Raw genomic sequence first — 288,358 nt, 5'->3', positions numbered from 1 at the left:
GTGTTTTCTTCAGTTGAGGAACATCAGCAACATCCGGAAATATTTGACAAAAGAATCAACCATCATTCTCATACTGTCCCTAGTCATGACAAGGGTCGACTACTGTATCAGTGTCCTTGTTGGAGCCTCTGCTGTGCAGATAAATCGTCTCCAGCGTGTACAGAATTCGGCCGCCAGGATTGTGTCACTCGCCCGTAAACAAGATCATATCACTCCAATCCTGAAGGATCTACACTGGCTTCCAGTGCAGCAGAGGATTACTTTCAAGATCCTCTGCTTAGCCCACCGGTGTCTATCCGGTGACGCTCCAGGCTACCTACAGGACCTGCCTATCTACTCTCCTCCTCGATCCCTACGCTCTGAGTCCAAGCTTCTGTGTCGCATTCCCAACATCAAGACTGTGAGATATGGCCAGCGTTCCTTCTCATATGCAGCGACATCCGCATGGAACAGCCTCCCAGAATCAATCAGAAGATGTCCAAATCTAATGTCTTTCAGACGTCAACTCAAGACCTATCTCTTTCAACAGCTCTGAACTCTTTTTATTTGACTGTGCGCTTCGAGCATGCATCAAGCATGGAGTAATGCGCAATACAAGTGGCCTATTATTATTATTATTATTATTATTATTATTGTACCCATGTGGAAAATAAAATATGTTTAGCAATATTTCAGCAATATCACGGCGGGGGACAATGGAAATTGGCTTCACGCATTGTACCCATGTGGAAAATCGAACCTGGGTGTTCGGCGTGATGAACGAACACTTTAACCTCTAGGCTACCTCACCGCTACTACTGCACAACAAATTTCAGCACCTTCGGCCACTATACCACCCATTTCCCGCAATCAAGTAATGGCACGGCTATTGTAGAAATCATATAGTTAACATGAAAAACATGGACTGCTTCTCGTTTCAAAAGGCAGCACATGTCCCCGTATTGTAAACAGGCCATTGTCGTATTTGTAGTTTCAAAGTAAAGGCATCAATATTTAGTACGACCCAACCCAAGGGATAAAGCACACGTGCCGTTAATGAATGGTTGCCAGAAAACAGAAACCTTTGTCAACAGTGGGACACAGCAAGGCGGCTGTCTAAGACCTTGCATATTTTAAGATCAAAGCCAAAATGTCACAGTATAATCCTATTTAAACACGTATCGGATAATATTTTTTACAACTTAGCAAATTGTTATGTCAACATAATCTTTCTTAATGTTACAAAAGTTGTATAAAAAAGCAAATTGTTTTATCAAAATGTATCGAAACGGTGAAACTGTTTTTCTCTTGAGACGTCTGTGATATCAATGACTAGACCTAGCCCTGTAATGTCTATATTGGATGTAGGTCTAGACGGTGTGTTCCTGTACGCTGAAAAGGATCTTGATAATTGAGCCGCTGAGTAGTTACTCACATGTTCCGTTGAACGTTGGCATTGATAGTATTTTTAGTATATTTATAACGTACGAATATTCTGTATATTTGTACTCTCTTGTGTCCTTGCAATAAGGTTGTGTGAACTGATGAGTAGTCTTTTCTGAAAATAGTTAAGCAATGCATCCATGTTCAGGTGACATGTGACCCGTGAAGGTCCGGGTTAGAATATTGATCTTCAGTAACCCATGCTTGTCCTAAGAGGCGACTAACGGGATCGGGTGGTCAGGCTCGCTGACTTGGTTGACACATGTCATCGGTTCCCAACTGCGCTGATATCGATGCTCATGCTGTCGATCACTGGATTGTCTGGCCCAGACTCGGTTATTTACAGACCGCCGCCATATAGCTGGAATATTGCTGAGGGCGGCGTAAAACTAAACTCACTCACTCACTCAAGTGACATGTGCTGCCCTTGGTGAATGACAACTGAGATAACAATGTTTAAGTTGTAATGAGCGAGATTCTGCAGACTCAGTTTCCACCAGAAGCCAAGCAATTTACCAAATCTTAATGAGATACATACACACACTGACACAGCAAACGCTCGCACACACACACACACACACAATATTTATAAATCCACACAGGCACAAGAAAAGATCAATCTATCTGTCTATCCTTCCATCCATACATGCATTCGTCCATCCATCCATCCATCCACCCCCACACCCCACTCCACCTCAACCCCACCCCCCACATATATATACATACGCGCACATGCATACACTCAGAGACAAGTAAAAAAAAAGCAAGACAACTCAAAACAATTACATAAATACAATGGTGTAACTGACAACATTTATTTAATGATCAGAAGTATATCAATTAGCTGCCTCAGTGACGGTGCACGTAGAGACTGCACTTAAATGTTATGTTAATTACGAGTTACCTCTGAAATGCGTGACAAGTCACTGAAACCTTGACGCTACTTCCGTATCAAAGCCAGCAAAATGAGAGGCTTCGCTCTGTTACCCATGCAACAATTTTGTTGTTTTTAGCCGAGCATTTACCACCCGGAGAACAGACAGCCGTTATCGACTTCTAGGTGCTGACAATCATTGTCCGTCAACCTACGAACTCCGGTAGTGGATACAACCATTGTCTGTCGACCTACGAACTCCGGTAGTGGATACAACCATTGTCTGTCGACCTACGAACTCCGGTAGTGGATACAACCATTGTCCGTCAACCTACGAACTCCGGTAGTGGATGCAACCATTGTCTGTCGACCTACGAACTCCGGTAGTGGATACAACCATTGTCTGTCGACCTACGAACTCCGGTAGTGGATACAACCATTGTCTATCGACGTCTGGAAGGTAGACACGCATAGTCTGGCAACTGATGAAATCTGGAAGGTCAACATACGAACGAACTTGAAGGTTAGACACATGATTAAATGTAAAATAATGCACATAAACACAGCAAGCGAGAGATACATTCCATATGTACCTATGTATACTAAGGGAAAAAAGTAACTGTGCATTACATAAAATTGGATAAAATAAAAGTTCTTTGAAAAGTTATAAATATAACGCAAAATAAACATGTAGCAAAGCACTTTGCATGAAATTTGATGTCACATATCGCGCGTTGCACGTGTATTTTGTGCACAATGAACTTACTTTTTGCATGCTTTTTGACATCTGAAGTTCACACACCTGATATTAAAAATTGAAGAAAGCTTGGTTATTCTTTAGCCTGTGAATGTTGCGAAAACACGTCAATTTCAACCTAAACTATGCGTACGTCATGCCACGGCTTACAGAAAATCACCGTCTTCGCGCCATGGGTATGCTGGAAACTGGAATGGCCCAAAATAAAGTGGCCACACGTTTTGGTGTCGATCGAAACTCGATGGAGAAGTTTTCAACATAATGGGAACTCTATAGCTTTGCTCCGGACCGGCCGTCCACGCGTGACGTCACGTCAGCAAGACAACCACTTTCGGCTGATCCATCTAAGGAATCGATTCCAGACTGCCAGTTTCACTGCTCGGACCATTCCTGGCTATCGTCCAATCAGTTGCAGGACTGTACGGAGCCGACTGAGTTACATAGCACAACAGCCTGCCCGACGGCCTGCAATACTTCCAGTTTTGTTCCAATGTCTCAGACAGGCACGTCTTGCCTGGTGCAGACAAGCTACGGTACAGGAGACAAGATTGGGATGGTGTTTGGTGTTTTGTTCACTGACGAGTAGAGATTTCATCTGGACAGTTCAGATGGCAGGGCAAGGTTGTATAGACGGCGAGGTGAACGGTATGCTGACGCGTGCGTTGTTCAATGCCTACAGTTTGGTGGCCCCTGGTATGGGGAAACATCACATCTGGACGGACACAACTTATCTTTGGCAATGGCAATCTGGCAGGTCTTCCGATACAGGGATGGCATCTTTGGGCCATATGTGCAGCCGTTCATTCAAGGACGGAGATGCAGCTTTACGCTTCAGCAAGATAATGTCCGTCGACATGTCGCTCGTTTTATGACATATTTCCTGAGACAGCAGAACATTCCGGTACTCCCCTAACCAGCTGTTTCTCAGGACCTGTCCCATATCGGGCTCGCTTGGGATGAAATGGAGCGACGTTTGCGCCAAGCCCAGAATCAGACAATGACCGTAGCTGAGTTACGACAAGCTTTGGTTCAGACATGCAAAACATTCCCCAAGCTTTCTTCAATCGCGCAGTGTCGTCTATGCGGCGTCGTTGTCTGCATCAACGACAATGGTAGATACACACGACACTGAATTTGTGAACTGACTTTTGACTCCACATCTCTTCAAGGGCGTGTCACGATGCCCAGTGTCAATCATACAGATTTCGATATTATCCTGTCAACGGTTAAACAGTGATTAAGGAAAACACCACAAATCATGTTATTATCTGTTTCCATAAAAATGGCATTACATCAAATAATGCACTGTTACTTTGTTCCAGTAGTATATAAGCGAACATGATATACCATTGCATTTAAATATGTAAACATGCAGGATAAAACCATTTGGGATCAGGAATATTTTGGAGATTCAATTTCGCATTGAAGATTGGCACTCAGTTTCATAAAAACGTTAAGCAATATATATTCATGGTGCTTGACGTTATTGTTTAAGACACGCATATAATGTCCTAATGTCCATATCTATATCGTGTACATAAACTGCTGACGTGTCCTTTTACACAGTGCACATGAAATTGAAATGGGTAATAAAACAGCAGAAACAGTGGTGGTAGCACGTGGAATAAACCATGCGGGGCAAGGGTAGAAGACTGGCAGAATGCTGCTTGCTATATATTTGAACTTGACATTAATCATGACTGCGATCGATGGATATTCTTTTGTAACAGGTTGGTTCTCGGTTGGCACATACGGAGGATTGGAATTACACACCCTCCCCCAAACCACGTCAGCTGTGAAATGTGATACGGGTTTAATCAGTCTAGTACTATTTCCTTTTAATTTCTTTCTTAATTTTGCAGATCTAATGGAGATGACGACACTATGGTTAGGATGACATCGGTATGCAATAGATGCCAATACTGGTACATAGATGATAACACAATGATATAGATAAGACTGTTATGATGAATATTGCACCACTATCGCGGAAGTAACGCCATTTTGAAGATGACAGCACTAAGATGATGACAACATTGAGATGAAGATAGCAATGTGATGAAAATGACAACACTGTAAAATATGATAACGATATGATGACGATGATGACAACACAAAGATGATGATGACAATGTGATGGAAATGACAACACTGTAATATATGATAACGATATGATGACGATGATGATAACACAAAGATGATGATGACAACAACACTGTAAATATGATGATGATGACGATGATGATGACAATGTGATGAAATGACAACACTGTAATATATGATAACGATATGATGACGATGATGATAACACAAAGATGATGATGACAATGTGATGAAAATGACAACACTGTAATATGTGACAGCGACATGATGACGATGATGACAACACAAAGATCATGATGATGATGACAACAATGTGATGAAGATGAAGCAGATGACCACACAGTGATATAGGTGACACCGATATGATGAAGAATACAACAATATGATACAGATGAAAGCACCATGTAGTAGACAAAGAAGGCGGATGATGCTTCTGGCAACCGGGCTTCTCACTTGCTTCTATGTCTGTCTGCGATGGGTCGCACGGGACAACCACCAAACCAGTTACAATAGTAGTCTTGGCACAATAAACGAAAACGGTAAAAACAAATTCATGGGTCTGTACTTCAAGAAACTGCTGAATCTGATCATGGCTTGGTTCCTTATCAAGGACGAGAACCAAAAGGACGAACTGTTGAACAAACATCGCTTCGTGTTTGGCTTGAATTCCAGGCAGTGTCTCAATGTTACTATCAATGTTTTGATTGTTGTACATTCTGATCCAAGAAATGTTGAGAAACGAGCCGTGATACGTAACACATGGGGATCAGTGAGCAAGTTTAGAAATACGTCAGTTGCGTGTGTGTTCATGATGGGACAACGAAATGCCATTCAACCAGAGATTGTCCAAGAATCCCGATTGTTTGGGGACATTGTTCAAGGAAACTTTGAAGACAGCTACGATAACTTGACGTATAAACATGTAATGGCGCTTCATTGGGTGATTACTCAATGTCATGACGTGAGAACGATTGTCAAACTTGACGATGATGTGTTTGTCAATATTTTCAAAGTAGTAGACTTTTCGCTAACTACTGGACACTACCACAACAGTTTGTACTGCAACATCTTACAGAATGGTAGGCCATATCGAAGGGAAGGAAAATGGATCACTAGTAGGGAAGACTATCCTTTCGAGTTTTACCCCAATTACTGTGAAGGTATGGCCTATATTTTATCAGTGGATGAGGCTAGAAGATTGATAAAAGCCTCAGAAAACACGCGATTCTATTGGATAGATGATGTTTACGTCACAGGTATTCTTGCATACAAGGTTGGAATTGGCCGTACACAGTTGGCTGAAACTCACAGATCTCTCAGAGAATATGAGACTAGATTTTTTTTCCATGACAATGAATATGAGACTACAGTCAACCTAGATGTTCTCTGCTTTTCCATGATTTCAAAAGCTTCAGCGATCTTTATGATGAATAAGGTCAGGTCTCACCCGATCCTTAGTCGCCTCAACCTAAGATGTTTGCTGTAGCATCACCAAGTTAATGTGGTTTAGCAGCAAGAAACAGACATTGACTTTAGGATTCATTATAATGTTTAGTCAATACAAAAACAAAATATGTGAATAATTACCAGAAGACCTGTTGGGAACGCAACATGTCTACATAGGCATAACATATTCATTTGGCAATTTCTTGGTTATACATGTATCCGGATATCCGGGGTCTCACTGTACTTATCGATTTCCTTAACCGTTGTTTTCTCATCAATCGCCTACGACTCATAAGACTGGATATAAATAACTTTTTTCCCCCACTTAAATATAACATAAGTTATGTTTAGGAGAGGCAAAGTTATGTTTAGAATGTAATAGGCGCCCTCTAGTAGGCAACCCAGTGACAGGAGTTCAATGTAGAATGTACCTCGGTGTTTCCCTGTTCATAGTTTTATTATAGACTTTGCGTTGTGTACTTTTATTAAATGATGGAAAGCTTTAAAACCAGCGGAACAGTGTACAGTCTTCTTCGGTTCAGTGGCAGTAGTCACCTCTTGCAGCAAAATATGACACAAGGCAGAAATGCAAATAATACTAATTTATTCTGTTAAATAAAAATAAGGAAAACAAGCAAAACAAATGATAACAAAAACTGAACAAAATATCTCTCTTTCACTCGCTTAAAGAAACCTATCCCCTACACTAATCCCTAAGTTCTACATGACCTACTTAATTCCTAACACTAGTTTCTCCCCCAACCCACACTACCTACATGTTAAACCCGAGAAAATAAACTATGTCATAATCTATGTTCTTACCTCTCCCGACTACAGTATGAAACTACTTCTCCAATAAGAGTCTAAAAAACCTAACCCAAACCTAACGAGCCGTAGGGAATATCCCCCGTATAGGCAGTGGACTTACTTGCTCGGAACACCGATACGCAAGACAACGATATCGGTCGCATCAGGCTCTTATATACCCCGTGAGCTAACCTCCGAAAGGTCACGACGAAGTGTTACGATTGGCTACGCAACAGTAAACAACTTCACCGCGGCACTGCGCACCTTCCGCTTCCGCTCCCAACATGGCGGACAGCGAAGGGATACGACAGATACCCAGCTACCTTACATGACCGACGAAGGAAATTCCAACCGAATTTTACTGCCAAACGTGAGTAATAAGTAGAATAAATGACTACAAGATAACGACGTCAATACAGTACTTGCAAAATAGGCAGTAACGTAATTATAAGCCACCCAACCTATTTGTTTACATTAGCAAACCAAGTATATAAAAACCACCCAATCTGCCGATAAATAAATATAAACAACTCATAACACTATAACACTATTCTATTCCACCCAACATCCCATTTCTAAAGTATAAATTATCCGAACTCCTACAAGAAGATGCAAAGTATATTCCACATATTGTAAATTGGTTATCGTAGATTAATACAAATTTCAAGATAAGAAAATAGTCTTAACAATTTCAAACTTTTCCATTACATTCGTTGTCCTTTAATTCCCCTCCTCTCTGATAAAGACTATATTGTTCCTGATCGAATGGCACAGTAAATTATTTCCTCAACCTGCGACTTTCATTGTTTTACCAACAAATATTTTTTAAGACAGAATGAATCCTTTAGACGTGTGTAATGACGCCAACACTCCCAGCTCGTTATTTTTGGTTGTAATTCGTATGTTCTTATGTTGTAGTTTATTGTATTTATTATGTTCATTGTTGTTCAATAAAAGTTGTGTGGTTGTATCAAATGAAGTAACCTGGGGATAGTCCTTCGACATTTCTGTTTAATTCGTTTTAACAAAACATGAACCACATCAAACCAAACATTCATAGCACAGATGACCAGCGTAAATAATCTTATTTCTAAAAAATACAAAATTTTCTAAGTTGTGTACAAATCATAAAAGGCTATTAATTTTGGCCAAAGATTTTACCAGATACCTTTAAACGTTACTTCATCCACACATCAAAGTAGGACATTTGAAATGTCTCAAAATTATATGGCTTCTTGATATCAGTGTATTACCTACGTACAACAAGGGGTGTCGTTATTGGGGAAAATAAGGTAAGGAACTCCGTAAGTAGAGAGACGATTCTAATACTGTATCGGGACATGATATAACATGAATTGAATAAAAACGGGTTCATGTGCACTCAACATATGTTATATCGTTGTGTAATTCAAGCTTAACAATTGGATGTTTTAGACAATCGATCACCTAATTGTATGGTTTGTTTGCAGGCTGCATGGCTGGAGTACTGCTGTGTCGCGTCAAGCTGTAAACACTTTCTTTTTAGTAACACATGTTATATTTGGGAATACACTTTCTCAGTAAAGTACAGATTCTTGTCCTTTTGTTGGGTTCCGGAACCAACACTCTCAGAGTCAGACTATGAAGGCCAGCACACAAAGTCAGCCGTCCAACCCACTCAGCCATCAAGGCTTAAGTTTTCAGGTAAAGTGTGTGACTAGCTGGAGCTAACGGTAGGGCAGGACATGCTTGCCCTTTAATTTTGATAACACGTGGTCTTTTTGATAACGCCATACTTGTCGCAAAAGGCAAATAACGGGACCGGGTAGTCAGGCTTGGTTGACGCCTGTCATCGTATCCCAATTGCGGAAATCAATGCTGTTGATCACTGGATTACCTGGTAAATAATCGATGATTTACAAACCGCCATACAGCAGCAGAATTACTGGGTACAGTCTGAAATAACAAACAAACACAAATAATTACAAGACGGCGAACAATGATGAAGTGGAAAATATGCATCCTTCATCTTTATCCGCCCTGAAACGTGAAAACCGTGTCCCAGAGGTAATGCGAAACGACGAGAAGCAGTAGCATTTTGGTGGAAATTTTGTGAAAATCTACACCATTCCAAAACAGTGGTAATTGTCCCAGGCGATGGTCAAACCTTGCTTGACTCTTTGGTAAACACAAACAAATCATTAATAATGGAGATATGCGTAAATGAGGACCATTCACCCGAGCCTACACCTGTCACATAATCCTCTTCGTCCGACATCTGGAGTCAATGGTCACTGAAATATTTAGGTTCAGGTCTTTCAGTGAAGCGAAGGAATGGTAAGCTTGAGCGGTCACTTGAAAACAGTGTGGCGGCGCCTGCTGGACTGGATGGGGAAAGAGAACAACAGAAAGGTATCTCCAAATAAAATGTTGAAGGATTGAATTAAATTGTACACTGCTTTTACAGATACTGCATGGATATCACAGCATATTACGACATGGAGGACATGTTTTTGTATTTGGACTACACCAACAAGGCAAGGTAGAATTGCGAGACAAGTTCGGTATATCGACCGGCTGCCATGTCATATATACACGTGACGCTTCAATGAAATTAGTCAGGGTGTATAAGGAGAAGAAGAAACGTAATTATCAACACTTCAAGCTGCCATAGCGCATGGAGTACCCAAACAATCGATGCAGTAACCACGCGTATGTGGTGTGTGGTCTGTGCACATAATTCCTTCCTGGTATGTCGGACAATTCCTTAGATCCGGGAGACAGGTGGAGAACTGCATGTTTATGTAAGTACCACAACCTGAATGTTCCAGAATGGTTCATTTACAAACAGTTTAGTCCTCTAAATTATGTATTTGGTATAAGAACGGAAAACAGTACGTGTTACTACTACCCCCATGTATACAACTCTTATGTAATGGTGGTAAAAGTGTTTGTTACTTTTCCTACTACACAATGTATTGTATTTTATATATACCCCATTATGGTCTTGTGGCAGAACCCCATTGCCCCTGATATCCTTAACTCAGACTGCCTGCTTGTTATGTGTCTTAACCTGTTGCTGTTGCTTGAATGTGCAGAGTTTGTACAACATGGTCCCACTCAAGAATGGGCTTCATTCGTATTGTACTCATTTCCCCGTCAAATCTAAGGGACTGCCGTGGCACGTAGCAAAGAAAAGAGCATCGCATCGCCATTGTTTGAGCTGTGTTATTAGGGCTGCGCAATATAACCGGTATACCGGTATTTACCGGTTCAGACATGAAAACGATACGTATTGCGATACGCTGATCGAAAACTTTTGACTTGCATTCGGAAAACTTCGTAACACTCGGAAATCTTCGGATATTTCCTTGTTTCATTTGTGCCAAATAGTATTCACATTTTTATTTTATCATGATTAAAAGTTGTTATTAAAGCTTAATCAAGCAGAGTGATTTTGCTGTGTTTTTGCTCTATAAATCAAGCGTTAACTCGATTATAAATATTTTTTTGTTTAAAAATACTTCATGCAATATATTGCAATACACATGGCAATATATGCTTTTGCATCGCAATATATCGCAGTATGAAAATTCTCTGCAATACCCACCCCTATGTGTTATGATGGGTTGTAATGTAGCTTTGTGTTGTACGATATTGCATTGTGTTGTGTTTTATAATGGTGTCTTGCATTACGTTGTGCTGTGCCCATTATGTTTTATTGTGTTATATTGCTTTATGATTGGATATCCTTTATCTTTTTGTATCGTTTGACGTTGTGTTGTATCATGTTGCATTTCGTTATGGTAGGCGTAACGGTTCAGTTTTATTCTACTATGGTGAATTTTGTTGGGTTTGTAATGTATTGTGTTATGTTATTGGTTTGTATTCAATTCTTTTGCATTTTGTTCTGTTCATCGTCTAATTTTATTTTTAGTGTTTAAAAGGAACATAGGTTTGATGAGGCCCTAAATGTCATCAGAAGACTTTAATATAGTCAAAATATGTTCTGCCCAAATTAAAATTTCTGAATTCTGTCGTAATGATTTCAAAATGTTACTTCATTTATCTAAGGATGAACATTATCACACTTACGTTTTCCATTTTGTATGTATATATATATATATTAATACCGAATGTATATCCATAATCAAACTGCCTACTGACAGTGACTGAGAATAACGGTGATGTGGTCGTCAAACGAGCTGTTTCTTCAGAAGTTAATATTGGGATTTGAAACCTCAAATTGATCAATCAAGATTGAGCATTTTCCAAATTTGTGAACATTCATTCTTTGTATTTCTAGTTTACAGGCACATATAAGTTATAGATCAAGCCAGTATCATCGAACATGTGCCGATGGACCTCATCCGGACGAAAAGAAGATGTAAAATGGCCACTGCCTTCAAGAACTGGAAATTCAAGGAAAGGGTTTCTTGTCTTGGCATGCTAATAGTGGTGTGTGTCTGTTACAGGACATTAGAGTTTCGTCATTTGCAATACTCTACCCAGAAGAGCTATCTTTCAGGCAGACATAATTTGAGAGTGCAGCCAGACAAGGAAAGATTCGTAGACCTGTACTTCAAGAAACTGCTAAATCTGATCATGGCTTGGTTCCTTATCAAGGACGAGAACCAAAAGGACGAACTGTTGAACAAACATCGCTTCGTGTTTGGCTTGAATTCGAGACAGTGTTACAATGTTACTATCAATGTTTTGATTGTTGTACATTCTGATCCAAGAAATGTTGAGAAACGAGCCGTGATACGTAACACATGGGGATCAGTGAGCAAGTTTAGAAATACGTCAGTTGCGTGTGTGTGTTCATGATGGGACAACGAAATACCATTCAACCAGAGATTGTCCAAGAATCCCGATTGTTTGGGGACATTGTTGGGAAGGAAAATGGCGCTCACTGGGTGATTACTCAATGTCATGACGAGAACGATTATCCTTGACGATGATGTGTTTGTCAATATTTTCAAAGTAGTAGACTTTTCGCTAACTACTGGACACTACCACAACCGTTTGTACTGCAACATCTTACAGAATGGTAGGCCATATCGAAGGGAAGGAAAATGGATCACTAGTAGGGAAGACTATCCTTTCGAGTTTTACCCCAATTACTGTGAAGGTATGGCCTATATTTTATCAGTGGATGAGGCTAGAAGATTGATAAAAGCCTCAGAAAACACGCGATTCTATTGGATAGATGATGTTTACGTCACAGGTATTCTTGCATACAAGGTTGGAATTGGCCGTACACAGTTGGCTGAAACTCACAGATCTCTCAGAGCAGATTTTTTAGACAATGAATATGAGACTACAGTCAAGGATGTTCTCTTTTTCCATGATTTCAAAACTTCAGCATCTTTATGGAATAAGGTCAGGTCTCAGTGCTGTTCAACCTAGATGTTTGCTGTAGATCACCTTGTTCAAATCTGTTTAAGCGTATCGCGTCATCGATATATTGGAAAGAAATCGCCAATCGTGGTTTTCTCGAAATCTCGCAAAATACCTTATGATATTCAATATAACACAAAACCAGTCATCAGTTTTATTACTTTTTATCCCCCCGTATCGATAGTTGTTGCTTCATGTATATTGTTTCGCGTAATTAAAACGTATCAATGACAAAAATTAAATTCGAATGTAGTGAATCTTTTCCTGTGACTTTGCTACATGTAATCATTTCCAAAACAAATCACTAAAAGACGCACCAGTATTTACCAAGTGTATGCATGCTGGGAACTGAACGTGTCATTGTGGGCCAATACCATCATGATCAACGTGAGAAATGTAAGCATAATTTGGCCGCCAAAGTGGCACGAGTGTCCTTCGCCTTGACATTGCTGAAATATTGCTAAATGTGGCATTAAATCATACAACTCTACTATGTGGTGTGCTTAGAGAACACTTTATCTAAACAGCAATGGTTTCAGTATCAAATTATTTTACCAACATTTTACCAACAAATTCTTTACTCTTTAAAATGGGATACGTATACAGCAATGTATTTGGTTATTGCAATAATTTATATCCAAGGCGGAACAGTTGAACATCTGTTTTAGTATTGCATCCACGTGAGTTCCATCTGTACGCAACTTGAAAAATGGGTCAACCAGAAAGCGGATTTATCCATTAACCTTAATAAGAAAGAGATACTTCTTGGCTCTATGCTACCCAATTTTGGACCAATAAATCTTTTAATAATTGTATGCAAACAATTTATTTTAAAAAATAAATCATATATAAAACCAATAAACTTTGAAATGATTCATTACTTTACGAAATACACAACAAAAATGTACGGACATCTTAACCAATTTACTAAATTCTGGTCATCTTGTCGCCTTTTGTTAATATAGACAATATATACATGTGCAAGTTTGTATAAATTCAACAAAAATAAAGAAATTATAGAAAACAAAACAATTTTACAGCAAGGCCATCCTTGACCCCCGGATCCCCCCCTGGAAAGTAACGCCATCGATTCCATTGTGATCTCTGATGTTAAGCTGTCTCAAACTACTTGAGACAGGGGGCGGTTGGGTAGCCTAGTGGTTAAAGCGTCAGCTCGTCACGCCGAAGACCCGGGTTCGATTCCCCACATGGGTACAATGTGTGAAGCCCATTTCAGGTGTCCCCCGCCGTGATATTGCTGAAATATTGCTAAAAGCGGTGTAAAACTAAACTCACTCACTCACTTGAGACAGCCTAACATCAGAGATCACATCAGAAATAACCACTAGAACATGTTTTATGATCACATGAGTTATTTAGTGACATGTATCCAGTAAAATGTACTGAAGTGTAAAATAATAATTCAGATAACAATTCTCGAGGACAATGCGCCTCTGTAGTGTCTTTACGAATAGATCAATAGCGTCAGCTTGAATTGCATTTGCAGTGGGTAAGCAATAAAATTGGAGCCATTTGCTGTAAAAGAAATGGCTTGTTGTGACAACGTTAGCCTCAAGGTTCTTTGGAGTCTGTTACAACGTTTCAATTGTATGCAAATGTCATAATATTGATTAGGAAGTGCGTATGACATATTTACTACTCGAGAAAATATCGTGCAATAACAATTGCACAATACCGTTCAGGTGTTCTGTACAGATCATATTCCTCTGAAGCATGAATTAATAACATCAATCAAATAATGACACTTCATACAAAGGATTGATCGTTAAGCTTTGCCATATTTCTTACTCTGAATATTGATTGAAAGTTGATTCCTCCCACGTGACGACGCTGTGGCCACAGACAACGAGGGAGAGCTGCCGCATCGAATACTATGTTGAATATTTTGGTCTCAAATGACAAGACAGATTGAATGTAACTTGTCAATGGGTTAACATATAAAACACATAAAAACATAAAAAAAATTTTGACAAGTTTAGTTTCCAAATGCTTTGGCTTCTTGCCATTTCGCCCAAAAGTTCTATTTGTCATAATGTGTTGGTGAGCATCACGAGTGAGTGAGTGGGTGAGTTTAGTTTTAGTTCCGCACTCAGCAATATTAAAGCTATACTGTGATGATCTGTAAACAATAGTGTCTGGACCAGACAATCCAGTGATCAACAGCATGAAATCATTAGATAAACAAATGCTTAGGCGGAGGAATTAGGACTGGATCATCTTTTTTGCTACCCTCATAGACATACCTATGTCTCGAATACATCGATAAGTCGAATTTATTACTTGGTCCCCAGCGATTCGACTCATCGGGATTTGACTGTATGTGAATAATTACCGGAAGACCTGTTGGGAACGCAACATGTCTACATAGGCATAACATATTCATTTGGCAATTTCTTGGTTATACATGTATCCGGATATCCGGGGTCTCACTGTACTTATCAATTTCCTTAACCGTTGTTTTCTCATCAATCGCCTACTGTCTAACTTCGCGTATGTGCCAATTGTTTTCACGAATTCACAATTAGTCTTCACAGTATACTATATACTGTTTCATGAATACTGACTCATAAAACTGGATATAAATAACTTTTTTTCCCCCACTTAAATATAACATAAGTTATGTTTAGGAGAGGCAAAGTTATGTTTAGAAGATGCAAAGTATATTCCACATATTGTAAATTGGTTATTGTAGATTAATATAAATTTCAAGATAAGAAAATAGTATTAACAATTTCAAACTTACCCATTACATGACTCGTTGTCGTTTACCTTACCAGCACTTCCAAACACCATACTTTTTGAGACATTATTTTTCTTATCCCCATTTGTTTGAATAATCTGACAGGGTATAGAGCCAAAACTATCAGATTCAGAGCATAAAAACTTGATCCACTGCATGATCAGAAATAGACACAGGATGGACAATTACTTGGTAAAAATGATATTTCAAAATCATTATTCTACAATGAAAACACATTGGCGACAATACCTCACCTTGCATGAGACCTTTTTTAGACTATAGGATATTTTTAAACATAGGTATCTACACAGACGTATACATTCATGCATCACTTTTCCTGTTATTCCAACCTTTAACAAGGAAACAAACATAAAACACATCCTTAGTGACATTGGGAGAGTTCCTTCCAAGTCTGAAAAGATTTTCATAAGATTAATTTGGATTTACAATTTTTGATAGTGACAACATACATTTTGATATTTTTAGTAATGAAACATTCAATACAGAAAAAAATTGCTAGTGAAAGCCCTTAACCACACGTTCGTAAAGTGCTCTAGTGCACAAGTGCAACCATTTTTGTGGCTTTATACAGCAGTTTTAGAGCCTGCATGAATGCCATAAAATGTGCAGTGACAATGTAAACGAGAGCTGGGAATTAGAATAAAAAGACCTGTTTTTTATTCCAGGCATTTGAACGTTTTGTCCTTTAATTCCCTCCTCTCTGATAAAGACTATATTGTTCCTGATCGAATGGCACAGTAAATTATTTCCTCAACCTGCGACTTTCATTGTTTTACCAACAAGTATTTTTAAGACAGAATGAATCCTTTAGACGTGTGTAATGACGCCAACACTCCCAGCTCGTTATTTTTGGTTGTAATCCGTATGTTCTTATGTTGTAGTTTATTGTATTTATTGTGTTCATTGTTGTTCAATAAAAGTTGTGTGGTTGTATCAAATGAAGTAACCTGGGGATAGTCCTTCGACATTTCTGTTTAATTCGTTTTAACAAAACATGAACCACATCAAACCAAACATTCATAGCACAGATGACCAGCGTAAATAATCTTATTTCTAAAAAATACAAAATTTTCTAAGTTGTGTACAAATCATAAAAGGCTATCAATTTTGGCCAAAGATTTTACCAGATACCTTTAAACGTTACTTCATCCACACATCAAAGTAGGACATTTGAAATGTCTCAAAATTATATGGCTTCTTGATATCAGTGTATTACCTACCTACAACAAGGGGAGTCGTTATTGGGGAAAATAAGGTAAGGAACTCCGTAAGTAGAGAGACGATTCTAATACTGTATCGGGACATGATATAACATGAATTGAATAAAAACGGGTTCATGTGCACTCAACATATGTTATATCGTTGTGTAATTCAAGCTTAACAATTGGATGTTTTAGACAATCGATCACCTAATTGTATGGTTTGTTTGCAGGCTGCATGGCTGGAGTACTGCTGTGTCGCGTCAAGCTGTAAACACTTTCTTTTTAGTAACAAATGTTATATTTGGGAATACACTTTCTCAGTAAAGTACACATTCTTGTCCTTTTGTTGGGTTCCGGAACCAACACTCTCGGAGTCAGACTATGAAGGCCAGCACACAAAGTCAGCCGTCCAACCCACTCAGACATAGCGGCTTAATGTTTCAGGTAACGTGTGTGACTGACGGGAGCTAACGGTAGGGCAGGACATGCTTGCCCTTTAATTTTGATAACACGTGGTCTTTTTTATAACACCATGCTTGTCGCAAAAGGCAAATAACGGGACCGGGTAGTCAGGCGCGCTGACTTGACGCCTGTCATCGTATCCCAATTGCGGAGATCAATGCTGTTGATCACTGGATTACCTGGTAAATAATCGATGATTTACAAACCGCCATACAGCAGCAGAATTACTGGGTACAGTCTGAAACAACAAACAAACACAAATAATTACAAGACGGCGAACAATGATGAAGTGGAAAATATGCATCCTTCATCTTTATCCGCCCTGAAACGTGAAAACCGTGTCCCAGAGGTAATGCGAAACGACGAGAAGCAGCAGCATTTTGGTGGAAATTTTGTTAAAATCTACACCATTCCAGAACAGTGGTAATTGTCCCAGGCGATGGTCAAACCTTGCTTGACACTTCGGTAAACACAAACAAAACATTAATAATGGAGAAATGCGTAAATGAGGACCATTCACCCGAGCCTACACCTGTCACATAATCCTCTTCGTCCGACATCTGGAGTCAATGGTCACTGAAATATTTAGGTTCAGGTCTTTCAGTGAAGCGAAGGAATGGTAAGCTTGAACGGTCACTTGAAAACAGTGTGGCGGCGCCTGCTCATGGACTGCTGGACTGGATGGGGAAAGAGAACAACAGAAAGGTATCTCCAAATAAAATGTTGAAGGATTGAATTAAATTGTACACTGCTTTTACAGATACTGCATGGATATCACAGCATATTACGACATGGAGGACATGTTTTTGTATTTGGACTACACCAACAAGGCAAGGTAGAATTGCGAGACAAGTTCGGTATATCGACCGGCTGCCATGTCATATATACACGTGACGCTTCAATGAAATTAGTCAGGGTGTGTAAGGAGAAGAAGAAACGTAATTATCAACACTTCAAGCTGCCATAGAGCATGGAGTACCCAAACAATCGATGCAGTAACCACGCTTATGTGGTGTGTGTGGTCTGTGCACATAATTCCTTCCTGGTATGTCGGACAATTCCTTAGATCCGGGAGACAGGTGGAGAACTGCATGTTTATGTAAGTACCACAACCTGAATGTTCCTGAATGGTTCATTTACAAACAGTTTAGTCCTCTAAATTATGTATTTGGTATAAGAACGGAAAACAGTACGTGTTACTACTACCCCCATGTATACTACTCTTATGTAATGGTGGTAAAAGTTTTTGTTACTTTTCCTACTATACAATGTATTGTATTTTATATATACCCCATTATGGTCTTGTGGCAGAACTGAAACCCATTGCCCCTGATGTCCTCAGACTGCCTGACCCTGCTTGTTATGTGTCCTAACCTGTTGCTGTCGCTTGAATGTGCAGAGTTTGTACAACATGGTCCCACTCAAGAATGGGCTTCATTCGTATTGTACTCATTTCCCCGTCAAATCTAAGGGACTGCCGTGGCACGTAGCAAAGAAAAGAGCATCGCATCGCCATTGTTTGAGCTGTGTTATTAGGTCTGCGCAATATAACCGGTATACCGGTATTTACCGGTTCAGACATGAAAACGATACGTATTGCGATACGCTGATCGACTTGCATTTGGAACTTTTGACTTGCATTCGGAAAACTTCGTAACGCTCGGAAATCTTCGGATATTTCCTTGTTTCATTTGTGCCAAATAGTCTTTACATTTTTATTTAATCATGATTAAAAGTTGTTATTAAAGCTTAATGAAGCATAGTGATTTTGCTGTGTTTTATCTCTATAAATCAAGCGTTAACTCGATTATAAATATTTTTTTTTTGTTTAAAAATTCTTCATGCAATATATTGCAATACACATGGCAATACATCCTTTCGCATCGCAATATATCGCAATATGAATATTCTCTGCAATACCCACCCCTATGTGTTATGATGGGTTGTAATGTAGCTTTGTGTTGTACGATACTGCATTGTGTTGTGTTGTATAATGGTGTCTTGCATTACGTTGTGCTGTGCTCATTATGTTTTACTGTGTTATATTGCGTTATGATTGGTAATCCTTTATCTTTTTGTGTCGTTTGACGTTGTGTTGTATCATGTTGCATTTCGTTATGGTAGGAGTAGCGGTTCAGTTTTATTCTACTATGGTGAATTTTGTTGGGTTTGTAATGTATTGTTTTATGTTATTGGTTTGTATTCAGTTCTTTTGCGTTTTGTTCTGTTCATCGTCTAATTTTATTTTTAGTGTTTAAAAGGGACATAGGTTTGATGAGGCCCTAAATGTTATCAGAAGACTATAATATAGTCAAAATATGATCTGCCCAAATTAAAAATTTCGAATTCTGTCGTACGATTTAAAAATGTTACTTTATTTATCTAAGGATGAACATGATCACACTTACTTTTTCCATTTTGTATATACATATATATATATTAATACCGAATGTATATCCATAATCAAACTGCCTACTGACAGTGACTGAGAATAACGGTGATGTGGTCGTCAAATGAGCTGTTTCTTTAGAGTTAATATTGGGATTTGAAACCTCTAATTGATCAATCAAGATTGAGCATTTTCCAAATTTGTGAACATTCATTCTTTGTATTTCTAGTTTACAGTCACATATAAGTTATAGATCAAGCCAGTATCATCGAACATGTGCCGATGGACCTCATCCGGACGAAAAGAAGATGTAAAATGGCCACTGCCTTCAAGAACTGGAAATTCAAGAAAAGGGTTTCTTGTCTTGGCATGCTAATAGTGGTGTGTGTCTGTTATAGGACGTTAGAGTTTCGTCATTTGCAATACCCTACCCAGGAGAGCTATCTTTCAGGCAGACATAATTTGAGAGTGCAGCCAGACAAGGAAAGATTCGTAGACCTGTACTTCAAGAAACTGATAAATCTGATCATGGCTTGGTTCCTTATCAAGGACGAGAACCAAAAGGACGAACTGTTGAACAAACATCGCTTCGTGTTTGGCTTGAATTCGAGACAGTGTTACAATGTTACTATCAATGTTTTGATTGTTGTACATTCTGATCCAAGAAATGTTGAGAAACGAGCCGTGATACGTAACACATGGGGATCAGTGAGCAAGTTTAGAAATACGTCAGTTGCGTGTGTGTTCATGATGGGACAACGAAATGCCATTCAACCAGAGATTGTCCAAGAATCCCGATTGTTTGGGGACATTGTTCAAGGAAACTTTGAAGACAGCTACGATAACTTGACGTATAAACATGTAATGGCGCTTCATTGGGTGATTACTCAATGTCATGACGTGAGAACGATTGTCAAACTTGACGATGATGTGTTTGTCAATATTTTCAAAGTGGTAGACTTTTCGCTAACTACTGGACACTACCACAACAGTTTGTACTGCAACATCTTACAGAATGGTAGGCCATATCGAAGGGAAGGAAAATGGATCACTAGTAGGGAAGACTATCCTTTCGAGTTTTACCCCAATTACTGTGAAGGTATGGCCTATATTTTATCAGTGGATGAAGCTAGAAGATTGATAAAAGCCTCAGAAAACACGCGATTCTATTGGATAGATGATGTTTACGTCACAGGTATTCTTGCACACAAGGCAGGAATTGGTTATACACAATTCAAAGAGTTTCATGCATCCGTTCGGTCTTCATTAGTGAAAAGTTCAAGTGAAGGATTGAAAATTAACGCAATGTTCTATCATGATTTACAGAAGTGGACGTTGTTGTGGCAGATGTGTTTGACAGAAACGTTGACGTTCATGAGATAAGTGTGTGGAGTTTATCTCTAACTTTTTCCCCAGGTGACCAACACAGTTTTTTCTAATTACGTCAAAGGGGATCATTAAGATATACGTTGATGGCATGTGGTTAGTTGGTGCTATTTGGAAGATATTTCACAATAGGGGTGTCCCAAAAGTTGGGTTCACAGACTATACAAGCAATCGGTTATGGTATTTTACGGGCACTTCACTACTGTTACTACACTGCTCTATTGATTGCAGGTGTAATGGTGCGTTCTCGACGTTTGAACTGAGACATCGCTGTAAGTGGGTTAAGTCATTATTAAATCAGTGCTCTGGACTAAATGAACCTTTTTTCGATCCGTTAAGTCGAGTGATTTTCTAAGTGGGCGAGTGAGTGAGTGCAATGATATTGGGTTGACGGGTGTTTTGCCTTTACGCCCAATGGAATCCATTTTTCCCTGGCATTCATTTTTCATATTTTAAATAAACTCTACTCACGCTCTTGTTCACTCTCATTCAATCTATTGGTCACTGGGGGTTGTGGCCTGGGATTTTAACTGATTCATATTAAAATTTAAATGGGGCACTGTAAAAGTTGCATACGAAACGTAATTCCATACGTCTTCAGATCGAAGTAATTTAGATAATTTTTCCTAACAACGGGGGACGGTGGGGTAGTTTAATGGTTAAAGCGTCCGCTCGTCACGCTGAAGACTCGGGTTCGATTCCCCACATGGGTACAATGTGTGAAGTCCATTTCTGGTGTCCTCCGCCGTGATATTGCTGGAATATTGCTAAAAGCGGCGTAAAACCATACTCACCAAACCGAAACATGAGTCTCATTAACCTATTCAGACAATGACCTACTTTTCAGCCGATCCGAATTTTCTCGTGTGAAAGTGAAAAGAGACGCCACAAACAACTATTGTTACATTGAATTCCAATTTCTTGTTTCATCAGAAATGATATTTACAAGTTAATTTTAATTTTAAACTTTAATAACATCGTATTTCTATATTTTATGGCGAGGTGTAGGCAGTATGACCTTAACTAAGACTGCCCCTGTTTGATGAGGTCGTAAAAATGATTCACAATTCATCTGGCTCACTGGTTACACCTGTTATGTGTTCTTCGCGCTTATTCAGTGTACGTTTGTAAGGCACAATGTGATTGATGTATTATCAGTGCCATTATTGAAGGGTCATGTAGCTATAAGGTAATATAATGCAAAATAAAGTATGCTGTGACAAGATTATAGAAAGAAGAGATAGTTTATTAACTGAAGGCAGTGTTCAGTACTATGCTGTGAGAAAAGGATCAGGACTGTATCTACACGGACATCAAACAAAGGGATACCCCCAAAACGGAAAGTCACAACAATGGAGTCCATGACCAATCAGTACTTTGTGTAGCCACTTCTCTGGTCCTGGTCAGAGTTACACCGAAACTTCATGCTTCTGATCAAGTTCATGAAGAATGCCCGTGGAATAGCCCCCCTGTTCTTGCACAAGAGCTCTCCGAAGACCCTGTAGATCTTGTGGAGCAGGGTGACGTCTGTAAACACGTCTGCCAAGTTCATCCAATGCATGCTCGATTGGATTGAGGTCTGATGAACATGCCGGCCAGTCCACCCGTTCCACACCCTGTTGCTGAAGATAATCAGTGACTATCCTGGCTCTGTGAGGTCTGGCATTATCGTCCTGTAGAAGAGTATCACGACCATAAAATCCATGCAAAGCTTGCAAAAAAGGGAATAGCAACGGGGGTCAAGATTTCATCTCGATACCGCTGACCAGTCAAATTTCCATCAATAACGTGAAGCTGGGTTCTTCCTGTAGCCATGATACCGGCCCAAACCATGACTGACCCGCCACCAAACCTGTTGTGTGTGACAACTGTAGCATCAGTGAACCGTTCACCTATTCTGCGGAATATTCTCCGAAGACCATCATTAAAAGACAAATTAAACCGGCTTTCATCTGTAAAGAGCACGGTCGACCATTGACGTTGATTCCAACGACCGTGACGTCTGCTCCAGGTTAAACGTGCATGTCTGTGACGTTGCACAAGTGGTGGACGGACTGGCACTTAATCGGCGTCGAATAGTGTTCCTACTTATCCATACACCATGAACATACTAATGTTCAGTCTGAAGGTCACCGGCGGTCACGAAACGGTTGCGTAAAGCGACGTTAACCAAGTGCCTGTTTTGCCTTGCAATGGTAACTCTAGGTCGACCTGCTTTTCTCGCATATTCCATCGATCCCGTGGTTTGAAACCTTTGCCACAGTCTCCAAAAGACACTTTGACTCACATTGAAGTGATTTGCAGCTTGTCGTTGACTGTGACCAGCTTGTATGAGATCAATTGCTTGACCCCTCTCCGCTGCCGTCAGGAAACGTCTCATTTCGTATCAGAAACCATGATGTCAGGGTGAGACTACAGATGACATTTATAGCCTAAATCTGTGCATGGGAAGTCGCACTTTCTCGTACAATGCAAGAGACAATGCTGCGTTTCCACGATACATCATTTATCAAAATGATCATGTTTTTGAAACACTGTATATCTTTAACTTCTCAATCATTGAGACATATGCGTAGCCTAATGTGTTCCATGGTGCCTTATGTCAACAGGGTTTTAACAGTATTGACTTCTCATTACTGATATATTCATAATATGGAATTGATTCCTATCAATGCAAAAGACACATGACCCTTCAATAATGGCACTGAGTATAATATCAAGTCCGTACCAGACCGCCAAACCTTTCTAGCGGCAGAGCCTCGTTTTGAGATTACCACGATTTCCAGATTTCCGTTTGTCAGAGCACGCTGTTCGACAGAGCACGCTGCGCGACGTGTTTGCAAAGATTAGAAAGAGCCTAGTGTTGCAATGTACAAGTGGTTAGATGTATCGAATGATACTGATTAATATTTATGCATCCAGTTGAATGAATTAGTCACAAAATTCTGGACTGGTTATTGTACTAAGATGCGCAATAGGACGCAACCCAGTCAGCAGGAAACGAGACTGTTGTGTAATCAATGTTTTGCATGTCACTCCTAACAACGGACCCATCTGACACGAGAGGGCACCTCAGACTTCCACTGTTCTCCGTCTCGAATGTTTCGAACTGAGTTCTCTTCGCTTTCCACACGCATACGCAAAAAACTGTTTAATAAAGTGGGAGATTTTGAAATAAAGTGGATGTAAATCCAAGGAAATACCCATTTATAATGAGGCAAGAAAAGTGTATTTATGCACAAAAGTAACGGTGCATAACATAAAATTGCATAAAATAAAAGTTATTTGAAAAGTTATAAAAATAACACTAAATAAACATGTAGCAAAGCACTTGTGATGTGAAATTACACAAAGAACGTTCTCAGTTGTTGCCTGCCTTTTGACATCTGAAGTTCACACACCTGATATTCAAAATTGAGGAACGGTTGATTATTCTCTAGCCTCTGAATGTTGTGGAAAACATGTTAGCTTCAACCTAAACTGTGTGTTCGCCATGCCACGGCTTACAGAAAATCAGCGTCTCCGCGCCGTGGGTATGCTGGAGACTGGAATGGTCCAAAATGAAGTGGCCAGACATTTTGGTTTCCATCGAAACACGATCTCATCTCTATGGAGATGTTTTCAACATAATGGGAACACGAGAGATTTGCCTCGGACCGGCCGTCCACGTTATGCCGTTAACGTGTGTCGTCACGTCAGCAAGACAACCATATTCGGCTGACCCATCTAAGGAATCGAGTGTGACTGCTCGAACCATTTCTGGCTTACGTCCAATCTGTTCCAGGACTGTACGGAACCGACTGAGGGAGCACAACATCCGGCGTGCAATACGTCCAATGTTGCTCCAACGTCACCGACAGGCACGTCTTGCCTGGTGCAGATAGCATACACGGTACACGAGACAAGATTGGGATGTTGTATTGTTCACTGAGGAGTCGAGATTTCATCTGGATAGCTCAGATGGCAGGACAAGGGTTAGTCTGTCTCACAGTCCCTGAACCACATTAATTTCCCTACTGCCAAGCCCTCTCTGCAGTGCTAAAGCCCTAAATAAAGCAAGTCTAGATTTCCTTAGGTTCTGAATCTCTGGTCTCCCTAGGGCTCCTTTTCAATATAAATGGGCTTGTTTGTTACTATCAAAATTATAAATATTCAGAGACTAAGCCTTAGTCTAGACAAGGGTGTACAGGCGGTCTGGTGAACGGTATGCTGACGCGTGCGTTGCTAAACGTCGAAAGTTTGGTGGCGAAAGCGTAATGGTATGGGGGTTAAAATCACATCTCATGATCAAACACTACTTTATTGTCAAGGGCAGTCCGACAGGTCTTCCACACACATACACACGCATGCACGCACGCACGCACTCACACACACACGCACGACACACAAAAGTGATATTTTTCAGTCTTCAGCGCAGGAATGCAACAATTCTGCTTCTGCTAGTGGGCGTGGTTTATTTAAGGTTATATATGTTAAAGGGAATGTGTGAAACCAGGGATTTCACGTAATCCCTAAAAGATTATGTGATTTCGTGAAATCGTGTTTCTACGTGTTATGAGACTGGTCATGTACCCTCCAAATGGGCCCAGGGGATCAGTACAACACGACTCTGGAGCTGACAACCAGAGAGACCCAAAATGTCTTATCGCGGCATCACACTTGCTAGTGCATCTTATTGTTATGATTAATAATGTGTCGTTGGGTGTTGATATAAGGATATCAACGATGTGTATCAATGTTCCTTTTGTAGTTTCAAAAGTTACAGAGGCTCTTTTTAGCGATTTCGCTTAGAATCGAAACTGAAAGAATTCCTGTTACTGTAAAGATTTTATTGAAGACGAGTGTCATGTTTTATTGCATTGTCCTTTATATGCTGATGAGAAATTGCAACTTTTATCTAAATGTACGAGTCTTTTAGATGTTTTTTTTAAATCTGGGTATGTTGAAAACTATATTTTAATTTCTACTTGTCCAGGTGTATCGTATTTTAACCGCCAAAACCTGCCTCAATATTCTTCAAATTCGTACTGCAAATATGTATATATCTCCTTAATGTAACTTGTACTCTTTTTATTGCATTTTTATTATTCATGTAACCTACTCTGTATATTGTGGCACAAGTGTCTCTCATAATTCTGTACGGAATTGCTCGACATTTTACTGTGAAATACTAGTAGCATTTAAAAAATTAGCGAGGTTTTAAAAAAAATAATTTTTCTTTATTGAAAATAGACGTTTAAGTATAAACAGATTAGGCCATTGGGAAGGAAAAGGTATTTTTCAAAGCACATATTTCATGTTTGTCCTCATCGTCTTCTCTCTACGAATGATGTGACAATGGACAAAGAACTGTTTCTCCACACAGCTGTGATTTTCGAGTCGAATTGTGGTGGTCAAGGTTTTCAGAAATGTAACTGTGGTCCTAACCAGTGTAAATCAATACGTTGTAAATGTTTTAAAGTGCTACTGAAGTGTAATAGCTTGTATCATAACATTCTATCTTGTCCAAACAAATGAATTTTATCAGCATATACTCTGTACTCGCATTATATATTTGGTGTTTTAATCAAGGCTGCCAAGGCTAATATTTCAGTAATTTCATGAAATCCCTGGACATTTTAGGGATTACATGAAATCCCTGGACATTTTAGGGATTACATGAAATCCCTGGGGGTAACTTTTTTCACTGACTCTTTTAGGGATTACGTGAAATCCCTGGTTTCACACATTCCGTGTAACATATACGCCAAATAACATTGCCTGCACAATCAAATACCAAAGCATCACTTGCAAATTATTTATATGTTTATTCGTGCAAGCTGGCAAGTCGTGACACCATTCAAACGGCGTTAACCCCCTCGCCCTCCCTCATCTGACTGTCGTACTGACGTCTCATCGTATAAACACGTTTGTTTGTTGGTTTGAGTGATTGTTTTGGCCACATTGAACGCTATCCCAACTGTATCACAGAGGACAGCCAATAGCCGGGTCCATTGATTGATTAGAGCATCGATCATCTCCGTCGGGTTACAACGTCAACCAAAACACGGAGCTAGCCAACCCTTAAATCCCATTGCCTGACAAACACATGGGAAGTGCTGGGTACACTAATCACATGAATCACCAGATGATAATGTGAACCCGTTATTTTAAAATCATAGCGTCAGTTATAAAAAGACACACCCAAGTCTAATGACACACCAAGATCTTATGTTTAAACAAGAGATGAAATAGGTGAGTCAGTCAGTGTGGTAAGATTTACACCGCTTTTCCAGCAATATCACGGCGGGGGACACCAGAAATGGGCTTTACACATTGTACCCATGTGGGGAATCAAACTCGGGTCTTCAGCGTGACGAGCGAACGCTTTAACCACTTGGCTACCTCACAACCCCAGATGAAATATGTGCTACAAAAGGCAAATTAATTCGGAACACCATTTACATAAATCAGTTTGACATGTTACATTGTAACATTTCTTCAACTCAAACTTTGCAGAATGGAAATTTGACGGCTATGCATATTCTATTGCAACGCGGACTTTAAATTCCACAAACGCCGCCACTGCAGTCGCTCGTTTAAAAGAAGTATTGTCAATCGAAAAGCTGATTGAAAAGCCATATGTAGGTCGGCGATAACGCCTTTCAAGCCCTACATGAATGGGGCAACTGAATTATACAGTTAATGAAAACACCTGCCTCGGTACACATTGAGAAACATTATTCTTGATAGGCGAAAGGTTCTTTAGACTGACTTGTGATCCACTTCTGAGACAGTGAAGAGCGACAACCATCTGACATGTTTCTTTATGTGATTGTGGATTAATGCCACGGTCAGCAATACTCCAGCTATATCCTGGCGATATCTGTTCTGTACCAGACAATCCAATGATTGGCATATTGAAAATCGATATCGATCTACGCAGGCACGATATGATCAAACCATGCCAGCGAGCCTGACCAGTGATCCCGTCTAGTCGCCTTACGACAAGCACGGGTCGCCGAAGATGAATTCAAACCCGGTCTATCACTGTGTACTATGTGTAGACTACTACTACTCTCAACCCCACCCCCTCAACCCCCCAACTCGCCCTCTTTCTCTCTCTCTCTCTCTCTCTCTCTTCGCTCTCTTGCTTTCCCTATCTCTCTTTCTCTCCCTCTCTCTCTCTCGGCGGGGGACACCAGAAATGGGCTCCACACACTGTACCCGTGTGGGGAATCAAACTCGGGTCTTGGGAGAGACGAGCGAAGGCTTTAACCACTAGGCTACCTGACCGCCCCAGAGGAAATATGTGCTTCAATAGGCAAATTAATTCGGAACACCATTTGCATAAATCATTTTGTCTATCGGACTATCACTGTGTACCATGTGTAGACTACCCCCCCCCCTCTCTCTCCCTCTTTCTCTCTCTCTTTCCCTCTCTCTCTCCCCTCTCTCTCTCTCTCTCTCTCTCTCTCTCTGAGTGCTATGTGTGTGGCAATTTCAATTGATAATGCATGTGATCTGCTTTAATCTACATTCAAAACACTTAACCCCACCTTCAACGCGATTGTATAGGAGTCCGCCCTAATCGGGTTTTATGGCACTGAACAGCGAGTTTTACAAGCCGCTAACATTTGCACGATCGCCTTCATACAAATGTAGCACAAAATCTCAGTGACACGAAATATGTATTGCCCATCGAGAATGATGTCCCTTAACATCCGGCACCCCCTTTTGTATTTATAGGTCTTCGTCAATGAAAGATAATGAAGCTAAATTTAGGATTAGAACATTTACGCGTTCACGCGATACATGTATCCACCGAGAGCCAACCACTAATACGCTAAACGAAGTTTTCACACGACCTCGTGTGTCTGTTAAGCCTGTATATCCGATTTCAATATGTCATCCTATTCAAAAAAAAATTATCAAAGAAAACCTTGAAAGAGATATTGTTAGTTAAGACGTCTGTCACGTGGTAGTATTGTGGTAGATCTGTAGACTAGATCAGGCGTTGGCTAAACTGGACAGGTAGTGATTGTGGTCAACGGTATTGGTCAGCTTAGTATCACACTCCAGATAATGTGTGGGAAGACTGTTCTTTACGACGCAGGCTATGTTTACCACGGGGGACACGCGTCAGCAATGGCTGTCAGATCAATTCTTCTAATCTTGGCAAATCGCGGATTAGAACCGTGATACCCGGATCCTGGTCACTCATGGATAACAACGCGGAACAAATCACCGAAGGACATAAACGATGCTAATTTCGCAAACGGTCATCTGTGAGTAATGATAACATCCAATGAAACAATAGCCTGAGACAATATCGACATGCCGTGTGCTTTGACTCGCAATACTTGAGCTCAGTGTTCATCTTACATAGATACATATATTAAACATGGGCGTTCCAGGAAGTGTATTACAACCAGTCACGACGGTGTGGGAAAGCCGTGAGCTTTTTGTGTGTAGGTAAACTTTGCGTCATTCAATCAAATGTGGGCCAGGTCGTCAGTAAGACGTGCGATACTACAAGTAAGGTATGATTGTGTCAATAGGAGCCTGACCCGGATGGATAGGTAGCTAACCTATCGGATAATGTCTAACCGTGTTCAAACAGTGGTGGGTCAGCACACACACCTGTCCCTTTGAGGGACATGTATTTACAACGTGTACTGAATAAACCCTGTTGAATAAAACCACATCTTGAGTGTAAGTAGGTGAATTGTAACAAATTGTGAGTAAACAAAATGGGTTTATCTGGGAAACTGTAAGAATATTGTGGTGTTTGTCTCGTCAGACACTTTACGCTGAACGTGGCGTCTGTAACTGACTTGATTGACGTCTGTTATATCTACACCTATCGATTGCTTGTACATTGCACGCGGCACCTGTGGCAGGATCGTTAGAAATAACTGTTATGTTAGGGCAGGTTGGCTCCTCGAAGGCAGGTTTGGGTCCACGCAGGCAGGTTGAACCACGAAGGCAGGTTGGCTCCAAGAGGACAGGTTGACTCCAAGAGGACAGGTTGGCTCCAAGAGGACAGGTTGGGTCCACGCAGGCAGGTTGAACCACGAAGGCAGGTCGGCTCCAAGAGGACAGGCTGGCTCCACGAAGCTCCATTCAGTCACAGGTAAGTGTTTTACTACTCACACATAACAAACGTTCAGATCTCTTTGTACATATTAGCGTGATCATGTTTAGACTGATTTGAAGTGAAGATGAGTATATTGTTTTGATTTGAAGTAATAAGTTACCTACCTGGAATCACAGACCGTAGTGTCTAGATTCTGACACCATAGTGATTGAGACATATTATGCAAAAACAATATTAATAACAAAGAGAAAAAAAATACACAATAATTTCAGTTTTAAGTAACCTAAACAAAATGTGTAAACACTTCGATTTTTAATAATGTATGTGCTCCCTTCAACCTCTTAGGAGTATGCTTGGATTACTGTCGGAAATAGAAAAAAACCTGTTTTTAGGCTCTTACTCTGTGTCCCTAAAATTTACACAATTGCAAATAGCATATGTCGAAATAACCCACTTCGGCCTAACTGGGCGTTCAGTGGGATGCGTAATACGATATCCAGAAAAGCATGTTTACTCGTAAAATCGGGCAAAACTTAGAAAAAATACGAATAGCTGCTGAAAACAATAGATCAGACTATAGATGGCAATTAGGTCGCTCAGCCAGGTATGACGACGGACCGTCGACTCACCTGGCATGACATGCATGTGCTGCCGACAGGCACAAGGGGTCATCTCAAAGATATTTTGTGCTTTTTCATGTGTGTTGACTATACCTCATCTATTGATTAACATCTTACGTGTCTTTCTTTCCTAAAGTTTATGTTGAGATATGTAAAAGAGTATGATACCTGATAACCATAGAAACGCATCGTATCAAATGTCTCAAAATATATAGGTGGCATGACCACCCGATCGCGAAGATCGACAGGACTGGATATTATTTGTAAATTGTTATGATATACCGTGTACTTCCCCAGTATAATTGCCCTAAAGGATTACTAGTATCTTATCTTAGCTGATATCTCTGTCCACTAGCCTGATCCCAACGATCGTCTGCGACACCCGTTCAGGTTTTGTTTTTGAGACGAACCCTCCTATCTGTTTCTTTTTATAGTGACAGTGAGACTCCATGGTAGCTACATCCTTAATAGTTTCAGCATGAAAGTTATTATTTTTTACGCCAGCTATCGTTTATAATGAAGCTACGTCTAATGTCAAATTGGGCATTTAAAAAGTGTCCTTTGGAAGACAATATCGTCGCACACTAATTTGCATAAAACCACGGTCTGTTCCAAATAAATCGTTTTGGACTTGGAACAAACCGCATTGCTCATTTCTGCACTAATCTCTCCTCAGTAAAGCCCTTTTTCTACGTTTCCTATGTCCCTACCACTGAGACTGTAGTTAGGCTGAACTTAGTTTAACAGATATTTCACACTTGCAGATATCAACTACATAAATTGTAGAGATAAATGAGAAAATACAGTTTTTTCTATTTCCGACAGTACTATAGTACCGGGCTTCTATTTATTGCTTACAATCATCGCAATTAACTACTGACGTTCCTTGTTAAGTGCCTACCTTTGTTATCTTATCACTGTTGGGGCGATGGGGTAGCCCAGTGGTCAATGCGTTCGCTCGTCACGCCGAAGATCCAAGTTCGATTCCCCGCATGGGTAAAATAGGTGAAGCCTATTTCTGGGGTCCCCTGCCGTGATATTGCTGGAATTTTGCTAAAAGCGGCGTAAAACCCAACTCACTCAGTCACTCACTCACTTATCACTGTGGTTGTACTTATATAGATATCTGCTTCCTAGTTTTCATTCACCTGAAGGAGTAAGAATACACTCCGAAACACAATACAGAAGTTGACATCCATAAACGTTCACCTTAATGTGTATGACTTTTAAACGCAGTACAAAGACTCTCAGTAGGCAGTCTGCCTAAAATGGTTAACACGAAAGACGGTTAAGCAGGATGTGAAATGTTGTCATGAGGAAACTAACAGCCACATGTACAGGGCATACCGATAAATGAGTGAGTGAGTTTAGTTTTACGCCACTTTTAGCATTATTCCAGCAATATCACGGAGGGGAACACCAAAAAGGCCTTCACACATTGTACCCATATGGGGAATCGAACCCGGATCTTCGGCTTGACGAGCGAACGCTATTACCACTACCCTACCCCCGGACCCACAGGACATACCAAGCCCATGAGGTAGACATACAGAGTATCAAACTACCTATGTGACCTGTAAAAAGATTACAAATATCCCCCAAATCTCCTGATATTGAAGTCGATGTTTATGATCCTCTATTGCGTGTGCTCCAAGCTTTACATGACAGCAAAACTATTCCCAGTGATTCAGTAAGTTAGATACCGCAAACAGCTGTCTTAAATCATTGGGTGGGGCCACAAACCATTCATTGAATGAACATCAAGTCTCTACATTGTGTTGATCCTTTCATAATTTGCACCTTCGCTAGACTCTCTTGAAACTTGACCTTACAATATGTCGTCGGTGTGATTAACTGTTTACTGAAATATATGTAAATCTCCATGACAACCGGACCAGCTAAGCTGTTGATACTATCGATGTACTGCTGAGAAAAACATACAGAGACAGCCGTGACGGATATGGAAAATCATTGATATTTTGTTGTCCGAGTGTACCGTTAGGCGGGTCAGGGTAATCGACAGCTTCAATAAATATTCCATGTGCAGGTCGTGCGTTGTTGAAATATTTGCCGACGGTCTGGCTCGGGATGCAGCAATCACACACAATATATCTCCAAACACTGACTCTAGTGAATTAATAATGTCATTAGAACACGAGCAGCAGTCTTTCCACCCCACATCCCAGAGTGTCGGCACTGCACAGAGACGATGCGGTGAGGGAACTATTAATGATGTTGTTGTTGTTGTTGTTGTCACAACAGCTGATGTATGTAAGTGTCATTTCCTTTGTGATAGGTACAACGTATGTCACCAGAACTGAACTGGTGTTGTATGTGGGTAGTGTAGTGGTGTATGTGGGTAGTGTAGTGTTGTATGTGGGTAGTGTAGTGGTGTATGTGGGTAGTGTAGTGTTGTATGTGGGTAGTGTAGTGGTGTATGTGGGTAGTGTAGTGTTGTATGTGGGTAGTGTAGTGGTGTATGTGGGTAGTGTAGTGGTGTATGTGGGTAGTGTAGTGTTGTATGTGGGTAGTGTAGTGGTGTATGTGGGTAGTGTAGTGTTGTATGTGTAGTGGTGTAGTGGTTGTAGTGGGTAGTGTGTATGTGGTAGTGTAGTGTTGTATGTGGGTAGTGTAGTGTTGTATGTGGGTAGTGTAATGTTGTATGTTGGTAGTGTTGTATGTGGGTAGTGTAGTGTTGTATGTGGGTAGTGTAGTGTTGTATGTGGGTAGTGTAGTGTTGTATGGGGATAGTGTAGTGGTGTATGTGGGTAGTGTAGTGGTGTATCTGGGTAGTCTAGAGGTGTATGTGGGTAGTGTAGTGTTGTATGTGGGTAGTGTAGTGTTGTATGTGGGTAGTGTAGTGTTGTATGTGGGTAGTGTAGTGTTGTATGTGGGTAGTGCAGTGTTGTATGTTGGTAGTGTTGTATGTGGGTAGTGTAGTGTTGTATGTGGGTAGTGTAGTGTTGTATGTGGGTAGTGTAGTGTTGTATGTGGGTAGTGTAGTGTTGTATGTTGGTAGCGTAGTGGTGTATGTGGGTAGTGTAGTGTTGTGTGTTGGTAGTGTTGTATGTGGGTAGTGTTGTGTTGTATGTGGGTAGTGTAGTGTTGTATGTTGGTAGCGTAGTGTTGTATGTGGGTAGTGGTGTATGTGGGTAGTGTTGTATGTGGGTAGTGTAGTGTTGTATGTTGATAGTGTAGTGTTGTATGTTGGTAGTGGTGTATGTGGGTAGTGTTGTATGTTGGTAGTGTAGTGTTGTATGTGGGTAGTGTAGTGTTGTATGTTGGTAGTGGTGTATGTTGGTAGTGGTGTATGTGTGTAGTGTAGTGGTGTATGTGGGTAGTGTAGTGGTGTATGTGGGTAGTGTAGTTATGTATGTGGGTAGTGTAGTGGTGTATGTGTGTAGTGCAGTGGTGTATGTTGGTAGTGTAGTGTTGTATGTGGGTAGTGTAGTGGTGTATGTGGGTAGTGTAGTGTTGTATCTGTAGTGGTTAATGTGGGTCGTGTAGTGTTGTATACTGGCGGTGTAATGTTGTATCTGTAGTGTTTCATCCTGGTTTGTAGTGTTGTATGTAGATAGTTTTATGGTGTAGATTGGTAGTACTGTTGTATATATTTAGTGTTGCGTTGTATCGGGTAGTGTGGTGTTGAATGTGGGCGGTGAAGCATTGTGTCTGTATATTGGTGGCGGTGTAATTAGGCTGTGTAGTGTTGTACCTTGGTTGAGTGGCGGTGTAATTAGGCTGTGTAGTGTTGTACCTTGGTTGAGTGGCGGTGTAATTAGGCTGTGTAGTGTGGTATCTAGGTTGAATGGCGGTGTAATTAGGCTGTTTAGTGTTGTATCTAGGTTGAGTGGCGGTGTAACTAGTTCATGTTGTATTTGGTTTGAGTTGCCGTGTAACTAGGTTGTATAGTGTTGTACCATGGTTGAGTGGCGGTGTAATTAGGTTGTGTTGTATTTGGGTTGAGTGGCGGTGTAACTAGTTTGTGCAGTCGGACGAATTTGCGTCAACCACAGCCTATAGCCCTCGGTCTTTATGAATGAATATTAATATACATTATATACTAGGTAGATACACACATGGCGGCACGGTAATGTATTCTTTTTGCAGGACGACACAGTTTAAATATTCATTTCATTTAACCTGTTTTTCCATCTTTGTGCAGTTTATTATGTGTACATATTCACATACGTAGATACAGACAGACAAAGGCACAACCACCTGTGTCTATACTATCTGTCTGTAAAAAGATTCATAGATAGTTCTCAGTGTAATTCCATTATATTAATATGTTTTACAGAAATGTCATTTTATCGCCATTATATATATGTAATCCTCAGTGCATGTAACCAGTATCAACAATACATACATAGACGCAGTCAGGTCGTTGCTGTACTAGTTGTTGGTCTTTGTGCAGAATGGCTCGTATGTGGTGGATACAGGGAAGACCCATGCATCGGGAAATGAAGACTTGAGGACCTGAACAGCTGAAGACGTACTGAACTTTTCCTTCTTAACATGTCCAGAAACTGAACAATGCCTTATTTCAGAATTCGAATCTTGAAGCATTGTGCATTAATAGTGATTCTGGGGCTATTCGTCGTGTATATTTGGAACCAAGGGCAGACAAACTGGATGTACATGTTGGGGAGGGATATCCCTCCCAAGGATCCAATGAGCAAATTAGAAATCGGGGAACATAATATGTTCCTTGTTGATAATACGTCCAAAACAGCAAAGATTATACCGCACCGAACGGGACCAAGAGGTCATAAACAATATATGACAGAACCCAAGTCCAATGAACGTCATCACAGGTTTCAATTAGAAAAACCTCACGTGATGAAAGTGATCGATGGACGAAATGAAAGACAGAGGGACATAGGCAAACAATATATTGAAACAGAGAAAACTATTGCCAAGAAATCCATAAACGATGTTTCCAAAGACATCCATTCGGTGAAAAATAAAATATTAAATCCCGAAGAGGTTAAACAGATTCTCGCAAATGTTCAAGACTGGTTTCATGTAAAGGATGTTTCCCAAAAGGATGCGTTACTAAACAGACATGAATTTGTATATCATCTGAATTCAAAGCTGTGCTATGATGATATTGACCTTTTGATATTCGTCCATTCAGCTCCTCAAAATAGTGATAAAAGGGCTGATATCCGCAACACCTGGGGGTCTGTACGAAGATACCGAAAATTATCCATCGCCACCGTGTTTATGTGTGGAGAGACAACAAACCCTATCCTTCAGGAACAATTAAGGACAGAATCTAATACATTTGGAGACATTGTTCAAGGTAACTTTCTTGACTCGTACAGGAATCTGACTTACAAACACGTCATGGCCCTTTGCTGGATTACGTCACAATGCCATGGCGTCAGAACTGTTGTCAAGGTCGATGACGATGTTTTAATCAATATTTACAAGCTGGTCAATTACTCCGTCCAGACTGGTCACTATCATGGTAGCCTCTACTGCTCATACTTCTTTGGGGGAAAACCGATCAGAAGTACTTTCGACAAATGGTACACACCGGAAGAACAGTATCCATTTGAGATATACCCTCCATATTGCGAGGGTATGGCCTATATCACGTCCGCGGATGAAATTAAAGCTCTGTGGAAAGCGTCTGAAGATATGAAATTCTATTGGGTCGACGATACATTCGTCACTGGTATTCTTGCGCGAAAAGCAGGTCTTTCACATCGTCACTTAATGGAGCATCACAGCTATGTGAAAGCTGGGAGGGTTCACGAAACTCCCTTTCTGTCTGTGCTCTTTTTCCTAGAATATAAGGACTGGCCTTCTTTATGGCAAAAGGTGGTGAAAATGAAGAACAGTTTTAATGACATGTTGAATAGTAATGAAAGGGGACGCTCTTAATGAGAAATTTTAATGATTCGTCATCGAGCACAAGCAAAAGGGAAGTTCAAATCTTTGAAGGGCATTTAGAAGTGGAATGCTTAAGAAAGGCAAGATTTATGGGTGTCAAATTCTTTATTGTGAATACCACGACGTTTCGGAGTGTATGACATGAATGTATGTTTGCTCCCTCATCACCTGATGGCGTCGTGTTATTCACAATAAAGAAGTTGATTTCCATACGTCTTGCTTTTCTTAAACATTAAGTTTAGAATTATTGGAGAGTATTCTTGAAATAGAACAGATCCCGTTAATGAATCCGAACGAGCAACTGTTAATGCATCCTAATGCTCTACAGTGAATGTATACTATCCTAAAAAAACCCGGATAGACCAGAAATATGTTGCGAAAATGTTTTATTTTCAAACTTGTATAACTCGTCCACACTTAGACTTTAAGAAATGAATTTTTACATCAGTTTAGAAGAAGGTAATGTCTATACAACCAAGTGGATACTTTAAGATAACGGAGACGTTGAGCGCGATGATGACGACGTAGCACGGTCCCGACGTCGGGTCTCCTGGCTCTCAGACCAATCTCTTTCAACCTGCTCCGTACAGTTTGACCGGATATCCTCCTAAGTCCAGGCACCCTGGCTGCTGCGCTCTCACCCGTGGCAGTATGATCACGCAAATGTAGTACCCGGATGTACGGATCTTGGGCTGCAGTAGTGACTCGAGGTCTTTCTGTACGGGACAGTCATTTGTTATACCTGTTTGGTTGTAACTAGCTGCAAGCCGTGATATCGTGCTCAGACTAACATTTAGACGCCTAGCAATAGAAGATTGGTAATCTCCAGCGTGAATTCTTTCAATGGCGATGTTCCTAACCTTGTCGCAGCGTCAAGACGTGGCGTAGTGATTTGACCTTGAAACTCCTTGAAAACGAATGCCAAGTTCCGAAAGTAGTCTGGATTTTTATAGCCAGACAGTGCATGCTCTGTGCTGCACAGTTTCAACTGGAAGACGATTTCTGTTCCATTGTGGCGATGCCTTTTTAATCCCCGTAAGAAATCTCATCAAAATCAACATTTTCAGGTAAAGTCGATTTTTCCCTTGTGCAATTGTGTAAAATCATGTCATCAACACTTTTGTAACATATTTTGACGATTGTTTGAACACAATAGGTAATTAATAGATATTTTAAAAATACAAATCGCCTAGGCGTTTCTTTTTTGGGATAATATATTTTAATGTTACAATCTGTCAGATCATTTCTTGAGAATAACACATGTACCCCACCCTGTGTTCTGTGATAATACATAGATGTACTATTATCATATGGTAGTATATCGAAACTCTTGTCCTGTGTTCAATATTCAAATATGGGCAGGTTGCCTTTTCTGGTATGCTGCATATTTATACGTGGTGTGCTATGTCATATACATTTGACACATCGACAAGACACCTCTTGTGCTATGTCATGTATTGACATACTGACAGGGATGCTCGTGTCCTAATATATGTTTTGACATATCGACAAGATACCTGGTGTGCTATGTCATATACTGACATATTGACAGGATACATCGCACCTTTCGACATATACACGAGACAAATTGTCAAGATACCTGGTGTGCTTATGTCATATACTGACATATTGACAGGATACATCGCGCCTTTCGACATATACACGAGACAAATTGTCAAGATACCTGGTGTGCTTTTGTCATATACTGACATATTGACAGGATACATCGCGACTTTCGACATATACACGAGACAAATTGTCAAGATACCTGGTGTGCTTATGTCATATACTGACATATTGACAGGATACATCGCGCCTTTCGACATATACACGAGACAAATTGTCGAGATACCTGGTGCGCTATGTCATATACTGACATATTGACAGGATACATCGCGCCTTTCGACATATACACGAGACAAATTGTCGAGATACCTGGTGTGCTATGTCATATACTGACATATTGACAGGATACATCGCGCCTTTCGACATATACACGAGACAAATTGTCGAGATACCTGGTGTGCTATGTCATATACTGACATATTGACAGGATACATCGCGCCTTTCGACATATACACGAGACAAATTGTCGAGATACCTGGTGTGCTATGTCATATACTGACATATTGACAGGATACATCGCGCCTTTCGACATATACACGTGACAAATTGTCAAGATACCTGATGTGCTATGTCATATACTGACATATTGACAGGATACATCGCGCCTTTCGACATATACACGAGACAAATTGTCAAGATACCTGGTGTGCTTATGTCATATACTGACATATTGACAGGATACTTGTGCTTTACGACATGTACATTTGAGACCTTGTTAAGATACCTGGTATGTCATATATTGACATATTGACAAAGATACGCGTGTCCTAAGGGATGTTTTGACATATCGACAATATACCTGCTATAATATGCCATATATTAACACATTGACAGGTTACCTCGTTTTTATATGACACATCTTGTCACATCGTCAGGAGGACTCGTGTTGCATGTCATATAATGAGACATCGCCCAGATACCTGGTGTGTTATGTCATATACTTTCATTTTGTTCTTTATCATTTTGCTTTTGTACTAACGTACCCCTTGTACTTACATACCCATTTAGCCAATGCTGGACAAGTAACATTATTGACCATCTATATATAGGGTATATATTAAGGAATGAGTGAGTGAGTGTTTGGCGCCGTGTGAGTTGGATGTGAGAGGAAAGCCCAGAGTGATGCTGGCCTAGGCACAAACAACATAGCTGAGTGAGTGTGTGGTGATCAGTAGCTGAGGGACGTAAATACAATAACAGGACTCTATTTAAGAGAATAAAAGTGAGTGAGTGAGTATTGCTTTACGCCACTTTTAGCAATATTCCAGCAATATCACGGCGGGGGACACCAGAAATGGGCATCACACATTGCACCCATGTGGGGAATCGAACCCGGGTCCTCGGCGTGACAAGCGAGCGCTTTAACCACTAGGCTTCACAACCGCCCCTAGCAAACCTTTAGGTTAAAACAGTCGTCGGAACACAACCACTTTTGCCAGACAGTATATGCATTGAGTGAACATTCTATTATGTTGATCTATCAATTATGATTCCAATTCATCAGACCCTTGAAGATCTCAGGTTTTCAACAACCAATGCTTGTCGTAAGACTAACGGGACCGGGTTGGCAGACTCGCTGACTTGGTTGACACATGTCATCGTACCCCAATTGCGTAGATTGATGTTCATGATGTTGATCACTACATTGTCTGGTCCAGACTGGATGATTTACAGACCGCCCCCACATAGCTGAGTGGGGCGTTAAACTACAACCAACCAACCAACAACAAATCCAAATCATCCGTTACGTTACGGGGCAACTTGCGTTGTGAGGTCAAATGCAACACATGTTTCGTTTATCATCGTGTCGAAGTCCTCGGGCAAGTGTGTGGCTCTGACAAACTAAGAATGTGGGATTGGAATCCTGGGGAACAAGGAAGAAGAGCGCTGGACGACAAAGGCACTCACACAGATAAAGATAGTGACGGGGGTCTGGCTGTGTATTATTGTATACTCTTCAAACAAGTAGGGGAACTTTCAATTTGGATAGGAAGTATAAGCGTTAACAAACATGCAAATTTCACGTCATACACTAATCACGTTTCAAGAGCGATTATTGTACAAAACTATGGTCATAAGGAAGTGCAAGTGGTGATGCTCTCTCTAAACATTCATTATTATCATATCAAAAGTGACTGAAACCGATATATCTCCCAATTTTCTCAATCATAAATTAAAATTGAAGTGCCCCTACTTTTTGGGAAGAGTATATATACTTTTAGGATGGATTGGTGGGGTATAAAAAAGACACAAGACCTGAAGACGATAATAGTACAGTGTTGTTCATCCACATATCCAGATATCACAAAAGTATAAAAACGTCTATGTTTAACGAGACAACACAAATATAAAATTGAAAATGATAAAAATACAGTCCAAATATGTGAAAGATTCTGTAGATATACATAGTTACAAAGTGTTACACGTTACAACATTTTCCTTGAACAAGAAGGTGTTACAGCATGTCTTAAAACGAGGCGGCGTTACATCACTTCCTTGAACAAACAGGCGCTGCAGCATGTCTTAAAACGAGGCGGCGTTACATCACTTCCTTGAACAAACAGGCGTTACATCACTTCATTGAACAAACAGGCGTTACATCACTTCCTTGAACAAACAGGCGCTGCAGCATGTCTGTTAACAAACAGGTGCTAGCAACATGCCCTGTAACAACAAGTCATAACATCAAGCCCTTGAACACACATGCGGTACAGCATGTATGTGAAACATCAGGTGTTACAGAATTCCTTGTACAAACAATTGTTAAAGCATGTGTCTGAAATGTCAGGTGTTACAGAATTCCTTGAACAAACAATTGTTAAAGCATGTGTCTGAAATGTCAGGTGTTACAAACAATTGAATTCCTTGTACAAACAATTGTTAAAGCATGTGTCTGAAATGTCAGGTGTTACAGAATTCCTTGAACAAACAATTGTTAAAGCATGTGTCTGAAATGTCAGGTGTTACAGAATTCCTTGTACAAACAATTGTTAAAGCATGTGTCTGAAATGTCAGGTGTTACAGAATCCCTTGAACAAACATTTGTCACAGTATCCCGTGAACAAGCATTATGTACCACTTAACAAACACATAGTTTAGAGATGCAAAGCACATCTTGTGTAGGATTTGGTCGTTACCTTCGTTATGTTAAGGATTATACTTTGACTTACAATCATGTAACCATGTTTAGCATTATAACATAGAATTAAAATAAAATAGGCGACAACAACTGCAGGAACCTTGAACCTAACACAGAGGTAGAGGTAAGAACGTCAGCTTAACACGGCTGCATACAATACAGAATGATGACGTACATACATATATTCATAACTGCCGTCACAAGCATATAAAACTCGTTACCAAAGGTATCAGGGCACACCATCGAAAACAATATCTGTTTCCCGGTTTCAATCCTTCACCAATGCAGTTTTCCGATTTTTTAGTATATTGGTGAAGTGATTCTCTCACAAGCTCTGAGTTACCGCATAGGGTGTGTGAAACGTTTGGTGCGAATGATGAAGCTTGGATTACCAGTATTTCAGTGATATCACTGCATGCCAGCGAGGGATGAAAGCCGAAGACATGTACTACCAGCTTGGATTACCAATATTTCAGTGATATCACTGCATGCCAGCGAGGGATGAAGCCGAAGACATGTTATTATTACCAGTATTTCAGTGATATCACTGCATGCCAGCGAGGGATGAAAGCCGAAGACTGTACTGTTAACAGCTTATTACCAGTATTTCAGTGATATCACTGCATGCCAGCGAGGGATGAAAGCCGAAGACATGTACTGTTAACAGCTTGATTACCAGTATTTCAGTGATATCACTGCATGCCAGCGAGGGATGAAAGCCGAAGACATGTACTGATTATTACCAATATTTCAGTGATATCACTGCATGCCAGCGAGGGATGAAAGCCGAAGACATGTACTGTTAACAGCTTGGATTACCAGTATTTCAGTGATATCACTGCATGCCAGCGAGGGATGAAAGCCGAAGACATGTACTGTTAACAAACGGAGCTCGGATTTGAACTCCGTGCACTGGATCCTGGTACGATAAAGGGCCGCAACTCCTCTTAGACAATTTGTCACCCCATCACCCCGTCTTTACTGGAAAGTATACAAAAATACATCCACCCAAGGGGAAAGTTATTTTTTATGAAAATGTGGGTGCGAGATTATGGTATACCACGAACTGAATAAAACGTTGTGAACATTCAGTAACTACGATTCCATTTGTAATAAACATACATATGTGACGATTACATGTTACATGGCGTCGTGTAACGTGCTCAGCACATAGTGACAACATATCATTATTAAGACTGCTCCTCTAAAGTAAACAAGCAAACATTGTGAATACGGCGGCAAGAATATGTACAGTACGTGCACATTAAGTTAATTGTTACCATTAAAGTACCAAATTTGATAAATATATCATTCCGAACAAACTACAAGTTTTGTTACATTAAATTATCAATTTACGACAAGTGCATCGTTTCCAACAGGTAAGATGAAAGATGGAGACAGTTCTTTACCGATTTTAAAACACGTAAACAAGAATGGGACACGAGGTTCAGTCAGCACTAAACCACTCGCTAACACAAAAAATACACGATGAAGTTCATTTCGAGATATGATTACAATATTGTACATTGTATGAAAACACTGCACCATGTAGACCCGCAATCTTCCATATCATGAAATCTTCAGTCACGTGGTACCTTTCCTGTCATAACGCAGAAAGCACGATAAACACGTGGTGAATTCAGTCCCAGTTTATGTACCCTTTTTGATGATTTGAACTCATGGATTTTATGGTCCCAGAATATTGATCTGTTTTCAAAGAATATCAAGCTCCGTATATCCATGGTCACGCAAGGTTAAGGCCATTTCAGACGCTATGAAATCCGTCAGTGTTTGACCAATTTGTAATTTGAAATATTACGCATTGAACAACCATTGTACTTACGAAGAAATACGTGTAAACTTAAATAAAACACGGGGCTGTGAAAAAGGACACAGCGTGTAGTAATATTTTCATACGATGTTAAGATTACAGTCCCTAATCATATGACTGAACTACAGTTGATCTGACGAAACCCGTTCAACATGTACAATTTAAACATTTTCTTAGTTTCCGGTCAAGATCATCGGTCAAGGTCACGGGACAAAGGTCATGGTCATACACCTCGCGTAAACCAACAGCCATATCTACCCAGGGATACTGAGCTAGTTCTGCTTGATCAGTGTTCCAGTTGTATGACGGCGGGTCTGCTTAGTGTGGGGGGAAAACCCGAAATGATAAATACCTTAGACGTTTATCACGTTGGTAAAACCCACGCGTATGGTGCTGACAGAAGATCCGGGATAGAAGTGATCTTCAGAAACCCATGCTTGTCGTAAGAGGTGACTAACGGGATCGGGTGGTCAGGCTCGCTGACTTGGTTGACACATGTCATCGGTTCCCAATTGCGCAGATCGATGCTCATGCTGTTGATCACTGGATTGTGTGGTCCAGACTCAATTATTTACAGACCGCCGCCATATAGCTGGAATATTGCTGAGTGCGGCGTAAAACTAAACTCAGTCAATGCTGACAGACTTGGAGCTGTAATCCCGGCAACTCTGGCAATCGAACCAGGATGTCAGTGATACATACTACGCTTGATTATATATAATTTGTGGTGATATAATTCAAAGTTATCCAGGAAAAGGTACAACGTCTTAGTTGGTAAAAATACTCCTGAGACAATTGTCTCACGTTGTGTCATTGCCATGGTTACTGGAGACAACGGTAGTGCCGAGTACAGCGTCAGTGACGAAGAGTATGACGTCACAGAAAAATGTTGCGGAAGTTCCATTATTTTACGGGTATTTTTTTGTCAGCATTTGATAATGCTGTCATTTCATTCCCGATGACTGAAATCACGACAACTAGGGCTTTCTCCCAAGACGTTTTGGTCAGTTCTGTGCACTTGTCTCCCAAAGCTTCTTGCAGGTACCGGACAAAGGTCTCGAACAGATCCTGGAACAAAACCATACCCTGTCAGGCCTAACGAGGAGTGAGTGAGTGAGTTGGGTTTAACGGCGTACGTGAACAGTATATCAGCTTGACATAGGAGTAAGGCCCGACGTGATGCAAGGCTTACATGTTTACCACTTTTGTGTGCGTGTGCGTATGCGTGTGCGTCTATGTATGTATGTGTAAAAGAGTGAATGGGTGTGAAGGGGTGTGTAAGAGAATGAATGAATGAGTGTGTAAGAGAGAGTGAATAGGTGTGTAAGAGAGCAAATGGGAGTGAAGGGGTGGGTAAGAGAATGAATGAATGGGTGTGTAAGAGAGAGTGAATGGGTATGTAAGAGAGCAAATGGGTGTGAAGGGGTGTGTAAGAGAATGAATGAATGGGTGTGTAAGAGAGAGTGAATGGGTATGTAAGAGAGCAAATGGGAGTGAAGGGGTGTGTAAGAGAATGAATGAATGAATGAATGAATGAGAATGTGGTAAGTAAGAGAGTGAATGGGTATGTAAGAGAGCAAATGGGAGTGTGAGAGAGTGTGTGTAAGAGAAATGAATGAATGAGTGTGTAAGAGAGAGTGAATGGGTATGTAAGAGAGCAAATGGGAGTGAAGGGGTGTGTAAGAGAATGAATGAATGAGTGTGTAAGAGAGAGTGAATGGGTATGTAAGAGAGCAAATGGGTGTGAAGGGAGTGTGGGGGTGTGTAAGAGAATGAATGAATGAGTGTGTAAGAGAGAGAGTGAATGGGTATATAAGAGAAAAAATGGGAGTGAAGGGGTGGGTAAGAGAATGAATGAATGGGTGGGAAAATGAATGAGTGAATGAGAGTGAATGAGAGGAATCGGTATGTAAGAGACAGAGAGAGAGAGTGAATGGGTGTGTAAAAGAGTGGATGGGTGTGTAAGAGAGTGAATGAGAATGAATGGGTGTGTAAGAAAGTGAATGGGTGTGTAAGAAAGTGAATGGGTGTGTAAGAGAGTGAATGGTTGTTTATGGGAGTGAATGGGTGTGTAAGAAAGTGAATGAGAATGAATGGGTGTGTAAGAAAGTGATTGGGTGTGTAAGAGAGTGAATGAGAATGAATGGGTGTGTAAGAAAGTGAATGGGTGTGTAAGAGAGTGAATGGTTGTTTATGGGAGTGAATGGGTGTGTAAGAGAGTGAGTGAATGAATGGGTGTGTAAAAGAGTGAAGGGGTGTGTAAGAGAATGAGTGAATGGGTTTGTAAAAAGAGTGAACGAGAGGGATCGGTGTGTAGGAGAATGAATGAGAGTGAAGGGGTGTGTAAGAGAGAGAGAGAGTGAATGGGTATGTAAGAGAGTGAGCGAGTGAATGGGTGTGTAAAATAGTGAATGGGTGTGTAAAAGAGTGAATGAGAGTGAATGGTTCAATAAGAGGGGGAATAAGGAGTGAGTGAGATAGTAAGTGAATGAGTGAGATAGTGAGTCAATGAGTGAGACAATGAGTGAACAAGAGAGTGAGGAGAGAGTAAGTGACCAAGAGAGTGAGTGAGTGAGACAACCCGTGACGTCACAATTCCGGCCCACCTTGTACTGCTTGATCCTGATGTTTCGTCCGAAATGGCTCTGGGCGTTTCTCTGGAGGATGTCAATGAGACATTCGGGATCATCCAAATTGTCCACAACTGAAGTCAGTGCGTGCATCACTATCGAAGCGTGCGCGCGCATTTTGGGGTTATCTCGGAGCTCTTCCGGTTTTTTGTCCTTGAATGCTTCAAAGAAGGTTTTGTCTTCGGGATAGTCCTTGAAAAACCTGAAAAAAGGATAACAATAATTATATATGTGTAATGCATGTCATACACAGTACTCGAAAGATTAACTGAACTTTTGTTGCACTCTGTGGTGTGTTTTGTCGCCCACAGCAGCGATTACCTAAGTGTTGTTTATGTGTGACCATTTACAGTCGCATGGGCAGTTTCGGTATTCGTTGTAACATCCCCCACCCCACACACACACACACATCCCCCGATATATTCTTTATAAGATAGACAGGATAAATGTATCGTATCGTGATACCTTTCTGCTATGAAAACATGTATATGAAAGAATATTTGTTATCATTTACACCAATGCAAATATTCTTATTTGCACCAACTGTGCACTCAAAGGATTCAGAATAACATCAGCCTTTAATGTGCCGGAAAGCTTAAATAAGCAGAACAGTGACCCAAATCCAGAACAGATCCAGGTTGGAATCTTCAGTTACCCATGCTTGTTGTGAGAGGCGACTAACGGGATCGGGTGGTCAGACTTGCTGGCTTGGTTGACACATGTCATCTCGTATTCTAATTGCGTAGAACGATGCTGTTGATCACTGGAGTTTCTGGTCCAGACTAGATTATTTACCGACTGGCGTCATATATTGGCGAGTGTGGCGTTAAACAATAAACCAAATATTTTAGAAAATATGCGTCCCTCAGAGATTCAAAGATGTAAAGTATTTTATGAGCGCTTCAGTGCCCCACCTGCCTGGGACGTGATCTGCGGATATCATATTTGTCAGATAACTGTCAATGAACAACATTAACAGGTATACTTTCTGCCTGCTGAACCCGTAGTCTCGGTCTGTTGGACACTAAACCTGCAAACCCCAAACAGATATCCTTCGCCGAGGGCGAATCTTCTCTCCACGTCAGACGTGGAACCCGTGTAACTGTATATTAACACTGGTGACAAGTGGTCTTATTGGGCATGCAGTGTTAAGTAGTGTATATATTTACACAGAATGCATATGCGCATGTACATTTATCTTTGAGCAACAGTATATGCAGGTGTTTCTGGTGTCCCAGGTATTGACATATAAAGCATACTAGCTTACTCACTCACTCAACGTCGAAATCTGAGAATCTCTGCCAATGTACCGAATATGAACCCGGTTTCTATAGCGTGTCTGTCGAACATTACCACTGGACTACCCTACACTCTGTATCTCAGTGAGTGAGTGAGTGAGTGAGTGAGTGAGTGAGTTTAATTTTATGCCGCTTTTAGAAGTATTCCAGCAATATCATGGCGGGGGACACCAGAAATGGGTTTCACACATTGAGTGAGTTATAGTTGTACGCCGCTTTTAGCACTATTCCAGCACTATCATGGCGGGAACACCAGCACTGAGCACCACACACTGTGCCCATGTGGGGAATCGAACCCGGCTCTTCGAGGTGACGATCGCGAGCGAATGCTTTAACCACTAGGCTAAACACACACACACACACACACACACACACACACACACACACACACACACACACACACACACACACACACACACACACACACACACACACCATTTCTTGCCTCTTCCCCCACCCACCCACCCACCCACCCACCACACACACACACACACGCACACTCTGAAACCTCACATTGTTGAACCTTTGTTAAAATAAGAGACACTGAAACAATGTACTTGAATGGAAATTGATATTTAATATGTTATGATATTATGAATGAAGTTAGTTAAACCTCAACTTCAATGTTATTGACCTTTTGTTCAAATATTTTTGTTATCATCCATTAAAACCATTTTCTCTAACTCTCAGTTTTGTTATTGCTCATTAAAATAATTTTCCTAAGTTCTAAGTGTTTGGGCTGGTTCATTGTATGAAATAGGTAACAGGCAGGAGATTAGCAGTGCACTGGACCATGAACTTTGTTGTTTTGAGCTGTAGAGGTTATGGGCTGTAGGGGTTATGGGCTGTAGGGGTTTTGGGAGGTTACCTGAAGATTCAGATCCTGAAGAAATCTAGACTTGCTTCATTTAGCATTGCAGAATGGACTTGGCGGAAGGGAGAATGATGTAGTTGAGGGACTGTGAGACAGACTAAAATATTGTACCCGAGCATATATACCCCAAACACTTAACATACAATACCTAAACACACAGCTGTTTTTATGCACCCACCTAAGCCTAATACGCTTGCATTCTTCAAATTGAAGTTTGAACAAGCGGTATTCGGTTACTGTTTAAAACACACAATAACAATTGTCAAAGTGAGTTATCAATGGAATACCTGTTAAAGTGGGCCGGGGTCGGCCACAAGGAGGGCCCGAGTCTACCTCTGGCAGGCAGAGTTGATGTAAACACACAGACACGTTTAATGGCGGACACATTCATTCAGACTGCCTGCTTGCAGCAGGCCAGAGTAAACACTTCACCAAACAAAACACACGCTCTTCTAGGTGTATAGACCTGTCATAGAATTCAAGATGGTCATTTTCTCAAGGTGATGTTTTCCTTCTGTCGTATACGTGCTAGTTCGTTACGCTGGGCAAACACAGCACAGAGGCGTGACTTGTTCATTGAGCACACACCCGGGTTTCATGTCAGATCTTTAAGGTGGTAACAAGATGGGCGTGTGCGACAATGTTGTTTTGCGCCGCACTCAGTTAGTGGGTGAGTGAGTTTAGTTTTACGCTGCTTTTAGCAATATTCCAGCAATAGGTGAGGTGAGGTGAAATAGGGGTTAACGTCGCACTTAAGAATATTTCGCTCATAATTTATGACGACGTGCATGCGTGTGTATGTGCGGCTGCCTGTACTAGCCCAGACTTAAGCTGGTTTTATAGTGCTAGCCCACTGAGATACCATGCCGCAGTGAAGCATGAATACCCCACTCAGACAGGCATGTTCTCATTTCGCCTACATCCCAATTCGCCTACAGTCTTAAAACAACATTTTATGGTCTGTTGACTGTTGATTACGCAATGGTAAACTAGTGGCACCCCTATGATCTAAAAGTGGACTCTTCTAGTTGAAGTAGTTGAACCGTCAGACACATTATACTGACTCCGAGCCGACCAGTCCTTGTTGTACGCATTAATGCCAAGCGCCAGACAGGGACCAACAAGTACCATATAACCACTACACCACGGAGGCGGCTATTTCAGCAATATCACGGCTGGGCACACCAGAAATGGGCTTCACACATTGTACCAATGTGGGGAATTGAACCCGGGTCCTCCGTGTGACGAGCGAACGCTTTAACCACTAGGTTACCCCACCGCCATTCCGCACTCTGCGTCTAATTGCCATCTCACGACTGCCTTTTAACCGATAACATTCTCGCCTGACAAAACAGTGTAAACTGTGTCGATGGAATACATGGCCAATCTACCAGTCAGTTATGAGACAAAAACTGGTTCCGGATGAGATCTGCGACCCAGCAATATTCGCTTGATGACTAAATTCACCCGACGGACAGGTTGATTGGGTGTCATCGTACGGCGAGGATCAATGCTCACGATATCAATCACTGGATTGTCTTCTCCAAATCCAGAATAAATCCTACCCAGAATGTTATATAGTTAGAAATATTGCTGAGTACGGCGACTAGTCAGGTTAGAGATTAGTTCTGTAATATCTCAATACTGAACAGTCGGTGAGCCCCGCTAATCATTTGTTTTGTCGAGTCAGATGGACAGATGGAAAGTGTAATGCGTGAAACTGAACACAATACACCATGTTAGTTAGTGAGTGAGTGTGTTGGGTTTAACGCCGCGTTTAATAATGTCCAAGTTGCATCACGACATGTCAGCTTATTGTGGGAAAAGGGAAGCAACTCTGTACAGCGAACAGCGTCTCACAGACCATTGCGCTACCTGTGCCCCCACATGATGCTACTGGATATTGACACCACTACATCAACATTATCAAGATTACCAAGACGCACATCATGTTGATGACTATGTTTATCCAATAAACATGTCCCAATTACAGGAATCTTGTTTTCTAAGTCTCTCACACAGATCCTGAAACTGACTGACGGACTGACTGTGTTTGGTTTTACGCCGCTCATAGCAATATTCCAGCAACATCACGGCGGGGGACACCAGAAATGGGCTTCACACATTGTACCCATGTGGGGATTCGAACCCGGGTCTTCGGCGTGACGAGCCAACGCTTTAACCACTAGGCTACTCCACCGCCCCAGATCCTGAAACAACATATCCTAAGCATGTCTATAATAGACTAGGTGTCGTTAGTTCCAGGAGATTCTAAGGGTTCTCTATCCTTATACGTCAAAAGCCATATTTACCAAAACAAACCCTAAATGTCTACCGAGTGCATCAAGGGTCTAAATAAAGCCACGATCCCACTTGCATAAAACAACCAAACACGGTCCTTACACACTTGAAAGCCGCCTGGTCGAACTCAACGGAATCTGACAAATTGTAGGACTTAACCGAGCGTCCGAATCATCCGAAAACCAATTCTCCAAGGTAGAGTAGCTGTCAGTACAGAGATGTTTATGTTACACAGGCAGTAACCTAGTTAGTAAAAACTAAATTCAAAGCATATTTTCGTTGCGGACGTATATCGGCACAACTTAGCCCATGCATGTTTCATTTCGAACAAATTAGTTCGAGTCAACCAAACATTTGATATATCAGAATAAAGAAATTAGTATTGTAACATCCATTTCGACACAACAGAAAATTGGATACATCAGATTTCAACGGTATCCATCAGTGCTACTCAAGATCTAAACGAAAGATCCTAGACTAGCAGACCTAGCAGTATGGACACAGGGGGTAATGGTCGAGACGGGGCAGTACATCTGTAGCAACATGTAAACAGCGTTTGGGAGAGTTGGCGTGTGTTTACGTGATAAGCATTGAATTCAGAGACAGATCGGGAACCTTCATTCAATACCGTTAGGTTTCTTCTTCTTTTTCTGTGGGACAGGCAAATTGGAATAAAACCCAGAAATTGTAGGTCAGATGTTGGCTTTGAAGCAATCTGATACCAGCTTCACAAAATAATGGTCAAGGGAGTTGAGAGCCGCTTCAACATCTAACACCAGCTTGTTGTTATTCACGTATGTGCAAACAGAATTTTGTTTCTTAAAAACGATAAACTTTAAACAAAAGGCACTGCGCAGATGAAATAGAAAATTTAAGTTTATATTTATGGGAGAAGTGGTAAGAAGTTGTAAATAAATTGCCGAGAGTCATAAACGTTTCTTAATCAAAAGCGGTGTTACACGTGTGTTACGTGTTTACTAATATGCATTATGGGTAATAAACAAACCTCGGTTTAATGTGTGGACCATTGATACCGTTATACGTCAAGTACAGCTTGAACGTAATGTTCTTTGATTAGATCCTCAACTCAAGATGGCGGCGTCTGGTCGAAGTTTATTGATGTTTACTAAAGACAATGTAGGCCAACGCCTTGCACATATACTGGATGCTCAGACTGAACATTAAGTGATCCATTATGTTGTTGACACTGAAAACATGTGACTAAATGCACTTTTCTGTATACAATTCTCTCCTATGAATTATCAGAACTATCCATTTAATGTTCTTCTTGTATATATACATAAAAAAAAGGCTTGTCTTAATCAGTGTTCGCGGTAGGAAAAATATCCCTTGGCATCTTCCGTGTGCATGCCCTTGGGGCATAGTCCTCCGTAGCATTTCAGAGCATTTTGTCGTCATTCGCAAGTCAGAATAGCTGAGAGAAACTTTGTTTAAGTTTGTTGTTTCCTTGGGGGAAAATGTGTTTTTCGGTTACCTGATGTCCTCAAGTCATCGTCATTATTTTGAAGAAAGATCAACTTAACTTTCACGCATTCAACTAGTTTACAGTTTCTTAAAGAATTTTGGGAGGTGTGGCACACGACACGTGACTCGAAGATCTGCGAAACGTGACTAACTATACAAAATTCCAAGTTTCGGTAACATCACCATGTCAAAACATTTCAGTATCTTGAGAGTTAACGGAAGTAATTTAGAAATGTAACTACCCAGAACACAAAATGCTTTGCGTGCAGAACACGCAGGTAGAAAATATTGTGCGTGAAATGTAGATGTAATGCGTAAAACACGCAGGTTTGTGCGTTAACGCGAACACTGTTAATATATGTTAACCATTAAAAACTGTAGCTTTAAACGCAATAAGTTCACCCGACTGAACCTTCACTGTCATTTACTACTACTGCTGCTACTACTGCTACTACTACTACTACTACTAACTACTACAGCCACCAGCATTACTACTGCTGCCGCTGCTGCTACTGCTACTATAACTACTGCTGCTGCTGCTGCTACCGCTACTACTACTACTACTACTACTACTACTACTACTGCTGCTGCTACTGCTACCGCTACTACTACTACTACTACTATAACTACTACTGCTACCACTACTACTACTGCTGCCACTGCTACTACTACTGCTACTACTACTACTACTACACTACTACTACTACTACTTGCTACTGCTACTGCTACTACTACTACTACTACTACTACTACTACTGCTTACTACTACTACTACTACTGCTACTACTACTCACCGCTACTGCTGCCACTACTGCTACCGCTGCCGACTGCTGCCACTGCTGCTACCACTGCTGCTGCTACTGCTTGCTACTATCACTACTACTACTACCGCTGCTGCCGCTACTACTACTGCTGCTGCTGCTGCTACTCACTACTATTGCCACTACTATCTACCGCTGCTACTAACTACTACCGCTACTCGCTACTACTACTGCCACTGCTGCTGCCGCTGCTACCGGTTAACTGCTACTACTTCACTACTACTGCTACTACAGCTGCTGCTACTACTGCCAATACCACTACTACTGCTACTACTACTGCTACTACTACTGCTGCTACCGCTACTACTACTACTACTACTACTACCACTACTAATAACTCAATACTGTTACTGCTACTGCTACTGCTGCTACTACTAACTACTACTACTACTACTGCTAACTGGAATAGATTACCGTTGCTGCTGCTACATTAGCCATTACTGATCCCCGACCGCTGCTGCAGCTACTACTAAAGACGTTGCTGTTGCTGTAATATGTTGCTGCTACTGCTACTACTACTCAGCGGCTGGCTCCATTGCCGCTGCTGCTGCTACTACTACTGGCATTACTGGTTACTACTACTACTGCTTGCTTTACTGCTACTACTACTGCTGCTAGCAGCAGCCACATACTGCTACTGGCTACGGCTCGCTGCTACTACAGTACTACTGCTGTCTGCTGCCAGCCGGCTGCTGCTACTATTACTATACTACTCTACTACTAGCGGCATGGTGAAGTCTGATCCCCCGATCGCGTCAGTGGGACTTCAACAACGTACTTGTTAAACCTGGCGCCTCTGGCACAATGCTTGGTCGGCTCGGATACTTATGTGTCTGAGTTGGATTGGGTATTCATGCTCAACTGCGGCATGGCATCTCAGTGGGCTAGCACTATTACCATACTGGCTACACAGCAAGTGCAGCCACATACATGCATGCACGTCATATGAGCGAAATATTTCTCATGCAGCTGTAAACCTACTTCACATCATCTGCTAACTGACGTACTACCCAATACTACAACTACTACTACTACTACTACTCACTACTGCTACCACTACTACTACTACTACTGCAACTACTACTACTATAATAACTACTACAACTACTACTACTAACACTACCTGCTGCGCTACTACTAATAACTACTACATTACAACTACTACTACTATAACTACTACTACTACTACTACTACTCGCTGCCACTACTACTTACTACTAACTACATTAAGCAACTACTACTACTACTACTACTGCTACTTACTACTACTACTACTTTTCATAATACTACAACCACTACTCACTACTCACAACTATAACTACTACTAACCACGACTACTACTAACACTACTACTACTACTACCATAACTATAACAACCACTACTACCACTACCACTACTACTACTACTGCTACTACTACTACTACTACTATAACTACTACTACTACTACTACTACTACTACTACTACTAACTATAACTACTACAACTACTACTACTAACAACTACTACTACTTCTACTACCTATAACTACTACTACTCTTGAATACGGATAATTATCCTAATTGTTCGCTGACTTTTGACTACTAATCAATCAGCAATGAGTGGGTGTCAATTTTGGTGACAAAATATCGAAATAAATATACGCCGCTTTGTTACAGTAATATTCCATAGTACTACATTTGTGGTCGACGGGGTGGTGGGGTGGCACAGAAAGCTTTTACTCGTCACTTCAATCCCTGATATGGGAAGCTTCACATTTGCTAAGAGCAGGGTAAAACCATATTCAATCTTTCACTCACTAATTTGTACCATCCAGCCTATCAAAAGGGATGTGGGGAATCGAACCCGGGTGTAATATTCAGCAATATCACGCGGGCACACTAGATATGGGCTTCACACATTGTACCCATGTGGGGAATCGAACCCGGGCAATCAGCGTGACGAGCGGACGCTTTAACCACTAGGCTACCCCACGGCCCCACCAAATATACAAACTTTAAACATTGAGCAATGTTACCGAAGGTAAACAAGAGATCAGTATATGTGTGTACACCTCATCATTCTGCGTTTAAAACATGAAAAGGGTGGTCTAGACGCAGATAACGACCTCACGACAACATGCTGATCGTGTCTCACACAGGCGTCGTTTCGAACAAAGCTCTTTTCTTACTGCTTGAAGCATGACGCCAAACTGTAGTCACGTTTCGGATGATATCTTGTGAGGACTTTCTAAGCCGTCCTCAGGCGTGGATCAACGAAATTAAGTACAGCTATTTCAGTGAACCTTTGAACTTATCAGCGATACAACATCAGAAAGTGTCTCTTTAAAACTGGTCATCATTTTTGTATTCGAAACCCAACACCCGTGAAGGACGAGCGCTTTTACATGTCGCCTTCAGTATGCCCTCCCCGTGTCGCCAGAAAGATGTTGATGTTGACGTAAATACTTTTTTTTCGGGAAACTGATATTCCGTGATGCGAATATTGTAAAGAGACCCTTCAGACTAGCAAATCGTAATGCTTAAACTTCACAAGACAAAACATCGTAAATACTGATAAACTAATTACAACCTAATTATTCCGTAGTTGATTGTTATATGGATAACATTGGTGCATAGGGTATTGATTAAAATACATCATATGGAATAGATCATAATGAAATAAAAGCATTTTGAGAGTCGATTGACGTCATTAATGTAGTTAGATAGCGCGCTATCTATCAACTTAGCGTTATTAAATTTACCGTCTATTTTGAATTGAAGTAGGTCGCTTGAAACGAAATATACCATGGCTTTGAGAAATATATAACATCTGTTATAACATGTTATAAATTTTGGTAGTCTTCGTTACCCGAAGAGATTTCTCGTGGCTAGGTGGAATGGGTTTCCTTGCTTGTATGTGAGCCTCTTTAACACGTACATTACACACAGGTTAACAGTAGGAAACAAAGTGACAGGCAGTACAATAGATGTAACCAGGTGCAACCATGTACAACTTGTATAAACTATGCACTGTACAATCACACGAACACAATTCTGTGAATGCAAGACTCAGTAATATGCCAGCTTCGAAGCGGCGGCCTGCAAAGAATTCAATTTGGGCGAAACAATTCAGTGATAGATATTATGAGCAAAGATCCACAACGTCGGGTAAGATGGCACACAATCAGCAAGTCACGGAACCATATGTATAGAAGGCGTTGGGATAGCCTCGCTCGTCACGCCGAATTCCCCCACATGGGTACAATGTGTGAAGCCCATTTATGTGTCCCCTGCCGTGATATTGCTGGTATATTGCTAAAACCGGCATAAAAATACCCTCACTTACTATCTGTAGAATTACTCCACATAACCAGTATGTATAAGGCAGTCACGCGTCAAGTGTTCTGATCGCGGTTACACAATATTCAAGGCCTTGACAAAGCTTCCAGATATATTTCTAATATTGACACATCGCTGACAAAATGTCAGTGATCCTTTCTAATCTTATATCGTATCTTCTCGTGTGTTTTCCTCACATGGTCAGTTGACTTTCCCCTGCATGTGTTTGTGTTACCCCTGCAGGATACGGTCATCTTTTCGCAAACAATTGTCTTCACTACGTCATAGTGATTCATACACGTGTGATATAGTTGGAATCGTAACTTGATCCTGTTTCAGTAGAGATTTCTTGAGATTGTAAAAATGTTTTGTGAGTTTAATGGATATTCATACCATATAGTTACCTATTCATGAGATAGTATCACAGGTATGACCTACAACCACCAACACGAACTTATAATGATAGCACACCAAACAAATCCCAAACGGAATGGTGTTGTTAACGGTTTTCCATTACCTGGTCAAATCAGCTTAGCTCAGCAAAACTAAATGTGAACATCGTGACAGAGGCTATCAATTGTTTGTCTTGGACAAATTGATGACATGAAATTGATACTAGAATATTTAAGAAGAAAAAGCTGCCTAACATTACATCTTTACGATACACAATAAAAATAAATTGTCCAGTGTGGTATAAACAGCATCCATAATGTCCCATGACACCAATGTTGGATAAGTCGCGTGTTCTATACTGGTTTATGTTTCACTATGTGTCGGTGTGGTAGCTTAGTGGTTAAAGCGTTCGCTCGTCACGCCGAAGACCCGGGTTCGATGCTCCACATGGGCAAAATGTGTGAAGCCCATTTCTGGTGTCCCTCGCTGTCATATTGCTGGAATATTACTAAAAGCGGCGTAAGACTAAACTCACTCACATGGTGTATACCTTTATGCATTTAAAGCTCTTAGTGTTTCCATGTTTGCTCGAAATATTTAAATGAACTACTGTGGCCTCGAGCATAGGCAAAACTGACAAAGGTTAAGTGAGGGAGCTAAGGTTTACGTCGCCTTATGAATATCGCGGTCAAATAAATGTGTATCATTCAATGTAGTCATACTTGGAATGGAACCCGGGGCTTCAGTGTAACGAGCGAGCGCGATATCCACTCCGCTACCCGTCCTAACGTACTGGGGTGAACATAATGAGAAGTACAACAGTGGAATTTCGATTCCATGTCAAAAGCGAAGGATGTATAAAGAATTCACTGATTTAAATATATATTTATGACGTCATACCTATACAGTGAATCCCCGGTACTCCAACAACATTCTCAATAAAAACGTCATGACTAACATCCGTAATATGTAATGTCCCTTTAACAATTAACGTCCCAAATCTCGGAAGTCCAGAATGACTTAATTCGGACAAACGAGGTCACATTGAATTAGGAAATTGTTTTTGCTTTACATCTTCCATCTGATGTCCTTGGATTTGCTTTCCAGCTACACACATTTTTTCAGAGGACAGATGCTATGAGACAAATTGTTTCGTCAGCAAAAACTTATTTAACATTTAACATTTAAATGGCAGTGGCCTTCAGGCATATGCCGTAGATGATTAGTTTTATATAACCAGGTATTTTTTGGTGAGTGCAAATAGTTTTAAGACGAGTATTCCTGTAACGCATCTCATCAGATGCTGATATTGATAGATTCATTTACATCTCATACATCGACCGTAGTATATCCATCGTCATGGATAGTACAACTACCCACTATCATCACAGTACATGGAATCAGTGAGGGCATGCGGTTCGACGCCGCTTTGGGTTACATTGCAGTCGAAAGTTAACACAAGAAATGGGCATCACACATGCGGGAGTCGAACCCAGAATCGGGTGAACTAGCAAACACTTTGACCCCTGAGCTAACTAACGACGTCCATATCATATCGCTAAGATTTGCACAATGGAACAAAGGAACCTCTCATGTCAGGACGACTTGGTTATCCAGCAAATCAGATTACAGGTATGTTGTTTATTTGTTGTTTTGCGCCGCACTCAGCAATATTCCAGCTATATGACGGCTGTCTGTAGATATTCGAGTCTGGACCAGACAATCCAATGATCAATAGCATGAGGATCGATCTACGCAATTGGGATACGATGACATGTGTCAACTAGCTAGGTCAGCGAGCTTGACCACCCGATCTCGTTAGTCGCCTCTTACAAGCATGAGTTACTGAAGATCAATTGTAACCCGGATCTTTACGGGTTTAGAGGTATGTTGATCAATGTGAAAATATTGGATTACTCCCAGTTACAGATAATCAAGGATCAGTTTCAGACACCGGCTTGTATTTTACACGAATATCACATCAGCTAAACAACATCTCTGATATACTCTTCATAAGCTGATAAAATATAAAGCTTTCGCACATATGTTGTAAACAACTATGCGATAAAATCAGAGGCAAGATATATTCCACGGGACTCTCTTGTCGAATTTAAAAAATGGAAAAATACATACTTTCCTGTATGATATGAATTCATTACTGATTGGCACCATTAAACAGAAATGTGAAATGTGAAAGAGATAATTTTGCATGGCTCGCAGCAAGGTAACAATAACAGCTAGTTATTTCTCAAAATGTCTATAAAAGATGTGCGCCAGTTTTATAAAGACACCTCGAGCAGCTGGGGTGAAGAAGGCGCACGGGGGTGTGGTATTGTAAACTCGGCTGATATGCAAGATGTGCTCGGTGGGAGAATGTCAAGTGTGTGCCGCTGGGCACAGGTGCCCGTCGGGCACACTAGGTCTAAATCTAGCTCTTTTCGTCTATAACGAAAGCATCTGCCCACGTTTCCCCCTATTCATAGTCATATGAAAGGAACAAACCTCATACTTTTGGAAAAAAAGAACCAGTAAACATAATGTAAAAGTCGAATGTGCAAAACAAGTCGCCAAACAGACGTGTCTGGCAAATCGAGTTCGTGTAATAGATCTTAAAACGAACCGGGAATCCCAAGCTGGGAATCTCAAACGTCATGTCATAATTATTTTTTTCCTTTGAGTTATAAAAGACAATACTTTCCTGGATGCTATTGTGGATTTGTAGATGTGGCCCTTACGGCTACCGTAAGTGTATGTTAGAAGTACCACAGCTACGATCACCTTAGCAATAAGAACACCGCCTCCGTGGTGTAGTAGTAAGAGCGTCCGCCCGGAGAGCGGAAGGTCGCGGGTTCGATCCCCGTCCGCGTCATGCCTGGCGCTCTTCATTAATGGGTACAACACAGACTGGTCGGCTCGGAGTTAGTATAATGTGTCTGAGTGGGATATTCATGCTTAACTGCGGCATGGTATCTCAGTAAGCTAGCACTATAAAACCGGTTTATGTCTGGGCTAGTACAATCAATCATCCTTTTTTATTACCATAAGTTTACAAATACATGCAAAGCATCATGGGGGGTATTTTTCAAAAAATATATCACTTTTAGGCTATGGCCTGAAACAAATCCAGCAATTATGTACAGGTAAACTAATCATGTCATGTTGACAGACATTACAATGGAAATAAATTTACATAGATTTCTTAATTGCTTCATAATATGAGTTTCAAATAGGGCTGACATTTTATAATAGTTAGGGTTGTTTACATGATAATTCTAAATACATATTTCTGGAAGCAGTAAATTTATTACATTGAAATAAATAATGAAACTCATCTCCGAGTTGGGAGGGACATGACGGAAAGAATTGTTTATTTAAGGGAATATTTTCCCAGCGACCTGTTTCAATAGGTAATTTATGGTTGGCGGTTTTAAATTTGATTAAAATATTACAGTGCTTTGTTCCTAATTTACGTTCCAGTAAAGAGATATCATAATGAGATTTCATACATTCGTAGATAACAGCTTTAGAGGAAGATGTTATGGGGTTGTTAAGCAATTGAAGCGATTGATCTGAGATTCTAAGTTGGGCAGCATTTTTGAACCAAGAAAAGGAAACTGTACAAGCAGCCACACATACACACGCATGCACGTCGTCATATGAGCGAAATATTCTTAGGTACGACGTTAAACCCCATTTCGCCTCACCTCACCTCACCTCCATAATGTGATCTTAGCGATGCGACAATCCTATATGCTGGAGGTATGGGAGTTACGATCCTGGGCCCCGTTCCTCAAAGCGATCGTAGCGCTACGACAGTCGTAAGCCTATGCTAAAGTATGGGAGTTACAATCATCTTAGCGCTACGATTGCTTTGAGGAACGAGGCCCAGGATCCCATTTCACAAAGCTGTCGTAGCGCTACGACCAAGTTTCACTTTTTGATTCAATGTACTTTTTATAACGACATTAGATTTAACCTTTTTAAGGCAGCTGCAGAAAGCAACGGTAACTTTAATCACCTTTGTGATGAGGATAAATTCTTTTATATAATGAATTCCGATGTTTTACAAAATGAATTAGCGAATGTACTTTATAAAATGTTTAAGAGACGGCAAATGGCGGAATAATGTTAATCTTATATATACAATGTATATCCAATTTACGCATTTTCATTTTTGGACATATTTTATCATGATTATTTTAAGAATACCCTGTTATTCTTTTTCTGTCTCTTTTGTTGTTTCATCCAGGAGTCTGTTGTTGTTATCAGTGTGTCTTATCTACAATCTGCCTGCATTTCTATCTCCCATATTATATTCTATCATGTGTGTACCATTAATGTACTTATAATGTATTTATAGTGTCTCGTAAGCCCATGTATGGCTGGACGCACTTCTTTTAAACTGTTTTATGTGATTCTGTATTTTACTGTAAATGTTGTGCGTGTGACACTTTGATAAACATTTTACTACTACTACTACTACTAATAATAATAATACTACTACTACTACTAATAATAATAATACACAATAATAATAATACTATCGTAAGTCTATAGTATGTTCAAGTACTAGCTTAACGCTACGATCTCTTCGAGGAACAGAACCCTGGGTAATTTGATTATCTTCATCCGCCTTAAACCCGCATCATTTAGAGATAATGTTCGAACCTTATTTATTCAAGGCTAAAATATTTATCGAGAGTAATCTACTTTATTCTCATGTGTATATATGCGTGTATAACTTACTATTTACCAAGGGACCTGTGTAGAGGGAGGCAGTCGTCACGCGCGGGAATGGAACACGAGCGACGATGTACATTTTTATACCCTTTGTACACATTCTAAACAGTGGGGTACTATATTAATTCAGCGTAGCAAAAAAAAAAAAAAAAAAAAATAATAATCAAGAATTGTTTTGCACCAAGCCCCTTAACAAGAGAACAAAAGACTAGGTATACAGGTTGAAATGCGTAACAAAGTCGACGCCAGTTAAACCTGGGGGCACGCGTTGTTCGTTATCGTCATCTATCGGTTTGCACCAGTGAGCTCAAGACTCGCAACAGTCCCTTCTTTCACGACAGCTTGACATGGTGTGCACTTCACTGACTCTCAAAGTTATCTCGCCATCAGTTAGGACGACGGCGATACTCAAGGGGAGCTGTAAGTTGTCGAGGAATGCGAGAGAAATTTAGTATTTTTGTACAGGATTCAAAATTGTATGACGTAAATATTTGTCAAAATGAAGTAAGTGAGTGAGTTGGGCTTTATCAGAACTCCATTTGAGGGTTTGTTGATTGAGTGAGTATGGTTTTAAGCCGCTTTTAGCAATATTCAAGCAATATCAGAGCTGAGGACACCAGAAATGGGCTTGACACATTGTACCCATGTGGGGAATCGAACCCGGGCCTTCGGTATGACGAGCGAACATTTAACCACTCGGCTACCCACCGCCCCAAGCCTTTCAGAAACTGATCTCTAAAGTTTATTGATGAGACAATGACAACCCACTCATCACAACCTGAATGTACAATGTACAATGTACTACCTACAGTGACGTGAGTTGAACATTTCTTCACCAGGAAAGAAAAATAATACCCAAATATTATTTAACACAGAAACAACAACCTCCACCAGGAATGCCAACAGCTCATGGAAACTCCAAATATTGTCTATGTTTAGGCTAGAGTGATTGTTTTAGATCGGATAGCATCAGTATTTGTTTGGAGTTGGAGAATGGCGTAACTAGTTAGTTCTGTGTGATGTAAGATATAGTGCTAGATAATGTGTCCAACGTGATTTTTGTTTCAGCAGAAAAAATGTAAGTTTTCCTTTAAAGGGGGACGTTGCTTCCTTGTCTGATACCTAAACCGACACGTTGTACATGTAGTTAGAGCTTACGTGTTTAACGTCGGGTACCAGTTTACGGCAGTTATATAGCGACATTCATTCACGCGTGTGTGCCTGCTTGCATCAGCCCAGAGTTTTGTCGGTTTTATAGCACTATTCTACTGAGATATCATGTCACAGTTCAACAATGATACCGCAATCAGACATAACATTTGTTCCAAGCGAATCAGTCCTTGTTTCAACTCCACAGTGCCAAGCGCCAGGGTAACAACAAGTACCATGTTTCTACGATTGTTGGTACGACGTAGCACCTGTGGAACAGACATTGTGTAATTAGGATAATCCTTGGAAGGAATCTTTCTGTTTAGATATCGAACAAACGAAATTGGTCATAATTCGAACTTACTGTGATTACAAAACGGTCTATGCCTATCCCCCTTTAAGTCAGGGAATTCTAAATTCTATTTTGTTTTTAAATTATGTGATAACATGCTAAATGTAACATTAACCTCAGCTATGAGGCGATTCTTAACACAAACAAGCGCAATGCAATTTTGGTTATTAATTAGAATAATCCTTAACTTCAAGATTGATCCTTCTGGATGCTTGAAGGAATCCTTCTGTTTAGTTACCGGGCAGACGAAGCAGTTTTTATCAGCTATCATTTCCCTTAAATATCAAACGGACAAAGCGTATCCCCCTTTAAGCCAGGACATACTACTTTGTTTTTTAAAGCATGTGTTAACATGCTAATTAAAGCAGTAACGTAAGTTATGAGACCGTGAATCTTAACACAAATAAACCAGACTTGTACACGGCATTAAAATAAAACTCAAATATACAGACGGGGAGTGTTTAAAGTTAAACCGCCTGCAATATATTTAGAATTTAACTTTTTATGGAATGTTTATAGCTTGACTTCGAATTTGGAATGTTACAATCTGTACGCGGAAGAACAGCTTTCATCAATGGAATGCTTTTCAACAATATTCAGGCTCTGTGAATCAGATGTTTTTCTTACGGAGAATGCGTTGTGTTGTTTCTTGACGTAAATACATTTTGCGCAATAAACTAATCGCTTGGTCTGGCCTGGTGTTGTATTACAATCTCTGGCTAACATTCGGTAACCTTTGAACCCACAGTATCTACAAGTCGATAACTTTATATGAATGCATGAATTACGATGTGGTGATGTCTGATAAACAGATTCACGGATAATTTCACACTGCTTATTGTACAGTAAAAATGTTTTCCAAAACATTCGTTGCGTATTTTAATACTCAGAAAGACATAGAATACATATTAATGTTCGTTAGATGAAATAAATGTTGCGTCACAAGTCCTCGAACGAATAAATCCGAACTAATTGACAGAGAAAGGCAACATGAAAGAAATTCTTCGCATTCAGTGGTGAAATCATGAAAAGTAATTTGACATTCCTTTGAAATAAAAACATTTTGCGAAGAAATGTGGTTTTGAAATTATGCACTAATTCAAACTGGAATTTCAAAAGTGCCATTCATTGAGAACGGGAAATGCCAACTGTATATAAAAGAATCATTTACACTTTCTTTTATTTCATTATCAGCATTGTATATACATCAGTAGATGGTGACGTGCTTCTCTATAAATATTTATGTGTTGTTTATAAATAAGAAAGCAGAGATATTTCTTAAATTCGACTTCCCACGAAAAACTGGGTCAGGTGACGTAGTAAAGTATAGTTTGTGTATTCTTCATGGGTAGGGATTACAGTAATAAAAAGAACCTCGGAGAAAAGATAACATAGCTTCTTTTCAAAGGGTAAATTGTATAGTATTGGTGTTTGTGTGGATATAGGTTGGACTAACAGTCGCCTGGGGCGTTCGCTGAGGTGGACGTTCACATCGGGGTGGAGACAGCATGCTTCCGGAAACCTCATGTTATACTGAAACCTTGTGAATCCGGATGGTATGATTCCAAATACATTCGTCCGTATTAACAAAGCCGCGGGTTAACGAGATTGCGAGAAAAATGTGTCTGTCTGTCGGATGTGCATTGTATGGGGAGTGTGTGCCATGCATGTGGTGTGTGTGTCGTGTGGGTAGTGCATGGTGAAGATGCGTGATGTGTCTGTTCGTGGTCGTATGTGTAGTTGCATGTGTCGTGCATGTGGTGTTGTATCGTATGTGTACTGCATGTGTCGTGTGTGGATTATTGACGTGCATGTGTGACGTGTGCATGTGATGTGTGTCGTATGTGTGCATGTGCATGTGTCGTATGTTATTGTAATGTGTCGGTGCATGTGCATACGTCGTATGTGTGTTGCATGTGTCGTATGTGGTGGTGATGTGACGTGCATGTGGTTGTGTCGCATGTGTATTATGTGTCGTATGTGAATTGATGTGTCGTGTGATGTGTCGTATGTGTAACGCGTGTCGTATGTATGTGTATTGTGTGACGTGCATGTGGTGTAGTGTCGTATGTGTATTGCATGTGTCGTCGTATGTCATTATTGTGACGTGCATGTGGTGTGTCGAATGTGTATTGCATATGTCGTATGTGATACATATGGTGTGTCGACGTGCATGTGTGTGTCGTAATGACGTGCATGTGTATCTCGTATGTGTATTGTCGTAATGTGTTATTGATGTGACGTGCATGTGATGTGTATTGATCGTATATGGTTGTACGTGGTGTGATCAGATATCTCTGGCTATTGAATGATGGCTGTGACGATGCATGTGTGGTGTGTCGTATGTGTACTGCATGTGGCGGCGTATGTTGATGATGAGTCTGGACAGACATGTGACGTACATGTGCGTTAGTGTCGTGTATATGTTATTACTGCATTAACGAGTCGAGAAAATGTGTCTGTGGTGTGATGATGTGCATTGTGGTAGTGTGTATTGCATGTGTCGTGTGTGTTGTGTAATGATGTGGCCGTGCATGATGGTCTCGCGTGTATTGTGTCTGTGTCGTATGTGTAGTCGATGTGACGTGCGTATTGATGTGTCGAATGTGTATTGTATATGTCGTGTGTTGTGATGTGATTACGTGCCGCATTGTAATGATTGTCATGTCAGGATGACAATGTGATCGTGTGATGCATCGTGGTGTGTCGTATTATGTATTGCATGTGTCAGATATGTGTTGATGTGACGTGCATGTGGTGTGTCGAATGTGTTATTGTGTGTCGATGTGTGTGGTGGTGTGACGTGCATTAATGGTGTATTGTGTACTACATGTGTCGTATGTGTGTGACGATGCATGTGGTGTGTCGAATATGTGTACTGCATGTGTCGTATGTTGTTGTGTGTGACGTGCATGTGGTGTGTCGTATGTGTAATGTGTGTCGAATGTGTCGTGTGACGTGCATGTGGTGTGTGTCGTATGTGTATTGCATGTGTCGTATGTGTATTGTATTATTGTGACGTGCATGTGGTGTCTCGTATGTGTATTGCATGTGTCGTATGTGTTGTGTATCTGACGTGCATGTGGTGTGTCGAATGTGTATTGCATGTGTCGTATGTGTTTATTGTGACGTGTGTGGTGTGTCGTGGTTGTTAATATGTGTGACGTGCGTAATGGTGTGTCGTGCATGTGTATTGCATGTGTCGAATGTGTGATTGGTATGTGACGTGCATGTGTGTGTCAGGACGTATGTGTATTGCATGTGTCCGTTTTATGTGTTACTACGTGTGTGACGTGCATGTGGTGTGTCTCGTGTATTGCATGTGTCGAATGTGTCGTGTGTGACGTGCATGTGATCAATTAAGCATCGTATGTGTATTGCATGTGTCAGATGTGTGTATGCCGTGACGTGCATGTGGTGTGTCGTAATATGTATTGCTGCATGTGTCGTATGTGTTTGTTGATGTGACGTGCATGTGATTGCGTGTTGTGTCGTATGTGTGTATTGCATGTGTCGTGCATGTGTGTCGTGTGTGACGTGCATGTGGTGTGTCGTATGTGTATGTGTTGCATGTGTCAGTATGTGTGGTGTGTAATGACGTGCATGTGGTGTAATCGTATATTGTGTATTGCATGTGTGTGTGAATGTGTCGTGTGTGACGTGCATGTGGTGTCATTATTGTCGTATATGTGTACTGCATGCATGTGTGTGTGACGTCAGATGTTATCGGTAATGTTGTGTGACGATGCATGTGGTGTGTCGTATGTATATTGCATGTGTCGAATGTGTCGTGTGTGACGTGCATGTGGGGTGTGTCGTATGTGTATTGCATGTGTCGAATGTGTGTCGTGTGTGACGTGCATGTGGTGTGTCGTATGTGTACTGCATGTGTCGTATGTGTTGGCGTGTGTTATGTGACGTGCATGTGGTGTGTCGTATGTGTATTGCATGTGTCGAATGTGTTGTTGTGTGACGTGCATGTGGTGTGTCGTATGTATTAATATGCATGTGTCGTATGTGTCGTATGTTATTGTGTGACGTGCATGTGGTGTGTCGTATGTGTATTGCATGTGTCGAATGTGTCGTGTGTGACGTGCATGTGGTGTGTCGTATGTGTATTGCATGTGTCGTATGTGTTGTGTGTGACGTGCATGTGGTGTGTCTCTTATATGTAGTTCATATGGTGTGTGTGTGTGTGTGTGTGACGTGTGTATATCTCTGTGTGCAATGTGTGGCTGTACACCCCTTGATTCCTTGCCACAGCACCGTTACTTCGACACATATATGTGAGTGAGTGAGTGGGTTTAGTTTTAGGCCGCACTCAGCAATATACCAGCTATATGGCGGCGGTCTGTAAATGATCAAGTCTGGACCAGACAATCCAGTGATCAACAGCATAAGCATCGATATGCGCAATTGGCGGCACATATGTATATATATACTTGTATAGCCGCGGGTTAACGAGATTGCGAGAAAAATGTGTCTGTCTGTCGGATGTGCATTGTATGGGGGTGTGTTGTGTGCCATGCATGTGGTGTGTGTGTGGTGTAGTGCATGCATGAGTGCGTGTGATGTGTCTGTGTCGTCATGTGTGTGTGGTGTGTGACGTGCATGTGGTGTGTCGTATGTGTACTGCATGTGTCGTATGTGTGGTGTGTGACGTGCATGTGGTGTGTCGTATGTGTATTGCATGTGTCGAATGTGTGGTGTGTGACGTGCATGTGGTGTGTCGTATGTTGTATTAATGTATAGTCGAATGTGTGGTGTGTAACGTTAATGTGGTGTGTCATATGTGTGTTGCATGTGTCAGTATTGTGTTGTGGTAACGACGTTATGTGGTTGTGTCGTATGTGATGCATGTGTCCGAGTGTCATTGTTGATTGTGCGTAGTGGTTATCGTGTCATTATAGTATTGCGGACGCATTGTGGTGCATTGATTGTGACATTATGTAGTGGGTGTGTCGTGATTATTGCGTAATGATGTGTCGTATTGACGTTAAGTACGTGTGTGGTGTTGATGTGATCGGTGCATGTCGTTATGATGTCGTGATGAATCGTGCATGTGATTAGTGTCGTATGTGTGATGTACTGCGTTAATGGAGTGATGTGACGTGCGTAATGTCGTATGTGTTTATGTCAGATGTGACGTGCATGGTGGTGTGTCGTAATGTGTGCATGTGTCGTTGTGACGTGCGTGGAATGTGTCGTATGTGTCGTGTGTGACGTGCATGTGGTGTCCTCGTAATGTGTATTGCATGTGTCATGTGTTGATGTGACGTGCATGTGGTGTCCTCGTATTGTTATTATTGCGTATGTGTCGTGTGATGTGTGTGATTGTGTGACGTGCGTAATGGTGTCTCGTATGTGTATTGCATGTGTCGTATGTGTTATTCAGATGTGACGTGCATGTGGTGTCTCGTATATTATATTGCATGTGTCGAATGTGTTGTGATGTGACGTGCATGTGGTGTGTCTCTTATATGTAGTTCATATGGTTGGTATGATGATGTTTGTGTGTTGTGACGTGTGTATATCTCTGTGTTACAATGTGTGTAATACGCCCTTGATTCCTTGCCACAGCACCGTTACTTCGACACATATAATGTGGAGTGAGTGAGTGGGTTTAGTTTTAGGTCGCACTCAGCAATATACCAATATATGGCGGCGGTCTGTAAATGATCAAGTCTGGACCAGACAATCCAGTGATCAACAGCATAAGCATCGATATAAGCAATTGGCGGCACATATGTATATATATTGTATAGCCGCGGGTTAACGAGATTGCGAGAAAAATGTGTCTGTCTGTCGGATGTGCATTAATATGGGGAGTGTGTGCCATGCATGTGGTCGTGTGGGTGTGCATGTGGTGTGATGCATGATGATGTGCGTGTTGATGTGTCGTGTGGTGTGTCGTATGTGTGTGTCGTAGTGTGACGTGCATGTGGTTGTGTCGTATTATTGATTGCATGTGTCGTAATGTGTGGTGTTGTGTGACGTGCATGTGGTGTCATGTATGTGTTATTGCATGTGATTGTATGTGGTGTGCATGATGTGTGTGGTGGTGTGACGTGCATGTGGTGTGTCGTGTGTGTGTACTGCATGTGTCGTATGTGTTGTGTGTGACGATGCATGTGGTGTGTCGTAATGTGTATTGCATGTGTCGAATGTGTCGTGTGTGACGTGCATGTGGTGTGTCGTATGTGTATATGTGTCGTATGTGTGTGTCGTGTGACGTGCATGTGGTGTGTCGTATGTGTATTGCATGTGTCGATGTGTGGTGATGACGTGCATGTGGTGTGTCGTATATGTATTGCATGTGTCGAAATGTGTCGTGTGTGACGTGCATGTGGTGTGTCGTATGTGTATTGCATGTGTCGAATGTGTGGTGTGTGACGTGCATGTGGTGTGTCGTATGTGTATTGCATGTGTCGAATGTGTCGTGTGTGATTAATGACGTGCATGTGGTGTGTCGTATGTGTATTGCATGTGTCGAATGTGTCGTGTGTGTGCATGTGAATGTGTCGTATGTGTATTGCATGTGTCGTATGTGTTGTGTGTGACGTGCATGTGGTGTGTCGTATGTGTATTGCATGTGTCGAATGTGTCGTGTGTGACGTGCATGTGGTGTGTCGTATGTGTATTGCATGTGTCGTATGTGTGGTGTGTGACGTGCATGTGGTGTGTCGTATGTGTATTGCATGTGTCGAATGTGTCGTGTGTGACGTGCATGTGGTGTGTCGTATGTGTATTGCATGTGTCGTATGTGTTGTGTGTGACGTGCATGTGGTGTGTCTCTTATATGTAGTTCATATGGTGTGTGTGTTTTTGTTGTGACGTGTGTATATCTCTGTGTGCAATGTGTGGCTGTACACCCCTTGATTCCTTGCCACAGCACCGTTACTTCGACACATATATGTGAGTGAGTGAGTGGGTTTAGTTTTAGGCCGCACTCAGCAATATACCAGCTATATGGCGGCGGTCTGTAAATGATCAAGTCTGGACCAGACAATCCAGTGATCAACAGCATAAGCATCGATATGCGCAATTGGCGGCACATATGTATATATATACTTGTATAGCCGCGGGTTAACGAGATTGCGAGAAAAATGTGTCTGTCTGTCAGATGTGCATTGTATGGGGAGTGTGTGCCATGCATGTGGTGTGTGTGTCGTGTGGGTAGTGCATGATGAGTGCGTGTGATGTGTCTGTGTCGTATGTGTAGTGTCGCGGTGGTGACGTGCATGTGGTGTGTCGTATGTGTACTGCATGTGTCGTATGTGTGGTGTGTGACGTGCATGTGGTGTGTCGTATGTGTATTGCATGTGTCGAATGTGTCGTGTGTGACGTGCATGTGGTGTGTCGTATGTGTACTGCATGTGTCGTATGTGTGGTGTGTGACGTGCATGTGGTGTGTCGTATGTGTATTGCATGTGTCGAATGTGTGGTGTGTGACGTGCATGTGGTGTGTCGTATGTGTATTGCATGTGTCGTATGTGTTGTGTGTGACGTGCATGTGGTGTGTCGTATGTGTATTGCATGTGTCGAATGTGTCGTGTGTGACGTGCATGTGGTGTGTCGTATGTGTATTGCATGTGTCGAATGTGTCGTGTGTGACGTGCATGTGGTGTGTCGTATGTGTATTGCATGTGTCGTATGTGTTGTGTGTGACGTGCATGTGGTGTGTCTCTTATATGTAGTTCATATGGTGTGTGTGTGTGTGTGACGTGTGTATATCTCTGTGTGCAATGTGTGGCTGTACACCCCTTGATTCCTTGCCACAGCACCGTTACTTCGACACATATATGTGAGTGAGTGAGTGGGTTTAGTTTTAGGCCGCACTCAGCAATATACCAGCTATATGGCGGCGGTCTGTAAATGATCAAGTCTGGACCAGACAATCCAGTGATCAACAGCATAAGCATCGATATGCGCAATTGGCGGCACATATGTATATATATACTTGTATAGACGTATTCTGGCCGAGCTACATACATGTATATGTTAGTGACATTTTGTGTGAGATTCATGTAGTAGCGGTATCGCCTAGCCAGTACTGCAAGCAGTGACCAGGGCTGGTATCTAGAATAGTGGGCCTCATCAGCCCGGAGATCCCAGGACTAAAATCTTCTGAGACAGTCACCTCTCGGCACCAGGCAGCGAATGGTAATGATCAGGTTGTTTTAACCCGATGGTTTGGATGTCAGTACTTAATGAATCGCAGTACATAAGAACACATTGAAGGCATGTAGTTTCCGGGTGACCCATTAAAGGCGTGTGTACATACATAGATGCCATTGTGTCCATCTGATCAACATATACACACAGACGTAACTGGCATCATGTTCTTCTGACGTATCTTAGTTTTCTTTGAAGATATACAGTGTCCCAGTATATAACTGGACTGAATTTGCACTTTTGTAAAACAATTCGTTAATTCAAATCCGATTTAAGTTAACATATAAATGTACAAACGGTTATATTGATTCCCATGATGTTAATGACAGTTTGAAGTGGACGGACAATGTGCTCTGTTCCTGTCCCTTTGACCCCAGTACACATTAAAGGGACCCGTGAAGATCCGGGTTAGACTTGGTGTTCAGTAACCCATGCTTGTCGCAAGAGGCGACTAACGGTATCGGGTGGTCGGGCTCGCTGACTTGGTTGACACATGTCATCGTATCCCAATTGCGTAGGTAGATACTCATGCTGTTGATCTGGATTGTCCGGTCAAGACTCGATTATTTACAGACCGCCGCCATATAGCTGGAATATTGCTGAGTGCGGCGCTCAACAACAAACCAACCGACGCATTAAAGGGGTCCATATCTATTTACATCCTTCACGTTACAATGGGAACAGTTTCCTCATACAGGTAATTTTCCACTCCAATTCGTCCATTCTTTTGCACGTTAACCAGCCTCGCAAAATTGTAAGGAAATACAAGGCACCCGGTTCTCTTAAATGTTGAAATATAATATTTTATAGAAACACATGTATATCTACAACTGTCTATATATCGCGGCCTCGACACTAAACGTAACTGTTTTGTAGGCATCATGTTTGATCTTTTGTCGTCAACAACATCTGCCATAATTCGTCCTTGGTTTTACGGACTTAATATGGCTGTAATACAATAACTCTGCCCCACATTGAACTACACTGAAGCAGAAATACAGAAATTGTACAGACTAAGTGAGCCGACTGTAAACCAGCTCCAGGGCGAAAAACGCTACATTAACATTAACCTTACGTTATTTCATCCCTGAGAGAAGCCCTTTGTGGGGGTACTACATATAGGTAAGCATCCTCCCGAAAATACCTTCGGGTTTTGTTATAGAGAATGGCATGTTGACAATGTTCAATTTCACCGCGGTTGGTCTGAAGTTAGCCTTGCACCAAGGCTGCACTGAATGCTGAGCCCATGGATGTATAGTAATTCTTTCCTTCGAAGAGGCAAGTCTAGATAAGCGGACAGTACATCTAACGACCCCAGTCGGTTAATTATTGTTTTGTAGAAATTATCATTTAAGCTATTAACTTTTACCTCAGAGACTTGTGCAAGTCCAGTCTGAAGGGACATGTGGCAACCTAGGACGGCATACTGTCAGATTCATAAAGGACATCACACGAAGAATTTGAGAACTGTAAGACATAAACTACCTGTATGTCGTTATCAGACCGTTCGAGGTATGAAGCTAATGTGGTTGTTTCATACCTGTTGACAGACGCAAGGCAGCTTCACCTCTGTATACCTGTGTTACGCTGGTGTGCATGGGCACGTGGAGCTGATTGAGTGAGATGAACTTTACGGCGCTCTGACCTCTATGACATTTATAGCATGATAGGAGGATACAGAATCTGCAGAAGGTCGGTGCTCAGTGACCGGCGGGGGAAAGGTCGGTGTTCGATCCCCGCCATACAAAAACACCCGTTAAAATCATAGTGTGTTAAAGTGGGGTATCCTAAGTGTGGTATCCAAGTCATAGTGTGTTTAAGTGGGGTATCCAAGTCATAGTGTGTCTAAGTGTGGTATCCAAGTCATAGTGTGTCTAAGTGTGGTATCCAAGTCATAGTGTGTCTAAGTGTGGTATCCAAGTCATAGTGTGTCTAAGTGTGGTATCCAAGTCATAGTGTGTCTAAGTGTGGTATCCAAGTCATAGTGTCCAAGTCATAGTGTGTCTAAGTGTGGTATCCAAGTCATAGTGTGTCTAGGTAGGGTATCCAAGTCATATTGTATCTAAGGAGGGTATCTAGCCACCTTGTGTCTAAAAGGGATATCCAAGTCATAGTGCATCTAAGTGTGGTTCCAAGTCATAGTGTGTCTAGGTAGGGTATCCAAGTCATATTGTGTCTAAGTGTGGTTTCCAAGTCATATTGTGTCTAAGTGTAGTATCCAAGTCATAGTGTGTCTAAGTGTGGTATCCAAGTCATAGTGTGTCTAAGTGTCTATAGGTGTAGTGTATCCAAGTCATAGTGTGTCTAAGTGTGGTATCCAAGTCATAGTGTGTCTAAGTGTGGTATCCAAGTCATAGTGTGTCTAAGTGTGGTATCCAAGTCATAGTGTGTCTAAGTGTGGTATCCAAGTCATAGTGTGTCTAAGTGTGGTATCCAAGTCATAGTGTGTCTAGGTAGGGTATCCAAGTCATATTGTGTCTAAGGAGGGTATCTAGCCACCTTGTGTCTAAAAGGGATATCCAAGTCATAGTGCATCTAAGTGTGGTTCCAAGTCATAGTGTGTCTAAGTGGGGTATCCAAGTCATAGTGTGTCTAAGTGTGGTATCCAAGTCATAGTGTGTCTAAGTGTGGTATCAAAGTCATAGTGTGTCTAGGTAAGGTATCAAAGTTATATTGTGTCTAATTATATAAGTAGGGTATCTAGCCACCTTGTGTCGAAGAGGGGTATCCAAGTCATAGTGTGTCTAAGTGTGGTATCCAAGTCATAGTGCGTCTAAGTGTGGTATCCAAGTCATAGTGTGTCTAGGTAGGGTATCCAAGTCATATTGTGTCTAATTATATAAGTAGGGTATCTAGCCACCTTGTGTCGAAGAGGGGTATCCAAGTCATAGTGTGTCTAAGTGTTGTTCCAAGTCATAGTGTGTCTTAGTGTGGTATCTAAGTCATAGTGTGTCTAAGTGTGGTATCCAAGTCATAGTGTGTCTAGGTTGGGTATCCAAGTCATTGTGTCTAATTATATAAGTAGGGTATCTAGCCACCTTGTGTAGAAGAGGGGTATCCAAGTCATAGTGCGTCTCAGTGTGGTATCCAAGTCATAGTGCGTCTAAGTGTGGTATCCAAGTCATAGTGTGTCTAAGTGTGGTATCCAAGTCATAGTGTGTCTAGGTAGGGTATCCAAGTCATATGTGTCTATTATATAAGTGTGTATCTAGGTGTAGAAGAGGGGTATCCAAGTCATAGTGTGTCTAATTATATCCAAGTCATAGTGTATCTAGGTAGGGTATCCAAGTCATATTGTGTCTAATTATATAAGGAGGGTATCTAGCCAACTTGTGTCTAAAAGGGGTATCCAAGTCATAGTGCGTCTAAGTGTGGTATCCAAGTCATAGTGTGTCTAGGTAGGGTATCCAAGTCATATTGTGTCTAAGGAGGGTATCTAGCCACCTTGTGTCTAAAAGGGATATCCAAGTCATAGTGCATCTAAGTGTGGTTCCAAGTCATAGTGTGTCTAGGTAGGGTATCCAAGTCATATTGTGTCTAAGTGTGGTTTCCAAGTCATAGTGTGTCTAGGTAGGGTATCCAAGTCATAGTGCGTCTAAGTGTGGTTCCAAGTCATAGTGTGTCTAGGTAGGGTATCCAAGTCATAGTGCGTCTAAGTGTGGTTCCAAGTATTAGTGTGTCTAGGTAGGGTATCCAAGTCATATTGTGTCTAACTAGGGTATCTAACCACCTTGTGTCGAAGAGGGGTATCCAAGTCATAGTGCGTCTAAGTGTGGTTCCAAGTCATAGTGTGATTAGGTAGGGTATCCAAGTCATATTGTGTCTAAGGAGGGTATCTAGCCACCTTGTGTCTAAGAGGGATATCCAAGTCATAGTGCGTCTAATTGGGGTTTCCAAATGATATTTTGCCTGCTGGGTATCACAATTATAGTGTGTCTAAGTGGGCTATCCTAGCTAATGTGCAGCATTGAATATCGCAACAAAACACCGGACCAGTGTAGGCTTCCCCACACACTTACACACTTCTCCACGCTCACACCTGGCTATACAAGTACACCAAACTTGTCGCAGTGTTTGACGCATGTCACCTCAACTCATACAACAATGTGTCATCTATATTTAAACTCCCATCAATCATGACGTTTAGCAAACGTTATAACGTCACGGTCATACAGACTGTACACAACTGCACTATACTGAAGTTATACCTAGAAAGACAGCCTGTACACAACTGCACTATACTGAAGTTATACCTAGAAAGACACTTACTTGATAAGGAAGTTGACTCCATTGCCCTTCAGGTCAAGACTGACCAGAGCCCAGCTGGTTCTAATGGCGTCTTTCTGACGTTCTGTCAGCCCAGTGGCTTTATCCGGCGTGTCCATGTCTCGACCTCCACCGAAGATGTACTGCACAGTGGACACGACTAGACCCATACTGAAACCCAAACAATCCATGCCGTGATTGCTGATCATTGGTCTCCAGGAACAGTGTCTGTAAACCCGTTACTCTCTCAATATTTAATCCCGGTGCTGGTGTGGTTAGGAGATGGAGCGGCATTGGTGGAGATGCTGGCAGTCTGGCATCTCGTGGAAGGCATGGATGGTACCAGCTGCTGATCTGTACTTACACGATGTTCAGTGTGTGTGTGCGTGTGTGTAATGTATGTTCCAGGTACGTTCACTGTGTGTTCAATGCGTAATCAGTGTACGTTTAATGTCTGTTCAACGATTGTTTTGGGAATGTTAAAGGAATGTCCAACGTATTTCCATTGTATGTTCAGCTATGTTCAATGTTTGTACGATGTGTAATCAGTGTATGTTTAATGTCTGTTAAACGATTGTTTTAGGAATGTTCAGCGTACTTTCAATATATTTTAGGTATGCTAAATGCATGTTTCAGTGTATGCTAAATGCATGTTTCAGTGTATGCTCAATGTATATTTCAGTGTATGTTCAATGTATGTTCAATGCATGTTTCAGTGTATTTTCAATGCATGTTCAATGTATGTTCCGCGTACGTTCTATGTGTGTCCAATATATGGTCAATGTATGTTCAGGGTTTGTTCTACGTACGTTCGCAGAATATTCGATGTGTGCTCCAGTTATCTTAAAGGAATGTTCATGTTGCACGTGTTCAGTGTACGCTAAGATATATCCATGATATATACAAGGTACGTACAGATATATCCATGATATATACAAGGTACGTACAGATATATCCATGATATATACAAGGTACGTACAGATATATCCATGATATATACAAGGTACGTACAGATATATCCATGATATATACAAGGTACGTACAGATATATCCATGATATATACAAGGTACGTACAGATATGCACATGATATATACAAGGTACGTACAGATATGCACATGATATATACAAGGTACGTACAGATATGCACATGATATATACAAGGTACGTACAGATATGCACATGATATATACAAGGTACGTACATATATGCACATGATATATACAAGGTACGTACAGATATGCACATGATATATACAAGGTACGTACAGATATGCGTATGATATATACAAGGTACGTACAGATATACAGGTATATATGCACATGATATATACATGCACATGTACGTACAGATATGCACATGATATATACAAGGTACGTACAGATATGCACATGATATATACAAGGTATACAAGGTACGTACAGATATGCACATGATATATACAAGGTGATATATACAAGGTACGTACATGATATGGTATACATGATATATACAAGGTACGTACAGATATGCATGCAAGGTACGTAATGATATGCATGATATATAAAGGTACGTACAGATATGCACATGATATATACAAAGTATCCACATGATATATACAAGGTATGTACATGGTATGACGATATTCGATACGAACGTACTAAATTGTTTTTGAGACTTGCCATCTAAATACATTATGTAAAGACATCACTATGAAAGTCGCGATGGACACGGGAATTGTATAAACAAAATGAGAGTGACAGCAATCAGCTCTACCTCACCCGTCACTGGTAACACTGGGAATTTTGTATACGAAAGTTGTATCAAAATGTCACTGGCAGGTCAATGACAATGCACGATACTGTCAAAATGTCGCTTATTTATATCCCAGAACAACAGGTTAAACCTTTGACACGACCCCCGAACAAAATGAGCCAGCGAATTACTTTTGACACCTCTAATACATCATTCAGCCGACTTCAGTGGCAACGATCATTAACAAATATCACGTTATCCCTTGATGTGTTTTCCGTCGACGGACATCAGCTGGACATGGAATTCCAGACGGGACAGCGATTGAAAAATGTAGAGGAGGAAACACTGACATACCGTCAGATATACTGACGCACAAAAGAAAGTACACACCTGCTGTTTTGACATTGTTTTACAAAAGAAAATACAACACACAACATCAACGTAAATACCAAATTGACATCATTCGTAGTGTTGTGAGTGGAATGTCATGGAATTCATGACTTTGTTGAATGACACGCACAAATAGTATAAAATATAGTCGATTGTTTGCTCGTTCTGCTGGGTTATGGGTTTGATTTCCGGAATGGTTAAATTGTGAGAAGCAAGTTGTGCTGTCGCCAGTTGGTTAGCCTGGCTCCAAGGCTGTACTGAATGCTGAGCCCATGGATGTATAGTAATTCTATCCCTGGAAGAGGCAAGTCTAGATAAGCGGACAGTACATCTAAGGACCCCGGTCTGTTGTTTATTATTTAAACTATTAAGTTTTACCGCAGATACTTGTACAAGTCTACCAGTTGGTGTATGGCTGGAGTAATGGGAAACGATGCAAACTCCACTCATTGGGTTATCCACTCATATAATTTCCACTTCTATTTTGCCTTTGTCGCTGTACGAAATATGTTTGAGCTGTTAAATGAGACCTGTTCTTCTCTGGCATTGACATTGTGTATAGCAGCATAGCAATGAAAGGGTGGTCAGTTGGGCCTTGACATATTCAGTATTAAGGTATATTCACCAACTGAAATGCCGCTTTATGCGTTATGGATGCCATGGTGATATGGTGATTGTGTTCACAATATCGACCACTAGTGTGGCTGCCCAGAACTCAAGGACAATCCTGCAGATCCACGGGCGGGATAAGGATCTAAACCAGGTTATCTTTTGATTGATCCGTGTGTTTGTCACGGGATTCATCAATGCTGGACAGCCAAGGTATTTTGTATTTGTGTTGTTCCCCTGGGGCATTACGGGGTACACGACCCCGTGACTGAGTGCGGGGAACCTTTGGGCAGCCCACGGTCCACAGTAGTCCAGAAGATACTCACCCACTGAAGCAGTGTAACCCTTGTCACCTACCACCGGTATAGGTTATATTCGACTCGCTTAGAATGCGAAACTGATTTTTGGTGCCGGGTGTAACAGTAACTGCAGCAGCAGCAGCAGCAGCAGCAGTAGCAGTAGATGTAGTGGTGGTGGTAGTAGTAGTGATGGTAGTGGTAGTGGTAGTGATGGTAGTAGTAGTGGTGGTAGTAGTAGTGATGGTAGTAGTAGTAGTAGTAGTAGTAGTAGTGATAGTGGTAGTGGTAGTGTGTAGTGGTAGTGGTAGCGGTAGTTGTAGTGGTGGTGGTAGTAGCAGTAGTGATGGTAGTAGTAGTAGTAGTAGTAGTAGTAGTAGTAGTAGTAGTAGTTTGGTTTGGTTTGGTGACCACCCATCCCGTTATTCGCCTCTTACAAGCATGCGTTACTGAAAAACAATTCTATCCCGGATCTTTACGGGTAGTAGTGGTAGTAGTAGTATAGTAGCCGCAGCAGCAGCAGCAGCAGTAGTAGTAGTAGTAGTGGTAGTAGTAGTATAGTAGCCGCAGCAGTAGTAGTATGTCATTCAGGAAGAACAAACCATGACCGAGGCACAGTTAACGTGTCTTGGTAACCAGACGCGATGGGTCGATGCTCAGAATATTGACCTATGGTTCTCTGCTCAGGGCAGCCTTTTAATTACATGAGGCGCGGATACAGCCGGGATATGAATGACTGTGATATATACCCGAATCAGGCAGTGCTTCTACTTTTAGTGTGGTGTGGTGGTTCTTCACAACACTAGCTCCGTATATACATGTATATATACGACGCTTTGACAACATTAATCTCCCTGAATTAGCTTAACAATCAACTGTCAAGGACATTCCAAAGGCCTCGTGGCCAAGCTAGAAAACCAAGAGGGAAGGAAACTAAAAATCATTAACCCCATGACGGTGTCATTTTTCTCCTCCGTTCTTATCGCAAAGTTTTCTGAACCTGATAGCACGGTAGTACGGCTGGAATGTTAAGGAATGCACCACCGCTCGAATTTAATGTTTATCCGTCGAAATGTCGACATTAGAACGCTGATATACCGCGCATTTGGGCGTGTTTAAATGGAAAACACCATGCTATAGCTTTAACATATATTTCACCCAGTCACCCATGGGGTTATATCGGGTACGTGTTTTGACAGATGGTCCATTTGTCCAAATTACCCTCCAAGTATTAAAGGCAGATTTGAGTTTGTTTAAACAAGTAAGTGTATCTGGTTTAAATGACGGGGAAAGATATGACATTATGTAATAATACGCGTGATATCTAAAACAGACGCTACATTGAATGGATCGCACAAAGGTGACGTCTAGTTCTGTCACAAGCCGTTACCCAGTCATCGTGAAGAACCATTATATCAGGGCTCAGTTGCGATGCGTGACATAATCATTAAGCCTTTTACAGGGAATTATCGCTGTGCAGAGCTAAGGCACAAAAACCTCAGACTCATGACTGTTTAGTCTGTCTCACAGTCCCTGAACGACATTATTTTCCCTACAGCCTCGCCCTCCCTGCAATGCTAAAGCCCTAAAAGAAGCAAGTCTAGATTTCCCCAGGTCTGAATCTCTAGTCTCCCTGAGTGTTTTTTTTCAATATAAATTGGTGTATTAATTACAATCAAATTTATATATATTCAGAGACTAAGCGTTAGTCTGTCCTATAATCAGTGAATACGTGTAATGCTTTCAGGCGCATAAACAGGTCCAATCAGAGTATGCAAAAACATAGCCCGTAGACAAAACCCTTCCCATGTTGAATGCAATTGAGGATGAAACATCTATGTTGATCACCAATATGGCCTTGAGTCGGGTTCCACTCACAAGTGTGAGGGCCTGTAGCAGATGGCCGATCTTCTATGGGACGGCTACATTCACTGTTGGTTGACGAACATCAGCATTCGATACGTTGCACGCCATTACACAAAGACCTACTCAGGAAGGACGGGTAACAACGATTGCCAAAGAACACCAGATAGATCTTTTTAAAGATTGATAGAGTGTTTTATTACCCATATGGTGAAACATAACCAGTGTCATATATATCAAATGTGCACATGTGCACATATCACTCTTACCTAGCAACCATTGTTTCTGTATTTCTGTGACGTTATTAAACAATTGAACGTGACGTCATTGAAGAGGGCCGTCACACTTGCTTACCGTGTTAACTGCACAAACGTACATAAATAAAATGGATGATAAAGAAAATATTACAGTCGAGCAAGTGTGCCATATGACTTATATGAAACTCGTGCAAAATTACGCTCGCACGGGCAATACAAAATTTCACACTCGTTTCGTATAAGTCGTATAACACACTTTCTCGTGTAATAATCTCTATGTATAAATTTAGTATTTAGGTAATTTTGCCAATAAATGAGAAGGACTGCATATTTAAAAATGGGAATCGTCCATGTCGGACAAGGTTAAACACTGGAGGAGAGTGATTTGATTACAGTCACATTGGAACGGCGATGAAGAACTATTTCAAGAATGACGGTAGTTAAATAGGTTGTTTCCTGCACAGCAGGGGTGAACATTTCTTCTAGGGGTGAAAGCAACAGAGGTAAGGTGAGGACAATAAAGTTCAAAATCAGTGCGAATCTGGGAATCGAATCTACGATTTGCAGATACTTGAACTCATAAGGGTCACAACTCTGCATATCATTAGGGGGCGTGGTGGGCGAGCTGGCTAAGGCGCCAGGCTAATGATCCAGCGGTGGTGCCGGGATCGAGCCCACCTGTGACCGGGTGTAAAACCCTTGGAGTCAACTTGGAGTGTGCAGACTCTTTCAGTGTTGTCACAACCCCTAGTGTACAGTACACAACCCTGTGCACTTAACAGAACCCACGAATCCGTTGGTATATGGCCAGATAGTGGCCATATGAATACGTGCAAACACCTAGTTGCGGGTACAGCAACGTGCAGTAAACTTAGACAAAGTACTGTGACTATGTGTCCCAGTCCACCCAGCTGTGAATGGGTACCTTGTAAGGATGGGAAAGCCGCAATAACTCGGTGTGCCTTGTGGCAGCAAGAGTTGTATGATCCCCAGGCAGTTGAGATTGATGCTCCGTTGAGATTGACATCCAATGATCGATGGAGAAAATACCAGCACCTTGAGCATGCACTAGTGCATTGATATGTGCGTTATATAAATATCGAATAATAATAATAATAATATCAAACAGCTGGGCCTTCTATGAGAGACGCACACAGAAACATGAAAACTATAAGAGAGATACGTCCAGATATGCGTGAGAGAGGGTAGGACAGAGAGAAAGAGCAGCTTGACAAAGACGTTTTAGGACAGAAGGGAGGGAGGTAAATAGAGAAGAGACCCCCTTTACTCCAGCCCCACCCCAACACACCCAAGTCGAAGACTTTCGTTTGACATGCATTACCAGTTGTCTGCCCAATTACCAATATGTTTGCTGTTACAATATGAGTTAAAAACTATTGATTAAACTATCTTATTCATTATGTCTACCTACCACAACAAACAAACAAATGCAAGGTGCAAAACAAAACGATATATCGTGGTAATCATAGTGATTATATATGTATACAATAACTGTAATATATATTTTATGGACACGAAAGCTGCCCACTTTTTCATTTTAAACAATCACATGACACTAATCTAATACTACAAGACAGTACTGTAATACACATAGTCTTGTAACAAACATGTTAAGCGTAGAGTTCCATAGAAATGTTATTGTTAGCACCTTTCACTGATTTATATTAACGACAGCAATAATAGACATGGTCCACATCCTACCTGACGGTTGAGTGTAATCCGGGTTTATCCAGGGAAAGAGTTCAACACAACGCTCCTACACGCGATGCACGGCCCAAATGAACCTCCTCCACAGTTTCAACAGGTAGGGTACACGATCTAGGAGATAACCCGCTCTGAAGTAACATTTGAAGAATTCAGCGGCAGTCCTCGCTTCAGTGAGGTAGCCAGGTGACCCTTCGCTACTGGTTGACAGCTCTGTCGGCGCGGGAGCCTGTAGGGGGAGCTTATACGTTCATGGTGGATGATCTGACGTGGATACACAAAAGGAGAGCTGCTCGTTCAGACGATAGACTCCGTGAACAAAGTTTCTAATTGTCGTTGACAAAGCCTCTATTGACATTCGCGGTAACTGCCCAGCGTTGCGTCAGGTGCACTGGGATTATACTTCAGTTTAAGTGTAACTGCTGCTGAATAGGCGACATTGAGCAACTGATAACCATGTGTAGCGCGTGTCAGTTGCAGTGACTGGTCGCATGTGTAATGATGAAATGATGATGCTGAATGTAGAGTGTATCTCTAACTTGGGCTGTGTTGGTATGAACAGTGTTGTATGGGATAGAGGACACACTGCTCTCTCTCTCTCTCTCTCTCTCTCTCTCTCTTTCTAGAGTGGGGGTTTGGGGTAGGTTATCGGGGTGAACGGGAATGGGTAATTATGTATAATGTATGGAGGTTTCAGCTGGGATACACTTTAAATGTAAACTAAGGTTGCTATGAGGTTATTTAAGAAACAGGATATCACGTTTCTGACATTAGAAATAAAGTATGATGACACAAGAACGGTGTGTAGCGTAACGCTTATAGTCTCTGAGTACATATTATTTTGATAGAAAAAAGCTCCAGTGAGAAGGGAAACCGAGGAATTCTAGTCTTGCTGCATTTATGGATAGTAGTTGTGTTACGCCGCACTCAGCAATATTCCAGCTATATGGCGATGGTCTGTCAAATCGAGTCTGGACCAGTGATCCAGTGATCAACAGCATGAGCATCGATCTACACGACTGGGATACGATGACATGTGTCAACCAAGTCAGCGAGCCTGACCACCCGATCCCGTTAGTCGCCTCTTACGACAAGCAAGGGTTACTGAAGATCAATATTCTAACCCGCATCTTCACGGGTTCATTTATGGCCTAATCATTGCAGAAAGGGCAGTGGGGAAGGGGAAATAATGCGGGCCAGGGACTGTAAGACTCTAAAAGGTGTGTTACCATCTCTAGCTTATTACCTTCAGCAAAAGGTATGCCGCTTTTCATACGACATATGTTATTTTTAGGTAATGTACACCGCCTTCCGCGTAGCGTATATTATTATTTCTAACGTAAAGTGTAACGTTTGCACCCAAGTTGTGCTATGTCAACATAAACTATAATATTTAAGCGTACAATATTGAAAATGAGGTACAATGTTTACCATTGAGAATGTTCTGTCTCAAACGTCAAGTCTTTAAGTTAAGGTGTGTAGTTTTTCAGGTGAGACATATTTAACGTTATGTAAAGTATGCTGTTGTTACCTGGTGACTTTACCGACAAGATAACATATAATACTTCGAACAAGTACAGCGTCTACCAGATACTATAAGCAGCTTGAGGTGCTGTGTTTAAATTTATGGCCGGCTTTAGGAATTGACGTCTACGGCAAGGAATGAAAGGATTTAGTCTAACTGTGCCTATCACAGTACAGTTGTGGCATATTGACATTTGGTGCCTGGGGCTTGACAGCTATACCTCAATCTGGCCATCGACCATTTTACTGTGTTGTAGGGGCGGTGAGGTAGCCCGGGGGATAAAGCGTTCGCTCGTCACGCCGAAGGCCCGGGTTCGATTCCCCACATGGGTACAATGTGTGAAGCCCATTTCTGGTGTCCCCTGCCCTGTCATTGCTGGAATATTGCTACAGGCGGCGTAATCCCGACTGACTGACTCACTCACTCGCTCACTCACTCACTCACTCACTCACTCACTCACTCACTCACTCACTCACTCACTATTGGGTTGTACGAATTAAAGTGGAAGAACAGAACTTCACGGGGTAACAAGGTACTTATCCTTGGTCAATGTGGAATATATAAACTAGACTTGTTGACACAGTCATGTGGAACGACCACACTGTGATAAGAATGTTTGGTAGTTAGGCATATTCTAATAGAAACTTATACGTGTGTAGGAAATAGATAAATGACTTGCTTAAGCTTAGTTGATACTAATGACATTTACCTCAGATAACGTTCTGTTCTGGAAAGATCTTCACGTGTATGTAGGGCGCCTATCAGTCTCTTGTACACACAATGTATGAAGCCCATTTCTGGAGTCCCGCGCCCTGCTATTGCCGGAATATCGCTACAAGCGGCGTAATCCCAGCTCAGTCACTCACTATTGGGTTGTACGAATCAAAGTGGAAGAACAGAACTTCCACGTCTATGACACATAATGTTCGCAGACCATTCCATAAAGGGGCGGTGGGGTAGCCTAGTGGTTAAGCATTGGCTCGTCACGCCGAAGACCCAGGTTCGAATCCCTACATGGGTACAATGTGTGAAGCCCATTTCTGATGTCCCCCGCCGTGATGTTGCTGGAATATTGCTAAAAGCGGCGTACAACCATACTCAGTCAGTCAGTCAGTCAGCCATTCCATAAAACAATAAACGTCCAACCGTCACCAGCCTCTTGTTATCTGTCTCAGTATGGTATTGAGCCTAGCAATAACCTTGAAACTCTGAGTTCACATTTTGTTATCGTAAGGGATATTGTTGATCACGTTAGGTATGTCATCTTAATAAAGGGTATGCTGTTTTTTATAACGAAGGGTATTCTGTAGTCAATAACAGGTTGTGATAAGTCGGATATGACACTCGACAACTGTCCCGATGGGAGATATTCCTTTGGTCGGTACGGTACTGCAAGGAGCGATTCAATGCCTGTGGGTATTCCAACAATGTCAATGGTGTCAAAACCGGTGGTGGTGTCTCAAATGCTTGGCATCACATGAGAAAGGTATCAAATGGCTGACATAACCCAGGATGCTGCACCAGTGCATCTCAGAGAGCGAACGAGTCGTAAACAAGTCCCTTGTCGCATCACAGAATAGAAGAGTCATGAACATGATACGCCTTTGTTGGGCTACTAAAACGCTTTCCTTAATTGAAAAACATACGACTTATGTGGGCCAGCCTTATTGATATTCTACGGGTGTCTTAGAAGTTTACGCAAATAGATACAGGTTTTGTTAAAATCTGATGACTACTACCCATCACAAATCCATCTGCACCCCCATCCAAATATTAATTCGTCGGTCTTATTCGCGTCATTCATATTCACTTGCACTGAATATAACGGACAGAAACGATGTTCAGCATGGCTTGACGTGAATAGAAATACCCCATGGCAGACAGAGCCTTCTCATGTGTCATCTGGATTGAAACGCTGTTGTCGATTCTTGTACAACCTAGTGGGGTAACAAGGTACTTATCCTTGGTCAATGTGGAATATATAAACTAGACTTGTTGACACAGTCATGTGGAACGACTACACTGTGATAAGAATGTTTGGTAGTTAGGCATATTCTAATAGAAACTTATACGTGTGTAGGAAATAGATAAATGACTTGCTTAAGCTTAGTTGATACTAAAGACATTTACCTCAGATAACGTTCTGTTCTGGACAGGACTTCAAGGGACGAGTCACCACCAAACAACTTAAGCCATGATACAAAGTTAGATTTCTTTAGTTCGATCTCTAAATGAAGAACAAAGGCAAAACTACTGTTTCTTTAACTCAAGGAAGGTTATATCCAGACATTGTTAAAAATGAAACACAGAAACACCCTATCGGTTCCTCTGAACTCCGTGGAGATTGAAACATGTCTGGATTCGTATTTATAGATCCCAATGCTGGGTAATACAGAGTTGTAATGACGAGGTTTCGTTGAAATCAAAAGCAAATCAGGGCATCGAACTCGAACCCACGAGCTGACACATTATCCACTCGCCTATTGGCTAATGGAGATGCACTGAATTAAGTTTACACTAGGGTATGTCATTTTGATACGATCGGGATACTCTTGATACTATGGTGACACGTGGGCACATGGTCAATGTATGTAGTGGTCAAACAGCAACATGTCCATATAATGACATTCCTGTCTAAAATATATCATTTATAAACGTATGGACAATGTGATCAAAGGAAATGGGTGACAAATTTTAAAGGAAAGCTGAGAAACGATCTTCTAAACGTCTTTCACTTCTGAGGGGCAGTGGGGTAGTGGTTAAAGCGTTCGCTCTTCACGCCGAAGACCCGGGTTTGATTCCCCACATGGGTAGAATGTGTGAAACCCATTTCTGGTGTCCTCCGCCGTGATATTGCTGGAATATTGCTAAAAGCGGCGTAAAACCTAACTCACTCACTCACTGGACACGGTATCGTCCGGATTTCACTGTATACATAAGGAAACGAGAGAGAGCGAGCATAAACCTACATATAACATTATCACAACACATTCGGGTGGGTGGGTGTTTTACAGGTCTGTCCATATTGCTGCAATATCACATCCTGGGACATGGGAGTCGAACTAGAGACGTGAGCCTTCGAGCGAACACACTAGCCACTGGTCGCCTGTACATTATGACAGACCATAAACACCATCCAACCGGTTTCTATATCTGCGGAATGTTTTGCAGGCACAGTGGGAGTTATGGCATTGCAACAATGTTATGGAAATTCAGGGTATCGATCCATAGAATCAATTGTTTCCTTGCCAATATGGACACTGATAGAGAAACAATGAAAGCGAAAAATATGAAAGGGCTTTTTCGGCCTTAAGCCTCTTTAAAACAAGCAGTAGTGCCCTCTACCCGCAGGGCGAGTTATGGCGATAGAGCTTTCGCCAAAGCAGGTCCTCTGTTATGGAACCAACTACCTGAAAACTTGAAAAACTTGTCAGACATCATTCCATTCAAAAAAGAACTAAAACAGTTCTTTTCCACAGAGCATTCGACCAAGCGCCTTAGAGCAAATCTTGGATTCAGGCGCTATACAAAATTTAACATTATCATTATTATTATTAACTTCTCATTTTAGTACTTTTCACGAAAATACAATCACTAATTAAGTGACTGAAACATTTGTATTACTGTGCCACGACCCTGCGATATCTTATATCTGTCTTGTTAGCTGATGAAGGCAGTGCAAAGGTCAGTAGGTCAAGCCAAAATACCCTGCCAACGGTTAGAGTTGACCTCTGGAGATAATGGGCCTTTAATAATCTGTGATGTTCATTACGAAGGGTCTAAATACATGGAGTAAATCCCCCGTCAAGCTAGTCCGTTCATCATAAATGTCGGATATAGGGTCATACGATTTTACAGTAGTCTGTGAAACCGTTGACCTGTGCCCATTCTCAGAAGCAGTATCTAGTCGTAAATAGTTTTATTGTCCTTGCGAACATTGTTGGAAAGATATATAGCAAGGTTCTCTTCACTTGTCCTTTTTTCTCATCCTAATATCCTAATTACAGTTTTATCACAACCCTTCTCTCGAAGTGCTCGATGTTTCTTGTTCTGACAAGTTACAGATGTCTAAAGTGTACGGTTTTCGTCTTTGATGTATAAGAGAAAATGGATATATTTAAACATAACAAGCTTAATTGCAGTTTACAACCACCCGTTTTTAATATCTAGAATCAAATGTGAATGCCACTTTGGTTCATGTTTCGCTACAAACAAAACCTTCCTCAAAAGTCATGTTTACACGCAAGACTAAGACTGACCAGTCTTTCATGGACACAGCCTACCAAAAGGGACCCTGTTGTAACTTTCATTATAGATATAGTGCATCGTGTTTAGTCTTCAGCCTGAGGGATTAAATCAAGATAGAATTTAGTTTCAATAGCACATTGTCTGAGAGAAAGACAAACAAAATGAATTGTATTCGAAGAGAAACACAAAACACAGCGTCATACTCACGGACCAAGAGCCTCGGGTAATATTTTTGGATACGCCCAATTACAACAACAGGTGATAGACGCATCTGTTGATTTATGTACATTTTAAAACAGACACTGGACGCAAACACTGGCCCTAGGACAGTTTGATTGGGTCCAGCAGACCACCAGACCAGCAGACCACCAGACCCAGTCCGCCGGCAGCTATTTGTAACGAATTGGACCCAAGGGACCACGACGTTTTTCTCAGGTTGACATAAGACATATACTGGATACCAGCAATATTTGCGATATATACTATACAGTCGTGAGTTACATTAATGTTGGTTGGTTGGCTTGATGTTTAACGCCCCAATATCCCAGCCATATGGAGGCGGTCTGTAAATAATCGAATCTTGATCAGACAATCCAGTGATTAACTTCATAAGTATCCATCTACGCAATTGGGATACAATGGCAAGTGTCAACCAAGTGAGCAAGCCTGATTATCTGATCCCGTTAGTCGCCTCTTATGATGAGCAATGGTTGCTGGAGACCAATTCTAACCCTGTTCTTCACGGGTAGTTAAATTTAAAGAATATGATATGCTGATATCTGTGTACCCAGTCGGTCAAAGCTTTGATAATCATGCCGGTTTATCGGTTTGTTTGTTGTTTAACGCCACACTCAGCAATATTCCAGGTATATTCCGGCGGGCTGAAAATAATCGAGTCTGGACCAGACAATTTAGTGATCAACATCATAAGCATCGATCAACGCAATTGGGATACGATGGCATGTGTTAACTAAGTCAACGAGCCTCACCACCCGATCCCGTTAGTCGCCTCTTACGACAAACATTGGCTGATGAAGACCAATTCTAACCCGGATCTTCACTTGTAGTTACATTTAATGACTATGATATACTGATATTTGTGAGTACCCAAAGCTTTGATGCGTCATGTCGGTTTACGTGTTTATTGTTTAACGCCGCGCTCAGCCACATTCCAGCTGTATGGTGGCAGTCTGTAAATAATCACGCCTGGTGTGATCAGTCTGTAACGATAATATGCGCCTGCCGGACCAGTCAATCCAAACGTGATCAATCTACGCAGTTGGGATACGATGACATATCTTCCTACGAACCTGCCTAAAATCCCCTAGCGGCATCCGATCCCGCGCCATGCAAATGGACACCCTGAGTTCGAATCCCAAACGTCCAAATCATCATTCTGTCTAGAAGAAACGTTTGCGCATCGCGCAGGGGAAGAGGTTTAGTTTTCAAATCATGAATCGCTGATTGCACAACTAAATCTGATTGCCTCCAATCACGAGTCTTGAACGCTTGTAGGAAGATATGATATGAATCTGTATATATGGAATATATGGAAATCTATTTAGAAGAAGGTTTTTTTTGTCTCTTCAAATAAAGGCGCTACGGAAATGTAACTATTGTCAGACACAAACGGAAATACAATTTTTGTTTGAAAACATAACTCCTCGACCGCCAAAGTCACCGTTTTGTGACTGAAACAACTCCAAAGACACATGCAGGTATTCAAGGTTATTGCTGTGAATTGTGTTTGAGACAAATAATGTTCCTGAATGTCCCTGAGATAACATGTGTGTCTTCATACAACCTACGGACGGACAACCATTGTAAACATATGAGTACTTGTCCCTGTGTTAAAGTCGGGACACGAGAGACCACGTGTTGAGCACAGTCCCAGAGATCACTGAGTTGTTTCCTTATGTATATAGTGAAATCCGGACGATACCGTGTCCAGTGAGAGAGTGAGTTAAGTTTTACGCCGCTTTTATTAATAGTCCAGCAATATCACGGCGGGGGACACCAGAAATGAGCTTCACACATTCTACCCATGTGGGGAATCGAACCCGGGTCATCAACGTGACGAGCGAACGCTTTAACCACTAGGCTACCCCACCGCCCCGTGTCGAGTAACACATATCCATATTAACAAGTCAAAGATGCATATCATTGCCCCGTTTATTATTATCAACGGTTATCATCAAGATAGACAAATCTAACGTACAGATCATTTTCGTTCCAAACTGTATTTGTACGGAGAGCAGGGTTTTACTCCAATCTAGGTTTAACCGTACGCGTTCTGGTATATCTATTTCAGTAAATAAACTGGAGCGGTGATATTTTCTTTTTCGGTTCATCAATGAACTGTAATAATTGTGTTATTAGTAGGTGTACATTTAAAAGTGGCATACGTAAAATACCTTGGTGTAATAAATGAGGATGGCATAGAAGAGAACATAGGTTACTTAGGCCTCTCACATCAAACTAAGTCTGCTTGAACGCAACCAGTCCCTGAACGTGCAATACATGACAAACAGCAGTCGATATAGTCAACTGAACTGCACTCTTAGGGGATGAGAACGCAAGGATTTCATTATTATACGTATATTCTTTCTCTTAATAATGAAGCAGAGGTTTTTCTCAGGTGACATTTGTCGACTTCAGATGTCTGCCGGTATCTGCCGAGACTTAAACGGAACACTGTATTTTACTCACAGCTGCGAGTACGCGAGTACCGAGTCTCGTCTTATATCGCAAACAATGCGGTTTTTAGATACCAAAACCTATCACTAAAAGCTGAATTCTGGTTCAGTGTTGTAATGTGAGTATAACAGTAAACAATTAACTTCTGTCATACAATTAATTAAGAAGGGTGTAATAAATTAAATACAAATTATGGGGAAATGCAATAACATTATGAACTTTATCGTTTATTGAAAAGTACTGGCTTTTACTAGCGACATGATGAAACTCGCCTCTCCTAAACGTCACGATTCGAGTTTTTGTATTGTTCGTCTTAAATGAAGCCCGGACCACGCAGATGCATAACAGAATAAAGACGTGACAACGCACGAAGCTAAGGTCTGTTGGGTGAGAAACATGAGAGCAGTTGAAACCAAGAGAAACTAAACCAGGAGGGTGTCGCCTTTCAACTTGACGGATCTTGCTTTTGTTGAAAATGAAAAAAGGAGTTTATTTAGACATTAAGACGAACTCATTCTTTTTCGTTTGTTCGTGATATATTTCATCTCGACACGGATACAATGGAAGAAAATGAAAAAGTGCGGCAAAGTATAATATATTGAGCTACAGTAAACATTCTGCTAAAATTGTGACGGCTCGGCAGAGTATGACACATGTTGGCGTACTTATATTTAAACATTCAATAAATAGTTTGTAAGATCTCTTGTCATTAAAACTAAAACTTGCATTATAACCAATTATACCTTTAACGAGAGATATGTATTGCCGAAATTAAGAAAGTGACACGGACAGAGATGACATCCTTGCTCTATCCCCATACTGGTACAGTAGGTTTTCAATGGACTGATGCGCATAAATCTATTATTTATACATTTTGTTCACTGTATATAATTTCATATATACATCCCGGCTGATACGCTATCATTTATGTGTTGTCGCATCTCAAGTCAAAAGTATTTCAAATGTTAAATGCCTAAAACTGCTTTCACCAACCCGGTGTTCCGAAACGCCCATATAGCGGTACCTGTGAGGTGAGGGATATGGGTACACACATCTAAATGACATTGCGCTATGTACTTACCAACGTGTCCGAAGACTGTAAGTGAACACAGAATGCTGCTACCCATTCTTATACGTTATGCCGGTGACGATTGTAAGTGGGCGTGGTTATTCGCCAAAATCGATGGGTTGTCTTTTTCGCTAATTGTATATGTTATAGTTATGTGGGTTTGACTGACAGCTGTCAGATATCATTAACGTACGTGACACTTGTAACAATGTAACAATTAGTATACGTATCTGCATGTTGGAGTGTCAGTACTACCTCATGTGTATGCAGTACGTATTCTGTTGACACGGCTGTGCAGACTTGCTTTTCCTAGAAACCTGTGACCAGCAGTTCGAATTTCAGATTGTCAGCAACGTCGGTCTCACTAGCGCTGCAACGTGGGGTTTTCCAGTGCTGTAACGTTGGTTTCTCCAGTGCTGTAACGTGGGTTTCTCCAGTGCTGTAACGTGGATTTCTTCAGTACTGTAACGAGAATTCTCCAGTGCTGTAACGTGGGTTTCTCCAGTGCTGTAACGTTGGTTCTCCAGTGCTGTAACGAGGGTTCTCCAGTGCTGTAACGTGGGTTTCTCCAGTGCTGTAACGTTGGTTTCTCCAGTGCTGTAACGTGGGTTTCTCCAGTGTAACGTGTAACTCCAGGCTGTTTGGTCTCCAGTGCTGTAACGTGGGTTTCTCCAGTTCCGTAACGAGGGTTTCTCCAGTGCTGTAACGAGGGTTTCTCCAGTGCTGTGCTGTAACGTGGGTTTCTCCAGTGCTGTAACGAACGTTTCTCCAGTGCTGTAACGAGGGTTTCTCCAATGCGCCAGTGTTACGTGGGTTCTCCAGTGCTGTAACGTGGGTTTCTCCAGTGCTGTAACGTTGGTTTCTCAAGTGCTGTAACGTTGGTTTATCCAGTGCTGTAACGTGGGTTCTCCAGTGCTGTAACGAGGGTTTCTTCAGTGCTGTAGCGTGGGTTTCTCCAGTGCTGTAACGTGGGTTTCTCCATCCAGTGATGTAACGTTGGTTTCTCCAGTGCTGTAACGTGGGTTTCTCCAGTGCTGTAACGTTGGTTCTCCAGTGCTGTAACGTGGGTTTCTCCAGTGCTGCAACGAGTGCTGTAACGTGGGTTTCTCCAGTGCTGTAACGAGGGTTCTCCAGTACCAGTGGTGTTCTTCGAGGGTTTCTCCAGTGCTGTAACGAGGGTTTCTCCAGTGCTGTAACGTGGGTTTCATGCTGTAACGTGATTTCTCCAGTGCTGTACGTGGGTTTCTCCAGTGATGTAACGTTGGTTTCTCCAGTGCTGTAACGTTACGTGGGGTTATCTCCAGTGCTGTAACGTTGGTTCTCCTGTGCTGTAACGTGGGTTTCTCCAGTGCTGCAACGAGGGTTTTACCAGTGCTGTAACGAGGGTTTCTCCAGTGCTGTAACGAGGGTTTCTCCAGTGCTGTAACGTGGGTTTCTTCAGTGCTGAAACGTGGGTTTCTCCAGTGATGTAACGTTGGTTATCCAGTGATGTAACGTTGGTTTCTCCAGTGCTGTAACGTGGGTTTCTCCAGTGCTGTAACGTTGGTTTCTCCAGTGCTGTAACGTTGGTTTCTCCAGTGCTGTAACGTGGGTTTCTCCAGTGCTGTAACGAGGGTTTCTCCAGTGCTGTAACGTGGGTTTCTTAAGTGCTGTAACGTGGGTTCTCCATCAGTGCTTTAACGTGGGTTTCTTCAGTGCTGTAACGTGGGTTTCAGTGCTGTAACGTGGGTTTCTCCAGTGCTGTAACGTTGGTTTCTTCAGTGCTGAAACGAGGGTTTCTCCAGTGCTGTGACGTGGGTTTCTCCAGTGCTGTAACGTGGGTTTCTTCAGTGCTGTAACGTTGGTTCTCCAGTGCTGTAACGTGGGCTTCTTTAGTGCTGTAACGTGGGTTTTTTCAGTGCTGTAACGTTGGTTTCTCCAGTGCTGTAACGTGACCTTTTTATGACATTTAAAGTGCTGTAAGGAGGGTTTATCCAGTGCTGTAAGGAGGTTTATCCAGTGCTGTAAGGAGGGTTTCACCAGTGCTGTAACGTGGTTTCTCCAGTGCTGTAACGTGTGTTTCTTTCCATCAGTGGGTTGTAACGTGGGTTTCTCCAATGCTGTAACGTTGGTTTCTAGTGCTTGTGCTGGGTTTCTACGAGCTGTTGCGTTGGTTTCTCCAGTGCTTTAACGTGGGTTTCTCCAGTGGGTTTCTGTAACGTTGGTTCTCCAGTGCTGTAACGTTGGTTTCTCAGTGCTGTAACGTGGATTTAACCAGTGCTGTAACGTTAGTTCTCCAGTGCTTTCTTCCTGTAACGGTGCTGTAACGTGACCTTTTTATGACATTTAAAGTGCTGTAAGGAGGGTTTATCCAGTGCTGTAAGGAGGTTTATCCAGTGCTGTAAGGAGGGTTTCACCAGTGCTGTAACGTGGGTTTCTCCAGTGCTGTAACGTGTGTTTCATCAGTGTTGTAACGTGGGTTTCCCAAATGCTGTAACGTTGGTTTAACCAGTGCTTTCACGTGGGTTTTCCCTGTGCTTTAACGTGGGTTTCTCTAGTGCTTTAACGTGGGTTTCTCCAGTGTTGTAACGTTGGTTTCACCAGTGCTCTAACGTGGATTTAACCAGTGCTGTAACTTGGGTTTTCACGGTGCTGTAACGTGGGTTTTAACCAGTTCTGTAACGTGGTTTTCTCCAGTGATGTAACGTAAGTTTAACCAGTTCAGTTCCCCTCCGTGATATTGCTGGAATAATGCTAAACGCGTCGTAAAACTAAACTCACTCACTCATAAATTCTAACCCATTATCAATCCGCGAAGATCTGGGTTAGAACTAGTCATCAGCAACCCATGCTTGATTGTCGAAAGAGACGAGTAAAGGGACATGGTTGAGGCATATACCAACTGCCTAGATCGATGCTCATGATGTCAATCACTGGATAGTCGGATTATACATAGTTGAAATACTGCTGAGCAGGAAACAACAAACATGTGTGGCGCATAAAAAAGCGCACTAAAAACTCACACGTTAACATTGTTCACAACTCAATAAGCTAATGCATGCGGAACAGTTTGTTTTTTTGTACATCTGTAACAGATGGAATTACAAATTTACGTGGACAGCAAACTAAAGTCTCGTTAGACATGCAGGGTTCAATATACCGTATGTGTATACGCTGACTATATTATGTACTGAAATGAATTTGAATTGAATTAATGTGCACAGGTGTTGATTCAAGCACCGTTTTTTATTGTTCGGGGGTTTATCTCATAATGATTAAATGCAATGCACTGGTCATTAATAAACAACAACCCAAACATTTAACACTAAAACACATATCATTGGAGATATGAGTGGTGAAGAAGAACTTATTTCCCAGATATGTCTGTTACAGTGCAGTATAGCGGTGGGTAAAGCGTTCGGTCGTCACGCCGAAGGCCCGGATTCGATTCTCCACATGGCTACAATGTGTCAAGGTCTTTTCTGGTATCAACCGGCTTTAAATATTGCTAAAAGTGGCGTAAAATTATGCTCACTCAAGAAAATATTTCCTCAATGCATCACATCGGTAATACGATATTACCACCTGACGTGATTAATGCTGTAGCTTACCCACTAATAGCGGCCGGATTAACAAGGTTCCCAATTACGGAATGGTCGTCACATGAGGTGTTACCAACATCCGGTAGCTAGGTGTCCCTGTATACTTATACTTATATGTGACTTGTACTACATGACGGTATTTTCCTAATGTGAGGGATTTCAGTCCCCTCGCGTCAATACATGAAATATACTACGCTGAAATATTGCCGATGTGACGTTAACTTTTAGCTCACTCACTAATGTTCCCGTGATATATAATACTGTGACAATGAAATGTTCTCTGAATTACGGAAAATAACCTTATGGATCTTATAATCACGGCTATCGCAAAACTATATTAAGACAGTTACAATCATTCCAATCGCTTTGATCGCCTTGTGGGGCCCGGGTAACAAAACCTTAATGTATATAATTTGCCAAAGTTATGTCCGTCACATTTCGGATGTCAAACGCACAGCCAGACTAGAAAATTTGTTATTTAGCCAAAGTCATGTGAATCATATATTCGAGTTCGAAAACGTACAACCTGACCACAAATTGTTATTTAGCTAAAGTTATGTGAATCATAATCGAGCTCAAAAACGTACATCTAGACTACAAATTCCCGAGTTTGCCATAGTTATGAACACCACGAGCTGACTAAGACACAATTTGCCAACAAATGTCCTACTTGGCTGTTATCCATCTCTCTGTCATTTGCCGTAGTGATGTCCATCATGTTACAGATGGCGAACGAACAAATGTTGATTACAAATTGTTTCCTGCGCCTCTAGGTGGGAGATAATTTATGTGGTGAGGGTTTCAAGTACAAGAACGCTAAGAGAAAGGCTGAATATTGTAAAAAATGACTGACGCAAGAAGGATCCCCATACAAACCCAATTGTGCATGCAAAATAAACATAATGTCAAGTACAAATAAATAGCAAGGCTGGTATAGGTGAAATGTTGTGTTACCTACTACATTACGGAAACCTTGTTTAAACTAAATAAACATATTGTTACAGCTGTATAACTAGTTATCACCAACGGAAAGGCTACTACATCCTCGGCATCCACGTCACCCTGTACGATGAAGAAGTGGCATCTATCAGTGACGGGACCGGTTAGCCTTGTGGTTAAAGCGTTCGCTCGTCACGCCGAGGACCCAGGTTCGATTCCCTACTTGGGTACAATGTGTGAAGCCTATTTCTGGTGTCCCCCGCCGTGATGTTGCTGGAATATTGCTTAAAGCGGCGTAAACGCAAACTCACTCACGTGACCTGACAGCAGCCATGCCCACATTCCAAAGCAATAAAAGCATCACATGCAGGCCCAGATTAACCCATCGACTTTGTGATCCCTGGCTTTTTCCCATACAACAAACACCGCAGAGACGTTCTCTATAACGTAAGACCCATGGAGGTCCGGGTTAAAATATTGATCTTCAGTAACCCATGCTTGTCGTAAGAGGCGACTAACAGGATCGGGTGGTCAGGCTCGCTGACTTGGTTGACACATGTCATCGTATCCCGATTGCGCAGATCGATGCTCATGCGGTTGATCACTGGATTGTCTGGTCTAGACTCGATTATTTACAGACCGTCGCCATATAGCTGGAATATTGCTGAGTGTGGCGTAAAACTAAACTCACTCACTAACCTACAACGTTGACAGCGTCATGATTCTACGCGTCACCACTAGATCCAAACTGCTGCACCTCTGCGTGGTGTATATTCACAGAAACACCTCATCTGCCCTTCTACTTAGCAGGTAACCACCAACACACACATATCTGCCACTTAGGGACATGGTAAGAATTTTCTAATTTCATGCGCATGCCTTGTGCAACACTAGCTATATGGCTATCTACAGGTATTCATGATTCAGGTGTTGGAAGGTTAAGGTGATGGAGTTTACTATTCATGTCAATAGAGCACAGGGAAGGTTTTCACAGCGCATCTAAATCATAAACCCTTAATTAAGTTAAACAAGTCACTTAGAAGTACACTGCGATTGGCCCTCCCGTGAATACCTGAAAATAAAAAAGTCTCCTCCGTGTGAAGACACCCAGATACCCACAAGAGGTTTATACCCCAGTTAACGATTGTGTCGGCAACTGTAAATGTGGTAGTATTGAAAGCTCGGCAGGGCGCAGTATTGCACCCTAGCTATTTCACGGTTGTGCCTTATATCTAACGGTGTATTGTGAGTAGACATTAAACATACATAAATGGAAGTGTTTTACTCAAAACAACATTTTGTGGGAAAGATGTAATTTTGTAATAAATTTTACGACGATTAAATCGTTTTGAGAGTATTTTCTTTTTTAAACTTGGGCTTATGCTATATCTCTGCCTAACCCCTACAACGAGTTATATTTGACTGGAGATAAGCTATAAGTCTCCTTCTACATCTGTCATGAGACCTTATTGCTGATGCAGGTTTGGCCAACAAGTCGTGGGAATCACGTTCAGACACAGAAATGATAACGGACGGCAAAGCAACGTGATACCAGGAATCTCGAATATTCCGAATGGCTTTCCAATTGCGATTGAAATCGCTTTAAAACTGCACAAAATGCGTCCAAGGAATCTGACAAAGTAGAGGCATGTTTTGACATATGTAGAGAAAACGCAACTATTCTAAAGCCTTATTTCTGTGCACTAATCCGTAAGTTGAAAATAACATTTTTGAATACCATTGCGTTCAGATGTGTCAGATGTTTCCTAGTAGAGTTGAACATGTTGGATCGTTACCATAGTGTTCTGTGTACTGATTGCATTGATTGCTATTTAAATAACTGGGCCACCATCGCAATGGTGTCAGTTAAAAATCATACACAATTCTTTATCTATTGTTTTCATTAGATATTTCATTAATTAATTTCCCACAATTTGAAAAAGGAAGTTTTTTTACTAGATTTAATGTTTGTTTTGAAAAAGTTATAAGATCCCTATAAACTGATCATAAAAGTTAGGTGATGTACAACATCAACAGTGTGGGCCACCAAGTTGTAAACGTAAACGTCTCATCAATTAAGGTCTGACAAGTGTGTGGTTATGTAAAGGCTATCTAGTTAACAGACAAGGGTCTGCACATGACACGTAGTTGCTATCATGACAAGTGTGTGGTTATGTAAAGGCTATCTAGTTAACAGACAAGGGTCTGCACATGACATGTAGTCGCTATCATGACAAGTGTGTGGTTATGTAAAGGCTATCTAGTTAACAGACAAGGGTCTGCACATGACATGTAGTCGCTATCATGACAAGTGTGTGGTTATGTAAAGGCTATCTAGTTAACAGACAAGGGTCTGCACATGACATGTAGTCGCTATCATGACAAGTGTGTGGTTATGTAAAGGCTATCTAGTTAACAGACAAGGGTCTGCACATGACATGTAGTTGGTAGATATCATGAGGTGTCTGAGTGTACAGCTACACCTATGTCATCAGGGGTGAGTGAGTGAGTGAGTGAGTGAGTGAGTGAGTGAGTGAGTGAGTGAGTGCGTGAGAGTGAGAGTGAGTGAGTGAGTGACTATTCAAGGGGTGAGTGAGTGAGTGAGTGAGAGTGAGTGAGTGAGTGAGTGCACTATTCAAGCAATATCACGGTGTGGGACACCAGAAATGGGCTCCACTCATTGTACCCATGTGGGGAATAAAACCTAGGTCTTCGGCGAACGCTTTACCAACAATGCTACCCAACCGTCATCAGTGCTTTTAGACATATTAGCACTGTGCCACACTGCCTGACAACAGTGTGACATGATGGGTTACCAGTCCCCGTCGATTGTGCTCATCGTGACACCTAGTCTGGGGAACATTTTGACCTACATTCACTGGTATGTAACCTTGACATATTTCATCTGTGTTTTTGTGACTCATCTGCCCCTTTATCAGAGTTATCTCCCCTGCTGACGCTTCGCTGTAAACACGTGGCGTTAATGAAGTGATTAGTAACGGGCAATTGTAAATCAACGTAGTTGACATTAAAGACCGTTTTCTTTAATTACGTCTGAACCTCAACCTCGAAATAGATGAGGAAAAACAGACCATGTGGTTGCGAGAAATTCCTGGCCTGTTGTAAGTAACTGAATATTTTCTTCAACCATATCAAAGATAAAGGTAAAAGCTATTGATTTGAGGAACACCTTTTTTATGAAGCAGTATTAATCAACCAAAAACTGAAAGATAATAAGGGTAAAGGCGAGTCAGTGAGTGAGTGAGTATGGTTTTACGTCGTTTTTAGCAATGGCCAGCGATATCACGGCGTTGGAACCAGAAATGGGCTTCACACATTGTACCCATGCTGTGAATCGAACCCGGGCCTTCGGTATGACGAACCAACGATTTAACCACTAGGCTACCCCACCGCATCGATAAGATAAAAAGTCGGGTGATGACAGCGAAGACGTTTTTGGTGATGATGATGGTAATGATGATGATAATAAAGTCAGTTTATAGAAACTACCCGTTAACTACAGTTAATGGAGACTGCATGGTGAGCGAATGTTGTTTGCCGGCCCAGTCTACGACATTCCTGCTGTATCGGGGCGGGGATAAAGGGTGTCACGTGATCAATGTGAGAATTGCAGTACATGTAAGAGTTGTTGTTATCACACTGTAACACTGTGGATGCATCATATCTGACCACAGTACGTACGGCATGCGCACCTGGATCTGAGTGAGTGAGTGAGTTGGGTCTAATCCCACTTTGAGAAATATTTACTTGTACGACGGCGTGCGAGCTTGGTGTGAGAGGAAACCGTGAAATCACGTGGGTCACTGACCTTTAGTGCTTAAACGAAACCTATGAGGACTTGCCTGGTACTGAGAACTATAGAAATACTAGCTGAGTGTATCGGGCAATTAGACCAGCATCAGATATCTGCCACTCATAAGGGACGGACGCTGCGTAGGGAACTGCAGCCAGGGAGAAGAAGAAGAAGAAGAAGAAGAAGAAGAAGAAGATGATGATGACGAGGACGATGATGATGATGATGACAACAGTGATGATATAAACGTCGTTTGTAAAAATATGAACAATAACAGACGACGACGACGACGACGACGACGATGATGATGATGATGATGATGATGATGACGACGACGACGACTCGTTTCACGTGAACACATGGCAGGTGACAGTTGAGTGACCCCCTTCAACACGAGCATAGTCACACATACTGTCTGGGTGTTCGAGGAATGCCGGGAACAAAGGCTTATTCCCAAGTCCCCAGCACGATAGCGTCTGGGTGGGTGGCACGTCTCAAGCATGGTATGGCGTGAAAGAAGCATTTGTCGCATTCATGAGGGAAGGTTGTGTTCAGTCAAGGATAATGAACTCAGTAGGGAAGGCTACGCTTAATCTGTAATGATGGGTCGTTACGACACAGTTCTAGGACTGAATGAGCAAGAGTATTCACTTCAGTCCCTTAACAGTAGTGATTGAAAGAAAATGAAGAAAACGGATAATTATCTACTTATCAGTAGCCATAGCGTTAGTTGCCTCGTGTACTCGGAAAACCGGTTTTTGAATGTTTTTTTGTAAATAAGTGTGTAGATACACTCACGTAGAGAGAGACACAGAATGGACACATATACAAAGGGCATAACTCGTAATAATTCTGTTTTGTTTTTGCGACATTTTGTTTATCCGGATGTTTTCATTTGAATGATACCGAATAAATGAGGTTTCACCCTTAGTGAGTGAGTTTTAGTTTTACGCCGCTTTGAGGAATATTCAAGCAATATCACTGCGGGGGACACCAGAAATGGGCTTCACACATTCTACCCATGTGGGGAATCGAACCCGGGTCATCAACGTGACGAGCGAACGCTTTAACCACAAGGCTAAAGTGTATAGCAGGACCTGGGTACACAGAAGATCTCAGCTCCGCTCCGCTCCGCTCCCCTCCCCGCATCCCCCGTCCGCTCCCCAGCACTATCGTGTGACAGGGAATATGCAGCAGTTGCTGAAGGTGAAACCTGTCACCAAAAAGTACCCGACGCTTCACTGCCCACATCTCGTATACAGCAACACGTGGTTAATAAAATGCATAAACACACGAAAAACGAACTATAGTTTCATTGATATGTGTTTTGTATATAGTATTTACACACGGAATCATACATTTAAATGCATTATTTTCACTTTCCTTTGATATAATGTACATTTGTTATGGGAAGGCTGCACATCTGGACACAGTCTGTATCTACCTTCATGTTTGCCATGAGTCTTGTTATGTCCAACCGGTGAATGCACACATCGTAAACACACTCGCTCGGTGCTTCTCCGCAGCAAGGCGTAAAGGCTTTCAAACATGATTGTATGGGGTTTATCTCTTTGTGCGGTCTACAATAGGTTCAAATAGGCTTTACATCAGTAACACTATACGTCTCAAGAGCACACTATAGACTTACCGCTCGGCTGTAAGAAGTGTTTAAATATTTGCTTTCTCAGTTATACCTAATTTTCCAGAAAACTACCATTTTGATATACGTGGGTCGATCAAAAAGTACGTAGACTAACTGTATTCTCGACGTCCAATGTTTGAAAAGCTTAAATTTTATCTTGAAGGAATCTTTAGCAAAGTTATATCCAAAATTTACATATGTGGGAAATGTGGTTGACGAGATATTAGTCATCACAACACATTGGGGTAGAATATTTCTAACAAAACTCCTGAAAATGAGAAACGATCTGTCATTTGGTACCTCTTGGATAATGGTATGCCCTCAGGGTATATCATATAAAATATGTTCAGTATAGTATTGGATGACTTCCTGTCATAATCAACAGTCAAAGATTTGGATTGCTTAATTTATATTTAGTCGAGGGCTGTTTTTAAGGACACCCCCATTTCAATCTTCCTAAAACATTGTGTCCAGATATTCAAGCTGGTACTGTTTACAATATATTGTGAGCTGACCCTTATGTGACCATTCAGTGTTTAGTGTGAACCCTTGGCATCATGTATGAATAAGTGAAAACATTGGAATAAGTTATGTCCTTATGATTACGTCATCTGAAAGGGGATGGGTAGTGTCTCCAAAACAAGCTCTTTCAGTCAGGGCGGTGGGGTAGCCTAGTGGGTAAGGCGTTCGCTCGTCACGCCGAAGGCCCGGGTTTAGTCTGTCTCACAGTACCTGAACCACATTATTTTCCCTACTGCCAAGCCCTCTGTGCAGTGCTAAAGCCCTAAATAAAGCAAGTCTAGATTTCCTCAGGTTCTGAATCTCTGGTCTCCCTAGGGCTCCTTTTCAGTATAAATGGGCTTGTTTGTTACTATAAAAATTATATATATTCAGAGACTAAGCATTAGTCTAGCCCGGGTTCGATTCCCCACATGGGCACAATGTTTGAAGCTCATTTCTGGTGTCCCTCGTCGTGTTATTGCTGGAATATTGCTAACAGCGGTGTAAAACTAAACACACTCACTCTTTCAGTCAACATGAAGGGGGGAAGTCACTTTAACAAGCGATCGTAATTTCAAATTGCTTTTTTATGAACTTTAATATCTAAGTGTGATTCTAGGGGACTTCTATCAATCTCGAACACAATAAATATTTCTTGCATATTTGATGCATTTATTGTAGATTTTGCGTTTTTGAGGGTACCAAGATAAAAGGTCAAACAAATTGGGGATCGTGAGAATGGAACATAGCAAAACCAAATTGCTTGAGCTTGACAGACAATATGTAGAAAAATAAAACATATTAAGAATAACTGCATTTGTAACGTTTTCTTGGTGATTCTACATACTGTTTGATCGCCCCTCGTACAGTTTAAAATATTTAGAATAGCCATAACACAAGTTAGATGCAACTCTCATAGGCATGACTGAAGTAGTGAGACACAGAGACATACCAAGAAAACTGAGAGTTTGTGAGCAATGGGGGTTTAAAGTGACGCAAGTCGAGGATTCATTTTCTGTTAGTTTGTCCAAATAAGAGAAGTAAATCTATGTAGGTACATCCGTTCCAACGAAAACTACTAGTATATCGATTATGGCAACAACTGATAATTCTACTCTTTAAAAACTGACAACTTTCATGTCTCATGTAAGGTTAATTAGAAAATGAATTGTTAATATTTGCAATCACTCCTGAACATAGATTAGTGCTATGGATGTGTCATCTCTGTGGAATTGACGTAGTTACCTATCTATTTGCCCGACTAAAAACTTATGAGATCTTTTCGAATTGGGTAATGCACTTATCTACGCGAGAGCCATGTGGGATTAGCAAGGAATGTAACACATCATTGTATTGAAATATTTCACCACAGCCCCCTGTACAAAGCATCTGTCGGGGGTGTACGTGAGACTGGTACAGTAATTAGACTAGCATGGTTCTCTCGGTATGCTGCGCTGGCGCTACACTAAAGCGTCATCTTAGTATACCCTGGAAACCTGGCTGGTCTAATTCAGTGGTGTTATAAGTGTGATAAGACCATTTTATGTGGTTGGTCCCAAGTAGACGCCACGTATGTGTAATTTGACAGAAACTGATAATTGTAGCCTACCACCCCCAAGAAAGCCTATACTAACAGAGAGACTATGAGAGTGATTCGGTTAATTCACAGAGAGTACCGTGTAATCTAAACTCAGAAGAGTTGTTTGTGTTATAGGTACACATTTCTCGATTGTAAAATTTCCGAGCTCGGCCTTTGCCAACAAAATCGGTGCGAATTATGGAATTCGAACCCACGGCACTCTTGTCCAGGTAAAGGTAAGGGACGCAACTCTTCATGCCTACCTCGGACCAATTGGCAACCATTGTCAAAATCTGTAATTGCATAAAAGAGATATTTCTCACGTGTATTGCAGATACTACGTGAGTTCAGAATAACGTGGTTTGTGATTGTGCTTTGGTGAATGCCTTTTTCTGACCGCGTATGAACATAATGGTGAGATGTCACTGGCCTCTTGGTATAACTCACATATGAGGCCGTTATACACAGAAAGCTGGAATAAGACATGCATCCTTATCAGTGACCCGTGAAGATCCGAGTTAGAACTGGTCTTCACCAAGCCATGCTTGTCGTAAAAGGCGACTATCGAGCGGTCAGGCACGCTGACTTGGTTGACACATGTCATCGTATCCCAGTTGTGTAGATTGATGCTCATGCTGTTGATCACTGGATTGTCTGGTACAGACTCCATTATTTACAGACTGCCATCATACAGCTGAAATATTGCTTACTGCAGCGTTAAAAACAATCAAATCCAATCCTTATCAGTTGCAACCTAAAATATCTTAGAAACCAAGAACACACACTAGCTCTGGTGATCATACTCGCAGTCAAGCATAGATTGGAGCCCACCGGTCCTGGTACGTTTAAGGGAGGCAACTCTTCACGGAACATTAAACGAGCCGATCCAGAGAATCTACAACTGTGATTAAAAATAGAACAGTTACGCGGAGGATAGACACATTTTGAAACTATGTGACCTACTGAACTTTAAAGGTGGTAAAGATAAAAAATTAGCCTCCTTTGACCCGTTATAAAGGAAGTGAACAACAGCGGCATCTGATTGCATTTCGATTCGGTCCACTGGGGAGGTTAGATTAGAAGTTATTTTAGGGGCGATTCGATATTTGGGGTTAATTTCCAGGAGACGTGAGTTGAGGGACTCGGTCCGCCACAGGCGAGTGTTGGACGTGAGTAAAGACTTACTGTAGATAAGGACTGAGTTGATGCCGACACCATAGCTGCATACACTGCACATGAAAACTAGTTAAAGGGACGCTTCGAAAGTTGGAAATATGTTGGTGCAATACTGACAAAAATTGGTCTGAGTGCAAATAAAATCTTTCTTTTAAGAGGGTTATACACAAACACAGCTTCAGAATAATAGATTAATGACCTTTATAGTTTACAAAGATGGGAGAGAAGTAGGTCTCTCACTGGAGTCTCTCTACATGGCGTGCATGTCTATATGATGGCATATATGTTTGTTACTGAAACACTGTCAAGTGACGATTCCCCACATGGGCACAATGTGTGAAGCCCATTTCTGGTGTCCCCCGCCGTGATATTGCTGGAATGTTGCTAAAAGTGGCGTAAAACTAAACTCACTCACTCACTCACTGTCAAGTGACCAGCTGTAGGAACTGACAAGTCAGCTTAAGTGTCACCAGACCAGACTAAGAAGACTTGCGTTGGTTCAGCAGAGATCGTTTTATACTGGACATGTTTAGAGTCGGAGTTCGCTCAACAGAGATTTGATACTGTGCATGTTTTCAGGTTTGGAACCACCTAATTTGACTGACATTGGGAGAATCCCCGGATTCGCGGCCAGGAACTCAGCTGCAGTGTTGGGGAGTCTTCACATTCTCCGAAAAGTTCTTCGAGGGATCGAGTAGCACATCCTGAGAAAGTCCCATTCGCGGTCTGCGTGTAAAGGAGGCAAGGGCCCTGATCTGATGATGAACTTAACCTGCCTGGTTCTGCCAGGATTACCCGAACCCTCTTTGCTGTATTTAACCTTTTTAAACTATAAATAATGATGATGGTGATGATAATGATCAAAGCCGGAATCATGTATGCCGAATCAACATTTTATGTCGTTAAAGCACACATTAACACGACGACGGTCCCATGACAGTTGAACAACGCCTGAGATATGTAGTACCTCGAGCAAATCTTAAATCTGAAAGGTATTGTATGTCGATTGGTCGGGATTTTCCCAGCGTTTTTACCTGTTGAGGGAAATAAATACATTTTGCTTAGTGTCAAAGTACTTTCCCAGTCCTTTCCTGAGTTTTATGCTCGGGACCCAGGGCCTCACATCCCGCAATGGGTTCCCATGATGCTTGTGTTTAATCCGGGACCCCATACCGAGGTAAACAGGACGTCTAGGCCACCAGGTGGAATCGTAAACGGAAATCAATCAAATCTGATCGGCATTAATCGCCCAACATCTGGCGCGGAGATAGCAGACAGCACATGCAGATACGGCAGACGATAAGCTAGGAAGGGCGCCAAACACAATTTGGGTCAGTAGAATACGGGTAGGGTTGTCACGCGAAGTCATGATGCTAATTTGTTCATGACACGCTCTGACACATAACCTTGCAGTACCTGTAGTGTAAGTATGGTTGTTGATGAGTTACGAATGTCCTTGTGCACTCATCGATTTGGGTGATTGGGAAAGCAATATTCGCAAGTGTGTGGCTCATGATATTACTGTGTAAAATAAGTCACGCAATGATATTGAACGCCTGTGACATGAAACTGTAGTTAGCGGGTACATCGTAGGGTTGTCATGGTTAAATTATAGTCTTGCGTGTCTGCTTGAAAATGGTAAATGAAGTTTAAAACCACACTGACTTAATACCACACTCAGACTGACATAATACCACACTCACATTGACATAATACCACACTCAGACTGATTAATACCACACTCACACCGGAATACTCACCCAATAGCTTACACGAGTAAAACATATGGGTACCCGCGGTAACACCAACACTCACTGGTGTGTGTCACAAATTTGTGCCTTACGATCATTATAAGCCTGGGAGTTAAGCCACTGGCAGCACTACGTTTTGGGAAAACGAGCCACAAAGATTTGAATACACATGATTTAGTCTTCCAGTTTTTCGCTTCGGGTTCATCGGTATCCGTATTTTTTTTAACTCGTCAAGTTCCACCACGACTGGGCTCAAGGAGGACATTCCCCCGTGTATCTTGTGATCACATTCCCCCATGTATCTTGTGATCACATTCGCCTGTAATCTGTGAGTGGGAGTCAGCAGACGACATAAAGAAGCTTTGGTTTCATTCAAGCGGTTCTGGCAGTCAGTTTGATAAGACCAGCATTCCTTCTCTTTCTGCAGACATTTTTTGTGTTAGATTATCTCAGGATTGTTCCTATTTTCGTGATGGAGGGGACAATTAACAAAACAAAAACTGACATTTCTACAAACAGATTCTTTCCTCCTGAGTAACCGTGTAACGTTGAGGCGACGCAAGTAAACAAGCAAAGAAATAACATTTCACATCCATGAAGACGCCGGCTGATCCAGCTTGTCAACTGTCAGTTGATAACTTACATTCATGTCCGATAGGCTCGTGCTTAGAGCGTCTGTCCGGAAAGGTCGGGGTTCGATCCCCGGTCGCGTCATACCCAAGACTTTTAATGATAGTTCTTGTTAAATATCTATAATGAAGGGGGAGAAAACACGGACAGATCGGCTCGGAGTCCGTATACTGTTAGACTAACGGTTATTCTCTGAATATATATAATTTTGATAGTAACAAATAAACCCATTTAAATTGAAAAGGAGCCCCAGTCGGAATCTGAGGAAAATTCAGAATCCGAGGGAACCTAGACTTGTTCCAATTAGATCTTTAGCATTGCAGAGAGAGAGTTGATGGACTGTGAGACAGACTAGTCTACTGTGAGTGAAGTATACATTATAAACCTTGGTATGGTATCTCGGTGGGCTAGTTATACTACACCAAATCAGATTCCGTAGTTTAACAACCCTTCTGGCTTCAGTGCAGACAGAATCAGCTGACAGAGACTATTGAGAAAGGGGCGTGTGCACACTTCATTTTCACGAGGTGTGTGTGTGTGTGTGTGTGTGTGTGTTTTTAAAATATAAATTAGTCCAGTAATTAAAACTTACATTTTTTATATTTAGTGGTGTGTATTTTATAACATATAACGTTACCATAGAAGACAATGGAAAATATTTGTTTTTGAGTAACAGGAACATCCACCTCCGTTGTACACGTCGCTATATGTGCACTGATATTGCAAGCAACCACTTTTCACATTATCTGTCAGTAATTTCCAAGATTCGGACTGTCTGATGTGATGTTTAATAACATTGCAATTGAATTTTAACACTGGGGGACACTAGAAATGGACTTCACACATTGTACCCAGAATTGAACTGAAAAAAGGATTTGTAAAATAGAAAGGACTTTGGACAAATATTTCAAATTTGTGAATCGACATACGACAAACACTTTGCAGAATGAAAAATCAGTGAAAACCATGAAATATCTTGTCATGACTTAATATTTGAGAACGCGAAATAGAGACACATTTCGGTAGGAGGATATAGTCTGTGGATAGCATACTTTGATATGGACATATATGAGATAGAAATTAATAACACCCTTAAACACAATAATCACAACTGTACAAAACAAACTAAACGTCCCGCGAGTTTGACTTGGTCTCCTGCACACATGGGTTTCGCGACGCCTCACGTGGTCGGATGGTCAGGTTATTGGACGTGGTTGATGCATGCAATCCTATATAAACTGCGTAGATCGATGCTCATGATGTCAGCCACAAGAATGTCTGTCCCAGACGGAAGTTGGCGGCCTTTAACCACAAAAAGTCAAACAATCAAACAAACAAACGGACTAAGAATTCTTTTCTCTTTGCAGTAAAAATGACGGTCTGGTGGTAGCATACGTATTTCTACGTTAACGCTACGGTATGTATGATGCTACGAGTGATCCACTGGTGTTAGGTTCTAACAGACAGTTGGTATATGTAAATTACCTGGGGAAATTGGCGTGTTATTTGTAATATACCTTCTCGGATATGCAAACCAATAGAAATAGATTAGACAAAGACAAATGATCTTGTCTGTACTTTCTTCCTTCCTCTCTATCGTGAAATTATTTCAACGTCCTTGACCTTTTAACGCCATTATTTTTCAGGCAATCAGTTTGTCCCAAACTTTCTGTAATTCTGTCGGTATTGGAAGTAATTCACAGATTTCGAAAAGGAAATCAGTCTGAAGTGGTTCTTCACGACTCCTACGCTGACCTTTGCCATTTGACGTATTCAGAGTATTTGAAGGGGAACTGTACATTTACCTGAGAAAAACAGAATGCTGCGATCAACTGACACGCGCGTATCACATGTCATATAATGTAATTACAAGTGTCATGTTTCCCTCAGCGTGTGAATGTACTATAAACCACTGACGTTGATTTGACGTTTATTAAATACTGACACGTCCTTCTTATTTCAGATAGTCTTAGTTGTCAAGATACTAGTATGTATACGTCATAACGCGATGACGAAATCTAGGGTTTGAAAATCTCACATCTAGGTCAGAACAATGACGTTCTTGAAATGTTTAACGTCATTTTGTTATTATCGAATTACTGGTGTCAAATTACTCGAGATGAGTCGTATGACGTTTGAGCTTAACTAGTCCAAGTGTATTTGGGATGTAATTACGCTGCTTTGATTCTCATAATGTCACTTTTGACGTAGAGCGTTTAAAGATGGCGTTTGATAGGTAAGGGAAAAAATGCCTGACCTTTACGACAGTCACCTAGAACGGAGGTGACCTTTATCAACACAAGGAACCCACGCAAATTTCCGTACATGTGTACTTATATAGGTAATGGTGTTAAATCGGAACTGTTAATTGTACGTAGATGTGTTATTATTGTGTACAGTGGCATTTATCCTCGTGTTATATCTGTGTAGGCCAGATGATAACTTATCAGTGTCAAAGCATTACATCTGACATTGCACAGGGCGTTGTAGTATAAGTATAAGCAATTACTTGGCGCACGGGTGGCCCAGTTCTCTGTGGAGAATTACGTACCTTGGGAACCGTAGAGTGAGTGAGTGAGTGAGTGAGTTAGTTTAGTTTTACGCCGCTTTAAGCAATATTCCACCAATATCACGGCGGGGGACACCAGACATGGGCTTCATACATTGTACCCATCTGGGGAATCGAACCCGGGTCTTCGGCGTGACGAGCGAACGCTTTAACCACTAGGCTAGCCCCACCGCCCCTGGGAACACTAGAAACCTATGATTACTTTTCCAGCTTTGTCAGCTCTAAGAAGGTGCTCAACATGGTAAACGTCTAGGAGTAGAGCCCTCATCCACAAAGCATCCATACCGCTACGACTCGTCTTAAACCTAAAATAGCTTTGTCAAAAGGACCCCTTCATCAATTCGGGCTTTATTCCCAAACTATTTTGACTTGCCCTGTTATAAGTGGAATAATGTTAAAAGCGGCGTTAAAACGACTCATTCACTCACGATAAACCACGTGTCTTGGGGTTAGCACTATAACATCCATGTATGGGTGTTTATACCACATCAAGAAGAGAAAAATATTCACGTTCCATTAGACGCCTATATTGTTGGTCAATTTCAAAAGAGAAATATTGCGTTTACACATATTTCTTTCGACAAACATTATTCTGGATTTAACAGCAATCATACCTCACTCGTTTTTATAGATTGGGAAGATTCGAAATGATAGATCCATATTCAATACTTGATAAATACTACCCGGTTCAATGATCTGGTTCCTGACAATGTTTAGGCTGGGTAACCGTCATGTTAGGAAGAGAAGGATTGGTGTCGGTATCCTCTCCAGAATAACCTTTTAGAAACCGAGAATCATAGTTTGATTTGCCAGTGACATATTAGTACGATACAAGATTTTGAAGTCCCTAATTGCTTTTTCCAAGTCTAAGTTAAATCAATTAATATGCAATATGAAACGCCCACATATTCAGAAATATCTACGGAATTTAACTAGTTTAGTAATACAATGCACTCTACCTAATTATATTTTGTAATCGTAATACGGCATACAGTACATATTTATCGAAATCGTAATGTTATATACACTACATAATATTTCAAAATAGTAATGCTATACGTACTGTGCATATATTTTGAAATCGTAATACTATATAGAGTTCATATATTTCGAAGTCGTTTTATGTTCTGATACAGAAACCGAAATAAATGTCCAGATGGTTATTGTTATCGTGAATGTTATTGTAAGCGCTCCACAGCAATAGTTATGTGACTACCCTTTCATTACTTCTAGTTGACGTCATGTGACGACCCCGTGGATCAGCACACGGAGTTTGTTCACCAACCACGTCGAATGTTGTCATAGACAGTTATCAATATATAATGAGAACAAGGTGAGTGAATGAGTTTAGTTTTACGCCGCACTCAGCAATACTCAAGCTATATGGCGGCGGTCTGTTAATAATCGAGTCTGGGCCAAACAATCCAGTGATCAACAGCATGAGCATCGATCTGCGCAATTGGGAACCGATAACATGTGTCAATTAAGTCAGTGAGCCTGACCACCCGATCCCGTTAGTCGCCTCTTACGACAAGCATAGTCACCTTTTGTGGCAAGCATGGGTTGCTGAAGACCTATTCTACCCCGGATCTTCACGGGTCACAAGAACAAGGATTGGTACATGTATGTGTAGATAGTTCCAAAACATACATCGAAGTTAGGGATATATGAAAGTAAATGGGAAGTGGCGCTTGAGACTGTGCGGGAGACTAAAATATTATCCGGATAGCTACAGTACATGGCCTGGATCTCCTTGTGTGATCCTAACTTCATTGTGTGGAGCTGTGCTCGTGCTATCAATCACGGGACGGCCTCGTCCAGTCATAATGACTCCAAGCATGATCATTCTAAAATTATTGCTTACAACTCATGAGACGATTGCGCGGCTTAATAACTCAAACTAAGATCTAAAAAATAACTAAACATAACTGACCACAAACAAGCTGAAACACCACAACTCTGACCTATTTCCTTTCAGACCTTGTGCAAACACCTCATGGTTGCATAATCTTATGAAATAAATGCCGCGCTATTGTAGACTTGGACAAAATCAGCATCTAAAATAGTCTCGTCGGAAATATCAGTTTGACACTTAGTAATGTCTGTTAAATAACATGTACGGCTTGATTTATAACGTTCCACCAGTATGATTCAAAGTAAGTAATTCAAGTATTCCAGAAATGGCAATGTTCAGCATTATCCTATGTAGGGGAACACCACATATGTCACTTTTACGCTTTGAGTATCGAACCTGGGACTTTGGCATGACAGACAGAAGCTTGAACCACCAGGCTACCCTAATCGTGCACATAACTAAATCATAAAAGTGAATGCCATATTTATTTTAAGGCTAGATAAATGTGGTGTTTCATTTAACAGAGTAAATCTATCAGAGAGGCAAGTACAGGTTTGCTCCTCACAATGTAACTGATGGCCCAACCGTATAATGAGTCGTCATGTGATGATAGTTTTCAGTACTAAAATCTCCCAGTGTCTTTTCACCACAATGAAGATTGCCGCTTTAACATCGACTTATGAAGATCCGGGTTAGAATTGATCTTCCGCAGCCTATGCTTGTCGTAAGTTGCGACTGAAAGGATCGGGTGGTCGGGCTCGCTGACTTGGTTGACACATGTCATCGTTGAGTGCGGCGCTAAACAACCAGCAACTCTGCTGCGATCGCTTACTGGAATGGATTACCTCCCTTGAGTTTGCAGCGCCATGTCCTTGTTAATGGGGTTCAAGTGACCTGAGACCAACCTTTGGCTTTGCTCCCTCATCAGACAAGTATCATTTATTACAACTGATGAGCCCAGATTATGAATGTAGATGTGTGTCGGGTCTTTCTTGTGAAAATAATCCTGTTGACGTCTCTTTTGTTGATAACGATTAATTGAGAAGGCATACTTAAGAAAGGCAAACACAAAGATCAACAGTAGTCTGAATGATGCCAGGGTGTTCGCGGTCTGGGAATAAACTACATCTTCAAGTTCCAGGAAACTAATTATATGCAGTTATTGATTAAAGTCTGATGCGTCTCGTAATTAATCATACCCTGCTAGATAGTTGTTTGGGGCTGGGTGGATAGTGGTTGGCTTGTTTGTAATAATCTTGTGGGATATTGTTTTGTTACATATCCCAAATATACAATGTACTCCAAAACAGTTCGGGGTTGAGAAACACATAGATTATAAAGTTTGACAACACATACTTGTACAACTACAACTGATTGACTCGGCATGCCCCTGTACAAATACATGTGAGTACAGATATACATGTGCATATACAACCCTCCATCCCGCTCTGTCTTACCAGAATGCTGACCCTGGTCGATACTTAATGGATCAGGTGGTTCGGCAAGATGCATCATACTCTTAATGGTGTTTCAATGTACCCTCGTTGTTGGTGTGTGAACGAAGTCCGGGTATAGGTACGTCAAGTATGGCAAGTATGCGTAGCCCTATTGATGGTGTGTCAACGTAACCCTATTGATGGTGTGTCAACGTAACCCTATTGATGGTGTGTCAACGTAACCCTATTGATGGTGTGTCAACGTAACCCTATTGATGGTGTGTCAACGTAACCCTATTGATGGTGTGTCAACGTAACCCTATTGATGGTGTGTCAACGTTACCCTATTGATGGTGTGTCAACGTATCCCCATTGATGGTGTGTCAACGTAGCCCCATTGATGGTGTGTTAACGTAGCCCCATTGATGGTGTGTCAACGTAACCCTATTGATGGTTTGCCAATGTAACCCTATTGATGGTGTGTCAACGTGAACCTATTGATGGTGTGTCAACGTAACCCCGTTTATTGTGTGTCAACGTGAACCTATTGATGGTGTGTCAACGTAACCCTATTGATGGTGTGTCAACGTAACCCTATTGATGGTGTGTCATCGTAACCCTATTGATAGTGTGTCAACGTAACCCCATTGATGGTGTGTCAACGTAACCCTATTGACGGTGTGTCAACGTGAACCTATTGATGGTGTGTCAACGTAACCCAGTATTGAAGTTTTACAGTTGAGACATCGACATTTATCGTTAGTAATCTCACCACAATCACGGATTCACATTGAACTTTTCATTACCTTTCCTTATGTTATAAACGTATTAAAATTTTAATCTGTGTTCAACGATCTCAACAACTGAATTCATTAGTTCACATACATTTTAAATATCAAATATTCATTCTTAAAGAGAACGAAACTGACGCAGTTCGATAAATGTTTGCAGTACATACCATATTCTTGACAATCATGATTCGTTGTCATAAATTCTGAATTTACGAATATTACAGAAATATATCCCCCTGAGCTAATCATTTTAAAGATTCCAATTATTGCACAATAAACACAATGATTTAAAATAATATAATTAATTTCAATTCGATCTCTAAATCTGAAATCAAGGTTGTGAAATTAATAATTAAACATCAGAACAAAACTCTGGCAGAATATGGGATTCGAAACCACTATTGTAGGATTGTCTGAGTGAATGTTTTATATCATTTGGGTCTAAGGTCTCCAACAACCCAGCAACAAACTAGTTCCCACCGCTATGCATCATGCAAGCCATAGCGCTAAAGGGAAGACTCAAACCATTACAATAAGGAATCGAATCCAGATCTTCGGTATGTCGAGCCAAAGTTTTCACGATACTCTACCCCTAAATATTTAACTATAATCGTAATTATGTCTAGAATTGGTATTTGTGCGAGATGGTTATTTCAAATATCGAACAGTAGGGAATCGAACCCGGGATATTAGCGATGAATCAGCGCTGGGCCATCTCATGCAAGGCTCAGCGATGTAGATTGTGGCGATTGTTGATAACCGGCAGGGAAGTGCAAGCCAGTACAACTGTCAACGGACTGCTCATTAATCAATACGGTGTTAATATCATACATCCAGAGAGACATTAGACCCCCTGGACTGCTCTGATTTATACGCTATCTTGTAAAGCTACTAGAGGATACGATTTTTTTGCCGTTAACGCGACCAGTATGTTGATACCAGTCGTTTCTCGTGAATTATGACTGTTGAAGTCTAACGGATGACTCTCCTCTAGATAACATGTCGGCAGTCTGAACCCACCTAATACCCTTCGTCCAGCTCTCAATAAATAGCTCGACTTGGCTGCAGTGCGAAAACGGACTGCACATGCGAGAACATTGTCGTGTAGTACCGCACTGGAACCCACAGCCAGGGCAACAGAGTCTGTCTTGGAACTGGTACAGCCTTTAACGTGGCACGTTGATTAATTTCATTATTTCGTGGGTTTGTCGTCCTTTGGCTCTGTGTCTTGTCACGGGCCTCGCATATGACGACGATGATGGGTTATTTTGGTGGTGCCTGTTAGCGTGAGTTTTGGTTTAATGAAGCTTTGGACAGTCGTACTAAAGTTTGGTGTAGGAGTTAATGAGTGAGATGGATCTAACGCCGCTTTGGACAGTATTTCAGTTTAAATCACAGATTGTCACGGCGTGGGAAGTATATGTTTGTTGTTTTACGCCGCACTCAGCAATATTCCAGCTATATGGCGACGATCTGTAAATAATCTCGCCTGGACCAGACATACAAGTGATTGATATCATGAGCATCGATCTGCGCAAGCATCACACGATGACATGTGTCAACCCAGTCAGCGAGCCTGACCATCCGGTCCAGTTAGTTGCCTCTTACCACAAGCATGGGTTGCTGAAGACCAATTCTAACCCGGATCGTGAAGTGATGCAGGTCTCACTGTCATAGGATTGTCTGAGTGAATGTATTTGTTTTGGGCGACGTTCTCCAACAATCCAGCAATAACTTGGCACTTGGACCTATACCAACAATCTCCACCCTCTACGCAACTAAGGGTGAGGTGAGCACCACACTCAACGACAGTCAGGGTGAGATAAGCACCACGTTCTACGCCAATCAGGGTGAGGTAAGCACCATGTTCTACGCCAATCATGGTGAGGTAAGCATCAAGCTCTACGCCAGTCAGGGTGAGGTGACTTAGAGGAATTCGTGGAATAATCTATGCTAAAGATATTAATTACTTCTCAAAAGTTAGTTCAGAACAATATGCATGAGTACAATGATGCCACGGAAAAGAACCCCAAGTACAGTAAATTACGTTTGTAGTCGATTGGCATAGAAAGGACTACTGTTAGTTTCGACCCTTTGAGGTCACTGTGCAGTTTACCGAATGATACAAAAGAATTGAATCCACGTTATCGTTCAGAAATGGGCTTCACACATTGTACCCATGTGGGGAATCGAACCCGGATATTCAGCGTGACGAGCGAACGCCTATGCTACCCAACCGCCCCTCAACTTATTGGAGCCGTTAAATGACGGTATATTTAGCTAGCAGACATCGCAATGCTGCATGGAGCAGAAAGTAGTTCCCGCCATGATAACACCTTTGCAGATTTATCGAATTTATTGCAATCACATCAATTACATGATAATATACAATTATAGACTGGTGATGAGGTCAATACCTGTTTTTATGGACCCTTGAAAAGCAATATTGACCCAGGACAAAGTCCGAGGACAGACAAAGTCCGAGGTCAATATTGCTTTTCGGGGGTCCATAAGAACAGGTTTTGACCGAATCGCCAGTATATAATTGTTTTATTATGTAATTACCGAAAAAAAGCTTTTAATATCCAAAACATGTCCATTTAGTCAGGAAAAGTAATTTTATTTTCACTACAAACCGATAACGTTATGTCAACAATACTGTGACATGTAAACAATAAAATGACGTCATAGCTTGACGTCATAGTAACTCAGGTCAATATGACTTTTGGTCGGACCTGGGTTGGAGTCAAAATGCTTTTCTGTCGACAGTCACGTGACCGCCTCTAGACCAATCAGGTAGCCGGAAAAATATGCTTGCATAATAACATGTGTTACCTGGGAGACCATGCATCTATCCTGAATTCACCCAACCTTATTAACAACCAGCAGATCAATAACGGTTTACCCAGACACACCAAGCACATAGATAAGTACAATGTACATACATTAAATATGTAGGAATTTTAAATATTTACTCCGCACTGATCCTCTCTAATCTACGTTGAGGAAGACGTGGGCCAAGTCTATATATCACTACATCAGCACACACCAAAGGTTGATTAAGGTTCCGACTTACTTACCTTGGTCCTGTGTGTTATTTGAACAAGCATCAAACCAAAGGCTCTCTATAATTACATACCGCAACGTTACGTCGTCAACCGACGGAATCTGACGTGACCGTGAGGTAAGTATTCACAGAGCACGCGGGGCCTCTTGAGATCCCTATTTGGTTAATCAAACATGTGACCAGAGTAGATACTTCATTTTGTTCTATATTTTAAATCGTACTTTTCATCTGGCAACATTCTGAAATGACACAAAGGTCAAGGCCATTGTGAAGTCTGTAAAGATAACAAATAATCCGTAATTTCCTTACGATAATAAAATTGTTTAAGTATATAAAGATTTCATCCGAATTATCACCTGTAAAACGACGCGCATGACAATAAAAACAAATTCCCATCTGTCAGTCAGACTTTAAGGGATGTGTAAATTATGTGTTTCATTTTTTGTGAGACCCAGGTGGCTGCGGCTCTTTCACGTAGTTTGAACATTTTCATCAGTGCACACTCTTGAAACCATCACCCGTTTGACAGAACTAGTGCGTTCAACACGAAATGTGATAAACGCTCTCCTCAATGTCACTAGCAAGTTTCTTACATCTTTAAGACGTTGGGTCTGCCGCGTCCTGACTATGGCAAACAGTGAATTACTATCACATTTCCAACTATAACGATCGGTTAAATATTATACAGAGCACACAAACTTGTGTGTGGGTGGGCATAGACTTGACACATAAAAAGTAGACGTGAGTGGGCCGGCTACAGAATGTCAAAATGTCAATACGTCTACCTGAAGACCTTGAAACAAGAACAGTTAAAACTGGTTAAATCGAAATCCTAACATCGAGACACAAGGTTTCAGGGCAAGCATGTGTGGATGCTTGACATGAATGATATTTGAATAGGCAACGTAACTATAAGTATATATACATCAATGAATGGTTATTGTGTCATATATTTATTGTTAAGTTGTATGTTATATAACTAACATATCAACCCTCGTTAATCAGGAACCTTGTTAATCCAGACACTTTCACCATGGACAGTATCGTTTGTCTTGGCATGCTTTCGTGAATATATCAGCTCTTAGAATCACGTCCTCAAGACTGGAAACTGACTTTGCTATTAACAGTGTCTGTGATATCTTTTTGATATCTTATCGGATATCTGGACACATCCGAAGCAATGCATTGAGCTTTACTGAATCCTACCTGCGGTTTCTCCCAGTCGCGTTTGATAAATTAACATGTTGCCTTTAATTAATACGTATTTTACCGTAATAAAGTTACCACCCTGGCAGACCGAACACGGTCTAAGCCGGAAGCGTTATGTGATTTTCCAGCAAAGAAAATGTATTGACACCAACGTAGTCTGTCTCACAGTCCCTGAACCACATTAAGTTCCCTACTGCCAAGCTCTCTCTGCAGTGCTAAAGCCCTAAATAAAGCAAGTCTAGATTTCCTCAGGTTCAGGAATCTCTGAATCTCTGGTCTCCCTAAGGCTCCTTTTCAATATAAATGGGCTTGTTTGTTACTATCAAAATTATATATCTTCAGAGACTAAGCCTTAGTCTAACACCAACGATACACGCCCTTGAGCAAATCCGTATTCTTATTATAGATGTGCGAAATCCTATGCCCTTTTAAATTATGAAATTAAAATTCCAGTTTAGAATTACATTACTCAACGAGAGTATATGCAAAGTGAATTTCTGGCAACTGACAACAAAGAAACAGTACCGTTATAAGGCATTAAGGGGAAATTTGCTTTGAGTATAAAAGACAATCTAAAGTGGCCGTGTACTTACCAAATTCCAATCCTTCCCAGTTCCTACATCTCCATAGCCCGATACAAGCCACTGCGTCTAAGACCAATGAAATTATTGCCTGTCCAAACCCGGTTTAAATACCTTGTACTAAATATTACAAGACCACTTGCAGGGCGCACGTGTTGCCGGAGTTTGCAAGACCCCACGTGGCTTTGGGCTTCAGCGGGATTAAGCGAGACTCGGGGGCTAGTTCTAGTAAACAGACGGCTTGCATCGTGGCTCTCTCCAGACTCAAGCTGGAATCGGTCTGTCATTCTAGCATTGCAGGCATGTTGAATATGTATGGTTCTATGTTGGAAATCTTGGCTAAAGTTCTTTGTTGTCCTTAATGACGCCGACTTCTCCTGAAGTCGCCAGCTTCTTCAGTCGTCTTGTTGAGATAACTAAATGACACTTTGTTGGCAAGATGAGCGGGAGATATTTCATGTTTGGGTTTATCGTGAACATGAAGTAGCTGCCTTGGTGCCAGTGATTGATGGCTCATGTTTCACAGGGATGAAATATAAAGAGACGACCATTTGAAACATATGCTACATAACATTGCCTCTGTGTAATGGTGTACACTGATGTTATTTATATATAAACTACCAACCAAAAGAAATCATACCACCATATTTCATGGCGGGTGAAAATGAAACTGACATGAAATTGGTTATTCGATGGTCATGTATTTGAGAATGACATCACGGCTGCGTTTGGGACATGACTCTGGCAGTGATTCTGTTACCGTGTCCAGTAATGTGTTGACAAGATTTGTAATTATAAATCCAATCAAATTATCAACTGTGTACTTTTTTCACTGGAAGCTCAGACATGACTCGAGGTAATCTTAACAGTGAGTGAGTGAGTTTAGTTTTAAGCTGTACTCAGCAATATTTTCAGATATATGGCGGCGGTCAGTAAATAATCGAGTCTGAACCAGAGTCTGGACCAGACAATCCAGTGATCAACAGCATCAATCTACGCAAATGGGAACCGATGACATGTGTCAAACAAGTCAGCGAGCATGACCACCCGATCCCGTTAGTTGCCTCTTACGACAAGCATGGGTTACTGAAGATCATTTCTAACCCGGAATTTCACGGGTCTAATCTTAACAGAATAACATTACAAATAATACAGTACTTAATTCAGTATATATAATAATATAGATGACTTTCTGTCGTCACGATATATGGCTGATATATTGCCGATGTAAACGTTTAACTCACTCACACATTATAGTAATGCTTTATGGCACGACACACCCATGCGACACGAGTAATCAGATTCGTATAGGCGAGAGGCTACTCTGGAGAAGATCAGATAAATAAGGCCCTGGTTTAACCGGACTCCTAGTAATGCAAAGCTGTTTGTAAATAACTATTGTTATTCCGTTTTGTGGACGAATGGGAGCGCACGCGTGGCAGGAATTACGAAATCCCGCCAAACATGCGCCACACATGACATGACATGTGTAAGGGATAAGGCTCAACCCTCCTCTGCGAAACTTGCTTGACGTTGGTTTACCTTGAAAGGTCTCGTGGCAATGTGATATAATGTTTTACTTCCCTTTACTTATGTACAATGACACTGGTAAATATGCGTAGTTTATAAAAAGTTCGTCTGATATGCTACTTAACAGTCGTGCATCAAAAGGCGACATCATTGGCAAGATGGTCAGGTTTCTCAATACCTGAAAATGTCACAAGAAAGTCTTTTCATTGGTCAAAGAAGAGTGTCAGATCTCTTTTTGTACGAATTAAAGGACAATTGAAAAAGGAAAATCTGATAGTTTAGATGAGGTAGACTTCACAAACAACTGACTCGGAAGTAGATCACCATGTGGGTCTACACAGCATGGAACAAGGGTAAGGTTGGGTCGACTTCAGTGCCATCATGCAAGACGCTGACGGCCAACATTGATTCCCTACAATGTACCATGTGTGAAGTCCATTTCTAGTGTTCCCGCCGTGATATTGCTGGAATATTGCTAAAACGGCGTAAAACTCAACTCACTCACTAACTGTCGCTGAAACAATTATTATAGTTAATCCCTTCCGTCCAGCTGTGTTATGCTAGAGCCCCAAAAGAAACTAGTCTACGTTGTTCATGTTGTTGGTTGTTTATCGCCGCACTCAACAACATTACAGCTAATCCAGTGATCAACATCATGAGCATCGATCTACACAATTAGGATACGATGACATGTGTCAACTGTCAGTGAGCCTGACCACCCGATCACGTTATTCACCTCTTACGACAAGCATGGGTTGCTGAAGACCAATTCTAACCCGGATCTTCGTCTAAGCTCGTCTAGATTTCCCAAAGGTTCCGAAACTCCTTTCTCAGTGAAGGTCATTTTCAGTTTAAATTTATGTTTAGGATTGATGTTTGTTTCAATCAAATTATATATCTAGGAGGCTAATAACCGTTAGTCTTCGGATGCTCCACTGGTTCCCGTTAAGACCTTTCAGCCTGACTCTTTCAGTGCGGTCAAGTGCCTCATTTGTGGTTCACTGACCACTTGAAAATCTAATCAGTTGTTTGTTTTCCTTGGCACTATTCGGGGTTATATTTCGCCTGGATCAAATTATCGTTACGTTACAGCAATTTGATTATTCGTGATCACTCATGTCGTTCCGGAGAAGCCTAATGGCCAGGTTACGGAGAGGGGCGATTGGTCACGATTGGTCAGTGAGATTTCTAAAACGTCTAAAACTGATACAAAGGACCACAACTCTCTTCCCAAGATCATGACGTCACTATTAGCCACATTACGGGTTTCAGTGACGGCCGTGTATTATAACATACACTGCGTTAAACGGTTGCAGATTTACGGAATCCGTGACTATATCGGAACTTGGCCAGCCATTTAACTATAACGTTAGCAGATAGATTTGCTTTGTTCAGGTAAATGTTACGTAATCACCACCACAAAAATAACAGAAAAGCATTATCGAGCAAAGCATAGATATATATGGAACCTTGGGGCTGTTTTTTTTTAATGCAGCGGTTTACGGGGCTCCATTCAGTCAGTACCTGGCGAGTGTTACCTGCCATGCTAGTATGTTAACAACCTCGTACACAGGGCTCCATTCAGTCAGTACCTGGCGAGTGTTACCTGCCATGACTGTATGTTAACAACCTTGTACACAGGGCTCCATTCAGTTAACAACCTTGTACACAGGGCTCCATTCAGTCAGTACCTGGCGAGTGTTACCTGCCATGCCTGTATGTTAACAACCTTGTACACAGGGCTCCATTCAGTCAGTACCTGGCGAGTGTTACCTGCCATGCCTGTATGTTAACAACCTTGTACACAGGGCTCCATTCAGTCAGTACCTGGCGAGTGTTACCTGCCATGCCTGTATGTTAACAACCTTGTACACAGGGCTCCATTCAGTCAGTACCTGGCGAGTGTTACCTGCCATGCCTGTATGTTAACAACCTTGTACACAGGGCTCCATTCAGTCAGTACCTGGCGAGTGTTACCTGCCATGCCTGTATGTTAACAACCTTGTACACAGGGCTCCATTCAGTCAGTACCTGGCGAGTGTTACCTGCCATGCCTGTATGTTAACAACCTTGTACACAGGGCTCCATTCAGTCAGTACCTGGCGAGTGTTACCTGCCATGCCTGTATGTTAACAACCTCGTACACAGGGCTCCATTCAGTCAGTACCTGGCGAGTGTTACCTGCCATGCCTGTATGTTAACAACCTCGTACACAGGGCTCCATTCAGTCAGTACCTGGCGAGTGTTACCTGCCATGCCTGTATGTTAACAACCTTGTACACAGGGCTCCATTCAGTCAGTACCTGGCGAGTGTTACCTGCCATGCCTGTATGTTAACAACCTTGTACACAGGGCTCCATTCAGTCAGTACCTGGTGAGTGTTACCTGCCATGCCTGTATGTTAACAACCTTGTACACAGGGCTCCATTCAGTCAGTACCTGGCGAGTGTTACCCACCATTAAGAACCTAGTACTCCAGTTCCTCCCAGGCATAGTACGGACAGTCCGACCAAGAAAATGACAGCATCAATAATTGACCGACATAATCAATGTCGACTCTAATGTCACCGGCGCAGATGCAGACTGTCTAAATATACAAAAGACTATTTCTGACATTTTTTACGTTCATTCGTTCCAGCGTCCAATCATCGTAAAAGAATGTCCAGACGCTCAGTGCTGTAAAACTTTCTATTTCAGTAACTAGTGCGAGACGTGGCAAGTTAATCAGACTGTCTGCTGGCCGATATGGACATTCTCCAATTGTATGCATCTTTCAATACTTCTGCAGCTACAGCTGTCTACTACTATGACTGCTGCTGCTCCAGTACCTGCAACTACAGCTGTGCCCGTCAGGCTTCTACTACAGCTACTACTACTACTACTACAACTACTACATTTACTACTACTACTTCTACCACAGCTGTGTCTGCAACTATTGGTGCAACAGCTATGCCCGTCAGGCTTCTACTACATATATTAACATTACGCGTTAACTGTTATTAAATGTTAACCTTTAAAAGATCGTAGTTTAAACGCAGTAAGTTCACCCGACTGCACCTTTACTATCATTTACTTCTACTAGTACTACTGCTACTACTACAACTATTACTTCTACTACAGCACAACTGCATCTGCTACTATTGCTGCAAAGGCTGTGCCTGTCAGGCTTCTACTAGAGCTACCTATCTTCAACTATAGCTATCTGCTACTACTACTACTACTGCTACTGCTACTAGTACTACTACTAATATAGACTAAGGCTTAGTCTCTGAATATATATAATTTTGATAGTAACAAACTAGCCCATTTATATTGAAAAGGAGCCCTATGGAGACCAGAGACCTGAACCTGGGGAAATCTAGACTTGCTTTATTTAGGGCTTTAGCACTGCAGAGAGGGCTTGGCAGTAGGGAAAATAATGTGGTTCAGGGACTGTGAGACAGACTACGGTAATACTGCTACTACTAAGACCACTACTACCATAATTAGCATCTATTGGCAATGGTGGACAAACAGAGACGCAAATATTATTACGGCTACTGGTATTGTAATAGCTGCAACATCCTGCACGTCCAGCGATACCATAACTCCTACTCGAGTTTTGTTGTGATTATTTCATGTCTACCTGTTTTCCACGACTACTGAAGCTGTCATCCGCCATGAAATACCTACATTATCACACGCTTCCCGTTCAGTGTCAACAGGCATCGTACACATGGAGGGCTAGCTGTTGTGATATATGTGCTCTGTAAGATACATTCTCGTACATTATTACAGTCAAGAGTTAGGGCTCTCTGCTGTAGGCGAACGGTACTTCCGGAAGTTAACAAAACGCTTCAAACAAAATGACGGCGATGTAAATATCATTTTATTTTAAAATGTTAAAGGTGCAAGCCAGATATATATATACTTCCATATACCTTTCAACACTAAACAATTGATAGGCTGTTTGTTTGTTTTCTATCGCAGAAGCCTGAAACGTGCGAGGCGTGCCTGGTAAGATGTGCCTAATACCAGAAAGAAATCAGCTTAATCAGAATTGTTTGTCACTTGACAAAGGTACGAATACGTATAAACTATTTTTCTTTGTATTTCGTTCGTCATAAACTTTCCGCTAGTCTGAACACTGAAAGAAAACTGGGATATGTGGGTCCCTAGTCTGTTTCACACTCCCTGATCCGCATTATCAAAAATCATCCGCCCTTTCTGCAATGATATTAAAGCCGGAAATGAAGCAAGTCTAAATTTCTCAGGCTCTGAATCTCCCATCTCACTGGGGCTCCTTTTCAATTTAAGAGGAACTATTGTTTCCAAAATTATATATATTCAGAGACTACTAGTATACGTTAGTGACCGCCTCCTTGGTGTAGTGGTTAGAGCGTCCGCCCGGAGAGCGGAAGGTCGCAGGTTCGATCCCTGACTGCGTCATACCAAAAGACGTTAAAATATGGTACTTGTTGGTCCCTGCCTGGCGCTCGGCATTAAAGGGTACAACAAGGACTGGTCGGCTCGGAGTCAGCATAATGTGTCTGAGTGGGGTATTCATACTTCACTGCGGCATGGTATCTCAGTCGGCTAGCATTATAAAACCAGCCGCACATACACATACAAACATATGAGCGAAAAATTCTCAAGCACGACGTAAACCCACTTTCACCTCACCGTTAGTCTAGTGAGCCCCCTCTTGTACAATGTAAGTAGGTTTTGGCACACTGAATGTCCCCCATTCTTTAGATTCACATAGGAATAATGTGTACATGAGCACAACTACGTTTGTTTGAAATGCAGTACACTTACTGCCAACTTACCAACAATTGTCAGTTTCCCAATGCAAGTTACTACAATTGAGCATACTGACACACCTCTAATTGCACACGTGTAAACGGGAGCGTGGACGTGGAGTATTATATGAATGCAAATGTACGTACTGAACGTGTAAATCATTCCCCAATAGTTGATAATGATATAATATATAAGATCAAAGATACGTTTTATTTGTTTTCACTAATGCAAATTAGCAGAAAATGTTTTAAAAGACTGAAATCATAGCAGTGATTATTTTACAATTTTACACTCTACAACAGTTGTTTCTTGTTTTAAGAGTTGAAAAATGGTGACTTTAAGTGGTTTTATCTTTGTGTCAAACCAGAATTTTATTTCAACCTTTCTTTTGGACATATAAATCACTCTTATTGGTTTATTTCGGCATGGACGAAAATATGACTATTTAACTCTTCTGAAAAAGATGCATTTCACCTAAATATGAATGCATTTGAGAATTTGTTTCGTGATTTGCACAAAACTGTGTAGTTAAGCTTTCTTGTAAACTAATACTTTCTAGCATATCTTTGATAGTTTTTCAGTAATTCATAAAGGGTAAGGTCTCTTTTGGCGATTAGTGTATTTTTAATCCAGATTCATATCATCAATTAACACCTGATAACAAGCGGGAAAACAAAGCTATATCGTCAAAGTGCCAAGCAAGTCGTTGCTACTCTGTGTACACCCATCTTGGCATGTTAAGTAAGCAGTGCTCTATCCACGCCTTAAACATCCGTGGGGGTATTTAAACGCAAGTTATACATGAGTTCCATGTGCAAACACAGGGTTACAAATCACAAGGGTTCTAACTGGCTTAACTTGGGATCTAAGAGCCAAGGATTTAACATTTGTGATCTGCACACTTACTGACAAACAAAACTGAAATTCGGTTAAATATTTGGCACATGAAACAAAACGAGCCTATTACAGAGTGAGTGATCTTTCCAACTGAGATTACTCTCGCAATATAATGGCCATAGGCAAGATCAATTTTGTATTATATTTACATATGTATTATATTTTTTTATATATTCTAACATATATTGTTTGTGTACCTATAAGTATGCAGTATCTGTGGCGTAGATTTGAAGAGTCTTCGTCACACAAACCATTCATACATTATTACGAACACTGGATAAATCACAAATATTTTAGCATCTATTTTGTCATACTGAGATTTGAATAGGTAATATACAATGAACGATACCTTAACTTTCGGCCAAAAATGTATTTTACTTATAAATTGGATTTGACCAAAATATTACAAAGAGTCTCAAAACGTTACTAAGCTGAAAATGGTCAAATATACATGGCAATTGAAAGGCTGCTACACAACCACTCATCTCATACATCAGTGTGTATTGTTGCGCGTTTACTTTCTTTTGCCCGGTGGTTTTGAATAAAAGAGATGTATTGAGAAGGGTGTGTGTGTGTGTGTGTGTGTGTGTGTGTTTGTGTATTTAGAATTATAACCACCTTTTAAACTTATTATATTATAAGCTACAGGGAATCTTTGACTGTTAAGGTCACGAGATGAGATTGGTTAATTTTGTCTAACGACATGTCAAAGGTTTCTGGTTATTTAAACATTACATTCTTGAAAACCACACGGCACGTCACTTACGGCCTATTCTTCTATGACGCCATAAGCGTTTTGTGGTAAGTTTTGTCTGTCCCCGTTAACGATCCACTTTTTGTTATGTACAAGAGTCATTGTCAGTATTTCAGTTGCAAAGTTTGTTGTTTAACGCCGCACTCAGCAATATTTTCTTGCTATATGGCAAGGCAAACTAGGCAAACCAGTGATCAACAGCATGAGCATCGATCTACGAAATTGGGATACAATGACATTCGCCCGATCCCGTTAGTCGCCTTTGAGCATGGGATATTGCTGAGTGCGGCGTAAAACTAAACTCAAACTAAATTCAGCATGGGTTGCTGAAGACCAATTCTATCCCGGATCTTCAAGGGTTTTATTCAGTTTCATTCATTCATTCAAATCACAGTGTGATACAGGCGTTCTTCAAATGTTTATCATAACTTAATACAACCTTTGATAATGTTGCTGAGTATACATTATAATAATCTCCAACGTACCTGTAAGAAAACAGTGTTGTCATCACTCGAACAACAGACATCATCCAATTTCTTACGACGTCACCGGGCTTCAACTTTTTCTCCCCGCGCCTGTCGTCGTTGAAGACGTTGGTGTAGTGTGCCATCCTCCACTGACGGCGCGAGTACTCTCTGAACGACATCGCCCTTGTACGTATTCGATTTGGTCCTCACGTGGTCTGCCTATATCTCATCAGCTAATAAGAGTGTCTGGTTTTAGGAGGCACTTGTGACGCTTTTTGCTGTCAAGCCAATTAATGCTTCTAGGCACTCACAGAGAGAAACTATCTCGTGAACATCGGACTAACTCAATTATGTAATCATGGCCTGTCGTCTTGCACCGCTTTGTGCTTGGATGTTGGAACATGAAGCTGTAGCTGTGTGTCGTAGACGATGTTGTTGACGCCGTTCACGACAAAAGAGTTCATTGTCAATAAAGCCGTGAATTGAAAAGTCGGACGCGTTATAGCGTGATGTCACTACTGATAGTCTTTGATGTTGATAGTTTCTGTACCTTTCATATCTTATTATGTGTGGGTTTTTGTTGCCTTTTTAATCAGTATTAACATTCTGGCAACTCTCATATCAGCATTTTAGTACTCCTGTTACAACTACCACCAGTACAGTTACATTTACAAATGTAAATAGCGCTGCTACTACTACTACTACTACTACTACTACTACTTGTTGGTCACGGGCGGTGGGGTAGCCTAGTGGTTAAAGCATTCGCTCGTCACGCCGAAGACCCCAGTTCGATTCCCCATATGGGCGCAATGTGTGAAGCCCATTTGTGTCCCCCGCCGTGATATTGCTGGAATATTGCTAAAAACGGCGTAAAACCATACTCACTCACTCTTCTTGGTCTCGTGTACCCCTGAAGGTCCGGGTTAGAATATTGATGTCGTAAGAGGCGACTAACGGAATCGGGTGGTCAGGCTCGCTGACTTGGTTGACACATGTCATCGGTCCCCAGTTGCGCTGATCGATGCTCATGCTGTTGATCACTGGATTGTCTGGTCCAGACTCGATTATTTACAGACCGCCGCCATATAGCTGGAATATTGCGGAGTGCGGTGTAAATCTAAACTCACTCACTCTTGGTCTCGTGGGATGGTGGGGTTGTAGTCTAGAGACAAAAGCGTTTGCTCGTCACTCCGAAGACCCGGGTACGATTCCCCACATAGGTACAATGTGTGAAGCCCATTTCTGGTGTCCCTCTCAGTGTGCACGGCAATTATTGCAAATCTGGATTATCGTGAAATCTACGAGTTGTGTGTGACTGTATTGGTAATGTAGATGAAGTGTAATGTACAACTGTGAGCTGTAATCAACCAATGCATCGATGTCCATCGACTGGTGCTGCTTTCATTCACGTCTCGCAATACAGCATCTGTTGACCAGAGCGTTTAGCGGGAGTCAAAGGCATTGACCGTACATGTGCACATGAGGAGTCGATACGGCAACGTTCTTTATGTCGAGAGATGTGACATCATGTCTTATAAGTCAATAGTGAAATAAGTGTCAAAACGGTTGAAATGTACACGCAATCAATGAGCAACCGGAAGAGACCGCTTCGCTGATACGACAATCTTGATCGAAATGAAAGATGAATGACTGGGGGCGAAAAGTGTGAACTCCCGCTTTTGACAAGAAACCGGAAATGGCATATTTAATTTACATGCCTTTTTACATTTTATTTGGCATGAAACGTAAAGGACGTCACTAGTTCTGAAGATAACGTACGCTTCAAACCGTCTCTTAAATTTAAGCCACCGATACCATCAACAGTGAATATAGAATGACACTTTAAGATTGCTCCTAACCATTGCGTTGGGATGTAAACATATAAAAGCTTGTAGGCATCGTCAATAAAATAAACATGTTGTTTTATCGTTTTGATACATTAAAACAAAATGGTATCAAGGTTTAATTTACAGTTTTATGAAAACGAACCCCACACCTAGTGCAACTTGCATCATTGTAATTCGGCGAGCGGGATTCACACCGTAATGAGAGTCTGAAATGAATCTTTCAGCATATGTTCTGTGAGGCGTCACCTGAACATCCCATCCTACCGGGTACCGGTTCACTGCTTCGTGAACAGGCTTATTTGGAACAAACAAACAACGTGTGCTTCAGTGTTCAGCAGGACCGACAACATATCACCTATGTAACAGGATAACTGAAACATGCTCTTCAAAAATAAGTAGGGGAACCTGAACTATCAATTTGAATAGGAGTGAGTGAGTGAGTTTAGTTTTACGCCGCACTCAGCAATATTCCAGCTATATGGCGGCGGTCTGTAAATAATCGAGTCTGGACCAGACAATCCAGTGATCAACAGCATGAGCATCGATCTGCGCAATTGGGAACCGATGACATGTGTCAACCAAGTCAGCGAAACTGACCAGCCGATCCCGTTAGTCGCCTCTTACGATAAGATAGTCGCCCTTTTATGGCAAGCACATGGGTTGCTGAAGACCTATTCTACCCCGGATCTTCACGGGTCAATTTGAATAGGAAGTATAAGCCTTTACAAACTTTTCAAAGACAGACATCTTATGAACGCACCATTATTTCTTTTATCACCACCCCTAAACAGTAGCCCCGTGCACGTGTATGGGGTGTCATACTTGATTTTGACGTTTTTCAAGAAGGTCAATAAATCACTGTAGACCATTAATTTTGGCAATCATCTTGCATCACACAGTTGTTAGTGTTTGTTTCTAGCCGGGTTTTTTGTTCGAAAATGAAAATCGTACACATGCAAATTTCACGTCATACACCAAGAGCGATTACTGTACAAACAACTTTGGTCATAAGGAAGTGTAAGTGGTGATGCCCTCTCAAAACATTCATTATTATTGTTTCAACATTGAGTGACTCCGATACATCAATCGTCAGTCAGTCTACGATCGTCATATCTTTAAAATTTAGGAAATGCAGCACCAATTTGTAAATATTTGCACGTAATATGTAATACTGAAATAAATAAATGAAACAAGTTGCCCTACTTTTTATGAAGAGTATATCTAACCTAAGAGTTGGGAGTAGGAGATTGTAAGAGGTGTATGACCACTGTATGTCTTGAGCGTTAGGCATTGGATGAGAAGAATAAGCATTGGTACCTTAATGACAAACCTTGGCCCATAGTCTGGGACTGCGACCCACATTCTTCGAATCCGGCACTCCTAAGCGTACATCGAAATTGCAACTAACTTATTCAACAAGTTTGGCAGTCATTATATTTATGCAAATCATTGCATGTGTACAATAACGTTTCTTTTTTGAAACCTCTTATATCTCATGGGCACATTTTGACGCTTCCCATACATGCCAAAACTGTTTGTTTGAAGGGCAATTCCTATAAATGTGTGTACTGTTTCCAAGTTTATCTGTTTATGAATGAAGTGGCGACAGCGTGTGGGGTATATATGTTTTCGACACATGTACACAGAGAGATCTTCTAACATCTGTTTGTTTTCACTCGCTATCTTGGCAAGAGGTGATATATGTGGTAGTCGATAAACCGTTGACAGATATATGCCCCGTGTATTTATCGTGTGCAGTTCCTATCTAAACCCAAGCACGAACAAACAAAACATTCTCAATGAACAATCCCCGGCTGATAACCGGTAGGTTTTCCCGCGATATATCTACATATATTGAAATATCTTCCACACTAACAAGGCGTTTGTGCGGCACATGCTGTAAGATTGTATACACTGCAAAACTCTCCGTATTGTCTACGGGGCGTTTTTCTTACGTAAACACGCTGTTCTGTGGATTTTTCGTGTAGTTTGGTGGTATGACCTGATCTTGTCAACATAATTCTTTCAAACGTGTTCCTGAAATGCAAACTCTTGCTATAACAAAGCCGCTTTTAGTGTTCTTCGAATTACAATATTTTCGGTTTTGAATTGTGTCACGTCGATTTTGGCGTAATGAAATGCTATACAATATGAAACTGTCTGTCCCCCATTTTCCCCGAACCGCATTATTTTCCCTTCCACCCACCCCTTTCTGCAAACTGAAACATGAGTCTCATGATCCAAAGTCCTACTTTTCAGCCGATCCGATTTTTTCTCGAGTGAAAGTGAAAAGAAACACTACAAACAACTATGGTTACACGAAATTCCAGTTCCTTGTTTCCTAAGAAAATGGTATTTACAAATTAAATTTTAATTTTAAACTTTATTTTATGGCGAGGTTTAGGCAGCATGGCTTTAACTGAGGCGTCATAGACTGCCCCTGTTTGATGAGGTCGTAAACTGATTCACAATTCATCTGGCTCACTGGTTACACCTGTTATGTGTTCTTTTTATTACGTGTATTTTTGTAACGTACAATGTGATTGATTTGATATCAAGGCCATACAAGACAGCCGAACCTTTCTAGCGGCCGAGCCTCGTTTTGAGATTTCCGTCTGTCAGAGCGCGCTACATACGACAGAGCATGCTGCACGACGTGTTTGCCAGGGTTAGAAGGAGCGTAGTGTTGCAATATACAAGTGATTAGATGTATCAAATAATACTGATTAATATTTATATATATAGCTGAATGAGTTGGTCTCAAAATTCTGGACAGGTTATTGTACTATATTGTACAACAGGACGGACCCCAGTCAGCAGGAAACGTGCCTGTTCTGTAGTCAATGTTTTGACTTGAGTAATTCTAAAATTACTCAGAGTCTCCAATCTGACTGGAGCTTTCAGTTTAAAAGGAACTAATTATTTCTATTGAAATTAATTTTTTTCAGAGACGAAGCATTAGCCTAAGGTGGCATCGATATAGCCGAAATGGTGGTTGGTTGGTTGGTTGGTTAACGCCGCACTCTATATATTCCATCTATATGGCGTCTGTAAATAATCTCGTCTGGACCAGACAATCCAGTGATCAACATCATCACAACGATCTATGCATACGATGGCATGTGTCAACCTAGTCAGCAGGCCTGATCACCGATCCAGTTAGTCGCGTCTCACGACAAACATGGGTTGCTGAAGACCAATTCCAAACGGAATTTCCCGGGTCCCGAAAATTTGCAATTATATTGAGTGTGAACGCAAATATTGAGGCCGACATAACCATAGAATGGTAATAGTATGCAGCGTGAAGGCATCACTCACGTCGTGAAGAGGGTAGGCTCTCTCTCCTTTGTGATCTCCACTCCAACAACGCTTGTGTACGCTTCAACTACACAGTGCCTTGAACCTGTTCGAAGGAGCCTCTTAGTCAATCAATACAATTGGCAAAGGGTAAAGGGGTACTTTAAAGAAAGATAAGGTCACGTCGACATTTGAACAGAACAGTTATATCAAATCTTGTACACATGAAGCCCAAAGATTTGCAGGTGTTACACGTTTACCTGTCAGGTAAACTGTGAGCAAGAGTCCGTTATATTGGATAAGAATCAAGAATCATACTCAGGGCGACTACTAGTTTCATCTCGGATTGCACGCCTTAGGTACCCACTTCTCTGGCGCCATAGACCACTGGCCCACCTGTGCCCCGAGTATCAGAGGGTCACAATCCACTTGTAATCCATAATTCCCTTTATCGATGAATTAACTTCGTTGTCTGGAACGCACATGAGGAGATATGTAAGGGAACACCTGGCCAGGCTCATGTGTCCTGTGAACGCCTCCTCAAAACATCACTGGGAATTTGATCATATACAAGGCTCTTGACGCTGAGTGTCTATCGCGTGCCAAGGTATGTATTTCAACTTGAGACGAAGACCGTGACTGAGTGAGTCGGGTGTTTCCGGAGTAGTCCGGTCGAGGCGAGCACGATCATTGGCAGGTGTTTAAAGTATTTTCTTGTCAGCTGTCTTGACGTCTTGTTGGTTCTGACACTCTCATATATCAACCACCTGGAACATGGGTATGTAATGAGATTGGGTCAGACTTACTAAGTTACTTGATTAATTGTTTATATGTACATTATACGATAAATAAAGTATGGTCACCTTGTCGGAACTGTATGAAGTGTTTATATGTACATTATACGATAAATAAAGTATGGTCACCTTGTCAGAACTTTATGAAGTGTTTTGTAACATATGCCTGCAAAGAAACTTCTTTTTTTTCAATTTTGTAGTCTAGTTGTGGAAATGCGCGTCGTCAGCGGGATTCGAACCCGTAACGTTCGTGCCCGGCTAACGAATGTAGACGTCAGCCAAGTGTAGGTCCTGTGAAAATAATAATCACATATCTACTAACAGCATTCATACATTTATTTGATGTTTATGAATTGAAATGTCTGTGTTATTCACTTGGTTATTTTACGCAGTGAATGTGCTTGTAGATTTCCCTTAAAAGAGGTGAATGGACAGAAAATACCAGTACTATTTGAGTGAGTGATACATGTGCTCGAGTTGGTCCTATATGAATGTATACTTGCCCCGGATGATGTATTCAAAACCGTGTCGCCAAAGAGCGAGGTGCACGTGTGAAAGGACCAGGGGACATATTTCACGTGCACCAACGCGACAAATACAGTTCTCACAGTAATGTCTTTCACACGACCGTTTTGACGAATGTGGACTGAAGTTTCGTACATTTTGCCAAGGTTTGATTATGAGGATACAGATCTCCACCTCCATTTCAACCAAAAATATGGCTTCTCGTCTCTCCAAACGTTACTTCTAAACCACTCTGCCATCTCTGCCACAGGCCAGAAAAATGTGACGATTCGTCACACCTTGCAATGTCCATTCAATATAATGTACAGATTTCTTTTACTCTTTTACTTTTGACGAGTCTACGAATCCAACTTAACATCTTTAATAGAATGGTTTAGTTTCACTGAGAAAATATCCAAAAACATGTAACACTATTTCGATTTGCGTAGCGATCCTTTGTTTACATAGGTTGTACGGCTCCACGTGCTGTCATCGAAGCTGATGGAGAACAAACGCGCCCTTGGGGGTTGATGACACGTTTAGGAAGGCTCTGTATTTTTCTCTGAAAATCTACAACACAAAAGGCAACTTGAAGTGGCGAATGTGTGTGATCAAAGGTCTACACACCAGTGTCCGTTTGAGTTCAAATTATGGAGGATCTGGCCACATACAGAGCGAGAATAGGAACTTTTCACCACCCACCCGGTACACGGCAGGTGAGCCATGTTGACAGATACACGCCATTCACTCAACGCCGCGATCATGATATTGATACCATGCCTTATCGTTTGATAATATGCGCTCTGATCTTCACAGTGCATTTGTCACTCTCTGCCCTCATCATATGTAACCAGCAGGCTATTCTCAATTACTCATTTGATAATTTTGTGCCGAAAGAAACAACATTTTATTGTGTTACGTGTGACGTCACCAACTCGAACTGTGACCTAATCCTGTCTATATACCATGCCTCTCATGCTGCCCATGCACGAGCTTTGTGTCTACTTGGGGACGACACGCTTCCCGTGCGAGTCGTCATTCAGCGACTGTTGTGCTCTAATGATGTTGAGACAAACCCGGGACCCGTCACACTTGAACAAGTTCAAGATAACTTACTCAGCGCAATTGAAAACATGAAAGCAGAATTAGCTACCGCCAAAAATGACCTAAGTTCACAGATCTCCTCTCTACGGAAAGACATTAGTGCTATTAGTTCCAAGTGTGAACACCTCGAACACTCTGTAACAGATATTCGTGGAGATATAGATATCATCAAACAAAATCATGATATTGTGAACGACGACATTGATGCCCTCGCGGAGAAAGTCGATTCTGTGATCGAAAACATGTCCAACGTAGATACCGAACTAGACCGGCTGGAATCTTACAGCAGACGTGACAATATCATAATTCATGGTATACCCGAGGCTGACGGCGAGGAGAAGTCTATGACATGCAAGCAGACATCGTTATCCACTCTTAACGAGCATGCTACTTTCAAGACGTGGGGAACGTCTGACGTTATCCGCGCACATAGGCTTGGCGTTAGGCGGGTTAATGCTACCAGACCTCGACCAATGATTGTAAAGCTGCACATGTCTGACGATAAGGTGCGCTCCCTGAAAGCAAGACCGGCATTCAAGGCAGCGGGACTTGGTATCTCCAGTGACCTAACGTCACGTCAACGTCAGCAACTTCAGGCTTTGAAGGGGACAAACATGTTCGGCTATTTCAAGAATGGCCAGCTGGTGACAGTACCTCGCTCAGCCAGTGGAGCTACTGGATCCACCAACGTACGGGATACCAGAGTTCTCACCCAAACGAGGAAACGGCAAGCGAGGCCGAAATCAACCCTGCCGTAGGATTTGGGCCGAGGCCCGGATCGTATCTCACAGGGTACTGCTGACAATGACACCTGCATTACACCCACTGAACACAGCTTGTGCAACGAAACTCTCTCATTTCTGTGTTGGAATATAAACGGACTTCGTAATAAATCAGGAGATGATGACTTTATAGATTATATTAGAAAATTTAATATTATTTGCCTTCTCGAAACCTTTGTTGACTTTAATTACGACATGAATTGGTTGGTTGATTACCAAGTTTTTTCAAGTTCAGCTGTGAAACTGTCTGATTATGGCAGACTTTCGGGAGGTGTGTGCGTGTGTATACATCAGTCTATTAGCAAGTTTTGTAAGTTCATAACTACAGATATCGACAATTTGATATGTATACACATGTCAAAAGCTTTATTTGCTATTGATAAGCATGTTAATTTGATATGCACATATATACCACCTGAAGGCTCTCCTTATTACAACCATGTTGATACCAGTTGTAGTCTAGATAAACTTGAGGAATTTTTATTAGATATACAATCGGAACTTAGTGATTCACATACTGTTTTGTGTGGTGATCTAAATTCCCGAACTGGTAATGCAAATAACCCTTCAACATCCTCACGTGATGATATATTACATAGATACTTTCCATTTCATGAAGATGATGATGTTAGTGTTGAAAATCGGAAGTCTCACGATACATCTACAAACAAATTTGGCCAGAAACTTTTAGATATATGTTACGCATTGCAATTGTTTATCGTTAATGGGAGAGTATATGGCGATTTACAAGGGGAATATACATTTTGTGCGAATCAAGGTGCTAGTGTCAATGATTATTTTATATGCTCGCCCGATTTCTTCCAGTACATAGGCAGGTTGAATATTGGGGATCGGCATGAATCTGACCATTTACCTCTTGAATTAACTTGTAAGTTCCCCAATATTAATCATAGCATGAACGATGATAACGGGTCCACAAATATCAAACGACTTGTGTGGAATGATAATTTTGCAAGCACTTTCTTATCGAACGTGAAAGAAAACATAACTTCGTTTGGAGGAATTCTACTCGAAACAATTGATACAGATGTAAATGGAGCCATAAATGACTTTGTGGAACTGTTATCGACTTCAGCTAATTGTATGCTCAAAAATGTCAATCGCAAAGACCGAACAAATACTCTAAATACAGATTGTAGAAATGCGCGACGCAATGCTCGTAAACATCTTCGTAGATTCAGAGTGACTCGTAGTAATTATGATAGACGGAAATATTGCGAAAGTAGAAATAAGTATAAAGCTTGTTGTCGAAAGTATAAGTTTGATATGAGAATCCGCAGACAAGAAAGGTTAGAAAGATCTATAAACAGCCCGTCTGCATTTTGGAAAAGTATCCGCCATTTACAAAAAAGAAATACGTCCGGAAATAGCATAACTAAAACTCAATGGTTAAATCATTTCAAAGATGTATATTCAAACGGTGAGATATTAGACTCAACATTCGACGATGAAATTAACACTGTAGATTCCAATAATGACTATTATACAGAAGTAGATCAACTTGTACTAGACAGTCCTATTGCCGAACAGGAAATATTAGAAGCGATAAATCATCTTAAAAATGGGAAGGCTGCTGGACCTGACTTTATCATAATAGAAATGATAAAGTGTTCTAAATTCGAAATTATGCCGTTCCTTACGAAATGTTTCAATAAGCTGTATGAACATGGAATTTTCCCTGCAGTTGGTCAAGCTCTATAATAAATCCACTTCATAAAAAGGGCGACAGAAACGATCCAGATAATTATCGGGGTATATCATTAATGAGTATCTTGGGGAAAGTATTTACGTTGATATTGAACAATAGACTATCAAACTGGGCGAATATGCGTGATAAGATTCCTGAATCCCAGGCAGGATTTAGAAAGGGATATTCTACCACTGATCATATATTTACTCTGTATGCACTAGTCCAAAAATCACTATCAAAAAGAAAACATAAGTTGTACATAGCATTTGTAGATTTTAAAAAGGCATTCGACTCAGTCAATCGTTTTAAATTATGGCAGTGTTTACGCAAGGCAGGTTTACGAGGGAAAATGGTTAGCATTCTCAAATCAATGTATTCTAACGTTCGATCTTGTGTGCGTTGCAAAGACGGGGTTACAGATTTTTTCGATTGCCCACTTGGTTTAAGACAAGGTTGCTGCTTAAGTCCACTCCTATTTTCCTTCTTCATTAGTGAATTATATCACGATATCAATTTAGCTGGAAAACATGGAATCCAAATGTACCCAGATCTTGTAGAAGTCCTAATGCTCCTTTTTGCTGACGACGTTATTTTAGTTTCGGATACTGTGGTCGGTTTACAAAATCAATTAAATATCTTAGAAAGTTATACTAAAGAATGGAAGTTAACAGTAAATTTAAGCAAAACAGAAATTGTGATATTTAGGAGGGGCGGTCCCGTGGCCACAAACGAACGCTGGTTTTTTGATGGTCAGTTGATTAATGTATCCGATCAATATTCTTACTTAGGGTTTTTGTTTTCAAACAGAATGAACTTGAATAAATGTGCACATAACTTAACTTTACGTGGAAAAAGGCTTTAATACAAGTTTTATCGGTTTTATACAAAGTTGGAACTATGTCACCCAATGTGTTTTTTAAGATATTTAATTCTCAGATTCAACCCATTTTATTATATGGATCTGAAATATGGGGTTTTCAGCGTTTTGATTGTATTGAGAGAGTGCATCTTTTAGCCTGTAAAAAGTACCTCAATGTAAGCTCAAAGACACCTAACTGCATGGTATATGGCGAATGTGGCAGATTTCCTTTGTATATCAATTCTCACATAAGATGTTTAAAATATTGGTTTAAGGTTCTAAATATGCACGAACAACGTCTGCCAAAATTAGCTTACAATATGCTTTTAAATCTGGATAATTTGGGAAAACACACTTGGGTAACTGATATCAGAAATTTATTATTTTCTCACGGTTTCGGTTTCGTATGGTTGAGCCAAACAATTGGCGATGTGAACTGGTTTATTAATGAATTTCGTGTTAGATCAATAGATATGTTCAATCAAGAATGGAAATCCACCCTAGATTCAAGCTCACGATATGAATATTACAGGACCTTTAAAACGTTACTCCAGCCAGAAAAATACTTATCAATAATTACAACATATAGTTTAAGAACAATGTTCGTAAAGTATCGTTTAGGTTTGTTATCTTTAATGATTAATGAGGGTAGAAAAACCTCTGTCCAGAAAGAACGTCGATATTGTCCTTTATGTAACGTTGGAATAGAAAATGAAATTCATTTTACCCTGATATGTCCTTGTTATCACGAATTAAGACAGAAATATATACCGCACCATCTTCTTGCAAAGCAGCCCCATTATGCATATATATCTTTGTTACAAACCAATAATGAAAATATTCTTGCTCAATTGTCCTTATATATAAAATATGCATTAGCTAAAAGAGATCTTCTTATAAAGCGAATTGTATACCCTTAAATATATATGTAAATATCCAGAATATTCCTTTATCACTGTAACTCTCATGTATATGGGCCGGAGGCCTTTCATACAATAAACATCTTTTGAGTTTGCAAGACGTGTTACTCGTGTTCTCTAATCGAACGCACCTTGCAGGTCAATACAGGTGTTCAATTAGGACTATATGGTGGCCAGGTTTTGGTTTAGGTGCAGTCGTCAAAATGAGTGACTTCTATTCATAGTGTGTCAGATTCTCAAAGGCAGCGAGACTAGATCACCATAGTTCCAACGGCCGCCTCTTCACACTTCAGTGTACAAGAGGTTGTGGACAAAAAGGCCTTGATTTAGTCTTTATCCGTAGCCTACAAAAATAGAAAAATAAACAGTAATATCCACTCCCTATCTTCTAAGGTTTGTTAAAACGGTCATAAAACCAAGAACGGTTTGTCCCCACATAAAGTTTCGTTTCAGATGATTTGAATCAAACTTGCCAAAACTGTTAACTTGGCCATCCAGGCCTGTGCCCTTTAAGCATTACCTTGTATTTAAGCCGCCCACAATGAAGTAGCGATGCTCAGCGTGTCGGCAAAAATATTCACAGGAGTGTTTTCTTTTTGCAACAGCAGCCCAGATTAACACAGCAAGTCGATAACGTGTCAGGACTCGTCAGCAGTACGTCAGCAGTACGTCAACTGAACGTCAGCAGTACGTCAGCACACGCCAGCAGCTCGTCAGCGCACGCCAGCATCGCATCAACAACAGGTCACCAAATGTTCTCCATCACTCAAAAGGTGATATTTTTTCTTGCCGCTCTTATGCAAAGAGGATAATACCATTACTCTGGATCTTCACTTTCTTTCAATTTCATTTGCTTTCTGTGATGGAGATGTATCATAAATATTTGTTTACATGAATCGTGACAATTACACGTGAAACATTTCACAAAACTGTTAACAAAATGGCATCTGTGTACTTACAAGATTTATTTCTTCCTACCTTGTCTGTCATCGGAGATATTCAGCTAATTCTGCAATTCCAAAAGTAAGAACTAATACCCTAAAACAGATATATCGTGTGTGACATTGGTTATTTGTGGAACACTCTTCCAACTGAAATACGGGACACATACAGGTGCATGGAGAGCACCAATGAGTGAGTGAGTTTAGTTTTACGCCGCACTCAGCAATATTCCAGCTATATAGCGGCGGTCTGTAAATAATCGAGTCTGCACCAGACAATCCAGTGATCAACAGCATGAGCATTGATCTGCGCAATTGGAAACCGATGACATGTGTCAACCCACCCGATCCCGTTAGTCGACTCTTACGACAAGCATGGGTTACTGAAGCTCAATATTCTAACCCGGACCTTCACAGGTTGTGCAGCAACCATTGATGAAGGCCATTGGCACCTGGAACCACACTCTGAGAAAGGCCTGGCGCAATAATCGGCTACGTTCGGCGTTGGTATGACATTATTCAGTCTCCTCTGAATTTCATCTCAAAGATGTTCAGTTGGATTTAAATCGGGACTAAGGGCTCGCCACTGCATAATATTGACACTGTTCTGCTGTAGGAAGTCCCGTGTAGCTCTGGCAGTATACGTACGGGCCCGGGCGTTATCATGCTGGAAAATGTTGTTCCGGTGACGTGCGAAATGTGGTATGACGTGGGGTATGAGAGCTTGGTCGATGTAGCGCACTGCTGTGATGCCGCCTCCTCAAGTCGAAACATTGATTACACAACAGTCTCGTTTCCTGTTGACCAAGGTCAACCAGTACAGAATTTTGAGACCAATTCATTTAACTGGATGCATAAATATCAATCAGTATTATTTGATACATCTAAGCACTTGTATATCACAACACTACGCTCCTTATAATCCTTGCAAACATGTCGTGCAGCGACCTCTGACAAACAAACCTGGAAATCTCAAAACGAGGCTTTGCATCTAGAAAAGTTTGGCGGTCTGGTACGGACTTAATATTATATCAATCACATTGTGCGTGAACTACACTGAACTGAATTAGCGCATAAAACACGTAACAGGTGTAACCAGTGAGCTAGATGCGTGAATCATTTTACGAGCTCAACAAACTGGGGCAGTCTGTAACATCTTAGTTAAGGTCATGCTGCCAAACCTCGCCATAAAATATAGAAATACGATGTTATTAAAGTTTAAAATTAAAATTTATTTGTAAATACCATTTTCTTATGAAACAAGGAATTGGAATTCAGTGTAACCATAGTTGTTTGGAGTGTCTCCTTTCACTTCCACACGAGAAAATTCGGATCAGCAGAAAATTAGGTCATTGTCTGAATAGGTTAATGAGACTCGTGTTTCGGTTTGCTCCCTGGACCAAGGTTCTGGAACACCACAGGACCCACTCTCTGGTTCAGGCTTATTCAACCCCACACCAAGATGCTTGCACCTCCCCATGAGTCTCTTTCCATAACACATTGGTCCGAGTAACGCTGGCCGCGTCGTCGCCATATTCTTGTTCTGCCATCTGCAGTTGATACACAGTACCGACTCTCATCTGTTAACAGAACAGTTCTCCATTGCCTGTATCGCCAGTTTTGGTGTTGTAGAGCAAACTGTAGACGTTCATGCCGATGACGGGGGATGAGGATAGGTCCACGGTAAGGTCTACGGCAATGGAGGTTCCCGCTGTAAAGACGTCGGCGTACTGTAACAGTACTGGTTGGTCTTCCGTGTGTTCCCACTGTCTGGCGTGCTGTTTCGGATGCCTGCATGAAGGGATTCTGTACATGCTGTCGCACAACATGGCAACATAGTCTTGTGGTCACCCTTGGTCTGCCAGTACGGGGGCGATCATTTGTGGTGTTGGTTGCCCGGAAACGTTGCTTCAGCCTGAAGATGGTCCGAATGTTGACCTGGAAGTGATTGGCAACGGCTTGTGCAGTGTGGCCAGTTTCAAGTCTTCCTATAGCGCTTGGTACCTCTCAGCTGTCGTGAGTCGCGGCATCCTGCTGACGTTGTAATGTGAATGTTTCAACCAGGTTTGCGGGTGCATTTTATAGCGCTGGTCCTTGTCAACAGCACGTGCAGCATGGAGAACACCGTACCACGATCTCCGAGATTAGGTTGCGTTTTTGAGACCATTTCCTGGGTTCCATTCTGAGTTTGCATACAGTTTAATTCACTCTAATTAACAATCAAAACAAAGGATGGAGTTCAAACTTGACACATATGGTTAACACATTTTCGGGAATCACATTTAGAGTTCACACAAACAAAATCACCATAAAAGGTACCATTAAGATACCCCAAAGTCAGTATTGTGTGTGGCCTCTATGGGCATCGATGAAAGCGTTGTATCGTCTGCACATGGAATGAATTAGCCGGTTGATGAAGGCCTTGGGTATCAGGCATACTCTGCGAAATGTCTGATGGAGTCCAGCCGCAGTTGTCGGCCTTGGTTGGAGGTCATTCAGTCTTCTTTGAATCTCGCCCCAAAGGTGTTCTATTGGACTTAAATCCGGACTGAGTGCAGGCTATTGTAGGGTTTGAATGCCATGTTGTCTTAGGAAGTGCAACGTTACTCTGGCAGTGTGGGAACGAGCATTGTCTTGCTGGAAGATGTGATTTCTGTAACGTCCAAAATGTGGTACAACGTGGGGTCTTATGACCTGGTCAATATATCGAGCTGCTGTCACCTCATTTCCTCATCCTGGACCGAGTTCTGGAACACCACAGTGCCAGCTATCTGGTTCAGACCAATTGCACCCCACACCATGATGCTTGGACCACCCCACGAGTCTCTTTCAACAATACACTCATTGGAAAACGGTTCCCAACGCCTTCACCATACTCTCACTCTGCCACTGTCGAAACACAATATCGGCTTTCATGAGATAAAAGCACACTTCTCCATTGTCGATAACACCAATTTCGATGTTGAGTTGCCCATTGCAGTCGGTTTTGGCGGTGGTGAGCGGTAAGGACAGGACTACGATAGGGCCTGTGACAGCAGAGGTTTCTTCCGCGCAAACGTCGTCGCACTGTATCGGCACTGATGGGTCTGTAGTGAGTCCCAATGGTCTGTCGTGCTGTATCCGTCGCCCTGGGGAAGCGATCCTGCAGATGGTTGCGCACAATCTGTCCGTATTGACGTTGTGATGTTACTGAAGGTCGCTCACTGCGTGGACGGTCTTGGATGCTGTAAGTCACCTGATACCACTCCTGCAGTCGGTAGATTGTCCTAACATGAACATTAAAATGATTGGCTTCCCTCCGTGCAGTCTGGACAACTTGCAATCGTCCAAAGACCTGTTTCCTCTGATCTCTCGTAAGACGTGGCATGGTGGTTGTGTCAAAGCATAATGATTTCAGGCGAGTTTAGGACTCGCTTTCATTAGTAGGGATGTCACGACATGCACGTGCATTTTCATTTTCACGAATGTCATACGGAACCTTTTACCATGTCTGACTTTTTCGGTGCGTTTGGTCGATATGCTTTTTCATCAGAAAACACACTGATGTTGGTAATAACTGTCAATTTTGATTGAAAAACATTAACAAAACGGTACAATCGTAATAAAAACACAACCTTGTGAGAACAAAATTTTGCATTTGGTTTTGAAAAACGACGTTTCTTTTGTGGTTCAGTATATATACATAACATATAGTGAGTGCTTTAAGTGGGTCTAAACTTTTGATGGGTAGTATTATTCTATTAAAAAAAACAAAAAACCCTTAGGCTCCTGTAATGGTAGCAAAGCTATATCTGCAGGGTGACAGAAAAGTAAACACTCTTCATGCTCGGATACGATGTTCATGGTAGCACACTGAAATCTGATCTGTGTCATGTAAATCTTTGTGACACCCAACCATACGACGATTTTGGTTCAGAGAGTGAAAATGCTTTTCATTATTTTCACGAATTCCTAAGGCAATTCATAACTTTCTGAATTCTCAAACAGCGTTGTAAGTTTTCGAATTTAAACAATTTTGTTTTGGTTTGAAAAGATTTTCCAATATGTAAATGGAATACATTCAGAGCAGTCCATACATTAATTATTTCATTCTACATTTTCGAACACATTTTCTGATTTTTTTTATGATGGTGATTATAATTATGCACGACATATTTCTAGAGAGGGTCGTGTAAGCAAAGTGTCTTGACATTAATGTCAACAATGTACATTAATGTCACTGGCTGCCTGTTAAATCAAGAATTGACTTTAAAATATTGTGTTTTGTCTACAAATGCCTCAATGGCAAAGGCCCAGAATACTTGAAAGAACTTCTTACCCCATACACTCCAGAAAGACAGCTCCGTTCTCAGAATCTCAACCTACTCTCTGTGCCTCGGTTCAAACTGCAAACTTTTGGAAGGAAATCTTTTGCCTGCTCTGCCCCTCTACTCTGGAACTCTCTTCCTATCACCATTAAATCAGCAGTTGACTTTAATTCCTTCAAACGACTTCTCAAGACTCATCTGTTTTCACTGCATTATGACTTGCTACTAGTCCCTCATTGTATATATGTATACTATCCACCCACTTTGTTAGCGCTTTGAGCATGGGCCTTGTGCATTGAAAAGGCGCATTATAAGTTCACATTTATTATTATTATTATTATTATTAACAAGAAGACATGGTCATCAGTATCCCCCGCCAGTGTTCTCTGTAAAGCATCATAACACGGTTTCCGATTTTGAACTCCATCAAGGCATTTGTGTCCTGAAAATACATACCACATTAGGTTTCCCTTTATATAACGGTTTCTGAGAAAATCTGTTCCCATTGGGGATACCGTGCACTAAGTCAAGAAACGCATAACAAGGGTCATAACTCTGTAACAAATTGTAACACGTTTCCGTTTTCGAACTTCATCAAGGGATGAAAACATCATGTCCTGAAAACCCATACCAAATTTGGATTCCCTATCTCGGTTTTTCATAAAATCTGCCCCATCATCTCGGACGGACGGAGCTTATATCCCTACCATAATGAAACGTACCACGTACTAGAGCCACCCATCAATGGCTCTGATACCTGCATGCGCTGATATTCGTGACTGCAACACATCATCGACACATGCATCACTTCTGTGATATGGATTAGCTAGCCCGTCGTATCCATGCATCTGACATATCGTACAGTGTAAATGGATTAATTGAATGTAGTCTGTTCCGGTCACTGGCGGCTGGTGCATATCATAGTAGGAAACTAGGCCAATTAATCCTACTGCAAGGTCGCCCAGACCGTGTAACGTGTACTGGAAACTTTAACTGAGCCATTTAAGTCGACCGTTGATATTAGTTGGTTGGTTGGTTTGTAACGCGACACTCAGCAATATTCCAGCTATATGGCGGCGGTCTGTAAATAATCGAGTCTGGACCAGACAATCCAGTGATCAACAGCATGATCATCGATCTGCGCAATTGGGAACCGATGACATGTGTCAACCAAGCCTGCGAGCCTGACCACCCGATCCCATTATTCGCCTCTTACGACAAGCATGGGTTACTGAAGGTTCATGCTAACCCGGACCTTTACGGGTATCAAACGACCATAGATTCAAATGGCTATTATTGGTTTTTATTACAAGTGGGTAAGCGAAGTAGTTGGAACACTGAAACAAATGCACGTGCGGTACGTGATGAGCGTTAACTTAGACCAACCCTAACTGTTCTCGGTGTTTCATTTAATGTGCATACACCCTTGTAATACAAAACTAATAATAACGATTTGAAACTATGATCGTTTGTTAAACAACTTTTATACTAAGTTTAATAATTCTGATATTTATATGTTCAGTTGGCAAGGTAAACTTATGAGGATACGCAATCTTAATTTCACTTTATTCGATTTACTTTCTTGTTTAAAGTGAAATTCATCGGTACGTTTTTCATTTTAATTCATTTCAAATATCAACAGGACATCCAAAGACGTTGCTTCGCTGGTAGCAGGACATGGGAATCCAAGATTTTATGAATAAGGGGAAGTCACTCTGATCCTATGTTCGTCTTGCGGTAATGAAGACAAGTGAAGCGCTCATAATATATATTTCATACTTGTTCTGTGACGGAGAAATAAAAAAGGCTCTGTGGAATATCTCCTCAGTTAATAAGTTTACATTTTACGCTACATCAGCAAGTTTTCGACAATCAAACGACAACTACACTCGTTTCCAATGCCGCAACAATTATCCTTGCATTAGAAATGTGTTCTCATACTGGAACGTAAGCGCATTTCCCTAGTCTGTCTCACAGTCCCTGAACAACATTATTTTCCCTACTGTCTAGCTCTCCCTGCACTCCTTAAATCCTAAATGAAGCAAGTCTAGATTCCGTCAGAAATTTCCCCTCAGACTGGTGCTCCGTTTCATTTTAAATGTGTTTATTTGTTACTATCAAAATTACATATATTCATTTCCCATGAGCGTTCTTTTTTTCAACAGCTGCTCCGATTAACGCAGTACATTGACTGAAACGTATATGGCATGTACCCTACATAAAGTTAAACGTACCCGGTACCCTTACGGTACATATTCCCCTACCTCAAACCGAAACATGGACTCCCTCGCCTCATTACGAGTGATACAACACGTGCAAACACCTAGTTGCGAGTACAGCAACGTGCGGTAAAAACTTGGACAAAGTACTGTGACTGTGTCCCATGTGATGATGATGATGATGATGATGTGCATCGCGAAATAGTCGTCGTTTCTTACATAACAATAGTATGGCAGTTCCGAGCAACAAAATGGTGCGGAATGGACTCGTCCTAGGGTACGTTTCTGAATTCAGATTTTGGCTGGTGTACATTTCTGTATACAGAAACGTACCTGGGGTACATACCAGTGGTACCCAGTGCCGACAACGACCCCTTCAGCACATGTGACAGATGGACACACGGCTAGGATCCTGACGTGCGTAGAGAAGGAAGAAAACCAGTCATGTTGTTAACGTCACGTGATAGTATGATAGTTTCGCGAGATTTATGACGTCGCTATGACGACACTATTGATACCGCCATATTGTCGTTATCACACTGCTGTTTTCCTGCTGTATTCCTCCTGCATTTTGTCTCACAGTCTGCCCATCTCCGGTCGTTATCACCATGAGTTCATACACGCAAGGTACTTCTATATTTATACGATAGTTATTTTGACCTCTTACTTTCTTTTATAACGGTTTTATCTGTACCATGAAACAGAAAAGAAGAAACTTCTCAAACTGTGATCACAAATGGCCATTTTTTGCTTTAAGATATTTTTCACTCTGTTATACAGATATCTTTTAACGTTTCATTCTGTAAACAAACAACAGCAGCATATCGACTTGTCAATAAGTGAGCGTTTAGGTTTGTCTATCAGTGTGGATATATACTGAACTGCAAAAGAAACGCAAGTTACTATTTTCAAAACATACGTTCCACATGCATTCCTTTTCGGACAGCAAAGTATACCATTATAGAACCAAGCATTCGAAGATGGTTTTGTCGTTGTTGCCCCTTATTCTTGACCATATCGCCCAAACGCAATCATTTTCATGTTTTTCGTGTTTGTTGCATGAAGTTTTTTGTGTTTCACACAAAAATGCGTGCATTTCACTCCAATTTGAAGCTTTATAAGGCAGGTCATTAAAAAAACACCATAGAACACAAAATTGATTGTGACAACGCGGAGAAAACATGCCACGTCTAACTGAACAGCAACGAGGAATCGCCGTTGGAATGTTGCAGACCGGATCCACACGAACTGCAGTGGCCAGGCACTTCAGATGTCACGTGACAACAATCACAAGACTATCCGCAAGGTATCGTCAAACCGGTAATGTTCGAGACCGACCACGTTCAGGACGTCCCAGGGTAACAACGCCAGCGCAAGATCGTCACATCCGGGTTACTCATCTGCGTAACCGACAGCAACGAGCAACACAGACAGCTGCAACCATTCAAGGGCCACAACGTCCCATCTCTGCAGACACTGTTCGTCGTCGTCTGAGGGCAGCAGGGATCAGATGTCGCCGTCCTTACGTCGGACCGATTCTGACGCAACGTCACCGCCAAAATCGTTTACAGTGGGCGCGACAACACCAGCGTTGGCGACGTCAACAATGGCAACAAGTGTTGTTTTCTGATGAGTCCAGATTCAACTTGCCCCACGCCGATGGCCGATTACGTGTATGGAGACGACGTAATGAATGGTACGTCAACTGGTGTGTTGTGGAAGCTGACCGGTAGGGAGGTGGGAGTCTCATGGTATGGGGTGGCTTCAGCTACCACCACAGAACACGTTTACACGTGTTTCGTCAACGTGTGACTGCTGTAGTCTACAGAGACCAGGTCCTTCAACACCACGTTGTACCGCTCTTCCAGGCCCAACCTCAGCTCCGGACGTTCCAGCAGGACAATGCTCGTCCCCACACTGCACGGGTCTCTATGGACTTCCTCAGAGGGAACAACATTGCTGTACAGCCCTGGCCCTCTCAGTCCCCGCATATGGCACCAAACGAGCATGTGTGGGATGAAATTGGTAGACGGATACAGACAGCTGCTCAACCTCAAAACCTTAGAGTTTTGGAAGCCAGATTGGTCAGGGAATGGAATCAAATTCCCCAAACCTTCTTTCAGAAACTTGTTGACTCGATGAGACGTCGTTGTGCTGCCTGCATTGCAGCCAATGGTGGTCACACGCGCCCCTGATTGACACACTGTTTCGTGACATTTTTGGTGTGTGAGGGTGGAGTGATAACATATGCTTTTACAGTAAACTTGAGTGTTGTTTTTTACCAGAGATCACGACTCATTTCTTCAACAATCACTTGTCTGTTGTTTTTTCGTAGTGTTAAGATTGTTTGTTCCATAGATTCAGAAATATTGACATTTCTAAATGAACTTGCGTTTCTTTTGCGGTTCAGTAAGTTGTAATACCTACTGGGTGTGTCATGGTCTGATCTTTTCGGATGTGAATCGTCCAGTAGCTAGTCGTTGGTTTGCCCTCTGAATTATATTTTTGATGTATTGATTGTTTCTATTATCGCATGAACAATTGTGAAACATTTCACCAACACATTAGAGATAAGCTTATCTTAGATCTATCATCCGAGTATTTACAATGGCCGTGTGACGCAACCCGCCTCTTTATAGCGGGAGTAAACACTGCCTAGCCGTCGGAAAACGTATGACGTCTGAAAATATATTTTTTTGCTTGGTAGGCGCATTGGAACTATCATCATCTCAACTTCAAATGTTCCGAATGTTCTGTTTCTCAGGGATTATTGTGGTCCAATTGGACTTAACTAAGTTAAGAGGTGGTTCGACCACACAAGTTCCAAACGACCCTACACCATTACTTTCCCAACAGTGCTAATGATAAGCTACTTTCAGAATACGCAGTTTATGTACCCAATTTTTTTTACAAATGATTTTTCCAGGATACTGAACCAAAATTAACTAACCCACTCCCATACCAACTGTGTTTTCCATAGATATAATGGTAAATTGTTTTCAGAATAAGCCTTTATACCCGGAATTGGTGATTAAATAACATCTATTCTACTTTAAGTTTCCTAATAATGTTTTCATCAAAGGTTATTAAGCTTATTGATTTCCACTTGTAATGTTTAAATATATTACTAATAAGATATAGCTTATAAAGTGTTTCTCTCGCCCATTAGATCTATAAACATGGGATTCTCAAATTGAAAATGTAACTGGAACATTTTAACAACTGGCACCAACCAACTAACGTTGGTACCAACCAACAGTCACTGTCATGATGCTTTTATGAGTGCTTGGCTGTCACAGCTGCCCAATAGTCAGTGAAAATGACAAAGCAAAGAATATGGAAAAAAACATTACTAATATCAACAGAATTCACTGAGTAGTATTTTGGGAATGAATACAATAGATAGCTCATATCTGTAATCACCACTAGAAAAGTTTTCCTGAGCATTAGGGCCCAAAACGGATCACATGTAAGTTATTTTAAACAATTAAAACTTTTTTTGTGGAGGGTCTAGGTGATCATCAGAGAAGAGTGAGTGAGTGAGTTAATATTTAACGCACCGGCGATATGGCTATCGTGACGAAAACAATTCATACAATAAAAACTGACAACATTTTGAAGAGTAAAACCTGTCGACCATGGACAGTAAAAACACTAGAGTATCACAGATAGCAACTAGCATGTAAAACTAAAACATTTCAACTAAAGAAGACAATACAAGATCATCAGAGAAGAGAAAGAGAAGACATTGATTTAATAGAGTGGCAGATATTGTCCCAGCTCACTGTACACAAACCTACTTGGAATTATGTTAACTTTTTAGTATATATGACAACACAGACGTATTGAATGTAAAAGTATGCTGTTTTAACGCTGGGTTATGTACACATGCTGGTACATATAGTATGACCAGAAATTATTGAGAATTTTATGAATATGTTTAATTGGATTTCTAGTATAAACAACCTTGACCAGCTATCAAGTGCTTGGTTTCATTCAAGAGAGACAACTCCGTTAATCCTTTTACATTAGTTTGTGAAGAGTTATCCCCCTTTGTTTACTTGCTAGCAGACATTTTCAGTGATCCTCAGTATGGATGATTTAGAGAAGAGGAAGTTGATTTTAGAGTATTATAACAAGGACATCAGATCAGCTAAAGTGACTTCAAGTAGAACAGGCATCCCTTCGTCCACTGTTTATCGTGTTTTGAAAAATGTTGCAAATGGATATGGCATTGAGCACCAGGGAGGCGCAGGTAGGCCCAGAAAATTGACTGTCGGTGACAGGAGGCGGCTTGGTATTCTTGTTTCTAAAAACAAACGAAGGAGTTTAGAAAACTTAAGGCTGGATATGATTAATAGAGGAACTGTGGCTGGCTGTAAGGAGACAATTAGAACTGAGCTGCATGCAATGGGTTGGCAGAAAAGTCGAGGAATTCCATCACCTATCATGAAACCTGAACAAAAGGAGCGAAGGTTGAACTGGTGCTTACAGCATAGAAATTTTAACTGGGACAATGTGATTTTCTCAGATGAAAGTTCTGTGTGGCTGTTTCCTAATACACTGAAATTCTGGACCAAACAAACTGAAAACCTTTGTATCAGCGCCCAAAGTACAGTCCGAAATTTAACGTGTGGGGTGGCATATCTGTGTTAGGGGCAACGCCCCTCTGTGTATTTGAAGGGAATATTAACAGTGAGCGGTACACAGATATTCGCGAGGGACATTTACTTCCATCTGCTCACGTGTTTTATGGAAATGATTTTCCAGCAGGACAACAACCCAAAATATCGTTCAAAGCATTCACAGGCCTGGTTTCGGACCCAAGATATGACATTATTAGATTGGCCAAGCTATAGCCCTGACCTAAATCCAATAGAAAATGTTTGGGGACTTGTGAAGGAAAGTGTCAATACGAAAAATCTGACAAATATTGCTGAAATGAAAGAAGAGGTGGTCCGATATGGGGACAGCATGGACCACGACTTTCTGTTACTTCTTTGATCAGTAGTATGCCCCGCGGCATAGAAGCCTGCATTGCTGCCGATGGTGACTTGACAAAATACTAACTGTTCACCTGTCTTTGAATCTGGAGTTATGCTCTGCTAATATTCACATTACGTGAGTAATGACTGACTGACTGACTGAGTTTGGTTTTACGCCGCTTTTAGCAATATTCCAGCAACATCGCGGCAGGGGACACCAGAAATGGGCTTCACACATACGTGAGTAATGAGTGAAAAAAATATAAAAAATTACAATCTTTAAATTCTCAATAATTTCTGGTTGTACTCTATGCCAAGGCAACACCAAGACATGACATGTTCTGCTTTCAGTGTATGTGTGTTTGTGTATGTGTAGGTGCATGGCAAGCCCTTTTCACATTCATGATGAAATCACTAATTTCAGTTGTCTTAATGGTATCTTGAAACTAATTTCAGAAAACTTTATCTGAATGGAATATATCTTAGATTAAGTAGAAAAATTTGAAAGGTTTATAGTTATACATATATGCATCAAAATTAATGATACCACAAAATACTTTAAGGATATGACGGAGCTTATTAATGATATTTTGAAAAGGATTGCTGATATTTTTCATTGGTTTAAAACATAAAGTCATAGTCAGGTCTTTATTTGATATTAGTAGTTTAGTTCCTGATATCATTTAAAAAATACACATATCATAGATATTGTTAAATTGTTGCTGTTATTAAAATAGAAATGTCTTAAATGTTCCCATGTTTCCCGGACAGCGCTTGACCTCCTGATCAGGTTCCCTTTGAACTTTGACATCTGGGCCCCTCCTCGCCAAGTGGGTGTCTTAGGGAATGAGTAACTCACTTGAGTTAGTGTAAAACTGTAATTGTGTGTCGTGTATTTCCTGAGTGTAAACTATTAAGAACACAACTCTTACTATTGACTTAGACTGATATATACCTGCTAGTATACTAACCGCACCTCTTGAACAATAAGTTTTTTTTAATATCATCAGCTCTATTTAATCATTTTCTTTCCAATACACCCCAACCTCTTTCTCTACTTCCACCTTCTGTGACTCTCTTCATGCCCTTCTCTCCTTCCCCCTCAGCGTCCTACTGGAAGATCCATGACCATCCTTGAACCCCTGTCTGAGCTTCCCACCCACCTATCTCCCTGCCCCTCTCTCTACCCCGGTTCTCCGTGATGCCCCTCACTTCGTTGATATCAACCTCGATGATGACGACACCCCGACCCAGTCCCCAGTTCGAGTCTTCCTGTCACGTGTGTCTGGATTCTTGAGGAGAGTGTTCCGAGTCAAGATGGACACTTAGAGTGACATCGTGCAAACTCTTAAATTCTTGAGGAGAGTGTTCTGTGTTAAGATGGACGCTTAGAGTGGCATCTTACTACTTCTTGGATTCGTGTGGAAAGTGTGTGGTGTCCAGATAGACGATTAGAGTGACATCTTGCTACCTCCTGCACTGAATCTTAGATAACAAATGTACGGACCACCTTTTGCAGTTTTGGACCTTTCGGAAGTTTATATACTTTTCGGATCATTCGGACATTTTGTGTTTTTTCGATTTGTTGTAGAAATGTGGGCTGTTTAAATGCGAATACGAGTTACACATTTTGGCATTTTGGGACAAAGTGTTTACTCATAGCAATACTATTCAATAGTAAATATAATATATTGTTCTGACCTTCTAGCTCCATTGTTTTTTTTCTTTTGTTATAGGGTACACATCTTCTGTTTCTTAATAGATATATTTGTATAAAACCACAATCAACACTTACTGTTTGCATAAATTACATTAGACTCATCACAATACAGATAAGTGGATTCTGACTCATTACTATTTCAACGAATATGATACAGGGAACAGGGTCCATTTACGCACAGTTATCTTGTATATAACAACCTGAGGTTTATACTTATCTGTAGTACTAAGCTCAGTTTGTGTGCTTGTGGCCCCTGGAACCTGTAGCCAACTCCCCTAACCATGATCAGTTTGAGTATGACGCGACCCATTAGTTCTGTCCTAGTACTGATGAATAAGGTTGATTAATACCGAGTAGAAGTAATAAAATGATTTGGAGACCATCCTAGAAGAGCCCCTTTTGCATGTCACAAGAACAGAAGTGAAAGAGTTGGTTTAGGGCCGCTTCCAACAGTATTTCCCTCACGCGTGGGCGTGTCTGTTCCCTGTAAGGGGAAAGTCAGGAGTGTTGCAGCTCAAACACATCTACCATTTCGTTGGAATCCACGCGCAGGGGGGTGGTTCTGATAGAGTCATGGGCTAAAACCAAGGCGAATCCAGGACTTGAACACACGATCATCAGGTCCAGGCAACAGCACAGTCACCAAACACCTCCTTGCCCACCTGTTGTATCCCCCCTATACAACACCCACCATCGCAACAAGCATGTGATACCAGAGTAATTGGTCCTATGCTCCAGGTGCATTTGATGTCCTAGGTAGAACACAAACTTGCTATTACTAATCGTTTACTTAAATGTCTGTCATTTAAGCAATAACATAAACTTTCATATTTCATAAAGCTATCGGTTTGTAGGAAATCTTTGTATGATGTTAATAACATGTACCATCCGCATCGGACACAAACATGAGTTTTTATGTTAATTAAGATTTAAATGTCGGTATAAATACGAAGCATTTGCATAAATATTTACAAACTCGTATCAAATTGCTTTCGGCAGCCAGTGAATGGGTGTAGAACGTTTAATAACGTTTAATTTTTGGTTTTGTCACAGAGACAGCAGAGACAACATTGCAGCAATATCAGGGCGGTCATTAAATAATCTTGTCTGGACCAAATAGAACTATTGCTGTGATTGATATTATGAGCATCGTTCACGCCACTGGAGTATGATGACACGCAATCAACTCCGTTAACCAGCATGATCACCTGATCCAGTAGGTACAGCTTAAACAGAACAGTTCTGTCCTGGAATTCCCACAAACTGACTGGCTCGAGCCAAGGACTTCTGAACCTTCTGGCGGTCAGTTCAGAAATATATTATAAAGCTGTATAAATTTCAAACGACAAAATTAGACTTTTGAGAAAGTTGCCATTGACCAGTATCTGTTAACTTGCTATCTGCCCATTACTGTATCATAGTTAATGTTATTTATACTTCTTCTGCCCACAGGTAGGTGACCGGTAGCCCTGCTCTCGCTAGATTCATCACGAGCAGCCATCATCAAACAGAATATCTCCAGCTGATATGTCAAATATGTACTAGTATAATTATTGTAATAAAATGTCACTATGAAAAATGAACAGTTTTTTTTTTCTCTATGGCTCGGTTCGAAATGCTTTGATGTAATGATCACTTGTATGAGTGAGTGAATTAGATCTTGTGTCTATTTGTCAGCGTCGTGTAGGAGGAAATCCTGAAGTGTTGCAGTCATTTACACTGGAACTGTTTCCCATAAATGAAAAATGACTAACAACAAGCTGGTGTTTAAATGGTATTAGTGTTCAATGAGGGACTAGGCAGACTGAATGGGTGAGACAACATTCAGCATTATTTCTGTGAACAAACGATTTGTCTTAAAACTTTAGTACAAATTCGTGGATTGATAAATTTGATACTTATACTCTCATTTTTAGTATACATTTGTACAGTTCTCGCTATTATACCATTTGCAGTTAAACGCCTGGAGCGAAAACAATCTGAAAAATCACGCCATGACTTTTAACGGAATTAGGTCGCAAAATGCACAGGGTCAGCTCTAAAATGTGGGAGTTGTGTATTTTTCACGGTATTTAAGATCTGATATAGCTGGCCAGATGAATGTGGGAGGTAAGTGGAACTGATGCAGGTATGAGACGTTTAACACTTATGTGAAACCCACGAGTGTGGATATAGTGCTGACAAACGTAGAAACATAAACTGGGCGAACCGTAATTCAGGTCTTGCCTTATGTAGTCAGTTTTCACAACTATTGCCTGGCATAATCGCTGGGGAAAATTTAGACCACAACACATGTTCGAGGATTATGAACGAGTCCCGCATGTTGCAACAAAACAGAATGGGAAAAAACCCTCTGTGGCCTAATCACACAATTCGGAAAACTTTGGAAACACATCGACTGATTGACTTTTGAAAGTTTTAAAGCTGTTAGAGCATCCAGTCTCAGTACCAATTGTTGAAACTGTGTTTTTTGCTAAATCTTGAGAATTTCATAAGGAAATATCATACAGTAGAGAAACTGCCACATACATTGATATAAACGAACAATAAACAAAGTAAATAGTAGTCCAACCAATGGGACACGACGAATGTGTTCTAGATAGAAAAACGTTCCGAACTTTACGAGTCTCCACCACAACATCACATTGATCCATATATTTATTACAGTGCAGATAATTTATTAGCAACACATTCAAGCATATTTGAAACTCAACAAGGTTTTTTTCAGAATGCTGATATTCACACCAAGAACAATAGAATTATTACGATAAGCCCAACCTTCACCTCAAAGAAAGTACCATCAATGTTAAACAATGTTTACATGACATCACAACCGATGACCGAAGGTGTGTAACAGGGCACGCATCTTCCCTGGCAGGTTTACTCCCATAAGAACTGCATCTCATTTGAACTACATGTACATCCCAAATTAACTACAGGGATTATTTAGGGATTAATCATCTGAGTAAAGGCGCCCCCATGGCATGTATTGAGCACAGCCCATCAGGTATCCCAGAAGAACTACATGCTTAAAATCAAATCTGTCGAGTACCTTGATACAGTCTAATTGACAAGTACCTTAAAGGGGAATACGAACAAAAACGAAACTTTTGATATATTGTAAAGGATATTCTAAAAGTCACCTTCCGTGATTAAAACTGAGCAAAAAGTTTGTAAAATAGCAATAAAAACACAAAAGACGTACTCGTATTCCGCCTATTACGGAAACACCCGAGGGGGCCGAAGGGGGGGCCGAAGCTTAGAAAACAGAAACTGTTTTCGCGATTAAAACATAATAAACCATTATTTTTAAATAAAAATTGGGGTACATGTTTCTGATGACTTTATCTTTCACCCAGCAAATTATTGCAATTGTCTAGTATTCTCCTTTAAGTTGTAAAGATAATCTAAAAAGCAGAAAGTAAAGGACTTAAGAGAGAAGGGTATATTGTAGTTAGTGAATGTTCTTGTATTCTTAGTATATTGGAGTAGAGGTAAAGGTATATTGTCAGAAAGGTAAACCTCAGGTGCTACTTGACAGTTTCCGTTACCAGAAGAATGTCACTAGAGGCGAATCAGTCCACTGGAAGTGTATAATTAAGACATGCCGTGGCAAGTGCACAACAGTTGGAGATTACCCGAGGAATACCTCCGAGCACTGTCATCCCCCATCAGATGAAACATCAGTAAAGTTTGTCAGCAATTTGAGGAAGAGAGCTCGGGAAGAAACACCTCCTGTCCAAGTGATATACAATAAAGAGATAGGCCAACTCCCACTGGATCAAGTTCAGCAGCTCCCTTCTTTTTCCAGCGTTAGAAGCGGCTTGTACAGACACAGGCGCGCAACCATCCCCCGACTGCCAGCAGCCAGGACTAATGTTATAGAAGATCTTTGGACACAAACTAGAGATGGCCACCGATTCCTGTGGTTTACAGATGGTGATGAACACAAGGTGGTGGTCTTCTCTACAGATGAACAGCTTGCTGCCCTCCAGTCAGCTGATGCCATTTATATGGATGGGACTTTTTCTGCAGCTCCACTTCTCTGGAACCAGCTGTACATACTTCATGCCAAACTTGGATCAGCAAGCTGAAAACATCGGTGGAAGAAATCTTTCATCGACAGTTATCCCGTGCTAGCATTCAGACAGACTTAGAAAAGCCTGCCATTCAAGCAGTTGAACTTGAATTTCCAAATGTTCATGAGTCTGGATGTTTCTTCCATTGCACTCAAGCGATCTGGCGAAAGACACAAGCTCTTGGTTTGTCCGTCCCATACAGTGAAGACCCTATGTACAGATATGGATTCGCAGAGCCGCTGGTCTTCCCCTTCTTTCTGCAAATCTGGTTCAAGACATCTGGCTGGAGTCGATGAATGCAACACCAGAAATAGCAAGAGCTGACGAGTTCAACGACTATGTTATGTCAACATGAGTAGACTACGACGCCTTGTTTCCAATAGGACTGTGGAACCACAGTTGGCCCATGAACCAATAACAGTTTGGAAGGATTTCATTCACGGATGAACCGTTCCCTGCCATGTCGCCACCCGAACTTATACAAATTCATTGACTTGATCGCTGGGATTGAGAATGTTGAGCGGACCAAGATTGCCCAGATCGGCCTAAGAGCTGCACCCCCCTACACAGAAGCGTGTCTACCGAGACAGAGAACAGACTCCAGAGAGTGAAAGATCAGCTGCAGAGGAGACAGAAGACTGCAATCCAGTACCTCCATGCAGTTGGGTGTCTTAAGGATTCAATAATTTACAGAGTCACTGAGAGAACTGAAACTGTGTGTCTTGTATTTCATGAGTGACTCAACTATTTAATGTGTTACTGATATAACTCTTATCATAGATTTAGCCTATGGTGTATGTTGGTAAAGTAACTCTTACCATTGATTCAGTCTCTAATATATACCTGTAGTAATAACCACTCCTCTTTAAGACTAACATTTTATTCTAATATCATAAGGTTTACCTTATCATTTTCTTTCCAATATATCCCATCCTCTTTCTCTACTTCCACCTTCAAAGTTCTGTCACTATCTCCATGCCATTCTCTCCTTCCTTCTCAGCGTCCTACTGGAAGATCCATGACCATCCTTGAACCCATGTCGGAGCTTCCCACCCTACCCACCTATCTCCCTGCCCCTCTCTCTAACCCGTTTCCCCGTAATGCCCATCACTTCGTCGATATCAACATCGATGATGACGACACCCCGACCCAGTCCCCAGTTCGAGTTTTCCTGTCACGTGTGTCTGGATTCTTGAGAGGAGAGTTCTGTGTCAAGGTGGACGCTTAAAGTGACATCTTGCAAACTCTTGAATTCTTCAGTGTTCCTCTTGGATTTCTGTGCAAAGTGTGTGGTGTCAAGATGGACGCTTAGAGTGACATCCTGCTACCTTGGACGTTGTGTCATACATCATGACTAGCACCGAATCATAGATAACAACTGTATGGATAACCTCCTGGGTTTTTAACCTTTCGGAAGTTTATATACTTTTCGGATCATGCGGACATTTTTTGTTTTGTCTATTTCTTAGAAATAAACGCTGTTTAAACGCTAATATTAGTAAAACATTTAGGCATTATGGGACAAGGGTTTTTTACTTACACCGTAACTAATCAATATTTAATACCCATTATTGTCCTGACTTTCCAGCTGCATTGTATTTTCTTTTGTTATAGGATGCACGTCTTTTGTTTCTTCATAGATATCTTATAAAAACCCGCAAGCAACGCTTACTGTTTGCATAAATTACATCAGACTCATCACAAGACGGATATGTGGATTCTAACTCATTACTTTCTCAACGAAAATGATACAGGGAACAGGACCGATTTGTCAAAGGTTTATACTGTCGGTAAATAACCTCAGTTTGCGCTTGCAGTCCTTGGAGCCTGCAGCCGACTCCCCCAACCATGATCAGTTCGAGTATGGTCCGACCCATTAGTTCTGTTCTGGTACTGATGAATAAGGTTGATAAATATCGTACAGAAATACATGATATGATTTAAAACCCACCCTAAGAGGAGCTCTTTTGTATGTCACATGACTGAGTGAATGAGTTGGTTTAAGCTCGCTTTGAACAGTATCTGGTAACATGCGGGCGTGTAAGGAGAAAGTCCAGGGTGATGAAGTTCTAGGTGTCTACCTTTTCGGTGAAATCTACAAGCACGGGTGTGGTGCTGAGAGAGTCATGGGGTAAAACCAAGGCCAATCCAGATTCGAACCCACGATCACCATGTCCAGGCAACTGCACAGTCACTCAACACGTCATTACCCACCTGAGTAACCAGCATGTAATACCAGAGTAGTCGGTCCTAATTCGCACCACATTAGATCGGCATATCCTGATAAAAATCATTCGCATGTTAATAGGGATATTGACATGATTTTATCATTATTTTATTCACTTATTGTAATACATATATATTATTAGCTATAAATTTACTTTCATATTTCAAAAAGCAATCGGCCTATAAGTACATATGATGTTAATAACATGCACCATCGGGTACAAACACGAGTTTTTATGTTAATTAAGACTTAAATACCGGTATAATTTTGACATTGGTCAGTATCTGTAGACATATTATTTACTCGTTATTGCATCACAATTGCAGTAACTTATATTTTTCCTTCTGTCCACAGGTAGGCGACAATTAGTCCTGCACGCGCTGGAGAAACATCACAAGGAGTCATCATCAATAAAATCTCAACAGCTGATGTACGCCTGTTGTCAAATATGTAACAGTGAATTATTGTAATAAATTCTTCCTGTGAAAACTGAATTGTTTTTTGTTTCTTTATGGACCAGTTCGAAACGCTTTAATGTAATTATCACTTGCATGAGTAAGTACATTAGATCTTGTATCCATTTGTCAGCATCGTATCGGAGGAAATCGTAGTGAAGCAGTCCTGTTCGAAGGCAAAGTACGGAATTACAAATTACGTCGCAAAATGCACAGGTTCAGCTCTAAAATGTGTCAGTTGTGTTTAAAGTGTCTTAAAGGTATTCTAGATCTGATATAGTGTGTCAGATAAATGTGGGAGGTGTGTTGGTGTTGAAGACCTCATTTAAGTGACAATACACAACGATATTCACACTATGGTGTAATTTTTACTTCCTCCCATGTTGGACATTTCGCGAATATAAACTGTATCAAACATTTCTTGAATATTCACTGAAGCGTACAAGAAATTCCTATATTTTGATATAAAGACTAAATTGGACTCACGAAGACTTTTCAACTATACTTGTATGATGTATCTATCTATCTATCATTCTATCTCTACTAGTTTTACTGATTGTATCTATCTATCTCTAATAATTTTACTGATTGTATCTATCTATCTCTACTAATTTTACTGATTGTATTTATCTATCTCTACTAATTTTACTGATTGTACAAATCGTATGTTGGTGCTCCATGATTTACTTAGAAATATTGCAGTTTTTGTTGATTTTTAGATATAACTGGCTTTAATGCAGAAGCATAAATTCATTAGATAAACACGCATTTTGTGTTAATTTGCTAATTAAACCAGAAGAAACAAGCAAACCAGCTGCTAACTGTTAGTCTCATAAGGAATGAACGATCTTTCAATCATTGGAATCTGCATTTTTCAAAATAGTTACATATGTACAATTCTTGTTGATTCTAGTTGTACATATATCCTTATATTGCTATATTGATATATGAGGGAAATATATTCCAGGTGTCACAATTAAAATGTATATTTTAGCCCATCCATGAATACATGGTACATATTCGATATCATATTCAATGTTTGTTTAGTTATCTTGCATCCTGATACGTAAAGATATTTAGCAAGTTAGCAAGATCATACGTCCGTGCATTTAAATGGAGCTTAACTTCACGGCTGTCGCATATATACTCATAGAACATATAGACAAAGTCACCATCGGTCATAACACACCGTGGACAGGTACGACTTCTGTTTGTCTCCCCATTATACACTTTAGAATCGCGCATTACCCCGTTCGTTCTTTTCAAACCGTTCCCAGGAATGGTAGGGCAGTATAATGATCGTCAAAACAAACATTACTGCAATGAATATTGACTTGCACCATTTTAGGCACGAGTTTTTATGTAATATCAAGCGAAGCTGATACGAATATTTATATAGCTAAATGCAAACTTCTTTAAACAAACACACAAATTATTTATCATGGTCCTGTTCTAACCCAAACATGTACCATTGGGTATTTCTTTTCTAGTTTACGCCCTATTCAGAAATATCCCACCTGTATGAATCCGGTGTTTAAACATGCCGTCACATAGCCTCACCACCCAAGCCTTTCAGTCAGCTGATGGGGGCTAAACATCTAACGACAAATTTCAACACAGTTCAGTCGCTCAGTATAGTACTACTCTATAGTTAATATCAACCTAAACATTACCGGTATATACATTATGTGGTCATAACCAGAGTGTTTCATTCCGCTTGTAAATATCCCAGCACTTACCTTATCTCTGTGTCCAGCGTTCCATGGAAGTCTACACACAGGCAAAGTATCCCGTTGACAAAAACATATCATTTTCGTTGACAGCCTCCTCTCTTCACGAACCAAAGTTTCCAAAAGAGCAACTGATGGACCTTTAACTGCATAAACTTGGTCAAAGCTCATGTTGTCACCAGTTTGTTGAAATTAGTCTGTAACACAGCTAACAAATATACAACACATCTGCTTCCATTAACTGAGATTAACGCGCTCGAGAAACTCGTGCAGCGGAAGTGAGCCCTGATTGGTTAAACTCGCAACCATGCCAGCACGTGACAGTGGTAGCGAACACCTGCGTGAAATATACAATCTGACATGTGTGAGACTGACTGACTGACTGAGTTTGATTTTACGCCGCTTTTAGCAATATTCTAGCAATATTACGGCGGGGTACACCAGAAATGGGCTTCACTCATTGTACCCATGTGGGGATTCGAACCCGGGTCTTCGGCGTGACGAGCCAACGCTTTAACCACTAGACTACCCCACCGCCCCTGACATGTGTGAGAAGAGAAGAGACTAACTTCACAGCATTGAGCTAATTTCTAGAACTTGTAACTGGCTTTTGTGAAAAGTATTGTATCTGCCAAAAGGGAATCGATATGAGTTTTAAGCATCGTGCTATTTGAGATTCATATCGAAAAAACTTTCCATGTATAAACATTGTGCCATTAAGAAATATTTTTATATGCGTTGTGACAAGAATAATAACAAAGAGAGAAATATTTGTTCAGATATGTCCATAGATAACCCCTTGTCTTGTGTAAGATATGTCAACTGGTCATTAAGAAGTCAAAGAATTCTAGAACTTTTATTTGAAATGTAAACATGGGACAAGGGCGTTATTTCTTTCACTTCATAATTTAGAAATTCCCAAGAACATATAACAAATAAAATAAATGAGTTTTTGTGCGAGTACACAGTATTATGCACACTTATGCTATTTATATTACGCAAATAATATCGGGTAACAGAAGAACCTTAAAAGTCAAGATCTTTGAACTGACATTTATTGTTGACTACTTTACGAAACAGGTAATTTTCAAAGCTTCGGCCTTTCGAGACAGATGTTTTGGAGACTTTCCCTTCGGGAAAAGCCACAATCCGGGAGTCTCTCTTTAGGAAAAGCCACCATCCATGCTGTGTCTTAGTGTAATAATAGATTCTGGTTGAATTTCATTAAAGGCGGTTCAGATATGCTGATCTCCGACGAAAAAGGTGCAAATGAATCATTAAAATAAACCTATTTATATATATTTATCGATATCTTTCCATACACCACAACAGTGTAAGACGAGGAGAATTGGCATCACTGACTGTATTGTGTTCTCTGTACAGAGGTTTGTGTATACCCTTTCCATATATTATACAAATACAGGCGTAATTTATATACAGGTATACACATTCCTAGATACTAGGGGTGTGAGGTGTGTGTGGGGAGGGGGTGACAACCATTATTGGCATGAGTATATTTCGGTAAACGATCAGTGCGGAAACGATGGCAACCGATGGTATGTAATGACATACTTCGAAAGTTAAGTTTAAATATTTTATTTACAATTCAAAATACAAAATGGTATATATATATTATATAATAAGGTACTAAATCCTCTTTGGCAGAACCATTAGACACTGTACAAAATACTCGAAATAAATGATGTTACATAAATGAACACAAATTGATATGGAATTCGTTTTTTGAATATGCTATAAATCTTTACAGTACAAACCGTACATGTACACATTTATTGAAATCTTTTTGGACAGTGCATAGTTACTTTCTTGAATGCCTGACCTTGATCCACGGCCTATCATCAACGATCTACAAAACAAAATACTCGAAACAAATGATGTTACATAAATGAACACAAATTGATATGGAATTCGTTTTGAATATGTTATGTTTATAAATGTTATATATCCCCCGACCCCTGCCCACCCAAGCCCCACCCACACCCAAGTTCATCTATTTCTTGCATGACTTCTTCTTCTCCGCCCGATCTTCGTCCAGATTCTTTAGTTTCTCCTCCCTCATCTGGAGCTGATGCTCCGCCCTCATTTTCTTCAAGAACAGGCGACGTTTCTTCTCGTCTTTCGCAGCTTTGTGCTTTATTTCTCTGTCCAACTGTTTCCTCTGAACTTGATCAACTAGTCTGCAATAGATGTTTGTAATCGGACCATGTCAATCAATTCGGACGAAGGCTCAAAAGTAAATCAGTATTGGCATTATTGAAACTATTGTATGCAACGTTAGACTACATGTCGTCTCTCTTTCAGAGCACGGATCACAATATTCAATAAGACAATCCCCCAACAACGTACATCTGAGGTAATGACATACTTGTTAAATCTGAAAGCGTCAGCCTTCTGTCTCCTCCTCTCTGCTGTGTAGAAGCATCGCACTGGGATTTGCTCCAGACGTCGGGGTGGTTTGCCGCGGGAACCAACACACTCGGTGGCGGGCACAGAGAAGGCCACTCCTCCGCTTGTCTGGTGGACAGGGACCAGTCCCTCCTCTCTGAGCTGCTGGAGAATCTCGTCCCCTGACAGACGGGGCGTGGACGGTGTCACCTGACTCTTGGCGTAGTACAGTTCGTGAGGGCAGTTGATCTTGCCCGTCAGAGCCTCCTCGGGAGATGTTTGCTTCAGTGGTGTAACCTTAGTTTGCTTACATCCCATTTTAGATGATAGTTATTGGCGCTGTTGTACACGCGGCTTGTTTCCATGCGCATATGGGCAACAATAGCGTGACGTCACAGAATCGTGACCTCAGAGATGGTTGGGTGACGTCAGAAATGTTTAAATTCGGTGCTCCACATTTTAAAGTTTTTTCTTCTATTTTTTAACTCGTTCGACACCTCAGTGGAACACGGAGAGCACATAAAATACTTGGACGAAGTAATATAACTCTGCAAACGTCAAGTAGAAACATTGGAAATACCATACAAAATAAATACCAAAATAATTTATATGATCAATAAAAACATTGTTACGTAATGGTATTCATAACAATGCTTTGTTGTCAAGGGCTCAACCTAGCAATATTCCGATTGTCCATACTGTTTATAATTCCTCAGAAATCTCCTTGTTTAATCAAACATTTACAAAAAATATATTGATGACCATATTAAACAGAGGAAAGGAAGAATAATCGATCATTAAACAGTTTATATAACTTACTATAATCACTCGACATACTTTCATCATACTCGCTGTTTCCAAGGAACTGCTCCATGACGGTATTTTCCATTCTTTTCGGCTTGTTTGACGACACTACTTAATGGAAATAAATACATACTAACGGAAATGAGTAAGTAGGTGTCATATAAAGTGTTGTAAATGTTATGTTATTGGAGTTAACTTGGTTCATTCGTCTACTCAATGTTTTATATGATAAATTCATTGCCTTAGTAACAGGAGAAAGAGAGACGCGCCATAAAATATGGATGGAGTAACAACTTAGTCAATAATGTAGGTATCGGGTATGACCACCATTTCTGTTGATACAGCGTTGATGACACAGGCAATTGTCCTGATTGAGCTAGCGTTTCCGGTTAGTTCTGGTCCTGTCGTAAACGTCGCTACATCTAACCCAAGACATGATAGGGCGGAGGTCTGGAGAAACAGTCGGTCATGGCAGTAAGGCAGAGTAATGCTGCCCCAAAACGTATTTTACAACACGTCGTGAATAGTGGTGGGTATCATATCCTGCTGCAAAGTGACGTAACGTCGCCACATCTGTACTAAGAGTAGTACATGAGCGTGACGGTAGCGTAAGCCATTCAAACTGCATTTAACAATGGTGGGTTGCGTTCCCCCATTATATCTGATGCCACCCTATATACAATTTCCACAATCGACTGAGTGACGCTTTGTTTGTTTGTTTGTTAACGGTGCACTAAGCAATATTCCATCTATATGGCGGCGGTCTGTAAATAATCGAGTCTTGGCCAGAAACCCTGTGATCAACATCATGAGCATCGATCTACGCAATAGGGATAAGATGTGATATATGTCAGTGAGCCTGAAAACCCAAACCGTTTGGTCACGTTTTAAGACAAACATGGGTTGTTGACGACCAACAGCCGCCATATAGCTGGAATATTGTTGAGTGCGGCGTAAAACTAAACTCACTAACTCTACCATGTTAGTAAGCTATATACACATTATGTTACATATATAGATGACTCTGCCTTGTTAGTAAGTTATATACATTATATTACATATATAGATGACTCTGCCATGTTAGTAAATTATTTACATTATATTACATATATAGATGGCTCAGCCATGTTTGTAAATTATTTACATTATATTACATATATATATGATGACTCTGCCATGTTAGTAAGTTATATACATTTTATTACATATATAGATGACTCTGCCATGTCAGTAAGTTATATACATTTTATTACATATATAGATGACTCTGCCATGTCAGTAAGTTATATACATTTTATTACATATATAGATGACTCAGCCATGTTAGTAAGTTATATACATTATATTACATATATAGATGACTCTGCCATGTTAGTAAGTTATATACATTATATTACATATATAGATGACTCTGCCATGTCATATTACATATATAGATGACTCTGCCATGTTAGTAAGTTATATACATATTATATTATATACATTATATTACATATATAGATGACTCTGCCATGTTAGTAAAGTTATATACATTATATTACATATATAGATGACTCTGCCATGTTCAGCCATGTAAGTTATATACATTTACATATTACATATATATAGCCATGTTAGTAAGTTATATACATTATATTACATATATAGATATAGATGACTCTGCCATGTCAGTAAGTTATATACATTTTATTACATATATAGATGACTCAGCCATGTTAGTAAGTTATATACATATAGATAGTAAAGTTATATACATTATATTAAATATATAGATTACTGCCATGTTAGTTTAGTATTATACATTATATTACATATATAGATGACTCTGCCATGTTAGTAAGTTATATACATTATATTACATATATAGATGACTCTGCCATGTTAGTAAGTTATATACATTATATTACATATATAGATGCCATATATAGTGACTCTGTAAAGTTATATACATTATATTATTATAGATGACTCTGCCATGTCAGTATATAGATGACTCTGCCATGTATATAGATTACAGTAAAGTTATATACATTATATTACATATATAGATGACTCTGCCATGTCAGTAAGTTATATACATTATATTACATATATAGATGACTCTGCCATGTCCATGTTAGTAAGTTCATATACATTTTATACATATATAGATGACTCTGCCATGTTAAGTTATAGTTATATACATTATATTACATATATAGATGACTCTGCCATGTTAGTAAGTTATATACATTATATTACATATATAGATGACTCTGCCATGTTAGTAAGTTATATACATTATATTACATATATAGATGACTCTGCCATGTCAGTAAGTTATATACATTATATTACATATATAGATGACTCAGCCATGTTAGTAAGTTATATACATTATATTACATATATAGATGACTCTGCCATGTCAGTAAGTTATATACATTATATTACATATATAGATGACTCTGCCATGTCAGTAAGTTATATACATTATGTTACAATTACAATACTTGATGTTTTTATGTGATGATGTCAGTCAAATAACTGTTCATAACGCTTCATAACATATTCACGTCGGTCATATTCAGCTCTGGGTTATGTATTTATTTCAACAATTGCATGCGCATCTTATAACAATAATTATATGGCGTGTGCATTAATATCAAGGCGATTGCAACTATGGTTGTTTATAGCAGAAACGTTATGATACAATAATGACAAATTCTATGGATGGCAACTTCTATTATTTCGTGAGTGCGACAATACATATTCTTGTACCGTTGTCAAGCTGGAATCAATGAAACCGATGAATCGGAGAGATGTATATATTTTCAAGCCACTGGAAGAAAACCATCTGTATCGAAACGTCGCACTCACGAAAGTTTTCATCAATAGAATTTGTCATTATGGACAGCTTTCCCAACTTCTTAAATCCCTTAAGTGTGCGTGCGTTCGTGCGTGTTTGTTGTAGTGGGGGGGGTATATAAGCTATAAAGCCTATAAAGTCTAAGGTCCTGCTGCTATTTCATATCAATTTTGGGAAAAGATGCTTATATTTATATGACGTAGGATAGTCTATTTGTCTTCTTCAAAGATTGTTTGTAAATTGTTGTAAAAAGTTTATGTCAGTTAATGTGGACAACTTCATTATTGCGACTGCTGAAAACATCGCTTCGACTGTATCACTATCACTATATCCTTCGTGCTCAGGTGGGTATCGCATTTTTATGTGGCACTATTTCAGGATTGAGGCTAACGAAGTGATAGATATAATGTAGCAGACGATACGTCTTGATCAATCAGAGCACCAACGATCCATTTTCACGATCTCCATATACCATCAAGCATAACCGTAATATCCGTAACTAACCGATTACCTCCGAATGCTCGTTGGGGGTGTGGCAGGAACATCCTGTTAGCCTCGTTTCGAAATCTAGTAGCGTCGTGGCAAGCTGTACATAGTGCATCTGTTACGAGAAGGAATGTAAGTGTTTGAATGAAAAATAATGATTACTGAACACATAATCTGAATTATCATCGATTAATAACAGTCATTGCACGAAGACTGGTTCGTGTTGACGTAAACAGTCAGACTTGTCTCACACTACATGACATCAAAATCAAACGTCAAACCAGTCACCTGTTAACAGTGTTATGATGAAATACCGAACTCCTAAGCTTATGGTGTATGTACTACCCATGTGTGCCACAAGACTTATCTTTTATAGTACACACAGTTCTTTTTTTTTTGAGATGGTGAACTTGGGTTACCAAGTGGCAAAACGTTCTGTTATCCAGAAAAACCGGTTCAGTTCCTCGAATGGCTGAGAAAGCTTTGTGAAATATTCACTTGCAACTATGGATGAATCCGTTGATTTCTGGGCCACATTTATGTTTTTAAAACATCTCTGGTTTAAAGTGTGGTAAACTGCACCATTGGTTTGTCAAGTTATTGATTTAAGGATCTGTTTTAGTATCTAAATAGACTTTACCTTTACCTTTAAGCTATGACAGTATAAGTAACAGTACTGGCTTGCAAACAGTTATTGCCATGTTTTAGCGGTATTTACAAAATTACTCTGCCATTCGTTAAATTAATGAAACAGAATTAAGTATGATACTTAATTAGCTATTTGCCGATGTGTCCAGCTTGTTCACTGCCGCTGATCGTGTTTTTATATAACGCAGTGGAAGACTTCTGGGAAGGGAATCATGACAGGACAAATAGATGTTTTCTCACAACTAACTGTAACAGTTATCGCCAATTCATAATTTCTTTTTCCCATTCGTGAAATAATATATATTTATATCATACAGTAATAATTGATTGTTTGACTATTTGAGTGTTTCTTTTACACTAGATTGCTAGGGAATGAAACAATATATGACTTGTGAACTTGAACTTGTTATTATATCGATCATGTGTCATCCCCCCCAACTAAGTTAACCAAATGGATAGGGTTCATAACATTATCTTTAATTTACCATGAAGACCCGTGAAGATCCGGGGTAGAATAGGTCCTCAGCAACCCATGCTTGTCATAAAAGGCGACTATGCTTGTCGTAAAAGGCGACTAACGGGATCGGGTGGTCAGGCTCGCTGACTTGGTTGACACATGTCATCGGTTCCTAATTGCGCAGATCGATGCTCATGCTGTTGATCACTGGATTGTCTGGTCCAGACTCGATTATTTACAGACCGCCGCCATATAGCTGGAATATTGCTGAGTGCAGCGTAAAACTAAAACTCACTCACTCACTCACTCACTTACCATGAAGAATTTTCTTTTGCTGTCCTTCATTGTTGTCAAATACTGTGGGGGAAAAATACCAGAATTGTAAGTGACCAGAACTGCCCACCTGTGATACTCATGTATTGGCGAAAACTGTTACGCAGCGATAACTGTTCGCTGGCCAGTACACAGTTATGATAGCATTGCCATCTGTTACCGAGTCTAGTTAAAGTCACTTTTTACAAGTATATTCAGGTAATAATGTTCAATATTTTAACACAACTGTTTGAATAAATATTCACTAGGCAGGTTTTGGCTTGCTACATTCAAGGCCTAATATCAAAGCAATATTGTTGGGAATTGGTTGAATATCCAGGTTATTATTGCAGATATGTATAACATGATGCAACTTGCTACTCCGCCATTCGTTAAATTAATGAATACAGAATTAAGTATGATACTTAATTAGCTATTTGCCGATGTGTCCAGCTTGTTCACTGCTGCTGATCGTGTTTTTATATTAACGCAGCGGAAGCCTTCTGGGAAGGGAATCATGACAGGACAAATAGATGTTTTCTCACAACTAACTGTAACAGTTATCTCCAATTCATAATTTCTTTTTCCCATTCGTGAAATAATATATATTTAAATTGGTTAGCGTCATTTTTCAGATTTTCCTATCCAGTTTGTTATTGCAGATATATATAACATGATGCAACTTGCTACTTTAAAGTGATGACTAATATATCATGAACAGAAACTTCCTGGAGTCTTCAAAAAATATTCAGTCATGACTTTTCACTTCTTGAAGTGAGTTTTATAAGAATTAACCATGTTTTCAGGCCCTGACAACTTCAAAGATATGTTCCATCGTCAAGTGTTTCAAAGGCTAAAACAGTAGTTCCAAAAATGTTTGTGTTTGTGTTTGATTATGAATGTGAGAAAATGTGAAGTCGTTTGGTCACTGCGACCAATCTTCATCTATTTCAATTGATCGGAACACCACTACAAAGCAATGTTGAAATTTGTAATGGAAAAATATCTATTAGGATGTCTGAATGTTTCATTGGTTTTTGAAATATAAAATCTGCATATAAGATCTACATATATCTATATATTCCAGAATGATTCCAGAAAGCAATATTATTTGTATGTTTGTTTGGGGGGATTTAACATGGCATTATTTTTACTTGGAATCTCCTCATGTTCACTTTTTGTTTCAAGTCCAAGTGCTTCCTACAGGTTGCTGACAGGGTTAGCCTCTTTGGTCATGTGGACAAGGCATCTCTGTAATCAGAAGGTCCATAGTTCGAATCTTAGCAGGGGACTCATAAATTTTGTGGTCGCTATATAGGACAAATGTGGAGCTGAGCACATTCATAGTAAATTTGAACAAAATAAGTCTCAGTATCCTGAGGACGTGCCTTCTGTTGACATCCTTACCTTGTCACCTTGCTGATGGAGTTAACCGCTTTGGTGATGTGGACAAGGCGTCCGACTTCGGATCAGAAGGTCCAGCATGGGACACGGAAATTTTATGACCGCTAGATAAACAATAGATACAATATGTGAACCATGAACAAGACATGGCATAGCTTGTCTAAATGCAGAATAAAGTAAATATGGTGAGCTGTTTCTTTCCAAAAATATTGCTAGCTCTGATTTGATTAATGTATAAATATTTTTTAACAGGGATCAAAATAGTGCTTAATTTGCATGCCATGGCACGGTAAATATTAAAATGGCACAGATCAAATATTTTCAGTGTGCCCTGGTGGCACGACTAAAATTATAAGATAATACTTAACATGATTCATTTAATGGAAAATGCGATAAATTGACCAACTAATATTATTTAAAACCTATTTTGCAACCCATCAAGCTGTTTATTGGTGGCACTCTCAATCTCACAGTTTAGCATGGGTGTGGCAATTTTGAATGCCAGGTGAGCACAACAGGCAGCCTTAATAAACTTTGGCTCAGTATTATTCATTACACTGCTTATACTGAGTCTAACAAACCCTAGAAGAAGGTTGCATCAGCTAACCTTTTCAATTGACCATCAGAACACAGCTTACCCAATCGCGAAAGTTGACATTCGTACATACCTTTTGAACTTTTACTTCGAAAAAGTTTGTACCCGAACGATTCTGAATGCTGTTTTTGTTGAGCAGGCCACAACAGTGAGTAAACAGTCACTGAAAATAGTGTTTTTGTGAATATTCAAGGACGTCAGCTTGTGGAAATATTAGCTAATTGTAACCATGCCATCAGAAAGCCCTAAGTGTATATACTGCAGGTCAAATATCTGTGTTTTATGCAGATTTTCGTTTGTTTAGAGATCAGTATCAGTGACCGGGGAATTTTGTAAGTCCCGCAGAACCCTGAACAGTAGCCGTTGTCTGATTGGTTAAATCCGTTTGGCCATCTCGCATTTGATTGGTCGCTCAAAGGTAGGCTGACGCGACCTTCTACTAGGGTTCGTTAGACTCAGTATAGCAGTGTAACGAATAATACTGAGCCTAAGTTTACTTAGACTGGCACAACAGGAAATCATGTTTTCGATGATGATATAGTTTGCTGTTTAGTTTATGGGTCCAGGACAAATGAAGCTTAATTATTTTTGAAGTCATGATGGTGTTCTGGAAATCTAGCTTTCAAGTTTACAGGTTTACATGATGTTTACTGATTAATTAAACAATGACTCGAACTGACATAATTGTTGCTATGTTTTTAAGTTGGTTCTTCAAAAGGTACAGGCAAAAACTTGTATTTCTATCACTGCTGTAAAGTCACCCAATATGATTATGAAGGAAATATGACTGGGATCACCTAGTAGTAGTCTTCCCCTTCTTAATATTCAAGAAAACATCTTACTAGCTGAGAGGCGGTGGGGTAGCCTAGTGGTTAAAGCATTCGTTCGTCACGCTAAAGACTTGGGTTTGATTCCCCACATGGGTACAATGTGTGATGCCCTTTCCTTGTGTTCCCTGCTGTGATATTGCTGGAATAATGCTAAAAGCGGCATAAAACCATACTCACTCACTCACTCTTACTAGCTGAAAGGTTTAGGAATATATCAACGGCTTGCTGGAATGAAGCTGCTCTTTTGAAAGTAGGTTTGTGCCCAACTATCACTAAGAAGCGTCATTTTTATTTGTTGTTGAGCTTTAAAGTGACGGAAGCTCTGTTCGAGAGGTGATACAGGTGCATATTGGCTGCACATTTACGGGTCGTGTAAAACCCTGAGCATGCAGCATTATTCTGGTCCATGGCGGCTTCAAAGGTTCACAGCCATGTAGTTCAGGAATGATTTGTTGAGTGGGCCTAGTGCCTTTCTTAACACATTGTCAGTGCATTTGTTATGGTAATAGGAATTTCATGTGAAAACTAATTTGTCAAACAATATGTAAGTCAGACTTGATTAAGATTAAGATTGGAAATCAGCTGTACTTACGTTTGTGCTCAACATAACCTTGATGCAGCTTCAAAACACCCAATAATCTCACACTCAGAATTTTTATGCCATGTTTGGGATAAATTGTATCAGAAACCATTATTATATCTGGAATAATAATTTTCAATATTGTGTTATTTCAGTAGCAGCATTTACTAAAATGATTTAGATGATAATGGCACAATGCGATTATGTAAATGTAACCAGTAATATAAACAATATTGAGTGAAATCCAAAATAAAACTAATATAATAGTTTACAAACAAAAATAAGTTGAGATATAAGATGCACGTTTTGTATCAAGCATGTGTTCTAACATGATTATTTTAAAATACAAACTGGGACCCTAAAACAAAAGGTGCTGGGTAAGTGAGAATGACCCTATTATACCATCCCTTTCTGAAGGACGGATAATGAATTGCCAGACAAACATTGTCAAGCATGGTGGCTGTCCGGTAAGGAGGACATGATAGTGTGTGTTTTACACTGTTGGTAATTAATAATCATTGTCTGGACCAGGAAACTTGATTTCTGGATAAATGATGCACTTTATGTAGCGTGTATTTTGTATCAGATGAATAATCTTGGGTCAGGATAAAAGGGGTTTGAAGTATAAAATATACCCCGTCCCACCATCCTTGATGGTCTATTTTTGTGAAAGACAGTCTATTAAATAAGTAAGGCCGTCTTTTGGTCGGGCGAAATATTTGAAAAAATAAACTTAAATTGCCTTGAATGAAGAGTTTTAGTTTTGGGGACTGGCTGTGGTTTGTTCAGGACTGGTCACTTTTTTTGGACAGCCATTCCTTGGACAGGCCACATTTCAAAACTATTTTATACACTGACATATACCTCTCATAACTAGTCTTTTTTAGTAGCTCAAACTTGATAACAGAGCATTTACAAAATTGGGTGTTTTGGAAAAAGGAATGGAGTCTATGGACAGGTTTAGATATTGATCGGGGGAAATTGTTCGGTATAAAGCAGATTGAGAAACTTGTGGAGCCAATATATTAATTAACAAAAACCTAATGAGAAGTCAAAATCTGCACTTAACTAAATCAAAGAAAGTAATTACTAATTCTACTTGTTCAAGTTCCAGGGGGGCAAATGGCATTCAGTCTGACCACTCAAGCATTGAACATTGTAAATACCTGTATCAAAGGCAGTAGTCCCTAGCACTGTGGGGCTTTGCAGCCATTGATCATGTAGCAGCTTGTATAGGGCAATGGATTGTTTGCTGTAGCCCTACATATAAACTCTCGGTCTTCCGTTTGTGTCAGTGTAGGTATAGACTGGCTACGTCACACGTTACACCTTGGACTTAGGCAACCATGAAGAAAGGTAACGTTTTACTGTTTAATTACATAAAGTTCACTTAGCAAGAATAACATGTCTGTCATTTACTGTTTAACAAACCTGTTGCATTTAGGGTGAGAACATAAATATACAACTGGGCAAAGTTAGATGATTGATATGCATGAAAGTGTCAATAGTTTGTTGTGAGCAGATGTGAATTTGTTCAAGACTCAGGTTCTGATGAGAGTATCATTTGCTTTTTAGATTTATTTCCTTCTATTTGCATGTATGTATTATCGATTTTATATTTATAACAGCTTAACAAGGTAAATCAAGTAAAGATAATACAGCTAGTATTATATTGACTATTGAAATAGTGAGAAGGGTGTTTTTGTCAGGTAGTGTTTGAAATAAAGTTTGAAAGGGGCCCAGCATAGTCCAGATGGGTTAAGTTTAATATTTAAGTGGTCCTTGGATTCAAACTTAAGGGGTCACTATACAATCAAGCCTCAAGGACCAGTGAACCCCATTAGTGTTTCGGGCCAGTTTGTCAGTTATTGAGAGAACCAAGATGATCGTGATAATGTAAGAGCTTGGATGTAGCTTATTAGTTTCCATTTCTAGATCCCCTCCACTGTGTGGTTAGATCTATGATTAGATATATGATTGTCCACACACTGCAGTAGGTTTATGGTTAATAATTGCTCCTATCAGTGGGTTTAGCGTGTGACACAAATATAGAATATATCAATGTGTGGCACCGTCAACGTCAACAGATGTTACTGTGGGTACATGATTATATATCACGTCAGCAATGATAGATCGAGGTTTAAATCATCTGAAGTGTTACAACTTAAGCAGGGATTTTGCTAGAGGCAAATTTCATGAAGAGATTTTCTTGGTATTTAAGATTTTCATAGGATATTCTTTGTTATTACCAAATGTTAAAAGAAAGAAAATTTTGGGTAATAGGTTCAAATACCCCATGTATTAGCGTGCCATGGCACGGTAAATATCGAAATGGCACAGATAACAAATGTTCTTGGTGCCCTTATGGCACGCCTATTTTTTTAGAGACATAGCACACCTTTAGTCATTTAATCCCCCAAACAAAACACTTAAGCAAATGACAAACAAACAAAAACATTTATTGACTTTTATGCCCAGGAAATCACTGGAATTATGATGGATGATGTAAAGAAATCTGGTTGTTTTTCCATTTAGAGTGTTGTGAGTACTGATAGTTCGGTTAGTGAAGAGTAAATTGTGTATCATACACTGTATGTCAGACATATTGAAAAAAGTGAACCTCTCACACGATTCTTAGCTATTAAAGGTGATGGGAAAGCAGAACAAATGTAACATAAGAAAGCCATCTTAAGCAGAAGACATATCAGTGATAACAGAACACTGGTTACATTTGTTGTTTACTGACAATACATTTCAAAAGATCATCATCCTTGCTACAGTCATTTATTCTAAAAACATGTGGGCACACCTGATTTCTGAAAGGCACACCTAAAATATTTGCCTGGTGCCCTAAGGCACACTTAGAAAAAAAAGTATTTCTATCCCTGGGCTTCATTTTATCACTATCCCTTGGCAAACTCCTGCTCCTATGGATGTAGCATATGCACATTTGCATCATCATAGCGGCAGTTTGAGTGTATCCTGGGAACAACATGGAGTTCATTCATTTTCTTCATTTCTTTAGAGTAACTTGAGTCAAGTAACCAAAATCAAAACTGACTGTGACGGTTGACCACATACCCATGACACATCTTTGGCCACGCCCTTGAAAACTGGTTCAAAATCCAAGTCCAAAAATCCTATTACATGTAATCCACAGAATTGTTGAGACCTGCACAGAGGTCCTTGTTTCACAGATAGAGCAACTGTCAGTAAAATCATCATCACTTGGAATGAAGCAATTTCACCTTTCTGGCTTTGCAGCAGTGTCTTGTAATGTTGTATTTCACTGACAACTACACCAATATAGAAGAGGATTTACTGATTAGTTCAAAATTTCGACTTTAAGTCAAATGATTACACAATGCCATTTAGAAAGTGGTCAAATATAACGTGTTATATTTGGTATTACACTTTCTTAGTAAAGTACAGATTATAGTACTTTTTGGGTTGAGTCCCGTCCGGGATTCGAACCCACATCCTCAGAGTAAGGCACCTAATCGCCAGCACACAAAGTCAGCCGTCTAACCCGCTCAGCCACCGTGACTTCCACAAAATGGGACTCAACTCAAAGAGTACTAGAATCTGTACTTTACTAAGAAAGTGTAATCCCAAATATAACATATGTTACATTTGACCACTTTCTAAATGGCATTGTGTTATCATTGCTTGGAAGCTGTGCCAATTAATACTTATCAGAGGGGTACACAAAGTCCACATTCTAGACTACCAGTTGTCCCACTTCCATTTTGTGGAAGTCGCAGTGGCTGAGCAGGTTAGGCGGCTGACTTTGTGTGCTGGCGATTAGGTGCCTGACTCTGAGGGTGTGGGTTTGAATCCCGGATGAAACTCAATCCAAAAAGTACTATAATCTGTACTTTACTAAGAAAGTGTAATCCCAAATATAACATATGTAACTTAAGTAAGTCAAATGCTAAATTAATTCTCAGTTTAAGAAAATGAATGATAAGTTTATATATACTGTTGCGTGTAACATATGTAAGCACACTTAAGGTGATATACTGTCTAGTAGCACACTGTAAGGTGATATACTCTCTAGTAGCACACTGTAAGGTGATATACTCTCTAGTAGCACACTGTAAGGTGATATACTCTCTAGTAGCACACTGTATGGTGATATACTATCTAGTGGCACACTGTATGGTGATATACTATCTAGTGGCACACTGTAAGGTGATATACTCTCTAGTAGCACACTGTAAGGTGATATACTCTCTAGTAGCACACTGTATGGTGATATACGGCCTAGTGGCACACTGTATGGTGATATATTTGCTGTTGTTACAGAACTTGGCAACATGAAGGCTCTGATCCTGGTCGGTGGGTATGGCACACGGTTACGTCCGTTAACACTCAGTAAAGCCAAGCCCTTGGTTGAATTTGGGAACAAGCCCATGCTGCTACACCAGGTGGAGGCACTAGTTGAGGTAACTGTTTCATCTTTTGACATTCATCATCATTATCCTCAGTAGAGGAATGTGGATTTGTTTTTATGTTTTCCCTACATCAAAACTACTTCAAAGTATTACCATTTCAAGTGCCATCAATTTTTACATCAAATTTTCTAAATACTTACAAGAAGCTTTCTATTTACCCTTTAACAATGAAAGTATTCACATTCTTTGTCAGCATATTGTACTTAACAGATGCACTGCAGGATATTAATTGTGTTACAGTACCCTTGCATTTACAGAACTGCATGGGAGAATAGCCCACACTTCACACCGACTAACCTTCAGTAGTTACAATGTATTGATAAGAACATTTTCATGTAGTCTCAATGTTGTGGAATGAACAGTTGGATCTACAGAGTAACCTCCCTTTTTGACAATCCGGATCTGGGGCATCTAAAATGTCCTCAAGAAAACCAAGGTTTTGTTAGACTGAGTTTGGTTTTACGCTGCTTTTAGCAATATTCCAGCAACATCACAGCTGGGGACACCAGATATGGGCTTCACACATTGTACCAATGTAGGGATTCGAACCCGGTCTTCGGCGTGACGAGCCAACGCTTTAACCACTAGGCTACCATCGCCCCTGGTTTTGTTAGAACTGTAAAGGAACTAGTCCTCACAATTTTAAAGTACAAGCACAGATCAGCTTACAAAGGATACATTAAAATGAGGCAATCAGAAAATTGTTTGAAAAAATAGAGATAAACTGAACGATATAATTAAGGGAACACTTTAAAATTTTGAAAATGTTTGTATTCTGGTGTGTTCAGTAGACAGAGACCCAGGGGGCTCAGCATTCTATGACCCGACAAGGGTCCTCAGTCAGCCCACCTTCCATGTAGATGTTTTATCACTGTCTCTCTTTTGGCTTTCGCTCTTTTACACCTAATTTGACTGGAATGCTGTTAAACCCAACTAACTTGCTCACATATCAGTAAAATGTAACATTTGACGCAACCACTTTTTCCACCAGTATACAAAGTATTGATTATTGCCTGTCGCAGCTGTTCTACCAGTTGCCCTGATGACGGTCACTGAGGTAGCCAGGCATTCTGAATATGTGATCAGCTCACATTTGTATTCCTAGTGACACCTGAATTATGAATACATCTATTATCATTAGCTGCAGCAAGGTTTGACAGAATACCGATTACACACCTGGTTTGTTCCAGGCAGGTGTTAAGCACATCATCTTGGCAGTCAGTTACCGGGCCGAGCAGATGGAGAAGGAACTCAAGTGTTTAGAAGAACAGGTGAGGAAAGAGCATGGGAGGAAATCAATGCCTGAAATGATAAACTCTACAATACGAATAAGTGGGTGGCAAACTGAGAGGACAACATTCTGCTAATCTGTAGAATTCCTACTTAGAATCATGTCGATCGATAATCGTTTACTTAAAATTGATTGATTATTGATAAATATCAGAGACGTAACTTTGAGCAAAAATGTCTGAAAGAAATGAATGTATTTCACATCACTGATGAGTGGTGACATGTTTTTGTATGGAGGATTAACAAAACATCATCCTGATCATAATTTAGAAAGCAGACCGTGAATAGTCCTAAATTTGTGTTGTGTGAGAAAATGAAAACCTTTATCTATCACAAAAAGTTAATGTACGATATTATAGATATCACAATATTCCTGTCGATAATCATTACTAATTTTTCCTGTCAATGGTATTTCTGATTATTGATCATTTTAGCCAGCCCTAGTTCCTAATTGGTTTGCTAGCTGTACTGATACTATTTCTATCGTCCCCTGGTGTGATATTGCACTTACAATACGTTGACTTGCTATCTTTTGAAGATCAAAAATGGTTTCTTAATGGTAGCTTATACTTTAGACCTGAATATTGCAAGAGTGAGTCATTTTCTTGTTTGGAAGAGAGCCTTATTAATTTCAGCTTGTATATACTAGGTGATTTTAAAGTGTAATATTTTTGTATATTATGTTTAAATATATAATAAATCATTTGTGTATTAACTCCTATTATCATGGATACTTGAACTTTATAACAATCATTTCAATCTGATAAGCTTTTTCATACAGAAAAGTATTTTATTTATACAAGTTTGAACATATTAGAATTGGTAAAATTAATGTGAATAGCATCCTAATGTTTTCATTGTTTTGTTTGCAGCTTGGAATTAAGATCACAATATCACTAGAATCAGAACCTCTTGGCACAGGTATGTTTAACACTGATGACTAGATTTGCCAGATCTTCAGAAAAACATACAATCAGGTTACTTGGGATCTCGCTAACCCCAGAAAATATACAGGTACTGTGGCTCAGTGATTTGACTGACTACTCATGACTGGACCTATTAGTACAGAATGGCTCTTCCTACTTTCAATCACTTGATAGCCTAGAGTTTAATTCCCCACATGGGTACATTGTGTGAAGCCCATTTCTAGTGTCCCCTCCATGATATTCTGGAATATTGCGGAAAGCGTCACAAAACTTAACTCACTCTCTAATAGTTGTTTGTATGTTGCAGCTGGTCCTCTTGCCCTAGCTCGAGAGCTGCTCACACAGGACGATGACCCCTTCTTTGTGCTCAACAGTGACATCATCTGTGATTTCCCCTTTAAAGACATGTTGCTGTTTCACAGGAACCACGGCAAAGAGGGAACCATTGTGGTAGGTGCCTTCATCTGTCCCTAGTCTTGGATACCATGGTACTGACATAATTACCAATGAATGTGGTGTTACTTGGTAGTGAATGTTGTGGAACCTGGTAAATGTTGTGTTAATGAAGTGATGAATGTTGGCTAACCTGGTAAATGTTGTGTTCATTACATGATGAATGTTGTTGGCTACTTGATGATTGTTGTTATGTGTCTAGTGTTGATTAGCTGCTTGATGATTGTTGTTATGTGTCTAGTGTTGATTAACTGATAAATTGTTGTGTTAATGAAGTGATGAATGTTGCACTAACTGGTTGATGTTATTTACCTGTTTAATGGTGTGTCTTCTGATTAATAATGAGTTATTGAATCTGGCGATAACTAGTGATTCTTGTGTTAGCGTATAGATGTGGTATTTACTGGATATGTTGTGTAAGATAGAGTTTCTAAAAATGCAAGCACTCTTTGACTTAGCAAAACCAGTAAAGAGGTTCTCCACCAGATGTTATGACTACCTTTTCATTGTGATGAAATGTACACTTTATACAGATTTACTGATGTAGAAGTGCCCTATGAAATATGAATCTACATACTAAAGTAGAGTGCTTGAGAGAATTTGTGAATGTTCTCAGGTGACAAAAGTCGAGGAGCCCTCCAAGTATGGAGTCGTGGTGTATGATGCAGAGAACGGGAGGATCAATCGCTTCGTGGAGAAACCCCAAGAATATGTGTCCAACAAGATCAACGCTGGAATGTACATCCTCAGTCCGTCCATGCTCAAACGTATCAAGGTAATATTGGTTTGGAAGGGCTTAGTCAAGCTTTAAGTTATCTCCCCTTGAGCATAATTGCTTAACACACTGGTGTCTTCAAACAAGTAATGATATCAAATGTTCAAAGTGATCTACTTGTATAAAACATTTCATACTAGAGTGATTTATTCCATCCCATCAAGATAAACATGTTCAGTCAAATACTACCAGTGTGATTATGTGATAGACATAACATGTAAATTTCGTACAGAAGTGTATATAATATAAGAAGCATGAGCAGTAATAACATGACACTAAAATATATAAATGAAGTTACTTCAAAGTCAATAGCACTGTTAATAGTTGGCATTCAAAATGTATTGTAAAGTGTGTGTCAGACCTTTGCTCCATTGGTAACTTCAATTTTCAGCTGCAACCCACATCTATAGAGAAAGAAGTTTTTCCATTTATGGCCCAAGATGGTGAACTCTATGCAATGGAATTACAAGGTGAAATTCTTTACCATTTCCACAAGATCCATGTTAGAATTGGCCTTCATCAACCAATGCTTGTCGTAAGAGGCGACTAACGGGATCAGGTGGTCAGACTCACTGACTTGTTTGACACATGTCATCATATCCCATTTGCGTAGATCGATGCTCATGCTGTTGATCACTGGATTGTCTGGTCCAGAATCGATTATTTACAAACCACCGCCATATAGCTGGAATATTGCTGAGTGCGGTGTAAACTAAACTCACTCACTCACTCACTATACATACAAATCAATTAGAAGCTGTTTGTCTCGAAGTATCCTAATTGCGTAAATCAATGTTCATGATGTTGTCACTGGATTGTCTGGTCCTAACTCGATTATTTAGAGACTGCCGCCATATAGCTGGAATATTGGTGAGTGTGGCGTTAAACAACAAACCAATCTTCAATATATAGTGGAAGGTGTTATTGTGGAAGGCCATCAGTTTCAACATTCTTTTCATTCTGCTGGTCATTAGTGTAGACATGATGAAGATTGGTGTTTTATGTTGCAGGTTTCTGGATGGACGTTGGTCAGCCCAAGGACTTCCTGACAGGAATGTGCTTATATCTGAACTCCCTCAAACACAATCACCCAGAAAAGCTACACCAGGGGCCTTCCATTGTTGGCAATGTGCTGATCGTAAGTTAGTTTGAATGAGCAGAAATATTGTTTGAATCAGTTTCAAGGGAACAGCAGAAGGCATATGTCTGGTATGTTTCAAACAGTATTAACAGTCTTAATATATTTTGTATTACATGATTTACCACTATTACCATGTTGCTATATGGCTGTAATATTGCTGGCACGAAGTAAATTTAACTCGCTGACAACGTCACCATTATTGTGTTTTCAAAAACAAAACATTGCATTGAAGACACAATGCACTTTAGAAAGTGGTCAAATGTAACATGTTATATTTGGGATTACACTTTCTAACAATATAAAACTTTCAACCCTATCATACACTAGGCTGTGGGAAACCTTGGAACATGAAATGCTACTTTACCAGATCAGTTCTATTAGGAGGGTGTCTGTGTTATTTAAAATTCTAAATGAGTCCAGAGAAAGACATTTGTTTGTTATGGTGGTGAGAAAGTTTATTGATGTTTGTGTTCAGGCTTGATCTAACAGTATGTTACTATGGGTTTTTGTTTGTCTAGGATCCCAGTGTCAAGCTTGGAAACAACTGTCGAATAGGCCCCAATGTTACATTAGGGCCAGATGTTGTAATAGAGGATGGTGTTTGTATAAAGAGGTGTACAGTGCTCAAAGGTGCTACCATCAAGTCTCACTCCTGGCTGGAGTCGTGTATCATTGGCTGGAACTGTACAGTTGGGAACTGGGTGAGTAGTCTCACACTTAAGGTTCCACTTTGCCGATTCCTTTTGTCAGCAGAAATGAGGGATGGTGGGGTAGCCCAGTGGTTAAAGCGTTTGCCTGTCATGCCAAAGGCCTGGGTTCGATTCCCCACATGGGTACAATGTGTGAAGCCCATTTCTGGTGTCCCCGCCATGATATTGCTGGAATATTGCTAAAAGCAGCATAAAACCCAACTCACTCAGTCTACGTTTGTTTGAAATGGTGCATGTTTTGCAGGTGCGGATGGAGAATGTGTCAGTACTTGGAGAGGATGTGATAGTAAAAGATGAACTGTACATCAACGGGGGCCGCATCCTGCCACACAAGTCCATCTCGGAGTCCGTACCCGATCCAAGGATCATCATGTGAGACAGTTGTGTGGGAGATCACTGGAGCAGTTCCTGGCAGCCGCTGGTTCAAGAGTGCTGCTTGTGACATGCAAGAGAAATTGTGGTTGTTGCAGCGAAATCATAATGAAAAGCTATGAAATGATGACTTTTAAAAGATTGAATTAAAAACTACTTCAATGACATTCATTTGCTCCCTCTATTAGTTCAAAAGGTTTGACATGTCAGGATTTAATAAGATGTGATCTGATTAACTAATATATTCCTTCAAATGTTGGAAGAGATGGATGGTTGAACTGCCTAGACCACTGGATATATCGTTGTGTCATGTTTGACTGTTGTGCTTGAGGTCACCTTTTACCTTATCTTAAACCATCTAGAAATGGTAGTTCCTTTTGGGCCAAAAATCAATATAATTTGTTCACAACAAGACCTTGTTTAAACTGGGATGGCAGATAGGAATAATTAGCTTGAAAAAGAACTGTACCTGATTGTCACATTTTAAGAAAGGTGTTTCTCTAAAGTGGAAACGAATGGTTGCTTGGTGATGCCTGTAGGAACATTTCATTCACTCTCCTGCCATATCAAAATTTTATTTTCATTGGACATTCACTGTCTTCAAAAGAGAGATACCTGATATTATGTAATTATCAATGCTCTACTTGTCATGATAGTGTCATTCAACCCCTGGTTGAAGGTACTTAAGGGTCCTACTGCTGATTGTGTTCAATTACAATGTGTATAACACCATATGAGTTGAAGTATTGACTAGTTATTGCCAAATCACTGTCCTTAGTTGGGAGTGTATGTTGCTGGGATTAACTGTGCACCATTTTATGAATGTGATTCATGTAACAATTCTTACAAATGTCCACTTCGCCAATTTGACAACTTATCATAAGATTATGTATATATTCTCCTATTTTTGTTGTCATTAGGAAATGGTAATTCTGCCTATGAATTGTTAATGCTTGTGAGAAATTGTGTTTCATATTTTTATGTCATAAATTCTTAACTGCCACAAAGAGGAAGATGATGTATCATGATGGTGTGTGACTGTAGGAACAGGTCAAATGGCAGTATTGTGTGTGCGTAGGCTGATAGTCAAAGTACAGTATTTGCTACTTGTACTCCATTGATTCACATTGCTGTGACATGCATTCTTATGATTTTTTAACATTTCATATTCATGGCTTGAAATAGTCTCACCACTGTGTTCATTCTGTGCTAGACATTCTAGGAATACATGCGAGACATTGTACTCGCACATGCTAGGAATTCTGTGAGTACATGTACAGACATGAAAAGACACATTTGTTAAAGTTTGAATGTAGATGCAACCAAACTTGTGATTTACCTATAGTTATGATACTTAATTTTTTTTATGTTGTCACAAGTCAAAACTGGCAGGCTTTATTTCCAGCACTGATGTGTCTATACATCAGATACACACGCAATGTTTGTTGTGTGGATAATGTACCTGGGAATGGCTCTTTCCTTGTTGGTATGTTCTATAGTGCGGACATATTTAACATTGCAGGTTGAGATAACATGAGTCGCACATCAAACATCAATATTCCCGGTTTTGATATAGAAACATTCTCAAAAACTATGTCCCTGAGTATAATTTTACATTTATAAATGTGTAGAAAATCTTGAAGACATCTTGACCACGATGTTTGTTGGTATGATTTACACATGTGCTGACAGTTGTTATTGTTCTTGATTGATATTATGTTACAAGTTTTCATTCTGACGCATAATGGATGCATTGATAGAATTCCAGCTTTACACCATCCCGTACATGGCTTTATAATTTTGGTTTGTCCTATGTTGAACATTAATATGCTCCATCACTGTAGATAAACACCCTGAACCTGCTTGCATGCTTACATTTTATAAACAGCTGTGGATGCACTTCAAGTAGATGGTAGATCTGACTGTATAGTGACATTGAGGGAGTCTAATTGGCTTATTTATTTGGGGGCTATATTTGGTACCCAGGGTGTGTTGATATGAAGATATTGACCTGGTTGTGGTTTTACACACCGGACCAGTTTATATTATTTATTTTGTTGGTACCTGAATACTTCAGCTGGGTTTTTAGGATGATATTTAGGCTATTGTAGCACAAGCACTTGCAGATGGCTTCAAAGGAATAAGTTGTTGAGAAAGTATTAATGGGGAGTTTGGATTTAGATAACGAACATGTATTGTCTGTTATTGAAATTTGATCTCAAATATACGGGAAAGAATCTTCGTGATGATAGTGCCACATTGCAGTTTGTGTATGTGATGACCTCTACAGCATGCGGTGTGGAGAAGTGACACACACATGCAATCGTACGTTTTGCTCACGACAGACAGAATGTGGGAATGACAGCTGTTGGTTGTGTATATGTTGAGAGATGTACATAAGCTGTATCATGACCATTAAAACATTTTCTACATTCACTGTGGTTGTGTTGTATGAGCTGCCACACTGTAGGTGCCATGGATGCTCCTGGACAATGTGATACATAACGTAACATCAACAGAATGAAGCAGACATCAATGTCAGCGCTGCATTATCACCATGGAAACCACTGGATCACTGAAGCGTAAACTTCACAGGCTTATTCTCAAGATTGACACCAGAATAACAACCTTGGTTGGTCACCGTCAAATTGTCCACTGGCTTGGCTATCAAGGCAAGAGTAAAAATACATGCAACCTGTCTACAAACTCCTCTGGAGATACATGAACCTGTGTCTTGTTGTGACCTTGACATACACAGTGGCGTGGGGAAATGAAATGGGCTTTGATGTCACATTCACGTTTAACAGTGCTGGTATTATCCTTTTAATGCTGAGTGTCATTACAGGTGACACGTATCATCTTTTCACATGTTTAGGTATGACCCACAGGGTATCACACCACTAAGTTTCCACTGTCCAGGTAGATGCCCTATTCACTGAACTTCACACTGATCTGCAGAGAATAGTGCTTTGCATGGTCTTAAACATACTCTTCTCTGAAACTGACTGACGAAGCTGAAATATGACAAACCTTTGCCCCCTGATGATCGCATCTAGTCCTGCAGAATGTACAGCCCCCTCCAGCACTAGTCCATGTTGGCGTCTGCCCACTGGTTGCAATCAAAAGACTGACTGGTAACTTATGGTGGTTTGGATCTGTGGGTATTCTGCTGACAACCTTGCTACTGGTTGCGAAAAAGTTCCTTCACACAATTGTTATGAGAATCTCTTATGTGTATATTTAAATCTGTATATATATTTATAAATCTGAAGTGATTCTCAAATATACCTATTCATCCTAACTCTTACGGTCTGCTTACCACTTTGCATTGTCCATGTTTCAGCTGGGGTGGTGAAACAACAAAGGGGGGTTATATACATGTAGCTTAGGCTTTTGACTTCTTAAAGCTTAGTTTAACACAAAGTGCCCAAGTCAGGAGTAAAATGAAATGACAAGCCATGTAAACTGAACATGCAACGTGGGCATTGAGTGAATTGTGCTATTACATATGATGGGTTTATTCGTGCTATCATTCTGAGGATCTAGTTGGAACATGAACGATTTTACTACAAAGTAAGACTTTTAAACCATTTACACTGATACTTGTTTTTCATATTTGTACATCTATATAGACTGCCACTATTAAAACTATTTTACATGGTTGTGTGATCTCTCTTTGGTATGTGTGGATAAGTTTTCTGTGGATACCCTCATAACACAATTACCTGAAAGTACTGTTTGCAACACTCCCATTGTTCCTCCACTTTCATCTGTGATTAAATTGCAGCTGACAGCTTTAAACTAAATACTAGTATCAGCTCATACTGTTTTGTAAATGTGAGGGCAAACATGCTGGATAAGGAAACTGCGTATTTCCTGTGCAGTTTTTATTTTTTTACCACTTCTACTACAGTTTAATCACAAACAATTTATGGTGAAGATTGTATAAAAGACTGACACAGTACTAAGAGCAATAAGTAAAACCGTCCCCCTGAATTTGAACTTTTGATATCAAGGGAATATGACTGCAGAATGTAAATTTGATTGCTAATGTAAAGTTTGCACAACACCTTGAAAAGCCCTATTGCTGTGATGTACCTCAAAGACTGTTATCTGATCCGTGCCCTGGTGTAGCGTAAAGACCATAAACCGTGCATGTTTGTGTTGTGTTGTGTCAAACCCATTAACCCTATATATGTGTAGCCTTGTTCTTGGTTTGATGTTTAAGTGGTAAACCACATATATTTGTGTTGCCTTGTTCTTGGTTTGGTGTTTAAGTGGTAAACCACATATATTTGTGTTGCCTTGTTCTTGGTTTGATGTTTAAGTGGTAAACCACATATATTTGTGTTGCCTTGTTCTTGGTTTGGTGTTTAAGTGGTAAACCACATACATATATATGTGTTGCCTTGTTCTTGGTTTGGTGTTTAAGTGGTAAACTACATATATTTGTGTTGTCTAGTCACTGTAAAATAACCATCACATGATGTTTCAGTACATTTATTTCTTACAATGTACAATCACCCTTCTTCCACTGACGAAGGTGTCTATATACAATTTAAACAAGTATCTCGAGTCACAACATCAGTGGAAGTCCTCATCGGAGTTGTAGTCTCCATCTGCATCCACGTTGTCCCCAGAAAATCCAAACGCTGATGTTAATGCATCAGACAGGCTATCAGCAACTTTACCTGGGACAAACAATGACATCACAGCTCATGGGTTTCATCAAGATGTACCTCACACTTGTACAAACTTAATACTTACCCAAACAATTACATCACAGCTCATGGGTTTCATCCAGATGTACCTCACACTTGTACAAACTTCATACTTACCCAAACTTAGTCAGTTTTATGGAAACATACAACTATTTTTCTCAACAAATAACTAATAAATGGAGACCTCGCTAGTATATTCATGTATCTAAATGGAGACATCACTAATATATTGCTTCAAATTAACAATTATTGGAAATTGTTAAAATCTTGACTAAATGAGTGGTGGATGGACATTTTGCCAACAAAAAAGGATCTTCAGTGTCAACTGCAAATCATAATTAATATTGACTCTTAACTTTTGAAACAAAATGAATACTTTGTATCAAATCACTGTCACAGGTATAAACATGTATAGACACCCATACAGCATTATGAACCCCAGTGTCCTTGAGAATCACTTGCTTACTCTGCTTCCTACTTACCATCTCTCTTCCTCTGTTTCTTCATCTTCTTGAAGTCCTTCATCCTCTGTTTGTTGAGCTGCAGTATGTCCGTCTTCTCGGCAACCCCTTTCTCCTTCTTCGCCTTGGCTTGCCTCCCTGTCAGCACCTGTGTAGATGACTTGGTGGACGATGCCCGACTACTGGGAAGTGACACCTTCACATTTAGCTGAAATAACACACCTACTGTAAAGGCTCTTCATACAATACAAACTACATTAGCATTAATGGGTACAACAAGGACTGGTCGACTCGGAAGTCAGTATAATGTGTCTGAGTGGGGTATTCATGCTTCACTGCGCATGGTATCTCAGTGGGCTAGCACTATAAAACCAGCTTAAATCTGGACTAGTACAAGCAGCCACACATACACATACACACCATGCATGTCGTCATATGAGCGAAATATTCTCAAGCATGACGTAAAACCCAATTTCACCTCACCTCACCTTACAAACTACATTAACAGGTAATACCAAAATTGTTTTGGTAAAGGGAGGAACAAAATGAGTAACAGTAAGTGTAATGAAGGATATCAATGCTGATCACACATACTACATTTACTGCTATGTGTCTGCTCATGAATAAGATTACTGGTTTTCAGAGTACAATGTTCTTCAAAACTGCAAAATTCTTCAACTTAGAAAACAATAATTTTGGTCAGAGTAGGTGTAAATAGTATGAATATTTGGATAGAATTCCAAAATACCCAAAACTTTGGGATAAGTGTAGAAGCATACAGACATTCATATTAGCTATCTACATGTATAGGCGAAGTGTTCTGTAGTACCTCCTGTTCGTTGTCATCTTCCACATCACTTCCTTCCATGTTCTCAACATCCTCATCATCGTTATCATCGTCCTCCTCGTCCTCACTCTCCTCCATCTCTGCTTCCTCCTCCTCAGTGGGCAGGTCACTCTCCTGGACAATACCTTTCACTGGGCCCAGAGACTCCATCAACACATGGCTGCTGCTCTTTGGTTTTAAACCTTTGGAAGTTAAGACAGATAATACAAACAATCTGAAATATTAAGATTGCTGTGAAAACTTGGACAGATACATTATCTCAGACCATGTAATGCTACTGGTCACAGGTGAATCAACACCTAGTTGGGAATAGTGCTGAACCACCCATGGGTATGAAACATGAAGATACTGTGCTGTAATTTCTTTGTTTTATGCTACAGGCTGATATATACCAACCATACCACAGAAACCTGAACATAATGAAGTCTGGACTGGACAAACCAGTGACTTATCCCTGTTTATATGAGCTCAATAAGCCATTAGATTAAGATAAGTCTTATCAACAGCACCACCAAGCCAGGCCATGTGATTTGGTCAGCTCTCATACCAGCCATATTAAGTGTCATATGTCAGTCACCAACAGAACCAGGTGGACATTCATCTCCTGTTCCCAGTGCCATTTTCCATATAATTTACTGAGTCACTGAGTATTTGTTATTCTCATTTTACCCCATTTGTACAAGTCTGTTAGGTATTTATACCCCAAATACTAACCATTATTAAATCATTATTCACTACAGAAGACTTCATGTATACATAATGCCTACATAGTTGACCTGTAAATATATAGAGAAAAAACCCTGAAGGCTATTTTCAGAATTTACACACAGTGTTGATAAAATGTTGTCTTTCATTCATATTTGTACCCAACTCCAAATAAACTGGGTTAAGGAGACATTTGGGGGTTATTTCACACAAATATACAGGTCATGTTGAGGTGTGTGTGCACTTACTCTGCAGTATTTTAGTTTCCTCTTCCTTGATGTCCTCAATACTGAATGCCTTGCCCATCTCCTGCACCAGCTCCGCACTCAGATGGGTGGGCAGGCTGGTCTGCTCTGGGGGGTGGGTGTAGTAGGTGATCTTACCACTGAAACACCACACAACTTTCAACAACTACACGCAACTCAGATCAGGCTGTGCCTGGTAAAACAACTAAACTGCTGTTAGCATCTGATTAATGTTCTTAAAGTATCAACACGCTAAAGATGCATACATTAAAGGTATTACCCTAACATTTGGTCCAGGCCCCCCACTGCATAAAGTGATTTTATCACTAAGACTGTCCATGTTAGAGCATGGGAGTTACGATCATCTTTACACTAAGATCACTTTGTGCAAGAGGGTCCAGTAGACAGACTCTTTAGAAGGCTGCTCAGAACATGTGAAATGTACATGTAGAACACAAATGATTTCACCATTCTTCGAACAACACTTAAATGGCAACATATCCCACTAGGCCACAATTTCAAAAGCAATTTGTATTATAGTTATTTGTGTTATAGTATCACTTCTCTGGCGGCACTCACTAATCACTAACAGCTACAGCAATGGTATGGGTTCAGGTTTAAGAGAATCAAGAAGTGATGGCACCAGAGATGTCCTGTAATCTTGAGCATTGCCCTGAATGGTGCTAGCGAGTAGCTACAGGTACGTACGTGGTCCAGTCCTGTATGACACTCCTAGCGGCCTTCTCCACATCAGGTACTCCCCCTTTCTTCAGCTTCCCTCGTCGCCGTGCCAACAAGGACAGGAACTCACCAGCTCCATTGTAGTCTGGGAGGTTGTAGTGTAACATCAGCTGGATGGAGTAAGTCATGGCTCATTAGCTACAGATCGGATCAGCATGAAGTAGTTAAGTCATGGTCATGGAAATATACAGGAACAACTGAGAACCCTTCAAAGCAAATCAAGAGATGGTAGTGTCTTGGGACCCCTACACAGCAACTTGTGTGAGTTTTCACTTTGTGACTCTCTCAAACAACCTGGATTAGCCGGGATTTGATACATATGACGGAGGTGCACATACCTGCTGTTTGCTGCACCTCTTCAGGATAGCTTCAACAGGTTCTACAGGGTCTGCTAACTGCTCTATCTGTAACACAGCAAGTGGGGGCATCAGTATAAAGTAGCTGAATGGCTTTATCACATTTCCCATACACCACACCTTTCTCTCTAAATCTTGAGCACATTGTTAAGCTTGTTTTCCTTTGGTTTTGTTTAATGCTGCACTCAGCAATATTCCGGCGGCAGTATGTAAATAATGGAGTCTGGACCAGACAATCCAGTGGTCAAAAGCATGAGCATCGATCTACGCAACTGGGATATGATGACATATTAAGTTTGGTGAAACAGTTGAAATTTAACATAAAGCAGCTGTTCTGCAATGAATTAGAAAACTGGGAGAACAGTAAGATAAAAATGTGCCCACCAATAAATGTTTATCCCTGTGAATTGAGAACAGTATAACAGAGATGTATCCAACAATTAATGCACACTAGTAACCAAAAAAAAAGTCCACCTAATTCGTCCATAATGGTGTAGTTAATCTGTCGTATATTAATTATACTACAAATTGCACTAAGTTGAATCCGTGTCAGCTCTGTTGTATCGATGGCCAACTGATTTCCTTACCAGTTCTCCGAGTAGGTGGTAAGTGACTATCAGCATTTTACACAGTCAAGGTTTGACAGATTCTACTGTAGAGAGTGACTTGCTGTGTAAACTGTGTTGTAAGTCTGTGTCTTACCTTAACAACATTACTAAGGACGGTGACAGTGTCCGAGGACATCTGTGTCTTACCTTAACAACATTCCTAAGGACGGTGACGGTGTCCGAGGACATCTGTGCCATGACCACACCTGGACTGTCCAACAGCTTGATGTGTTTGTCCAGCTGAACCTCCTGCATTGACCTGCAAACCAAAACACAACCATCACTACACAACCGGACAACCATCACTACACAACCAGACAACCATCACTACACAACCAGACAACCATCACTACATAACCAGACAACAATTACTGCACAACCAGAAAACAATTACTGCATAACCAGACAACCATCACTACACAACCAGACAACAATTATTGCATAACCAGACAATCATCACTGTTCTACCACCCAATAACTAGACAACCATCACTTTACAACAGACAACCATCACTGAATAACGAGTGAGCGAGTGAGTGAGGTTGTACACCACTTTAAGCAATATACCACCAATCTCACGGCGTGGGACACCGTAAATGGTCTTTAAACATTGTACCCATGTGGGTAATTGAACCCAGGTCTTCAGAGTGACGAGTGAACGCTTATACCATTATGCTACCCCACTGCCCACTGAACAACCAGATAGCCATCACTGAACAACCAGACGACCATCCCTGTAAAAGCAACTCTGCAGGATTGGGGCTCATGGTAAGCAGATCCTAAGGAATGCAACTACGGGCAAAGTTTGCTGCCCCAACTGAAGACTTGTGACAACGGCTGAGACTCACTTTGTGATTCCTGGCATAGCCCCCACGTTGCAGGCTTTTGATCTCTTCAAGCTGTTGATGATGCTACTCTTTCCTGTGTTGGGGAATCCTGAAACATACAAGGTCAGTTCCTGATAACATACATTTCACTGGAAGCTGGAACTGCTGATGGTTCTTTCATTAGCTCAAAATACATGCAGAGAAGACAGGTAGAATCACTTCACTCAACTAGAGAGTTCATCTGGAACAAGTACTCACCAACTACACCCACCCTGATAGTGGTTCGGATGTCCTGGTTACGACAGTAGTTGCCTAGCAACTTCATTAGCACCTCGGCACCCAAACAATGGCTGGACTTCAGTAGGTCATCAGTGACAGCAGACAGCTTCATCTTTGATCGGGCCTGGTAACATACAGAAAGGACTAACACACTCGCCTCATCACAAACACAGTTGTAATGCAGGTTTTAGGAATTTATCACTTTCAGGAAAAGTCAAGGTGGCCTCTTTGAAATGTGCATCTTCAATTGTTACTACAGAACCAGGCTTTTCCTGTACTACTGCATAGTTACTGAAGCATATATGCAAAAGGAATCTGAATACTTTGTGTACTGTGTCACTCTCCATAAATGATTGAATGATTTCTAGCATTGGTTACCACAAGGAGACTGATTCAGATGGAACAATCCTACTTCTATTCATGACTTCTTAAACATTCTTCCCCAAGTCAACATTACTGTTACTTATTTTTCAAAGGTATATTAATACCAGCATAATGAACAATGAATTACATGGGTTTCTTACTGTGAATTTATACTTGTCTTACACACAAAAAGGGGCAAAATTCGAATTGAATACCTTTACAGCTATCGAAAGTGAATAGGTGCACACAAAAATGGGTCACCCTAAATTATGACAACCATTAACACCTTCTAACCCTTGTTCAACAGTATCCAAATCTCCCATAAGCATTGGAAATGGCGTAACACAGCATGAGCCAACACAAGTACAAGCTGGCACACAACCTGGCTTGTCTAACTGCATCTTGAGATCTCTGTTTTCCCAGGAACCCAGCACACACATGTATAAAGCTAACTACACACTACAGCAGAGATCTACCTACCAGATTGTCACTCTGGGTTTGTGTGGAAGCTTTGAAAGCCACTGATGGAAACTCATTGCGTAGATGTTTCAGCCATGCCTCAACGTTCTCCTTTGGCACCAAATCTAAAACAACAAGTCAGCACATATAATGATTAAGCAACAAATGTAATATTATTAGACTAAGCATATTTCATGAAAAGTAGAAAATATTGTCATATACTTAGAACAGTTTAAAGTATTAAAAGTAAACACATTCCACAGGCCGAGAAGAGTAGGCTCCCCTACCTCAATCCCCAACAATAACTCAAAGGAGCTCATGCACATACAGTACCCACCTATCTTGTTGAGGACCAGCACCAACTTCTTGTTAGTTCCACTGTTAAGCACAGCTTGCTCCACCTCCGTACACCGACTGCCGAGGGGATCACGCGCATCCAGAACCTCCAGTACTACATCGGCTGCATCCACAACCTGCACATGGTTTCAAGATGAAGCATAAACATCCAGAAGAAATACAATGATTAAACAGAAAAAAAATACACTGACGTGTGGCTATCCTCTGGGCTAAAATGAGGGTAGAGCCACAATATGATTAGAAATGAAGAGGGACATTATCACAGACTCTCCTTGTTTATGGAATAGCATCACCTGTGTACCTTCTTGATTGATTCTTAATCCAGTCTGGACCAGACAAGCCAGTGATCAACAGCATGAGCATCAATCTATGCAATTGGGATATGATGACATGTGTCAACCAAGTCAGCGAGCCTGACCACCCAATCCCTTTAGTCGCCTCTTACGACAAGCACCAGGGTTATTGAAGATCAATTCTAACCCGGATCTTCACGGGTATGTGTACCTTCTTGAACTCCTTATAGAAAGTCTTCAATGAATTCTCTACAGCCTTCCCTTTCTTCTGTGCATCAGCTCCCTTTGCGTTTTTCTTAAAGAAAAGTAAAAGGTTTTCATTTTTACTCCTGTACTTGAAATGAGAAGCACATATATCCACGCAGTGTTACAACTATGAACCAGCCCGACCGTGCTACAATTAACTTGCCCATTCATACCACTGTTGCCATGGTTACAGCAGTGTTTGTTGATGGCAAAGTTACCACCCTCCCCCACTACCATGTTGCACTGTATTCACAATTATTACTTGCCCGTGGAAGATACTGCAGTGTAATATTTTTACGGCGATATTACACTAGTGTAATATTGCTAGACGCATGACGTCATAATGGTTTGCAGTTATGACCTCACAATGCTAATACCTGTGTCAAAATGGTATTAGACCTTGCTTGACTCGTGGAAAGCTGAAAGTCAATACACTTCGTAAGCAGTTTTTATCAGGTTATGTTGGAGAGTAATAAACAGAATACTAAACTCACTTCCGTGAAATACCATTTTCATTAACTCGTTTAATAAAAATGGTATTACACGGAAGGTAGTTTAGTATCCTCTATGTATTCACTCTCATACAACCAATGTTCTCCCACCAATACATGCAGAGTAATCCCACTAATGTATGCATTGTTTTCCAACAGTTTCATGTGGCACCACTTACCTTGTCAAATTCCTTCTGTTTCCTGAGAGCATCATTCACTACTGAATCCAGATTTCTCTTCTTAGCCAGTAGTTTTTCTCTTTCCCTCTGTCGCTTTTGTTGTAGTTTTTCTTGAATTTCTACTTTCTATATCAAACATAACACAAAATAAACTTAGGCATTCCTCTTCAATTTTGTGGATCTCACATTTTTCTTGAATCCTACTATATTTTGAAAGGAAAATGACAAAACTTCAAAAATACTAAAGTAATTTCTTTTGAGTGTTCATAGTCAACTTATATATAAAATGAACTCTGGCTGGGGGGATTCATTGCTGTTCTGACAACCATGGTCTTGACGGTAACTATGGCTGGATGCACATTAGTCACCCTGATGACCCTGCTCACCCACACTGATGACCCTGCTCACCCACACTGATGACCCTGCTCACCCACCCTGATGACCCTGCTCACCATGCCTGATGACCCTGCTCACCCACCCTGATGACCCTGCTCACCAACCCTGATGACCCTGCTCACCCACACTGATGACCCTGTTCACCCACCCTGATGACCCTGCTCACCCACCCTGATGACCCTGCTCACCCACACTGATGACCCTGCTCACCCACACTGATGACCCTGCTCACCCCTGACCCTGCTCACCCACACTGATGACCCTGCTCACCCACACTGATGACCCTGCTCACCCACACTGATGACCCTGCTCACCCACACTGATGACCCTGCTCACCCACACTGATGACCCTGATCACCCACACTGATGACCCTGTTCACCCACACTGATGACCCTGCTCACCCACCCTGATGACCCTTGTCACCCACACTGATGACCCTGCTCACCCCCACTGATGACCCTGATCACCCCCACTGATGACCCTGCTCACCCCCACTGATGACCCTGATCACCCACACTGATGACCCTTGTCACCCACACTGATGACCCTGATGGATGACCCTGACTGATGACCCTGATCACCCACCCTGATGACCCTTGCTCACCCACACTGATGACCCTGATCACCCACACTGATGATGACCCCCCTCACCCACCCTGATGACGCCCTCACCCACACTGATGACCCTGATCACCCACACTGATGACCCTGCTCATCCACTCTGATGATGACCCCCTCACCCACACTGATGACCCTGCTCACCCACACTGATGACCCTGCTCATCCACTCTGATGATGATCCCCTCACCAACACTGATGACCCCCTCACCCACCCTGATGACCCTGCTCATCCACTCTGATGATGATCCCCTCACCCACACTGAAGACCCTGCTCATCCACTCTGATGATGACCCCCTCACCAACACTGACGACCCTGCTCACCTACTTTGATGACCACCGCTCAACCACCCTGATGCCCCCGCTCACCCAACTTGATGACAATGCTCACCCAGCCTGATGACCTGACTCACCCAGCCCTGAAAACCTGACTCACTCAGGATGATGACCCCTTCCAATCGACCCACTCCCAATCCTGATGACCTGGCTCCTGCCTCTCCCCTCCAACCTTGATGGTGTAGTTTACCTTTGCCTTCAAGTCCTCTGCCTCCTTCAGGACTGTTTCTTTAAAGGGCAGACTGTTGGGCACCCCGGGATCCTTCTTCTTCCCTGTAACAGGACCAACCATTGCACACAATGAATAGTGATCTGCACAAGAGCAGTCCATCATTCTAAAACTTTCCTTCTATTTCTGACTGACGTGACCTCTGCAGGAGTTCATGACACTGCAGCTGCAACAAATTCAAAGTGTTGACAGACAGCAGTCTGTTCTGTTTCTGGTACTGCAAATGGCACATGTACTTCGAGTTCTGCAGCATCTTATTCCCTTCAACGAGTGAACAAGATACAACAAATGACAGTAAGTAAAGTGACGTGAACTTACTTTTGATGGGATTCTTTTTCTGCTTTCTCTTCACCTTTCTGTTGTGTTCTTTTACCTGGCAATGCACATAAACACACATAAAAATAGGGAACACCTTCTGATTTGATACACCTATTTGAGTCACTTGGTACATGTCACTATCCAGTATACATTTTGTCAACATCCAGTATACATTTTGTCACCATCCAGTATACATTTTGCCACCATCCAGTATACATTTTGCCACCATCCAGTATACATTTGTCACCATACAGCATACATTTTGTAACCATCCAGTATACATTTTGTAACCATCCAGTATACATTTTGTCACCATCCAGTATACATTTTGTCACTATCCAGTATACAATTTGTCTGTCTCATTAACATCAGATCTTTGCTCCCTACCACTAAACAAAGGTCAAAGGACATCCAATCATCCAATATAGGCCATGAACGACAGCTGTCGCTTACCATACTGGGAAAATGACAGTCAAATGTGTTTTTTAGCATGTAACCTCAAAAAGGATCAACAAAAGGTATTCTGAATGACACTGTACGACTGATTCTGTCAAAAAAAATTAATTGGACAAACATCTGTAACTGATATTTTCAATAGCCCATAGTAATTACTGCCACACAATCTCAGCCATGTCCTCAGATCTTTGAGTAAGAGTAGCGAGCACAAACAACTGAATTTAATTAGATTACATACTTTGTGATCCAAACTCACACCTGCAGGCCAGAAACAGTTAACCCTGACTATGACTTCCTACATGAGTGCCTTGATGAGGGTAATTTAACTCTGACATTATTGTTTGTGTGCAGCCAAGCATGTAGAATAGCATGATTTGCAAGTGCTGAGCTCTGTCACCATGCTGAACAGAGCCTCACTGAAGGCAGACACAATCCAGCTTCACAGTGAAAGGTTGGGTTCTGCAACCATTGGGGTCATCTGGACATGAGCAGAATGTTTTGTTTTCTGGCAGCTAAACTATTTCTGTTACAAATATTTGTATAGTTAAGTAGTTCTAGTATGTTGCTAGGCTGTGTAATCCAAATGTTTTTTTCAGGGATGTGCTGATATGAAAGTCAGCTGTGTAAATGTGTTCGTAGTTATCTCAGTTGTTTGATATGTTAATATCATTGTAAACTGAAGCACATGTAGAGTACAACTTGCTTGTTCTCATGACATTAAGACAGTCTTATGCTAGATGTCTTGTATTGGGTATACTTTCTGCTCGATACAAGCATTTATTCTTTTGCAATTCTTCTGAATAATACAAGCATTTATTTATGTGTATACTTTCTAAATAATACACAAATGTATTAATGCATATACTGTATGAATAAAACAATAGTGTTGTTGTTTACATCTATGTTGCTGTAGTGAGCAAGAGCTGGATATAGGCAGTGTAAAGGTTACAACTTGGATCCAACCCAATGTATTTCCAGCATCTGATGGAGTCACATGCTTCATCTTGAATGGGTTTAGGTGTTAGTATCCAGTAATGTGGGAAATGTAGATTACAAATCTTTACTTATCTCTCTTTATTAATGTATTTGTATGTTACAGGAAATGGATTGTCTGTGTGTTGCCAGATATCCTTCAACAGTCGTGACGAGAGGAGACCTATCTTGACCAGGGAATTAGCTGGTTGAGTGGAGTGCATAATGCAATGATGTTGACAGGCCCTGGGACAAGGACTGACTGACTGAGTTTAGTTTTACGCCGCTTTTAGCCATATTCCAGCAATATCCCGGCGGGGGACACCAGAAATGGGCTTCACACATTGTGCCCATGTGGGGAATCGAACCCGGGTCTTCAGCGTGACGAGCCAACCTGTGACATGGAGCAAGAGGATGTCCCATGTTGGGATTTATGTAGGATTACAAATCTTCAGCAGGTACTTGGGGAAAATGGGAAAGAGTTCCTTCCGTTCCCCCAACCGTAAACTAACCCTAAACCTAACCCTAACTTAAATTTTGGACTTTTAGTCGTTTTGTGAGTTCTTTAGTAACTGTTGTGTTAAGTTTTGTTAATAATTTTAGTATATTTATAAATATTATTTGGGATGGGGGAACGGGAGGAACTCTTACCGGAAAACGATAAAACTGTTCAAAATTGTAGTTTTAAAATATTCATATTTTCTTAAACTTAAAATGTTCAAATTGGGAATTTTTACTCATACTTCCTGATAGCCTGAAGACCAATATCAACCTAAATAAATTCCTGTTCACATGTATGGCATGTCCTTGGGTACTGAGTAACTGCGAGATATTTAGTTCTGAATAGAAGCAGCATTGGTAACTTTAACAGTATTTCAGTTCATGAAGTAGTAGTAGAAAAAAATCCGTTTTATGCCTTTTGTTTGTAGTTGCTGAGTGTGTGCTGTTACAGAGTTATGTAAATATATTCACTTGATCATATCATTGTGTGTTCTCTTTGCTTGTGTTTGACAGGACATGTTACTCACATTTTCAAACTTTCTGCTATCAATCACAAAAACACAAAAATCATGAATCATTAAAACATATTCTGGAGTAACTATGGTACAGCAAATGTTTTCACTTAAGCATCAAGTATTGTTTCAAGCACTTAGCTCCATCCCCATTTCCAATACTTTATAAACTTTGGACATAGTCTAAAACTCTTCAAATTCATGTACATGCAAATGTCAAGACTTCGAAATTCCAAACCTTTTTGGCAATCCTGCCCCGCATACGAGTTGTCTGCCGCTTACTCCGGGATTCTGAAATGTAGCAATACTTGAACATATGTATCAAAAGAAACTGGCATGGTTAAAGTAAGTGTTGTGTGCATCATTATATGTATGTATAACACTTAGAAACCATGCCTGCTGTAAGGCACCTATTAATGGGTTGGGTGATCAGGTTTTGTTACTTGGTCATCACTGTTTCCGTATTGTTGATGGATTGATCATGTCAATCACTTAAATAAACATCGTTGTCTAGTCCACACTTCATCATTATAAGTAGGCTGGTAGGTTGGTTGGTTGGTAATATTCCAGTTATACGACGGTGGTCTGTAAATAATTGAACCTGGACCAGATAATCCAGTGATCAACAGCTTGAGCATCGATCTAACTACACAATGACATGTGTCAACCAAGTCAGCAAGCCAAACCACCCAATGCCGCTAGTCACCTCTTATGACAAGTGCATGGGTTACTGAAGACAAATTCTATCCTGGATCTTCACGGGTAGATTATTATAAGGGGCCAGTATCATACCCTGGGATATTGTAAGTGGGGTCAAACAAAGTAACAGACATGACTAAAGTGGATCCACGGTCAATGGTACTGTTATAACTGAATACGGTACTGTACATACACTGAGGGGAAGTAGGTGTAGAAACTAGTGGCTGATAGTATGAACAACTAGTTACCTAATATCAAGGTATACGATGACACACAACCGACCTTCAGATGCAATGGTATCGCCAGTACGGCTTATGATTGTGACAATTTCGGATAACAGTATAAATTATGCGTACATTATCACATAATGTGTTGGATTTCAGATCAGATTGACAGCTAAAGTGATAAAATACATTTGGTCGTTTAATAAATATTATTGACACTCTTTCATTATTAGATGTAATCAAGTAAGGCCCGAATATACTGAGGTTGTCACGAACATTGGTCTTACTTAAAAATTTGTTGACCATCTTGACTCAGTAACACGCCTTCTGTTTCTCTAAAAACTGGAGTCGATCGTAGTCAACATGTGCTCGATCCCATAATGCACTGCTCGACAACATCAACATTTTGAAAACACTGTCTTTGATTTGTTTCAACAAATTTGAGTTCGGTCTATCTTATATTTACGTATAACAATTATATATGTGCCTGACATGCGTTTATTATTGTTATATCAATGTATTTTGTTATTCTCGTTTGCCCGTGAGCGGAAGCGTCCAAAATGGCGGCTGCTATGAGTTGAAGGCCGATTGTGATTGATTTTTTTACGCACTTCTTGGCGGACAAAGAAATTTCCTGAGCTTACTGTATTTTGTTTAGAATCTTGGGTCGTGGCCAAACTCCGTTTATGTCAGCAAACACAAATACTGGTATGGACTATATTCACTATACGAGTTAACTTTGTTTTGATCATAGATGTGGCAAAGGCAAATAGGTTATTTTTCTTTGTCACTAACATAAAACTTATTATTTTGTGCAGTATACAAGATGGGTTTTGTTGCATGTACGTCTAAGTGAGACGATTGTACTCCCCAGTGCGGCTAGAATGCACTTTACCGGGCGCAGACCTCGCTGCTCCCTTTACCATTGTTTACGATCCTTAGGGTTAGGGTATGCAAACCTTTACGATCCTTAGGTTTAGGGCTAGGCACCCTTTACGATCCTTAGGGTTAGGGAACCTCAGCAGCGCTAATTAATCTGAAAAAGTGCGCCCGGTAAAGTGCAGTACTCCCCGGTTTTCTAAATTATTTCCTACCGTATCGTGCATATTTTTTATCCGTACTTACGCCGATACGGCCCTTATCTGGAGCCCTGTATGACAGAACATTTGCCATATATGTTTATGGATCATCAGGAGTCTTTGTGTGTTTTGTATTCAGTCAGTTTGCCTGCCATCATGCCCAGTAAGCGGAAGAGAAGTATAGCACCGGATGGCAAGGAAGAACGAGAGGATTCTCCAGCTCCTCAAGCTAAGAAAAAGAAGAAACCTCTCCAATATGACGTCGTTAGTACTTCACACCATTTTACATAGTTACCTCTCTTTTAGCACCATAAAGCGAAGATTTTTTTATTAAGCAAAATTACCCTTGTCAGACACTTTCCAGTACATCATTTACAGTGTGTAACAGTGCCCAGTTCTGCAAAGTGATCTTACTGCTAAGTTGACCTAACTTACATGCATTAACATAGGCTTACGATCAGCTGTAGTACTAAGATCAATTTATTTCCAAGGACATTGGCAGCCTGGTGATATTGTTTAGGTTTAGACGGCTTAGATAATGTATATGTGGACTCCAGAACATTATTTATGTGTGTTGATTACTTCAGTATGAATTGAGGTGAAACAATGGTAAAAGGTCTACCGTCTACAACTTCTGAACTTGAATATGTGAAACATACATTGTTACAGCAAGACCTATGTCAAGAGCTGTATGACAACATCAGGAACTACAAAGCTGAAGATGGAAGAGTCGTCTGTGAATCCTTCATTCGAGTACCAAAACGAAGGTAATCCAAAACGAAAATAAAACTGTATTTTCATTGAGTATCAGGTGGTCCGGTTGTCTGAGGAAATGCAGTTTGATTTGTGGAGTTGGGTACCTTGGACCTATGAATAGTATGATTATGGATTGGAATTCCAGAACTGCCCCATATATGTATGCTCATTTATTGTTGAACACTGGAAGCAGCAATATTCTAGTTACATGATGGCATATTTAAACAATTATGTCTGGACCATACAATCCAGTAAGTTTATCTTTGATCTGTGTACAATGGTATGCAGTCATTTAGCCTGAACACCTGTACAATATATTGAGGCGGAAACAACTTTTCCATCTCTTTTGCAATACTATTCTAGACAGGTATAACTTGCTGGTAGGGTTGACTATTGAGGTAACTTGGAAACAACTATTCTAGCGATAGCATAGTCTATTCCAGTAAACTACTATTGCAATACTATTGCAATAGTTTGTTTCTCCTTGAAATGTCTCATTTGAAGTCATTTCCCAAATGAATGTATAATTTGTCCATGTCCGACTTCCAAAGCAGCCCTCCATAATTGCTGGTATAGAGCAATTTCCGTGCAGAGCCAGTGTCGGCGCCAGTGCTCTGACTTTGTGTGGGTTGGAAGCTCTAGGAGGTTCTTGTCCTGCTGCTTTATAGGCTCTCAATATGGCCGGCTCTCATCCAGAATGATATCATCGTTCTTGAGACTTCTGTTGATGTCTCTGTGGATAATGGGATGAACAGGGCTTGAATTTTCGTCTCCTTGTCTCAGTCTTTTGAAGATATATCTTCAGGGCTCTGACCGGACACAAGGATAAGTCCTCTATATCCTCTGGGCCAAGGATTGTAGATAGCTGGTACGTGGAACTGTCTATCTGGCTGACCAGGTAGTTGGTTCTTGGCAAAGAAGTCCCATCTAAGTCCTAGATGAACTGCAGCATGTTACCCGTGTCGAATCTGGTTCGACCAAAGTCCAGCATGTATCTCTGATATTCGGAAGCTGCTGTGGCTAGCACAAGCAGGAACAGAGTCTTCTGTGTCAGCAGCTCGAAGGTAGTCAGGTCTAGAGGTTAAGTAGGCATCACTTCGTGAAGATAACGTGGGAATTACATTCACATCCCAGGCGGAGACTCTGAACTTCCTTTGCTGGTCCTCCAGTTTAAAAGATCTCAGCAGAGCAAGTAATTCTGGTGCTTTTCGTCCAACTTGATGCCTGTTTTCATGGTAATCACTGTACTGAAGTATTGTTGAACACTGGAAGCAGCAATATTCTAGTTACATGATGGCATATTTAAACAATTATGTCTGGACCATACAATCCAGTAAGTTTATCTTTGATCTGTGTACAATGGTATGCAGTCATTTAGCCTGAACACCTGTACAATATCGCCATCTCTTTCGACAGGTATAACTTGCTGGTAGGGTTGACTATTGAGGCGGAAACAACTTTTGCGATAGCAAGTCTATTCCGAACTACTATTGCAATACTATTGCAATAGTTTGTTTCTCCTTGAAATGTCTCATTTGAAGTCATTTCCCAAATGAATGTATAATTTGTCCATGTCCGACTTCCAAAAGCAGCCCTCCATAATTGCTGGTATAGAGCAATTTCCGTGCAGAGCCAGTGTCGACGCCAGTGCTCTGACTTTGTGTGGGTTGGAAGCTCTAGGAGGTTCTTGTCCTGCTGCTTTATAGGCTCTCAATATGACGGCTCTCATCCAGAACGTGTAGCTGGAACGCTGTCGGGTTCCGGTGGACTTGCTTGGTGTGCGGATGTATGAGTAGGTTCGGCCAATCTGGTAACTTCATTGTTGGACTTTTGAGATCTTCTATTAGGTCTAGGAACCATACTCTCGCTGGCCAGTATGGCGCGACCAAAGTCAGTTGTAGCACCTGTGTCTGTTTGATCTTCAACAGTACTTCTGGACCTGGTAGTAATATCGGGGGTGGAAACGCGCAAGCGTTTAGTCCTTCCCAAGATATGCTCAGTGCATCTGTTGCCCAGGCTTGAGGATCTGGAACCGGTGAGACAAACGTCTGTAGTTGTTTGTTGAACCTCGTGGCAAACAGGTCTATGCAAGGGGATCCTATTTCCTTATGATGAGCAGGAACGCTTCTGGATGGAGCATCTATTCTGTTGGTGACGGATGCAGTGGTCGGGATAGAGCTTCTGCAAGTACGTTCTTGGCTTCGGGTATGTGACATGCCTTTATCCAGATGTTTGCTTCCTCCGCGATGTGGAACAACTGGAATGTGAGCTGTAGCAGGATTGGAGACCTTGTGGATCCTTGCCGATTTATGGAGAATGCCACTGTAGAGTTGTCCGTGTGGACCATCAGCATTTTGTTGTTCAGTGAGCTCGACCATACTTGTAAGGCGTTGATCACGGCTTTCATCTCCAGCAGATTGATGTGAAGATGCTGCTCTATTTTGGACCACCTTCCTGATGCAACTTGATTGTTGAGATGCACATCCCAGCTTTGTATCGAAGCGTCTAAGTAGAGATGTGAGTTGAAGGCCGGCTCTTGTAAATAGGTCCCTCCTCAAACGTTCGACCTGTGCGTCCACCATAGTAGATACCTCTTGAGGTTGTCTGGCAGCAAGATAGCGTCGACGCTGTCTAGATGTTTTGTCAGGAACCGTTGCAGCGGTCTTAGTTGTAACCTTCCTGCGCGAGTCAAGTCCTGCGCCGAGGTTAGTAGACCGAGTAGAACTTGCCATGATCGTAGTGTTAACGGAGATGACTGCTGGTGGAATCATGGCTTGCATCTTGACCCAACGATCTTCTGGGAGGACAATACGATTCTGTGTTGTGATAAACCTTATCCCCAGAAATTGCAGATCTTGTTTTGGTTCCAACTCCAAGTTTGGGAACTTCAAGGGATTCAAGTGTTCCACTACCATTCGAAAAGGAGAGGGAGATAAGCAAAAGATCATGAGTCAGGATAAGTATAAAAATATCAATTTTACTTGAAACATTACATGTTTATATCAAATAAAAACAAGTTGAAGTAGTTTCAGTCTTGTTTAATAACTGACAAGAAACTTGAAACCCAGATAAGTAAACAGTTAAAACATAAACTCAATGAAGCTGCAAGTCTGCACCCAATCATCCTGTATTTTGCACTGCACATTTTTCAACGGAAGTCAATTACTAAACTATCGATAGTCACACATACTATCGATGCATTGATAGTTTTTTTTGTCTCTACCATTGATTAATTGCTATCAGAGACTCAACAATTGCAATCCATCGATAGTTCGATGCATCGTTACAGCCCTACTTTGCTGGTTACATCTTCTGAAAGGAATCCCAGATTCTCCATGATGATGGTTCAGCACCTGTGCTCACTGGTTTCACCGACATGGTGGGGCAGTGGGGTAGCCTAATAGTTCAAGCGTCAGCTCCTCACGCTGAAGACCCGGGTTCGATTCCCCACATGGTTACAATGTGTGAAGCCAATATCTGGTGTCCCCCATGGTGATTTTGCTGGAATATTGCTGAAAGTGGTGTAAATCATTCTCACTCACTCATTCCACCAACTTGGTGAATGCTTTACTACATCGTGGACCTGCATCATTTTTGGGTTCGCCTCCCACATCAAGGTTATATATTGCATTATGACTGAAATACTGTTCAAAATGAACCCATACTGAACCCAATGCACTTACCTAAAATGTGTAAAACATGACTTGACACTCAGTTTGTACTCAAGAATATATGTTGGTAGTTTTGCTGATAAGTATGAGGCAGCTATCAAGATAAAAGATAAGCAGATAGTTTAACTAAACAATTCTTTCAGGACTGCTGCAGACTACTATGAGGTGGTGTCTACCCCCATTGATCTACTAAAGATAGGCCAGAAGTTGAAGACAGAAGAGTATGAGGACATTGACCAGCTTGCTGCAGATGTCGAGCTCATGATCAACAATGCAAAGGCTTACTATAAGGTGAGTACTCAGTGACATGGATTCAGCTTAATTCATCTCCTTGCAGTTTGTTATCATTTGTATTTGTATAACCCAATACATTATCAGATGATGTTTCCATATGAAATTGTTGGACAAAACAATGAAATATGCAAGTGATTTTTCTCCCATGTAACCATGGCTACAAAGTGGCAACCTCAAACCAGGCTGTGGAATATTCCCATTGTTGTGTAGACATTAGCATCAGAATAGAGTGTACATATCATGGATGAGGTTGTGGGTTGTCTACTGATTCAAGCATTAGCTCATTCCATAAAAAACCTGGGTTTAATTTCTCTCGTGTAATGTGTGAAGCCTACTTCAGGCTTGCCCTCTGTGATGTTGCTTGAATATTTCTTAAAGTGGTGTATGACCATGTTCACTCTGCTGTGTAACAGTTTAGTTCCCAGTGTATCACAATATGTAGCATACTCATCACATTCACAATGCATTTTGCCAGCAGACAGTCATATTATTCAAGTTTTACCAACTTGATAGGTTTGATGATGGAATACTGCTTCACTGGTAGCCAGTGCAGCCATGAGAAGTTACATATTTTAATGTTTATCTCTTTAGAAAACATCCCAAGAGTATAAGGATGCCTGTGAAATCTTGGATCTGTTTAATGAAGTGAAGACAGACATCATTGCTGAAGCTTTTGGGGAGGCCAGTCGTCCTGAGAGGCGGAGGTCCTCGCCGTGCTGACCCAGAGGAAGATGATGCAGTTGGAGACGACGATGAAGGGGAGGACATGGAGAAATCTAATGGAAATGGAAATGGAAATGGGGATGATGATGATGTGAGCAGAGCGATGAGATAACTGAAACAGATGTTGTATGCATTATGTGTAACATTGGTGAAGACTGTTGAAACACTGTGCCTATCAAAAAGTACCATTCATTCTTTGTTCGGTTTTCATCATGATTGTGATCTTTAAGTTCTGAAATGTTATTATCATGTTGTTGTGTTTTAAAACTTAAAACCCCAGCAAATGTAATGATTTGGGATAACATTTTCTCAGTTAAGTAAAAATTCCAGTACATTTATGTATTGAGTCCCTTCTGAGATTTGAACACAAACTTGCAGAGGGATGCATCTACTGTACCAGGGAAGTATTAATCCCAGATTTAACATTGCTACATTTGACCACTTTCTGAAAGATATTAAGTATTCCTAACTTGTAATCTTATTTTTTTCCTTTTATTGAGTCAGACTCAGAATTCTTTTTCAAATATAAGTTAAAAGAAAAAGACATATCATCAATTGGATTTGAGCATCCATTTTGTCTGAGTAATGTAATATGTTCATATGTGTCATAACACTAAGTGCTGTTTGTCTATGTATCAGCTGACAGAAGATGAGAGTCTGTGTGACCAGCCCCAGGATGGCCAGCCAGATGATCCTGATGATCTGGAACAGCTTTTCTCATCTGTGATGACAGCACGGGATGGAGAGCGTGACATGAGCCTCATCTTCCAGCTCCTTCCTTCAAAATCTGTAAGTAGCATCCTCTGTGGTTCTCATGTTTGTGGTGTCAGCTGAGGCACTGCAGTTTGCAGAGTTGTTTCCCTTGTCAGAACATTTTGCCATGGGTTTAAATCCCAGATTTGACATGATGATGTTTCTTGGTTTGTCTCCACCATACTTGTGTTTCTCAAAACTGGTAAATATCAAAGATCTGCTTTACTTCAGAATTTCGTCCTAGATCAATCTATAACTTAATTGGTTCCCAGCAACCTGTCCTGGTTGTAATTGGCAACTTAATGGATCATGTGGTTGGTCTAGTTGACGTGGGTTGTTGTGTTTTCGTCATTGTTACTATATCCTGACAATGTGGGCAGTGTGGACCACCGTTTGTATGTTGAGGGTTGGCTAATGGTAGCCCTTGTCCTTGCAGAAATACCCTGAGTACTTTGAAATCATCAAAGAGCCTGTTGATCTGAAGATGATTGCACAGAAGATACAAGAGGGCCAGTACAAGTACCGCAGACAGATGGAGAGGGATCTCATGGTGATGATCAAGAATGCCAAGACCTTCAATGAACCCAAGTCTCAGATATATAAGGTTGTTACACTTGCATGTTTTGGGGAGTTATAAGAGTGATTACAATCTTGGCTCAGTGTGTAGAATTACTAGACTCTTTGCGTGGGTTTACTTTTACGTCGCATTCAGCAATATTCCAGCTATATGGTGGCAGTCTGTAAATAATCGAGTGTGGACTAGACAATACAGTGATCAACAGCATGAGCATCAATCTACACAATTGGGATACGATGACATGTGTCAACCAAGTCAGCAAGCCCAACACCCAGTCTTGTTAGTCTCTTCTGTAGACAAGCATGGGATGCTGAAGATCAGTTCTAACCTGGATCTTCACTGGCCACTAGACTCTTTGACAATCATAGGGGCACAATATTAATAGAAACTATTCTGGCAAGATGTCTTTTTTCAATTATTTAAATAGTTTTCATTTTTAAATGTAGTTTCAATAATCAGTGAATGAATATTTACTTTTACCAAATAAATAGTGTGAGAGAAAAGCTTTAAGATATCTTGTGGCTGTATGTGTTGAACACTGATATGATATACTTCAGGATGCTGTTTCCCTGAAGAAAATCATTGCTGCCAAGAGCCATGAACTGGAGTACAAGAAACAGGGTTTGCTGAAGAGCAGTGAGAGAATAAGGTATAAATAAATAAAAGCATGAGAACACATGGATTTACATCATGATGTAAATATATGTCACCTTAGCTTATTTTTGTGAGTCATGATGATTTTCTGTTCGGTAAAACCAGTGGTATGAATGGTGGTGTTACAGAACAAGAGAGAGAACCAATATCCAGCGTCTGTCTGCTGTATGTGCAGCACTGAAATACCAGTCTGATGAGGATGCCGAAGTGGCCTCCCAGTCTGGGAGTCACATGGATTATGAAGCAGAATCAGAAGGGGACACCAGTGTCGCAGAGGATGAATCCCCATTGTGGGGCTTGTATTATGCTGTCAAGAACTACAAGACCCCCAACGGTGACCAACTGTCTGAACCTTTTTTAAAACTGCCCAGCAAGAGGTGAGAATAGTCAGATAAATGTCAATGAATCTGTGTTAGTTCACAGTAATAGTTTGATAAGCATTTTAAATATTATTGGCGAATAGAAAAAAATAATTGAGTTTTTATTGACAAGATTATTATGCCCATGTCTTTCAACCATATAGAGGTCAAAGGGTCATTTCATACATCAATCTCATGTCCAGGAATTTGACAAGGGGAATACACGCTAGAACGAAGGCATAAAGTGTCGGCACTTAATATAAATGTGTCTGGAAGTAACCTGGAGGATGCACATCCTGTGAGCCCCTTCTACGTTTAGCTAGAATCAATATTTTAACCACCTGATTCCTGTTGCCATGTACAATGCCCTGGAGATATGGCCCATTAATTGTTCCAGAATGTTTCTATACATACAGACATGGGCTACATCTATCCCTTGATTGTATTGCACACTGTAGTATATGGCTGTAGACTCTTAACTGGATACAAGCTATTGATTGTCATCCAATCTCACCATTTTAAATCCCGTGGGAATTTTCCGTCAGAAGAGATTTCACCTACCTTCCTATAAGAGCTGACTAAAATGAAGATGGTGCTGCCCTAGTGTTACCGTTTTATTTGTTCTTTCCAGCATTGTCAGAAATACGTTTTTATTTCAGGTTCTACCCTGACTACTATGAGGAAATAAAGAAACCTATTTCTTTATACAACATCCGAAAGAAACTGAAAGTAAGTCATATGTTTTAGCTGATTACAGTACTGGGTGAAATGGTTTCAAATTCAAGAGGACCAAAGTATACCATGAATATTTTTCCTTATCCTGACTCATGTATCTTTGCTTGTCTCCTTCCTTTCCTGAACGTTAGTGGAACACTTGTATCTCCTTTTTGAAGCTCCCTTTCAAAAGAGTAGACGTAAAATCACTACTCACCATGAGTTGTGTCCCTCTGGATTTGGCGGGAAAAAAGCGCCACCTGTCTTCCCACGCTTCACTCTCTCCTTCTTCGCCCTAGTGGACGGTTGGGAGAGCACCTGTGTCTCCAATACGGCACTATATCCTTTGATAACTTAGTTATTTCCCTATAAGTTACTTTTATAAGGTTTCAGGGAGTATCTTTCTACAATATGGTTTGAAATTTATTCATAATTTGACTGTTTATTCACGGTTTTACGTGATTGTTCAGTTTGTTTACATTTCATGAAAACCTCTTTTCGTTGTAGGTTTAGGTTCTATGCTGCAGACCCGCATTATTGTGCCCTAGTTGCACAACAATATGTACTTCCAGCTCTCGCTGTAAATTATGTCAGCAACTAACAAAAATTGAATTTAATAATTATTATTTCTTTGTACTTAGAAACGTGCTAAGGATAAATCCAGGCGGCTGTTACAAGTCATGGCTAAACCGGCTGAGTCCCTTAAGAGCTGTCTGTCGTTGTCAGACGACATACTTCCATCCAGTGACCTGCCGGAGGCGTCTTCAGAAGATACGCGTGGGATGTAGTCCGCCAATACGTCGAAGGAAAGATCTTCTACGTCGGACAACTCCTCAACCCATACGAAGAAGAAGAGGCCATCTTCGTTGCAGAAGAAGCCTTACACCCCTAAGGCTTCAACGAGATCTACTGGGAGCTCTTCACAGACTACAAGGACCTTCTCTGCCGAGATCGTCCCGATGGAAGAAATAGGCTTGTACGAAGAACCGCCTATCCTCATCCCAGAGATACTGCATAAGAAGAAGACGCAGGCCTCAGCAACGGTAACGTCAGCACAGTCTGAGTTACCTTCTACACTGGCAGAAGGGACCCATGAGGTACAGCGATCCCTGGACCATATCGCTACCCTATCAGATGCGTCATCTCTACAGTCGTCGCAGACATTCAACCCCGGGACCTTCATGCAGCAATTCTCCCAACAGATGATGGACCTGATGGAGAAGCGCTTCGCAGGAAAGGACCTTGCATGATGGTCAGGCAGCCGCCTCTCATGCTCAAGTCAGGACCAGTGCTGCACGAAGGACCCCGCACCCCGCAGATCTCCAAGGATATTCAACGATCATATACCAGTGGACATGATACAGAGGACGATGGCGGTATCATATTTTCAGACTCACAGATAAAATATTGGATGGCTAATGGACTGGACCTAGCGTCACCCTCGAAGGAAGAGATCTTCGCCGGCGCAGAGACTGAGGGACACGTGTTGAAGTTCAAGAGGGGTACTCTTGTCCGAATTCATCACCTGCGCAGATCTTCAGACTGAATCCAGGACGGGATTCACATCGTCGAGAAAATTTAGATAGATATATCTACATCAGAAGATAATAACGGGACTCATGTCCATATAGAGATCTTCACTTGCGTACAGATCTTCAGGTATTCACATTGGCGTGGTTCAGCAGCAGCCTTGCTAAGGCTATGAAGTTACAAGATTGATGTAAACTACAAAATCAGCAACAACTCCCTTTGTAGAACTTACAACAAAGTTGACCATCAACTCTACAAGGACCTGTGTGTTTCAACACAAAGAGGGTATTTTACGACACTTCATTGAGCTTGATGAATGCAGTCTACAAGTGGCAGCGTTGAGGAGGTGTACACTTCAGCTGATCATCTGTATAAAAGGGCGACTGCATTATCTTCAGGTCTGAAGTAACAGTCACAGCAGCCAGGGAAACAGCCTACCTACATCGGTATTACGCGGCGAAATATTTCGCACGTTTACCTTTCAACCCTCGATACACGTGGTCACTCGTGTAACTCCGGAAGGCTACGGACAAGACCGAGTGTTGATAAGATATCAACGACTGCACAAGATTCTACAAGGACCTTTTTTCTGCTACACCGGTGACGTCACATCGCGGGAAGCTAAAGGAATCAAAATGCTTCATTTCATTTTGGTCCATGAGAGACAACGCCCTGCGCAGAAGTCGGACGTAGTTTACATGTCAGGGAATTGTTTACAAGTAACAACAACCTTTCAACGAGGGAGGAAGGCCTCAATTACAGTCCAGTTAGACGGGAACTACGTGATTCGGCTGTCTTCACGAGGTTAGATACCTTCCCTGTCAGCATTGAAGACGATTCATCAGGCGGAATTGCAGCAACATACGTTTGACGGACTTTTGATGACGGCAGCCTGTCTACTTTATATAGACTTCACAACGATGGCAGTCACAGAGTCGGACATTGCTTCGTTTCCCTTACAGACATGGCAAGGGTTTCACGGCATATCAGTACCAGAGGACCGTTGGCTAAAGATACAACAGATGGTATCGCAAGCTCTACTCTCTCCGTGGCCACTACGACAGTGGCAGAGCCTGTTGGGTCTCCTCACATCAGCACAGGATATGACGCGCAGAGGGAGATTACAACTACGCCCACTACAGGTCTTCGTGAATGTACATCTGGACGATCCGGACCCCTTCGGACTCCCGGACAGACTAAAACCATATCTACTATGGTGGACTCAGAGATCGAATGTTTGCGGAGGCACCTACTTAGCAGAGCCGGAGTGCAAGACTCATCTCTATGTAGACGCATCGCTCCAAGGTTGGGGAGCACACCTCGACAACGAAGTGTCAGCTGGGAAATGGACAATAGACGAGAAAGATCTGCACATCAACATGCTGGAAATGAAAGCAGTGATAAACGCCATACTCCACTGGACCAGCATTTTAAAGAATGCTCATCTAACGGTACACACGGACAACTCCACAGTGGCGTTCTACATAAACAGACAAGGATCAACAAGGTCGGCGAACCTTCTGAACCTCTGCTTTCAACTGTTCAGCATAATAGACAATCTGAACATCCACATAAAAGCATGCCACATCCCAGGAGCCAAGAATGTGATAGCAGATGCACTATCTTGGCCAACTCAGCCATCCCCAACAGAATGGATGCTACATCCAGAGATCTTCAAACAGATCATACAAGAGATAGGAGAGCCACTCATAGACCTATTTGCCACAAGATTCAACAATCAACTGGTAACATTCGTCTCTCCAATACCAGATCCACGAGTATGGGCAACAGATGCTCTAAGCATCTCTCGGGAAGGACTAAACGCTTACGCGTTTCCACCACCAGGTCTAATACCGAAAGTGTTGCAGAAAATCATACAGACGAAGAACCTGCAACTGATTTTGGTCGCGCCTTACTGGCCAGCGAGAATATGGTTCCCCATTCTCATACAAGAACTAGGACCGCCTCAACTGCAACTACCAGAGTGGACGAACTTGCTAGTACATCCACACACAAAGCAAGCACACGGCAACCCACAGGTGTTCCGGCGTATCGAGGCGTGCTTGAATAAGAGAGGATATTCCGCCAGAGCAGCTTAAGCAGTCACGCTAGCCTTACACAAGTCAACACGCAACTTGTATGACGACAAATGGCGAAGCTTCGAGACCTACGCCTTGAAAACAGGCTTCACAGCCATAAAAGCGACACACCCTCAAGTGGCGGACTATCTTTGTCACCTAAGACAAACAAAGCGGTTGAAAGGGTCAACACTCTCAACATACCTAGCGGCATTGAGCTCAGTTATCACTATGAGGACGAGTGTAAAACTGACTAAGGTACCAGAGTTACTGGCCTTACTACGCTCTTTTAAACTGGAGGACCAACAAAAGAGATTTAAAGCTCCGGCGTGGGACCTCAACATAGTTCTACGGCATCTCACCAGTGACGCTTACGAACCATTAGATAGGACATCTTTTGAGTTCTTGACGCAGAAAACTCTATTCCTGATCGCCTTAGCAACAGCAGCAAGGATGTCGGAAATACATGCTCTAGACTTTGAGAGGACACGATTTGACAAAAATCGAAACATCGTGCATATGGGACTGAGATGGGACTTTATAGCAAAGAATCAACTGCCAGGTCAACTGGACAGACAATTCCACATCCCAGCACTATCATCAGTCCTTGGGCCACAGGATACACAGGACCTATCCTAATGGCCAGTAAGAGCATTGAAAGACTACCTATAAAGGTCTAGAACCAGGAGACGAAAATTCAAGCGTCTTTTCATCCCTATATTGACAGCGACACAGACGGAGATCTCTCGCACTACGATATCAATATGGATGAGAACTGTCATACTACGGGCCTACAAAGCAGCAGGACTTGATCCTCCAAGAGCCTCCAATCCACATGAAATTAGAGCTCTGGCGTCAACACTCGCTCTATGTGGGAATTGCTCTATCACGACGATAATGGAGGGCTGCTTCTGGAAATCAGACATGGTGTTTGCCAACCACTACCTGAGAGACATCGCCACTGAGGACGTCTCTGGCATTCACCATTTCGGCCCACTTGTTGTAGCACAACAATTGACAGTTCCACAGAGGCGCTTGAGACGGAGTCTCGCCCTTTATCACATGACTTGCAAAAGCCTACACTCAGGAGAGTTACAGCTTTAGAGTCCATATGCACGCCTAAGACAGACTAGCATAAGTGATAAGACCCAGTACTTGTAAGGACGCATCGCATTACATATAAAGGGTCGCTTCTCCACTGATGCTTGCATCAAGAGATGGAGTTGCAAAATCCACATAATAATGTTAACAGAAGCAAGGACCAAAAGTTAACAATTGTGGTCCCCCATCAGAGAAAGCTGGAAGTAAAGGGTTACAGCAGCAGCAGAGCCTAGCAGTAAATAGAAGTGCTGCCAGGAAGTTCCCATAGCGGGGTATGCAAGACGTAAATCACTAATTGGAATCCAGAAGTGGCTTGTCCCACCACCAGATCCGACAGATTCTACAAGCAAAGATACATGAGTCAGGATAAGGAAAAATATGTAATTTTCTGAGTAAAATTGATATTTTATACTTATCCTGACTCATGAGGTAAGCCCTCCCAACCTCCCCGCTAGGCACTTTGGATTTCCCTGTAAATCAAGTGTCGGGCTAGCTATTCGGAGAGAGTGAAGCGTGGGAAGACAGGTGGCGCTGTTTTCCCGCCAAAACCAGAGGGACACAACTCATGGTGAGTAGTGATTTTACGTCTACTCTTTTGAAAGGGAGCTTCAAAAAGGAGATACAAGTGTTCCACTAACGTTCGGGAAAGGAAGGAGACAAGCAAAGATACATGAGTCAGGATAAGTATAAAATATCAATTTTACTCAGAAAATTACATATTTGTTAGTTCCAGAGCAGCTCTCAGTGGCTGTTGACTAGAGAATAAATATACTGTTATAAATGGAATTATAAGTATCAAATACTATCACTATACTAATTCCTTTTGGTGCCTTGATTTGGCCCCGAACTACTGCTTTTGGTGTCAAAGAAAATAACACTGTGTTGTGAAGCCAGATCTTTTCCGTGGAGAACAACAGTCTTTAAGAACTGCCAACGAAAGTGCATGATATCAACTTAACAAATTGATAATTTGGCAGCTGTTTGAATGGTCAGACTAAGGGATGTACTCCTGTGATTGAGATTTTCATGACAACAAGAGGGTATAATGTCTGTGGTTGTTCCAGGTGACCCAGTACCGCAATCTTGGAGAGCTGCAGGCAGATCTCAACCTGGTGTTTGACAACGCCAAGCACTACAACCAGGATACATCCAAACTCTACCGGGTAGGAAAACTCTCCGCTAGGTCAGCTAATGTTCACTAAATTTGGGGTTCAAGCTGGACACTTAGCCTGCATGTAATTCTGTGTTATTGTTTCTGTTTAAGCATAGTTCTGTACTATCCCAGCTAGGTCATGTAGTCAATCATGTTTGTTTCATACAAGTGCACTTTGTCATGTTCCTACCTATGTCATAACAGGTTTTTCATCCACACATTAAGATGGAGTGCCATACTGAAAATAGTACTATGTTTCAGGATGCTGTAGTCCTACAGAAATACACAGCTGAGAAGAAGAAGGAGCTTGACAAGTATGACAAGGTATGTCGTCAATAACACGTCAGTATCATGTTGATTTCATTGAGTCTGTCCTGTGCAAGCTCTCCTGGCTCGCTGCCTGGCTGGCTTCTCTAGCTGCTGTGCGGTCCCTCCTCCCTCTCTCAGCCTCTGTTGTCATACATGTTGCTTACATTCCACTAATCTGTTTGTGTCTGTGTTGGAACGCCATCAGTATTTGTGGCATCCTAGTACTGATGTTAACATAACATGATTGCTGATTAGTTGTATTTAAAGCTATCCATGTACATTTCGTGTTATATTGATGCAGTGAGAGCCTTAAGGTCTCAAGTGCCTGTTAGGTTTGTCGGTTAAAGAACTGGATATGCCAGGTCAAAGTGTACTTGGTTGGCAAAAGGATCTGCTAGTATTTCCAATGTGTTCCTTTTGTTTGTCTTAAGTATTTGATTTGATATATGATGAAGGATAACTTTGTACAACCAGCTGGTATAAATGTTGCATTAAGGCCTTTGTAAGACATGTTGCCTGCCAAAGATTGCAGATTCAGAAGGGATAAGACATTTGACCTTCAGCATAAGAAGAATATCCCTGCAAAGAAACAGCGGAAATAAGGCATTTTATGCCAGATGTTATCATAAGAGATACATGGGGTGTATAAGGTGTAGTCCTTTAGAAAGGAATAAGGCATTTAATATCTCGATTAAAGGTGTACTCACAAAGTGTACTGAAGTAATAATGCAGTTGATTTATGTGAAAGATGCATTGAGTGTATTCAGGGCGGTTGGGTAGCCTAGTGGTTAAAGCACTCACTTGTTGCGCCGAAGACCCGGGTTCAATTCCCCACATGCGTACAATGTGTGAAGCCCATTTCTGGTGTCCCCCTGCCGTCATGTTGCTGGAATACCAAAGTGGCGTAAAACTAAACTCGCTCACTCATTGGGTGTATTCACAGTAGTCAGGAAAGGAATACAACATTTAATGTGTGGCTTGATGAGATGGGGCATAAACAAAAGGAAGAAGGCATTTCATGTCACCTCATATAAGATACCAAAGGAGTGCACTGTAGATAAGAAGGAATAAGGCCTTTAACATCAGGTGAGCTGGGCTTTTTCATAGATGATAACAAGGTGTAACGCATTCTTTTTGTAAGACTTAAAAGGTGCAATAACAGACGGTCCATAGTAATAGGCTTTCTACATCATGTGGATTAGGCATTTCCACAATATGTATGAAAATAGTAAGGCATATTCACAGAAGATACAGAAGAAATAAGGTGTTCTGAATCAGGCATATTAGACATATTTATAGATAATACGTACAGAATAAGGCATTTATTGCAACTTTTACAGTGTATTCTTGTAAAGTACCAAAGGAATTAAGGTATTTATTGTAAGGTTTAAGGTTATTAGTAGAAGATGCTGAAGGAATAAGACAAACAACATAGGACATATTATCATTAGATACAGAATGACTAGAGGAGTTAATGTAAAACCTGTTGATCTTATTGGTTTGGTTCATGTTCATGGAGTAGAATTATTTTAGCTATTCTGTCTTCAGAATAAGTGCATTAATTGTTATGCATCTTTCAGTTGGATATTACCAGTAGTGAATCTCCTATGACAAAATATGATCTTTGCTTTCTACTGCTTTGTACTGTAAGAACATTGTCAGGTTCCTCAGTTATCAGAATGTGGTCGTGAGTTTATGATGGTGTCATACCAACAGCAGTGGGTACACCATGTAGTTCTGCTAGCTAATGTATGGAAGCATTCTCCGATAATTTGCTTGTAGTTCGCTGCAACTAGATATGCCATGCATTAAGGTTTGAATACAGTGGTCCTTTATCATCTGTCAGTTAGTTGTAAGATGTTTTGAGAATTAGATACCTCTTCAACTTCTGTTTTCTGCCAAGATGAAAGTGAACACTGTTGGTGAGACTGCTGGATTGGTGTTGTGGTTGAATCTTGCTGAAAAACATGGGTTGATAGTCCACATGGACTGATTAAAGCCCGTTATAGGTTACCACAAGCATAAACTTGCTACAGTATTTCTTTAGAAGTAGTAAACCACTTACTCACTCATCATGTTCTAGAGTCAACTCCTTCTGGAATAGTAGTGCATAACCGGGTTGGGGGGGTTCAAAAATATTTTGGTCATTTCTTAGCAATTTGAAAGATTTTAAATATTTCCTATTATCTTAATATAGGTGAAAATGTGAAATTTGAAAATGTTTTGCTTTGAACTGAAATGGATCTTTTCTTGAGATGTGAAACGTTTATCGCCTACTTACTTGGTTATGAAAGTAGGTGACTATTCTGTCTGTAGTGAGGGGTGGCCTAGTGGTTAAGGCTTTCACTTGTCATGATGAAGACCTGGGTTCAATTCTCCACATGGGTACAATGTGTGAAGCCCATTTCAGGTGTCCCCTGCCGTGATATTGCTGGAATATTGCTAAAAGTGGCGTAAAACCATACTCTCTCACTCATTCTATCTGTAGTTTTGTAGTGGGTCAAGCCTGGCCAGTGTAAATATTCTAATAGTGTGTCACTCAATCTTAGTAATATTCCTTGCCAAATAACAATAGCACATTCATTAACATTGCTTTGTTGATAATCATCCCCGTGTGTCCATTGAACTTTATATAGTACACAAGAAACTAGCTGTGGTAACTGTATCTCTTTGCTAGGCGATATAAGTGAGTTTGATGCGGCCTTTAGGTGCTAGGAAAACAGTATGGGACAGCTCTGTTTAGAGGCATGTCAAGATCAAAATTGTTTATAGGGATTAGCATTGAGATACGATTGTTTATCACAGTTAACAACAAACGTGAGACCCTTCTTCCCTGCCCTTACACAAGCCTATGTGATTTCAACAACCTAACCATGCACTGAAGTGTCTAGTGATTATCTCAATAGGCTGATGACATTGAGAAAATAAACATTTCTTGAATATCTCAGCCTGTTACAGTCAAATTCATACATTGTTGACCGATAAATCAAACTCATTATCCAGGTTACTGTATCTGCATTCTATTAAGATAACTACTGTGAAAAAGTTTCTGTCAATTTATTTTCTGAATTATCACCTTGTCATATTTTGGTGCTGATGAGTGTAATTTAATTGAATTGCTTCTTTAGCAGCTAGTCATTTGACATGGACTTAAAGATGCTCCTGAAGAAAATAGGTATGAGTGTTTATCATACTACTTTAACAGAATGGATATACACTGGATATGTGATGAAGATTTCAACTTAAGTTATATTTATTTTTATATAGGCGGAAATATTGTTCCAAGTTTACATACCTACAAGTATGTTGATAATGATATCGTTCTCAAGGCTTGATAAGTAATATCTTTCTGTATTATTATGATGATGATTATCTAGCTACTAATGCCTACTAGCAACTAGATTGGATAGAATGAGGTATCGTTCCATCAGCTGACAGAAAGGAGCCTAATTGATTGGTTTTGTAGTAGCACCACTTTAACACAGCCAAGTATGAGACTTGAGTTTTGCCAAAGCATTGCTTTCACTTTTCAGTTGCATTTTCTCACCATTGTTATTTTGATTATCTATGCTTTGATACTTTCTGATTCATGATTAATTGTGTTTATTCTTCAGTTTTGATTTGATATGAATATCAATCATTTTATTATGTTTGTTGAACTTGTTTTCCTTTGTTTCATTCTAAAGGATTTAATATAGACTTGTGGAAGATTTCAACTTAGTCATTCTGAAAACTCTTTCAATATGTATGTTCTAAACCATAAATGTTTCAAAGTGTACCTCAGATCTCATTTCCTGTTTGAAGCTAATTTTCGAAGTGCTAAATGTCTGTTGGTATTATATGTCCAGTTAATGACCTCCATTGTGCATGCACAATATATATATCTATGGAAGTTTGCATAGAAGAGTCCACTTAAGGTTAAGGGATGAAAGGTAGGTTGTAATGTGATCTGCTGCTTACTAGGAGGTGGTGGCAGCAGCCGACCCGACCCCTGTGACCATTGACCTCCCCATGGTGGTGAGTACCACTTGAGTTTACCTCTAGGCTTCGGCCAGCAGGAGGTGATGTCCTTGTCTTCTTTCAGCACTTCTGTCTGGTTACCATGGTTACAAGAACATTGTTGATGTCATTTGATAACTCAGAAAACTGAAACTTCTGTTATTTCATACATTGCACAGATAGTTGGGGTCTGTGAAAACTGAGGAACATTTGTTTCTCACCTTGGCATAATGATTGTGAGCATATCTCATATGTGTTTATCTGCCTGAAGGTGTTTTACTATTCTCTGTTAAAACTGAGGAGTATGTGACTGTTGGCTCAATGAGGTAAGGTTTCGTTTTGAAGTAGAACAATTAAAAACCAACATTCTTCTTCATAGAGATCGTCCTTGGGGTACATATTATGCATTTTCCACGCTGAAAATGTCCTGTGACAGTTGTATCAATGTTTTTTGAATAAAAAGATTGTACAATAAATAAACTTTTTTATTTATTATACGGCCCCCACCTCGTGGAGTTACCTCCCGCTGCGCATGCGCACCAACTGGGTAAGCACCTAGGCCCGTATCATCATTCCTTCTGCTGTCACTCACATGTGAAGACGTGTTCGATGTGCCGTGCAGCGCTGTTTTCTCCTAAAGAAATTGAATGAGATATGTCTGAGACACCACCTGTATGTATGGTCTTTATTTTATGTCCTTGCAAGGACCTGTAAAGCTTCGCGGTCGGTTGTTTCATAATTGTGACTTTGTATTAATTATTTTACGCTAACTTTCCCGTGGTTTATGCACATGTTGCTCTGCCATGGCGGGAAGTTTAGCGTGCCACGTGGTTGTAATATTGCGTATTGAACCAACTATTTCTTCCCGTGGTAGCCTTCACGTATTTTTCAATGTTTTCTACGTGTATGTTTGCTGCTGGTCCGCTGTTAGCTACATGCTTGCGTGTTTGCTTTCAGGCGTTTCCCTCCTGTACGGTCTGTGGGCAGAGTATCCCACGGGCCGACAGACACGATAAGTGTATCGTCTGTCTGGAGAAGACGGACCATGTTGCCGAAACTTGTGAAATTTGCATGGGTTTTTCCCCCCGGGCCCAGAAGAGGAGGGCGGCCGATTTCCTCTTTTACAGAGAAATGCGTGAGGTGGGAGGGGAACTTACCCAGGTGCCCCTGTCTAAGGCTAAAAAGCCGCGCTCTAAGGGAAACAAATCCCGTAGCCAGTCCCCTTCTCCCGTTACTAGAAGCGGTTTTGATATGACTTTAATCACACAGATGTTTCAGCAGCACGCAGACTCGATGAGGTCCCTCGTTCATGAGGCGGTTGGAGGACTCCGGCAGGAGTTCCTCGCCCACTCTGAGCGTGGGGCGGAGAGTCTGGGGGTGGGATCGCCGAGCCTGGCTCGATCCCTCGGCCTTGAGGCGTCTGTAGATCCGTTGCCTCTGGCTTCGGGTCCGGACGCCTCGGCTGCCCCGGAGGGGGAGGCTTCGCTCCCAGTCCCCCTCTCGGAGTTGGCGCAGGGACCGTTGATGATTCCTGGGGTTCCGATCCCTGCGCCCTCCCGCCCCATGAGAGCGGAGGCACCAGTTCTGCCTGGTCTGCCTCCAGCGTCTCGGGACCGGGGTCCGTGCATGACTGCAGGCACTGACGCGGGGCGCTCTGTCTGCTCCTCCCTCTCTGCTGTACCTAGTGCTAGGCCGCCCACCGGGTCGGGGTTAGGGTCCTCTTCGCGAGGAGACCCAGCCTCAGACTTCGGGCTCGGGCGCCGAGTCTATGGATACTGGGGTGTCGAGGAGCAGGAGGGTGCCTTCCGTTTTTCTTCGGCTCTGCGGGAGGTCCGCAACGGCTGAGTTCCGCCCCAGGCAGCTGCCAGGCGAGGCGCTTGCCCCTTTGCCCTAGGCAGCCTCCAGGACGCTTCCGTCGTTGGTCCAGGACGTGGTGGATCCCCTCCTGTCTGGGTCTCGCCTCCGTTTCGACTTGCCAGAGCTTGTCCGGAGGTACCAGCTGGGGGAGGATTCCCTGTTCGCGGTTCCGATGGTGGATGAGTGCGTGTTCACTTCGGTCGCCTTGGGGGGAGGCTCGGCTTCCTCCGGAGCAGCTCCGGCTGCTCAGCAAGGTCGGTTGACACCACCGTTTGCCCTCGCGGGCGCCCCCCTGCGGCATGCGTACCATACCTACGAGGAGGTTTTCCGGAACGCTATGCAGCAGGTCAGGGTTGTGGTCCATGAGGCCTACCTCTCCTCGATACAGAGGTCGGCCCTGGAGGCGGAGGGGCATGCTGGAGACGTTTCTCCGCATGTCGTGCTACTCCGTCAGTTGTCCGAAGTGCAGGCCCACCTCGACGCCGACTCTTTGCGGTCAGCTGCGTCAACGGTGATGTGCGCAGTCATGGGGATGCGCAAGCTGTGGCTGTCGACGTCTCGTTACTCGGCAGCGACACAGCAGACCTTGCTGGCCCTTCCCTTCCGTCTGGGAGCGACGCTGTTTCCCGGGGCACAGCAGGTCATACGGGAGGCTACCGCTGCAGCTACCTCCTTCAAGGATTCTAAGGCCTTGTTGGAGCAACCGCTGGCTTCTCGCCCCCGCGCTCCCGTTCCACCTTCCTCCGCCGGGGTGCAGCCTACACCCGAGTCCGCTGGCTGGCTTCGGCCGCTTGGCAGGGGTAGGCGGAGGAACAGGTCCGCCAAGGGTAAGGGCAAAGAGCAGTCCTCTTCAACTAGCTCCCAGCCTTTTCGCGGGCGCGGGAGGTCTGCCCCGACCTCCCGTTAACCCATCAGGCTGTCGATCCAGCCGTGTGTCACGCCCAGTCAGCTCCGCTACTGGGACAACGCGACGCTCTTACCCAACGCCCCAGTGGGAGGCAGCTCTCTATTCCTGCCGGAGTGGGAGAAGGCTACAAACAACACTTGGGTGCTGTCCACCATCAGTGTAGGCCATTTACCACTGTGGAAGCGAAGGTCCGCTGACTTCACCGGCATACGCCGCGACTCGGTGCCGCCATGTCAGGCAAGGGCGGACATATTGCGCGACGGTTCAGGCTCTGCTGGACAAGTCCGCAATCGAAAGCCGCATTCCACCGGGAGAGGAACAGGCGGGATTTTACTCCACGCATACTTCCACGTCCGAAGAAAGACAGCGGGTTCCGTCCCCATTCTCAACCTCAAGGGGTTGAACCGCGATGCTCGGTACCATCCTTCAAGATGGAGACACTGCGCCGGGTGATCTCATCTGTTCAGCCCGGCGATTGGCTCACGCCAATCGACCTCAAGGATGCGTGATTCGCATGTGCCCATACATCCATCGTTCAAGCAGTACCTTCGGTTTCTCTTACGACGGGATGTGTTACCAATTCACGGTGCTCCCTTCGCATATCCACTGCCCGGCGGGTGTTCACCAAGCTCATGTTAGTCCCGGCTACCCTCGCCGCCGCGCCAAGGAAGGCGTTGTTACCCTTACATCGACGACTGGTTGCTCGGAGCACTAACACAGCCAGCGAGCCTAGATGCTACTCACACAGTGATAGACATTCTAGTTCGACTCGACTGGGATCATCAACCTCAAGAAATCCGACCTGGTACCCACCCAGGACTTGGTTTTTCCCGGGGCGAGATTCCAAACACACAAGGATCTAGTTTCCTTGAAACCCGACCGGATCACCAGAGTACGGGAGATGGTGTCTTCGTTCCTCTCCCAGCCCCAGGCACCAGCACGGACTTGGCTCCGCCTACTGGGCCATATCACGGGCGACGATCTCTGTAGTGTGGCGGCGGCTGTTGAGGATGCGCCCTATACAGCAAGCTTTGGCGAAGTCTGTGGGCTCACTCGAGGACCTGGAGCGCAGTCTCACAGTCCCCGGGTGGTTGACACCTCACCTTCAGTGGTGGACCAATGTCGGGAATCTCACCAGGGGGGTCCCCTTGGAAATCCCGACGCCAGCTCTCACAGTTCAGACCGATGCGTCCCTCACGGGCTGGGGTGTGTGTTCTGGGCAGTCTGTCGGTGTCCAGACTCTGGTCCGAAGCCGAAGCCCACCTTCACATCAACGTGTTGGAACTGAGAGCTGTGCGGTTGGTTTTCGAAGCTTCAGAGAGCATGTCCATGGCCAGGTAGTCCGTCTTCAGTTGGACAACCAGACGGCCATGTCGTACATCCTGAAGCAGGGCGGCACGGTGTCCCGAGTGCTCCTCCAGGAGACGTGGGACTTTCTACTCTGGTGCGACCAGTGCGATTGTCATGTACTCCCTGTTTATCTCCGGGGCTGGAGAACGTGCGAGCAGACGCTCTCTCACCGGATCCTGGCCCCGCACGAGTGGATGCTCGACAGGCAGATTTTCAGAGTTATCTCCCAGTTGTACGGGTCGCTCCAGGTGGATCTGTTTTTGCGTCCGGGCGGGACGAATCAGACACCCGTGTTCTGCTCTCGAATCACCGACCCAGGGGCGCTGGCTGCCGGCGCCTTCCTGCTGGATTGGACGGGCAGAGTGCTCTGGGCTCCCGCCGCTACCACTCATTCCCGTGTCCTTTCACAGCTGTCCACCCAGCCAGCTCGGCTGCTTGTGCTACTGGCACCGCTTTGGCCATCCACAGAGCTGGTTTCCGTAATTCTCAGGTTTCTGGCTCAGCCTCCTGTTCTATTACCTTTACGACCGACATTCTCACTCAGAACGGAGCTTCCACCCAAATCCAAGGATTCAGTGGGTGGCTTGGCCTCTGTCAGGTCTAGCCTCGAGGCACGCCGGAATTCCTGCAGCAGTTGCAGACACAATTCTGGCTTTGAGGCGGATTCGACAAACATTCAGTATGAGGATAGGTGGTCCCGCTATGCGCGCTGCTGGTGTTCAGATAGGGGATTGCAGATCCCTTTTCTGCGGATTTAGTCCGAGTATTGGAGTTTTGCAAGCCCGCTTGGAAGAAGGCCTGGCGGCTTCACCATTCGCGCTACTCCACCGCTATTTCCACTTTTCACACCCCCTGTCGATGGTGCTCTTCTGGGGCACCACCCTCTCGCACAGCAGCTTTCACTGGCGCTGATCGGGTTCGACCTGCTGTCAGGCTTAACCAGCCCACCTTTGGGATTTGTCAATTGTGCTCGATTGGCTGTCCGGTCCAACTTTCTCACACCTATCGGCTATTCCATTCAGTTGTTAACTTGGAAGGCTGTTTTTCTGGTGGCGGTAACGTCTGGGCGTAGGGTCGGCGATTTACATGCTATGTCGTCCGACCCGGCGCTGACCGTGTTTCACACTGATCGTGTCAGTATTCGCGGATACGTACCGCCCGAAGGTCGATCACGCTTTCCATGTGACAGCTCTTATCGAACTTCCCACTCTTACCCAGCCTTCCACATCGGGGACCTCGGCAACGAGCACTCACCCGTTGGATGTCCGTAAGACCCTCAAAGTCTATATCAAACGAACGCAGGGAATCCGTGCATGGGTACCCAGCTGTTCTGTTGTTCCGGTGGCGGGAAGGCTGGTGTGCCGGCGAGCAAGCAGACTTTGTCTCGCTGGCTAGTTTCGTGTATTTGTGCTAAGGGCAAGCCTCCCCCTGAGGGGTTGAAGGCTCACTCGGTCAGGGCAGTAGCCGCATCAAAAGCTTTTGCATCGGCACTCCCCATTGAAGAGATCTGCTCTGCCGCTATTTGGAGCCGGCCTAGCACGTTTATTCGGCATTATCAGCTCGATACGCATTCCCGTAATCGTGCGAGCTTTGGCCGTTCTGTTCTCTCCAGTGGACAGTGTCCTGCCACCCTGACCGAGTGAGTCTTGGTTCATTGGTTTTGTTTGACGCTGCTGTTCAATACTGAGTTTTATTGACATATCCGCTACTGGGATCTAACTACCCACATTTCGATTCTCTACGGAGTATTTAGGTCGATTGTGAGTGTTTTGACATTCCCCCCTACGGTGCTCACTAATCGACACGTGGTGGGTGGGGCTTTGTTTACATTTCGCACCATGTGCGATTTACTATGCTAACATTTGGAGGTCGTCTTTGAGCACAAATCCTCCCTGTCAGTTCCCCTCCCATAATGCCTTTCGCGGACGCGAAAACTGGGACATACGACAGGTGAGTGTCATGGCGTCTGTTACATTATTTCAATTAACGATAGCTATTTGTGTGTGCTTGGACAGAATTCCCTCCTCCCTGGCCTCCGGTCTTTGGGAGTCTGTGTTTATGCATAATATGTACCCCAAGGGCCGATCTCTATGAAGAAGAATTAACCAGACCTGAAGAGGTTTTCAATTCTTCAAGAGAGTCGCCCTTGGGTAGGGCCTCCCCTCCCCCCCGCAATTCTGTTCACTGATGTATTCAGCAGAAGGAATGATGATACGGGCCTAGGTGCTTACCCCAGTTAAAGATGCATAACGGAGGTAACTCCACGAGGGGGGGCTGTATAATAAATAAAAAGTTTATTTATTGTACAATCTTTTTATTCAAAAAACATTGATACAACTGTCACAGGACATTTTCAGCGTGGAAAATGCATAATATGTACCCCAAGGACGACTCTCTTCGAAGAATTGAAAACCTCTTCAGGTTTGGTTAAGTTTTCTTAAACCAGCGAATACGAACCATATTTAAAAAGTTTGTGTCAGAATTTTCACCACTATGTATTCTGTGAAAGGAACCAAATATTTAATGAGTCACTCCTAGGGACATGACAAATCAACAGTGTGTAATCAACTTTTAAAATTAAGATAACTTTTTCAATGATAGCCCAGCTTATAGAAGATTACTGATCACCTTGCGTGTAATTTCTTTCTAAATTAACATGACATCCTGTCATCCTACTATAAAAGTAGAACTGACTTCACTGGATCGCTAGGATCATTGTAATTAAAATTGCTGAAAATGACTCCAGCCTGAAATGGTATAAACAAGTTGGGACCTATGGTATTGTAGTGAAGGAATGTTACACTATCTACTGTTCAGTCTATGGTTTGTTTCTCTTCAGCAGAGATAATTGGTGTATGAAGTTTGGATATGTAGTTTGATTTCAATATAACTTGCACAAAAAGATTTCCTTCAGCTGAAATTACTTTGCAGGATAAGTTGCCTGAAATATTTTTAGGTTTGAAAGATGATGTATTAATCACATTTGGCATATTAACTGACAATAAGGGAAGTTTGTCAGAGTCTTACGGTTGATGATGTTCCATCTCTGTAAACTGCATGAAAGGTGAGCTTGAGTACATGTACCATGGTAAGGCTTTATTTTTAAACTTATCCTATATCACGATTTGCACTTCTCTCTCTTGCTTCGACGCTGAGTGGAACGAATGAGAACTTTTCCTGTAGGCCTCTCTTGTCCATATGCCCGTGTTCCCCAGGCTGCTCTCCTTATAGGACAGGTCCCTAGTCCCTGGTTAAGCGTGCAGCACATTACCCTGTCTACCCACATGACTACCTCAGAGTTATCATTCTTCTTCTTGTCGCACCACTGTGTGGACGTATTGTGAGAGTTCTCAGCTATTCTTACAAGTTAACATGAGAAATATATCATGGGTAGTTGACCCTAAGTAGCGTAATTTTGCGCACACTGTAACAATATTTACTCCCCTTGATCCCACTCGTCATGTGTGGGTTGTATTGACCTGTGTTCCTGGAGCAAACGTCGGGAATGTGCTCCCTTATCAAGGATGTTTTTAGAGCATATAGACATGCTTGCTCCCGTTGGCTGGCAGACAGAGCTCATTACACTTCAACAGTTGATCACCCGACAAACCCCCGCTTTCAACGACCAGTATTAACTGCTCGTCGTCCGGAGATTTCCCATGTCGGACGGTGATGATTTTATTGGCGCATCATCAGATGTCTACTCGTCGTTCCACCTCATCAAACCACTCTGTGTTGCCAGCTGACTCACACAGCCGATCTACATCATCAAATCGCCGAACCGATTCACCATACCGAATGGATTCACCAGACCGAACCGTTTCGCCACAGCGTATGTGGATTACGACATTGACTCAATTCGCCATAGTATTAAGACTATTTCTTATCGCCGAAAAGGTTCACATCATCGATTCGATTCACAGCACCGAAACAGCTCTCTTCACCGAAACGATTCACCTCGGCCTGAAAACATCTCACCTCGCCTCACTGGTTCATCTGATCGTTCTAGATCTCTCCATCAGCTGAGATCATTTAAACGTTTCGGATTACCGATCCAGATCACAGTCACGATCCAGCTCACAACGCCGATCCAGATCACGGACTGATTCAGATCACATCAACGTTCCGGGCTCACCACCCTGAACCGATTTACCAGCCCAATTGTACCGTTTCACCAGGTCGAACCGCTTCCTATCGCTGAACCAGTTCACCTGGCCGTTCAAGATCACTGAATTGTCAGCATTCATCGAACTGTCAGCATTTGTCAATAATCCATTCCTCGTACCTTGCCAACAATTGAGCTTATTCATGAATTGGGTGATTCACCACTCATGTTATTTCCAACACGGTGCATCTTACCAGCCTATCAGAGCCTATGCCAAATGTGTCGGGGGATGCCTCCCAAGACACTTAACCCACATCGAACCTCGTCTTTGTTTTCATGGTTCGGGCTATGCCAGTCGCCTATAAGATGCAGGAATTGTTTTGGTTGATTCGACACACATGATCGCATGGTTCGCTGACCACCTACAGCTACCTAGAGCAAGATACCAGATGTTCTATTGATTACATTCAACATGAAGGATCGGGACTTGTCAACACTGGTTTTCCACATCCTCAACCAGGTTCGTGAACTTGCATCTAGATAGGGCCAAATTTGTCGAACTCTGCTAGTTTTCAACACGATCCTAGTTTTCAGGGCATCTGTGAGGCACTGAATTCCTCATTACGAAGTGGCAAGCTCTAAGCACGACAATTTGATTTGTTTATCCGGTTTACCTTACCGCTTGTGAGGCGCTTAATGTTTTTAGTCACATAACTTATCCCACCTTGTACCCCTTTTTCGGCTGGTTGAACAGAGGTAGTAGCTATGTGCTTCACCATGCCGAATCGATTTACATGTGATGTCAGTAGGGCAGTCATCTAGACATATCATGCTTGGCACTTGACAGTCTGACGATCCCAGCTCTCAAGAGTCCTCCGTGACCGGGGCTCATCTCATTCCAGACTTAATCTACCATCCGATCTTCACCTTTGATGAATGATTCGGTTCAACGAATCTACCCTTCGGTGTAGATATCAGTTCTACAACCACCCGATAGGGCATTACTAGATAAGCTTGCTAGCCAGGAATTCTTTACCACGCTGCACTGAGTCTTGTTACTACAGACAACTCATAACAGCATGTTTGTGTATCACTGGGTGCAATTATTGCAGATGGTTCGTCATCTTCAGCTCCCTTTGTTTTACATGATAGGCAAGTTTCTGGACAGATAACAGATGGGTCAAGTTTTTGCGCATGGTACCAGCAGTGATGTTTTGTCAAATAGCCAGCATAGCTCAGCCCGGAATTTACGGGTTACGACTCGCCCGGTTAACCAAAGACCGTGTTGTCCGTTTTTTGTCACTCGTGTGTAACGTTTGCAAATGGCGGACTACTGTTTGTTTACCGGAATTTTGATGATTAGAGTGCCTATGAAGTACCCTTGCAGACTTTTCTTGGTCCCACGAATCGGATATCAAGTCCAGCCTTTAAATGCTAGTAACAATGAACGGTGCCATTCCCGGTAAGAGTGATTGTGTCGGGATTTCGACAGCCAGTCGAGAGAGACTGCTTATCAAGGGTGACAGACAGAAACACCCGTGAACGGTTTGACTAGCACAAGCACTGAGTTCAGAGGTCACTGCAGTTATGCATGGACTGTCACCAGGCAGTGATCTACTACCTTTATCACTCCACCTGGCGAACCATCATTTTGTTCGGCCAACCGAAACGTTCCTGAGGTTAGAACTGACATAGTAGCTCGACTTATTGAACGTTCCTATATCAGGAGATATCTCTTTATCAGAGGCAAGAGTTGTTAGACCTCTCATTTCCCTCGACCTGCGATGCCTACCTTCACATCCTGATACATCCAGACTATCGGAAGTATCTTCGATTTACTTTCAAGGCGCGTCATTGATACCAATGGAGGGTCCTGCTGTTTGGCATATGTACGGCCATGTGGCTTTTTACTCAGATACCCAATCCGATAACAAGCTACCTGCATTGTCGAGGCGTGACATTCGAGAACTATATCGACGACTGTGTTCAAGCCCAGCAGGATCCAGTCGTCCTTCCTCTCCACAGGCAGTTCATCAAGCTGTTTACGCAATTAGGATGGCTGCTGAAATCGGAGGTAACACCGACCTGATGATTTCTTTTTATTGGGACAATATTCAACATGACAGGTCATGTTGTTTGTGCCCCAGGAGAGGTGGGACAAGATTCAGTGCAATGCACCACTAGTGCTGGTCCAACCCACAACTTTTCGCCAGTGGGAGAAGTTACTAGGGTGGTTGATGTCGGCACAAGCGCTGACTTACAGGGGCCAGCTGCAGCTTCGCCCTCTTCAGATGTTTCTGTGCCCATACATCCGGGACGACAACCCCAGGGAGTTGATTCTTCTTCCTGCACAAGTACATTCAGTCTTTCTTTGGTGGCTCAAGAAGTGGAATGTTTGCGTTGGAGTCTCTATGGTGTCCTTCATACCGACTCAACACCTGTTCTTCGACGCATCCTTCAAGCTGGGTAGCTCACTTTCTCCATCAAGTGGCCTAGCAGAAAAAATGGTCATCAGGAGAAAGGGCCCATCATATCAACGAATCAGCACTGTCATTCTCGCCTTTTGGCATTGGGCAGTTGAACTGCAGTTCACTCATATACTGATTCAATCAGACATTTCGATGGTAATTTTGTACATAAACCATCAGGGGTCGACAGCTCTGCTTCAGTTGATGTTTCGAATTTATCATCTGATCGGTTCACTCAACACAGTGGCCTGAGCCCGACACATTCCCAGGATGAGGCATGTCATTGCCGATGCCCTGTCACGTCTCAAACGCCTGTCACTCACGGAGTGGAAACAACTGCCTCTGATATTCCAATCGAAGATCAACCTGTTATCATGCCCAGAGGTAGACCAGTTCGCCACTCGGGACAATCATCAGCTTCAGCGCAGATGATCACCAGTTGCGATCGTTTCTGCTTTGTGTACAATCTGAATAAAATTCTGAATTTTATTTCTGATTTGTGTCTTCGATTCTTCTGGGACTTTGATTTCTCTTCTCAATTTAATTACCTATACACATCTATGTGATCTTACTGTGGTAAGTAGTAGAAGTCATAAGATGATGTTGTGGTACTGAACGTTAAAATTGTGAGTTTTCCGATTCAGGACGGTGTCTGTGGGTGTTGTTTCGAAGCAGGGGCTGGCCTGATACTAGTCATTGGACTTTTATTATGGGGGTACTTTGGAAATCGTGGTAATTCGACTGATTACACTTGCTAAGCTGCGTCCTTTTACTTTCGTGAAGGTAGTGACTGAACACCACATTGCTCGGGAGTCCCGGTCCCTGGGAGCAAGTGTGCTTAGTAAGTCAATGGGTTCGAACTAACCATCGCACGTAGTGACCTTGGTAGTTATGGGCCTACCCTGTCGTTGCTCCCTACGGATGTAGAAGTGTTCGACAATCTCACTTGCTGACCTCTACTCTACGGAGCAATCACGTCAGTGTAGTGAGTCCTTCCCGATTTCCTTATGGATTTCGTAGCGTTCAAGCTCCTAAGTACCTTAGCATACCGTTGTGACCTAACTGTTGTAAGTAGTGGAAGTCATGTGGTGTTGTTTTGGTACTGAACGTTAAACTTGTGAGTTTTCCGATTCAGTTTCCTTTTCCCCTCTTCGTGATGGGGGCTGGGGGGCTATAAATTGTATATTTATATACTTATCCTATCTCACGAGATGGATGCCCACCCAACCTCCCCTCTACTCAGATTACGACGGTTACGTATAACTCTCATTGGCCCCAAGAAGAGAATGATCACTCTGAGGTAGTCACGTGGGTAGACAGGGGAACGTGCTGCACGCTTAGCCTGGGACTAGGAAGAGCAGCCTGGGGAACACGGGTGTATGGACAAGAGAGGCCTACAGAAAAAGTTCTCATTCGTTCCACTCAGCGTCGAAGCAAGAGAGAGAAGTGCAAATCGTGAGATAGGATAAGTATATAAATATACAATTTATATTAAAATTTTCAAGTTTCATTTGTAGATGACTTGCTTGAAGTAGGTTATTGCTGAACTTTCAGGTTTCAGACAGTAACTTTTGATGAAGTGAAAACATTATAAACGCTTTGTTTTAGGTGTAACATATATATGTATGCCAAGGAGTCTGAGGCAAAAGTCTGACTGAAGTAGAATTTAAATGTATATATTTTCAGTTATGGTCATTTTAATATTAGTGTCATTATAAATAATTTATTATAATTTATTTTTGTTATGCTCATTGTAATTCCTGAATTCTGATCAGATGAAATTCTCACATGTTATTGTATTTATTTTCCAGTAGATGTATAAAACTAAGCCACACCCACCAAAGTAGACTACTTTTACCATTACATAGATTCGAGTTATGGGTTTTCAGACTTCTTTGTTGGGCATTTCAGACAGTTAAAAAAGAGCCACCTTCCCAATATATATGATATGTTTGTTACGCCACACCTCTGGTTTGTAACACACTTGATTCACTTGTTGCCCATAAACAAACATCAGTTTCTTTCTGTTAACTAAGGAAAGATATGATTGACTAAAATAATCTGATGTCCTGACTATAGTTATGTAAATAGTTTTGATAGAGTTCATTTCACATATGTAATTGTCCGTGCTATAACAGCTGTATAGAGGTTCAAAAGCTTTGCAGTAACTGGCTTTGGGTTATGTATCAGTATGGTGTGAACATTTAAAACATTATCAAAACTTTCAGTTGATGGAAAAACAAACAGGGTTCTAAGAATGAAAAAGTGTTAAAATAATTGTAAGAAATGAAATGCTAATCAGATCACAACACCATAGATGTTAGAGTTTAGAATTGTGTATGAAATACCTTTTCACTCAAGCCTTTAGGAAACGTGAACACTATATCTGTGAATTCTGTCATGGGAGATATGTAAGAGTAAGCTCCAACAGAACTACTATCCCCGTGACTGTCAATACTCCAAGGGCTTATATACGCTACGTTCATCCATCACCAACAAATACATTCAGCTGCTGTGTGGTGTGGTGTGGTCCTGTGCCTATTAAAAGTCAGCTGATGAAAGGCAACTCATGGATGACCCCCAAACTGAATCTTTTGCCAAACCTTCCATTACCTGTCATGAAAGCAATGTTTAGACCTGACAATTGCAAAGCAAAAATTTGTTTATAACAATCATTATCACAAGCATGCTTGTAACAAAGTGAACTTCATTTAATGCATTACGAGACATCTTGCCATCAGACAGCCATTTCACTGTTATTGTCTGTCTTGCCATCTTCTGTTGACGGATGTAAGCTTACTTTTGATTGGCCAGATCTCTCACTGCAACCTCGCTAGAAGCAGGCCATAGCTTATTTTACATTTGTGAGTGGTAAAGTCTTTGCAGTCTCATGTATATATGGGTGATTGAGGGACTAAGTGTTAGCACGCCATTGAGATGCTGATCAGTATCAATACATATTCTGAGTATTAAATGCTATTATGTCAAGGTGAGTGCTTGTAACCCGAGTTGTCTCCCCAGCCCAGCTAAACACCTCTGCTGGCCGCCCCAACTACTAAGCTTCCCAAGGCTTGTAGGGCTGTCTGTGTGTAGTGTCAATGTGCTTACCTTGCTGCCATGACAACAGGCTCTGTACCACCCATCAGACCAGACAGTTTGTGCATACTTGTTCACTTAGTATCATCCTAGTGTTATTTGCATTATGGCATGAGAACCTCAGTGTTAAAACAGTGTAATGTTTGAAATGGCTTGTTGCTTTTATTTAGTTCTAATATACACTAGAATCTTGATGCAAATACTTTTATTTTTTTAGTTAATATTATTACAGACAGGTCATTCCCAAATTACGAGTTAAACAATTCCAGATTGTTGTGATGCCAAGTCAAGTATATTGTGTAAATGTGTTTTCCATAGCTGCAGGATATAATGTCAGATACCATATTTCCTCTAATAAGCGCCTGGGGGTAAACCAGCAGTTTAAGAAATATATGCTGGGTCTCTAATAAGCACCAGTACGGGTTTTTTCAAATTTATTCTCCCTTGATCCAAAAATAGATTTATTAGGGAATGGTTCCTTTAGTTATAACTTCCTGTCCTCCACATGACACATGTTGATGGATATAACGTAATAAGCGCTATGTCTCCAATAAGCGCTGGGCCTCTAATAAGTGCAGAGTCTGGAAGTCCGTTGAAAAAATATGTGCGCTTATTTGAGGAAATATGGTATATGTTATTTATACATGAGTTGTACAATGTACAACAAAACATATGCATATAATATTTGGAGACAATGTTAAACATTTGAAAGGGAGTATATTTTGAATAATAATGGAACAGTGATATTTCAGAGTGCTTTATGATGAGTAATAATACAATAAGTTTATCAGACATTCCGATGAGCTGTGATTGAGTTGAATGATAGTAATACCATTGACATGCAAGCCCCAGGTTTTTATGTGATTAAGCCAACTAGTGTCAAATTATCACTGTCCTCTTTTGCCAGTAGCCTTTAACTATTTTTCCTTGCACCTAATTATTCCTTTGATACTTGTAGTTAGCATTCTATGTAGAACTGACCATCTAACATACTGGACTGTGTGGAGTGGCGTTTATTAACACTTAGCACTAACATTGTACCATTGTTGTTCTTTATGGTAGATTGTGTAACATTGTTAACACACAGGTGAAGCATCATGTACTCACCAATATGTGTTACAGACTAATCATGAAATCAGTGTGTCAGCCATAAGTGGAATATTTAAGGGGCTCCAAGATTTATACAGAAGATGAAATCCCTGAGCCCTCTTAATTCCAATCGCTGCTCTTAGTGTTCATGATCAGGTGATGTCCGGAATGTATTACATTGCTGGAACAGTTCCTGCTTCATACTTATTACCATGTTACCATGTGTGGTTGATTAACATCCAGTAGCCATTAGTTGTAAAGCCCAGGAACAAAGCTTTCTTCAGATCCAATGTGTGTGCCTACTGTGAAGGGCCAGTCCTATGGTGTAGCATTATGTAACACACACCCCTAAACCTAGAGATGTTACAGCTTATATATATTGGAATACTGAGTGTAGGCATAAGGTCTTAGTCTGGGTCAGTAAGGGAACTGCTTCGTGGTATACAGCTATTACTTGGAGGATAGAATGGTAGGAGTGATTCTTTTCTTTGCATGCGTGGTAGTGTTGATAACAAAGATTGTGTGTTTGTTGCATACTTGCAGATCTCATTCCCTCGTCTGTGTATGGTTTGCTGTACTGGAAGTGATGAGTGAATGTTGTTTGATGTTTGACACGGTCTTGCAAGGAAGAAATCCTAAAACTGCCGAAACACTTTCTGATTTCTTGTTTGTCAGATACAGTTGAATAATCTTCATTACAGTTGAGTAATGTCTTAAAACAAAAGAAAACTACCGTATTTCCTCTATTAAGCGCCGGGCCTCCAATAAGCGCCGGGTATAGACTGAAGGACAGATGGACAGAATGAAGGCTTTGTACTCATCCCCGCTTTTAAAAATACAGGGTATTTTAATAAACGCCGGGCCTCTAATAAGCGCCGGGTCTGGAGGTCCATTGAAAAAATATGCGCCAGAGGCGCTTATTAGAGGAAATACGGTAAATTCTGTGTGTGTGTGTGTAAGCAACAAGGGGAAAAAGTGAGACAATTCAGATGTGGTATAAAGTGTTATATGATTAGATGGCTTCCAGATTTACTGTTAGAAACTGGCTTGTGTGGTTGTATTGCATGACTGGAGGAAATGACTTTTGACATATGGCATTATGAAGAAGCAGTTTGTGAAGTTGTCCTGTGGTATATATTTTCCTCCCTGGATCTTCTTCTTTTGTTGTCTTGAGTTGCTGACATTGATGGCCTACATGACAACTTAAAGCATGCATCTTGTCCTCTTTGATGTGTTGTTATGAATGATGTGCATTTTAAGTAGAATGTTATATTCATCATTTTCAGGTCAGTTACATAGAACTCCAGACCAGTATGAACACCCTTGTGTTGAACAGTCTTGTTGATAATATCTAACAGTAGTGACTGTGTTACTCACATCTTCTATAAAACATTTGAAAATTTTGCTAACCGAGTTGATTATGAATTAATAACTGCTTTCATTGCCCATGTAGGTAAGGTATTTGATAGCAAGGTGAGTTGATGGAAAGACTAAATAATGGTTCAAGAGTTATCCTAGTTAGATGTTCACCAGACAAATTAATGTTAACTTTCTCGTTAAATGTCAAATTGTCCAAATGCTGTTTCATCCTTGTGTCCATCCGTTTCATTTTCGTTTTATTTTACTTGTTTGGAAATGGACATAGAATGTTCTCAGTCTCACTTACTTGTCCCAATGTTCTTGTTGTATATCCGTGATGTGGATGTAATATGGAAAGTATGAAGTCCTCCCTTGTATTCTGGGTATTGAAGATTCTAGGGGATGAAGGTCCTCTTTACTATATGCTAACAGCCATGTAAATTTCATTAATTATTGGCAGCATTGTTTTACCATAAAGCAAGTGTTTTTATGATGAACAAGTTATCAACTTGATGTTGACTTCTGCAGCACTAACTGATGAAGCTCTCAGAGCCTCAGTCTATTTCCAGTCTCTTCTGCTTCAGAAACAAGAACATGTTGAGGAGGAACATACCCCTAAGGGCAAAGGTCGGCGCAGTGCTGCAGGCGACAGCGAGAAGAAGAAGTCCACCAAGAAGAGCCCTGAAGATGGGGGCATGAAGAGGAGGATGTGGATTCTCTACAAGACAGTGTTTGACTATACGGTCAGTCTGGCTGGCACAGTCACATGTCTTCACAATTGGGGAATATGTGTATATTACTTCATGTGCTCTCAGTTGTTTGGTCCAGACTCGATTATTTACAGACCGCCTCCATATATCTGAATATTGCTGAGTGTGGCGTAAAACTAAACTAGTAAAAGTATGTCCGTGCTTAGCTACAATATTTCTGCAAGGGTTTTTAGAATCTGTGTCTTAACATCATCATGGCCCAAAGTCTGTTATCTTGTCTGATGCTGTTGGTCACTTGACTGTCTGATTTTGCACATAATGTTGTCATGGCTTTTTCTTTTAATTCATGGACTAACCTGGTGGCCAAGTTGAGAAATTTTGTACTTGAGCTAATATTACTGTTATCAGTACTATTCTTTGTTGAGGAGAATAGTTCTTTGATTAAACTTGAAGTGTTGTCAGCTGCGTATCAGGTGGAATCAGTAGTCCAACATGGTGGTGAATTAAAAGCTTGTATGCCTATGTTGTTCCAGGATGGTGGTGGCCGACAGCTGCGACACATCTTCATGGTGCTGCCGTCACGGAAAGACTACCCCGACTACTACCAGGTGATCATGGAACCCATCGACATGGGCATGATTGAGACGAAAATCAGGAACGAGAAGGTAACACAAACTTTCAATATCTAACACATGATTAGTACTGACAGAATCTGGGTATAACACCAGTCTTCGGGGTAATTGATATTTGCACCTAATTCTTAACATGATTCCAGTTTTTGTTACTTATGTTGGCTGTTGTTAGTGCCCACTCACACATGGTATTGCTGCCCATTTGTTCAGACATTTCAAACTATAATGCTTCTGACAATCTTCTTATTTGAAAAGGATATTTGTCATCAGATATCTTTTTTTGATAATGGTCCTGTATGAAGTGGATCAGATTTATTCTTACTTCTGCCGGAAGGATTGTGTTTGAATTCTCTCTGTTAAATGACAGGTACTGCATTGATTAGTTCAGTGATGTAGTTTGACTACTTAGCCAGCCATGCATTGTTTAGTTTAGTGATGTAGTGTGACTACTTAGCCAGCTTTGCAATGTTTAGTTCAGTGAAGTAGTGTGACTACATAGCCAGCCATGCATTGTTTAGTTCAGTGAGTGACTACATAGTAGTGTTTAGTTCAGTGATGTGACTGCAGCCAGCCATGCATTGTTTAGTTCAGTGATGTAGTGTGACTACTTAGCCAGCCATGCATTGTTTAGTTCAGTGATGTAGTGTGACTACTTAGCCAGCCATGCATTGTTTAGTTCAGTGATGTAGTGTGACTACTTAGCCAGCCATGCATTGTTTAGTTCAGTAATGTAGTGTGACTACTTAGCCAGCTTTGCATTGTTTAGTTCAGTAAAGTAGCTGATGCAGTGTGGTGACAGTCATCTCTGCTTGTTCCAGTATGCCAATGAGCAGCAGCTGCTGAATGACTTCGAGCTGATGTTCAACAATGCCCGCCACTACAACGAGGAGGGGTCCCAGGTGTACCAGGATGCTAACACCCTAGACCGGGCACTCAAACACAAGTGGCGCTACATGAGCTCAGTTGCCCCATCCAAGTCAGGCAAGGCTTCCAGGTGAGGAGAGGTGCCTTGTGAAGATCTAGTGTTAGTTTACCAGGATTTGGCTTCCAGAGATGTGGAATAAATATTGACATATCTTTGTCATTTGCCTGAAGCTCTTTTATTATACATGTCATATTTGAAAGCAAGCCAGAACTTTGACTATTGGCCAGTCAAACCTATCCATGCTGGAAAGGTCAAAGGTGACATCCAAATCTAACCATGCTGGAAAGGTCAAAGGTGACATCCAAATCTATAAATGTTTTAAAGGTCAAAGGTGACATCCGGATCTATCCATGTTTTAAAGGTCAAAGGTGACATCCAAGTCTATCCATGTTTTAAAGGTCAAAGGTGACATCCAAGTCTATCCATGTTTTTAAGGTCAAAGGTGACATCCAAATCTATCCATGTTTTAAAGGTCATGTTTTAAAGGTCAAAGGTGACATCCAAATCTATCCATGTTTTAAAGGTCAAAGGTGACATCCAAATCTATCCATGTTTTAAAGGTCAAAGGTCATAGGACCATAGACCATAGATAAGTTTGAAATTCAGATATGTATTTATTTATGTATATGTCCAGTGTGTATGTTTGTGTTGTGAGCAGCAAGCCCAAGTCGAAGATGTCATCCCCCCTGATTCAGAAGCTGCAGGACCTGTGTGAGACCATCCGGGACTACCAGGACAAGTCGGGAAGAGTGCTGTCTACACCCTTCCTCAAACTACCTCTCAAGAGTGTATGTACAACTTGTCCATGCTTCTGGGTTGTTGTAGGGAAAGCATCCTATATTAGTTATTACAGCACACAGGTGATGTTTCTGAGAGCTACTGAGTGTTGATACCTGTTTATGGGTTAGTGTTCCTGACTGTCTGACTGGTTACAGGACTACCCTGACTACTACGAGGTGATCAAGCGGCCGGTGGACATGCAGCGGATTCAACAGAGAATGGAGTCCAGCCACAACAGATATGAAAGTGTGGAGGACATGGTGGCCGACTTTGTACAGATGTTTGACAACGCCTGCAAGTACAATGAACCAGACTCTCTCATATACAAGGTAAGAGGGCATTCCTGCTGTCATATTGTTGTAACAAACCTTTTTTGAGAGCATATTTCAAAATATATTTAGCATGTCATATTTTTTAGATGATATTTTGATATCAATTTACAGGTTGTTTTTGATCACAAATTTTGAAAAGGACCTTCGGTCTTACAGGTCCTGTACTTCTGTACAACTAAACTGTTTGAACTGTCTCCCTTTGCTGTGCCAGGATCTGCTGATCTTTCATTTTGTATAAATGTCAGACTCACCTTGATCATGATCGGGAGGTGCAGCTCACTGACTTGGTTGCCACATGTCATCTTATCCCAATTGCCTAGATTGATGCTCATGCTGTTGATCACTGGATTGTCTGGCCCAGACTCGATTATTTACAGACCGCCGCCATATAGCTGGAATATTGCTGAGTGGCGTTAAACAACAAACCAACCAACCAACATTATTCATTTACTCGCGTCATCAGGTGACATAAGATTGATTGGCCATTTCTGTAACAGGATGCACTGACTCTGCAGCGTATCTGTCTGGAGAAGAAGGTGGAACTGACGTCTGGTGGGATGAACAATGTCCCTGATGTCAGGGCTGTTGTACAGGAGCTCATGACCAACCTCTTCATCTCCTGCTACAACTACCAGGTACAGCATCGCAATAACTACTGCAATATAGAACAAACTTTATGGATAACAACTTCTTTTTATTCGTGAGTGCGACGTTTCGATACAGATTCTTGTACCGTTGTCATCTTTGCATCTGGTCATATTGGTGATACATTCTTTTCCCCTGAGCAATTTTGGGTAGGTCGGACGGGCAAGTGATTTAATGTGTTCTCTTGGGTGTTTGGATGTATTTTGAGCCTCTCCATGATATTGCTGACTAAAGCAGCTACTACGAGGAAATAGGATACAAACTGTAAAATACAAAGAGATTTCTCATGGATGTTGGGATATGTTTTGAACCCTTCCATGATATTGCTGACTAAAGCAGCTGCTACAAGGAAATAGGATACAAAACTGTAAAATACAAAGAGATTTCTCATGGATGTTAAGGTATGTTTTGAACCTCTCCATGATATTGCTGACTAAAGCAGCTACTACGAGGAAATAGGATGCAAACTGTAAAATAAAAAGAGATTCTGTTCTTCTTTTCTGCTTTAACTGTCTGACTGTGACTCATGACATGAACATTTCAGGACGAGGAGGGTCGCTGTTACAGTGATTCCTTTGCTGAGCTGGTTGACAAGGATTCCAGCGCAGAGGGAGAGGAACCTGTAGAGTATGTATTCCTTGCCCTTCTTGAGCAATAGTCACTATCAGGAATATATGAGATGGGTTATTATTTTGTATGGTTTCATATCCATGCTTTTTAGAGGGATATGTAGTGAATCATATTTGATGTATACCTCTGTTGACTGTACACCCAGTAAGTATGATTAGTTATCTAGGCTATTTTATAGTTTACATTGTGAAGTGTAACTACTTACAGATATTGTACCACCATAGTGAACCTTAAAGACGGAAAATGTAGAGGTTTAAAAGTCAGAAAGAAACAAATCACCAGACTAAGAGTTACTTCCCTTCTTTGACTTTGCACACCTTAATGAACAAGAGAAGTAGCATCATGATTTATACATTAAGACAATATTGTGAATATGTCTATGCCAGGGTCCCTTTTCACAAAGCTGTTGTAGTGCCTATACTGTGACATAGACCTGCAACAGTCATAGCGTTATGATAGCTTTGTGAAAAGGGGTCCAATCTGCTAACTGACTTGCAGTGTAGTATGGCTGAGACTTGCTGATTAGAAAGCAACAATCTTTGATGATGATACATATTGCCTTCTCTTACAGAAAGCCACCAACATTTGACCACATCAAGAGAAACTTGGATAAGGTAACTGTTGTCATTATAGACATTATAGATCAGTGTTATTCTTTGTGTTATATTCTTGGAACGAAGCTTGATTCATATGACAAGTTTCCTTGATATAGGATATATGTAAACAATACATGATCAGCTGTGCCTTCACACGTGTATATAGTGCTTTGTCTCCTTTACATAAATCTAAGCTCAGATGTAGTGAAAACATTAAGTTACATTTCTGAAGCTTGGGATGATACCCAGGTTATGCAGCTGTATTTAAGATTTGTCTGTCTGCCGTCTTAGGGCCGGTACCGGAGAATGGACAAGTTCCAGGAAGATATGTTCAAGGTGTTTGAGTATGCCAGGAAGGTCAGCAGGACAGACTCTCAGGTAGGCAGACTTAACAGGATAGGAGATCTCCAGGTTGTGTTTGTATTTATCAGTAAAGAAAATCTCCTTTTACTGCCCAATGGTTTAGTGGAAATGGGCAATTTTTTATTTGGCCAAAATCACTCTTTTTCGATTTCTATCCAAATATTCTTTAGAATGAATAGAAAGAGATGCCAGCACATTTGAGTCTTTTTGATCTTCTACTCTTTACTTACCAAGTTACATTTACTGTCTCATAGGGGTGTCGCGATACGCGAATGTATCGATGCATCGATACATTTTTACTGACGATACGATACGCGATACATGCTTGCGTGTATCGATTCCTATTTTAAAACTTTATCGATTCAAATTTGTATGCTATATCCATCTCCTTCAAAGTCTTGATAGTAAAATTATACGAGACCGCTCCGATAAATAGATGTAGCTAGCTTTACTTAAAAAATAGGTTGGAAACTAACAGCTTTTGTGATTGGCTTGACTATTTTGATGGACCAATCAGCGAGCGTGTACGTTGCCGGTAAGGTAATGCTATGAAAAGGCGCGAAAATTATGTATCGCGATACGTATCGTATCGTGACCTTAAAATCGTGATACGTATCGTATCGTGAGATTGGTGTATCGTGACACCCCTACTGTCTCACCCTCAGTTCATAATAGGGACAGTGGGATAGCCTACTGTTTAAAGCGTTTGCTCATCACACTGAAGATCCAAGTTGTATTCCCAACATGGTACAATGTGTTAAGCCCCTTTCCGGTGTCCCCTGCCATGATATTGGTGGAATATTGCTGAAAGCGACGTCAAGCTAATTTCACTCTCTCACCCTTTTCATATTATGGAAAACGTGCAATGTTAAATCCTCCTGACGAGCTGTTTCTGCTACAGCTTTATGAGGATGCTGTGGAGATGCAGATGTTCTTCATCAAGATCCGTGATGAGCTGTGTAAGAATGGTGAGATGCTGCTGACGCCGGCTCTCAGCTACACAGAGCGCCACCTTCAGTCTGCCTTGGAGATGGAGAAGAAGGAGAAGCTGCCCTTGGAGCAGAAGGAAGATGAAGAGAAGAAGAAGCAGCAGGAGACGGATGAACCAACAGAAGACAGAGCCATGGTAACACTGCTGGCATTATAACTGCTTGCTGAACTGTGATTTGACTTGTTCCTTAGCTGCCAACATGGGATTTAACTCTTACCAGGACTGTGATTCTTGTCTGCATCATGCCTGTTGACCAAAGTGATATAAGTCATAAGACTGAATATTCGGGCTTTCCATCGTCAGTTAGCCAGTATAGTTTCTCTAATTCTAAACCCATGAAGATCCGGGTTAGAATTGATCGTCAGTTACCCATGCTTGTCTAAAGAGACAACTAATGGTATCGGGTGGCCAGGCTCGCTGACTTGGTTGAAATATGTCATTGTATCCCAGTTGCGTAGATCGATACTCATGCTCTTGATCACTGGATTGTCTGGTGCAGACTTGATTATTTACAGACTGCTGCCATATAGCTGGAATATTGCTGAGTGTGGCGTAAAACTGAACTCACTCACTCACTTACTCTCTAATTCTGTTATGATAAATGCCCTGGACTCCTTCCCTGCCTTAGCTTTGCATCGCAGCAAGAGGATTTCTGATGACTATTGGTGAATGTGTCCAGATTATTTGTCAGATTTGTTAGAAAACCGTGAAAAATTTGATGGCCAGTGTTATGTCTGGTCACCTATCTTCCATGTTATTTTACTGAACGTCACGATCACACATTAACTGTTTTTATCCCCCGCAACGAGTATTAAAAAGGACTCCGTCCGTGCACATTTGTCTTTTCCGGAGCAGAACTTTAAAACCATTCAATATTTCTTCACCAGACTTGGCACATGGATAGATCTGGTGGTGTCCTTGTGCCTTTTGGTAGTTTTGGTATTCTGAATTAAATATTTTTGGTGTTTCCATGGCAACAAGTTTGACTTAGACTGAAATTGGTGGTAGTGCTGTTTCCGGAGCAGAACTCTAAAACCGTTCAATGTTTCTTCACCAAACTTGGCACATAGATTGGTCTAGTGGTGTACTGGTGCCTTTTGGTAGTTTTGGGTTTCAGAATAAAATATCTTTGCATTTCCATGCCAACAAGTTTGTCTTAGACTGAAACTGGTGGTAGTGCTCCTTACTGGAGCAGAACTTTTAAAACCTTTCAGTACTCTCCTTCCACCTTTCTGTATACACACCAAAACATTTGACATAATCATAACTCGTAGACATATTCATGAAGAGTATTTTGCCATTGCGGGGAATATTGATGACTTTGTCTTCTTGTTTGTATTGTCTCCATTGTCTCCTTCAGGACCAGGCTGACCTGAGTGAAAACAGTGTGAAGGTGAAGGACCAAGTGTACACTGTTGGTGACTTCGTCTACGTGGAACCCAGGTGATGATCTCCCTTTATTAGTCATGGAGAATGCATGCAGCCAGAGATATCTATCCGTCATCAGACAGGAGTGACAGTGTTCTAGAGCTTACTCTCTATAGGCTTGTGTTCATTCTAATCTCCACCTTTACTCTGCTGATTCAAATAAAACAAATCAGGAATGTTATTTGTTCAGAAAAAAATAGATCTGACCTTCAGTGCATTATATGCAGGGATCTTGCTAGAGACAAATGGCTTTTGAACTTTTTATTGATGTTATTAACTTTGGAAAGTCTTCAGTATTATTTAGTAATTTGAATAAAACACTTTGCGCTTTCTGGGTGACAAGATGCCTTTTGACCCAGAAAGTGAACCAATCTGACACCTTTGATGTGTACAGATTGTTGATCTGCTTACCTAGTATGAGACCATTCAGAATATTGATTTATTCACAAGAATCTACATATGTGGAGATTTTCTAAACATGAACTGTGTATAATGTACATACATTTTGAACTGATATTCAACATATTATTCCATAAAACCTTAATGTGTTATCTGGAACCAAATCCAAGATGTGTGGTTTAGTGTTTGAATCAGCAGAGACAAGTAGTATCAGTTCAGTCTTTGTTCTGGAACTATTACCATTATTGTCACTTTGCTTTGTCTGAAATTGTAACGGATTGTAGATTAAGTAATAATTGAGGTTGGTGTATAGCTTCTGTGGCTTCCAATTGGCATGAATATACTGGTTATAGTTGACAGACTTTCTATTGTCAAGCAGGGACAAGTCGCATCAAATAAATGGGTTCTATGGTTGTCTAAGGACAAACAGCTATGAGTGCCACTCAAGTGCTTTTTAACAATATGACGGGATGGACTATCTGCTGGGCCACTGATGACTTGTAGCAAATACTGTCTTATTTCTGCTGGCAATGGGCAAAGGATTAGTAGTTCATTCAAGTCCTGCTGCGTAACTGTAGTGTAACGTGGGAGAGAGTATGGAAGTGTTTAGTCATCATATCAATGAGCCATTTTTATTTGTCATCATGGGTACAGTATGTGGACTTGGTTCAAAATGTCAACTCTCTCTCTCTCTCCCCCTGAAACATGAAAGCAGATAATGTATGGGCCTCACATTTTGGACTTGTTCATTAATGTTGGTGTTAAAGCAGGCCACAGTGTTTGGTATTTACGATGCTAGTTCTGCTAGAATTGCCAGTGTATTCTTCTGGTTGGTATATATCTGACATTTAGTGTATTCTTTATGTTCTATAGACTACATATAGCACCCAGTGTAGTATACCTATAGCACGTACCTACCTCATATTGTGAAACTAACTCACATGTCACCGATGACCTTCAGGAAGAACATCAGAATTGCTATGAAACTCAAATGACTTTCGAACTGTTAAAACCATCAACAGTCTGTAACTTCCACTGTCCAAAGCCTGAATTTTGTTAAAAGTTGACAGGAGGCCAAGGTCATTTAGCTCTGCAAAATACAAATGGCCTCATTTTCTGGTATGGGGCCCAATAATTTCCTGACTCATAAGGTCACTCTGCTGGGGTATCTGTTTGCATTCTAATCAGGGTGAAGTATAGTGTTGATTAATACATGGAACCAGTATGATTGGGAACACAACTGAAGAAGTCGATTGCTGAAGACCATCTAGATGTGTTATTGTAGCAAAGTAACTATTGAAATACTATAGGGTGTCTCTTTTTACCTTTGCAGTAGACATTTGATGTGAATTGTGTTATAGTTTGTCCTAGTTGTTGAAAGTTGTGTAACAAGACATAGGTTTATTAGATATTGCCTTTTTGCTAAGATTTCTGATCTTAAAAATTTCATGATCTTTGTGATAGATGATTTAATGTGACAGAAACGTAGAAATTAATTATGACCCCAACAGCTTTTTGAAATAGTCAAGTTCATGTCTCAAATGTGAGCTTCAATATTCTGAAATATCATGTAATTTGTAAAATTCATTTTGAAATTGTTATTATCTTTTATCTTGTTTCAGTAATGAAAACTGAATTAGTATTCTGATTCTAGTTGAAACATTTGTGACACAGTGCTTGAATCTTCTGATTGCATGTCTGAGTTCATAATCATCACCATCTCTGAGCTGCATGTGTTCTTTGATCTCTCTCTCCCTGTCCCTGCCCCACCAACCACCTGCTTACATCTGCTGTCATCTGCTAACATGCATCTAGGCTAGCTATTGCTCACTTCGCTAACCTCTGGCATCATACCCATAACATCTCTCTGCATGACCAACTTAACCATATCATTAGTTTGAAAAATCACAATCTCATCCATCAAATGCATGATCTCATTGATTCACATGCATTACGACAGGACCAAACTATTATTTAAGCTTCGTATGATCTCTGCTGCACAAAGTGTATGATTTCTTCATGACTATTATACTTGTTTTCGCTACGGAGCATGTAAAATGAATCCTTGAGTATACTTTGGCTGATAGCATAAATTGCATAAAGTACCTATACTGACCTAGTGAGCTGGCTTACATACATTGACACACACTGCCACGGCCCTTGCTAAACCCCTGCCCTTCTCGGCGTCCTCGGACTGCCAGATCTTTCGCCTGTGGGACTTTCAGAGAACCAGAGCTGCTGCCTCACATCATGCTCATCGAGAAGTTCATCACAGACAGCAACGGCACACAGATGATGCAGGGCAACTGGTTCTACAGACCAAACGAGACATTCCACCTGGCAACGAGGAAGTTCTTGGAGAAGGTACTTGACCTGACACTCAGGGTTTTACCTTGTATGTTTGTAGGTGAAATAGTGGTGTATTATTTTAACAGATTTTTTAATGTTGATTATCATTCTAAATGTTCATAACATTTCTCTCAGTTAAGATATGGATTTTCCAGAGCTTCTGAGGTTTAATCTGCCATTGATTTTTGTAGTGGCAAATCAGCTTGGTTGGAAAGATGGGTCTATCCATGCAAGAAAGTGAGAGAGAGACATGCCTTGAGAAAGAGTGTGTGTGTTTCTACTGTAGCACTGATCACAGATGTTGTGAATGGATGCCGTGTCATGCATGTTTATCCCCTATGAAATCGTAATTCACCCAGATTACCAAGATTAGTCAGCACCTTACCATTGGGTTTCATCAAAGTGTTCAATACATGTGTTCTAGGCGTGGTGTTTGTGAGGTGTAATGGGGAGTCCTGGGTGTGGCGTTGTGAGGTGTAATGGGGAGTCCTAGGCGTGGTGTTTGTGAGGTGTAATGGGGGAGTCCTGGGTGTGGTGTTTGTGAGGTGTAATGGGGAGTCCTAGGCATGGTGTTTGTGAGGTGTAATGGGGAGTCCTAGGTGTGGTGTTTGTGAGGTGTAATGGGGAGTCCTGGGTGTGGTGTTTGTGAGGTGTAATGGGGAGTCCTGGGTGTGGTGTTGTGTGAGGTGTAATGGGGAGTCCTAGGTGTGGTGTTTGTGAGGTGTAATGGGGAGTCCTGGGTGTGGTGTTTGTGAGGTGTAATGGGGAGTCCTGGGTGTGGTGTTTGTGAGGTGTAATGGGGAGTCCTAGGTGTGGTGTTTGTGAGGTGTAATGGGGAGTCCTAGGTGTGGTGTTGTGAGGTGTAATGGGGAGTCCTGGGTGTGGTGTTGTGGGAGGTGTAATGGGGGAGTCCTAGGCATGGTGGTGTTTGTGAGGTGTAATGGGGAGTCCTGTAGTGTTTGGTCCTGTGGTGTTGTGAGGTGTAATGGGGAGTCCTGTAGTCCTAGGTGTGGTGTTGTGAGGTGTAATGGGGAGTCCTAGGTGTGGTGTTTGTGAGGTGTAATGGGGAGTCCTAGGCATGGTGTCCTAGGTGTGGTCCTAGTTGGTGTTTGTGAGGTGTAATAGAGTCCCTAGGTGTAGGTGGGGAGTCCTAGGCATGGTGTTTGTGAGGTGTAATGGGGGAGTCCTAGGTGTGGTGTTGTGAGGTGTAATAGGAGTCCTAGTGGTGTTTGTGAGGTAAGTTCTAATGTGTTGTCCTAGGTGTGGGTGTAATGGGGAGTCCTAGGTGTGGTGTTTGTGAGGTGTAATGGGAGTCCCTGGGTGTGGTGTTTGTGAGGTGTAATGGGAGTCCTAGGTGTGGTGTTTGTGAGGTGTAATGGGGAGTCCTGGGTGTGGTGTTTTTGTGAGGTGTAATGGGGAGTCCTGGGTGTGGTGAGGGGTGTAATGGGAGTCTAAGTGTGTTTCCTAAAATTGAAAGTGAGGTGTAATGGGGAGTCCTGGGTGTGTGTTTGTGAGGTGTAATGGGGAGTCCTGGGTGTGGTGTTTGTGAGGTGTAATGGGGAGTCCTAGGTGTGGTGTTTGTGAGGTGTAATGGGGAGTCCTAGGCATAGGTGTGGTGTTTGTGAGGTGTAATGGGGAGTCCTGGGTGTGGTGTGAGGTGTAATGTCCTGGGTGTGGAGTGGTGTAAGGTGTAATGGGAGTCCCAGGTGTGTGTGAGGTTTGTGGTGAGGTGTAATGGGGGAGTCCTAGGTGTGGTGTTTGTGAGGTGTAATGGGGAGTCCTAGGTGTGGTGTTTGTGGAGAGTGTAATGGGGAGTCCTGGGTGTGGTGTTTGTGAGGTGTAATGGGGAGTCCTAGGCATGGTGGTGTGAGGTGTAATGAGGTCCCTAGGTGTGGTGTTTGTGAGGTGTAATAGGAGTCCTAGGCATGGTGTTTGTGGGTGTAATGGGGAGTCCTAGGGTGTGGTGTTTGTGAGGTGTGTCAGGAGTGTAAATGGGGAGTCCTAGGTGTGAGTGTGTAATTCCCAGTGGTGTTTGTGTGTAATGAGTCCTAGGGTGTAATGGGAGAGTCCTGGGTGTGGTGTAAATGTGAGTGTGGAGTGTAATGGGGAGTCCTTGTGAGGTGTAATGAGAGTCCTAGGTGTGGTGTTTGTGAGGTGTAATGGGGAGTCCTGGGTGTGGGGGAGTCCTGTTGGTGTCGTGAGGTGTAATGGGGAGTCCTGGGTGTGGTGTTTGTGAGGAGTGTGTGAGGTGCCTTATTCATATAATGGAGGTCCTGTGTGGTGTTTGTGAGGTGCCTTATTCATATACCTGTTTCTTCTCTCCCAACAGGAGGTATTCAAGAGTGACATCGTCACCAGCATCATGCTGACACAGATTATAGGAAGATGCCATGTCATGTTTGTCAAGGAGTACTTCAAGTTTAAACCAGAGGTCAGTTCCCACACTAGATGAAGCGTGACATCAAGTTGTAGATTCAGTAGTTCTTGTTGCATGGAGAGTTACACCGCTACATCCACTACACTCATCGTTGAATCTGCCCACATGAAGCACAGTCTCCATCAGCTGACAAATTCAGTCCATATAAGAATGCAATTCATAGTTTCTTTGTAAATCATGTGCACTACAAGTAAGTGATGAAAATGGGTTTGAAGCTCCCCTTGTGGATAAATGCCAACTGGACAAGTAGGTACTCTCGGCTGAGGACTCACTTTACAATACTTTGTATGACAACAGATGCATGGTGTCTTCTGTATATTACAGGGTATTCCGGACAAAGATGTGTATGTGTGTGAATCTCGCTACAATGCCAGGCACAAGGCATTCAAGAAAATTAAGGTAACTTTCAATATGATGTTTTTGTAAGTTATTTAAGGCAGTGGCAGGGTGGTATATATTCGGACTTTTTGTGTTTGGCAAAGTTTTCTATTTTGGAACTACCATTATTACATGTCCCTTACAAAAGTTATTAAAACATTCTTGTACGTTTCTTCTTGTGATGTCATTTTGCTCCCAAACACAAAACCTCTGTTATTGTCTTGGATTGTTCAATAATGATTAACACCGATTAGAACAGGAAGCCAAGTACTTCTTCATCCAGACTGAGTTGTGACTTTTATCACTGAAGGTGCTTGTCATCATCACAGAAAACATGTTGCCTGTTGTGTAGATCTGGTCTGCTGTGAAGAATGAAGAGCTGAAGATCCTCCCCCGAGAGCTGCCCATGTCACCAGTGAGGGTGTCATCAGTGTTTGCTGACAAGACCAGTGATGGCAAGGACGAGGATGATGGCGAGACCAGCGTCCTGGACAAAGTCAGACAGGTGGGTTCACGAGTACACTGCTCCTTCCTTTCCAGCTATACTTATACTGATTTCATTCATGAATTAAACTTCAACTTGTATATGGAACTGCTAGAACAGTGGTCTCTAAATAATTCTTTGCAAGTGCTTGATTAATAATTCTAATTCATTTGTTATTAGACCTTATAATATTAAAATAACTTGTGAGGTATTTGCATAATAACTCTGTGTTTGCAGCATACAGAGTTATGTTGAATTGTTGCTAGATTTATCTCCTAAACTGCCTTTTACTATTTTCAGACTGTATTGGCAGAGGGCAGCTCTGAAGATGGACATACAAACTATGAACAGTACATTATTGGTTCTAGTTGTTTCAAACTTGGTAGGTGGTTCTGCGTTTAATCTTTTCAGTGTTTTATTGAGGCAGGACAAAATATTCTTTGTAACATTTTTGTTCCATTTGTGGCTTTGAAAGTAACTTGCATATCTCATAAAAGATCTTGTTTGTACTTAGGTGACGCTGTGTATGTGAGGTCAGATCGTGATCGACCGCTTGTCGCCAGAATTGACAGAATCTGGACCAGCCCAACGTAAGTGTGTGCAGCCTCTCAAGGATGTCTCCATCATGTTATATAGTTGTCATGACAACCTTGTCCAAGCTTATTATTCTTGCAGCTCATTCTTTTGTTGAGACATGTTTATTATCTCCTGTTTTTAAGGGCGATGGGGTAGCCCAATGGTAAAAGCATTCTTTTGTTGAGACATGTTTATTATCTCCTGTTTTTAAGGGCGATGGGGTAGCCCAGTGGTAAAAGCATTCTTTTGTTGAGACATGTTTATTATCTCCTGTTTTTAAGGGCGATGGGGTAGCCCAGTGGTAAAATCGTTCGCTCATCACGCTGAAGACCCTGGTTCGATTCCCCACATGGGTACAATGTGTGCAGCCCATTTCTGGTGACCCCGCTGTGATATTGCTGGAATATTGCTAAAAGCGGGGTAAAACTAATGTCAGGTCACTTGTAAGCCAGTGATGTCACATGGTGGTGCTGGTGGTGGTGGAATTGGGTTTTACGTCATGCTTGAGAATATTTCGCTCATATGACGACGTGCATGCGTGTGTATGTGTATGTGCGGCTGCTTGTACTAGCCCAGACTGAAGCTGGTTTTATAGTGCTAGCCCACTGAGATACCATGCCGCAGTGAAGCATGAATACCCCACTCAGACACATTATACTGACTCGAGCCGACCAGTCCTTGTTGTACCCATTAATGCCGAGCGCCAGGCAGGGACCAACATGTACCATATTTTAACGTCTTTTCGTATGACGCGGTCGGGGATCGAACCCGCGTCATAACCACTACACCACGGAGGCGGTCTTGAGTTTGGATTGAGTGATCAGTTTGGATTTTGGTTTCAGTGGTGACCCATTCTTCAGTGGCCCGTGGTTTGTGTGTCCAACGGAGATTGAACACTCTCCAACCAGGTTGTTTTACAAGAGAGAAGTGTTCCTCAGCTCAATTGAGGACACCAACCCTCTACGGAGTATTATTGGGAAATGCTGTGTGCTACACTATAAAGAATATTGCTCAAGTAAGTAGACATCAGATAGCATTGTATGATGACCAGAAGATAAACAATGAAACATGTTACTTCTGCCCACCAGCTATTTCAGCTTCATCCACTATGGGAGTGTTTTGTTTGTGAAGTGTGCCATGTGGTTAAGGTCAAACTATACACCCTGCTTTCATTCTCTACAGAGGTTCAGTTTTAGAAGCCTTCTTCCTCCCAGTTGCTTAGAACGATGCTCATCCTGTTGATCGCTGGATTCTCTGGTCCAGTCTTGATTATTTATAGACCACCACTATATAGCTTGAATATTGCCGGGTGCAGCTTTGAACAACAAACAAAATCATCTTGCAGATCGCTTCCATAATTCTGCAGTAGTGGGAGAATTGGAAAGAAATGGCATGAATCCTTGATAACTTAAAATGTGACTTTCTGCATTTGTATGCAGAACTAGATCTTAAATTATATGTCATATAAGTGCAGCATTTTGGTATTTGTTTGTAAGACCTGTTAAGGTCCAGCTGCAAAGTGCAGTGGATGCATGCATGAGCTAGAAGGTGAGGGGATTGGAAGGTTTCTGTTATTGTGTGACTTTTGGCTTGATGTTTGACGACCAGGTCGACCCACTGAGTATTCAGAGCAGGATGTGTTTATCTGTGAGTCCAAGTACCATGAAGGAGAGAAGTCCATCAAGAAACTTGGCAAGGGACTCAAGGTAATATCAGGTTAAAGTTGTAGCCCTAGCAGTAAATCATCCATGGAGAGTCTTAAGGAGAATCATTTTTTGAAATTTTCAAACAGTTCTGTTAGGTTACTTTGTTGTAAATAATCATATAAAAGCAAAATAATCTTAGAAATAATTGAGGGACAGCATCATTTTGTTGCCTGACTTTCACAACATGGTTTACAGCCTACATAGTGTCTTGGTTGTGATATGTTCAGAGATTTTATTGTGTTGCCTTTTCTTTTCCAGAAGTATTCTCTGTCCCCGAAGGTCACTGATGATGAGATCTATTTCTTCAGGAAGCCTATCAGTCCACAGAAGGTAGGAAACTTTGGATTTCATGGATCAAGGTTTTATTAAGAGGTGCCTCTCTTTGGCATTTCAGAATTCTATGATGGTTTGAATTCTGTGATTTCGCCCGATTACTTTTCTAGATTCATCAGTTCTGTACCCATGTTTTTTGCCGCAATGGTTAACGTTAAATACCTGTACCACATTAATCATCCCTCCTACACCAAGCTGACACAGTGTGATAGAACTGAAATACTGTTCATAGCTAGTGATATTGAATTGGGGAGCTGCCCCCCTCTCTATATGTGGAACCTATCATCCTGCCACTGTTACAGGAGCCGTCTCCACTGTTACTGAAGGTGGCTGAGGAGGTGACCATGGAGGTGGAGGATTCCCAGGACACAGAGACAGACAATGTTCCTGAGACCGTCAACATCTCCTCAGAGGAAGTCAGCACCCCACAGCCAGAGAAGTCGGCCAAAAAGGTTGGGAAAGTAAGACAAAATTTTGAAACATCCGCATGCAGGCATGGTAACGGATTGCTATCGGCATGCTTGAACAAATCCAGCTAATGTCTCTCTCCCCAGCTAATCTTCTCCCACACAATCACCCACTTTCTCACTGTCTCCCCTGTTATGGCATACCCTCACAGTTGGTAGAATGACTGTAATTATGACTGCTAGTATTATGATCGCAGATAATAGAGGCAGTAATTTAGGAAACCAGTAAAAAATACTATTTTGGGGTTCAATATTTATGTTAATCAAGAAGAAGGTTACTAACCTGATGCCTCTTAACCTTTGACAGTGGCATTTCTATATTTGATTATGCTCAGACAGTAATGTTTATTGCTCTTCAAAATGAAAGAAAAACTGAAAAATAGTAATACAATATTCTTGAAGACTTATGAGAAGTTACACTATGATAAAATTTCACCAATCCATTATGAATTAGAAAAATGTTTTTCAAAGGTGGTTAGAAACAATATGTGAAAGCAGGGAAATGTATCCTAAGAATGGATTAATGGGCAATTTTTGTGAAAAAAATAACCGTGATTTTGGTAGTTTTCCAGTTTAGATTAGGTCACAATTTTATGATTAAGCATCTCCTGAAGTAATCCAGTCTGCGGAGTTGTTCACTGTACTTGTCCTGAAGTCCCTTAGTTGTACCTTGTAACCTTGGACTGCTTCGCTGCTTGCTATTGCTTTATATTTAGTCAACGCAATAATATTGGGGATATATTTGTTAACAGTGTGAATTTATTACATTAGTTGAATTTAAGAAATGTGTATGTCAGTTATTTATTTGTGGGTTTGACCACTGTGGTAAATGCCTGTGGCCTGCTGCATCAAATACATTAAGTGGTGGTGAAGAAATACTATGTATAGATAACAAGCTTCAATCCAACTTACACTTGTACACCTGTGATAATGCTGTCAGAAGTTAACCTATGGCTCCATGGCACCTGTTTGTATTTTCCCTTCCGTTTCTCATCCTTTAACCTGTGACAATGCAGAAAATGTATGCCATGTTTCCTTGATGAGGCAGAGGAGGTGGTGATTGGATGGCTACAGTGACTGCTGTGTGTTAATGTAGGGGTGACCACCTGGGAAGTATCCCAATTGTGTAAATCAATGCTCATGCTGTTGATCACTCTAGTGTCTCTAGTTACAGACCGCCAACATATAGCTGGAATATTGCTAAATGAAGCATTAAACTGTTGAGACTGTGTCATTCTGTTGAGATGTCACAGACCTGTGCTCACACTATCAACCACTGGTCTGAGTGGTGCTTGAATGGTTATTCCTGTGGGTTATAATACTGCAGATTATGGCATATAGCCTCATCAGCTGGATCCTTCATATGTTCTGTGAGTCTTATGTTCCGTATGATATCACAGTTGGGAATCAGGGATGGTGGGATAGCATAGGGGTTAAGGCGTTCGCTCGTCACTCAGAGGCCCCGGGTTCGATTGCCCACATGGGATTCCCCTAGTAGAAATGATATTGCTATTGATATTGATATCCCCCACCGTGATATTGCTGGAATATTGCTAAAAGCATCATAAATCTATACTCACTCACTGTGAACATGGTAAACATGTCAACAAACACAGATGATGTCACAACTATTGTTTTATTCACAATCAGCACTACACCAACATAGGAGTCTATGTTTTAAGTCCAGATTTGTCTGGTGCTTCCATCAATTATAATGTTATGTTCACATCAACAATATCGCACTGCATCTTCTTTATTGCAGGATGATTGTTGTGTTTTATAGCACGGTATGGAGAATATTATTGTGTTTCATCCCTTAACATATTACCTTCACTTGATGTGTGACGGTTGTGGTTGATTTCCTCGCTAATGTGTCAGCAAGCTTCCTATGTTTATACATGACCGTTTCTGTGGCACTGTTTACACATTTACCTGCTTCACAGGCAAAGAGCAACGTGCGACGCCAGCCGAGTGGCTACATCGTGTTTGCTGGCGAGATTCGAAAACAGATCCAGCAGGAAAACCCTGACTGCTCATTTGGTGACATCAGCAGGATTGTTGGCACGCGGGTAAGTAACATGCATCTTTGTCAGTAACAGCTCCTCCAGAGGTCAGAAGAAAGGTTGCGTGAAATGATCATGTATGGGGGGTCAGGCTGTTGTTTGCCAGATAGAGTGTAATCCTTCTCTGATGACCTAGATCATTGCATATGCTCAAGTAACAAATAATTCAGGTTTCATTGATACACCTGTAATATTGCTGACTCAACAATGAAAAATGTCCTTAAATTGTAAAACCAACATAAGCTTCATTTAAGTCTTTGAGGAAATTAGGCTAGTGGAAAATGTAGGAGAATTGTTCCATTTCTTAGGTCATGGGTGGCCCATGCTTCTTTGGAGCAACAACCCACAATGCAGCTTGCATCCCTAAAGCATCATCAGAGCCCAATATCAAAGAATTTAGTCTGAGATTTTTCCGATAATGATCCTTGGATGTGATTAGCATTCAGTCTCATTGGTTCCAACAAAATACTTAACCTTCTAGACCTGTATCACTTTTGCTGTCCTTCCTCGTCAAGCTGAAACAGTGTAATGCGTTTTTGATTTGTACTCACTGACTGACTCGTTCTTCAAGTGGAGGAACTTGGAGAAGGAGGATAAGGAGAGGTTCGAGGAGAAAGCCAAGAAGATTGCAGAAGAGCAGGCTGCCAAACAGCAGGAAGCAGAGCGGGCCTTTAACGAGAGTCTCAACCGTTCCCAGAGTCCCTGGAACGACTTCGGTCGTGTCTCCCCAGGGGCCAGCACCAGGCCAGCCACACCAGGTAAGTCACTGCATCAAACATCACCAGACTCCGTTACCTGGGATGTCAGGATGATATTTGAAAACACCTTTACAATGTCATTTTAGACACAGCCTTTATCATTCATTTGCTTTTTATGTGTTCCATCTCTGTGAAATTTGATATTTATAATAGTTACTTAAAACATTGGTCACTTTTTCTTCATTATTCTGAAACATGTTACCAATTTTCAGAATGACTTGAATATTTTTTAGAAATATGATGTTTATTTATTCAAGTTTGTGATAATGTGTGTCATGTTTTCTGCAATGTGGAACGTAGAAGCACTGTATGATGAGTGATGTTTTATGTGCAGTAGATACTAGTCAGAACACACTGCATCAGTTCACTGTGTGCCTGCTGCAAGCTGCATGTTGTATTGGCTGCATGAAGAATACAAGTTCACCTAGAAATAGTCACTGTTCACTAGTCATTGTTTTGTGAGCCAAGTAACTTACACATCCATAAACACTGACTTGTTATTGTGTATAGAAAATGTGCATGAATATAAGCACAATCTTTTTCGGCCTTGGTAAAAAAAACTACAGTCTTATTATTAATTTGGTATTTTGGCTCACAAGAGTAATTGGTGCGAATGATTTTGTTTAATTTCTTGCTGCACAAATCAGGTTGAACACAAAGCTGTAGTAAGTATATGAGTCCAGGATATATGTCCTAAGAGCTAGTAGCAATTTGGAATATCAAATGGTGGAACTGCCTAATTAGAGGCTGGAGGGAGGGTGACCCAGGCCATGAGATTACAAGACAGATCCTCCCTGAATGGTTGCAGCATTGCTGATGCAGCACAAAACAATAGTTACTCACTGCCACACGGAGCACATGCTGATAGTGGAAATGTCCCAGGACAACTGTTGAATTTGCATCTTGGTCATATTAGGTTCATACCAGCAAGGCTACCCCCAGGGGTACCAGGGCTACCCCCCACAGCCGGGGATGCAGTATGGGATGCAAAACGGTCCTATGACCCCCCAGCAAGGTAGGTGATGTTGACAGACTGCCTCCATCTGTCTCTCGTCTGTTACATGTCTAATATTGTCTATATTCTGTCATCTCATCACTTATCTCACAGACATTGGACTACATTCAAACAACAGTTTGTCAGTCTTGAAGTATAACTCGTCAATTTCACTGGCATTGCATATCTGATAATAACAATGAAACGGAATTGCAATATTTTAATGTCAATCACAGCTTAAATGTTGTAGCTTTCATGTGAGCATGCACAGATAGTTTGATGTTGTTTTGAGCAATGCACTTGGCATGGTAATGGTGAAGGACATTTTTGAGGGATGTAAATTTCACATTTATGTCTATTTCAAGTTGAGTTTTTCACCCCCCCCTGAGCAATCCCTGCATTCTCTAGCTGCAGCACACTACACTTTGAACCTTAACTCGAGAGCTTCAACTGTGCAATGTTAAAATGACTGATGAATTCTCAGTAATCATGATAACTGCATCATGTGATCAATACTCTGCTACTAATACAGACAAATATTATCCAAACCATGATTCATTAACTAATCCCATAAATGGATACCATATAAAATGGATTTCGTTTATGTGTTAACAAAAATTAATCATCAAAATTTGAAAAAAATGCAATAATTTGTAATAAAAAAAATTAAAAAATTATCATCAAATTCATAAATCAGAACGATGAAACAGTCATTAAGAAAAGCTCTATTTCCCTTCCTTATTTGCGTTTTGAGTTGTCTTGTGTTGCTTATGATGGTTTTATTTGCCAAGGAATGCTCTACAATGTGACTAGGGCTCCACCACCCAACGGAATGCCGATGCTCTCAGGGCAGCGCGGTTACATGCCGCCATATCAACAACACCCAAGCAGGCCACAAGGACCTTATATGACCTACCCCCAAGGCCAAACCCCTCCCCCGGGGACTCAGAGCCCTGTCCCCAATATGAACCCCCTTCCCCCCATGTCCCCTGGCTCGTATCCCATGATGCCGCACAGCCCTTCTGGAGGAATGCTGCCAGGTACGATGCTACCACCGTCGTCCATCGCTGCCGACATCGTGTCTAACGGGACTGTGATGAGCATGCCAGTGCTGCCACCTGGTGCCGGGATTCCCAACTACTCTTGCTCTTCCTCCTCCATCTTACAACCTGCTAGTGTGCACTTTCAACCACCTTCTTGCCACCCTGCTCAATATGGTAGTGTCGACTCAGGTAGACTGTCACGCTGGAGGTTACATTGGCCCAGCCAGGATTTGATAATGGCCGACCAGCATCCTCTTGTTCAAGATGGCTGGGGAAAAAACTGCATTGGTGCATTTTGAATTAATTTCATTTAAACTTGACCTTCTGCTTGCTGAAAACAGATAATGTCTCTTATTTCACACGTGGCACTGATGATGTTTAGGCCAGGATGGGAAATGGAACCAAATATAAGGTGCCATCTGTGAGGAAAACGATAACCTGCTCTGACTATTCATCCTCTCAGAAACAAATACTAAATTCTTTATTATAATCTTTTGGAATGGGACCCATTAGCAAATGTTTTGAGAAAAAATGTGTAACCTCCTTCAGTAAAACTTAATTTTTCATGATCATCATGGCGTCAAACCAATTTTGACTTCACATCAGGATTCGATAAAGTCTAAAACATTAACAACCCAATGCCACTAACTATGATCGAATCCTGGTTGTGCCAGTTAACACTAGTGGAAGACATGCATGTGCGTTCTTTACTTGCATAACGTTTTGCATGTGATGGGTTACTTGTGTGTTGTAATAATGTTGTCCATGTCACTTGTCAAGCACTGTGGTTGAAAATTGTATCACCAGCTGTCCAGCATGCTTCTTGTACATAGCTTGTGTATTTCACTTGTTCGTGTCTGTTTCAAATAAATCTCTCTTCACAGGTGAAAAGCAAATAATAATCAGAATTGGTTTCAGTGTTTATTGAAATTTACAATTTCTTTCAGGAAATATTGATTTCTTGTACCCTTAATAAAACATTAGTATCAAACAGAGATGTCAGATTTTGAGTCGTCCTCTTTTTAAGAATGTGTAAGTTGACATGAATGGTGTGTGTGTTATAGTTAGATTCCTGCTGGTGATGCAATGATTCATAGGTATACTGCTCAGTGATGTAGAACTTGGTGAAGGTTATATCCCTTGCTTTCTGAGGCCCTTCAATAATTCATATTACCAGTATCCACTTGCTGCTTGATTGTAAAATACAGCTTTTCTTTCAATTAACAAACAATGGGATTAATTATGGCATTCTTGGTTATACGTTGTATTCTGTATTGAATCTTAAATTTTGTTATTGTTTTCAGTGTTAGGGTTTACATGTTACCAGTTCATACTTTTGATACGGTCCCCATTTGACAATGATCATAATATATTGCGAGAGAAAGTATCTGTACGTCACGAGATGTGGGAGGGGCAAATCCAATCTAAACAAGAATATGGGTAAAAGTCATTTTTCATCAAGAGCTATTTGCCACCACCAAATAGCTGGAATATTGCTGAGTGAGGCGTTAAACAACATACAAACAATAACTGTTTTATTTTCAAACTAGGTCAGTCAAAATGAATACCTAAAGATTCTTGTCTAACGAACTTCAGGTAATCTTGTATATCCCCGTCTTAAGAGTTAGAAAGGGTTATGTTTTATTTAAATTTCTCAAATATGAAATGTTGTTAGTAAGTTAATGATTTCACTTGTATGATATCAAGGACAAGTTTATTCCTGGGATTTCACAGGAGTATTTTTGTGTGAAAGTTTCATTACATGAAAGCTACTGGCTGAATAACTTATATGTAACAACTCACGCTGTTAAGTTGGTGTTGATCCAAGTTCAAAATAGAAATAGTGCAGTTCATTTTATTCAGTATGTTAAAACCCAAGGATGGTATAACCTGTATTATGCGAAAACTTAAGTGCAGATGTACATGATTTATAAGTTGTTCACTTGATTTGAAGAGTAGGTATGAAAACTGGTAAAAATGCATCGCTTTTCAATATGGGGTTGTCATGGTAACATAAGATGAATTCCACCCAACTAAAGACATATCACTGCATTCACATGCCCGACATGATGATGAATGGAGGACTACACCAACTGGTTATGTTAGATTATAAAGAGGCAGCACAGAATTCATAAGCTGATCCTTTCATCCCCTTGCAGGACAAATGCAGCAGCAGATGGTTCCCCCACCCCCACCACCACGCCCTCCGTCACCAGTGTTTGTGTCCGTACCCCCCAGAACACAACGGCTCCTGCACTCTGAAGCCTATCTCAGGTCAGTAAGAGGGAACTGGTAGCTATCATAATGTCTCAGTGCAATACCAAACAATAGTGAGCCGTAACTGAAACGTAGTGAGTTTTGTTTTATACTGCATTCAGCAATATTCCAGCTATATGGCGGCGGTCTGTAAATAATTGAGTCTGGACCAGACAATCCAGTGACCAACAGCATGGACATCAATCTACACAATTAGGATACTATGACATGTGTCAACCAAGTCAGCGAGCCTGACCACCCAATCCTGTTAGTCCTCTTACAACAAGCATGGGTTGCTGAAGATCAGTTCTAACCCGGATCTTCACGTTCTAAATGAAACTGAGAACACACTGTAAAAACTGGAGTGTTAATATGACCTTGAGGTTATTTTTCAATTGATGGCTTTGTGAACTATACATTTGATCTCTTTAGGTCCAGAAACTATACTTCTTACATTTACCTCCTTCTGTTGACTAACGTGATTGGTTGACGCACCATCATATCCCAATTGTGTAGATCAATGCTAAGGCTGTTTATCACTGCATTATCTGGTCTGGAGTCAATTATATACAGACCGCCTCTGTACAGCTGGAATATTGCTGTGTGCAGCGTTAAACAACAACCAAACCAAACTCCTTTGACCCATACTGATTTATTTCTATTTGTCAGATACATGTTGAAGGTTACAAAATAATTATATCGGCCAAAGACTACATTGCTGTGAGCCCTAAAATGATTAATAAGTATTTATTTCAGAAGAGTAAAGGTAAATATTTATTATGGAAGAAAATACCAAATAGAACAAGCAAAACTAATCTTGTGTCTTCCTTGAGAAACTGATCTTGTCTTGCTTGAGAAACAAGTGTAGATCATTGTTGTTTGAAAATGAAATATATTGGCATTGAGTCATTTTGCTGTGATATACACACTGATCAGGATATATGTTACCAGGTATGTCTTTCCTCTGTGCTTGTACCACATTTTATTGCTGTGTTTGAACGCTGACATACATAAGCATCTGTGAAAGTCTGTTTAGCTCATCCAGGAAATGTGATTTTCTCAAATCTCTCTGAAACAGCACAATGGACCAGGGCCTAGATTTTCGAAGCTCTCTTAACGCTAAGATAGTCGTAAGTGCCATATATTAACATTAACTTAGCACTAAGAGAGCTTCGAAAATCTAGGACCAGATGCCTATGGAGCTGCAAATCTTGTTGTTTCTAGGTTTGTCAGCAACCTGTCTGTACTGGTGGGTTGTACCAAAATGGTAATCATCTAAAATCTGTATCATTTTGGTACCTTGGTACTACTGATCCAAGCGGTTGTCATTCACTCATTCACACATCTCGCAGGTATATTGAGGGGCTTAACACTGAAAGCAAGACTATAGGAGACTGGGACAAGACCCTCTCAGCTACCCCAGAAAACACACCTGCTGTCCCAGAAAGCCGACTCCCAACTCAATGGCTGGCCCAGGGGGCTGGTTACCATGGCAATGTTACTAATGCATTGTGGGCTCTACGAGATTTCATGCTGAAAGACACTCTCAACATTGCACGAACCATACCCTTTGAAGACTTGTGTGAGTTTGAATTTTGATAACATGTAACATATATAAGGGCAAAGGATATGTGATATAGAGAATCTCACCCAAGTGTCTTCTGATGTCAAATATATCAACACGAGCTACAAATATCCGAGGCTTGCAGAGGATATTTTTACTTTAATCAATGAATGTTAATATATTTGATATCAGAAGACACGAGGGTGAGATTTATTTATCATCCTAAATCATTCTTCATCAGTTACCAGTAAAAGAATGAATTTATCTGAACACATAACTGCCATTAGGCTTCTTGAGCAGTGATCCCATGGAGGTCATAGCTTTGTGATGTCATCAAATTTGTGACGCCATAGTATTGTCAGCTGTGTTCTTAGTGATGTCAAAGCATTGTGAGGTCATTAACTGACGATGTAATAGCCCTATACAAAATGTGTCAACTACGTCTTCATCTCATGCATAAACTGAGATTCTAACATTTTCCTTCCATTGTTGGTACGAGTCTCTCTCAGTTCATCTCAAATCTAAAATGGACAAAATTGTTAACACTGCAAGTAAAATCGCTGGAGTCAGATATGAATGTTTATCATTAATATATGAGCGGCAAATCGTGAATCAAGCTGTCAAAATTATATCTGACCGTACTCACTACTTAAATTCGGAATACAACCTCCTCCCTTCAGGCCGCCGCTTCAAAGTTCCAGTTGTGAAAACTAAGAGAGCCCGTACATCCTTTATTCCAAGTACAATATATCTTTTAAACAAATGTGAAGATACCTAAATCAATGAATATATGTAAATATGTTTTGTATCTCTCTGATGTGTCAGTAGCTCTGCTGATGTAACACAAATTCCTGAAAAGGCATTAAAGTATTATTCTATTCTATGATAATTCCGTTGTTGGGATATCAACAATGTATCGCTTGATCTCACACGAGTGATATCTACTGTGGGAGTCAGTTTTGGATGATAAATTGATATTGTCGCAACTGGCAAATTTCCTGCAAGAATTTCATTTAAATGTAACTGGTGCCTCTGTTGTGTAAGGGGCTGCATTTTGGTATGCAGAGTTAAATCCCACAGTGATGCCAGGATCGACTGAAGGGGTTTGAATTCTATTTTTCCCACATTATAATCCTGCTTTTGTCAGTACCATATTATTTTTGTTAAATGTGCATCACTTTGCCTCCCCATCTTCCATAATTATCCTGACAAGCCCTGATATCACTGAACCACTGTTTAGAGTAGTGGTGATAAACCCAACTCACTCACTTGTGCTGATAAATTCGTAATTCCAGTGTCTGCAAGGTAACCTTCTATAAAAGGTTTAAATACTACTACTTATACTTGGCATTACTGAATAACTACTTGAGGACATGGAAGGAAGAAATTGTCTCTGAAACTTTGCTGGAGGAAAATTTGCTTCAAGAATTTACTCTACTTCACAAATATGATTTTAGTTGAGGTAGATAAGGATTCTGGAAAAATCCTGAAGAATGGTAGATTTGTTTGTGTGATGAAAATATGGCAACGTTTGAACTAGGGCTGGCTAGCAATATAGATTGTAGAGATCCATGACCGTTAACTGAATATTGCTAGATTATCAATAAATATCAGCAAAGTTATTTTGAGCAAAAATGCCAAAACAGTCTGAAAGAAATTGAATCTTTGGTGAGTGGCTTGAATTACTAACAAAACACCATCCTGAACATAATTTAGAAGCAGCCCATGACTAACTTTGTGTATTGTCAGAGTAAATTAAAAGTTTATTTCATCACCATAGTTTATGTGAGATATTATCAATGACTCAAATTTTCACATCAATAATCATTTGTATTTGTTTTCCAATGACGTTATTTCTGATTATGAATGTTTTTAGCCATCCCTAGATTGAACAAAGTCAGTGTAAACAGTTTAAGATCTGGGGTAATCAGATTGATGTAGCTGCACCCAATATGTTGCCAATCCATAAAACATGATCTTATCTTTTCTGTTTCAGAAATCTGTTTTAGCCTACCATGAATTCAACACCGAACAGCATCTGAACAACTACTTCATTTTTATCATAAGCTGAAAGCTTCAGACATTGTCGTCAGTCTGTTTTGCCATTTTAAGCTTTGTGAGTCCTTGTCACAATTTCAACTCAGCAATGGTGCTATAAACATTAATGGCAAAACTCATTTTCATCTGTTTAGACCGAGCACTTCATCGATTCCATTTAAAAATGGACTTTTCATGGCACCATTACTTCATCTTTTTACATTTTATGATTGTTTCATTGTCTTTTCTTCCATCTTGCTAAAATATGATCTTAGTTCTGAACGAAGATCTGAGGAAATTTCATTACTGGTCATGTCAGGAGATCGTTCATTTGACCGATCAAGGCGTTGCTCACCGGATCAGGAAAGTGACAGTCCAAATCTGTTTTCATATCATGCAACCTCTCAAGGTTAACACTGTGTATTTCGAACAGTCAGTACTCGCTGTACGACTGGTTCTGTCTAATCACTATTCATTACTTGCTTCACTGGGACTGACATTACAGAACAAATAGGCTTTTCATAGCCAATGGGAGGTACTGCCTGACAGTCTTGCCTATCTATTAAGCTTTCTAGATTGGTTCAACTGTCAAATAATTTGAGGATTTTATGAAAATACTTTTCAAAGTTCTTAGTCTGGAATTGAGGACCCCTGTTTGAAACGTGTGCCTTTTAGCTTGTGAAAGCTGCTTTCTGGTTGGCTGATGTTAGCTTCCCACTAAAAGTTTTATTGCTTGTTCAAAATATTGTTCTGACAAGACCTGTAATAGGTATCCACAGATCTTAGTTTAGTCGTAGCAAGAACTAAGATCTGATTTTTATGAGATTAGTCTTTTCTTGGGGCTTGAGGGAATTGCTGGATATGGTTTATCCACTGCTGCCAATCATTCATGGTTATGTGTGAGTGAAATGAACACATTGTCCATTACTACCATCTTGTGAACAAAATACATTCTATGTTATGTATGTGATTTCTTGTTTTATGGGGTAATTGTTGATATCTGGTTGTAAGCATTTGTGAATGTGTGGACAGTTAGAAATAGACAGATCTATATTTCAAGTTTAGAGACTGAAAAAACAACATGAGATCATCTTTTATATTCTTGTTGCTTTTTTAGCTGACTTGTTAATAAAATAATTTATTGTCTCCTAAATTATTGTTTTGTGAATGCATCGAGCTGACAGGCAATAGAGCCTATGTATCATTACCAGCATTGGCTTTTTGTTGTAGTAGCATCCATGATCAAGCAAGACACTTCATCATGGAGTCTGTTAGTAGTTCCTAACACTAAAGATTTTATACTCACTCTAGACATTGTTTCACATTTCATTTTGTTGTATTATTCATTATGAACACTGGTCTGAAAATCAACATCAGTCATTGACAGGAGTATTTGATTAAATGGTGATAAATATTTCAGTCACTGGTATAAAGCCAGATAAACCGAAGACTACAAATAGGAGGAGGAATAATCTAACTCAGCAACAAGTTCAAAAGTTGGATGTCAGATTGAGAACTTAGGTTTTCTTTCGATCCTACAAAATCATTTTCACAGTTTATGTTAATAAATACCAGCTTTAGTCTATTGAGACTGATATTATGAACAACACTCCAGAATGTTGACATGACTTATAAAGTAAAGGGTTGGTTGAAGCGACAGTTTCGCATGGACATCCTATAAGCCATATTTTGATTTCATGTGTCATCAAGTTTACATAGGCATACACAAAATAATAAACAAGATTGGTCCTTCAAGCAAAAAGCTCATCATATTCAATTTTACATAATTACATAAATTTTAATTCATGTGTGAACAATAGATATCTTATAAAAAAAAAAGCCACAATAGTCCAAATGATTTGTCCAAAAGGTCCAAAAGCTATCAGTTCACACAACACGGGCACATCAAACACATCCAAGTCTATCTCTGTGTGAAGAAACTCTGGAACATGTGTTTCACACAGGACACAAGGACAGCCGAGCACGACTGGGGCTGCTTGGATTCTTCACCAAGATCGATCTCCACAACTTGAGGACGGGCTCTGGGGGCAAGGACGGGGAAGGAGGGCAGGGTGTCGGGCAGGGAGTAGAGGGGGTTGACGGTGATCGTGAAGACACCAGGGTGCTTACAGAGAGGAATCAGATTGTCAGTATCATTGAAACAGTATGAATTGATGGTTTAATGAAAAAAACCCAAAAAACATGAGTTGACCATTTTCATGCACTATCTTGTTAACAGATATTTAACCAGATTGATGGAGAAAATGTACCACCTTGCCAATTAGATGATAACATATCATAAAAATACTTTTCAACAATTGTACAAATCTCTACCTGGACAATTCACACTGTATCACACTATGTGAATCACTATCAAACAGTGGTGATAACAATGGTAATTTGATCATTAGTTTCAGAAAAAGAACCTTGCACATGTTATTGAGTGTGCATGAAAATAATGGAAGTTTTCTTTCTTGTGTTGTTTGTTAGCAATGAATACTTATAATTGGAAGATTTGGGACTATTTAATATGTAATATTATTTGACTCAATGTTTCAAAACAGATGACTTGTTTCAAACTTTCTTTAAAGAGCAAGTTTATACAAAAATAAATATTTTTGTCTTAGTTTTTCAACATGAAAAGGATGTATCAGGTAGTTTCATAGCCAATACAGTAGAGGTATAACAAGTAAATCATTTATGTTTTGCATCATATCAATTGCAATAGTTCTTGTATTTGTATTTCTAACTAATAGGACAAACTCAAACAACCTAAAGATGACCTACAGGATCAGGGACTGGGAGAGTCTTTTGGGAGACGGGGGCCGGGTAGGTCCTAAACCTGTGGAGATCGTCTACAGCTGGAATGGAATAAATGAAATAAGACACAAAAATCACACTTATCCTTACATATAAACCTGAAGGCTGCTTCTCACTATATATTAGACTTGGCTTCTTTTCCCGAAATTACCACATTTGAGGTTTTTGTTTGCTCCCAGGTTTTACTTTTCGTAAGTAAGACCTATTTCCCGGTTTTACTTTTTGTAAGTAAGACCTCTTCCCAGGTTTACTTTTTCCTAACTCTATATTAACATCAACATTCAAATTCAGATGATATGTTAGTGTTTGAAATCAATTGAAAGATATCGTCAAAGATAAACTTAAATGTGCAAATGTTTTTCCTAGCAGGATTGGAACCGTATATTTCAGATTCATAAGCGGACACTCTACCTCACAGCCACCGGACCGACAAAGAACAAGTGTTGAATTATCTATTTATAGTTAGGCCTACTGTCATTCAATTGATTTTACTAGCCCTTCAGGTACTGTTATGTAGCTTCATTACATGATCATCTAATTATCCATCATTGACGGTTTATACTAGTAAGCTTCAGGTACTTCTCCCCACCCTCCGGTCTCGTTTATGTAGCTTCATTACATGATCATCTAATTATCCATCATTGACGGTTTATATGTATAATAAAGCACTCCTCCTCAAACATGGTTCTAAAAGCACCATAAGATTCTACTTGACAACGAGTTTCTTTCTCAGAAATCTACAGTTACACGGAGCAGATCTCATCAGCCAGATGAAGAGAGGAGACATAGATCTGCAGTTAATATACTTAAACAGTTCTGATATGCTTTGACCTGGGTACTGGTGCATAATATCCATGGCCATTTTTTGTGCAAAATTACAAAGGACACGCACATATTCACATCCACACAATCGTTCCATGAAAAAGACCAAACGCCTGATCAGGTGTGAAACCCGTACATACGAGGGATTGGCGAAGTACATGGAATGTCCCTTATGTTAATGATTTTGTTAGTCATTCTCTTTTACATTTACTGTTAGATCAAAGACGTCTTTGGTTAGATCTACCCCAAGATAAGGACAGATATATCTTCAGGTTATTTCAAGAATCAAGTTTGGAATACTCTGTAGCTCGGAAGCTATTCAATCAAGATGAAGAGCAAACATAATATAATTCAGAGACCACTACAAGATACCTTGATGATAGGCCAAAGCAACAGAAGCATACATCGTGCAGAACGTGAGATGCGTGCGGGATAAAGAGCAAAATGTCAGCACAGACGTGGAAACAAGTAGCATCAACAACCAAAATGGCGTCGTTGTGACTATCGCTAGTAGCAACAGTCTCCATGGAGATCAATCGGAGATCGTCCCCTCTCGCCTCTTTCCGTGAACAGCCAAGCTTTTGAACCGGAATAACACGATAAATTGCGATTTGAAAATCTAGATAGCAATGAATTTTTTCAACTGTGTAGTACATTTAACTAGAGCAACAGGATATGAATCTAAACCCCTAAACCTCGAATTCTGTGACATGTATCAGTCACTTGTTCTTTTTACGCATTAAAAGTGATTCCCCTAGGGGAGACCACTCGCGTTGTTTTGATGTCGTGATTACACCACGCTTGTTCTCGCGGTTTCTGAAAGCTGAAAATACATTCCTCTGCGACGGTGGGCAAACAATAAGCCCACAGGGACAAAAATCCCCTAGGCTAAATGCCCCCATGACAAAAAGCCCTTGCAAAATTCTACCCATAAGATAAAACACCCTTTGAGTTGACGGGTGATAACATGATGTTTTCTAAGCAATTCCTCCCACTGCTGACAGTTGTTACAGGTAAGTAGCATATGTGAAAACCATATGTACCAAGGCTCCGCTGTGACGATGTTTTTATTTTAACAATGGAATGAAGTCTGCTAAATGTTGGGTACAAATGAAAGTGAATTAAGTGTTTCCTGATTTCCTGCTTCCTTCCTAATGTTCGGAGTAGCCCATCAATTAATGGTGTATTATCATTTGCATCATCATGTTGATAATGTTAAAACTTATTATATTATATTCATGTGAGAATAAATTCATGTGCTGCAAAAGGGTTTGTTGGTATTCATCTTTTCATTGAGGACCTTTGTGGGGTGTTTTGTCATGGGGGCATTTAGCTGGGGGTGTTTTGCCTGGGGGCTTTATGTGCTTGTGGGCCTATTGTCCTACCACCTCTGCGACATGTCCAATAGAAATGTTGGAATTCAAGTAGTCTTGGAATATATAGTTGATACTTTTCAAAAACAGACGCCATCCATATAACGCCTTTCGCCTTGAAATAAAAGATAAAACACGTTGGGTGAATTGTCCAGTCATTTGTCTCTGGCCAATATTACCACCTAAGACTACAGCTTCAGATACAGAACATATGTCTAATCTTTCAAATGATATGTCTATTTTATCGAGTGACACATTTGTGTGAATGGCACAGACTATAAATAACCTCTATTTCTCTCCAATAAACGCCATTGTTGCAGACTCTAAACTAAATGAATAAATATTAAATCTGTGAAATCTATTAAAGTCTTGCAGACATTTGCTTAAACAGGAACCACTATCATTTTTATGGAGACCATAACTAAAGCAGAACACCACCCAGGAATTCTTCCCACCTCATGACAGCTTTTGGGGTGCAACACGTTTGGGGTGCAGCTTAAGTTTGGGGTGCAACACGTTTGGGGTGCAGCTTAAGTTTGGGGTGCAACACGTTTGGGGTGCAGCTTAAGTTTGGGGTGCAACACGTTTGGGGTGCAGCTTAAGTTTGGGGTGCAGCGTTTGGGGTGCAACACGTTTGGGGTGCAGCTTAAGTTTGGGGTGCAACACGTTTGGGGTGCAGCTTAAGTTTGGGGTGCAACACGTTTGGGGTGCAGCTTAAGTTTGGGGTGCAACACGTTTGGGGTGCAGCTTAAGTTTGGGGTGCAACTGAGCATGATCGATCTACGAAGATTTTAAGGAGAGTTCTACGACTCTTCCTATTTGAAGGGGTTCAGAATATAACAGCATAAAATGATTAGAAGATGAAAACGTGAAGAACATCTCCAAATTCCCTATTTTGAATTGTAGAATATGTTACACAACAGCAAATCCTATATATGAAATATATCTTATATTCAATACCATATTAAACAGTAAGACGATTTGACATACCATGCAAGGTTGTTTATCGGTAGCTCGAATAAAAACTGACTGCACTGATGACAATGCGGTGACTGAATGACAAACACCACATTGTATTGATATGATTTTATAACCAAGCGTTAGTTTATTGAATACAACAAAGCGAAAAACACCACACGGTTCAACGTTCAATGCCAGTGTTGTAGTTACAGACATGGTAGTTGTAGTTACAGACATGGTAGTTGTAGTTACAGACATGCTAGTTGTAGTTACAGACATGCTAGTTGTAGTTACAGACATGCTAGTTGTAGTTACAGACATGGTAGTTGTAGTTACAGACATGGTAGTTGTAGTTACAGACATGGTAGTTGTAGTTACAGACATGCTAGTTGTAGTTACAGACATGCTAGTTGTAGTTACAGACATGGTAGTGTGACTTCATATTGCGCAGGGAATATACCGTGACCACAAAAATCACTTCAAAGACAGTTACTATTCTGAGTACCTGTATAACTATATACTATACATATATGTACAATAGAATGCTCTCATGCAACGTACGACCAGGGGCGTAGCTACCATTATAGAAAAAGCCCGGGCTTACATAGATTTTTGCTTTAAAAAATATTTTTTTCTAATTCTGGCCAAAAAGACCTCAAATACTATCTACATATAAAGCTTTGCGACCTATGGGGCTTACACGAACAAAGTGGCTCGTTATGCACCTGACGATTGACAGGAAGAATCACGGTTCTATCAACCTATATGGGCCTAATGGTTTTGGTTAACAGATAAAGATATACCAACTTGGGGAAAAAATAAACAATACAGTCTTGTGATCACCTTAGCTTCCACTGCGCGGCAAGTGTGTGTGAATGATGTTTGAAGCCGCAGTCAGCAATTATTTCAGCATAATCATGGTGGAATTTCTTGAGCAAGGTATTTTACCACCACGCATTATTGAGTCTTTGTATAAGTGTGGTCGTTAGATCGCCTTCTCATTAAGTGAATGAGTGAGTATGGTTTTACGCCGCTTTTAGCAATATTCCAGCAATATCACGGCGGGGGACACCAGAAATGGGCTTCACACACTGTACACATATGGGGAATCGAACCCGGGTATCCGGCATGACGAGCGGACGCTTTTAACCATTAGACTACCCCACCGCCCCCTTTACATTAAGACCGCATTGTGAAACGGATGAACAAGTGATTAAACGCATGAGCATTGGTCCACGCAAAAGGTTCATGTTGGCATTCATAGGAACAAGGTATGACCACCCGATCCAACGCGGGCAGTCCTTGCTAAGGATCAGGGCCTCCTTTCACAAAGCACTAAGGTGAGTCACTAAGGTAACCTTAGTGCAATGTTAAAGAATAGGAGTCAAGGTTACCCTTAGTAAAGGTTGCTTCCTGAAAGGAGCCCCTGAAAGGAGCTCTGGGCCCCATGGTGCATGAGATGGTGAACAGAATAACCCAGATAGTTTAATATCTCACATAGCCTTGCAGTGAAACACAATGAAAGAATATACACCTTCATTTGCGATAATAGACAAAGCAACTATGAAATATGAGCGAACGGTTTGTGTACAGTGGATGTGTCACCTAACCACCACTTCAGCTGACTGTGGGCGGGCTACGGCTGGTTGTGACAGGCTAGGTTTGGGACTCAAACGTCGAAGTGTTCTTCCACCGACTGTCCGTGTTTTTGAAGGCTCCTTCGCCTTGGATTTCAACGAAGGACGACTCCGTGTTGGCGCCGGGGTTGACGATGCCGTGGACTTTGAGCTCCTCTTCGGGTCGCCGACAACGTCTCCTGAAACAGCCGCGTTACAGATGAACTTAATCAAGTTAAATCTTTCAGTTGAATATTGAAACGATACTTTCGCTGTATTTAAGGTATGACTTTTGAGCACAAGAGGGTCAAGAGTAGGCAAGCGCAGTAAGCTGGTTCCCGGCTCCGCGTTGTTAACTTGCGACAAGTTGCGACGTAAAGACGGAGCATAGCTTATAAGCAAAGTGTTAGATACGTGTGCGTGCGAATATGTATTTGTGAACTTGCATGGATGTCATTAAAGCATGGCGCACGTTACCAAAAGCATAAATAGATACATCATTGAGTGAGCGAGCGACTGAATCGTATTTCTGAAGTAAGCCACCATATGTTCAGCAAATAATCGAGCCTGGACCCAAGAAACCATTGACTGACAGCTGGACCCGACAGGATGCCAAAGCCCACAATTAACCGTGCGATTCCCTGTTCAATAAAGCGATTCCTCTATATTAACATATAAACATACGATGGTCGTACCTCTAAGATCGCTTTATTGGGATCTCAGATGAAACATTGTAAACAGAACATCCTATTCTAACCCAGGATATATACTGAGAGAAACAAATAAAGGATCAGGGAAAATTTCAAGCGTTCCTTTTGATATTTTCTCGTTTTCATCACCACAGCGCTATTCAAAGCTCTTGACGAAAACTGAAAATAGTATAGGAACGCTTGACTTTCGTGTGATCCCTTATTTGTTTCTCTCAGTATATATCACGCTCTCATTTAGCAAGCAGCCACAGTGGTGCAGGGTATGGGGTTTTGAGGACGTACCAGGCAACGACTCCACCGCCGATAACACAGATGACGATGATGATGAGAGTGATCCCAAGACTGATGGCTGCAACTTTGTCTGAAGTCATAAACCAAGTACTGTGTTTGTACATGTACAGGCTATAGCCCTGGTTAGGTGGACAGACTGTTTGTGTGTGAACATGTACACAGGGTAGCCCTGGTTACAGACCCTGTTGTTAGGTATACAGCAGTGTATAGCGGTCAGTGTTTACCTGGTTTCACAGGGGTAGTGTTGGTCAGTTTGGTCTTCGTGGTGTCCAAGTCTCCGGGCACTCTTGAACCTGATGCACATCATGAATGTTTTCAGCCTCAACTCATTTTGTTTCGAGTTATCCGTAATTCGAATTATACCGATCATGATTATATAGACTCTATTGGAATCTTACATTCAGCGAATTGGCTAAAATAATATCTCATTTTACAGGGTTCGAGGTTTCAGTTTCAAATGCAATTTAAAGGATTTAGGCATTATTGGATTTACTGACACACTATGCAATACACAATTACAAACGATTTAAAAATTCTACTATATCTTTCTGTGGCTAAATTGACATAGTAACTTGATTATACGCCATAGGTAATGAAGTATTTTATCTCCGCTCCCCACACATCCCCGCCCCAGTCCATAGCACCCCTTCGCCGCTGTCGTCCTTACCCTCATCGTCACACGTGAACCACAGCACCCCATCCTCATCCTCATCAGTCTTACCTTTATAGTCACATCGTAGCCCCTCCCACCCTGGGGAACATCCCAGCAGACAGAAGCCTGTTTCAGACTCGCATGGTATACCATCCAGACAGTGACCACACATGACAGAGCAGTTGGTGCCGTAGGAACCATCGGCACACTCTGAAAGCATCAAATACGTACCACTATTATATGTCACTGAAACTGCCCAGAGGACAGCATACCGTTGACCTTGCCACCTTTCTGGTCATGCCCAACATTCATTTGTAGATTTACGATAAATTTACTCTTAAAATCAGAAAAAGATGAAAGAAAAAGGATTATGAGGAACTCGTGGTCATGTCAAGTATTCGTCGAGCAGAGATGCATCCCTTATTCGTACGTGGATGTGCTGGTCGTTGTGACCGGATTACAGACCCTACAATCACCATGTGACCATGTTCACTACACTCGCCAAAACAGTATACATTTTTAACCCGCTGGGTATATCAGGAGTGCTCTTCAACACCGAGTTAAAACAATTTTTCCCAACAACATAGCCTTTAGCTTCGTGACCCACTGGTGTTATTTCGGGAGAGGCCGAACAGCGAAGGTGACGCGAAAGGGCGAGTAGTGACGAATGGCCCTTCATGTTCTGCTACACCAAATCAGTGACTGAGAAACGTTTAGTTTTACGCCGCTTTTCGCAGTATTGCCGCAATATCACGGCGGGGGTCACCTAATCAGAATGAAAAGTTTCTGTAGCCTTCGGTGATCCGTTTGGCACCTATGATCGGATGATTTTATGTGACGTGTTTGTGTTCTTTTAAAGCGCACATCCATCTGGTAATTCCGGAAGTCAAAGCTTAGTTTTGGGGTAACTTTCACCTACCGTGTTCACACTTGTCTCCCTTGGTCCCTGGGTAACAGCCGTTTTCACACATCCCCGTCACCTTGTCACACGGCTCTTCGTCCTTGCACCACCCACACTCCTCCTTGCAGCCGGGGCCGTAGGTCCCCGAAGTACACTCTGTACAGCAGTAACAGTGGGCCAGGGGAATTAGTAGTGTGAGTGAGTGAGTTTAGTTTTACGCCACTTTTAGCAATACATGTATTCCAGCAAAATCACAACTGGGAACACCAGACATGGGCTTCACACATTGTACCCATGTGGGGAATCGAACCCGGGTCTTTGTAGTGACGAGCGAACGCTTTAACCACTAGGCTACCTTACCGCCCCTGAATCAGTAGGAGGATGGAGACGAGATTCTGAAGATGGTCTCATAACGCGTTACATTAGTTCGCTCCGCTAATCGTGTATTGGAAGCACAGGTTGATCAACACTACCATACTATACACTTGGATAAAAGTATATAAAAACTATGACTTTTGAACCCTATTGCAGTCATTTAACTTCATATCATAATTATGTTTGTATCATTATTTCTAGCCTTCGGGTGCACCCTATATTGATTTCAGATATGCATGTGTTATGATCCAAGGCGAGCATCACGTGAAGCACGTGTACCCGTCATTAAGCAAGTATCAAGTTTCATTAAACTGTTCTTTCAGCTCAATAGCTTGGACATTCAACTGACTTCGTTGATGATAGGCAAATATGGCTTCCCATCAAATGGCAACTGCTCAAAGACAGCACGTTATTGGTATGCGGTATGCCTGCATGTCACTGGGAGTTATTGCAAGATATGTTGGTTGTCATCCATCGACTATCAGCTGATTGGCCAGAAAAGATCAGCAAACTAATGACCAGCGTCTGATACAGACAGACAGACAGACAGATTTTATTGACATAAGCCACATGGGCCTCTGGCCATACATACAATACAATATATATAATATTTATGTTGGATGGTGAGGATGACATTATTAATAAGTTAAAAGTTGTTTCTTACACGGAATGCTTCATACACATATCTACCTAGAGAGTGTTGAGTATTAATATTTTCTGATGATAATAACTGTATACATTTATAAAATATAAACTGAATTTTTTTTTACAATAATATATTTTTAAATAAATAGATCTTAGGTGAGTGTACGATGGACACTTGAGTAAAAAGTGAAATTCGTCTTCTATGTCATTAAGATAACATTTAGTACAAATTCTTTCATCCCGTGGGATTTTATTACTACCATGTCTACCAGTTTCAATTAATAATGTATGAGATGATATTCGTAATTTACATAATGCAGACCTAGCTTTGGTTACAATTTAAAACATTTACTAAATACATTTCAAAGCCAAATTTCACCTTAAATTGTTTGAATAACATATCAGTAGTAGATGTCCTCATCTCCTGGTACCAATACGTAATGAATTTATCTTGTAGTCGTTGTTTTAAGAAAGACATGATACAGTCAACGAAGAGGGTCAGGTATGTCATTCCTGTTGGCGGAGGTCACACCAGATATTGGCATTGTGCTCAGTTATTGATATTTATGCGATTTCTTGAGGTTTTATGCAAGAACTTGAACATGACCGTACTTGTTTAAAATGTCATGCGACCATAGTTATCTGCACTACAAAATGAGTCAGTGTTTTAAAATGTTTGCTTTTCCAAATAAGCTACAGTTTTTCGTTCTTTTTGTGTGCTTAGATAAATGACTTTGGTGTCGTTAATGGTGACATATTAATGCTGTGAAAGTGTATGGAGTGTTGCAACACTTTTTGCATGTGTATATTATAGCGTTGCCACAAGTATCATATGAATTTTCTAGAACATGGTTAATGACAAACTTTTGACGACAATCGTCTCGTCTTGATTTGGGACATGCATGCCAGTGACATCACGAATAACGAGCCATGCTGTCGAGGGGCAGGGTGCCAGTTATTCAAACAAATCAAACACTCAGTCATTATCTACTACTGGTCTTACAGCAAGGACAACTCTGTTCCTAATGCTGAAACAAACAATAGGTAAACGTCTCAGGGTATCAGTGTTCAGGTCGTTCAGGGCATGGACCTGTGACCTGTGACATGTGACCTTAACCTACCTGCATCACAGTTACAGCCAGTCCAGCTAGGGGCACACTCTCCAGGACAACGACCTGTGACCTTGTCACATGGCTCCCCATCTTGACACTGACCACACTCCAACTTGCAGTACATTCCCCATGTGCCGTCTCTACATTCTTGAGGGAAAACACACGTAGTTTAGTTGGGCGATCGATGAAGCTATGTTTTAAGTTATTCTGTATTTTGTTTCTTGTTTAAAGCCGCAATCTTAAGCTACAATAATGCTCGCTTATCCAACAAACCAATGACTGACATCATGAACAACGTCAGACATCAAGCCGGTACGTTAACACGTGATCATGCAGGTCACCAGCTCTGACCATACAACCTATGTGTGACAAGTATAGCCAATCCTAGCCCGGAATACACACTTGGTTCAGCTACCGCTAAAAGATCTTAGGACGTCCGTTACAGGTCACGTGAGATCTATCGTTGGTGACAGACCAATGAAATACCTAACAGCTGAAGTTGATATTAACCCATTAGAGAGCAGCTGTCTCCAGCTTTACGGCATTAGGTTCAAATGGGCGACTTCCATTCCATGTCACGCTTTAAAAACTCATTGGCAAAGTTCTCGAATTAAATTTTGAAAACTGAACAAATTTGATTCATTGTGGAGTGGCCAACAGATGTCCGAGATTATATAGCAGTGTTTCACACGTGCTTTTAAAGTATTTTCGGTTTGAAATGTATATTTCTTTTTGACGGACTGTCGTTCGGACTACTCTGTTTACGGGTTGACTGATTAGAGAGGACAATCCTAATCTGGTGAGCGACGTTTTGAATTGATCGGACAGAGGATCGTTCTCGATCCATAATAGGGTGTCCTCAGGTCTTTGTTTTCGGATCTTAATGAGAATGGTCAAACAATCACAAACATAGTACATTGTCCAGTGGGCAATAGGTACCTGTGGGAATAGTTGAAAAGTCGGATACCCTGCGGATCGCTCAATCCAATTTTAGAAATATTCAAATGTAAACACCCTGTATATTCGAAAACGAAAACTATCCTTTCAACGTATTTTAGTACCTAAACCTTTATACGCGTTAGTCACAGGCATGTATAATCTGACACACCAAACTGAGTTATGACCTTTCTGGCAGATTTAATGGGGCCCGAGACAGATCTGACAGAGACAATGCCCCTACCTTGATCACACCGTGTTCCGGTCCAGCCATCAGCACAACCGGAAGTACAGATTCCAGTCGTAACGTGGCACAGCGCGTCATCCTTGCAATGGCCGCACTCCACACATCCCAGACCAAAGGTTCCACGTGGACATGCTGGACATAGGTGACCATGCGTGGGTGAATTAAACAACTGACTTCAATATATTGGCAACACAGATGCACACGATGTACGTGGTTGTATACCTCCATAAACGCAAAGAAATATATTGAAGTAAATTTCAAACATTAAAAACATCAAGAATTCGACAGTTAATCCTGAACACTAAACGATGAAACAACGATATCATATGACTAACCTGCGTTTGTTGAGACGCCCCACCCACTGCTTATCAGCTTATCAGGAAAAACATATTCCGCTAGTGGGCGTGGTCTATTTGTTTTAAGGTTCATTGCCTCTGTCACTATTCAAATGATATGAAATCACCTACAATTATAATACTACCTCAACTCCTTTACTCTGTTCACGTTGTAGTCCTAATACACGGAGGTACATTTGCACACTGACGGGGCCGGAATATTGTGTTGATGTCATATCGAGGTAATGAAAAATGACTGAAACAACGTCTGGCGTTTATGGAGGTGTGTAAAACGGGGTGTTCAAACGTCATTACACATTGCTGATAAACACGTAAACATAACTGTATTCAAGTCAACTATAAATGATACAATATTAACTTCACCAATATAAACTTACCGGCAAAAGAAAGTATACCATTTCTCAAATTTTAAAGAAATATTTTTGTAGGTTAATTATACACTGAAACATGTCGCCCCAACGTAGCAATTTGATACCCGCAGTGAAATTCACCTGCACGTCGTGAATAAAACGTCGAAGTGGTCAATTGTATAAACCATGGTTTGGGGCCTCTGAGTTCCACATGCACTAAGGGTAAAAAAGTTAGTGTGCGGACAGGTTACACATGCAGTTTGAAAAAGATCACAACAGATATGCCACGACTATCAGCAGTTGAACGTGAGAGGGCCATAGGTATGCTCAAGATGGGGTCGACACACGTCAACGTTGCAAGAACCTTCGGCTGCACCCGTGTAGCTGTCTCTGGACTGCTGCAACGTTACAGGCAGACGGACCAGACACAGGACAGGCCAAAAAGTGGGAGACCGCGAGTAACAACACCAGCTGAAGACCGGAATTGAGGACGTTACACCTGAGAAACCGTTTTCTGACGGTAACGTCATCAGTGGCGAATTCCCTTGATCACCGTGTCAGTCGATACACGGTGGCTAGACGTCTTCGGGCAGCAGGTATCAGAGCCTACAGACCCTTCAAAGGACATGTGTTGACCCCTGAACACAGACGTCACAAATTGCGTTGGGCCCGAGTTGTTCGTCGTTGGCAGCGACGAGAGAAACAACGTGAACGTTCTACAGTGGCCAGCACGTTCTCGAGAGATGTCCCCGATCGAGCATATGTGGGATGCACTAGACAGGCGCGTGCGGAAACGCCCTAACCCACCACAGAATGAAAGGTATCCTCCCATTTGTCAGACGTGCCATTTGTCAGACAGGATAAAACAACAAACTATCTTGTTGAGTGCACAGCTAATCCCCTGTCTGTTACCTCTTAATGAAATAGGAATGGCCCATAAAACAAATAACAGAAATCAGAAATGTAAGAAATCAGAGAAGACTTTTTAATAATAATGATAATAACAATCAAAATAGTGATCACATCTAGTACAAGTAAGCAAATCAGTATGAAATCAGCCAGAATTGATTATATTAGAGTAGAGTTCAATATTGTCAGCCCAGTTTCAATAAGTGTCCAACAGCATCCAGGAATTGAACAGATGTCTTCTGGCCACTTGTCAGCTTCTCTTTCAACCGGAGCAGTCTCCCCTCAAGACTCTATGTACACCTTCTTCCTGGGTGGGGGAGTGGCACCAAAGTCAATCTGCGTTAGCTTAGCACCTTCCGATGTCTCTATGCCTTGGATCAGGTCCACAAATCGGTACAGGTTTGGGTGCTGATGTGGGAGACTTCTGTTCACACGAGCATGAAATCCCTCCAAATTGATGTTTGTCCTCGGTCCAACTGTGTGGTGATGATTCCATAGGGGTAGAGGAAAACGGGCGTTGTCGGCAACCCATGTCGTCACCATGTAGTCATTGAAGCCTTGGGACCTTGCAATTTCATAGTCTCCAACCAGGCTTCTTGTACATCAGGAAGAGGAAGTAGGGGAAGTCCAGCCGCTCTTCGAATCCAACTCTGCACTTGGGGATCTTCCTTGTACTGGACAGCTAAGCCTAGATCTTGAGTTTTCCTCCAAATAGCCTGGGTATAGTGGAAGAAACACCCCTTGATGTCTGCTGTGGGGAACTCACCCTCGACTGCTCGAATGGCCGCCATCTCGAAGTCTGTCTGCACAGTAGCTGGTGACAAGGGTTGGTTGAGAATCTGCTGCACCTCTGTCTTCAGCAGCGTGAACAGCCTGGCGTATGTTGTCGGTTGTCGGTTGGGCAGCAGGGCGAAGACAAGTGGGTACATCGTATATCCACTGCGGGCATGTACAGTGTACAGCTGGTTCCAAAGGTTGGGGCAACAGGATAAGGTACCATCCATGTAGATCGTATTTGCTTCGGAAAGATATCCCAGTTGCTCATCAGTGGAAAAGATCAGGATCTTGTCTTCTTCGCCATCTTCACAGAGTAGAAATCTTCTGCCATCTCTGGTTGTGGCCCACCGAAGTACATGTACAGGGACTGTTGTTCGGCGATGTCGGTAGAGGGAACTCTTCAAGCTTGGGAAGGAACTTACAAACGCAATCATAATCTGGTTAATCTGTATCACTTAACGAACTTGAGAGCGGGGAGTAGCCTGCTCTGTTCACAGTTTGGAGCAGCTCATTAATTAGTGGACAAGTCCAGGCAGTTACACTGGTCACACGGAATAGACAGCAGCTTGCACAAGCCCTCCAGGACGAATGACGTCGCATACCACGTGACCTTGTCCACGTGACCTTGTCCTTCGGCTAGAAGGGAGGCTGCGTGCCTGTATTGATTCAAGCAGGGAGACTATATAACGTGTTGTAGATTATCCCTGATTCAAGGGATGGGCACACAGGATACAAAAGTGATGGTAGTGAACATGTATTGTGTGTAACTCAGTACCTGCTTATCCTCTATATGACTGAAAACTGGTCTTCAGGACCACAAGTGAACTTGCGCATGTCTGGCGCCACGTGTTTCTGTAGTATGCGTGTGATTTGTAGCTCAGGTTGAGTACAGATGTTATTAACACCCCTGCATTATGTTTGTGTGTCTCGGTAGTCTGGGTCAATGATAATGACCTCTTGAAAACCTTGTATACTTTCTTTTGCCGGTCATTTTATTATTTAATCATTAACACAGAAGACACTGAAGACAACAGTCCGGAAGCAGTGATATTGTAGCGCTTTGAGCACCAACTTAATGGTTGGATTAAGCGCTATATAAATTTTCTGTATTATCATTGTTCAGTAAAAGAACACAAGCCCCGCCCACTTCATCATCAGCCAATCAAGAAACACAATTGTAAAAGCCCCGCCCACTCTATCATCAGCCAATAGGAAACACCTCCGTAAAACCCCGCCCACTATATCATCGTCAGTTCAAACCTTTCTTACCTTTATCACAGCGATAGCCCGACCACCCAGGTTCACAGTCGGTGTCGGGGGGACAGATGCCGTTGACTTGGTCGCAGGCTGTGTTGTTCCCGCAGTGACCGCAAGTATTGCTGCAGTTGGCGCCATATGATCCCGACATGCATTCTGAGGAGATAATGATCCTTCTCCAGTTAGGAAAAACTGATACCATGTTTACTGACTCGTGATTTGGAACAAGTAATGGCGCGGTTACTGCGTCGTCTCATTCTCACTCGTTAATCGTTCAGCTGGTATTTATTTAGTTAAATATATGGATAAATATAGACGCCTTTTCTTTAATCGATTGCCCCCATTGTATACTTGCTAAAATAAACAGGAAGTGAACCTTGAAATAAAGATATCAGATTGAAAACTACGAACCGGTACGGTCTTTCGAAAGATGGCGCCCCTACGGATCTAGTACTTGTTGACTTTTAAAATAATGTAAGAAAGTTGAGGATGAACGTTTTGTATAGGCTTTAAGAATATGAATCTTTCAAAAGGTGTGATTTACCTTGATCACATTTCTGTCCCATCCACCCTAGGTCACATCCGGTCTCGCACCTCCCCGTTTCCCTGTGGCAATTCTCGCCGAGGCTGCAGTGGCCGCACTTCTGACAGCCGACACCGTGTGTGGAGTTGGGACAGACTGAAACAGTGCAGGGAGTTGTTGACGTTGACGTGACAGACGTATTGCCTAGATTGAAAAGCAGAGGTTACGTCCACAGAAGCAGAAACCTCTCGTTGTAATAACGGGTAAATCCTTTGATAATCTGCGGTTTTTTAATCATGAAAAGTATTTTGGCAGTTTTACTTGGTTGACTGCGCGTCATCATACCCGACTGCTTGAGGCATTGCTCATTATATCTAATGTACCCGGGTTAGAATTGGTCTTCAGCAGCCAATGCTTGTCAGAAGAGGCGACTAACGGAATCGAGTGGTCAGGCTCGCTGACTTGGTTGACACATATGTCATCGTGTCCAAACAGCGTAGATGCTCATGATGTTGATCACTGGATTGTCTTGTCCAGGATCGATTACTTACAGACCGCCGACATATAGCTGGAATATTGCTGAGTGCGGCGTAAAACAACAACCAAACAACACACGTTTGTCGAGATTATATAATCAAGCCGCAGTGATATAGCTGAAATATTGCTGACTGCCGAGTTACCCTACATTCACTCACTCACTCCACGTACACTCGTCGCAGTGGTCCCCTGTCCATCCAGGCTCACAGAGCCCAGGGCAGTGTCCGGTGACACGGTCACACTGGGCCTTGTCCTTACAGTGACCACACCTTTGGCAGCGAGTGCCGTACGTTCCTTTTTTGCAGGCTGAAAGAAAAACTGACATTGACATATATCCCAACACAAACCTGTACTAGAAGTACGATCCTCGATAGAGTAGTGAAGCTATGGATAATATTAGACAATGATAACTAACCTCTATAGTCCGGACGGAATCGGTCACTGTAAAATCCGACATATTAAATGTCCGTATTAGGGATCACATTTATGGAGATATGTTCCTGGTGATTTTCATATTGACGGGACCAGGTTTATTAAAGTGTGATTTGAGACTATCAACCCGCGAAGATCCGGGTTAGAATTGGTCTTCAGCAACCCATGCTTATCCTAAGAGGCGACCTGCGGGATCGGGTGGTCAGGCTCGCTGACTTAGTTGACACATGTCATCGTATCCCAATTGCGTAGCTGGATGCTCATGATGTTGATCATTGTATTGCCCGGTCCCTGCTCTATCATTTACATGCTGCCACTACAAAGCTGGAATATTGCTGAATGCGGGCATTAAAAAAACAAAAACAAAAAAAACTCAAATATGAGACTTCCCTCGCTTATCCACTAAATGTATATTTTATTGTGATGAATACACCGTTCCCATTCGTTTTCAACATGATTTGTAAGATACGAGAAGATCAAATTACAGTGTAATCACGAACGAGAGGAATTCAGTTCAATTCTGTTCTATTAGAGACATGGGAGTGATGACGCCACTTCCGGAAAGACGTGGTGCTGGCGAATGGGTCTAAGGTATGTGTCAGGATACAACTAAGAAATGTTACACCGGATGACCGGGGATGTGTCGAGGCGACAGCTGGTCACCCTCCCTCGCGTTGGCTACTGACCTCGCTTGCACCTGATGCCCCTCCAGCCCGGCTTGCACCCCTTCTTGCACCGCCCGTAGTTAGGGTCACAGTCGCCTGGGCATGCGCACTGGCCACAGCGTAGGACACATCGTGAACCGTAACGACCCGGTGGGCAGTCTACAACATCAGCATTGTGTATTTGCCATTGGACATGATTAAATTATTATTCTGTTCAATATATTTCAAGTGTATATTTTAATAATTATATATTGTTTCCAAAGGCCTGATCGATATGCATCTCGTCTTGTCTCTAACTTTTCAACGAAAATTGTTCTCCAAAACATACATATTTCGTGGTCAGTTTACGCCATTATTGGTAATAGACTAAGTGTGTGAGTGTGTGTGTGCGTGCGTGTACAGCTGCCTGTGCATGCACTGGGGATCATCTTATTCAATAAGATAAGTAAATATTATATACTTCCTTCTTGGATGGGGTGGTGGGGTAGCCTAGTGGTAAAAGCGTCCGCTCGTCACGCCGAAGACCCAGGTTCGATTGCACACATGTGTACAATGTGTGAAGCCCATTTCTGGTGTCCCCAGCTGTGATACTGCTAGAATATTGCTAAAAGCGGCGTAAAATTATACTCACTCACTCCTCCTTGGGTGACGATTGGTATTTTGGTCCCAAGCATATGCTATAAATAGTTTATAAGGGTATAAAACGGTTTACTCAACGACATCCCTTTATACTTTCAGGAGGCGCGGGTGTCAAGGTCGCCGGAGTCGTCCCAAGATTTCACAAAACAACAGTTGCTTCCCTTAGCCGTACCAGAACATATTATAGCGGGTTCGAATCCCGGTTCGCCCTCCGTAAGTTTCTGGGTTTATCATATTTCCCCGAATCGGTACACTTCGAAGATATGAATTGTTCCGGTCTTTTTCCTACTTCCGCGGTGGTATATAGGTTCAAGGTTAAATCCAACTCACTCACTCACTCACTCACTCACTCACCCACCCATCCACGCACGCGCGCAGTCACTCAGCCACTCACGCAACCAGCCAACCAACCAACCAACCAAGCAGCCAGCTCCCACCCACTCACCTTTCCTGACCTGCCAGTCCCCAGAATGACCATGGGACATGGCCTGTATATAGTTAATGGTGAACTTGTTGCTTCCCCGATGGGACATCAGCTTGTTCTTGTATGGCGTGTTGCCTCTGCCGATCTGTATCAAGCCCTTGTCGTCCCACGACAACCAGAACACTTTGTAGAAGGAACAGTACAGCATCCTGATGGAGCTAGAGGCCTTGGCCGTGCAGGTCAAGCAACCCTCCAAGATGGATGACAGGCGTGGCTTCTCGGTCCGGTCGAGCATGACCACATAGTAGGCCTTGGTCTTCTGGTAGAGGACTGTCTCTGTGAGGATGAGGTAGGCCTTGGAGCAGGTCTTCACCTTCAGCACCATGGAGTGGGCGCCCGTGATCTTCACCCCGACGTCGTTGATGTATTTGACGTGTTTGCCGGATGTGTTGAAGGACACGTACTGATCTTGAAATTGTGGAGGGATATTAGTGTTGTGTTGTATACATACTATGTTCATAAGGGTACACACAAGTCCTAGGACTCGGGTAGAGTCATAGCTCAACGTAGAGAGCCATAAATGATTCTCAGACTACACGATATTGAAACACAAAACAGTCACCAGTACTCACCAGGTGTTGGGTCTCACCAAACCTGCACAAATGAGTCAGACTCGCTGTTCATAAGTGTCTCACCAAGCTTGTACAAAGGGTTGGTTGGTTTGTTTAACACCGCAATCAACAATATTCCAGCTATATGTCAGCGGTCCGTAAATAATTGAGTCTGGACCAGACAATCCAGTGATCAACTGCATGAGCATCGATCTACGCAATTAGGATACGATGACATGTGTCAATCAAGTCAGCGAGTCTGACCACCCGATCCCGTTAGTCGCCTCTTACGACAAGCATGGGTTACAGAAGATCAATTCTAACCAGGATCTTCACGGGTAGACGCCAACTGGAGAATTGACACAGGACAAATTGACAAAATCTGCGAGATGTGAGAGGAGCTGTGACAAAGTATGCACACTAAACAAGTGGCAGTGGCTGAAAGCTGCAAATTGCGACCTTGAACCATTTCTCCAGATCCTTCCCTCTCCTGATTTAGTCAGTCCCACAGTCCCGGAACCACACCCACCTATTTATACCCGCGTTCCCTATACCCGTATCCTATTCCAATTGCATATAGATTGATGGTCATGGTGTCAATCACTAGATTCTCAGGTCCAGACTCGATGACATACAGATCGCCACTATATGTCTAGATTACAGAGTGCGGCTTTAAACATACAAAAATCAAAACATGCATGAAACCATCCGATCACCATTTCACTTCAAGAAGATAAAAATATTAAAACAAATTTGTTTCGCAATTCTACCCTGATAGAAGTAACCACAATATATTTGACCGTGTGAGTGACTCAAAATTTAATGTCACGTCGTTGGTATGTCAGCCTATTGTGACTAAACATTGTGAATTATCTATCAGTCCGAGATTCTTGTTATTCCTTGTTCTGCAACCATGTAAAATATCCGATACTTACATGCATCAGTGTAGAAGACTTGAGTCAACACTAGGATCAGTACCAGTCCCATGGACGTGGGAGTAAAAATATGTCGATCAGCATCCATGACAAACATCAGCTGGTGGGAAAGATATTCGTTAAAATCCACCACTGCTAATTAGCAGTTGTCGAATTAGAGTTTAAAAGTCCCAGCTATGATCGACCTCATAATCACAACAAAAATTTGCAGTAAGCGTGAATTAACTGCTGAGTATACTTATTATGAGCAGGTTTGGTGCAAACAAACCAGTATTTAAGTGAGTTAAATGTTACGTCGCATCAACATTATTTCAATCATATAGTGACGATACCAAATCTGCGCATAGACCCAAGTCAATTTTAAATAAATTTACTAAGTTTAAAGGAGTTTCTTAAAATACATATGTCTACAGTATTAACTGCAATTAGAAAAGGCATAACACCAAATTTAAAAACAGGACATTTGACACATTACATATAGTTACAATTTATGATACAGACCATTTTCTCTTAAGTAGTTCATCATGCCCGCTAAGGAGGGCCAGTGTAAGGTGACGTGGCTTTATGCAAATTGAGTACGGACCCTCAAAGATACGGGGAGTATGACGGCAGTTTGGATTGTCGGACATACGCTGTTTGTCTTATACATGATAGTTGCCTTTAAAGTGAACTGATTTATCCTGTTTTACAACATTCGAGACGACACTTTTCACATTAAAAGTACAACAATTGTATTAGTATCGTAAATGTTAAACATTTTCCTGCATTAAAACAACCCATGGCTATACCGTGCAAGGTACACCAATTCTTTCTTTTATATTCAGTGTTAATTTTAATTAATGTAATAACTAAAAGTGTTTCACTTACTGCCTGAGCGTACAACCCCCTAGGATGTCGACGTCAGCAACACCTCGCACATCATCACCGACACACAGAGAAGTGAGCCTGTACGACAGTACCAGAGCCCCACTTGAATGTCGTGATCAATTAACGCCTGATGGAAAGTGTCACAGTAAAACACACATGCGTATATACACAGGAATCACCGGTAACGTGACAAACCCAACAAAGACCGGTATTCCTTTATTATACCATATACGAGCATTTTTGGCAAACTATTTGAAAATTCTCATTAAAGAGGTTGTAACTATCAAGTAAGTTTTCTTTGTGAAATTCGTTGTTGTCGATATAGCTCCAGAAATGTTGATTTTCTGAGCGATAAGATGTAGGCATTGTTTAGTTATGCGTGACATTGGAGCTGTGCCAATATTTTCTGTCTATCTTTTGCATCTTGCGTTTAAACATAGGCAAACCTTTCGTTGACGAATTGTTCATTATCAAAACAAGCTTGGAAGGGGTTGGTTTATTAACTACGTTTCTTATACATTTCTATTTTTTCACAATATAATCATGTTAGGTGTTATATTATTTAGCCTCTTCTATGCAGTGTCAAATATACATTGAACATACTTTACTTCTACCTATATTTCATGATTGATTTGTGTTAAGTTCAGTAGGGACCGTTTCAAAAATTCGATGTGTGATAAAACATTTAATTCCTTTAAACTTTGCAAGATACGTTCCCTAAGACGTCAGAGAGATGGTGCTAAAATGGTGAAAGAAATTCCAAAGTTAAACCAACGTATCAGTGTTTTAATTTCAAGGCTGTGGGGCAATATCAAAACCAACTCACCAAACGCGTTTTCATTAAGGTCTTTCATTAAGGCTAGAAATACCCATTAGCGTTATAACGCTTTGGGGGGCGGGACCTGCCGTCTGTGCCGCGTCATATCGTCACGTTACTGTATGAAGGAATACAATTATACTTAACATCACCTGCATGTGTGAGGAGTGAGTTAGTGAGTTAGTTAATATTTAACGTCACATCGGCAATATTTCAGCCATATCGTGATCATGTGTGAGGAGGGAATGGTGGAGTGAGTGAGTGGGTGAATGAGTTAAACTTACGCCGCTTTTAATAGTATTCCATAATTTTCACTGTTGGGGACGCCACAAATGGGCTTCACACATTGTACGTATATGGGGAATCGAACCATTGTCTTAAACCTGACGAGCAACGTTTTAACCAGTCGGCCACCCCAGTGATGAAGTGAGTGAGGTTTGTTTGACGCCGTTCTCTGCAGTTACATCACTGGGTTTCAGCTTAAGAACCAAAACCCCCCAAACAGTGGGCACCCTGGACGTTTTAGGCCATGGGTAGTCATGGCAAACT

General features: G+C 41.2%; 11 protein-coding genes and 3 long non-coding RNA genes across 24 annotated transcripts; 8 read left to right on the top strand and 6 right to left on the bottom strand.

The window, feature by feature from the left end:
* Positions 1 to 5,303: 5,303 nt before the first annotated feature.
* LOC124281980 (beta-1,3-galactosyltransferase 1-like) lies at positions 5,304 to 13,029 on the top strand. Its single transcript, XM_046717991.1, has 2 exons — positions 5,304 to 6,467; positions 12,674 to 13,029. The coding sequence occupies exons 1-2, from the start codon at positions 5,539 to 5,541 to the stop codon at positions 12,798 to 12,800; spliced, it is 1,056 nt and encodes a 351-aa protein (XP_046573947.1). The 5' UTR covers positions 5,304 to 5,538; the 3' UTR covers positions 12,801 to 13,029.
* A 7,125-nt stretch (positions 13,030 to 20,154) lies between these two features.
* Positions 20,155 to 21,472, top strand: LOC124282004 (beta-1,3-galactosyltransferase 1-like). Its single transcript, XM_046718009.1, has one exon. It carries the CDS (start codon positions 20,155 to 20,157, stop codon positions 21,007 to 21,009), a length of 855 nt encoding a protein of 284 aa, XP_046573965.1. The 3' UTR covers positions 21,010 to 21,472.
* Positions 21,473 to 28,672: 7,200 nt separating this feature from the next.
* On the top strand, positions 28,673 to 36,959 carry LOC124281979 (beta-1,3-galactosyltransferase 5-like). 3 transcript variants are annotated; one of them, XM_046717989.1, is made up of 3 exons: positions 28,673 to 29,983; positions 30,022 to 30,127; positions 35,129 to 36,959. In XM_046717989.1, the coding sequence occupies exon 3, from the start codon at positions 35,248 to 35,250 to the stop codon at positions 36,604 to 36,606; it is 1,359 nt and encodes a 452-aa protein (XP_046573945.1). In that variant the 5' UTR covers positions 28,673 to 29,983; positions 30,022 to 30,127; positions 35,129 to 35,247; the 3' UTR covers positions 36,607 to 36,959. The 3 variants fall into 3 exon arrangements, with proteins under 3 accessions (XP_046573945.1, XP_046573944.1, XP_046573946.1); XM_046717990.1 differs by having other exon boundaries at positions 29,935 to 29,945; XM_046717988.1 differs by having other exon boundaries at positions 28,673 to 30,127.
* Positions 36,960 to 40,977: 4,018 nt separating this feature from the next.
* Positions 40,978 to 41,262, top strand: LOC124281978. Its single transcript, XR_006900015.1, has 2 exons — positions 40,978 to 41,084; positions 41,147 to 41,262. It is a non-coding gene; the product is annotated as an uncharacterized LOC124281978 (long non-coding RNA).
* A 2,493-nt stretch (positions 41,263 to 43,755) lies between these two features.
* Positions 43,756 to 82,342, bottom strand: LOC124281977 (globin-like). Its single transcript, XM_046717987.1, has 4 exons — positions 81,885 to 82,342; positions 75,018 to 75,185; positions 45,818 to 46,043; positions 43,756 to 44,279 (listed from the first exon to the last, which is right to left on the bottom strand). Exons 2-4 carry the CDS (start codon positions 75,182 to 75,184, stop codon positions 44,115 to 44,117), a joined length of 558 nt encoding a protein of 185 aa, XP_046573943.1. The 5' UTR covers position 75,185; positions 81,885 to 82,342; the 3' UTR covers positions 43,756 to 44,114.
* A 1,373-nt stretch (positions 82,343 to 83,715) lies between these two features.
* Positions 83,716 to 84,280, top strand: LOC124282016. Its single transcript, XR_006900037.1, has 2 exons — positions 83,716 to 83,768; positions 84,216 to 84,280. It is a non-coding gene; the product is annotated as an uncharacterized LOC124282016 (long non-coding RNA).
* Positions 84,281 to 132,311: 48,031 nt separating this feature from the next.
* Positions 132,312 to 161,701, bottom strand: LOC124281976. 2 transcript variants are annotated; one of them, XR_006900012.1, is made up of 4 exons: positions 161,468 to 161,701; positions 139,755 to 139,804; positions 133,045 to 133,206; positions 132,312 to 132,888 (listed from the first exon to the last, which is right to left on the bottom strand). It is a non-coding gene; the product is annotated as an uncharacterized LOC124281976 (long non-coding RNA). The 2 variants fall into 2 exon arrangements; XR_006900013.1 differs by lacking the exons at positions 132,312 to 132,888; positions 133,045 to 133,206 and adding an exon at positions 138,891 to 139,139.
* Positions 161,702 to 163,464: 1,763 nt separating this feature from the next.
* On the bottom strand, positions 163,465 to 164,249 carry LOC124282019. Its single transcript, XM_046718021.1, has 2 exons — positions 163,845 to 164,249; positions 163,465 to 163,656 (listed from the first exon to the last, which is right to left on the bottom strand). The coding sequence occupies exons 1-2, from the start codon at positions 164,180 to 164,182 to the stop codon at positions 163,470 to 163,472; spliced, it is 525 nt and encodes a 174-aa protein (XP_046573977.1). The 5' UTR covers positions 164,183 to 164,249; the 3' UTR covers positions 163,465 to 163,469.
* Positions 164,250 to 168,037: 3,788 nt separating this feature from the next.
* Positions 168,038 to 185,386, top strand: LOC124281975 (mannose-1-phosphate guanyltransferase beta-like). 2 transcript variants are annotated; one of them, XM_046717986.1, is made up of 10 exons: positions 168,038 to 168,134; positions 177,137 to 177,276; positions 178,476 to 178,556; positions 179,448 to 179,496; positions 179,809 to 179,951; positions 180,571 to 180,729; positions 181,121 to 181,199; positions 181,740 to 181,867; positions 182,389 to 182,571; positions 182,825 to 185,386. In XM_046717986.1, exons 2-10 carry the CDS (start codon positions 177,148 to 177,150, stop codon positions 182,954 to 182,956), a joined length of 1,083 nt encoding a protein of 360 aa, XP_046573942.1. In that variant the 5' UTR covers positions 168,038 to 168,134; positions 177,137 to 177,147; the 3' UTR covers positions 182,957 to 185,386. The 2 variants fall into 2 exon arrangements, with proteins under 2 accessions (XP_046573942.1, XP_046573941.1); XM_046717985.1 differs by lacking the exon at positions 168,038 to 168,134 and adding an exon at positions 174,115 to 174,184.
* A 2,050-nt stretch (positions 185,387 to 187,436) lies between these two features.
* LOC124281974 (guanine nucleotide-binding protein-like 3 homolog) lies at positions 187,437 to 200,780 on the bottom strand. The gene is made up of 17 exons (XM_046717984.1): positions 200,681 to 200,780; positions 199,709 to 199,761; positions 197,030 to 197,084; positions 196,673 to 196,755; positions 195,131 to 195,256; positions 194,426 to 194,509; positions 193,902 to 194,037; positions 193,586 to 193,689; positions 192,722 to 192,866; positions 192,485 to 192,572; positions 191,784 to 191,895; positions 191,011 to 191,076; positions 190,640 to 190,782; positions 189,935 to 190,071; positions 188,964 to 189,163; positions 188,156 to 188,342; positions 187,437 to 187,643 (listed from the first exon to the last, which is right to left on the bottom strand). The coding sequence occupies exons 1-17, from the start codon at positions 200,697 to 200,699 to the stop codon at positions 187,537 to 187,539; spliced, it is 1,845 nt and encodes a 614-aa protein (XP_046573940.1). The 5' UTR covers positions 200,700 to 200,780; the 3' UTR covers positions 187,437 to 187,536.
* Positions 200,781 to 200,945: 165 nt separating this feature from the next.
* On the top strand, positions 200,946 to 206,985 carry LOC124281972 (protein polybromo-1-like). Its single transcript, XM_046717982.1, has 5 exons — positions 200,946 to 201,101; positions 201,612 to 201,736; positions 202,142 to 202,239; positions 206,043 to 206,190; positions 206,785 to 206,985. The coding sequence occupies exons 1-5, from the start codon at positions 201,080 to 201,082 to the stop codon at positions 206,911 to 206,913; spliced, it is 522 nt and encodes a 173-aa protein (XP_046573938.1). The 5' UTR covers positions 200,946 to 201,079; the 3' UTR covers positions 206,914 to 206,985.
* On the top strand, positions 206,889 to 265,403 carry LOC124281970 (protein polybromo-1-like). Of its 7 annotated transcripts, none has more exons than XM_046717978.1 (37): positions 206,889 to 207,007; positions 207,556 to 207,705; positions 208,106 to 208,273; positions 208,804 to 208,895; positions 209,029 to 209,277; positions 209,919 to 209,988; positions 215,747 to 215,845; positions 216,097 to 216,159; positions 220,108 to 220,161; positions 236,959 to 237,117; positions 237,618 to 237,749; positions 238,535 to 238,710; positions 239,300 to 239,429; positions 239,577 to 239,750; positions 240,251 to 240,388; positions 240,943 to 241,025; positions 241,600 to 241,642; positions 241,916 to 242,002; positions 242,889 to 243,113; positions 244,339 to 244,421; positions 247,031 to 247,169; positions 249,484 to 249,585; positions 249,916 to 249,990; positions 250,322 to 250,474; positions 250,754 to 250,835; positions 250,968 to 251,043; positions 251,872 to 252,044; positions 252,638 to 252,735; positions 252,994 to 253,065; positions 253,371 to 253,520; positions 255,479 to 255,604; positions 256,170 to 256,356; positions 257,273 to 257,371; positions 258,142 to 258,390; positions 260,553 to 260,667; positions 262,002 to 262,231; positions 264,210 to 265,403. In XM_046717978.1, coding segments are annotated over exons 1-37 (4,551 nt in total). In that variant the 5' UTR covers positions 206,889 to 206,959; the 3' UTR covers positions 264,212 to 265,403. The 7 variants fall into 7 exon arrangements, with proteins under 7 accessions (XP_046573934.1, XP_046573933.1, XP_046573932.1 ...); XM_046717977.1 differs by having other exon boundaries at positions 253,371 to 253,529; XM_046717976.1 differs by having other exon boundaries at positions 247,007 to 247,169.
* Positions 265,404 to 265,611: 208 nt separating this feature from the next.
* LOC124281973 lies at positions 265,612 to 268,437 on the bottom strand. Its single transcript, XM_046717983.1, has 3 exons — positions 268,265 to 268,437; positions 267,038 to 267,111; positions 265,612 to 266,375 (listed from the first exon to the last, which is right to left on the bottom strand). Exons 1-3 carry the CDS (start codon positions 268,365 to 268,367, stop codon positions 266,172 to 266,174), a joined length of 381 nt encoding a protein of 126 aa, XP_046573939.1. The 5' UTR covers positions 268,368 to 268,437; the 3' UTR covers positions 265,612 to 266,171.
* A 3,444-nt stretch (positions 268,438 to 271,881) lies between these two features.
* Positions 271,882 to 286,177, bottom strand: LOC124282003 (multiple epidermal growth factor-like domains protein 10). Its single transcript, XM_046718008.1, has 13 exons — positions 286,126 to 286,177; positions 284,601 to 285,047; positions 283,538 to 283,675; positions 281,904 to 282,038; positions 281,372 to 281,515; positions 280,092 to 280,406; positions 277,708 to 277,842; positions 276,537 to 276,674; positions 274,414 to 274,551; positions 273,510 to 273,704; positions 273,067 to 273,135; positions 272,834 to 272,912; positions 271,882 to 272,041 (listed from the first exon to the last, which is right to left on the bottom strand). Exons 1-13 carry the CDS (start codon positions 286,175 to 286,177, stop codon positions 271,882 to 271,884), a joined length of 2,145 nt encoding a protein of 714 aa, XP_046573964.1.
* Positions 286,178 to 288,358: the final 2,181 nt, after the last annotated feature.

The sequence above is a fragment of the Haliotis rubra genome, unplaced genomic scaffold (genome assembly GCF_003918875.1).
Source record: "Haliotis rubra isolate DU_JTF1 unplaced genomic scaffold, ASM391887v1 Scf291, whole genome shotgun sequence".
Lineage (NCBI taxonomy): Eukaryota > Metazoa > Mollusca > Gastropoda > Lepetellida > Haliotidae > Haliotis > Haliotis rubra.
The sequence above is the reverse complement of the archived record's forward strand: the minus strand, read 5'-3'. Positions and strand labels throughout refer to the sequence as shown.

Bases quoted from the DNA above. Each gene is read 5' to 3' on its own strand.
- LOC124281980 (XM_046717991.1), top strand. From the start codon at position 5,539: ATGATACAGATGAAAGCACCATGTAGTAGACAAAGAAGGCGGATGATG. The intron at 6,468-12,673 runs ATCTCTCAGAGA...TGAAACTCACAG, and splicing joins CAGTTGGCTGAAACTCACAG to ATCTCTCAGAGCAGATTTTT.
- LOC124282004 (XM_046718009.1), top strand. From the start codon at position 20,155: ATGGCTTGGTTCCTTATCAAGGACGAGAACCAAAAGGACGAACTGTTG.
- LOC124281979 (XM_046717989.1), top strand. From the start codon at position 35,248: ATGCCTTATTTCAGAATTCGAATCTTGAAGCATTGTGCATTAATAGTG.
- LOC124281977 (XM_046717987.1), bottom strand. From the start codon at position 75,184: ATGGGTCTAGTCGTGTCCACTGTGCAGTACATCTTCGGTGGAGGTCGA. The intron at 46,044-75,017 runs GTAAGTGTCTTT...TCCTTTTTTCAG, and splicing joins GGAGTCAACTTCCTTATCAA to GTTTTTCAAGGACTATCCCG. The intron at 44,280-45,817 runs GTGGGCCGGAAT...GTTTTGTTCCAG, and splicing joins TCAGGATCAAGCAGTACAAG to GATCTGTTCGAGACCTTTGT.
- LOC124282019 (XM_046718021.1), bottom strand. From the start codon at position 164,182: ATGGGATGTAAGCAAACTAAGGTTACACCACTGAAGCAAACATCTCCC. The intron at 163,657-163,844 runs GTATGTCATTAC...CATCTATTGCAG, and splicing joins GACGCTTTCAGATTTAACAA to ACTAGTTGATCAAGTTCAGA.
- LOC124281975 (XM_046717985.1), top strand. The intron at 179,952-180,570 runs GTAGGTGCCTTC...GAATGTTCTCAG, and splicing joins GCAAAGAGGGAACCATTGTG to GTGACAAAAGTCGAGGAGCC. The intron at 182,572-182,824 runs GTGAGTAGTCTC...CATGTTTTGCAG, and splicing joins ACTGTACAGTTGGGAACTGG to GTGCGGATGGAGAATGTGTC.
- LOC124281974 (XM_046717984.1), bottom strand. The intron at 194,510-195,130 runs GTAAGTGGTGCC...CTTTTCTTTAAG, and splicing joins AACAGAAGGAATTTGACAAG to AAAAACGCAAAGGGAGCTGA. The intron at 188,343-188,963 runs GTACTACAGAAC...GTGTTATTTCAG, and splicing joins AAGATGACAACGAACAGGAG to CTAAATGTGAAGGTGTCACT.
- LOC124281972 (XM_046717982.1), top strand. From the start codon at position 201,080: ATGTCAGCAAACACAAATACTG. The intron at 201,737-202,141 runs GTTAGTACTTCA...ACATTGTTACAG, and splicing joins AACCTCTCCAATATGACGTC to CAAGACCTATGTCAAGAGCT. The intron at 206,191-206,784 runs GTGAGTACTCAG...TTATCTCTTTAG, and splicing joins ATGCAAAGGCTTACTATAAG to AAAACATCCCAAGAGTATAA.
- LOC124281970 (XM_046717975.1), top strand. From the start codon at position 206,960: ATGGAGAAATCTAATGGAAATGGAAATGGAAATGGGGATGATGATGAT. The intron at 249,991-250,321 runs GTAACTTTCAAT...CCTGTTGTGTAG, and splicing joins AGGCATTCAAGAAAATTAAG to ATCTGGTCTGCTGTGAAGAA. The intron at 250,475-250,753 runs GTGGGTTCACGA...TACTATTTTCAG, and splicing joins TCCTGGACAAAGTCAGACAG to ACTGTATTGGCAGAGGGCAG.
- LOC124281973 (XM_046717983.1), bottom strand. From the start codon at position 268,367: ATGCTACTTGTTTCCACGTCTGTGCTGACATTTTGCTCTTTATCCCGC. The intron at 267,112-268,264 runs GTATCTTGTAGT...ATTCCATTCCAG, and splicing joins TGCTTTGGCCTATCATCAAG to CTGTAGACGATCTCCACAGG. The intron at 266,376-267,037 runs GTAGGTCATCTT...CCTCTCTGTAAG, and splicing joins CTCTCCCAGTCCCTGATCCT to CACCCTGGTGTCTTCACGAT.
- LOC124282003 (XM_046718008.1), bottom strand. From the start codon at position 286,177: ATGGGACTGGTACTGATCCTAGTGTTGACTCAAGTCTTCTACACTGAT. The intron at 277,843-280,091 runs GTGAGTTCCCCA...ACCTATGTCCAG, and splicing joins GGCCATTCGAGCAGTCGAGG to CATGTCCACGTGGAACCTTT. The intron at 272,042-272,833 runs GTACGTCCTCAA...CGGCTGTTTCAG, and splicing joins GGCGGTGGAGTCGTTGCCTG to GAGACGTTGTCGGCGACCCG.